The 288,358-nt window shown below is 37.8% G+C and overlaps 1 protein-coding gene across 4 annotated transcripts; it reads left to right on the plus strand.

The window, feature by feature from the left end:
- Positions 1–17,387: 17,387 nt before the first annotated feature.
- pcdh11 (protocadherin 11) lies at positions 17,388–198,850 on the plus strand. Of its 4 annotated transcripts, none has more exons than XM_082177251.1 (6): positions 17,388–18,029; positions 25,238–25,822; positions 31,700–34,186; positions 96,698–96,757; positions 136,430–136,631; positions 196,627–198,850. In XM_082177251.1, the coding sequence occupies exons 2-6, from the start codon at positions 25,283–25,285 to the stop codon at positions 197,016–197,018; spliced, it is 3,681 nt and encodes a 1,226-aa protein (XP_082033377.1). In that variant the 5' UTR covers positions 17,388–18,029; positions 25,238–25,282; the 3' UTR covers positions 197,019–198,850. The 4 variants fall into 4 exon arrangements, with proteins under 4 accessions (XP_082033377.1, XP_082033379.1, XP_082033378.1 ...); XM_082177253.1 differs by having other exon boundaries at positions 136,433–136,631; XM_082177252.1 differs by having other exon boundaries at positions 25,241–25,822.
- The last annotated feature ends 89,508 nt before the right edge of the window (positions 198,851–288,358 follow it).

Consider the following 288,358-nt stretch of genomic DNA (forward strand, 5'->3'; position numbering starts at 1 on the left):
GCTCTGCCATGTTTAATCTCCATCATTTCCACAAAGCGCTGACACTAAGTACAAAAACAACTTAAGGTCATTTCTCCATGACTATGACAGACAATTATTCAGCTGCATTTTGTATGAGGAGCTATGGGGGCGGACACGGATGATGGGTGAATGGATACTGAGATTACCGCGTCGTTTCAGCGAACTGACCAAAACAAAGCAGGATTCCTCTGTGTCTAATGGTGTCCAGCGGAAAAGCTTTTGAATCAGATCACATTGAGGATAAATGAAGCTTCTTGAAATGGAATGGGGAGAATGTGGCATGGATTGTAAAACGGGGACCACAGGGAATGGTAAAAGGGCTTGAATGGCAGCCAGATTCATCAAGTAATTTATGCCATTCCTGAAATATGTCAAACTGCCATTATGACTGTTCTTCTGATTGCTAAAAAGGGAGACATAATTAAATATATTAATTGGAGATGAGGGTTGTGATTGAATTTAAAATCTAAAAATAATAATAATAATAATAATGACTTGTATCTGTCCTAATCAAGCGGCAACCTTCCGGTCTCTCTCTAGTCTCTTGAATTCAACACGGAAGTGACTTAAACTGCAATTCATCGACTGGCCGCTAGAGACAGGCTCCAAAAGAGAGTCAATCCCATAGACCCCCCATGTTAAAATGCCCAACTTTACAGCAGAAAAAAATATGTTTACAGCCTGGTACAAAAAGTGTTTTTTGTCTATATAGCAATTTTTTCCCTACATGAAAACTGTGAGGGGGTCATTTTAAATAATTTTAAATCATATTAAGCCTTAGTTCTGCATAACTAATGGGCGTGTCTATTTGAGTGACAGATGGATTGCCGCTGCTTTCACTACTAGCCGTATGTCTGCTAGCTGTCACGTCACCTCAAGCTAATCCTGCCTCTTTGTCCATTTCCAGTTTACCACAACACAATAAAATGACAGGTGGTGACGCGCTGCCAAGATGTCTCTGCCCACTTTGGGCTTCAAAAATGCCCTTCAGAAACCTACGGGTGACGTCACGGACACTACCGTATGGTCCTAATCAGCCAGGTCAAACAACTAAGTATATTCAGACTGTGTGTGCTACATATGGAAATACAAAATTAACAAGTTTAAAAATGTCTTACCTCATTGAAATACACAATGTATTGTTCTTGTTTTGGGCATGAATGTAAACAGTACTTAATTTATACTCTTAAAAATAAAGGTTCTTTCAGAATCTATCAATGGTTCCATGAAGAACCTTTAAAGCCACAATATGTAACTTTTTTGCTTTAAAAATAGCAAAAATCACTATATCTATGTTATATATTTTTTTTAGTTGTGTACATTATCCCGACTGTTTCCAACAACTTTCAAACCAGGAGAAATTTGTAATTTAATTCGAGAAACGTCCCGTTTCTTTATTTCCGTTTTGTCACCGTCAATGGCGTCATATCCGCGTTGTCCCTGGTTTCCGCTCGTACTGCCATGGCAACCATCAGAGCTATGAACCAGAGCCCTCTGATAGTAACCAAAGCGACTGACGGTAGTTCGCAATGTCTATTTGCACGCTGTTGTTGTTTCGTTCAAACATTATGGACCATGGCAAGCAGACTTTGGATACAAAAGGAGAACTAAAACGAGAATCAATATCAGCGCGGTGTTTTCGAGATGCCTAGAGCTCCCATAGACAGTATATAAACAAGAGCTCCACGTCCGAGACTTCGACCGCTTCTACATGTACTTTATTAAACAGGTGAGCACATTTACATAAAACTAATCAATGTTATATAACTCAACATGATGAAATGTTAGAATATGATCTGTATGTTATTCTAATGTTGATCTAGCTTACTGCTAGTCTCATACAGACAAACTAACACATACATTTCAACACATTCAAATGCAGTTTAGTGTGATAGTGTAATGTTAGACCAAGTGAAACAACGCTGCGTTACCTCACAAGTTTAATTTGTCTAATAAACTGACCTGTGACTGTGAGTAGTAATTCTGCACTCGCGTGTAACGTTAGTTCGGTAGAATGAAATGTCCATATTCCTTATGCGGGACTCGCGTCGTGTGTGGAGCTGATAGCTGTCTCTTAGCAATCCCGAACTGCTTCATATCACAGTCATGATAAAAGCATCGATGTATTCAGTCATCCATAAACATTATTAGATCCATAGATTAGATCGGTCGGCTTGACGTTGACGACAAGATCCATAATTCTTAGCAAATGTTGCGTCATCAAACTACGCCTTTGTTATTGTAAATAGGTTAGCGACCCCTAGTGGCGAAAAATTCCATACTGTACGTTTAACATCCATGGAACCAATGTGAAAACAAGTGTTTTTGATTTTTTTTAAGTGACCTTCACAGTAGGAAAACACAGTTCTTTTTTTAAAGAAATGTTCACTGAAAGGTTCTTGGGGATCCAAAAATGGTTCTTCAATGGCATCGCTGTTATTTTACATTATATTTCTTCTCATGCAAATTGAGATCTTTACAGTCAGACTAAATACTGCTTTTTTTACATGAACATATTTTCTAAAACATTTAATGCAGAATATGGCTTTCAGTCCGAAAGTATCTCATCTGCCATTCATTTATCAGTGTGTCTGTGTAGTGATCAGTTCTTTGTTCTGAATGACTGACGGCTGCCAAGTGCAGCTTGTGTCACCGGGATGCTGAGCCACAGCCTATCACTTCCAACTGTTCTTCCTATGGTCACACGACATGAAATCAATACGGTGCGTTCTGCAGCTGATAGCGACACAGAGAAACAGAAACATTACTTCGAACAGACTGGCTGCACTATATTTAAGTCTACTGAAGCACATAGCATGACTGATTGACAGATCAAATCGGAAATTATGCTTAAGATCAGGCCAGGTGATTATTTCAGTATATTTATAGCATTATTGTCTAAAGCCAAATATTAAGCTAGTTGGCAGAACAATACAATCTCATTAGTAATCGTACATGGTGGCTATTCAGGGCTCCAGACTAACTTTTTGCCTTGGTTGCACTGGTGCGCCTAACTTTTTTATTTAGGTGCACCAGCACAAAATTTGGGTGCACTGAAAATTTTCTCGGCTCGCGTCACCTTTAACGCCACAATTTCAAGGTCACCTTTTTATCACGCTCTATATACATTCATATTATGTAAATGATTTTAAACAAGAATAAGGTGTAGGTAAAAAAAAAAAAAAAAAAAAAAAATGTTTTAAAGGGCTTCACTGAGCTGCCAAACTAACTATTTTGAGTCTCTAGCTCAGGCGCGGTATAGGCTCTACCTCCGTCTCTGAGTCGGATGCCATCTCCGACGAAGGACCAGGGCATGGCATCTTACCAGGGACTGGGGAGAATGGTGGCTGAAGTAGCTTCATGTCTGGGCTGTTGTCGGAGCATTGACCGGGGAGTAAAGGGTTTTAACGGTATTCCTACTCTTACCGATACTGCTTATCGATCCGGTACTTTAACTGTATTCTTATCGGTTCTTTTTGTTTATATATATATATATATATATATATATATATATATATATTAGTCTAAAAAGTATATATAGAATATATATAGAAATATATATATTCTATATATATAGAAATCTAATAAAGTAATCAAATGTAAAATAACACACACTGCATAATTTTTCATAAATAGATTAATGCTTAATAAAGCTGAAGTTATTCTTTCAAGAGCTTTGTAGTGATTTTTCTCTTGTTGTTTGATTCGCAGTAATGGCGCAATCGTCCGCATGTTTATTAGACTGCGGCCCCTTTAAGACCGAGTGCAGATCTGATGCACCATATTCTCCCAACTATTTCCATAACTACGTCCATTTAAGACATAAACTGTTTTAAGTGAATCTCCAAGCCGGTCATTTTGACATACTTTTGTGTACATTTGATCGTTTAGACACGCACATTAAACCCAAAGTAGGCTATAATTTGCTTGTCTTGGTTTCGGTTTCGGAGCGCGTGCCGCCTTGCGAACAACATCTCTTGCGCAGATTTTGTGCTTTTAATAGCTCTTTTAATTATTTAACGCGTCTCGCAAGTTAGCAACAGTAGCTAGACTGCATTTTACAACAATCACCGATCGTGCTGATTCTGTCGTTAGGTTTGAGTTTTAGGGAGAAATGACAGTGTAATGCTTCGAATGGAAGAAGTTGCACTAGATAGAATGCGGCTATAGTTTTTAATGGTTTTACCTCAATATATTATTTTTTATAATCTTTGGAAGCCGAAATCTAAAATAAAATCAGACTAATATCACAGACCTTAAGTGTAACCAGGCTACGTTTGAATGTTTAATTCTGTCCTCCGTCATCACTCATTAAGCGTGAGAGAAGAGTGTGAGTTCCGTCAAAGGAGAACAAACACTTAGTTCGTGGAGAGGCAGCAGCGGATGCGAGGACGTTAGGTGCACCGGTGCGACCTAGGAAAAATTTTAGTCGCACCCTTACAAAATTTGGTCGCATGTGCGCCCAAATTGGTCGCAGTCTAGAGCCCTGCTATTGCACATATTTTCATCTTTTTGTATAAACTGAGACTGATACATTATTAACATACTGACAGCATCTAAAATGTAATAATTTGACATGCAAACAATTATAGAGATGAACAAATGTTTATGAATCCTTTTATAATACAGAATTTATGGAATGAATTTTGTATTTAATCAATGTGATTAATTATCCTAAATTTTCAATACCATCACATTTATTAAACCCATTTACCTAATTTGACAATCATAACATTCTTTAAAAAACAACAAATAATAATAAAAAACTGTACTTAATATATAGTAACTAATGATTGTCACTATACATTCATCTGCCCATTATTATTTATATTGTTGAGATATAAGTGTTTTGGCTTGGGGGCTCAGAAAAATCGATGTAATAGTAAAATGTAACTACACAAAATGTATTCATAATATAAAGATGTATAATTGTTTCTAAAGCTGTAAGTACTTTTACATTTTAAATGCTGTCAAGGTATCCATATTGTACATTTCATCCTTTATCCAAGCATGTGTAAATGCTACATACAAAAAAAAAAAAAATGTGTTGTTCTCTGTTGAAAGCTATTTAAAAGTAATTGTGTAACATGACAAAATGTTTGTTGCATTGAGATGGGAATGATAAAATTGCTTTCTAAATGCATTTCCTTTGTCTGAGACTGTTTCCATCACTCCCATAGTGAGATTTTCTCTAATGTTTTTTGAAAGATTATGGACATGGAATGATCACTGGGTAAAATGGTAGGCAATTTTGGACAGCTAGCTTTAAAAGCATAAGATCCCACCCTCCCCTACAGAGCGTTTCCAAAGCCACGCCTCCTTCAAAACACATGAACACAGACTACAGCAGCAAAGCGTCACGAGACGGGGTTAAGTGTCTCAAAGCACATAACATAATAATAATAATGAACATAAACAACTTACAGAGTTCTAGTTGTACCACTTGACTGCTGCTGATTAATTTCGGCGTTGATAGTGTTGCCAGAGAAACACATACATCCTAGTCTGAGGACGTGAACAGCTCCGGGTATGACGTCACGGGTTTCCATTTCGTTATTAACGGTTATGACATGGCGTGAACTCAGCATAAACTCCTTGTTTTAGTTCATGAGTAACTTTACGCCCTAAAAGGCGGCTGCTGTGTCTACAACTCTCCATCGCGTTATGGAACGCCGATGACGGGTGATGTCTGCGCCAGCAGGTGCGCGCGCGAGGTATGTATGAAGGTGCTTTCCATACGACTGAAAAGGCTGCGTTCCATTCGACCGTTAGTGGACTGCGAAATGGACTTAACGGTAGTCCGCCATCTTAAGTGAGATTCTAATCCGATGGGATCGAACATATTCAGTTCCAAGGGCACTGCGAACGGCATAGGGAATAAGGGAGCATCGAGCTGTCATTGCGCATCACGCCACCAGTCTGATCTAACGATGGAGTTAACGTAGTTGGAACTGAGTTGGAAGAGTTTTTAAACGGCTCTGCGGTGGAGTTTACCTAGTGAGTATTCATAAATATTTTGTTGTTATTAATATTGTACAAACTAGAATGTTTATTATGAATGATAATGGAGATTAACGTACATTTGCACATTATATTGAATGAAGAGTTATGTAAACAAAGTAGCTAACCTTTCAAGTGGTGAGAAGCAGAGGCTGTCATTTTTTTTTTTTTTTACTTAATTAACCTCGGGAATGTTTAAGATGAGACCGCTACAATTTTTAAGGCCATTGATTAAGAACACATTTACCAATAGTTAACCAAATCAAAATTTAATTTCATAATGCATTAAAGTAACATTAACACTGCAGCTTCAAATATGTTAGGCTAATAGTCAATTAATAGCTTCAATAGTCAATTCAATATTCAAGTAGTATATGTAACACAATTTTTTTTAATTATAGGCTATGTATTATATAATGTTTGATTTGTATTTGTATATTATATTATTTTGGTATGATAAATGTTAAAGTAAATTACGATATTTATGTTACATTTTAATCTGCCTTTCTTTGATGATGGTGTAGGGGTTCCAAATGAGCGAATTGTCAGCGAGGGAGTAGGGAGCAGTGAACACTGCGTAGGGACCATGTCATTCGAAACACACTACAAATGTTGACAGGCAGGTAGGACATTGTATCATTGCATTCTGACCTTTTTTTTTTTTTTTTTTTGGTCCTGTGACTTCCACATAAGACATGTTTTAATATTTTGACTACTTCTATTGTTGATTGATATCAGGATGTGAAGAGAGTTTCAACCAGTGAAACAAAAAGTGTTTATGAAACAAATGGCCTACCCTACCTTTAAGGCAGTGTATTGAAGATATATTGATCGTTTGGGTAATGGCAATGCTAGAAGAATTGAAATGTTAATGGATTCAGTGTTTAATGTGAGGAACATCTGTTTGAAGCTCTGATTTATTTAGTAGTACACCGATAGCTCATGTGAAAGATTTTAAATGTCATCGTAAGCATCCCTCTGAGCATTACTTGAGACTGTTTCTTAAAAGCCGAAAGAAACGGAAAAGAGGCTAAAGTAAAGTGATTTCAAGAATGAGACAAGCAGTCCCAGAAGACCCAGTTTAAGTAGGGCTCCTTTGGTAGAGCACATATGCGATACCTACAGTTGTGACCATTGTTCAAAATCTTGCTTCACCGAGCTCACTGTCTGTGACTAAGAGCCTTTGGAAAGCACTGGCTTATTTCATGCGTTCGTGAGGGAGTATGTGTCACATATCAGATTTAAAATCAGATGGATGTTATTATTTAAGGAGGAAACACCGACACAGGATAGTAACCTAGAGAGATCTCAGAACTGCTAAACAGACGCTTCTTTATTTTTAAGATATAATAAAAGCTTATCAACCACATCTTATATAAAGTGTGGGAGTAGAACTAGCTTGTGAAAAATCTGATAACACAGCCTTAAGCCATTTCAGAGGTCATAACACGCAAGGCACAGCTTTCTCTTTAGTGCTGTTATTCTCTGTGTGCGCGTACATCTTATGAACCTGTCACTCACCCCTTTGGCCTTAATGACAGGGAAAAGAGAAGACTCGAGCTTGTGGTAATATCTCAAAAGGTCATTCTACAGCTGATAATGAATTCATCAGCACTAAAGAAAATTAACTATATAATTTCACATCCGTAGTTTTAATGTGGAGATGAATTTGTGCCACAGACCATGGGCGAGCAATATGCCATTAGTTTTGGTTGGCCGAGTGAGAGTGCTTTCAATGTGTCTACCTGTGTCTAATAATTAAAAGTTTAGTCTTTCTCAAAGGGTTTAGGGTTTTTTAAACCAATGTGTACTCTATGGCATGCGACTTTAGTGTTGCAAAGCCATGATTTGCAGGCAGTTGGGCATGAAAAGCTGTGCTGTTTACAAGAGGAATGTTTAAGTAAAAGGTTTTTATCACCTCTTAGCAGTTATAGAAAGGAGTTCATTACTATAGCAAAAAAAAAAAAAAAAAAAAAAAAAAAATCCTCTTAATTATGGACAATGTTATTATAGACAATGTTAGGGTCAATTGTATAAGTCATCATTAGGCTTTCCCAAACCTTGTGGAAATCATCATGGCTGCTAGAATCATGAAAAATGCCACTAGCAGTGCACTATTAATCTCTCTCTCACACACACTTTGAAGTATTCTGCTAAACTAATCCACAGATTTTCAAAAAAAATAAAAACCTAAGGAGTTTAGATTGATTTGAAGAATATGTTGCAATCGGGTGGTTCAGTGGTGATTTAGTCGAGTTACCAACTTTTATATACACATTTTTTTTTCTCCTTTAAATTGTGTTGTAGGAATCCACCTTATTAAATGTGTTACTTTAATTTAAATTTAAATTTTATATAGAAAATGTAATGTAACATTTTATATACGCTACAGTACAAACGTTTGGTGTCAGTGAGATTTTTTTTATATATTTTTTAAACACATTACTTTTATTCATATGCTGCTCTTTATTCTGATTTCCCAGAAGCAGCAAAATAATGTTTTCAACTTGTATTATAATAAGAAATGTTTCTTGAGCAGCAAATCAGCATAGAATAATGATTTCTGAAGGATCATGTGACACTGAAGACTGGAGTAATGATGCTGAAAATGCAGCTTTCATCATAGGAATAGATTACATTTTAAAATATATTATTAATATATTATATTTATTATAATAATATTTCATTGTATTACTGCTTTTACTGTATTTTTTAATTCAAATTAATGCAGCCTTAAGTGACCTTCAAAGACTTCTTTCAAAAACATAAAAAAAAAATCTTACCAACCCCATACTTTTGAACAGTAGTGTATTTATACATGAAACTTGAGAATGTTAATCTCAGAACAGCCCTTTGTCTCTCTAAAGTTTCACTAGACTACATACATATATAATATTTATTGGATTTGATTGACTGAATGAGATCTGGTATGTGAATAACATAATGGTTTGACTACAGAATTTTTGCAACATTCAGGGGAAAAAGGTATCATAATTATATATTTTACTGAGAAAAAAAATATTGTACAAATACTCACTTGGAAATGTAATTCAGAACAGTCAACAATAGTTTCTGTGTGCAGTGACCATGTTGTGTCGTTTTGGTATGCGAGGCTGTTGTAAAATATGTAATTGTTTTTTTTATTTTTTATGTTGGAATTTAGCTACAGTAGGTCTCAGAGAGTTCACAATTAATAGCTACTTTTAAGATCATTATAAAGTATATGGAAATAATGTCTGTCACTTTATATAAGGATCAACATTTTGCAACCAGTTGGTACCTGCAAAATAACACTGCAAAGGTGTTAATGAATTCAGAAGGGGGTAATGACTGAGGTGGAGGTAAGAATTGCTGGTAGAGGTCAGTCCACATGTGTTCTAGATCAATCAGCTCAACATTATGAACCTTCTCATGTCATATTTATATATGCAGACCCTTATTCACATTTGAAGTGAGAAAGAGATATTATCTATATTAGATATTAGAAATAATAGGGAAATTAGTAAGGGGGCAATTAATAGACTTGTGTTTCAAAAATATGTTTTAATTTGACTGTCAGTAAATTTTTGCTGTTGTTGATTTACAGTGGTCCCTTTGTGTAACCATTGAAACTGAATGTTACTGAAAGGACCATACACAACACCTGCCTCTGAATGTGTGTATTGTATTACCTGACATATCTGATGTTCTCTCTTTCCTAGTTAGGGCCTTATTTACAAATTCCCAGAAGCCACAAAAAAACAAAACATTCACAAACTCCCACCGTACCATATAAAAGTGCTATATTCTTCCTCTTCAGTGCAAATTTGCATATCTTGCAGGTATTGGCTGTCAGTTTCTGGATTCCTAATGTGCAAAGTACGTTAAAATTTAAAGCAGGAATATGGAAAATAGATTTGAGACTAGTACTTAGGCTACATGGTAATTCAACTGGTGCAGGAATGATAAATCAATAGTCTAGCAGTAACATCTTTGACAATGCTCTCATCTATAATGTATAACTCATGCATGTGTAATGAATCAACAAATAATTTGTATTATATTACAGGTCTTGTTGCTCCTTTGTACCATGCAGCAGTTACAATGCATTAAGATGTCTTAGGGAGCGTGAATGATTGGATTGTTGCATGAATATATGTAGGCTATTGCGTCGTTAGAATATATCACACATCAAAACGGCAATGGCACCGTCTAAAGAGCTACAAAATCAAATAAAGTTGTAGAAAACTCAAGGGATATTAGCCAGTACTAAAAGGGTTGACCCCATAAAGAGTTGTAGCCTAATTATGATTTCATTAAAGTGTTTATTCAATGGAGGAATAGGGAGGAGATGAAATTGAATTGTTGGATAAGATGATGGCAGTGTTGTATTGAAGCTCGGAGTTGAGCTGGGGTTTCATCCTATTTCTAGGTTAATTACATGGAGCCTTCACTTCAATTGTCAGAGGAGGAGCATCGCTTAACCTAAATTACACCAAAACCCTGAAGAGAAATTGTCTCATCCATGTAAACCCAAGTCCTCTCCCTCTCGCTCATCTATCTCTTCCCCCTGCCTAAGATGCACCACCATCTCGATCCCAGCATGCGTCGCAATCATTACACTTACTCTAGCCACAAAACGTACACCTCAGAGGCTAGACTGGGAGACGGCGAGCATCCTTCACAAATCGCCCCGTTTCCTGCATCAGACAATGGCGGTGTACACGGCATGCCTTCAATTTTCCTCCTCAAACAATGGTTGTGTACACAGCTCATTCAAGGTTTGAAAACCGCAACTAAACGTGATTTGAACATCAAGCGTTGGACCATCTGGGCCACATTACAAGCGCCAAATAATGACCATTGCTTCGCTAATGCGTGTTGTGTTTCACTTATATCTGTGTAGTGCGGAGAAATATCTCGACACGATGATGTTTTCATGCAGCCGCCGTCATCTTGTCTGTGCCTAAAAGAAAAGGCTCCATTACAATTTCACAGACAGGGCTGCCGGGCCTCCTCTCGGTTGATTAAGGATCTCAAGTCGCCACATGCCATTCATTTCACCTGCTTTGTTGCTATCAAGGCCGGTCTAATCCCTGACCTTACAAAGGCTAGTCATTAAGATTGAGATCTTCAACACATAAAAATGTATTTAAAATCAATTCGGCAACCTTCCTATGCAAAGACTGGTCCCTTAACTAGACTTTGAGAGCCATACGCAAGCTAATTGGCATCACTTGGGCACATTCTGAATTAAGCTTGTTTATATCAAATCACTCGTTAATTGTAAACTGCTTATTAATATTCATGCTTGTATTGGTGTTTTATGCAGAGGAATCATTACATTCAAGCATTTTGTTCTGTCTCCTGTAATTTAGTCAAGGAGCACTTGTTAAGTTCCTTTCCTCCATTTACTTGTGATTATCGGTGGGAGTTAAATGTAGTGGTCTGATCCCTTTATATTCATGGGTTCCCTCTGAGAATGAAAAAGAACATTTTGCTTACAATTGGTCCATTGGTCCGAAAGAAAAGAAAGACAGATGGCATAAAAAAGGCATAATACATCAATGGGCTTTTTAAAAGCAAAAAGACCCCATCGAAACTACGCAAATGTCTCAAAAAGAGAGGCTTTTTTGTTAAACGCATGTTTTTTTCAACATGCAGCCTCCGCAACGAGATGCCTTGATTTTTCAAACATGATTCATCAAGACAAGAAGTATTTTAATGTAACCCCTCCTCTCTTCAATTCTTCTTTCTTGCTGTCACCCTCTCTTTCCTCTCTCTAGCACACACTCTTCTTCTCTCCATCCTTCTTTTTTTCCTGTGTGTGAGTGTGAACGGTTCATGAGCGTGCATTGCAGCCGAGATCTATGGGGGGGAACAATGTGATAAATTAGTTATGCATGCACACAACAAATTGATCCTGCTCTGTTCTGTCACAGAAAGCAGATGTTGCATGCAGTGATGTATGTGGATGAGCAGCATGACTACAGTGCATTAATATTATTTCTTATTCAAATGTAATGCAAAGGACAAACAGTGTCTCTCATTCATGGCAAGATGTGCAAACAATAATAAGCTGTATTTTTCCATTGCTTGATGTATGAACTAATACATCACATATTCAGGGAGACAAATTTGTTTAGTTTTTTTGTCTTCTATAAAGACACATTTCAAGTCATTTTCTCACTGAACGTTTTATCCTCTTCATTAGAATAAATTTGTTTACGATGTGACACACTAAATTATTGTCTGTTTTGCATTTCCCGTCTGATTTTTTTGTATTACTCAATACATTGTTGTGCGACATTTTGATAAATATCAGCAAAAAAGAGACAGCCAGAGACATTTTCTACATTTTAACTTCCATTTACTGCAACCGGATCCATTTTTTTTCCCCCCAGTGGTATTATAGGAAAAACAAGTTAGCAGCCTGCCATGAACATATTCGTCAACGTGCAACGTGTATGTAAACAGAAAAAAAAAGAAAAGAAATCTGAAACAATCAGGAAGCAAGAGCTGGTATGATTATGTTGCAGTGATGACTTATAGTCATAAACAAAATGAATAGCCTGTTGTCAGAATCTACAAAACCCTTCAAATAGCTTTTAAAAGGACGAATAAATATCAGGGGTATTTTTATTTCTCATTAAAAGTTCCACCTAGCAACATCTGGACAGTTGGCATTACTGTAGCTGTCCTTGGTAATAATTGGTCCATATTTACATCAATTGAAGCCCCTTATTAGTCTTTGTGGCTCTTTGCACATGTATCCTCCAACATTCAACATTCAGCTCAGGACCATGGAAAACATCCAGCATTACACAAGCGTAGCTGTCACGGATTGGTGGAAGCGGGCTTCGGGACAGATGTATCCTTGCTGTCAGATATCTCCTTGGCCCCCTCACCTCGTAATATTCCCCAAGGACATGGCATAGATCCACTCCATGATTGCAATCAACCTTGACTTCCACACAAACAAACAACTATCCTTCACCCCGGCCATCGCCAAGCTGGCTCATGCCAGGCAATTCATGAGTACCAGCATTCACTGAATCGCTTCGTCTCATCTAACTGAGAAACCCCATGGCCTGTGCAATTGACTCTTCCATGAGCCATACAACAGCTCTGCAAGACTGGCAATAATAGACAGCTTTGTGAGGCCATGTGTGCATCAAACTCTGAAATCTTTTATTTCAGACTCTCTCCTTATTGAATGCATACCCCTAACGCTCACCCCTGACAAGTCATTGACATTTGGAGAGACAGACAGGATTACCTTCCTCCTCTTTTGTAGACAGAAAGGGTTTTATACCTACCTGACAAAAAGATAGTATCCAGTTCAGATGGCCTAAATCTTTACACATTTCATTAGATTCCAAAGGCCTTCATAATTCATGGCACTGACTGTATTACTGCCCACTTTTGTTTACGTTTCGCCATTTTCCACCACAGTGCTGGCGATCATCATGCCTGAGGGTTGCTTTCGTTTGGATGCCGGCTTGCTCTGCCGGGTTGAGCCGAGGTCTTGAATGTTGTATTTGAAGGCGAAGGTCAAGATATGAAGCTCCTTTCAACCTCAGACACCTCTGTGTCTTTGTTCATTATGTTCAAAAGATGATGGCAGCTAGCCGGTGTATGAAAGTGTCCGCCTATGTGCAGGGACGTCTTCATGTATAGGACATAATAGACTTCAATTATGATGATAATTCAATCATCCTGTTAGAGATAGACAACAATGGTGAGCCAAATATATATGCAAGGTTAGTAATGATCGCTAATAACGAATACAACGTTATAGTTTCCTAAACATCTTTTAAATACAAGCCTGTTTAGTCGACCCATGTCCATCAGTATGCTAACAGAGAAGTAACTTTGATTGTCTAAATAATACGTATCCTCTGCGTAGCCTGACAGGATTTTTAAGAGGCCAATGAATGCCTGGAGGAAGGGGGAACAGTAACAAGTCATTCTTTAAAGGCAGGTTGGATAATACAGAGGCATGGTCATGTTTTATAGGGAAGAAAGATCAATCCTCTCTGAAAGAACTTGAATGTTAATATACTGAGGCACACCTTGCAATTTACCTCCCTGGTCTTCAGCACTGTTCCCTGCCAAGCTGTGCTAGACTGATAAGGTATATTAGTGTGTTCTTTCCTCCAATGATTTCTCTTTGTGCCGTTAGTAATGAGTCATGGATCCGGTAGGGGGGCCAGTCACATGCAGACTAAGGTATGAATAGAGGAAAACCCCATTTGATCATATCAGCAAAACAAAAAAATGTGGAAACAGCTTTGTGCAACTCTTTAGCTTGTTCATTCACAGGATCTCATATTATATACACAAGTACCTTTTTATCACATTAAAGAAACTGCATAATCATTAAAACATTAGTTTAGATTTTACTACATGAGGTGTAATTAACACTCTGTGTAGTCATCTTGATTACAAGTGTTGGTTCGATCTGATTTGCCCATGAGAAGTCACAGCTTGATGTGTTTTAGACCAGGAGAAACCACCATTCGCCACTGGGTGTAATGTGAAAAGTAGTGTAAAACTTTGCTGTTAATGTTCTAGCTAAATTATGAGGCTGGAAAATATGTTACAGTTGTTGTCTCATGTATTCATGTGTTGTATTCTGACTGTAGAACTGTACGTTTTTATATTAAAGTATATAAATATCGTAAACAAAAACAAAAAAATTAACCATCTCATTTATTAGATTTTTAGTAAGTTAAAAATATATATATATATATATATATATTTTTTTTTTTGTTATGTGCATTGTGTGTGTTTTTAGTTTCATCTGTTATTATTGGCAACATTTGTTGGAAAGGCCACTTTTGATGAACTTTCTTTAGAAGTCATTATCATTATTAACATATTTAGTAGATCAAAATTAGTTGGTATATTAACATTTCAACTTTTAATGACATAGTTATGAACTCTATAAGTTAGGGATAGTTAGTCACTGAAATGCCTCTCATTATGCCTATAACACATCAGTATGTCAGCTTCCTTCCAGTTTTTCCTGTAAATTAGAAGATATTTTTACCATAAAAAAAAAATACAGTGTAATGATGCTGTGCCAAAAATGGGAAAACCTAAGCAGCGAGAATTTTTTTTACTGCAGGCTTTTGTACATTGGAAATTAATATAATGTTGCATTCTGAACCCGGCATGAGTTAACCAGTGAGTGTTTTAATTACTGAGCACAAAGCGAACACTTCACACCGTTAAATATTGTCACTCTGTCCTTTATGTGGCCCTAAAAATTCAGACACAGGTATCCAGTGTCACACATCATTAGATTATCATGGTTGAGATGGTGGAGAAGAGCTATCTGAAAATGCTTGGTATACAGTTCTATTGAAAGACAATCTGTAGCAGACGGAGCAAGGACAACAGCAACGACTCTATGAAATCATTATCACTGGTGCTTTCTTTACATGTTACCAATGCATTTAAGATTTTATTCACATATGCTTCCTCACAAATGTTACACTCACCGTCCCATTACAGCAGGAAATAAAACAATGTCCAAGATTAGATGTGCAGCATGACATTTAAACTGCTCTGTGCATTTGGTGGATTCTCTAGCCCTATCAGAAATGCATAAATGGTTTCTCTAAAAGTTCATTTTGAGGGTGGCAAAATAGCCATCTGAATAATTCATGTGGTATTTTGTGCCTTTCATTTTGCTTTAAGGCTTTCAGATTTGCATTTCTTTAACATGCCTAGGAGAAGTCCTTCAGTGACATGTAGTAGGAATCTTAAAAATATGAAGGGATCAACCCTTTTAGGTATAGCTCTCGGATAGCTACATTACTTGATGAGGGAGAGAAGCTCCTGGACACTCCGAATTCCTCCAAAGATGTAGATTTCCTGGAGTAGATTGTGTAAATTAGCATGACCATGCTGTCTAAATGGGGAGACATTTTCCTGCGGTGTTATGAAGGAAGCCATTGTAAATGTAGCCCTAAAATAATGCCTGGTATAATGGGATGTTAAACACTATGATAAAATACACATTAGCCTTGGAGTTCAAGAACTGTAAACATGTAAATTGTACACAAGAATTGAATATGATATTTAATAAATGCCAGCTTTCCAACCTTAAGTGCAGGTCACACTCAATTGAAAGTGTGACCATTTAAAAGCTTGCTGAGGTGAAGCATCAGGACATGATTGATGTTACGAAGGTTATGGCTTTTGGTAAGAAAAGCTAGCTTGAGGGGACCAGTCAAAGACTGATTTGTTACATTGCAGCAGTGTAAAAATTAATGGGAAGATCAATGTGTACATGTTGTGTGAGTGACCTTTATTGAATGTGGGGCTGTGCAAGATTTTCAGCCGTCCATGGCAATAGAAAGTGCTGGAATTTTGCTGACGAACAACTTTTCAGATAGGTTAAGTGACCGGTGTTCTTTTTTTTTATTCTATATGTCTGATTTGAATGCATTAGTGCGGACCGGGCATGTCGTAGTACATTATGTTGAAACAACTGTAATTTATTTTTGAGCCACATTTAAAAAAATATATTAGGTAGGCTAGTAAAGGCTACACTTTATTTTGATGGTCCACTGTAGACATTCTACTAACTATAAGTAACTTTGCAACAACATTTCAACTACCAGTCATTAGAGTATTAGGATAGTAGGTTGTCTGCTTAATATCTGCTAACACTTTATTGTGATGCTCCCCCAAAAGACATTCTGATTATAAGTAACTTTGCAACTACATGCAAATGTATTAACCTGAACCTTAACACCTAACCCTAACCAAACAGCCTACTATTACTCTGTTGAGATTTAGTTGAAATGTAGTTGCAAAGTTGCTTATAGTTAGTACAATGTCTTAAGTGGGCCATCGAAATAAAGTGTAACCAAATATTTTCATGTTTGTCGACAGCAAATTCAAGGAGCTTTGAAATCTAGAATGTATCCCTAAATGGTCTAAACATATCTATCTATCTATCTATCTATCTATCTATCTATCTATCTATCTATCTATCTATCTATCTATCTATCTATCTATCTATCTATCTATCTATCTATCTATCTATCTATCTATCTATCTATCTATCTATCATTAGTAAAGTATAATGAGGTAGTTTAACGTTGGTCTTCACACACAAACTCGTGTTTATAAGCAAAGCGAACAGTGCCCCCTTTTCCTCTCAGGCGAGTAGCGGCGTTGGTGTGAGGTATTAGTCCGCGGTGAGAGCGAGCGAGCGGGGCTCTGACTCCAGCAGCAGTGCGGCTTTAAGATGATGAAGGCTGTGAAATTTATCGCAGGCTCCTCCTCCCGCGATGATGTCAATCGGAGGTGGAGAGGTGGGCAGTACTAAGGAACTGAGTTCATACAATACAACAGAGATTGCTAGAGCTCTGCGTACAACTACGGCAAAACGCCTCAGTGTGTGGAAGTGATGCTGCACATATAGGCACACTGTCCACCTGCTCCGTTACACTGACAGTCCATGAGTTTTTCTCAAAATTGATATTAGCTCTCTATCACTCTGCCAAACCACGGGATGCTGTTAAATTACGCGTCCGAGGACGTTTTAAACGATTTACAAGTTCTTTAGTCGTTAATTTAACACACGAAAAAATGAAAAAACAACTTAATTAAACAGTTTAAGTACATGCGAGGAGCATTCCCAGGTTTTCCCGTGATGACTGTATGAATGCACTGAAATAAGAAGTCCTGCACATTGACAAACCCATTTGGAGCACCACTATCTCTCCGCGCGCGTGGGATTCAAGCAGTAGCCAGGCGCGAGACATCTGAGGAATTACATCGTCTCTTCTAAAAGTCATTCACAGATGTTTTTCGCTGTTCGTGCGTGGACCGTGGACTTTTTCATGGACATGGATCGTTTTTTCTAGTTGGATACCGACTGGTCACTACGTGAAGCTGTTTGATTCTGGGATTTTCTTCAGTCTGCACGGCACTTCATCTCCTCCAGCAGTGATGCCGCTACGTGACGGGAATTGAGAGTTTCCATATTCACTGAGAAATCCGAGGTAAGACACGTCTTCTTTATGCTCATTTAAGGGTTATTTATTTAAATGCATTTTTCGTCAAGCAAAACAATTGTAGGGTTTTACCGCGCTACCTACTTATTTAAGACGGCAAGTCGCAGCTACTTAGTCTACTTTAACGTCTTTAAAACATCGCGAATTAGATTAAATATAGGCTACATGCACTTCCACTGTTCGAAAAAAGAAGAAGAAAAAAAGTCGAAGGCCCTTTGCGCACAAAAGTCGAAGTGTTTAAGTTTGCCTGAGGAAAATAAATTCATTAGGTTATAATATTTTAAAAAAATATGGTTTATAATAACACGAACTGCAGAATTTCATAAGCTACCCTACCGCTTCACTTTCCGTTTGGAGATGCGCTAGTCTAGTTTGTCAGTTCGGATCATGACTTGGCTTTATTACACATAAGTATCGTGCAACGTGTCCGATTCAACGCAAAGGTAAAGTCGGGTTAAAGCATTTCAGTCAGAACGTCTACTGCCAACACGTGAATCATAACAGCATAGCAACTGCAAGACACCATCTAACAACTTCTGAAGCATTCTGTGTAACCGTTGGCTTTGGGATGATTTTTGCTTTGTAATTATTTAGAAGCTATGAGCAAAATAATAATATCTTATTCCATAGCTTGCTATTAAGGAAATGGCCACATCGCATAGGTTAGGCTACTCAAAAATGCACGGCTGTATGCAGCTCGCGAGACAGAAGAGCATCAGCAGATGAAGTCGGAAGCTGATCCAGGATGCGTCATTTTCTAAAGCGGTGTGCTGGACGAGGCAGAAAAGAAATACTGATTAAAATACAGATCCTGTCCCTTAAAAAAAAACAAAAAAACTATGGTAACCATTTATAGTTCGCATAAGAATTCCATACGCTCTTAGAAATAAAGGTTATTTAATTGCTTATATTTTCAGCCATAACCGGTTTTGGCTGTGAAGTTTTTAATTAAATTTTTTATGAATATTTGGTTCTCATTAGATTAAAAAGTTATTATCAGTAGTGGCGTTGTGGTTCTTTAAATCAGTGTATAGAAAGTTTTATTGACAACAAGAAAACAATAGCCAATAGCCTAATATTAATAATAAAACGTTTATCCTATTTAACCTATGCAACCTTTATTATTAAAGTGTAGATATGCTACTACATTTATGGTTACTTCTTTAAAAGTGTTGTTAACTTGATAATGTCCATGTGTAATACAAAAAACAGAAATGCAAATAGCAAAGATTCTTAAAGCCTTACACTGTTTGTAGGTGATCCCATTTCCATTTATTAGTCTTGCCTTAGTAATAACTGTTGTTACTATGGTATTTAGCTGCTAAATTACAATAGTTACCATGATACTTTTTTAAGTGTACAAATGTAACCTACACTGGATCGCGATGTACTCATGTTTGCTTTGCTCACATTCTGTCTCTAAGTTTTGCATCAAGCGACCTTTGACGACACGTATGAGTGTCAAATCTGATTAATTTCTAATTTCGATTTTCATAGGGACGGGAGTTCAACATTGTTTCATGCTCTAAGGCAAAATGATGCAACTGGTTTTCATTTTTACAGTGTATCTCTGGTGGTTGAGCAACACTCAGATATGGAGAATTTCAACAGGCCTTTCTCTTTATAACTTATTGTTTGTAGTAATTCTTATAAGTTCTCACAGCCCCTCATGAAGTGTGGAAAGTACTGAACCCCTAGAGTGGATGCTGAAAGAACATTGTGAAATTTTTAACAGTATGCAAGAAACCAAATATCCCAGTTTTAGATAGCACCAACATAATTTGTTGCCACAAGTAACACTTATTCATTTTTTTAATGCATTACGTCTAGCCTATATTTTCAATTTATTTATCAATTATTTGTGGTTCTAAATATATTGAATGTTGTGTTGTCACAATATATGCAGTAAACTATATGCAAACAAAATATGCATCTTTATAGATCAAAGTTCTGGCACATACAAAGGTGTGAGTTAAGATTCTTTTTGTATATGAAACAGAAGACAAGATTTTTTTCAGTCTTGATCGAGCACTAAAAGTATGATGATGATGTCTGCTGTAACATGAAAGCGATATGCAGGGCATGTCTCAAAACAGTTTTGACTGTAATGTAGTTGCCTGTAATCCAATAATGCAACATAAATGGTTAAGGTTTCAGTAATTGATTATAGCCACATGGTGAAGTCAAATGTTTGAATACACATTTCTGTATTGTTTTATAAGCTACCAATATCAATGTTAATAATAACAACAATTTGAGTGAATAACTTACCTATTAGAGACACAGTAAAACGATATCAATTTTACTGTTATCCTCTGCAAACTTAAAAAAGTAGAAATACTTAATTGGCAGAAAAAAAAAAGATGCATGCGACAACGATTATCCCTGTCAATGCCGAATACTGAAACTGCACTGCGGTGCTGGTCAAGGTGGTTTCACTTGATACAATGTCCTAACATATTATACAAAGTGGTCTTGCATTATATGAACATTAGAATAAGAGTTTGCCTCACAACTATATGTAATTATTAATATGAATGGTTATTTATTGCATATTAGCTGTCTTATTTTGACCACACTGTGACCACTCCAGTGCCCTCTATTGGCAGTTTTATTTATTTATTTATCTTGCATTGCAATAAGAGAAAAATAATGCTTTACCACCTTCAATAAATAAGATAATAAAGTTGCGTATTTTATATTTGTATTTGTTTATTTATTTATTACATTTTAATAATGTACTGTGTTTTAGAACAATGTGAGCTGATATAATTTGTTGAGGTGAAAAGGCATTGGTACGTGTTTTGAAAAATTCAATTGACATAAAAGTTATCTAAATATAATGTACGACATAAGACGAACCATAAAAGTTGTAGTGGAAAAAGAACAAAAGAGTGATTCCATCATCTTCAGGTCCATAATAAATGATCTTTCATTTGTAAAAATCCCTTGTGATTCCCTGCTGTCATTTATAACTTATAGAATTAATACATTTAATCATTTATTTATTCGAAGTGAAAATTCAAGGGGTAAGAGGGAAGATGAATAGTGCATCATAGGCCAAAAACCATCCTTTAAGATTTAGTTTCATTGGCATGTTATACACTTTGCAATGTTTGTCCATATAAAATCATAGGAGAATGATATATCAACAACTGACACGCTGTTCCACTGAAAGTGCCCACGATAAATTGCCTGATGTTGGTCTAAAGAATTAAATCAAGTTTTACTAAGATTATTTATGATTCAAATTAGCAAAATCTCGATGATGATTCATGGCTCACTGTTTTACGTAAACAAAATCACTCTCGGTTCCTTCTCGGCTAAAGCTATAGCCATAAGTTATTTTGTCATCTGACCGCAAGGGAACTTTGATAAATTGATGAATGGCAGACATGACTGTTTGGATGCATAATCTTTGCTGACGGATATAAATCGACTCCATCGCGTTGGCTACATCTGTTTATCCGTTGCGACTGGCAGCCTGTTTGGTATGTTAATACCTCCCTATTGATCATTCAATTGATCATTGGTCCTTCGGATCAGTGTAGTCGCCATCGAAGCTACTCAAAGCCAGTTTGTGTACTTCAGTAGGATCCTAACTTTATACGACGCATCAGTCTAGCCTATTCAGGTACATACGAGTGATTAATTAACAGATATAAAAATAAGATAATGATGTTGCATAACAAGAACACAACAATAATAAAAGTAATAAACATATTTAATAATTATACCAGAAGCTTTTCATTACCACCTATTTGATATAAAAGAGATGTCTTCATGATACATAAAGGCTGAATAAATAATTAAAAACATGTTTCCTGTTGATGAAAAGGCTGACATCCTGACTACACAAGAAAGACAGCAGGTAGGCCGGGCGAACAGCTGGCAGGGGGTTATGGGTCTCAAGCTGCTGATGGCAAAAGGTAGAGGGCAAACTCAAACTATATCGAAATGTCAAAGAATCACACTTACACTGGGTTTATTTAAACCGATATAGAGAGTGATGCTTCTGATAAGAATAAGTTAAGTGACACGCTTCAGGCAGTTGTCCCAGTTTAACTTCCATAAGCGGCTTTAATCATTATTCGAAATGTCATTTTGCTTTAATTACCGTTCTTATTAAATTTGATCGTTTTAATCTGGTGCCTGTTTGGTAGGTGAACTGTATTGATTTTTACACCTCTGCAGCATTCGGTTCCTGCTTATTCATATAGACAGAGGTTCAGCGTGAACTCCTGGTTGACATGTAAAATTATTTTCTTCCTTGACAGCTCAGCTCAAAATCAAAATACATGCAGGCCTGTCCATCACATTGTCACGTAAAACGCTCCAAAGTCTGTGTGCCTCTCACTCCAGGCTCCGGAGGGAAGAACGGCTTTTGCAAACTCCCTGGAATGCATGGTCCGCTGCTCAGAATAGATCACTGGAACCCTGTGCAAGCAGGGAGAAAGTCTCACCGATACCCATGAGTGCAATTTTCCCAGCTAATTCTTTCTATTCACTCTCAAGCTGGAAGTTTCCAAAGATTGGGAAAGTTGAAACTCAAAGCTTTGCAAATCCATCCAGAGTATAGTTTTGAAAGGATCATTCCCAGGAGTAAATCTGAAAATGGCTCTGCGAGTTTTCACAACAACATAAACTGTCCTAAATATGGGGAGGAGTGACATGTGGGCTCCCGTGTGGAATTGTCTAATCCCAGAACCACGTCCCAGGGTAGCAGAGCTCCATACAAAATGCCAGACATCACTTACTGAGAGCTAGAGCTTACACTGCCTACACTATTTGGTACTATTTTGGGTTATACAGGTTCATCAGTGTTCACTCTCCCCGGGACGATGCGATTCGTTATTGTTGACAGTAAACTGATTACCTAAAGATGCAATGGAACGCGCAGTGCAAGAGACCCGTCGCCCTTCTTGGGTGTTTTAAAGGCCCGTCCACGTTATACTTAATGTCAGTTGTGGTTATTTAGATGTAGATCGTCTTTTCATCTTTTATGCACTACTCTGCAATGCACTCCTTTGCCAGTAAGTCCTCCTCATTATGCATTGTTGGATACTGCCTTGGACTCTTTCAGGCTTATCAGAGTACAGTAGGTGAATAGTAATTGCTATGCTCTCGCCGACTCAAAAATGGTGCAATCTTCAAAAGCAAATCAAATAATTTTTCACTCCCTTCTTCAAAGAAAAACATAACAGTCTGATAATATGTGCAGATAGTAAGCTGGCCATTGATCACTGTCATGTAAATACTGTGAGTGGTGCACGTCTGCCCAACAAACCTTTAATGAGTCCCTACAGTCCAGCCGGAGTGTTCACTGTGAAAAACAGAACATCTCACTGACAGCCGAGACTTGAGCGGCTAAAAAAAACGGGGCCTTCAACTCTCTGTGTGTTTAAAAAAATCTGCCTTTGTGATGAATTTTTGATGTGTGAAGCATATCTTCAAGGTACACGATCATGTTTCTCTGCTACGTTCAGCTTTGTTTTTAAACAAACAGCCTTTTGGCACATACAAATTACACATTAATGACTTGACAAATAGGGAGGCATTGTTAACAGTATTCCATATCCCATTTCAAAAACATTATGGTGTGATGTTTGTTTCTCAGTGGCTATAGTAAGTAACATGCTATATCTGAACATATATCTGAATATTAATTCATTAATTTACTAAATCATACTACTTAATTTACTACATTGGATATTCCTGCTTTGAAAGAAAAAAAAAGTGTAACTTATTTATTATCTATATAGTTGTTCATTATTACGATCACTTTCATTTAAAAGAAAGTCAAACTCAGTGTGGAGTTTCTGATGTTGTTAAGGTTAAGGGCACAGTATTCAAACAGAAATAGCACTGCATGGACAAGTCTGCACACTAACAGAACCCAGAGTCTGGAAGTGTTAGGCATCTCCACCACCAGTTCTCTGTGACCTAGTTGAGTTGTTGGCACATTGTGAAAGCCTCAGCCCTCTGGCTACTTTTATTTATATAATGCCCTGACAGGATTTGTGTGGCCATCGAGCAAGTTGGCAACAAACACTGAAATGCTGATTCATAAATCATGTCTTTGTGCTTTTGAATTATGGCTTTGTGCTATTCTTCTGATGGTTGTTGACAGTCATTTTGGGCCTATGTCTTTCAATTCTTAAACTTTAAATAATAAAATTCCTACTTACCCTACAGTTGCATCTTGACTACTCAATATATCAACATACTGTAATCTGATATCATGCATTGTAGTTCTGTTGAGTGTTGCCAATGGCGTAGAAAAGTCCATTATCTGCAGTCTGAAATCTTGAGAGCCTCTCTATAGCATTTGACCATTTTAAACAATGAATCATATTGTTAAACAACTTATTTTTCCTTTTGTCTAAACAACAAATGAAAAAAACTCACCCACGTTTACTCACCCTCATGCCGTTCCAAACCTGTATGGCTTTCTTTCTTTAGAATACATGTTACTTTATACTTTAGAGAACATTTTTATTTTCTGTGCAGTTATCTTTCTTACCGCATTGGCAAATAGTTTTTTTTTTCCTCTCATTGTCTCATTTTACAGAAAAACCTCAGTAGTTTGCGTTTTCTATGAAAACCAGGATCTTTTGTGTCTTTAGTCTTGTTTTCAGATGTGTATATATTTTTGCTTAAAATCTTCACTGCAAATATTTTTGTCTTGCTTTCAAGTTTTAAAAAAAGATGCAAAGGACCATAAAAGTATCATAAAAGTGATCTGCTCACTGCTATGTTTGAATCACTGATTCAGTAAGGTGACTTACAGTGAGAACTTGAAAACCAAATCAGTTTGTGAACAAATTATTCTCATCAGTTTTGTAAACTATCAGCTGATTTGTTTAAAAACGTTCAAACTCAAGAGTAACTTGTTCACATTGCTACTCTCATAAACACGACTGAAGGTTTAAAACCTCCCCCATTATTGTAAATGGATGGAAAAGTGCAACCAGCACATTTTTCAAAAATTCCCTTTTTGTGTGTGTTCACTTCTGTGTCATACAAGTTTGGAAGGACATGAGAGTGAGAGGAATGAACAGGATTTTTATTAATGTGGCTGAACTCTCTCTTTAATCTTTTAAAGAAGCCAAAGGATCAAAAAGCTTTTTGTAGCAAAACTGTTTCACAGTTGTGAATATGACCATCTTTCTCTTTTCCCACCTTTCTTCCTCTAGCAGACCTTGCAGATCTTTGAAGAGAGTGCAGCACCTACTCTGAGTATGGACTTGGCAAGTGAGGCCCATGTTCTGGTGGTTTTACTCACCTGCCTATTCTTGATATGCCGGGCTCAAGAGAAGGACTACACAGTAAAAGAGGAGCAGTCGGAGAATGTGCGCATCGGAAACCTGCGCAAAGACCTAAACTTGAACCTAGATCCAGACATTAAACTGTCTTCAGCACTTCAGTTTAAACCTGTCTACAAGACAGGTGATGTGCCTTTGGTCAGGGTAGAAGCCAGCACAGGAGAGATTTTCACCACAGCCAACCGCATCGACCGTGAGAAACTCTGCTCCGGAGTCTTCAATGAGAAGCGCTGCTTTTACGAGATCGAGGTTGCCGTGCTACCAGACGAGATTTTCCGACTGGTCAAGATACGCTTCCTTATCGAAGACATCAATGACAACGCCCCGCTCTTCCAATCGACGGTTATCAACATCTCCATTCCAGAAAACACAGCCATCAACAGTCGCTACCCTGTCCCTTCTGCATTTGACCCTGATATAGGAATCAATGGGATTCAACACTACGAGCTTGTCAAGGTGAGTTCAACATTCAGCTGTGATTTATTATGTGACGCTGCCATTTAATGGGCCCTTAATGTTCAGCATAAAAATAGCACAGTAAGCAATAAAAAAAAAAATGTTTTTTTGGCTCAAGGTTTTAAAAGTAATTTCCTCTGTTTTGTTTAAGGTAAGTTGGTAATTGCACTAAGATAGATATGAACAATGGGGTGAACAGTACTAGTACTTCTAATTGATGTCCTCTGAGAAACTAGCATAATATTCTCAGAGGCTTAATATATGTGCTCAAACTGGAAAGTAGGATAATGATATGCATGCTATTAAATGATATACAGTAGCAGATATGTTGCGTGTGTATTTAACTTAGCCTTTTATATAGTGTCAGAGGGGCCAATCAGCTGAGAAGTGGTAAAAGTCACTAAGCACACTCATCTGGGATGTCGGTCAAAAAGCAGAAGATTGCGACACAACATAGTTCAATGAATGAACGTGTATTCCCTAGAAAGATTCCTCTGTATTTTAATTAAAATTCAAATACTGTGTGAAATTCAAATACAGTGTGAAACAAAGAGCCCAAGACTGTCATTAAAGTGTGAAAGAGTAATTTGTACCTTTTCTTTTGAGAATTAGCCGAATCCTTGCTTTTCATGTCTGATTAAGTTACCAATTTGCATTTTTAAAGAGTCTCTCTCTCTCTCTCCCTCTCTCTCTCTCTCTGCAAATCCTGCTGTGGCTCTTTCGATTGCCTGTGCTTGGAAAATGACCAGTGCGTTGCCTCATAAAATTACAATAAATATGTAAAGGCGCTGTTTCCTTTTAGATGATTTCATTTGTTCTTCATCTGCAAGTGTAGTGTTTCTTTTTATGAATCATGCATGCGAGTTTGGTGAGGGTAGATCTAAGTAAACAGAAATGGAAAGGGAGGATATGTTTCATCCTCTGAGGTTGTTGAAAGCATCCCACGAGCAGCATCTGGCCGTGAATCCACCTCTTGGACTGCGTTTGCATGGTCCTATGAGAGTACGAATCTCTGAAGCTCCCACACAGTAATGGTTTAGACCGGCTCACCGTCAGCATGGAGCTGCACGATTAGCATTGTGGGCCACAGCTGCTGCGCACATAGCTTTGAAAGAGCTCTGATAGCAATCCCTCTTCTGCTCTTTACTCATTCCAGTCATGTCCCCTAAGGAGGAAGCCCTCGCTTATGACACAGAGGGCCGTTATTGCCTACCCTGGTTTTAATTGCGGTGCCATATTAATTGTTCCATCAGCATTAGTGTTGCCATGTCACCTGGAACGATGCACAGAAGCACCTCTGGACACTATCAAGGTCAGCCTACAGAAAGTAATACCATGCATGGCTGGAGGAGTGCTTTCCATTATAAGAGATTTTTATCACTTAAAGAGAACCTCTTTACAAGTCCTATCTGGAACCATGTGGATCAGATCAGGCTCATGGGATGAGGATATTGACTTTTCTGTTGTGGGTTCCACCCAACTCATTGTTGTTTTTACCCTGCCATTTAAGCACTCTAACCTCACATTAAGAAAGCAGTTTCTCTCTTTTGAAGCCATTTGTGTGTTTTTAATCACCTGGGACCGTTAGTATTGTCATTTTAGATCTGCGGCACAGTCGAAACTTAAGAAAAGAAAGTATCAATTGGCTTGCTTATTAGGGGAGTCAAGGTCAGCGTTAACGTTATCATTTCATTTCAATAATTTATGTGTATTTTGGTTTTCATCTGTGCCTGATTTTGATTTGAAAGGGATGAGAAACTAGCTCAGCTTAAATAATTTATTGAAAGTGTGATTTTTATTTTATTTAAGTTCTCACTTCTCCATTTATTTCAGTTGATGACAATGTGTAGAGCCAGTTGAATGATGCATTAATGATCAAGGGCTGACAAGTAACATGCCATAAAGAGTTTCTATGAATGTTGCACCACAAAGGCTTTATATTGATTCTTGAGAAAGATATCATCCTCTTTGAACAAAGTAATTGTTGTGCCTGAAGTTGAGCTGAAGAGTTCTGACTCTTTCCACAAAAGGTTAGTTACCCAGGAATTGCTTGCAGTATAAAATAAGTAAGAATCGTCTTCTTCTTCTTCTTTTTCTTTAGCGTTTATCCCGCATAGTAGCAGGGTCTGCTTTTTAGGATCGCTGGCGCCATTTGAGGCGATCGTCGGCTTGATCGGGGTGCAAACCGGTAAGCTTGAGATCGTTGCGCAGCATGTCGAGCCACCGCTGTTTCGGTCATCCCTTCGGTCGCTTTCCACTGACTTCCAGATGGAAGCCCATTTTGGCAAGCATTGTATGGTCAGCACGCAGGACATGGCCATACCACCGAAGCCGGGCTTCACATAGCTTGTCAGATATTAAGGTAACACCATACCATTGCCGAATGTCATCATTACAGACGTGCTCGAAGCGCGTGATGCCGGAGATCCATCGCAGCATTTTTGTTTCCATGACACAGAAATGGCGTTCTACATCTTTCGTCACGGGCCAACACACAGCACCATAAAGAGCAGCAGGACGAATGACAGTCGGTAGACCTTCGACTTAGGACGGTCACTGGTCTTCCAATCGCACGTGAAGCTGGTCTGCGTGTGCCACTTCAGCCAGGCAGCGTTGACTCGCGCAGTGGCTTCATGGTTCAGACTTCCATCAACTGCAATCGTTTAGCCAAGATACTTAAATGTCTCAGTTCTTGGTAGGTCAGTGCCGTTGATCTTCTATATAAAATAAGTAAGAATAATTATAACAATTAGCTTATGAGAGAATATGCTCATTAAACCAAATATTTTGTAATTTTACTCCCTTGAGAATCAGTCTGAGTAAAAGTGAATCAACTTTAATTGTGAGTGGATAAGGTAAACTGATTTCTGGGAGTGTTCTGGACAATAGTGGACGCTGGGGAAATTGTAGCAGATTCTAATCACATTACTGGCTGTCAGTTGGTTCCAGGTTTCATTTGTACCTAATTTTTGGCTGATTCTTCAGCCAAAGTGTGACCTGGCTAGGAGATAATGCTTGTGTTTTGGTCTCAGACTCAAATCTGATTACATTTGATTATAGTTGGTACTGGTAGTAAATTAAGACAGCTTAATGTGCATATTATTTATGGCTTCATATGTTGTATGATATTCATATTTATTACTTTTATTCTGTGTTATAACACAATGCAATGGTACACGGTTCTAAAATATTCAGTTTCTCAGTTGTTGGTACTGAGTTCATTCTGAGTTGTTGCTGTAGAAGGTCATCTCATTGATTCATGCAACAGATTCTTCAGCCAGTCTGCAAAGCTGAGAGAAACTCTGGGGTTGAACTATGCAAAATGAAGCCCACTGATATATTCTACTGTTAGGATACCGCTCTCTTTTCTGTTATTTATAACTGATATTCACTTTTGCATATATTTCTTGATTGCAAATTTTTTTTATTTTTTTTTTATTGTCTAACACCCAGTATCATCCCTAGTAAGTATTTTACTCGAACGAAAGAGATGTATCCCATTTGTCCATCATAATGCTCTATAGTTTAGTTGGTATGAATATGTAGCCTAGATTCTTATGCACTACGTGGATTGATTTCAGACATTTTTCACTTCCCATGGGCCTGTGATTCATGTTCTTTTGACTCTACCTGAGTCCGTCTAAAGATAATCAGAATCCCCCAGCCTCATTTTCAATGGGCCTGACATAAAAAAATGATGATTGATCCCCTCATTGCTAGAAATTTTAAAACTAGACTCATTAGCTAAACTGTGTTTTATTTCCCTGAATAAATCTAAAAGAGTCATATTTAATTAGTAAAAAAAAAAAAAAAAAAAACACCATTTTAGTCACCATGCATGTATTTGTAACTGAAAAAATGCAACCCAATATATTGTAACAAAAAGCACACCAAACAGATCCGCTTCTCACGGATTGTTGTGTTGATTCTCATATAAACATTACCATGGCAGTCAGCTTTGTTGATTTGTGTTGACTGTATATGGTAGAAGTGCTGTTCTGCAAATTGTTCCTTTTATAACCTTTCTGTTTTTGATGCTAATTATGTCTTGGATGAGTCTTGATATATGTGTTTTCGCATGTGTTGGTAGTACTGACAGTAGACCACAGATGGTCACAAAAGTGTGCCAAGAACCACCAAAGGGGATGTTACATGATTTTAGCATGTACAAAGCTTACTTTGTCAACCAAATAAAGAAATTGTAGTTTGATATTGTAGTTATTAGTTAACATGTACTGTAGCTGCATACACTGTGCCAATAAAAAACGGTTTGTTAGTGCCAGACTAAATGACTCAAGATTACCCATAGCATGAATGCATATAAATATCGTAATCACATTTTAAATATGTGCCTAGACAGAGTAATCTTTCCCAGCTTTATGTGTGTCAGGAAGCTTATCTCTTAAGGAAGTTGCTTCTTCTTGTTCTAGCATGAAAATGTTTTTGACTGAAAGAGCTTCAAAGAGCCTCTTTGTTTCACAAATGTGCTTGACTCTCATTCAGGCACTGTTCCCCTGTCTCCCTCGCTCGCCAACCACGGAAATATAGAATATATGTGATGTTTTGCCGTTCCATGTAGCCTGATCTGTAATCATAAATATTAGGGCTAGTTTTGGTAGGAAGGCAATTATTTTAAACAGTCGAAGCTGGTCTCTCACGGGGATTACATATGCATTTGTTTTCATTTTCCTCAGGCTTTGCTGTTGCCTAGATTTAGCTCCTTACCGGGAGATTTTTTTATTTTTTATTTTTTATGTTCAGGTTTTTCCTTTTCTTTAATCTGTGGTGGTCTTGCAGTATGTTTAAAATGGAAGCTTATCTCTTTTACTCCTTTGCTTTGCTCACATATGAACTTGAAACTGCACAAGTTGTCTTCCATACACTAAATCAGAGTCTTGATAGTTGGGTAAAACAATAAGTTGTGTGCAGCAAAACAGAATACACCAGAGGATTGGGCTAGAACTCACTGTTTCATTATTATACTGTTATGAGATGCACTGTGGCTTTGTTACTTGTATTGGTTGGTATAAAATGTTGTTTTTGAATGTTAAATCTGCTATTTTATGTCAGACTGGCAAATGGTTTTAAAATACAAAAAAGTAAACTAAGTGTGTTTATTAAGGAATCTATAAAGGTCAGGGAGCAAAAAAACAAACAAACAAAAAACATGAGGGTTAATAAAAGGCTTGCTGTAATATTTCATACAGGAATATGTGCATCGATTCATGCTCACCCAAGTAAATATGGAATGACACAAGGTAATTTCCTGTCCAGCAATTTTTTTTTGGATTGTTTACCACATCTTAGACCTATTTACTTTGGTGGGAGAAACAGTGTTTAGTGCATCGTTTATGGCACATATTTTAGTTTTCAGGTGCTCGATGGAACTGTTTACTGTGTGGGGATCCAGTGTTTGCTTTATAGGATAATATCCCCCGGATGGGCTTTTCAAGTAAATATTTTGAAGACCTTGTGCAGTTGCTCATAGGATTAAAGAACTTTAACCCCAAGGTTTAATGCTGAAGCTAAAGCCAACATCTGTTAAAAGCCAGAATAAATGACTGGCTCAAACACATTAGTATTTGAATGTTTCTGACTTGTGTCTGTAAGTTCTGACATACATTTAAAGTAAGAAAAACTAGTAATATGCACAATAACAACAACAACAACAGCAATAGCATATGAAGCAGATGGAAAAAATGCAGCGTGAGATTTTTTGTTCAAACATAAACATCAAGTGGAGGTGTTCTCTAACTGACACTTAACTAAACACTTTAAAAATGTCCTGTTTTTTTGTATTATTTTTATTTTATTTTTTATTTTATTTTTTATATACTGCAAACTGTTTACAATACTTTTTTTGACTGTATTTTCCAGAGTGTGAGCGAATTTGGCCTGGACATCATTGAGACGCCTGAAGGAGACAAATGGCCTCAACTCATAGTCCAGCAGAGTCTCGACCGGGAGACGAAGGACACCTTTGTGATGAAAATTAAAGTTGAGGATGGTGGCACACCTCCAAAGTCCAGCACAGCTATTCTGCAGGTGACTGTCTCAGATGTGAATGACAATCGGCCGGTGTTCAAGGACAGCGAGGTGGAGGTAAACGTTCCTGAGAATGCCCCAATGGGAACATCTGTCACTCACCTTCATGCCACAGATGCTGATCTGGGGTCCAATGCTCAGATTCACTTCTCCTTCAGCAACCAAATCTCCCCTGCCACCAAACGACATTTTGCTATTGACAGCACAACTGGACTGATTACCGTCAAGCAGCCATTGGACAGGGAAGTCAACCCAGTGCACAAGCTTATAGTGCTGGCCAGTGACGGAAGCTCTACCCCTTCAAGGGCTACAGTGATAGTCAATGTAACAGACATTAATGACAATGTCCCCTCTATAGACACCCGTTATATAATTAATCTAGTTAATGGCACTGTGCTGTTGTCTGAAAATGCCCCCCTTAACACAAAAATAGCTCTAATTACTGTGACAGACAGAGATGCAGATCTGAACGGTAAAGTAACTTGTTACACTGATCATGATGTACCTTTCAGACTGAAGCCGGTCTTCAATGACCAGTTTTTGCTTGAAACTGCCGCTCCCTTAGATTTTGAGACCACTCGCGAGTATGCGATTAGGATAGTCGCATCTGACTCTGGGAAACCTCCTTTGAACACTTCGGCAATGGTTCTGATTAAAATCAAGGATGAGAATGACAATGTCCCAGTTTTCCCTCAACCTGAAATCCAGCTGTCCATTCCAGAAAACAATGACCCCGGCACACAGTTGATAAAAATCAGTGCAACAGATGCAGATAGTGGTTCAAATGCCCTTATTATTTACAGTCTTGGGCCAGATGCTCCTGATGGGTTTAACATAGATCCCCGTTCTGGTATCCTTTCTGTTGTCAAAAGGCTGGATAGAGAGAAGCAGGAGAAGTATTCATTTACAGTCATTGCCAGGGATAATGGTTCTACCGCTCTTCAAAGCAACGTCACCGTAAAGCTAATAGTCCAAGACCAAAATGATAACAGTCCAGCCTTCACCCATCCCGAGTACAACTTCTATGTGCCTGAGAACCTGCCTTTGTATGGAACAGTTGGTTTGATCACTGTCACGGATGCAGATGCTGGCGACAATGCAGTCATCACCCTCTCGATCATAAATGGAAAGGACAATTTCATCATCGACCCAAAAACCGGGGTGATCAAACCAAACATTACCTTTGACAGGGAGCAACAAAGTTCCTACACATTTGTTGTCAAGGCTGTGGACGCAGGTCAAATGCAAACCACCTCATATGCCAAGGTCACCATAAACGTTGTTGATGTGAATGACAATCGACCGGTGTTTGTCATCCCCTCCTCAAACTACTCCTATGATCTAGTACCTTCAACCACCAGCCCTGGATCTGTGGTGACCAGAGTGTTTGCCATTGACAATGACACAGGCATGAACGCAGAGCTGCAGTATAGTATTATTGGAGGGTCGCCGAGAGGATTGTTTGCCATTGACAAAACGACAGGCAACATTACTCTGCAGGAGAAGATTATAGCGACAGACCAAGGTCTCCATAGGCTAGTGGTAAAGGTTAAGGATTTGGGCCAGCCTGAGTCCTTACATGCAATTGCCCTTGTTCATTTGTTTGTGAATGATACTGTCTCTAATGCCACGTTCATCCAGGAGCAACTACGCAAGAGTTTGGAGACTCCCTTGGAGCGGAACATTGGGGACAACGATGTGACACCCCAGACCAATGGCTACGTGATTGTCGTTATTGCCATAATTGCTGGGACTATGACTGTTATCTTGGTGATCTTTGTGACTGCTTTGGTACGCTGTCGACAGACACCGAGACACAAAGTTGTCCAGAAGAGCAAGCAGAGTGGTGAGTGGGTATCACCAAACCAGGAAGGTCGGCAGATTAAAAAGAAAAAGAAGAAGAAGAAGAGGTCTCCAAAAAGTTTGCTGTTGAATTTCGTAACCATCGAGGAATCCAAGTCCGATGACCCTACCCATGAGCACATCAATGGCACCTTAGACCTCCCTGTTGAACTTGAGGAGCAGACAATGGGAAAGTACAACTGGGCTACCACACCGACTACCTTCAAACCTGACAGTCCTGACTTAGCCAAGCACTACAAATCCGCTTCCCCTCAGCCAACATTCCAGATCAAACCAGAGACCCCTGTGGCTCCCAAGAAGCATCATGTCATCCAGGAACTCCCACTGGACAACACATTCGTCGTGGGCTGTGACTCACTATCCAAATGTTCCTCCAGCAGCTCCGATCCCTACAGCGTTTCAGAGTGCAGCTGTCAAGGGAGCTTCAAGGCACCTGGACAAATCCACACCAGACAGGTAATTCATAACTTCCTTTCTTCAACCACTTGCTGCTCTAGCTCCCATTTGTACTGTCCTTCTGTGAGAAAGATGTGGAATGGAGGGTGGCAGCCACATGTTCTGAGCTTCCACAAGGGCTCAAATATGCATGCATGTAAGGATACAATACATAAATGAAAATCTGAAACTTAAAATTGGGAGGTTCTTGGTTTTATGGTTGTGTGCTCATATTAACAAAAATGCCATTTCACTTCTTCGCTGAAGAATACTGTAGAAAAAATGCCACAAATTATCAACTGAAGAGGCATTCTACATATTAGGAAGACTGACAGATAGCAAGAAGTTGGATAGCTTTGATTATGTGATATTTTTCTTTTCTTTTCCAAATTAGACGTTTAATTCTAAAGAGTAATTATTAGCAAAACAACTTTTGTGTGTACAAAAACAAGAGTGCTAGCTTGAGATTACAGCTATGTTTGTTCTTGATTGACATGCCAAAACCAAGCATGCTTGACAGAAAACCAAACAAGATAGGGTTGCGTTTCACAGGCACAACTGAACAGATGCACACTGCTGAAACAATTGTTTCCCACAGAAATGCTTGATAGAACTCATTAGAGCTAAAACTTGTAACATAGTAGGGAAAGGATGATTATTTTTAAATAGAATTCCGAACTCAGTCCAAAGGAAACATTATAAGTTGTCTCTGAGGGAAATTGCCAGCATTAATGAGACGAAGGTTCATTTGAATACCAGTATTCTAGTCTATGGTTCCAGAGGAGATGTGCCAAATGCAAAATAGCTAATAAATAAAAGCAGGTGAGGGACATAAATGTAAATTGGGGTGGAGAGAGAGGTGGCTTCGCTGCGGCAACTGGTCTTTCTCGCAGAGTGGAAGACTGAGCTGTGCGATTGTAGGTCAGAGAGATCAAGGTGAAGACAGAGCTGTGGGACCGTGAAACTTAAATAGAAGCATATTCACTAATAGCTTGAAACACCATTCATTTTACCTATCAACTGCATGTTTTTAATGACCAGGCATTGAGTCTGCCGCATAGCCATTTTCTTGAGTAGGTTAGAAAGCACAGGACTGCGGTCAGGAATGTAAGTTGGCAATACTCCAGAGGCCCAGATTCAAACAAGACTGAGCATGTAAATAGTGATAGGACACTATATAAGACACTATCGACATGAACAGTAACTAGCTTGCCAAAATATTTATTTCTGTTTTTGTTTAGCATTAGTATTCAATCACAGACAATCTTGTTTTTTTTTCTGTAATGTCATGTCATCCACTGTGAGCTCTTGTCCTTATTGAAGAAAATCCCCCTCTGCATATTTCTTACAAATTACAGTATATCCACTCAGACACATTGTGTGCATGGTAATTTAAGGTGACACCCACACATAGCTGATGTTCCATTTTCACCATGAGGCCTTTATTTTAAAATGCAGTTAAAAGCAACACTCTGCCATGGTGCATTATAAGCCTGCTTACATAGTGAGATTATGGAATGACACATAATTCAGGTTAGGTTTGTAATTTGCCCTGCCAAAGTTGTCCTCCTGCTTCTGTACGTTTTGAAATATGCAGAAATATTTGTTGAAGGTTTTGAAACCTTGCATCAGATTCTTCTTGAAATGTTTGTGAAAAAATCATCCTATTCAGATGGTGCCTTGTGGTGCCTTGTACTGTCAGTACTAGAGTTACTATAGCAAATTAATATGAAGAGTTCCAAACACGATACATCCATTTTGATTAATTTGAGTAAAAATGTGTTTTCTTTACCAAGAAAGTGGCAAGATGAAAACCAATGTTTTCTGTTTCAAACTTTCACATAGCATCTTTGGGTTATTATAACATAAATTCAAATCCAGATTTAGATTTTCAAAGATTTATTGTAAAAACTGATTATTTTTCCCCCAAAATGCAATAAACTCATGACAATTTTTTTTTTCTCCCAAAATGCATTTAATCCATTGAATCAATATAAAAGTTATTTTTCAGATTGAAATTGTTGAAAATACAAAAACAAAGTAAGTTGATCCACATGTAACAGCCTCTGAACTCGGTCAATACTATATTCAGGCATGTACTGGACTAAAAATACATTCAATCAGCCATCGCTAGGAAATACCTCCTGAACTTTTTTGATGGCGATCAGCTGTAAAATGGCTTGGTCCTGCTCGATTTTCGTTGACTTTGAGTAAACAATTGAAAGTTTTTCAAAAATCCCCTGTGGTCAACGTGTCAGCGTGACAGAAGTTTGATGCTGTAGTGTGAGAACAAGCAACAGCCAGCATTTTTCCTCCTCCTGAGTGCCTCATCTTCTTAATCTCCTCACGTAAATTATTAGATTTCGATGGCTTACATTTCTTCCCTACCGCAGAAACCACTACAGGTTCATCAATGCCGTAGATAAGGAAAATTAGGATACCGGGTGTATTCAAAGCGCCGCCGTTACTGTTAACAATGCATGGAATGGTGCGCTGTGATTGGTTGAGTGGATTTATCACATTCTGCAGAGAAGGGCGACTGGTATTTGTCGCGGTTTGGAAAGAAAGGGAGAAAAATGACAGAATAACACGGTGGATATCGCATTTTACGTAAAATAAAAAAATGACTTTTCAATACCGACCCTATACAATACTGATTTTTGATATATATATATATATATATATATATATATATATATATATATATATATATATATATATATATATAGAGAGAGAGAGAGAGAGAGAGAGAGAGAGAGAGAGAGAGAGATTTTATTATTTTAATTATTATTATTTTATTGACAGGGATATACTGTAGTAAAATATTGCATTCTCGAAAATCCTCCCTTTCAAACAGACATTGACCCTTTCTTTGAGCAGTTCAAAACCTACCGCAGGGCAGGTTTGGACTAGATCTTTCTATGATTTCTATTATTTCTTTTTTTCTTTTGGAGAATTAAACTTAAAACTATTCAATATTTAAAGACATTGGGTTAAATAACAGTGCATGCCTTAGATATACATGTTATTCCTATAAATCTTAAGGTTATCCTGTATGCTTTGACAGGTATAGACAATTGAAATAGCCCATTAAAAAAAAAAAAAAAAAGTTATACGATCCTGAATCATCTTCAATTCTGAAGTGCTCTTTATGTAGTATCTAAGCATTCCACTTTGGGCAAACCTTATTTTTGCTTTCATAAAATAGCTATTGTTTTTAATATTTCTTCTTACTTAGTCGTTGTAAACAACACTTGGAAAGCAGCTGAGAGACATTACTGACAGACAGACACCAGATATTGAAATATCAGATCATGTCCCATACCGGTTGGCCCCATATTTGGTGCATTAGCTCTGGTGTCTCATGTTAGCTATAAAGCAGTGACACAAATGTCAGCATTACTTAACTTTAGTGGCCCCATCTCGATGTCTGAGAAACATCATGTCTGAATGTGCCATGATGAATAGGAGCAAGAACATTTGTAGCGACCATTAAAGGATGCATTTCTCCCAGGAAACACTCATTGATGAAGGTCAATGGGATGCTTAGGGGGCTGGGAATGATGTCAGCATCAAAGAAAAGCTTGTCAAAATACAACATAGTTATGGGCCATATGGCTCATAATACCATCAGAGGTCCATTCTGCATTCTGCTCAGCACCACAAACCTCTTTCCCACCCCTTTCACTCATTTCTGCCTTTCTTTTATCTTTTGCACTCCTTGTTCTCAGACAGTGATTTTAGAGGTCAGTCCATCCGGTGGTGGTGGGGCTTCTGTCTGAATACACACTTTAGTTGTGGCAGATCAAGTAAATTCCATCGTACTTGACTGATCCCTGCAAGGCCATGAATATGCAAGAACGCTAGTCAAATCAAACGCTATAAGGCCTCTATATTCAGAGATGGGGTGTATTTGAGGTCAGTAGCTTCGACATTCTAACCTCATGTTACTTGCAAACCCGTCTACATTCGGTTTGGTGTGAATATGCCCTCAGTCAAACACATTTCCTTTGCATCAGGCTTCATGGTACATTCAACTTTTCAAAAACATCATCAAATATGGGAGAGGTATCCTTGAGTCCACAGTTTGTAATCTTACCCACCCTCGTTTCAATAATTCAAATTCTACTTCATTTTTGAATCTCACCGGGTATAGGGCAGATGTGCCTAGATTTCTAACAAACACATTTTTTAGAAATTCATGAAGTGATTAATTCTCTCTCTCTCTCTCTCTCTCTCTCTCTCTCTCTCTCTCTCTCTCTCTATTGATTACTTCCAGTTGTGTCAAACTCCAGGCAATTTCTTCAGTGCTTAGCCCATCAGCAGGGCCGGCACAAGCTCAACTGCCGCTCTAGGCAAAAAAATGTCGGGCCGCCCCCACTTCACTCTCACAATTAAACACGATCTTTTAGATGGATGTGAAAGACTGGATATTTTGTTTCTTGATACAATTGCACTAAAATAAAAGGAAATACAAGCATGTTTTCTGATTATAATTTTTTCATTATGCAATGTAAAAAAAAATCTGCAAATGCAAATTCCATATTACATTATTAATAAGAATATCTCCTGGAAGATTCTGTATAATTCCAGGTGGGCCGCAGTACCACTTCGACATAAAGATAGTTTTACATGGGACGCGGAAGCACAAGTCTCTAGTTCATTTTCAATGAGAGACACATGGAAAGCAGCAAATCTGTGGTAGTTCTGGTAGTTTGCGAAGCGACGGTGTGCAAGCTGTGCTCATTCACCCGGAATCCTGTAACTTGCACAGCTCTTCGTAGCAGTTATAAATATTATAAATATTAATATATGGCATATACAAATATTACGCACACAATAAGGTGAACTACGTCACTTCTCCCCCACTTTCTCTCACAAACACATGAGCTACATAACCCTACCTTTCAGAAGTGAGTGTCGAGCTTCAAAATCGTTAGTCATCTCCAGCAGTAAAAGTCGTCATCTTTTGTATTCATGTCCTGATAGTTTTATTTGTTTTGATGACATTTTTGGTTGTACATCAGGGTGTTTTGCATGTAGACCAATGCCGCTCTAAAGAGTGGAGTGGGGTGGGGTGGGGTGGAGTGGGGTGGGGTGGGGTGGGGGCGGGGCGGGAGTGGCACTACTAGGTAGAATGATGGAAAGTATATTTCGATTTAGAACTAATGGGGTGATAACTCGAATATAAGTCCAATAATTATAAATTAATGTCCCAAAAATAAATGAATGAATTAAATTAAAAAATAAAACTCTTTCTTTCTTGCCAGCCTGACTGTGCTGCTGCCCTAGGCGACTTCCTAGTTTGCCTTTAGACAATCAGCAATTGCCAATCCGCAATAATTTTGGATCTTGGACTTTAGTAATATATTCTACATGCTCATTTAATACTGTTCTCTCTCTTTTTTTAACCATTTGTTTCAGCCATAGAGAATCGTAAGTGAAATACAAGTTTGCCATTAACAGTATTGCCCTGAGGCGTTATGGATGATTTGGTTATTGCATAAAAAAAAAAAAAAAACTGCTTTTCAGTTGAGGTCATACAATAATTAAATGGGCTCACATACATGTGTTTCTGCATTTTTGAAGTAGGAACAGCAGTGTGTGGTAGATTTTTACCTAAATCCATTATATACATTTTATCAGCATGTGTTTCCTGGGAAATTAACAATGAGCTTGACATTGTGTTCTACCAGTTAAGATGCACTTTAATGTCACTACTGTCAGCTTGAAAAAGTCTCTTAAGTCGTTTACCTTTTATTTTTATTTGTTGGCATTGTTGAAGAGTAACTATAGAGAGCTTTGAATTGGTACTTTTCTCTTGCACGTGCTTATTAGATTCATCCACTGTCGCCTGAGGTTGACTCAGAAAAGTAATAATGAAGTAATATAACCTTATCAGTTGAGTAGAATATATATATATATATATATATATAAAATAAATAAATAAAAATAAAACTTTTTTAAAGTTTTATACCAAACCACTATCCAACTATCTTAAAAAGAAATGTTTTAGTCACATGAGCTTCCTGTTGTCATCAATGAATGAGTGTTGCTGTAGTGTGGTGGATGTAACAGCACATTCGGAGCAAAAAGCAATTTGGTTTACCTGCATGCACTGACTAGTCACTTTTACCCATTGATAACACCCAGCATTCTTCAAGGTAAATCCGACAAGATAAAAATAGCACAAAACTCTTTTTGTCTGTTCCTTGAAGAATGCTTTATCTTTCTCTCTCTTCATGTATGCATGTGAATGTATATGTCCAGAGAGAGGACTTCATTATCATCTTACACAGTACATACTGCAGCTTAGCAAGCCAGATGATTTTGTAACTACAATCTCCCTATATCTGTCTGTCTCTCTATATTACAGGAGACGGCACTGAAACCACCACTCTATGGCACACTCTGTGGCACAGGTACAGCTCGCTCCCACAGGATAAAAATCAATCTCTAGCTGCCATTTCCTAAAGAGAGGGAGGGAGGGAGAGGAAGGCAATCACTGAAGAGGTGAAAACGTGAACTGTACAGAATCTCCAGCCTCAAACGAGTCCTAGAGAGCAACATCAGACTAATTTAACCGTCCGAAACTCTGCTTGTGATTTTTAGGAGGTTTGAAATGCTTTGTTTAAACCCTTTTGTCCTCATTCACCGGTTGCACCGAATAGGGCACGAAAGACACCTCCACTCTGCTTATCCAAATGGAATATGACTATGGCAAAGACCTCTGTATAGGATGTTTATATAGATATGTATTTATGTATAGAAGCATCACAGTCCTTGTCGTCTGTGTGTCTATTTATTGATTTTGTTCACTGATTTTCTTGATTGACGAATTAGACAAAGTTTGATGAAACTTTGACGTGCCTGCTGGTTGTTTCTTTTTTCATTCTATATATCCTTTGCTCACCTGCTATTACTGTTTTATTTGTTCATTCTGTGCTCGCACAGGCACCGTATCCGATAGATCCGTTATCACGGCTTTGATACGGCAAACTCTTCGTCACTGATTGCCAAGGCTTGTTAACGTGTGGCTAACATTGAAATGCATGGCCCTCTATAGGAGGTACCAACACACTTTAGCTGTGACACTGATTGCCTCCGAATTTGGGACGTGGAAGAGTCTAATATAGCCCTAATGCTTTACTAAGCTACAATCATATGGGACAGTGTTCCTGCTTTCTAATCAAAGAATCCCCTTGTATGCAGTAGAAAGGGACACCGGGTCTGACCTTTATATGTTGTCTGTGTAGTTCGCTTTTACCAGAGCCAATATAACCTGTAAGATGTATTTAACTGATTTTGAATAGAAAGCCTCCGGCAATCTGTCATACGAGATGGTAGGTTTTAGTTACATCACCTGGGTGTTTGTATATTCTGAAACTGACATGTTATGTATTCATACAACCGAGATGAAAAAAAAAAAAAAAAAAAACGTATATTAAAAGTAGAAAAAAACAATACAGAGCACGAAAATACAACGTGGACTATTCAGATTTTATGTCAACAGCAATAAATTTACAATCAAACGAGAACTCACACTACATGAGCACTTTAAAGTCGTGATAACAAGCATCCTACAGCTCTTTTGTGAAACTTAGCAGTCTGGTATTTCCGTCTTGAATGACTATTACATCACTAATAAATTGCTTTGATGGATAGCACTTTTGTTCAAGCAGTAATTTACTCCTTTTTAGCAAATGGGCTGATTTGTAGAAGTGTCTTTGGGCCCAAATGTTTGACCTCTTATTCCTGCGGAGGTATCAGATGTCTTAATGGTGTCAAGTGTAACGCTCTGGAGTAGGAAACACAGAATGACTCACACATAAAACTGTAGCACTGTGCAAGAAACAATTAGATATGCCTGGATATTTGCGATAGACAAAAGGATGGGAGGGGAAAAAAAGAAATGGACTTTTTTTAATGTAAGGGTCTCATCACTTTCATTATATATGAAGCACCTTACATTATCTTTGTATTCTTCTTTGATTTGCCAACATGTGAAGTCAACTGTATATAACTGTTTTATGTATGTTTGAGCTTTGGAAGTTTATTAAAGTCTTTTGCATTGTACTGCACATTTCCATGCGTCATTTATTAACTAAACAATATTACATTTATATGCAGTTGGGTCCAAACGTCTGAGACCACTATGATAATGTTTCTGTATTGTAGTTTTTTTATGTAATGCTCATTTTTATTATAAACAATAAAGTAAGGGGAACATGTCACAAAATGTATTATTTGATATTAGTATCTACTTCTTCATTTGATGATTTAAAAAAAGGATTTTTAACCTGGTCTCTGATTTTTGGACTGCACTGTATATATTCCCATTTAATATATTACTTAATTTCCTTTGCACAATATTTTTTGTTTTTGTTTGTTTTACTGTAAAGCATAAAGTAAGAATGTTGTGGTGCATTAATTAAAGCCTATATAAAGCATAAAAGCTGAGCCACGTTGGCTCTTTAAACTCACAAGTACACCTTAGTCTGTGGAAGTTCCTAAATTATGCAACCACATTTATTTAGCTCAATTATGCAACTGCACTGGAATTTATGCAGAAATTTATTGAAATATACCTTTTTATAAGACTTAACAATTACAAATTTTAAGGCTCACTGATCACATAATATTTCCTCAACATCCGTTTGTGAGCAGGCCCAAGAGCCAGCCATTGTTCCCATGTATGTGGTTTCAAAGCATCTGTTCCAGAAGTTCACTTGAAAGAAGGGAGAAATGAGAGGCGCAGTGGAAAACAATTTAATTGCTTATCAAAGTTACTTTAAATTGCAAGACTGGAGAGCTACACATTTCCCTTAAGGGAAATATGTCCTTGGTGATTAGAGAAAATGGTGCACATGCACTATGTTGAGCTTGTCTCCTTTTTTTTATCTGAGATAGTGTGCAAATGTCAGCCCGCTATTAATATCACAATGTAAACTCTCAATATGCTAAACTATGTGTACACTCTATGTTTGCATGCACGCTTCCATAAGAACTGAGTGAGAAGACCATCATCAAAGCACATTTGCTATTTCGTGAAACACTTTTGCTCACTCCAGCTTGCACATGTGTTCCAGATAAATATATACATAAAAAAAAAAAAAAAAATGTTTTACGATTCTGTGTCAAATATTTAAGAGATAATGTAGAATCAGCAGGCTGCTGCTTCTACATCTCAGCTTCTACCAAATAAATAAAGGAATATACATGAAATAGTGATTTCAATTGATATGATTTTATCTTTCTGTAGCTCAAACTGTAGCGCATGGCATCGCTAGCAATGCCAAGGTCATGGGTTCAATTCCCAGGGAATGCATGAATTGATTAAATATAAAGCTTGAGCGCAGTGTAAGTTACTTTGGATAAAACCATCTGCCAAATGCATAAATGTAAATATCATTTCATCAGTTGTTCGAGAAGAAAGAGATCACTGAATGCTACAAAAGACTAGCACAGTCATGTAGGAAATCAGTTGCTTTTTACAACGGTCAATTATACTGTCAAGTGGTCATTATACAAATCTGAACGCAGAATGCCGCAATCGACCAATCAAAATGGAGTATTCCACAGAGTCTTACTGTCTTTGGATTTAAAGAATGGGCAAAAATCTTCCAACAGATTGGTCTCCATCTGCTGGCAAATTATGTTTCTTAAAGATATGTAATTTAGCCATTGTTATTCTTCAAATTGACTGTGACAGCTGAGGAGAGTTTTGTGTGTTGGCTCTGCTTGATTTGTGGCGTTGAGCTTAAATGTATTATTTGTTTGACAGCGTTTAGAGGAAGAAGAATTTTCATTGAATCAAATAGAAATGCTCTAGCTGCTACATGCCATGGATTATGTGGCTCCATGTGGTGTGCACAAAGCTAACGTACCTGCATGTTTGCTCATAATCTAATAAAGCAACTGTCAATAAGGAGACTGATTAACTGTAAAGTTTCAGCTTTTATAATGGAAATGCCTCAGGGATTGAGTACATTAGCCTAAAACAACCTTGAACAGGTTAAAGGTACTGTACAGTTCACCCAAAAATGAAAGTACACACAAAGTGAGACATTATTCTTACAAATTAATACTTTTATTCAGCGAGGATGCATTAAATTGATCAAAAGTAGTAGAGACATTTATATTACAATAGTTTTTTTTTTTTTTCATATGAATGCTGTTCTTTTGAACATTCTATTCTTCAAAGAATTCAAAAAAAAAAAAGTTTCCGCAAACAATATTAAGCAGCACAACTATTTTCAGAAATGTTTCTTGAGCAGAAAATCAGCATTTTATATTGATTTCTGAAAGATTAATGATGTTGAAAAATCCATCTTTGCATCACATAAATAAATTACATTTGAAAATATTAAAACTAGAAAACAGTTATTTTAAATTGTAATAATTTTTCAGCATATTGCTGTTTTTTCTGTATTTTTTGGATTAAACAAATGCAGCCTCTTGAGGATTTTTTTTTTTTTTTGTCAGTTGAAGGTAGTGGGCTGTTGTTTTGGACCCCATTGACTTTCATTATATGAACCAAAACAGTTCTTCAAAATACCTTCTTTTATGTTCTGCAGAAGAAAAAGTCATACAGATTTGGGACGGCATGATGGTGAGTAAATGATGACGCAGTTTAAATTTTAGGGTGATCTTATGTTTAATGTTGCCTTTGATTGCACTCGACTTTCAAATCTGACTTTGCACAATGTTACAAATCCTCTGAAACACATAGCTTCATTTTCTCTTTTCCTTTCCTGCGTGTGTTGGTGGGAAAGAATAAATGCATAAATTATTTCTAAAAATAAATATAATTTTGATTAATTTAAAGAAACTTAATGATTCTAAACAAGCCACGCTGCCACAGCACAATGAAAGTGAAACCAGTGAGGAACTGCATTATTTGACTCTGAATGCCTATGAAAGTACCTCTCCAGCAGGTGCTGACTATGAGAGTACTGCACCATAGAAGAGCTCATGAATTAATAAATCGGCTGGACTTTAGAATGACAAAATGTATCTTGAGGAGGATAGACTAGGATCAGATTGCTGAGAAAGTGCAACAAAACATATGTCTTGAGATCGTATTTATAATTCATATCGATCATATCCTGTGTCCTCAGTATTACATCACACACAGAGGGGCAGAATGGGGCCGGGATTTGAGGGTACCGGAGAGTCGTCCGTCGTTATAAATGATCAGGTACACGAGGGAATTACTGCAGACTGAGAATATTGTGTCCAAGCCCCAGAGGGTTTGCTGATTATCTCTATGTAGTGCTATTTATGCATTTTCTGTGCAGCGGTGTAGGAAACAGGAAGATGGTCTCTGTTATTTGCACTCAAGGCAGTGCAGCGCACTCCTGCTTCCAAATCTCTGCCAAACTGAATAATTCAATCATTTTTTTGCAGTTCTACATTTAGGTGTTCAAAAATCGAAGCAGTTCTTAAAGAGACCGGTTGTCGCTTGTTAAAATGTGCCCATTGGTTAAAAGTACAATGGTATAAATATTCACAAGCCACACAGGGATAACTATTTTTAGGCTGCACAGATTTACATACAATTGCTCTGAGATAGCTGATATTAATGTTATTGATGAAGGAAATGAATTATGAGTCTGTATATATGCAGACATTGCTTTCAGTACAGAATTGAGCAATGTGTTTAGTCAATTAGAGAGTCTATTTCTCACATTCAAAAGCATTCTAATGCAGAAGAGATTGTCCTAAATGGAGCACGTCTGACGTTAAAGCAGCTCTACAGCCATATAGCTTTTTGTTGGTTTTCAGGGGAGATTAGGACTTGCTTTTAAACTTGATTGTCGTTCTTGTTTGTCTAGGATTGCCAGGTTGTATAGGCTTATTATTCCAGAGGGAAAATGTAAAAAAGCTTCAAAATAAATACACTGCTGTCTGATTAAATGCTCTCGAAATTCAATTGAAGAATGTTGTTATACACTAATCTTCAGGAAGACACTGTCTAAGAAATACATTCTTATAAAACAAGGGATCAGAATTCAATTTCCAGAGCTTGTTTTTCATTTTGTCTGCATACATCCTAGCAATGTATCTTTTGTATGCCACATTTTTGCATTGCTCTGCAACATAATTCACAATTCACTATGTATTTATTTATGTATTTATTATGGCGGTTTAAATGATGTTAAAGGGGAATAGTTCACCCAAAAATCAATATTGTCATAATTTACAATGTTGTTCTAAACCCGTTTTTCTTTTTTTTTTCTTTTTTTTGTGAGGGTTATCTTATATAAAACATGGTTTACTCACTTTTATTGTAAGGCAAATGATAAAAGTTCTATTAGTGCTGCTGTGAAATATATTTGCATATGTATTATAAAGCTCAAACTGTATATAAAGCTTGTTTCCATGCATTTTTCGAGGTCTGAAAACATGGCATCTTTTTTCCATTATTTTAAATGTTAATTTTCTGAAAATAAATGATCTAAATGACAATATTTTTATGTGGAATTTGGAAGAAATGCTGTCAGTAGTTTGTAGAATAAATCAAATATTGAAATATTGTAGAATAAATCGAATTTTTTTTTTTTACAGATTTAAATAAAATCAAGAAATAATTCAACCAATTCTAATAAAAATGCTGCCAATATATACAAAATCTCAAGTCTCTCAAAATCCTTATGACTTTCTTTCAGGATTTGTATTTTTTTTTAAATATAATGCTTACTTTGATTGGAAAAGAGCAGCGTGGACATTTTTTTCAAATTGCCTTGTTTTGTGTTTGTAACGCTTGTAACGTCATGAGGGTGAGTAAATGATGACAGAAGTTTCATTTATGGGTGAACTGTTCCCTCTAAGAAATATACACAATTGTGACTAACACAAAACGTGTGTTCATTTTCCAAAGAAAGCATCTTCTTCCTCCATCTTCAGGGCTTATTTCTAGGAAACAGTGCCGTGTGGAACGGACATTTGTATGAGATCTTTTCTAAGTGGGTAAGCAGAAGATCGGCTAGTCAGGTTGGGAGGCGTTGACTTAAAGACACTGTTCAGAGCCATTGTAATCCAGGTAATCCAGCACAGATTTCTTGATTTACGCTCGCAAAAGAGATTGGAAGACGATAAGAGCCCAGCCACATCTTAGAATAGCTGATAATCTGGTTTGGACAGAGGACTAAGGGGTATTTACCCAGCCTTAACATTTGCTGAAGCAGATGGTAAGAAGGGGGGTTGGTGCCACCAAACTTCCTCATCTATCTACAGGACAAAAAATAAGGGAGAAAAAAGAACAGTGGATGATAATCAATGTTGTTTATTTGCTGCTTGACTCCTTAAGTACTGTCAGCCAGATTATAGGCTTTCCTGGGGATAATCGGAGACAGCAGACAATTGCCTTTTTTCCATCCTGAAAGTGTGATGGCGTAAAGAAGGCGGTTTAGGGTGGATGCCGACTCTTAATTCCTGATTAGACCTGATCCAAACCTTGCTAAAATTAACTGGGCAGGGTGCTAATCACTGAGCCACAGACACTCTCTGCTCCGCTCTGCCGGCGATTTTATGCTACATAGCTGACATAGAGTAGACGTCTCTAGAGTGAGACCCAATTAGGGCAGGCTTTTGAACCCTGCTCCGAACAATGTTTGACCACACAATAGACAAGTGATTTGCTACAAGCCGTTGTTACTTTGTTGACTATATAATAGCCCCTCAACAGAGCTGTCTCTCAACGAGGCTTGCGTTTGTCGTGCTGAACATACAGCTGTCGCTCCTAAGCCTGGTCTGAATAGCTTCTTATGAATAGCATTTCTGATATTTGAAAAGAAATAAAAGGAATACTGAAATACACTACCATTCAAATGTTTGGGCTCGTAATATTTTTCTATGTTTTTGAAAGAAGTATTTTTTTGCTCACCAAGGCTCCATTTATTTAATAATAAAAAAAATTAAAATAATTTCTTTCAATTTTAATGTTTTAAAATGTAATAATAACAGAGGCCAGCTAGTAAGAGCTGTGTGAGAAAACCTTACTCCCCTGGTCTCAAGAGGCGTACTAGCGATAGATGATAGAGGCTGCGGTCTTTAGCGCCCTTGTTAGTGCCCCCGCTTCCCATGTCGGAGACGCCGGTTTGAGTCCTGCTCGGAGCGGAGCGAGTAGGACCGGAGGGGTTACAATGGTGCTGTGACCCAGATGGGAGTGAAGTTTAGGGGGGTGAGTGTAAAGGAGGCCAGCTAGTGAGAACTGTGCAGGTAAACCTCACTCCCCTGGCTTCAAGAGACGCACTAGTGATAGATGCCAAGGCTGCAGCCTTTAGCATCCATGTTTGCACGCCTGCCTCTCATGACAGAAACGCCTGTTCGAATCCTGCTCGGAGCTTACACTGTAAAAAAAAAAAAAAACTGTTAATCAATAAGTTATGACAATATATGTTTTCACATTGCTTTAACTCATCAAAATAAGTTAAGCAATTGTCAACTTTTTTTTAATGTTATACAAGATTCAACTCGGTAATTAATGTAATTTAAGTTGAAATGACTTAAACATCCAAGTTGATTGTACTTAAAAATTTAAGACAGCAACTTTGTTTTACAGAATTTATTCCTGTGATGGCAAAGCTAGTCCAGTCTTAAGTGTCACATGATCCTTCAGAAATCTTTTGAATATGCTGATTTGCTGCTCAAGAAACATTTTGTGTTATTATCAACATTGCAAACAGCTGCACATATAAGTATAGGAAGTTCAAATGCAATGCATTAATTTGAAATAGAATTGTATACATGTATCCAGTCACAGTTTGAACAATTTGATACATAAAATGAAAAAGTTAATTTCAAAAAAAAATAAAAATAATTGAATTGTTTTGAATGGTAGTGTATAACCTTCAGTGGTGTTTTATATTAAATCTCCTTTGCTATTTAATTAATGCTATAGAGAAGCAAATTCTCTCAACACCACTAGACTAAACCTTTCGTTTTTGTATACCTACTTTTTAAGCACCTCATCATCAGGGATGGACAACAAGCGCAACCGAGACATATTTAACTAATTAGTTGGCAGCAGACTCATTAGAGCTCGGAACAACAGGAGTGGATGGCATATGGATGTCATGTAGCCAGGAGACCATATAATGCACTTTTAAAGGTGAACCGGTGCTAGACCGGAGGGGGGAAAAGTGTTAACAGAATAGATCAACATTGTATAACGTGGTCAAAAAATGCTAAATGGAATTTAATTCAATTAGCTTTCCTTTTTAATTGGTCAAAAACGTGTGATCAGAGGCCAAATTGAATGGCCGGTGCTCTCGATTTAATATGCATCCCCTCCACGGTCTGTGCAGCAGGCGGCCAGATGCGTTCAGAGGACGGTAAACGAGAGCGGACACACTGTTAAGTTTCCAGGAGACAAAGAAATTAGAATTATGCAAGCTTGAATTGACATTCTTCCAAACTTAACTTGCTGGCAGAGGCTATTAGCAAATATCAATATGAGGGCTGAAACCTTGCTATTTTTAAGATCGCTATTCATAGTATGGATCATTATATATTTATGACATCCAAACTTTGTCTTGCTTTCGACTTAAGTACAAAATCCTGATCTGGAATGTCAACAAAATGTCAGCTCGGTATTACATTGCAAAACAGACCCGAGAAGATTTTATTATAGGATAGTGTGTGTGTGTGCCATTATGCGTTCATTAGATTAAATCTGGCTGCAGGCAGTCAAATGTAAGAGAGGCAGACCTGCTGTTCAGGGGAATGTGAGCAGGAGCTGGAAGCATATACTGTTCGTACAGATTGTCGGCCCCAGAGAGCTGCCCTGTAGACCCCGCATGCCTTCGGATGCCTGCCGCTTGCCTAGTAAGCACTTTGAAAGCTACTGTATTGTTTAATACCTTGCCATACTCTTTGCTTCCCTCCATCTAACAGTAGTGGCTTTTGTCACACATGATGGGTGCTTGAAAAATTGTGTATATTTTCTAAATAAATAGGACAAAGAGGCGCTGAAAGATAAATTACTTTCCTTGGGTGCAGTCTTACGCTTTTTTAAAACACCTTTTCAATACTAAAACGAAATGAATGCCTTTTCAAACCAGGCACTTCTCTTTTGCGCCGTAAATACACCTAAAGCGCACCTTTCAAAGTGTTTGAGATTTGAATATTTGAACAGAAGGGCTTGGATCGTATTTCAAAACTTAAAATAAAAAAATAATGAAAAAAACAAAAAAACACAGAAACACACACAAAAAAAATTAAATCATAAGACCAGACCAAAGCGTCTGCTTTTTTTCAATGCTCACTGATGTTTTGACAACACATAAAGGCATAAACTTCTCATATGGTCATTGCTGTTTCAAATGTTGTATTTTTTTATAAGTTGTTTTATCGGCAGATAAAAGACAGCATACTCTTTTGTGAGCTATGTACTTTCATATTGCTTTTCTCTTTCTCTCTCTCTCTCTCCTTTTTTTATTTTTATTTTTGAATTTTTATAAATGCAAACAGGCTTTGGCTGTTCTGCAATCTGTCTGCATGGGGCGATGCCTTTTGATTGCCATGGATGGTGGGCATGATAAATCTCAATAAGCAGAAGCCAAGCACATGGACAGATAATGTTATTCCTCCCCTGAAACATTGAGCCACTGTCCCTTAAAATGAACAGCTGAGCTCATGCAATCAAGTGAAAGATGTTAAAACTGTTTAGAACGCTCTGAAACAATCAGACTGGGAGTCATAACTGATTCATTAGCTGAGCATGTGAAGTCTTCCTTTGATAGATCAGTTAAACGGATTATTGCATGTGATTTCCTGCCGACACCGTATATTTGTGATGTTTTTTGGCTGGTTAGATCTCACGAGATGAAATATATTCACCTCAGCCTTCACCAGAGCAGATCGTCATTTTGCTGCAGTCACACGTAGTTTGAAGTCTGACTAAAGCGCTGTCAAGCTTTAAGTGTAGAGTGTTTGCTGTGCTTGTTTTCTGTTTGTTTGCGTGGCAAGGACCTCAGGTGTTAAGACACAACAAAGCTATCATACTGAATGATATTGAAATCAATGAGGGATATGGGAGCCATAGCTCGAAGTCTTGCTTTAGCACGTGTCACTCTGATGAGGGAGTCAATCTGTACTAATTAAACATAGGCGAGAGTGCCTGTGGACTGGCAGCTCTGTCTAACTTGATTTAGAGTCTGATAACTCTAAATCAAGTCTACAAAGAGTTTACAGAAGCTCAGCTGCAGTATTTACAGGAGCGATGGTTGTGGTTGATCCCACAGCTACATTTGACCATAAAGTGTACATGTACATTTTGGGTGTTTGGAAAGACAATAACCCTGATTGGTAATACTGTGCAAAAAGGTTCCATTTGTTAGCATTATAGTTGACTACAGTAGATAACATGAACTAACATTTATTCATCTTAGTTAATATTAATTGGAACATATACCAATACATTATTAAAATCAAAAGTTGTATCTGTTTATATTTTCTTTAATGGGCTAACATGAACTAGCAATGAACAGTTGTATTTTATCAACTAACATTAACAAATATTAATAAATACTGTAAAAATGTATTGCTCGTTGTTATTTAATATTAGTTAATGCATTAACTTAAAGTGTTACCCACTTATTAAATGTGTAATATCAACATTTTGATAAAATATCTAAAATAACCCTTTGATATAAAGGACAAATCTTTTTGAATCATTTTACAATGATTTATTATGTATTAATTTGTTTGTTTGTTTGCAGGAAAACATGATGGAGAAACTTTGTCTGAGATTAGCAAACATTTATTTATTTTTTGTATTCACTCAAATCTAGATGGGCCTAATCAAAAATAATAATATTTGCATTACTTGTATGACTGAAGTTAATTATTATCAAAGCTTTATTATAAACACATAATAATAATATATTATCATTATGATTATTTGTATAAAAATCCAGTAAAATCAACAATGTATTCAATATTGTATGTATCCCAATGTAGGATTTGAAAACGTTTTATATTAGTTTTGTATAAACTTTATACGATCCAAACATAAATAAACGTGAGCCACACTTTACTTATAAATACTAATGAGATATCATTGGCTGTTTTGCTGGTGCTATATTGTAACATTGACCCTTTTGAGCTACATGAAGGCTTAGTAGAAATAACCATTGAAAGAACATGAAATCTATTTAATGTAATACATTTATTGCATGTGCAATGTCAATAACGGGCACAGCAGACAGAGCGGCTATAATAGCCAACCCTAATGCACAATATGACTAATATAGTCTATTTTCCAGGCACTGGTTTTGATGTCGGTTCAGTACCAATGCTGTTTGATGGGTTGTAAATCTGCTTTGTGTGCCGAGGCAACAGCGAGCAGACCAGGACAAATTTCTTACGGCTAATTCACTTCATAGATTAGCACGTACTGCGAATACATGTGTTCAGCCTAGGGAGATGGACAACACTTGAGTGCATTGTGAGAACGGAGCTCATTTCATTGTGTGGATGATTGGGTTCTCCTGCTGGAGATAATGACTGTGCCCTCCTTTGACTTTGAGGCAGTGACCTGAAATAAGGCCCACAAGTGAAACCGGAGTCCGCCTGAACCTGTGTGTGATTAAGGTCACCCAGACATACCACATTTTCTTGACCCCTTGCTCACATCGACCACAGCTTGAATTCATCAGGGACTCTTTTGTAGTTCTCGTCACAATCCAAACATCAGACCTTGGCAGAACGGCGGGGGCGAGGCGATGCCGAGGTACTCGAACCGTCTTGTAGCAGTTTCTTTTCTTTTTTGGCCTATCTATTTTCTGACAACTTGATAACACTCACAGGGGAAGTTTTAAAGCATATGCAGCTCACTAACTTACCAAGGACAAGCATTCAGTCATGACCACAGCGCTAAAACCGGCATGTCGAGTAATTAGTAAGATGGCTACTCATGAAAAAAAAGACACTGGGCTGCAGCTCATGCTGAATGTTCCCAGCTGAATATGGCCTGTAATGTGAGATTTATGAGTTTCAACACAGAGTTTACTCTCAATTCATCTCCTTGCTGTGCCCTATCGGGGCGTCAAAGTCAGCCTTTTTTATTTTAAAGTGTCCTGTCGCCGCTGACCAATATTCCGTGGTGGCCTGGTGTAGTATAACAGATGATTCCTGCACTTTTTCACTGCCGCTGCTGGCAACGTAGGACAATTTATTGACGTTGGTGGTTACTCTGATGGAACACGTATGGATGAACACAGTAATACCTAGAAAAGTGGTTCGATTTTTATGGTTTCTTCATTATGAAAATACACAGTCTAACCTACTCAAAAATATTTTCCCATGGTGTAAGATTTCATTCACTTAAGATCAGAATCCCTTTCGCCTGATAAATAATTAAGCATAATGCACCATTTTCTTAAAGTCCTCCTATGGTGAAAATCAAGCTTGTTTATATGTCTATGTGGTGTTTTCAATATGCTTTAAGACAAATCTTGAGCAAATTCAAAGTCAAGCAAAGTCAACACCATTGCTGAGTATGTTCTCCTTAAAACTGCAGTGAACCAAAGACAGTCTCAAAATCACGGTCTGAAATCGCTGGTGTTTCTGACATCACAAACTACCTTGTAACCAATCACGTCAATGAGTGGATCTCTGATTTGGTGTGAGTGGAGGCGGGGCTAATTTGCATATTCATAGTACCGTGTATACTAAATGAGGCAAGGGTGTTACATTTAAGCTATTTTAAGGCTTTTTTTTTTTTAAGGAAAACAAACAAACATTTAAATATGTAATTTTGGTGATCAAAGATAAGTTTTAAGGGATAAAACTTTTTTTTTTTTTTTTAAAGGGACTTCAAGATGACATAATTTTATTACAGAGCAATATGTGTCTTCTTCTGCATGAGCAATGTGTCAATGGAAACCGAAATAAAATCTAAGCTAGAGAGTGAGGGCTTCAGTTCCAGCTGGGTGTTTGGAACTACAGTAGCATCTAATGATTTATTTTCAGCTGGCAGATAATAGGAGGATATAATTTTGTTTGTCAGGTTTTATATAAAGCATTGATCAAACTATGTATAATGCAAGACTGAATAGACAGCAGTGATTATTCAATAAGGATTGTGTTGCTTATTATTCTGCAATCACAATGTAAGGTTTTAATCTAAAGAGCTCAGAGTGAAGTTGCTGCCTTACATTTTTAAGTACAATCAACTTTTTTATGTTTAAGTCATTTCAACTTAAATTACATAAAATTAGTTGAATTTTGTGTAACTTATTAAAAAAGTTGAAAATTGCTTAACTTATTTAACATTGTTTAGCGCAATGCAAAAACACACAGTATGTTGTTGTAACTTATTGATAATATATATTTTTTTTTTTTACAGTGTAAGTGACTTCTTTCAAAAACATTTAAAAATCATAATTATTTCAATATATTGCAATGAACTTAAAATTGTTTTTTAAATCAATGAGGGATATGGGAGCCATAGCTCGAAGTCTTGCTTTAGCACGTGTCACTCTGATGAGGGAGTCAATCTGTACTAATTCAACATAGGCGAGAGTGCCTGTGGACTGGCAGCTATAAAAATAAAAATAAAATTTTATTGTTTTTAGCTTATATCATTAATGGCTTTAAGTCATTACTTTTAAACTATGTTGTGTATGATTCAATTAACCCTTCGCAGGGAGTTTAATTGACAGGCAGTCCGACCAATCATAATCCGCCATCCGCCGAATCCGCAATTTTTGTCCGACAAAACAGTCAGGAGAGTTAGTAGATTAACGTTGGAGGATTTGAACTTGAAAAACGGTGTGTACTGACGTCTTTCCGCGGTTAAAACAACATTCCTTCTTATGTTCATTTATGTTTATTTGATGCTAAAAATTAACTAGAAAGAAGAGATGATCGGTTCACGAGCAGCTTTAACTGAGGCTCTACAGCGATCTGTCAGACACATTAAAGAGCCACAAAACGGTATTTATTGTTTCAATTTCTTAAAAAAGTTACCAAATTTGAAAGGTGAGACTTTGTTTCATATCAAAAGTAACCTGGTCTTTCCTGTCTGTCAGCCCGTTGTCAGTGTGCTCTTCGCTCCACGATGTATTTTTCACTGCGTGAGAACAGTGGCGTGAGAGCAGCGTGGCTTGTTGGACATAGCAACAGTAACTTAAGGGGGCGGGTCTTTGCGAACGGTCAATTGACATTTATTAAGTGCACACGTTTTTAATGGATTTACTAACAGCTTGCGGCAGCTCAACCCCTCTTTTAGCGTTAAAAAACTACTGTCAGGATTTACTAAAGACACTTAGTGAAAAATTAGCGCTGCAAAGGCGTGGACAGGGTTATTTTTGCGGCTGACCTTATTGCATATGCATTTGTAGGCATTTCCCTTTCAGATACAAAATTTATGGTAGGAGAGTTTTTAAATGAATTATGCAAGGTACAGTAATTTACTAAGGTTTGTGCTAGTCAATTTACTGATATTTGCTCCATTATTCACCGCCCAACACAAACCATGTCTTAAACCAAATACTAATTTGCGCTGCTCTTGGTAGATTGCGTTGGTCAGTATGGAAATTATCCGGCTGTTTCTGTGTGCTTTAATTTGCATGTCTTCAGTAGATCACGCGCAGAACTTTTCCACTCCCATAGGCACTTTTTATGGAATTACTCTCTCACGCTAATTTGTCCTGTTTAGTAAATCTGTCCCTAAGTCTTGAAAACATTATTTTTTTGTATTTTTTTTTTTGTATGAATGAATGAATGAATGAGCTGGTTGGTTTATTTGGGTCTACTCTAAAATTCCTATCGTGAAAATGAAGTGTCACTCCTTACTAGTTACACCGGATGTATGATATTAATATAGAGTGCATCCGTCAATGCAATTGGATATTGAAAATTAAGTGTCTTCAAAATCAGTTGTCCTTGACTGCTTAAGTCTAAAGAGAAGACATGAAAGACAGAGCAAGTCAAAACACACATTTCCTGCAAAGTGAGGAATCCTGCCTCTTATCTATTTGATTTTGCACTTGGGGAATTTTTCTTCATCTTACGCTTCAAACGTCAAGTGCCAAATTCATTTGCATGCGCTTGAGGCTTGGAGAGTTAAAACAAAGACGTGCGACTGGGCTCGGTTTAGACACACAAGCTGTTGATGGAAAGGAAGTGCGGTGGGAGGGGAACCTGGAGGGGGAGGGGTTCTGAAGGCCGCAAATCACATGAAGAGGATAATTTAATCTGACTCAGTCTTTCTGTCACTTCATATAAACTGGTTAGTTGGCTAGGCCTCCTGAAATGAATTAAAATGCATGAATAATGAAACATCTCTGGCTGAGAAATGAGCAGAGCTTCCTGCAACTTCAAAGCTGGACAAAGCAGCTTTTATAATCAACAATTTAGCGTTTTAGTCTTATATTAATGCACGTGTTTGACATAACATAATGAAAATGCAATTAGGTTTTCAGAATCAAAACTATTTCCTTAATCAACCTGCGACAAGAGCACTTGTAATGTTAACAGCCGTTGTGCGCAGCTGTTACTGACATTAAACTAGCTCTAGCTCGCAGGAGAGAAAAACAGAATTAAGCATTCAGTTTGAATCAAGATGCTTTGAACTCGAAAACTAGTTTCCATGTGGTATCTGGTCATGTGTTTTTCAGGAATCTAATGTCAATGCCAAAGTATACTTTTGTGCTTAGGAAAAAGTTCAGACTAAAAAATAATTTATCAATAAATGAAAACTACAATCCTCAATACAGCAACATACTTTTAAAGTTTTAGTGTTGCCAAGGTTAAGCTGCCTGCTGCAGACCGCTGTCTTTCTATCATTGTTTACTGCTAGAGATAGATGTGATATTCCTTTTAATGTTAAGCTCCTATATAGAAGAGATATGCACATAAAACTTTGACTTGAGCTTTTACTTTAACCCTAATCTGGCGGTGGCAGTGTACTTTAATGTATTTGAGCCACAGTGTGAAGAATGGTGGAACGATAACGCTTTGTGATCTGCCATCCAGTCGGAGATCAATGCTCCGGCAAATAAAAGCATGAGGTCGCTGAAGCCAGAGAATTTATAAGCAGCTGAAAGTATTGCAACCGAAACCTCAGATGCATAAAACCAGGGGTGAACAAGCATTCTGGCCTGGCAGTGATGTCCTACTTAAGGGAATAGTTTATTCACCCTCATGTTGTTCCAAACCCGTATGACTTTCTTTCTCCTGTAGAACACAAGAGGGCATTTTATTTTAAACAATTTACAGTATAATGAAAGTGAGTGAGAACCAGGGCTGTCAAGCTCCAATGACAGTCCCAGTTCTCACTTACTTTCATTATACTGTATGTTGTAAAAAAAAAAAAAAAAAATGCTGATTTTGGTACTCAAAAACATCATTATTCATCATTATCTTATTTAAGAGTTCAGTTTGAGCAGAAAAAAATATATACTTACACTGTTACACACCTCGGGTCGTTAGCGACCCTATTCAATTTTTACAAAAAAATGATGGGAAAACAGGCATTATTTTCTTGTCATATTATTTATAATAAATTGATTGAGGAATACTAAGAAGGTTGATGTCTAACTTAAAAAAAAAAAAAGAACATCCCGGATCACTAAAGACCTGAGGTATGTGTTTAAGGGTTAAGGTGACATAATTACATTGTACTTACTCAAATAAGTACTGCGTAATATTAATTAACTACATGTATTTTATAGAGTTACAGTTAAGGTTTAGTTTAGGGTTACTTACTTGTAATTATGCATAATTAACTGTTATTACTAGTAAGTACATGTAGTAACGTCACATAACTATGTCACCTTAAAATAAAGTGTTACCATGTTACCTTTTAAAAAAAACATCTCATACTAAGCTTTAGGAGAATTGGACCGTCGCATGGACCGCTTTTATGAAAATTTCAAGGTGCTTTTAAACCCCAATTCACTTCAAAACTTTTTCTTTTAAAGTTCCCAAGAGTTTTTGAGTTCAATTTTAGGTGAACTAATCCTTCAATATTTCCCTATTGAATTCTCCATTTTAAAAAGCAATGTCATAGAAGAGATTAGATGAGTAATATTGATTTCGAAGTACAGTTTAAAAAGTATATTAGCTCATTTGTTAGATTGGTTATATGTCTGTTTGGTTTTTGTCTTTTCTCTAATCTGATCAAACCAAACCAAAAGAATGCTGATTAAAGTCGCCCTCTTATACAAAAAGCCAGTCTAAAGGAAAAGGCAGTTGCTCTGAACAAAGTGGGGCTTAACCATTAGACAAAACAGAGGCGACATGCACTTTTGTTGGATGCAGGACAAGATTAATACAATCATGTTTTAATCACTGACCCGGCTGAGTCTAGATACATCCCACCCCCCTTCAATGACTTGAATGAAACCAATTGATCTCCACCAAACTCTGTGAAATCGATGTGTGGTGACCATCTTAAAAGGAGAATAATGACTGGCATCAAAGTCTGTGATCACTTGTTTGGCAACTCCGAAAGATAATTACTGGATATGTTGGTCTCTTTACAGCTTGCATAATTAACACATAATTAAGTGTTGAGTTGAGTTGAGTTGATGAGTTCTCTCAAAGTATGGTTGACAATCCTAATGTGCACAACAAAGTCGAGATTTTGCTGCATTGCCTTGATGAAACACAAAGCCAAAGCCAATGCAGCTCATTGCCATTGGATAATGGGGAGAGGATGACTCACAACCATTCAAACAAACCACACACATAATAGTACAACAATTTAAGAGTGTTTCTTTTGTGTCCCGGTGGTGGGTTTTTATTAAACATTAACATTATTTGAAAGCCACATTAAAACGAAAACTTTTCACCATGCCTTTATCAATAGTTTTAGCTGCTTAATTTGGATGTACTGTGAGTGTTTTACCCTTTTCCAAGACCGAGAAGTTCAATCCTAAACTGTTAAAAAAATCACAAAAATGTTCTATTTAAATTATGATAATATGATAAACAGTGAAATTAACATCAATCACTCCAATATTCATTTTGTAGAAATGATTTATATTATTATTATTATTATTATGCAAAGTTTATGGCTGTCCATCAGACATTGTGACAAATAACTTTGCCCCATTTTTTTCTTAAACAGTCACTTGTTTACCAATGAGCTAACAGTAAATAACTTAAGATTAAATATGAGACATCTGAGACATGCAAAGAAGAAAAAAATTAATTTGAGTAAATATTGCTTGAGTTAATATAATAAACATATAAATAATATCAATATAATATTTTGTATCATGTTCAATCTATCTGAAATGTAGTCACCTGCGATTTCAAAACTGAAATCTAATTTCAATCACAAAATGATTGGTGATTTGTACATTACGGTTCATGTATATCGACTATATTGGACATTGAAATTCGGACAAATGAAATAAGTGAAATTTGACTTCTTGAGAAAAGTGTGTTTTAAAGGAGTTTCATTTTTAAAAGTCCACTGCCCATAGTTTGAAGCACATATATGTTATGTAAATATGGTTTATGAAGTGTTGTTTTTTTGTTGTTGAGAATTGAAGTCAAGGGGAATGTTTTTCTGTCACAGATTTCCATCCATTCATGAATATCTGATGCATCAGTTTGTGTTTAAAGAGGCAGACAATGTTCAGGAGAAAAGAGCATTATTTGACGGGGGAGGGGGGGGGGGGGGTAATCCTTTATACTCACCCTGATGTTGCCTGCGGGAGAATAGAACAAGGGAGCAGATTCCTGCTTCTGGCTGAATTCACAACTGTTATCTGGCTTCCCTATCCTCTTGTTTAGTGATATTGCATTCTGCTCCTTGATATTCCAGTTAATCCTTCAAGTAAAAGATTTAACTCGAGATTATGCTGTTTCTATGAACGCTGGCTCTTGCTTGCTCTCGCTTGCTCTCGCGTGTCTGAGCAAATGCTCCCGAGGCGATGTCATAATTCGAATCCTACAGAGAGAAAGCGGAAAAGGAAGCACCGGGTTTCCCATTGGCACTTGCATATACATGATCTACGAGGCCTAAATCTGTATTCAACTCTTAATGAACGTGTCAGATTTTAAATCTCCATTTAATGAATTGCTTGATGGTTTAGAAGCATTGTGATGTTATTTGATGTCATTTCAACATGTCACACTCATTGTTTATTTATTTTCACTTACTTTAGAGAACACTAAAGTGCTTGGCTCATGATAAGTGTTGGGATTGATAACCACTTACAACACTTACCAGCTTAATGTTAGATTAGACACTTCAACTCCCAGCTGCGTTTTAACTCTCTGATACACGTAGTGCCGCTGTTCACAAACTATCACACTCATCAGCCATTCATATAACAATAATCCACCCAGACCATCAAACATATTACTTGACATTGTTTCCTAAATAATGTTGGTGTGCAGCAGTGGAAGCCTGTCCTATCCTTCACTAAACATATATATTGTAAAATATTATTATATTATTACAATTAAAAATTACTGTTTTCTTTTTAGATATATTTTAAAATGTAATCTGTTCCTGTGATGCAAAGTTGAATTTTCAGCGTCCAGTCTTCAGTGTCACATGATCTTTCAGAAATAATTCTGCTATGCTGATTTGGTGCTCAAAAAAATGAATAGCAATGTTTTGGAAACACTGATACTTTTTTTTTTTGTAGGATTCTTTAATAAAACAGAAACCTTTTGTAAATGTATTTACTGTCTTTTTTTATCAATTTAATACATCCTTGCTAAAAACAAGAATGACGAAAACAAATCATCATAAGAGTAATTTGTTCACAAATCGGACTGCACTGGCCGTGTTGCATGTTTTTGTGTGCAGTTCAAGAGGGCAGCTCTCTAGAAAGATATTTTTCCCCATTATTATGTGATTCACTGTGCTTTTATAACATCACATTCAATACAGACTGCAAACTTACATTCTATCAACAAAAATATGATTTATTTTGCCATGGTGCTGAAGATTAAAGCAAAGTGGTTCAGGAAATGCTGATACATAAGTATAAACAGAGTCAATACAGGAGGAGACTCGGGTCCTGATTTTGCAGAGTTAGACGCGTTCCTGGGTTAACACATTTTTTTTTTTATCCTGGAAAAAAATCCTGTCCGAAAATGTCCTCTTAACCATATCTCTACCCCTACCCCTAAACACCCTTAAGTTATCCCTAAAATCACAGAGAAGCGATAGGTAAATAAAACTGTTGTTGAAGCACCTAACCCTGGTTGTAAGCCTAATTGTAAAATTGTCTCTCAAATCTGATTGGTTGATTGGAATGTTGACATGGTTTAGGTTCTGCAGAGGAGCGCGGAAAACTCAAAAAAGTTAATGGCAGAAATCGTAACACTCCATATGTCGGCAGTAGGAATTGAAGTCCCGCCTTTCTGGATAATGAGTCAGTCGCCCTTTTTTGGATTTGATAATCTTGAGGGATAATCTTAATAAACAGTTCTAGCAGTTTAAAAAAACAACAACAAAAAAAACATCGTCATCAAGTACATATGCACTGTATTGTATTCCTATTACCTGGAAAATAGATGCCGAGGTGTTACCAAAATGGCCGGCGAATAGATTGACTTGCCTTAAAGGGACTTTAGTATGACATTATCATGTTAAATTACAGTGTCAGGTTTTTCTCCTTCTGAAACAAATTGAACGCTGCATATTTTGCTCAGATAATGGCCCAGGGCCACTCATTTGGCAGCTTGCAAACCAATGTGCTAAGGTCTATCTGGTCTGCTATAATAACGGCTTCTCTTTCTTGCCCTGAACATGAACTCCTGCCTTATTGTGATTCTCTTCTCATGGGCTGTTGTCAGTGCTGCTCCGCTGAAGTCTAAAGGGCTGAAAAGTGCTCTTTTAATTTGATTCGCAGGATTTATGAGTTGGTATTTTGGTCATAGTTGTAGACTTCTACTGTTAAATCTTTAATGTTTCACACATAACAACAGTTTCAAGACACTTGGCTGTAGTCTGTATATGTTGGCACTTCGGATGGTTGCCTAGTAACATCAGCTGTCTTCCTGCAAGGTCTTTGTATTGTGTTATGAATTCTTTAAAAGTAGCATGTTCCCCAGTTCAATCAATTGAAACAATCAAAAATACCTTTTTCGATGGAGAGTTTGAGCACTGTCACAGGTTATTATTGTCTGATGTTTAGCGGTTTGAAGAGCATCTCGATATATTAGTGGCACCTAATTGCATTACCTGGAGGGAGACGGATGGCGCCGGCTAAAATGGTTGGCTGAGGCTCAAGCTGTGTTGAAGGCAAGTGCATCTTTGCAGCTTTTACATCCATTTCCAGCTAGGATATTTTATTGGCGACTAAGTGATTTTCCAACAGTTTTTTTTTTTTTTTTTTTTACTCAACACTCATGCTTCATCTAAGCAAGTGTGTTGCCAGTCAACTTCTAGAAGCATATTAGTAGGAATTTATAATTAGTTGAGTAATACGGCTTCTGTGGCTTCTTGTATTTAGGATAGTATTACATACTGGAAGCATTTGTTTACCTAATTATTTGACAATCGGTTATTGTTCCTCATATGACTTGTTGAACACTAGATGTCTGTGACTATATACACTGAGCACGAAAAGATCTAAACTGATGGCATCATATGATAACCATTTTTTGCATATTGTTGTAAGTACACAACATCTATGTGGTATTTTCTAATTTCTTATAGTGTCAACTTTAGCCCAGCAACAGGCTTTCTACAAAAACTCCAGATCTTGTTGGTGACCTATTGGTCACTGAAACCCTTTTACTGACCAGCCTCCTCTTCTAGATGAATTATTTATTTATTCTTTGTTTAATGTTGTTTTTCATTAACATTTCTCCATATCAACACGCATTGGTTCTTGCCTGACCTAACGAGAACTGAATAAAATTGCAATATCCCACCCACACATTTATTTACGTAAATACACTAAATGCATACAGTTTAGACAAATAATTCAATTTTTTTTTAAAACATTATGTGTGTGTGTGTGTGTGTGTGTGTGTGTGTGTGTGTGTGTGTGTGTGTGTGTGTGTGTGTGTGTGTGTGTGTGTGTGTGTGTGTAGAGCACTTTATTTTACAGTCCAGTCCTGTATTTTACAGTCCAGTCTCACATGAACATACTAGGCTATACTTATTGTAGTAATGACACTAACTGGGTCTTATAGGTACTGTCTTACTTACCTTACACTACTCAGTACTTTTGTGGGTAAGTACACTGTAATTACTTTGAAAGTGCAACCTATATTATTTAATATTAGTATTATTAACTACATGTACATTTGGGGTTATGGTTAGGTTTTGGTTTAGGGTTATTCACCTGTAGAAAATGCATAATTTACTGTCATTACTATAATAAGTGTTACCATGATGGTATATGGCCTAATATAAAGACAATTACCAGATATAAGGATAATGTGCAAAAGTGACAATTACACTCTAACAATTTGACATACTAGCTATTATTTTCATATTCCTTATATAACCTTGTTCTGTTTGTTCTGATCTTCTCTATGAACAGAGCAGAAAATATGCCATAGCAATCCTTTCGGTGATAGCATCGTAATTGGGGGTTAAAGACAAGGGGAAGTAATTATTTTTTCACAGACAGAAGCACTAGCTCTTTTCAGGTGTTGTTCTTTGTGAGGTGAGAAAGGAATATATTTGAAGTTTAAGATGGTTTTGGGAGCCGTACCTATCGGGACTGTTAACCTCACACCAAACAGCAAGTGTGTTTCATTAAAATGCATAATGCATAAAGTGCAATCATTGCATGCCATTGATCAGCACTTGAATAAATTGAGTTGAAATTCTATTAACATAACCAGTTAAGCATAAAGTGAGATGAATATTTAACAATAGTGCAATATTGCATATATAAACCCCTTTGCCTCCTCGAGTGGCTATTGACTATTTTAACGACTCCAACAGACTAAACTGCGTATATGCGTCTGAGCGATACGCGTTCTCAATTACCGCTTAATAAACATTGAGGCAATATTATCTTGGATCCCCTCCACATACATAAGTGCTTCTTTTATATGGAATCATTAAATGAGCCACGATCAAAAGAACTACCAGCGTTTTTCATCACAACACCATGTAAGAGTCCAGAGATCTAGTTGTTTCCAGCCCGTTTTACAGCGTATTTGCTGAGCGCACAATTTGTCACTATGAAATGTGCGGTGCGGTGAGGTATACTTGGCGGCTCCTTGTTTGTGGCGCCTGTCTCCGCTCGCTCTTTGTCTGTGGGCCAGCCTGACTGCCTGCTTCTCCCCTGTGGCTATCCGGCGCTCTCCTCTCCTCACCACAAAGCATTTGCATGTACTCGCATTTAAAGCAATTAGGCCCTAACCTGTCAGCCTGACAGGTGGCCTCCATCTCACTAAATGCACCTTTAATGTTTGTGTCTGAGTTAAGTCTTTGCAGGCCCAAGCTGACAAACCGTTGAGTTTCTGTATTGTGAATAATTAGGCCAATTATTTCGAGCGGATAGCGATTAAACATATGCGTATTGCTGATTCAATCCGGCAGGGGTCTGTCACTCTCTTCAACGGGCCACTCGCTGACCCAAATTACGACAGAAATCCCTCCCTCTGCTCCCCATCAACTTCCACCACAATGGCAGGAGAGTCAGCTAGCGTACACTGCCTTAATAAAACAGTAATGATAATGACTATTGGTACTGCGGCGCTCAGCTCCACGACATCAGGCCGAGGGAGTCGTGTTTTATAGGACGGCTAGTCACAGCCGACAGCCTGATTTATCCAGAGTTTCATTTAATACCTCTATTTAGCAGATAACACTAATTTCTTTAGTGTTATGGGGTTTCCGCTGATTGTTTTTTTCGTGCGTGAGGTGTTTTGGTGGATGCCGCATTGAGACTGGTTGAAAATGATTAGGTTAAGCAGCATTAGTTTGTCTAAAGAGTCTTAGGTCTACTGAATTATTATTGCTGTTGGTCACACATCATTTCATGGACATAATGCTCTCCTAGATTAAGCCATGTCGTATTTTACAAAAAAACACAGCATGGATAATCTTCTCAGCTCTTCGTTGTCTTTGCCTGTGTCTCTTGTAAGCGCACATCGAAAACGTTCGATTCTTTGACGTGTTACATCCCCATGCCCTGCTAGGGTCAACGAGAGCTTTGAGCAAACCATCTGTCTAGAAACGTGTCAGGAGCTGACCTGAATTCAGCCTAAGTCAATGAAGGTCTTTGTTGTCATATCGAGCTTCCTCATGGGAAAAAAAAGCAGTTGTTTTCGCACCCATCTCCATTTGTTAACCCCATGCAAATGGGAACGAAAATAAAGCCGGTTGATGCATGCAAAAACGCTGTCACGGTAGAAATATTGACAGTTTGTTTTGCCTGTAGCTACATTTGCATCTGACGTTAATCATCGCTCGCAGGTGAGCCTCGATGTGATGTCTATTATTATGGCCGAGTTGTGGCATCAACCGATGGTCTAAACAACAGATTGCAGGAGTTGGGGAGTTGATAAGATATTACATGCAATTTTTTAAAGGGACTCCCACGCAGCACTGCAAGGCAACTAATGCTGCCTCTCACAGCAACACAGAGAAAGCAGGAGAGGGAGCTATCAAATGTGACTGTCAGTCAGACTCTGGGGAATCACTTCCCCATTCATGACCATGAAAAGGTTGCCAGTACAATGTTTCTTAGCAAGTAAAAAAGCATCTGTTTTTACATTTTTCACATCATGTCAACCTTTTGCCTCCTCACTGCAGGCTAAACGCAAAACAAAATGTGCTAAGCTCCTTTAGCATGGAGAGAATAGAGAGAGAAACCAACGCTTTGTGTATCTTCATCTTTGTGTTCTAGTAGGAGGGGAAAAAAGAAGAAAAGCTCCTTTTGAACCTACTTTTTCCCAACACATGTAGGGAAACATGGAGACGTTGTAGCTTTTTAGAGCACAGACGCTTTGAAACAGCGAGTTCTGCCTTTGCCTGATGTGCTATGTGGGCGACACCAATGCAGACTCATTTATTAGACGGCTGTAATTAATGTGTTTGTTGATTCCACTAAAAAAATTATAAGAACGCCTTTGTTGTAATTCTCACGCAGTTCAAGAGCACAATAACCGGATTGTGTTCTTTATTTGTGAAAATATGTTTTCTCCTGTGTGTTAAATCACCAAGCATATGATGTTGGACAGTGTGGGAGTGTCATTGGGAGATGGGGGCAGAGCTCCCTTAGAAACCCCAAGAGTTTGTGTCATCTTAGTTAGATCAGGCCTGTTTACAATCAACTATTATCTGCAGTTTGTCATATGGCAGGTGTGGGATCTTCTCAATGCGGACGTAATGAGGACATGTGAAACAATGTTTGAGGAGGAATACATTTACATACTTTTGAATATTTTCGTAGTCTTCTAACGTTTCTGCCAAATGTCATATTAGAATAGGTAACGTCTCGACTGAGGAACAGATAACAGATTTAAAAATGCACATACATGAGATATAGCCTAGATATATACACATACCGTTCAAACATTTGGGAGAATTTCATTTTTATTGATAAAAAAACAAACAAAAAAAACAAAAAATTGGTGAAAGCAACATTTTTCTCCGAGTACATTTTTAACAGCTCTGAGCACAACTTCATGTGTTGTTATCTCAACATTAAGGTAATTACAACATGGCGTGAAGTCAGCTTATGCATACTTTTCCAGGGAATTCTTTATATGGATAAATGCATCCACATATCGCTGCAGCTGAATAATATGCAGACAGAGACATTTGAACTGAAATGAAAAGAATAAACACACAGTTGCGATTGAATATGGATCTGTGTTCTTCAAGCCATTTCGGGTATTTTCTTAAGGATAATGTAAATTGTAATGCAATTCTAATCGACATAGCCTTTTATTGTAACTGTATATAATACAATATTATAAAACAATGTAATTTCTGCCTCATTCTGTGACAAGAAGCCACACCAGTTCACAGAAGGAATACTCAGCTGACACTTATTCACATAAATTGTCATACTTTTGACACTGGATTGATCTAAAAACGGTAAGCATTTTAGTCTCCTCTAAATAAATCACATGTCATGGTCTTAAAAATATATTTGATCAGTTTTGTTTATCAGTATCAGGTAGCATATACATGTGACTGTTACTTAAACTATAAAAATAAATCAAGTAAAAATTAATTTGACTGATAGGATAATTGTATTATTATTATTATTATTTAAATCGTATATATATATATATATATATATATATATATAGCATGTTAATTCATACATTTACATATTGAATGCACCTCTTACCTATTATTATATAATATACAGTATTTTTATTTTAGCATACTTTTTATTAAAACCTATTCAAAACTGTATGTTGTTTAGCTTTATTAGTAACTACTTTTGTACATCATTTACCAGATGCTTTTATCCAAAGTGGTTCACAATTGAGAAATAATATAACAAAAGCAATTCATCCTAGAGGTACAGAAACATGAGGTAAGCAAACATGATGCCTGGATATTATTTATTCATAATCACTTTCTTTTCGAACCATTAGTCAACAAATCTTCAGTAAACATGGCAGGTGTCATAATGGTGGTAAACACTCAGTGTACAGATTATACGGGTGGGGGGCAATGTTATGAGAGGGTGGTGGGGTTTGAGATGCCTTTAGTGGCTGAGGTCAGAATCTTAATGTTATTTATTTACAGATTATATTTTCATGCGTTTCCCTTTTGGCACACATTATGTAAAAAGAGGGAAATTCAGAAGTAATGCAGAAAAATGTTGTATGGTGTTTCGTGTTGTTACATCAGAAAACAATGTGGGAAATATACTAAGAAAGACATACTTATTTTTTCCTCTAGCTTTTGAGAGTTTCCATAGGGGAGAGCAGGAAGTGTTGTAACATGCGGTGAGTTGTAGCACCATTAGTTTAACCGATTAGAAAAGAGCTACAGGGGTGATATCACAAACATACATGACCGCCGTCCTTCTGATGTGACAGTAAACAATTTGAAAGTCTGTATAGAAATATAAAGGTTTGAGGTAAGACAATATACAGTAACTTTACGATTTGCTATCATGTTAATGAATGTCAAATCACATATGGTCAGGTAAAAGCAAAATCAGCAGCTTCAAAATGAGATAGGCTACCGTTTAAAAGTGTGGGTTCAGAACGTTGTTTTTTTTCTTCATAGAAATGAATATTTCTATTCAGCAAGGATGCATTAAATTATTCAGCAAGGATGCATACATTTATTAAAAGTGGTAGTAAATACATTAACAATGTAACAAAAGATTTAGCACAACGCATACTTCAATGTTTTTGACATAACATCAATACAAATCTCTTCATTGACCTGTTAAGGTTGTATCAACAGCACTTATAGGGATATGTTTTTAAATTCTAAACAACTTTAACATGTATTAGATAAGTGTGGTTATGTTAAGACAAAAAAAAAATACACTATCATCCAGCAGTCAGTCTCTCTCTCTCTCTCTCTCTCTCTCTCTCTCTCTCTCTCTCTCTCTCTCTCTCTCTCTCTCTCTCTCTCTCTCTCTCTCTCTCTCTCTCTCTCATCTGCATTTAACCTGACCTCTCTAACTCACCACTTGTTCTCTTGCTGTACGAAGGCACTTTAATCACTAAATAACCTGGAAAGTGCTCTTTTTCTCTACTGTTTTGTGGTTACACGTCTGTTCAAGCATGTAACCTGCTGAACCTTCATATCCGTATATATCGCAATTAACAGAATTTCAAATTATTGGGAAACAGTCTGTGGAGGTTTACCTGAATTTGAAAAGAGTGTGATTTGTAATTTAACTTTTGTGGGAGTTTCTTCCACTGTTATTCATTTCAAGAAAAAATATGCTGCTTCCATAAATGACAAATTTGAGAGATTTTAACAGATTGCTTCCAACAACACACTGGGTAAGCTTCATCATTTAACTGTGTGGCAAATTTATTCATGAAACACAATTCCATTTATAATATGAGACTCAATTACAAGGAGATATTTCTTGTGTAGCTTCTTGCGAAACATGCTTTTTCTATATGATCAGTATTGCAAGCATTATCACACCGCTCAGGCAATGTCAATAGTATGATCCATATTAGGGGTGATAGACATTGTACTATATACTATTATATACTATTATATAATATAAATATACACTAATTGTACTAAATTTCATGAGCTGTGGAAATGTGTGTAAAATATGGCTGCAAAATACATATAGACCCCCAACCTTTTCTTTTTGACATCCATCAGGGGGATTTACACTTTAATTAATAGGGTCAGACCCCCCTCCCTCCTTCACCCCAAACTGCCCCATTAACTGCACCCAGGCATCAGGTTTGGTACAACTAAACACATTACATGCATGAATCTGTCCTCATCATCAAATGCTATGTAGATGTCATGACACATAAAGCATTTTTTTTGTTGTCCCAAAACCCATCGATCATATAGCTAAACAAACACTCTCTGTGAATGATATTAAACATGCATTTCAAAAGCTAATTAGAATGGCTTGATTTTAAGCTTATAGGCAGAAGCTCTATTCTGAGGTAGGGAAGCGTATCCCCAGTTTCAGCATGTCAGACTGTGGCGTACTGTTGCTCAGTGAGCTCTTTGTATTCCTTGTAAGTAGACAGCCGTTTGACAGTTTGTTTCAAAGAATGTTTCAAAATGTTTCAATACCTAAGGGGAGGTGTGCAAGGAAGGAGAAATCACAGAGGCAATTCAGTTATGCAAATCACATCACACTGTTTTCATTAATCCCACCTGAACATTGCAAACTGTCTGTGCAGAACCCGCAGAGAGAAAAAGAAAGAAAGAAAAAAATATGTTTTCAATCTATCTATCTATCTATGTCTTAATGTGATAAAATTATGACAGAGGGAGTTATGTGACATTTTGATGGGCTCTGTCTTAATAAAAATACCTGGCAGACTTTGATTGTTGTAGGAGGTATTTTATAGATATTATATATATATTTGGACATGGAAATGGTATCACATATGAACGGTTCAAGTTGAATTGCCTTGATTCACTAGGATTATAATTTAAAGGGGTCCTATTGTGCGCTTTTAGGAAATGTGCTGTGATTAGTTAGCTGGCCCAGTGTGTTGTGATTGACAGCGTGTGTTCGGGAAATTTCCCACCCCTACATTACCGCAAGATTTGCTCAGATGTACATATTAACGATGGCATAAATTTTAAACCAAATCGAGCCCGATTCAGACCCTGACAATGTTAACGAACAAGAGGATCGTGCTGAACGGATTTCAAGCACGGACTGTGCAAGCACAGCTTTCACAGGACGTTTCAGAGTGGAATGTTTTTTTTTATTTTTTTATTTTTTTTATAGATACAATGTTATCCACCATTTAATCATATTTGTCAGAAAACTATGGTAATACAAACAGTAATCAATCACAAAATCATGGATACTTTTCCTAAGGGGCGGTAAACAGTCTTACAGCAAGAGCTTACAAAAGCAACAGTAAACACAACATCAATACTGTAATTTTAGTTAGCAGGCTAGCAGAGGCAAAGCTTTGCCCTTCGTTTAAATCATAGCAACTACATAAAATGTATAATTGGAACTGAAAACACAACTACAAATAATTAGACAAAATGGGAATGGCTACGTCTTTCAGGTGAAGCTTTTGTGCGTATAGCCTGCATTGTTCTCTCTTCTGGAAGATGTTCTCCGTAAAATGTGCAGAGCACAGACAAACGTTGAGGTTATAATGATCAGGAACAGTGTTAAAACGTTAAAAAAGTCTGTCAACCTTATAGGACAAACTTTTCCAGGATGTAAAAAACAGAGACAACACTCTTCATCTTCTCTAATGCAGCTCAACCAGGCCTCACCAACTTTTTTGCGTATTCCGTGGGCGGAGATTATTTAAATGAGGAACATTATGACTTCATGAGATCCGGACAAAGTCTGTTGTAGTCCAAATGAGCATTGTATTTCTTAAATTCAGTATTTCAGCAACATGACACACTAATTCAAGTTGAAAAAGTGAAAAAGCATAATAGGTCCCCTTTAAATATATAATTTATAAATTATGAAGAGCATACTCTTCATACAGACCATCATGCTTCAATTCACAAGTTTTGGGTCAGTAAGATTTATTTATTGAGAGAGTTAATGTATATACATCAAAATTGACATGCAGTAAATAACTTTCTATTAATCAAAAAACCTTGAAGAAAGATATATTATGATTTACACAAAAATATTTAGAAGGACAACTATTTTAAACTGATAATAATAATTCTAAATGTTTCTTGAGTATCAAATAAGCATATTTGTATGATTTCTGAAGGATCATGTGACATGACTGCAGTAATGATACTGAACATTTAGCTTTGCCATCTTTACATTTTATAGGAAACAGTTATTTTAAATTGTAATAATATTTCACAATATTACTTTTTTTACTGTATTTTTTATTATAGCATAAGATAATTATTTAAAAAAACATTCATTTAAAAATCTAATATTTTAAATATATAATTTATTTGCACTAACATATATTCCTCATAATCCTAATATATATATATATATATATATATATATATATATATATATATATATATATACACACACACACACACACACACACACACACACACACACACACTACTGTTCAAAAGTTTGGGGTCAGTAAGATTTTTTATGTTTTTAAAAGAAGTATCTTCTGCTCACAGGCTGCATTTGTTTGATTAAAAAATACAAACAAAAACAGTAATATTGTGAAGTATTATTCCAATTTAAAACAGCGGTTCTCTTACGAGAGGTCTCTCGTACTTGCGTAAGAAAATCTTACGCTAGGGGAAAACCTCTTTTCCTCGAGATATTGAAGCCAAAAAATTATCCTTAATTTTGCAATAATGTAAAACGCATTGCAGCAGCATGCAGACATGGGCGAGACAGCTCGCGCGCCCATTGGCTGCTCTGCGGCAACTGCACCAGCCTATCGATAGAGGCTCCTCATGACGTCAGAACCAATGAGGGCGCTTCGCGCCCATTACGTCATGTCCCGCCGAAGTCGGGTGGGGCCAGGGCTATAAATACGGCCCAGAGAGGCTGGTTTGGTCAGTTTTTCATCTCTTCAGCGGACTTCGCATCGCTGGATCTCGAGAGGAAGCCACGCCGTCTGAGCCAAGCACCCAGCGGGATTAGTGCATCTGAAGCAGCTGGTCGACATCTCGCCGCCTTCAGCCGCCGTTTCTGCTGACGCTTTCCGGCGTACTATATCCTTTCATTGCTGTGTGTGTGTGTTCGCCGCTGCGACACGCACACTCTCCTTCTAAAAGAGCACGAGCGTCTTTTTCAAGATGCCTCGTTCTTCCTGCGGCTCTTGCCGAGCTCCACTCAGCGACGGGGACCACCACGTCATCTGTGTTTCCTGCCTGGGTGAGGATCACGCAGCTATCGCGCTCGACGAGGGCGGCTGCCCTCACTGCGATTTAATGCCTTTGGTGACTCTGCGGACTCGCCGAGCATTCTTCCGCAAAGCTGCGCCCGCGCCTTCGCCCGCCGAGCTGCCGCGCCGTAAAAAGCGCCGCGCTCAGCGGGTCCCTGAACCTCCTCCATCCCGCGAAAGCTCGCCGGTGCGCCCGCCAGCTTCGCCGCCTGCTTCACCCGAGTCTCTCACCGCCGGTCAGCGGCCGCCGTCTGCCGCCGCGTCCGCCATTGAGAACTATGAGGAAGTTTTACGAGTGGAGGACGACAGTTGCTCTATCCTGGAGTCGGGCAGTGAGGACTGGTCGAGCTCCGCGGACCTCGCACCACCCTCTCACCGGCCCCCTGGGAAAAGAGCTAGCATCGAGGCGGAGCTGATGCGTCTGCTCGAGCAGGCCGTCGAGAGCCTCGGCCTTGAGTGGTCGACGCCCCAACAGCCTGCACTCAACCGCCTGGACGGCTGTTTTCTACAAAGGGATCGTGCTTCAAATCCTTCAAGACCAGCTCCCTTCCTTCCTGAGCTTCACGAAGAGGTAGCTAAGTCTTGGAGCGCCCCCTTTTCAGCCAGAGTGCGTGCTCCCGTGTCCGCAGCATTCTCCGTAGTCGACGGTGCTAAGGACAAAGGGTACCACTCTCTTCCTCCCGTCGAGGAAGCGGTAGCCGCCCATCTTTGCCCGCCCTCTGCTGGACGGCGCGCTAAGACGGCGCTGCCATCTAAAGCCTGCCGTACTACCTCAGCCCTGCACGGTCGCGCTTACACCGCCGCCGGACAGGCTGTCTCGGCGCTTCATTCAATGGCCGTGCTCCAGATCTTCCAAGCCAACCTTCTCCGCAAATTGGACGAGGAAGGACCGGAAGCCGTGAATCTCACGGATCTGAGGAGCGCGACGGATCTCGCCCTTCGCGCCACTAAATCCGCCGCACAGGCCATGGGGCGGAACATGGCGTCTCTCACCGTTGCTGAGAGACACCTCTGGCTAACGCTCTCGGAGATGTCGGATTCGGAGCGCTCTGCTTTTCTCGACGCCCCCGTCTCCCCCGCTGGCCTCTTCGGATCTTCTGTCAAGGATTTCGCAGACAGATTCGCCGAGGTTCAAAAGACATCGCAGGCCATGAAACATTTCCTGCCCAAGCGCTCGAGCTCCGCAGCAGGTCGCTCAAAACAGCCGTCTGCTCGCAGCTCTCAGCCGCAACCCCCAGCTGCCGCCGCCCCACAGCGCCGTCAGCCCAAGGATCAGAGACCGCGCTCTCGCTCCGCCGGCCGCCGCCCCCCGCCACGCGGGCCACGGCCGAGGATTGAGGTAAAGCCCGAGGCCTCTAAGTCTTCCTAGCCAGCCTACGGAAGCGACGGTGTTCAAGTCCCGCTGCGGCCGAACTTCCACCGAAAATTTTCGCTCGCTCAGTTCCAGTAATTGCGACTGTTCCAGCGTATTTCGCAGTAAACAAGTCAGCAGTACAGCCCGCTTGCCTGCACACAAACGCCGTTTTTACGGCGACCCAGATAAATCCCAAAAAGAGTGTATTTTCTGGTATTCCGGCCACGGCCGATGGTGTTATGAGTGTAGTAAACATGCCCACTGCCCAGTGCCCATTCCTACACACAGACACGGCCCGCCACACACGGCCCGCACAAATAAAACCGACTCATGTCGGTTGTGCACCAAATGTAGTGATTGTGCCCACGCCCCAGTGCCCGCAAACACTACACGCTACATGTCTCACGGTTTCTGTAAAAACGAAACCAACGCACATACAGTCTGCACAAACAGACGGTGTTCTCAGCGTTATGCATGGGCCCGTTGTCCCGCGCCCTCATTCGCTCACAGACATATTAAACCCCACGGGGCTCACCGCGCTCGCTCTCCCTCAGCACACAGCTGCAGGAGAACTGAGCGCGGGCAGACCGCTCGCTGTGATCAGCGCGCCCCCAGTCTCGCATGCTGCAAACGCGGCGCTCATGTTACAGCACACTGTTGCTCTCCGCTCGCCACTAGATCGCGGCCAGAGCCCAGATATCATTCCACCCCTAGCCACTCACGCGAAAGCGTGGACAGAGCTCCCCGGGGTCTCAGAGTGGGTGCTGAACATTATAAAAAGAGGCTATTCGCTACAGTTCGGTCGACGCCCGCAGCGCAAAGCGGCGCGAATCGAAACTACGGTGAAAAAGGAAGTAGCACACCTACTTCGAGCCGAAATAGCGAAGCTACTGAGCAAAGGGGCTATAGAACCCTTATCACAAGCTCAGAGCGAAGGGGGCATGTACAGCAGATATTTTCTGGTACCCAAGAAAGACGGGGGTCTCAGACCCATTCTAGATCTAAGACGGCTAAACAAAGCACTTCTGAAACGACGGTTCAGAATGCTCACGACCAAGAAAATCCTCTCGCAAATTTGCCAAGGGGACTGGTTCATGTCGATAGATCTGAAAGACGCTTATTTCCAAATACAAGTAGCGTCACGTCACAGGCGATTTTTGAGATTCGCCTTCGAGGGTCAGGCATACCAGTACACAGTCCTGCCATTTGGCCTATCCTTGGCACCTCGCGTATTCACGATGTGCATGGATGCAGCGCTCGCACCCCTCAGGCTGCGAGGCATACGAGTGCTGAATTATCTGGACGATTGGCTGGTTCTAGCTCGATCACAGTCGGAGCTCATAGAACACAGGACCGTATTACTCGATCACCTCGAGAATTTGGGTCTCACAGTCAATTGGACGAAGAGTTCGCTGTCTCCCAGTCAGAAAATATCCTTTCTGGGCACAGATTTGGACTCGCTGTCTATGACAGCACAGCTGTCGCCGCAGCGCAGACTAAGTATTCAGCGCATGACAGAGATTTTTCGCCACAACGCTTTGGTCCCGCTCAAAAAGTTTCAGAGGATGCTGGGTCTCATGGCTTCAGCATCCTCAGTGCTTCAGCTGGGTCTGCTTCGCATGCGCCCGCTGCAGTACTGGCTGAAAGCGCGCGCGCCGCGCAGAGCTTGGACCTCCGGTCTCGCGCTCCTCAAGGTCGATCAGAGATGCGTTGCAGCTCTGAAACCTTGGACAGCGACCGACTGGTACCGGTTAGGTGTAAGCCTGGGGACTTCCTCGAGTGTGAAGGTGGTGTCTACGGACGCCTCAACCTCGGGATGGGGAGCGCTGCTCGAGGGCAGACCGTTATTCGGCCAGTGGTCGGAACGGGAAAAGCTTCTGCATATAAACTGCCTGGAAATGATGGCAGTCGACAACGCGCTGAGGCGTTTTTGTCCCCATATAAAAAGACACCACGTCTTGGTCCGTTCGGACAACATGTCAGTGGTGGCTTACATAAATCACCAGGGAGGTATCAGATCCAGAATCCTTCACAGGCTGACGGAACGCCTCCTGATCTGGGCTCAGCACAATCTGCGCTCGCTCAGGGCAGCGCATGTGCCCGGCCTTCTGAATGTGGGGCCGGACAGACTGTCCAGAAACAATATTCCGGCAGGAGAATGGTCTTTGCACCCGCAGACAGTCGAACTGCTGTGGAAGACGTTTGGCAGAGCGAAAATAGACCTATTTGCGTCTCAAGAGAACGCTCATTGCCAAGAATTTTTCTCCAAGAGCAGGGACGCGCTGGCTCACGTCTGGCCCCGCTGCCCGCTCTATGCTTTTCCCCCTGTCACGCTCCTACCCCAGGTGTTAGAGCGAATCAGGGAGAGCGGATGCCCAGTGCTGCTCGTCGCCCCATTCTGGACAAACCAAGCCTGGTTTCCAGTCCTGATGCAGCTGACGAGTACCGCCCCGTGGCCGATACCGGTGAGGAGGGATCTCCTCACACAGGCGAACGGCTCGATCTTGCATCCTTACCCGGAGCGTTGGTCCCTGCACGTGTGGGCCATCAACGGGTACCCGTTAACCTCCCAGCGGGAGTGTTAAACACGATCACACAGGCTAGAGCCCCATCCACTAGGCGGCTCTATGCCTCAAAATGGTCTGTGTTCACTAGCTGGTGTGCAACGAGTGGTACTCCGCCCTCATGCTGTGGGGTGACGGAGATCCTCTCTTTTTTACAAGAGCTGCTGGATAAGGGTAGAACCCCATCCACGCTCAAAGTTTATGTGGCGGCCATAGCAGCGTTCACTGAACCACCGCTCGGCCAGTCACTAGGAAGGAACGATCTGGTCATTCGCTTCCTTAGAGGAGCTAAGAGGCTGAACCCTCCCAGACCTCCCTCAGTTCCCGTTTGGGACCTCTCCACGGTTCTGGAAGCCATGAAAGGTGCCCCATTCGAGCCAATACAGTCAATAGACCTGAAACTCTTGTCTTTCAAAACAGTGTTCCTTCTGGCTCTCGCTTCAGTGAAGCGCATAGGGGATCTGCAAGCGCTCTCAGTGAGCGCGACGTGTATGGAGTTTGGACCTAATGACTCGAGAGTCATACTCAAACCAAAGCACGGATACGTTCCAAAATCCCTCAATACACCGTTTAGGGCACAGGTTATCTCCCTGTCGGCCCTGCCGGTATCTGAAGAGGAGGGTGACGCAGGCTTCCTTTGCCCGGTCAGGGCGTTAAGGGCATATGTGTCTCGCTCATCTGTTTTCAGACAGACGGAGCAGCTCTTCGTTTTGTTCAGCGGACGTTCTAAAGGACTAGCTGCGTCAAAACAGAGTCTATCCAGATGGATAGTGGATGCTATTGCGCTAGCTTACACATCCAGGGGCCTGCAATGCCCGATAGGTGTCAAAGCGCACTCCACAAGAGGCATGGCCTCGTCGTGGGCTTGGTCCAGTGGGATTGCCTTGCAAGATATCTGTATGGCGGCAGGCTGGGCCTCCCCGTCTACATTTATAAGGTTTTATAACCTCGAGGTTCCCGCTTTACAAGCTAAGTTGCTCTCGGTTTAATTTTCAGTACTGCCCGCCCGATGCTATCGGCTCGGGACGCTGAAACTGCTAGAGCGTCGATCACTGATCGCCTATATACTTCTGTGGGCAGTGTGTAAGTCCCCCATATTTACCAGTCCAGGCTGAGTTCGCCCTGGCTGTGTGGAACACTTGATATAATGTGCTCTTATCAGAGTTTTATATTACAGGAATGATGCTATTCTAGCCCCTCTTCCCGGATTCCCTGTGAGTCCCTTGTGATTAGGCACTGTATGAGCCCTGGGCACCTGCCCCTGGGACTTTAGTGCTATGTCTCAAGCACGCACGGCGTTTTACATTGTGTTCCCCTAGCGTAAGATTTTCTTACGCAAGTACGAGAGACCTCTCGTAAGAGAACGTACTCGGTTACTAACGTAACCTCGGTTCTCTCTAGAAGAGGGAACGAGTACTTGCGTATCTTGCCGTGCATGCGTCATGTTCTGTTTCGCTTCAGCGATGAAAAACTGACCAAACCAGCCTCTCTGGGCCGTATTTATAGCCCTGGCCCCACCCGACTTCGGCGGGACATGACGTAATGGGCGCGAAGCGCCCTCATTGGTTCTGACGTCATGAGGAGCCTCTATCGATAGGCTGGTGCAGTTGCCGCAGAGCAGCCAATGGGCGCGCGAGCTGTCTCGCCCATGTCTGCATGCTGCTGCAATGCGTTTTACATTATTGCAAAATTAAGGATAATTTTTTGGCTTCAATATCTCGAGGAAAAGAGGTTTTCCCCTAGCGTAAGATTTTCTTACGCAAGTACTCGTTCCCTCTTCTAGAGAGAACCGAGGTTACGTTAGTAACCGAGTACGTTTTCTATGTGAATATACAGTAAAGTGTAATTTATTCCTGTAATCAAAGCTGAATTTTCAGCATCATTACTCCAGTCTTCAGTGTCTTCAAATATTTATGATTATTATCACTGTTGAAAACAGTTATTTACATTTTTATTTCATGATGATATGATGAATAGAAAGTTCAAAAGAACAGTATTTATCTGAAATCTAAAGCTTTTGTAACATTAAACACTACCGTTCAAAAGTTTGATCAGGTCAGTAAGAATTTTAATTTTATTTTTGGGGGAAAGAAATAAAATAAATCAATACTTTTATTCATCAAGGATGAGTTAAACTGATCAAAAGTTACAGTAAAGACATTTATAATGTTAGAAAATATTCTATTTTAAATAAATGCTGTTCTTTTGAACTTTCTATTCATCAAAGAATTTTGAAAAAAAAATGTACACAACTGTTTTCAACATTGATAATAATAATGAATGTTTCTTGAGCATCAAATCATCATATTGATTTCTGAAGGATCATGTGACACTGAAGACTGGAGTAATGATGCTGAAAATTCAGCTTTGATCACAGGAATAAATTACACTTTACTGTATATTCACATAGAAAACAGCTGTTTTAAATTGGAATAATACTTCACAATATTACTGTTTTTGTTTGTATTTTTAATCAAATAAATGCAGCCTTGGTGAGCAGAAGATACTTCTTTTAAAAACATAAAAAATCTTACTGACCCCAAACTTTTGAACGGTAGTGTGTGTGTGTGTGTATATATATACACACACACACACACACACACACACACACACACACACACACACACACACACACACACACACACACACACACACACACACACACACACACACACACACACACTCCCCGGGCGCCACACAAAGGCTGCCCGCTGCTCTGGGTGTGTGTATCCACGTTTGCAGTGTGTGTGTGTTATACTCACTACTCTGCTCCTAATGTGTGTGCATTAACTTGGATGGGTTAAATGCAGAGGTCAAATTCCAAGTATGGGTTACCATACTTGGCCGTCACTTTCACTTTTTTTTCACTTTCACTTTCACTTTCACTTTCATATATATATATATATATATATATATATATATATATATATATATATATATATATATATCCTTTTGAAGTTAAAGCATCGTTTTATCTTTCTCTAATTAATTATTGCATCAAATGCATTCTCACCATTCCGAAATGCCTTTCCACTCACTTTTCTGCTGATATCTTATTTATTTATTTATTTGTCACTCAATATTTCCCTTTGAAGAGTCAACCACGGGATCAAGTTGTAAAAATATTCCAGCCAAATCCCATAAAATACTCTATAAACAGGAGAACTGAGGGAATATGTCATGCTAAAAGCATAATTGGCATTATACATTCTGTTTAAAATCTACATCAGGGATGTCCTCATTAAGCCTCTGGCCCATGCCTTGCCGGAGAAATAAAAGTGATTGCGTTAATTACATCAGCGAGGATGAGGATGATGATGAGGATGAGGAGGAGGCACTTCTGGCTACAGGTGGCTCTGATTAAGTTTAATCTGGCAGCCCTCCTCTTGCTATCTCTTCTCCAGGCTCTGTGCCTCTAGGTGCAAAGGCTCGGAGGCAGCCTTCCCATAATGAGCTCCTCAGCTACACACTGGATACCCTGGAGTACAGTCCCCACAGAGCCATAATGAGCACTCCAGTGCAGCACTCTGTACTCGCAGCCAAGGGCTCCAAGCCTTCCTCCCCGTAGACAATGGCACACGGGTGGGCATGGCTTGTTCGCCATTCTCCTCTCAGTCTTTCCCCAGGGTGCTTGTATGGAAGGTGGGAGGGGTGGCCTGGAGCCTGCAGTTGGCAGCGGTTGCCTCGCAGGGAGAGGCGCTCGTCTTGGCCCGCCGACAGCCCTCCTTCACATCCAGCGCTCATGTGGGGTAGCGAGTGTGAAAAAGCGAGACAGAGAGGCAGCGAGCGGAAGGCATCTTCTGGATGGACTTGGAATCACTGCATCAGTGGTGTGGGAAAACTACTTCCCAGACAGTGTTTAATAGACTGACTGGAATCAGGAGACACCCACTTTCCTAGCATTTGTGATGCGTTCGCTCTTAGTCTTTTGATTATCTTGGTTATTTAAATGGATTTGCATAACAATCAGCTAGATTTTATTAGCCGGCGAGATGCAGAAAACAATCAGTGCGCCGCAGTGTTGATGCAAGACTCTTAATTACAATGTTGAATAATGTCAAGCAAATGAATCAAGCCAAGCACCTCTCACATCAGCTTTCATCAGGATGGAGAGATACAGGAAGCGTGCTCATTACGCTTGCAGAGTGTGTGGGTCGTCGATCAGGGGGCCGAGGTGATGCTGAAGTGCTCTGTAGGTTAGCTTTTCACTGTTCCACAATTACGGATATGGAGGGAAATATGATAATATTGTTTATGCGTTGCGACCGGCAATGGGCACCATTTCTTTCTTTTATTTTTTTATTTTTAATTGCTCTGTATTTTAATGAGCCCACCTCTCTTGATCTTGGACAGACACGGTGTTGGCTAGGACTGTCTTTTCTGAAACAGCTCCATCTGGGAATGAGGATTACATAGTTATTATCTTGGGGGAGGATTAAGGATTTGTGTCTATCACTGGGTGGTGCAGCCAAAGACAAATAAATCTCAACATGCTGTTAATACATAGTCTCTATTGTTCCTTTTGTAATAATCAAGAAAAAAAAAATACATGGGGAATGATGGCGTTGAGGGGTTTTGGGGTTTACTGCCGCGTGTCCTGTTTGGGAGGTGGGATTTATCGGAACAATGTTTCATCATCAGAGATAATACGCTGGATTCCGCTGTTCTGGAACACTCAAGCTGTTGAGAGATCAGAGAGTAAATTCATTCTCAAAAACCTAGATTGAAAATTGAGAACAGGATACAAGGTTATATTGCTCTGTCGCTGTTATGTTTTGAATATACATGGTTTTATATGGCACGACAGATGCCTTGTTTGAGTGCAACCTAAATCCTAAATCACACTTCAATACATTATTCTGTATGGCAGATTTTCTTGCACAAAACTATGACACTATGCCAGGGTCAGAAATGAATGGGGGCAATAGGTAAAATGTACTTTTAACATTTACATTTACAACTTTATTTGCCTCGACCATAAATATTAACTAGGGCTGTCAATAGATAAAAAATTGTGATTGCAATTAATCACACCATTTTTGTGTGAATAATCGTAATTAATAGTATACTTATCGTGAAATTAAGCATGCATATATCTTGTTTAACACATCCATTTTGTCATCATTTGCTATATCCAGCAAAGTAAACCTTCAGATTGAATGGTAATTCTCACAAAACTGTATTTTCTGCAAGCTAGGTAAATGTCTTGACTCCCAATAACCAAATGGGAGAGCAGTGGGATGTTTTGATGTTCCGTTCAGTCTGTATTTTACACAGGGCTCACTCGTCAGAAACAACCACAGAATATGACAGAGCTTGTGTTTTAAACTGAAATGCATTACATATTCATGTAGCTCAAACAGTACAGCAAGGCGTTAGCAACAATGGGGTCATGGGTTCGATTCCCATGGACATGCATGAACTGATGAAATGTACATATGAATTCAATGTAAGGTTCCTTTAGCAATATTTGACATTTTAAATTGTTAACATGAATCAATATAAAAGTTTGCCCTCAAACATGTCAAATATCGTCTAAAAACACTTGGACCATGAACGCCCCTGGCCACAAGTAACCTTTGGTAGAGCAGCAACCTGATTTGATCCTTTGTGTTTTATGGAAAACCAAAGCTCACAAAGCCTACTCTTATCCTCATCTAAACCCATTAGTTCATCACGCTACAACTGTAGTGCTCAGCAAGTGGCGATACAAGTACCACACCTGTTACTGCAGGCTGACCGGCGCTTGTTTGTAAGTGCGATGTATGTTGAAAGCGTTGACATGTGTAAGTGTTGAAAGCCCTGTTACTAACCGAGCACACGGCCTGATTTGATAGCCCTGAGTAGAGCTGTAGGATTAAGGGGAGCATGCTGTTCGAATTGGTTTAATCATCATGAAGGACGTAGCCATAAATGGAGACGACGTGACATTGTCTTTTCAAACAGCCTCTTTATTAGTGCTGGAGGATGCTGTAATCTAGAGAGCTAAAGCCTGCCAGCGGTTCCTTTTTGAACGGCTTACCTTTGTGCCGCGCACAATCGCCGCTGCACGTTTGGTCCATCCTTAGAGCCCACGCCATCACAACAGCCATTTAGTTTTGTGCAGACAAAAAGAAAATGAGAAAGAAATGAGTGGCAGGAGAGATACAATATGTTGCAAGACATTGTGGGTTATTCAATGTAATTCCTGTAGACATGGAGCATTTCAAATCATACATAAAAAATGCCCCTATTATGCTATTTTAAAGGTTCCTAATTTTGTTTTGGAGGTCTCCTACAATAGGTTTATATACATCCATGTAAAAAAATAAACAAAAATAAAACAGTGTCTGCTGAAACCAGTTTGTTCGAAGATTCAGTCTCTCTAAACCCCTCACCTTCGAGAGCCTATTCTAGCCTAGTCCGTTGTGATTGGTGCACTGCTTACAGTAGACGCCTATTACCATATCCGAATTTCAGCTCGGCTTCCTCAGTGCTTGATACACAGTGATACGAACAGGAACGATGGCATCCGTTTTTCCGAATCAATTCCGGCGTGAGTCCTCATCTTTTGGCCCTGTTTCCACCTGGTATTAAGATGCGTTTTGGTCGATCGGATCACAGGTGAACAAATGAAACACATATCCACAACCACATGCGTTTCCACTACGAAATGCGTTTTCGATTACCTCTGCAAGTGGTCAAAAGTGGACAAGCTCAAAACGTGTATTTAGCGTCGTCCACTTGTGAACCGATCGACCAAAACACATCTTAATACCAGGTGGAAACAGGGCCTTTGAAGTGCATCCAAAGTGGATTTGCAGCACTGAAAATAGCATCTTCTTGACATGTTGACAATACTGGATATTAACCAACTCTTCCAGGCCCCAGCTACAACTACAATGTAAAGGGTGGGCCAAAGTAGATGTTATTTGCAAGCAGCCAATGAAGATCATGGGCATTATGCAAATGTGTAACATTGTTATGTAGGTATGTCACAGAGTGAGACTGGAATTGCTGACAACTCGTTTCAGCAGTTCAGAATCAATCCTTTCTTTTAAAAGACTATAACTTTATTTGTCGTGCACTTTGATCTTTTAGATTTTGGCAGACCTTTTATATTCACAAACAGATATATAACACATTGCATGAAAGGCAATATTCGAAAAAGCATAATAGGGGCACTTTAATCAAAAAGCATTGAATTCCTGTCATATCGTCTGAAATATGAACATGCTCTTCAAAAATTCATGCATTTTAGGTTAAAATATCCAGTATTAGAAATAATCAGGTATGCACTGCATTGAAATATTAAGGTCTTTTATAATCGTCCCTGCATTGGTTCAAAAATAGTCTGAGGTCTTAATGATTGGGATTCGTGTTTCTCAACATAAAGATCACTATTTCACATCTACACCAACATTTGGACTGACTGCTATGTAATTGAGTTAACAGGCTGCAATTTGCATATGAGGTTACCAATTTCACTTCAAGTTTTTACTTCTCTTTTGTCCCACAATTGAATCTTTCCGACATCCAGTGCCCTAATCTGGCAGATGTGGTGTTAAATGTCACAGAATTACTGTATTTAGACACAATACATCAGCCTGCCAAAATGTTCTCATACAGTTGCATCTTTATATGATACAGCGCTTTTTAGCAGATAAAGAAAGGGAATGAGAGCATGCACGGATTCACAAGAAGGAGAAAAAAAACAAAGAATTATAGTGTCATCAAGGATCAGTTTGCTTTTAAAATCCGATGTTATTTGTCCTGACATACATACGGCCGCAGTGTTTTTCCTTCTCAATCTTATAAGCCAGGCCGAGTTGCTCCACTGACTGTGGCTTAAGCAACAGATGACTCAATCGAACAATATGCTTATAAACCACTTAGCCTTGAAAACAAAACGAAAAAAAGAAAGAAACCAAAAGCCTCTAAGTGTTGAAGTGCTCACAGTAAGCTTTTTATGAAGCAAAACATAAATCCATCATGACTTGCTTTAAAGTCGAAGTTATTAAGGCTGCACGCTAAAGCTGGGTCAATCACGGCACGTTGTGAGTTTCTGTGCCACGTTTTATCCCAGAATCAAAATATTTGTAAAAGACGCAGACAAAAGAAAAGTATTGTTTGTTTCATGAATCTCCAAAGGGTATGAATTATTCAGTGTGACCAAATACCAGTTAACATTTTCAGAAATGAGACACTAAATCACTGCAGAGACTCCACAGCCATTCAGAGAAAGCTGTATCTTGTCACACACATTCTAGTGGATGAGCTCTTTACTGGAGCAAAGGAGAAGTTGGGCAAAGCTGGTTCTTCTGCTCCTCTGCCTCAGAGACGAGGATCAGCAGGCAGAATCCTTTATTTGTCCTAGAGTTGAGTCTGTGGAACACTTGGCCTCGTCCCTCGGTGCTTCCAGGATCAGAGCGGTGCGTGGCCATGGTCTCACTGCTGGCAACACACAAAGCCAGCTTGGAATGACAAATTGGTCTGAGACACCACCAGGCACATGCCAAGAAACACTCGCAGAACACACCGCACCAAATTGGCAATCTGAACTAAGTTTAGACAAGCTGAACACACAAGCGCAAATCAAATATCTGCAGGGTTTGTATGTGCACATGACTCTGTTCAGGATGTTTGTGCATAATTATGATGCGCTTTGTTTTTACTATGTGCGATTTTACATGAAGCACACATTCATAATGCTTTTATTTTGGATAGGAAGCAGTCTCTAAGGAGTCTGAGGGAGGTGGCCCATTTATTCTCTCTTTTGTTTTTATTCATGATATGGAAAAGCATTTCGGATTCACTGAGTTTTGGTTTCAAAAATAAGATAGTATTTGTTTTCTGATTAACATAATAAAATCTACCTCAGTACCAATAATAAAAAAAAATTATAAAAAAAAAATAGAGGTTAAGGTTATATATTAACTTGGTTGCTGTTAACATTTCTGTTATTCTTTTTCCACACTCTTAAGAAAAATGGTAGCAGAACCCCTTTTTGGTGCTAAATAGAACCCTTTGGAAGTGCTATATAAGGCTGTGTTCACACTGCAGGGCTTAATGCTCAATTCCGATTTTTTGAAAAAATTCAATTTTTTTCCAATTAAATGCGACCTTTTGTGATCTCCTGTGTGAACGTGAAATGACCCAGAAGTGACCCGCATGCGCAGAAGAGTACTCAACGGTCAACGACATTCTTGTTGTTTGCGGAAGTAGCTAAACATGGATGTCAACAGTGGAGCTCGTTTAGCGATATTAAAGTTATTTTCCTCATTTTCCCAACGGAGCCAGCACAATTACAATATTCTCGTTTTAAGAAGAACATTAAAAAGAAGGAGAGCAAGGTTTTTGGCCATGGCGTTTTGTGGAGCAGTGGTAGCAAGGTCGGTACAGAGAAACGTGTGGGTGCGGACTCGGAGTCGCAGCCAGGAGTGGTGGGATACTGATGTGAGTTGTTGTTTATCTTCTCATTCCCGCCTACTTCAACGCAGAATTATGACGTTTGTCGCGTATCAATGACGTGCGGGTCGGATACATGCGACCTGGCCGTTCAGACTGAAGACGCATTTCAAAAGATCGGATACGTATCGGATTTGGACCACATACCCAAGTGGCCTGGGTCGCATTTATAAAGATCGGATCTGTGTCGTTCAGACTGTCATGAAAAGATCAGATACAGGTCACATAGGGGCAAAAAAAAATCGGAATTGGGTCGTTTCAGCCTGCAGTGTGAACGTAGCCTAAGTCAGAATATATATAGGCTATATATTCCCTTGAAACAAAACCTGCAAAAGCGGACTATCGTTTACCAGCGATGCAGAAGGTTTTTTTTAAGTTCAACATCTGCATTTGTGGCTTATGAAGGACTTGCAAACACTAGCAGAAAAACACTAAAATGATTATGTCATTGTTTTGGGGGGGATATGTACCTTGGACTACAGTAGGTATTCAACCAGAATGCCGATTACCACCTTGCTAGCTGCCGCGGCAAAGCCACCACGGCAAAAATAAACCAGTACCATTTCAACGTCATTCGCGAAATGACCGCCAGGTGGCGCTAAGGGACATTTTGCAAAACAGTTGCAATTACGGCATTTTGAAACGTAAGTGGGGCTAATGTCAATTAACAGTAAGGAAGAAATACTACAACTATGGTCATTTCCAAATAAGCCTACAACAAACATGAAAAATCAATCATGTGCAGTACATTTCAAATCATCACTATATCATAGCAGTTTTATAATAAGTGATTTAAAAAAAAAAGGTAATTTAATGAATTTTTCAAGAAGTGCTGTGTCAAGTGTTTCAGAGATGGTTGTTGTTAAAATAACTATTATTAATAATTAATACACTTTATATTTGTTAACTTGTAAAGTAGTTTCTGTTTCTGTTGTGATATACCTGTTTACAAATTGTATGAATGCATACTCTCAATTCATTAGTTGATTCATTAAAGGGTTAGTTCACCCAAAAATGAAAATTCTGTCATTAATTGCTCATTCATGTCATTTCAAACCGTAAGACTTAGAGCTTTCTGTCCCTTTTCTGTCCCATTGACAGCCTACGCAACTACCACTTTCAAGCACCAGAAAGGTAGTAAAGAGATAATTTACGTAATCCATGTGACTCCAGTGGTTTACCCTCAATTTTATGAAGCATTGCGAGTGCTTTGTTTGCGAAAAAAATATAATTTACTATTTTATTTACAAAATATTCATCTCCAACGTGCATCACACATCAACGTCTGCTCTCGCATCAACAAAACACGCATGCGTCGTGGTGCTCTCATGAACGGTCGTTGGAGAATCATATTTTGTAATTCAAGTGTAAATTATGCTTTTTTTTCGCAAATATAGCACTTGCATAGCTTCATAAAATTGAGGTTAAACCGCTTGAATCACATGGATTACTTGAATGATGCCTTTTCTACCTTTTCTTCAGATTTCGTTAAAAAGATCTTCATTTGTCTTCCAAAGATGAACGAACGTTTTACGGGTTTGGAACGACATGAGGGTTGTTAAATGGATAGTTCCCCCAAAAAATTGTATTCTGTCATAATTTACTCACCTTGTTCCAAACCTGCATGAGTTTCTTTATTCTGCTGAACACAAAAGAAGATATTTTAAAGAATGTTGGTCACCAGACAGTTGGCTGTAGCAATTGACTTCCATTGTAAGACAAATGGCTATCGTCAACTGTCTGGTGACCAACATTCTTCAAAATATCTTCTTTTGTGTTCAGCAGAATAAAGAAACTCATACAGGTTTGGAACAACTTGAGGGTGAGTAAATGATGACAGAATTGTCATTTTTGTGTGAAATATCCCTTTAATTATAAAAAAAAGGACAATGGTCCTTTTTAACATTAATTGGTGTGCATTTTATTTATTAAAATGAGAATAAGACAAATCCTGACACCATGACATTGTAAAAGCACCTTTGATGCAGCATTTCATTTACACACAGAAACAAAACCTACCTAAAACTTTAACACCGAACCTCACAGACAGAGTATTTCCTTCAGGCAATGCAAATGTAGTTAAAATATGTGGATGTTGTTGTGCTGGTGTGTTCTACTTGATATATTCCAGTGTACACATTTTCCTCCCTTCCAATACTAAAGCTAATTTACAAACCACACAAATCCAAATATAGGCCAGAAACAACAGACATGACTCTTTTTTTCCTACCAATATCTGACTTTAGAAATTTAGACTGGATATGAATGACAGGACTTATTTCAGTATATGGCAGGTGGGTACTTCGACTGCCTGGTAGGGTTTTTTTTATTTATTTTGCCATTAAAATGATATTTGGTCTCTCTTTGATGGTTTGTGCCTGAAACCACGCTTTATCATGATTTCAGGTGGACCACTCAAATTGAAAGCATCCGTCCCTTGAAGCAGCATCAAATAATTGTTTTGAGTCGTAGTGGATTTTATCCAGAATACGACTTACTTGTTGAAAATGATCCTGGAGAACAATAAAATGCATTTATTTATTTATTTTCTCCTCTGGATACGTCTGCAAAAATGTATGACAGTCTAGTCCGTGGTTATTGAATTCAGGCCCCATATCAGTCACAAACCCAAATTCCCCTTATTTCTTTTGGGGGACTGGAAGCCCCCAATATGATAAATGTACAGTACGGTCCTTTGATTATATGGCCGAGGCAGCCGCTAAATTATACTGCTCAGTTTGAGGGCTCCAAGTTGCCTAAGGCTTTTAAATTGCTAATGATCAACTGTGAAGAAGCACTTTGATAGCAGTGCCGGGGGACTTTAAAGCAGATCTACTGTTGTGTGCGAAGCACCCGCTTCACACTGAAAACCCTGTACCATTACTCTTTCAGAAATAGGGGATGTCGAAAATGGAAACAGGGAGAAAAATCCAAAGAAAAAAAGAAGAATAAGAGGCCCAACCCACTCCAAAGGCAGACATGCTGCATGCATAAGTATTACAGCATTAAGGAAGACACATCTGACAACTGCAGCGGGTACTAACTTAGTAGTGTGACTGTTCCATTGTAAACTTGGCCTGTTACACTCTTTATTTTGCACAGCTGTCATCACGTTCTCACATTATGTGGTGCCACAGCTGCTAAGATCTAGGGACAGAAGCTTTGCAAGATCAAAAACATGGAAGTCACGTGATCAAAAGCATCTGATTATCCATGAACTACAGACATTTTTTAATCCCTTGGAGAGAAATATGGGTGTTGTTGTTGCTTCCTCGTGTTTTTCGTTCTTATTCTTTGGTTTGCTTTTTCATATTACAACCTCAACTAAAAAACGTGTCATAAACAGAGACAACAAAATCAAGAGGATGCGAGGGGTGTGCAACTTATTTAATGCTCAGTACTCTTGAGTGTCAGCCAGGAAGTAACAAGTACAAAGTCTCCCAGTGTGTGAGGAGAATGTTACTGGGCCAGAGCATCCTCACTGTGTCAGCCTGCCAGAAAAGCCCTGCTCCTTATTTTGCCTTGGGTGAATAGTGCTCTTGTTTGTGAGTTTAAATGGGAGTCGTCTGAGATCGCGGTGAGTCTTCTCCACCTGGTGCGTAGCGGAGAAGACAAGTTAATGTGACGACGTCAGACCTTCTCTTTAAGATTGCTTTTAGGGTGAAAAGTACTTCGGCGCTCGCTCCTGCCAATTCTCAGCCTGAGGCTTTTTATCTCACCAGGGCTGGCTGAGAGAGCGCAACAGAATTATTTGCGGGTTATTTTAGGAGCTGTGTTGCCAGCACCATCAATATCAAACAGAAAACATCACTGCATCGGCAACGACTGATTGGGTCATTTGTTGTTGGCGTTGCATATAGCCTACACTACACCTGTGAAAAGTTTGAATTTTTTTTAATGTTTTTGAAGACTGCATTTATTTGATTAAAATTCTGGTTTAATATATTTATATAATGCCAAAGCTGATTTTTCAGTGTCACATGATCCTTCAAAAATCATTTCCATATGCTGAATTGGTGCTTATTAATAATAAAATAAAAAATCATGATTCATGAATCTAATTATTTTACATAATTATTTGATGTACTGTGTAGAAAATTCAAAAGAACAGCATTCATTTGAGTATTTTGTAACATTATAAATGTATTTACCGTTGATCATTAATGCATCCTTTATGAACGTTATTGTTAACGTTATGATGATCATTAATGCATTCTTTATGAACAAAAGTATGATTATTATTATTATTATTATTTATATCTTAATACCTTTCTTAAGCACCAACTCGCATTTTAGAATAATTTCTGATTTCTAAAGACAGGAGTAATGATGCTGAAAATCAGCTTTACCATCACAGGAATAAATTACACTTCAGAGTGTATTCAAATAAAAAACATTTAAAGGTACAATATGTTCAAAATTAACTATATTTAAATAATGAGTCAATACATCATCAATTCTTCTTCCAAAACATGTTTTTGTCTTACACTGATTCACTTTGGTGATTATAAATGTTTATATTTTAGACTTGACATGATGGTTTTCACGGGAAATTGCATACTGTACATACGTCACTCGTCCATGCATGTCTTGTCATATCCGTAAATAGAGAAAAGTTTAATAACCCATTAAAAAAAAAACAGAGGAGAGTCTGCTGGCATTAAGACAATCCGCAATTCTCGTTATAAAACTAGAATCAACATTGGCTTGGCTTTTCGGAGATGGCGAGAACTGAGGGATTTTACATTTTGTAAAAGCGACAACAGGTGTGTAAAGTATATTATAGAACAGATAAATTTCCATATGCAACTTGCTAACAGAGTTCATTTTAAAGTGTTCTTTATTGTGAAGGATCTTCTCATTATGCTTGTTGTAGCGCTGTGCTGGAACTTATTTTGAAGTAAATACCATGTCGATTAGTAGGTGTAGCTATAGTAACATTTTCAGCTAGTCAGCTTGAGATCCTTTCCCTCTAAACTGATTATATATCTTAAGCCTAGTAGTTAATGTTTTATGAGCAGGAAAACCATATTCATTCGCACAGTCACGCAGAGCCGAAGCACAAACAAAATGTTATTCCGCAAAATGCATGCAGTTTTGTTTTTGTTAGAGGGCCACAAGTTAATAAAGTGTACATTTCAATTGTAATAATATTTCACTATATTACAGTTTACTGTGTTTTGATAAAAAAGAAAAGAAAAGAAATGCAGCCATGGTGAGCATAAATAATGAGTCAACTTTGTTCAACAAAATTAAAAGCATCTTATTTATTCCAAACTTTTGACCGGTACTGTACATCTGTCATTTTCTTTAGGTGTCATAATAAATGCACGCACGAGCACGACCAGATTAGATTAGCTGTGATGAAATATTCATGGTTGTATTTAAACCCATGCAAAGCAGTAGTAAATGAACATGTTTGCTATGAACTGCTTTGTTTTGCTCAGCTTGAGAATGAAATGTGATTTTTAATGCAGCTAATCCTTTTAAAACACATAGCAGGCTCATTATGGCCTAAGGATACAGTAGTGTCTGTGTGAGAGAGCGTTTTGTGTGGCTGTGCTTCTTGAACTAGCTGTGTGTATGTGACAAAATTTGCTTTATCTTTGTTGGCAACCGTAAATAAAAAAATATATCATTCCAAATTAGATCTCGACTATTACGTGGCCCACAGCGCTTATGAGCGAAACAGGTTTTAGCTTTTTTATATTGATAAACACAGTCATGCATACCTGGGTCATTTTATGAAAAAAGTGCCTTTACCATACTATTTTGAAATGGTGATTTTTTTAAAGTAATTGTTTTTTGAGACTTTTTTTATAGAAAACGAATGAGTTTTTATGTTCTAATAAACTGCATTGTTCCGTTTCAAACTATATTAAACTATTTTTATAGAAAATGTCATTATATAAAGTAATGGTTGGCAGTTTATAGACTAATTTAAAGGTTGTGAAACTACCTTTCACAGAAAGGTAAAGGCTTACTTTTCAGAAAGCAAATTTAATGCAGATATTTCAGCAATTAGCATGGTAACAAGGCTTACATTTTAAGACCATTGAAAAAATATATATATTTTACATACCATCATCATAATACATTATTGAAACATAAAAAAAAATAAAAAAAAAAAAAAAAAATAGAAAATCACCAATGCTCCATTTATTTGATCAAAAACACAGTAAAAACACTAATATTGTGAAATATTATTACAATTTAAAGTCCGCGTGAACCGGAAGTTGCAAACGACTTTTCTCCAGTGCTGTGACGTATTTCCCAGTGAAACGGAATATTGAACAGAGGGCAGGGTTTTACTCTAGCGCTCCTCCTCTCCATCTCTCGCTCATTACAGACTAACGATTTGAGGGGAGTGGTTAAGCGTTTCCCAAACCAAGCCGTCAAACCTACGTCATCAGAGAAGGGACGCCATTCCAGACCGGAAGTAACTTTTCAGACTTTGATTAAAGATTACGACGGCAAAAAAAAATGTCTTTGTTTTAACTTGCACAGATTAATTGTTCACCACAAGACTAGTAATATGCGCTAACAAAGTAAATAGGGTCAATTTTGATTTCAGTTGGACTTTAAAATTGTTGCTTTGCTGGATGGCAAAGCTGACTTTTCAGCATCATTACTCCAGTCTTCAGTGTCATATGATCCTTCTGAAATCATTCTAATATGATGATTTGATGCACAAGATTTTGCCTTTCTTCTTTTCTCAATGAATAGAACATCATCTATTTGAAATAGGAATATTGTTGTCACATAAATGTTACTGTCACTTTTGTCCTCGCTGAATAATAATAATAATAAAAAAACAAATCTTATTGACCCCAAACTTTTGAAAGGTAGTGTATTATTTTCATTTGCTCATACAGCAAGGCAGATTAAGAGTTGAAATAACAATTATTCATTGTTAAAAAATGGATCTCTATAAATGGGACACACGAAGCACCCAGTTTGTAGAACGATCCACCTGCTGTGCTTATTGTCGTCACAGCATTCAGAGGACCTTGTTTTCCATACGCAGACTGATGCAGCTGTAGTGCCAAACTCAGAATCAGTTCACCTGTGCCTCTAACTCATTACAAAGTTCTAATTGAGACTTCTTCCAGCTCTCAAGACCAGTCTAAAAGAAGGGGCTTCACACTGCTTAGCAAATGAGCACACCAGGAGCAAGAAGACTTGGTGTCTTGATGCACTTGTGGGAGGCTGTCGTTTCAAAGAGCACCCCTTTAAAGCGATGGCACATTGAACATCAGTCAGCCTCAACACTGCTGGCAAGGAGATTACGGCTCTTTGCAGCCTACCGCTTGCTCTCTTTCCCCCTCCACTAGCATTTGGAGAGGAAAACGTTCAGCAGAGTGAAGTGAAGGAATCACTTCCATGGCTTGTTTTGGGGAGGAACAGCAGAGAGGTTTAATATTAGCAATTTGACTTCTCGATAAAAACTAATTTGTCTCTGTACTGTGAAGCAGAGATGTAACACGTAATGAGAAGAGATAATAAATTTGCCTTCAATCTGGCATTTTTCATCATGTTTATTTGACTGCACTTCACAACCTTGACAAAATCACATTTTGCTTTCACAAGTTTACTGGCGCTGCATGAATTATGGAGAGAGCTGAGAAGGAAGGAAGATACCAATAAAGATTTTTTTTTTGTAAGAAAGCAACCATTTGAAAACCATTCCCTCCATCCGCACTTATTTTACAGAGTTATCCGCTCTCCACTCTCCAAAATAACAGCAGAGCACTGACGCCATCAGCTTGTTCCAGTGCAGTTATGTTGCATTTGCATAGCCTAGGCTTTCAGTGCAACATATAATTTCGCCGCAAATTACAGAAAGGCCATTCAATCGAACACACTGGGTCAACTCTGCCTCATAATGGTGCCTGTGTACCTGCAAATGAATAAAGCCCCAGTGGCATGTGTGTCTGTCGTCTATGTCAGATTTTAATGGGATCATATATTATTTAAACATGCAGGACAAGTTAATACACTCCGCGTAGCATACCTGTCATATTAAATAATTAACCGTGGCTGAGCAAAACATTAAACAGGAAATAAAGCATTAACACCAATGCAATTTTTCCAAAGAGATTCCTTTCTCTTCTCTTCAACATGTTTTCAATTCATAACTGTTGCCTTTATTTAAACAACATCATGCCAGCAAAACGTGTTGTTCTGGATATCAGCACGACTGTGATTTGGCTGTCGGCACAAAGGCAGAGGTTAATTGACATCCAGTTCTACAGCATGGTTTGAGATAGCTTTTTATACAAAAGTTCTGTTGAACGATACGCGACTTCCATTTCAGACACAATTGACACGTTATTTATATATTTTTTTCTCAACCAATGAAAAAGAAGCCAAGCAATGCACAGAAAAACAGATTGGAACACATATTGCTCTAATCTGCATTTTACAATTACCATAATACAATGAGCAAGTCTGCCACAAAACAGATTCTCTGACTTTAAAAACGAATCTTGATGTTGGCCTTTTAACTGTTTGTATAACTCTGCTTGTCTGTGTTTACACATTCCAAACTGTCAGTATGTGTCATACTGTCATTGAATCATTAATTCAACTGATTTGTTCAATCAAACAACTGTTGGTCTTTACGACTGAGTCATCAATCCATTCTCTCAACCTATTCATTCAGCTACACTGATTCATTCTGGAATGAGTCATTGAATAATTCACTCAACTTGTTCAACTGTTCTGATGGGGCTTGTTTAGACACTGGGTTAGGCTCCAACATCCCAGCGACAATCGGTTTGGAAATGTATGGATCGATTTGTTCAAATGCACTGATTCATTCAGGAGAGAGTCATTGAATAATTCACCCGATTCAGTTCACTGATTAATTCAGGAACTATTAAACACCACTAATGTGTGTTGCCCAGAGATGTGCCGTTTCTGCTTTGTTGTGCTTGAAACTATTTGCTTGTGGAGCAAAGAAGTAACCGGCAATGTGTCTAAAGTTACCGTCTTTCGGATGAGACGTAAAACCGAGGTCCTGACTCTCTGTGGTCATTAAAAATCCCATGGCATTTCTCGTAAAGAGTAGGGGTGTAACCCCGGTGTCCTGGCCACATTCCACCCATTGGCCCTTACCAATCATGGCCTCCTAATAATCCCCTTACATTGAATTGGCTCTATCACTCTCTCTCCTCTCTCCACCTATAGCTGGTGTGTGGTGAGCGCACTGGCGCCGTTGTACTGTGGCTGCCGTCGCATCATCCAAGTGGATGCTGCACACTGGTGGTGGTTGAGGAGAGATCCCCTCATATGATTGTAAAGCGCTTTGGGTGTACAGTAGTACATATGAAAGCACTATATAAATGCCTCATTCATTCATTCATTCATTCATAAAGTCTAAAGTGTCTAAATGTGTTTTACTCAGTATTAACATATTGTTTACTTTATTTATAGTAAAATGTTGTATAAAGTATCACACTCACAATCAGAATAACACTGTTGTTCGTGTTTCATGTGCTGCAATTGAGTTCAAATTGTACTGTTCTTAACAGAGCTTAATAGATGTTTTGACTGACCAAAGTAGAGCAGACACGGGTCAATGCGAGTGATGCTGACAGCGCCTCTACTGAATAAACATGTTGTGTCCTCTGATTTGCCCTTGCAACCAGGAGAATGTGTTCTTTATTAGTCCTCCCCTACTTGAGTTCCTGTGCCAGCTCTGCTCAAATTACAGTATCATGTATTGTTTAAAACTAGCTCATTAAAGGAAAAACTGTCTCCAGGATTGTATGAGGCAAGTTGAAGAGGAGAAGAATGATTCCTTAATTGGTCAACTGCGCAAAAAAAATGTAAAATTTTATAACCTATGTCTCTTTAGATTTTCATCTTTGCAAGAGTGGCACAAAACTCCTTTCTATTATTTCAGACGCCTAGGGCTGACCATGCAGTGTTTGTCTTTTACCCGACAGTGTGTGTGCAGTGAGGTTACCATACAGCCGATGCTGACTTCTCTAAGTGCTGATGAAATATAGATGTTGAAGTCTGGACCGCTCAATGTTTCATCTCTCTTGGCGATACCATAAGGAAGCCATTAATAGTGTCAGAGAGCATTAGTTCTACAAAAAGAAGATAACAGGGTGTAAGAGAATGACTGGCAGCACCTGCTTGGAATCAACTAGGCGTCCCTCAAGTATTAGGGAAAAAAGTTTGTCCCCCGCTGTGCTGGCTCGACCGCTTCGTTTTCCTCATATGTATGCGAGGTCACTTGAAGATGGTCATTTCCCCCTACACTGCCTTTGTCAGTGTGCAGAGGCCCTGCATCATGCATAATCGCAAACAGCAGGACCATCTGTTGTTGCCTTGTTGACTTACCTACGTGCAACCTTTTTAGTGTTGGTTTTCATGTATCAGTCTGATGTAGCACCATATTTACAATATGCTAATTGGTTAACGAAATCCTGTTTGAGAACCTTTGCATATGTTATGAAGCCTGTGCTATGTGCTTGTGTTTTCGGTATTTGGAGCGCAGGAATAGGCATGCATTGAGAAGTTTTGCTGTAGCTATTTGTTGGCTGTATATTCCACCAGCGAAGATTGATAACCTTAACCTTTATTCACTCAATTGGCTTTTCCATTTCTTCAGAATAAGTGTACGTAATAGGTCACTTTGTTCTGCCTTATTACGAAACATGCAATTTATAGGAACTGTGCTTGAATGCAACAGTTTTATTCTTACTAAAACAACTAACACAGAGTGATTTGTTTCTCTTCTAGAACCAGAGCCAGACCCCAGATAAAACATTCTCTGTTGTCCCAGTCACGTGCCCTCACAAGGTAAGTCACTGTCTTGCTAATGGTTCTGTTTATTAGAGGCATTGTATTTTCACTATGTGATAAAGCTGTTGCAGCATGCTGCATCTCCGTAAAGCATTGGTTCTCAACTGTTCGAATACACACGCAGAAGGGAAAAAACAATGTGGAAATGTTTCTTTTGTTTGACATCAAAGGCTGTGTTTTGTTGTCAATTTCAATTGAGCATCCCTCTAACTCTAACAGCAGAGCATGTGCTAATGTCATGGGTTTAACTACTACTCTGTATAAATAAATTACAAATTGGTGATGATTTTATTTGGATATTTATTTAGAGATTTCCTTTAGAAATACAATTAACAGTATTATTACATTACCAGTGTCTTGAAAGATCAACATTAACTAAGATGATGGCAAAGTAAATAAATATCCAATAATTATCCAATATCTATTGGATCTATCAAATATTCACTGACACAGATTCGATATGATATCAAAGTTTTGTGCATCCATAAAACATATTAAATTCGGATTCAGCAGATGTTGATGTTTTCAATGACAGTTTTCTTTACTTTTATGTGATTTTGCTACTGTGTTGGGTCCTCGCTTGGTTTGTGTACTAAAGCAAAACCTGTTGAGAACTGTTGATATACATATATACGCTTTTTTTATTTTTTTATCTGGGAGATTATCTTTTTATTTATTTTGCTTGGATACGTTGAAATAGAACAACATTTCTTTTTCTCCACATCGCCGTGTACCAGAGCAAGGAGGCATGACAGCAGATATTTCCTTTTTATTGTGTCTTATCTCCTGTTGGAAACAAGGCCCTGAATTAAACCGTAATATTGCAACAAGATGTCGAATTATCTGTGATTTCATGCTTTTAGGTTCAGGATTTACCAAAACAGTGACAAGAATCAGTCGTATTCTTGGTGTAGAGGAACAAAAAGAAAGTATATTTTCCTGCTTGAAAGCTGGCTGCCTCTGCTTTTGAGCAGTTCTTTCACGCGTCCTATGTGAGAAACGCAATAATGTGTTATATTGCCAAACCTCGCACTATTGTCAGTCCACTAACCTCAAATGTGCCAAAGTGCTCATTTCCTCTTCTGGTTGACTTGGCAGGTCAAGAGGAAAGACCTCGCAAAAAAAGTCAGTCAAAGGCAGACATGGGCACATCTGACAGCCTGTCAACAAGTGGTCCAATTCGACAACCCCTAATATACCAACTGCCATCAAAAGTGACTTGAGGCTGCAAGGGAAAGCTGCAAAATATTTATACAAATCTCCCCAGTGCTCATTGTGAGATGTATGAAAAGGCAATCAGCTTTGTCCTCAACCTCTCGGCACACAACAGGGCTCTTAATTGCTGACCCGTCCTTCACACGAGCCTGCGCGCTTCACCCCTGTCGAGATCACCTCTAATAACACGTTCTATACAGTGCTGATGCGCTCGAACTCACCTGCTCGACACCCAGGCTGCAGCGTTTTGTCCTTGAAATATGGAGAGCGTTGCAATTCCCATGTTGCTGTCAGCTCTCCTTGAAACAGCTGATCTGGATGGAGGTAATGAAGGGATGCCACCGATTTGTGATGCCGTTAACGTTTCCCCGCGACCAGCAGAACATAATCTCTGTCTCGTCGCTTCCCATTAGCGCCTGTGATCTGCACAAACCAATATGCAAAGAAAGCAATGGAGCAGTGGAGTAATTTGGCGTGTCACTCAGCTCCGAATGAAAGTATAATGGCTAAACGGTTAGATATGATTTCTATAATAGGAATGTCGTACTGTGTGGTGCTAAGACCATTCCTATTTTCTTTGCTAGTATTGTATGCATTCACAATGAAAGGGAGCTAATGAACAGAGAGCTTTTAAAAGCTCCGTGATTAAATGGAAAGGGGAGCGGAAGAGAAGGATGGCGGGAGAACGAGAGAGCGAAGCCGAGGGGGGTGGAGAGAACACTAAGTATACATAATTGCTGCTTGACACATTGGCCAAATTCTGCTGTGCCAGTATTGGAGTGAAGATGATTAACGGCTGTCCGTGTGGGTGGGCAACTTGGTCACCCAGGGCTTCTAGTTTCCATAGCAATTGTACTCCAAAGGCCATACATTACATTGTGAGAGTCCCTGAGGCCTGAGCATTGTTAAATTCCCCAATAATATCTTACATTATGCGTTTGTCCTCTCAGCAGTAATTCATTCCAGCCACTGCGATTCACAATAGGTCAGTAGTGAAAGTGGAGAGAGTCCCAATTTCAAACCTCAAATCAGAACGTGAAGGAAGGCTCACCTCAACGCTTAACGTTGATGAAGTGGCCCCGGCTTGAGGAAAGTGATCATTTGTCTGACATTACAGTCGGCACGTCTGCTCTGACGATTCAATGGACAACCAGGCTGATATTCTGCAGGTATTTAAACACCATTCATCTAGGCTTTGATTTAACCCTAGCAGGCGTCGCAGAGCCTCCCCGTTGAGCCGCCAAAGCAGATGCCAGATGGAGTTCAGAATTTGACCCTTCCTTCCCTGCGCGTAATGCATGCAGAACCCTGGCACGAGCTGCCTGATCTGGGCATGGTGTGACCAATGTACCCCTCCATGCAAACACAGACACATATTCCATCAGCGGGAGGGAGGGGTGTTGTTGCTCTCTCCCTGTCAACGCTCTGAAATTGGACCTTGTGACCGCGCACTCCTCCACATCCTACTCAAAATGGTGTTTTGAACTTGGGGAAACCGGTGGTGAATAAGCACATCTTAAAAATGATTCATACCAGATAATAAATGGAAATCCCTCCAGCCATGCAACAACAGGCTAGTCATGCAGCAATTAAGCTTCGTAGCATGCAAAACTCAAGGCAGTGTGCTCTGCATTCATACGCTATTCAGGAGGGAGTAGGCGTGATGCTGGAAGACAAGCAGCAAAATGCCCGAACCCATACCGCCGTCTCAGTGTGGTGCCTGAGGATGCTTTGGCATACATCTTCAGACAAACATGTAGTAGAGCTGGAAAAACTCACAATCGGAAAGGTCAGTTGTGACCTCTGGGTGCAGGGCTATGCTGAGCCTGTCACTAGCAAGCACAGCATGTTCATGTCAAAAAGAAAAAAAAGGTACACCGGCCGCCTTACTCTCTGAGTCTGCCATGCAGCAGGTTGAGTGTGCATGCATGTGTTCTAAGGATATTTATAGCTGTTTTGATTCATCAGTAGGGTTGGGAAACGAAAACAGGTTCTTATTCTAATTTTTTCCCCCAGTTTATAAAATACCTAGACAAAATGACGTTTGATTCTGTTTACAGTTTTCACATATTCTTTTATTTTGATTTTTGTTTTGTTTTGTCAGAAGTATTTTATAAAATAAATGAAGTGCACTAGCCTAAAAAGTTTGGGGTCAGTAAGATAAAAAAAAAAGAAAAGAAATGTATACTTTTATTCAGCAAGGATGTATTCAATTATTTAAAAGTGACACTTAAAAAAACATTTATAATGTTACAAAATATATATATTTACAGGGATGAATAACAGTTATGAATAACAACTGGTGCGCATGCATGGTAAAAAATAAATGATGCACAGCAGAAAACGTGGAGGGACGTTGAATACCAACATTTTTGGGGACAGGGACACGTTTACTTACTGGTTTAGGATTTTTTTCTCTGGTAAGATAGCAATCATGATGATTAGTGTTGATCAGTGATACTTATTAGTGATAAGTATTCTCTTGGTTATATCATAAGTGAACAATTGAGAAAGAAAAAACGGACGTGTGTCCGTATATTCGGTCCGTGCATTCGGTCGTAAAGTGACAGCAGCCTAATATTCCTGCTGTTGTCTGTCATTACTGTTAATACAATAAAATAAAATTAAAACATCATCATCATCTACCATATTCGAGAGAAAAGAAGATAGTGAGTACGATAGCTTGTAGGATAAGTGTGCCGCATAAAGTGTGAGAACCAAGCAGGATCTCCAGGTGCTCCCTTGAGAACCCGACCAAAAAAGTTATATGCACCCCTGTCTATTTAAAATAAATGCTGTTTTTTTCTGTGCATTAAATAATCCTGAAAAAAAGTATCATGGTTTTCACAAAAAAAAAAAAAAAAATGCAGCACAAATGTTTTTAACATTGATGATAAACCTTTTTCGAGCACCAAATCAACATATTAGACTGATTTATGAAGGATCATGTGAAAATTTGTTAATGGAATCAGAACCGGCACTGTTCAATTATTGACCATTTCCATCTCTAATCATCAGATGATCTGTTTGCCTTTCAATGACTAGCTCGGGTGACATCTCTACTATTTTTTGTTCCAGAGAAGTGTTTGTGGTCCCCCATTTGGTTTATTTCGGTCGTGCTCTTGTCTGTAATTACAGAAGCAGTGTTAATGTGGTGTCTCTTTAATTGGCAGACATGTTGGTTTTTTACAGCCGTATTAAAGCGGGGTCTGCGCACAGGGTACCGCGTTTATAGACTTGCACCTCACAAGGTCCTCTGGCTGTGGTTGACCCCACTAATGAAGAGATGAAAGAAATCCTAACCTCTGGAATTACAGCTGTAAACCCACTCGGATTAGATGATTTATGGCGTTAGAACAAGATTAATTTGTCTCATTTTTCATACACATTTCAATATTAATCAGTCATACTTAAAATAAGACAGGAACTAATTTTTCCCCCCCTTGTCACCACAAAGTGCTTGCCTTTTTATAAAACTATGGCACGTTTCCTGCTCTTTCAGTTAAACCAATCAGGGATTTCGCCACATGCTGTCTAATCAATTAAGTCAAATGTGTGCACAGCCCTTTGATATAGAATCATTTGTCAAATCAGTGCAGGTGTCAGAGTGCAGTTACCCAGGAGTCTGTGGCGCTTGACTCCCGTCCACCTGGAAATCTGCTCAGCGTTCGGATTCAGGCATTCCTGGTGTCCTCCATCCTGTTAATGGGGTGTCACTGTGCGCGCTAGATTTAGTTCAGCTAGGGTCCAAAGGCTTTTTCCATGCATTAGCCTCTTGACTACATAGCTTAACCTCTTAATTTTTTGAAAGCTCTGCCTAGAGAAAGCTCGATATTATATAACAGAATGGCAGCCATTAGGATTCAAATGATTTGCTTTTTGCTGTTGCTTGGTTATTGCATTTAACGTTACACGATACAACAACCACATTCAGCGTGACATAGAAGCATCAAGCATAATCTGGTTTTCTGCCATTATTGTGTAATTTGTGATAGGAAGTGAAAGAATCCAGAGTTCTTCAGGTAGAGGTAATCTGCTGATCGTGCTGTATGGAGAGGCAGCTTGGCACTGAGGGGTCATTTAGTTCATATATTGCGCTTTTTAATAATTCTCTCATGTTTCTTGGATCTTATGGCTCTCAGAGGACCTCCTGGAGAAAACTTCAAACTTCACCTAATTTCCTTCTGTAGCAGGCAAGATGCAAAAGGATTCTTATTTTTGTGAGATGGATTTACTGGAAGCATTCAAATAGAAATGTTTTGTTTAATTATAACATTGATTAATATTTATGATTTTGCAGTTGCACTGTTCAAATCAGTCTCTATCCACACAGGGGTGTTGAGTAATTATTTTATACTGAAAATATTTTGGGAATTTATATTTCAATTGAAGTATTGTACTTTTAACTGTGTGCTTTTACTCAATTAATAAATTTTCCTCAAATCTACAAAATTTTACTAAGTACAAATTAATTATTATTATTTTTTTCATATTATAAGAATGTTAATATGTCCATATATTCCAGTCTGATCTCCTTAGTATTCATGAGAGTATGTGTGTATTGTTTACACATTTTTGTACACTTGGATAAATGCTGTCTGAAACATACGTATAGTCATATTGGCAACAGCTAACATAGCACAGATTTAGAAGCATAAACATATTATAAATACTTTGTATGTATATTATTTGGATATTAAAATCATTTGTGTAGTTTTATTTTACTGTGATATACTGTACTTTACATATTTTAGAGCTCCTAACCTCACCTTTACCTTAAAGCTGCCAATTTATTCAACAATACATAATAAGATAAATGTACAGTGACAATAATTTATTATATTGTATAATTTGTATAATTGTATAGATATTTCTATAATATATTTATTTGTAGATATAAGTGATCAAACCACATTTACATATGGATACATATTACTAATGAGATTACATTGTTGTCTCTCACTTTAATCCTTGTGTTGTGTTCGGGTCATTTTGACCCGGAGAGGATTTTCTTTTTCCCCGAAAATGTTAATGTTATCACATTAGACTAAAGCTGCTTTCCAAAATGCTAAACTGCTTTCCAAAATGTTTGTACTTTGTAAGGGTTGTTTTCTACACCTTGTTACACTTGTTAAACTATTTTTTGTAGGCCGGTAATTTTTTTCATATCAAACTTCCTGGCTAATCATTAAAGTACACTAGTGAGATAAACAGCGCAATTGTTTTCCATATTTAGTTGAATATTGACAGAATTATCCACCAAAAAAGATGCATAACCTCACATTAATGAGGCCTATGATCAATCAGTTCCAAAAAGTAATACAAAACCTGTCCTAATTTAAAGAAAACAAGTTGGAAAAAAAGATTGTTAAAAAAAGGGAACATCATTACAGGGTTTTCAACACAGTGTAAGGACAAACTTTAAAACGGCAAATAAAATGCATTTCAATTTAAAATATAAAGTGCAGCCTTTTTACGCAAGTGTGTTTGACACTTTTGAATTCATTTCCGATGCAGTGCAGTACCTCAATTTCTCAGTACTGTTAACACCACTGCTTATCCACCTCATTATGAATCCGTGTTGTAATGTAAGTTGAGATTAGTCTGAGTCGTCTACTTTTTGTACTCTTTAAAGCGCTTTTGATGTAACACTCTTAATGTACCTCCATAGGAACCACTATAAATGAGCAGCCACAAACAAGGTCTAGTTAAATTAAAAAGGTGCATAGTATGAGCATACTGAGCCAAATCAAAACGCAATTGAAGCGTAGGACATCAAGATAATGCTAGAGCGATTTCAGTCCCACGATTCTTATCTGATCTTCCATACTGATCAAAGCCATTCAACTCAAGTGCTAAATATTTCAGTATGAATGAAAAACAGTGCGTGGCGACGACCATATGACCCGTTTCTGGGCTCTAAAATGGCTTTTTCCTCTATTTTATCTGCGGATAAGAGGTCTTCAGACAATGTTATCGCACTCCTGCTGCCAAGTGTCATGCAATTAATCAATCATTTGGATCCCTGATTTGTGCGACTCCACGTTTCATTGTGCCCTGTTTTGACAAGGAAGCCAATTTTCATGTTCAGGAATATAAAAAAAGCCATCTGGAGCCTTTATTGCACATGCTTTCCCCACATTTATGGTTATAAGGTATTCCCTATAACGCGGTATAATGATCCACCCATGGAAGGTAGTCATTTTCCTGATGTAGGGTGAGATGCTAATGAGCTTGTGTCACAGGCACTAGGAGTGGTGCTGTATCTTTACAGTGGGTGGCTAAGCGCAGGGAGCATGGAAGTATCTCCCATAAGCTTAAAAGCAAATTAATGCCTCTCACCTTCACGCAACCTTTCCCTCCCTCTCCTCTTCATGCTATTATTCATAGGACTCTCACTGTCAAGTTTAGCAATAATTTGTATACTATTCTTAAATACGTTTCCAGACACATTCCAAGAGGCGCCGAGGGGAATAGACAAGGGAATATTTAAAGGTGTTTTTTTTTTTCTTTTTTTCTTTTTTTTGCCTAATGTTTGGTTCAAAAACAAGAATTTATGGTTTTCTGAGACCCTCTGTCTGGTCAACAGATGGGAATATTTGTTCGGGATGGGCTGGAGGGAATTGTGATGGTATGATAATCATTAAACGGATGTAGGTACTAGTAAAAATAATTTAAAAAACTAACTGTGATAGCAATGCACTGACTGAAATTTTACATTTGCTACAAATACTTGTATATTCTGGGAATGAAAATTAAGACTTGAAAATGAATATTAAAACAACACAATTACCAGATGACCTCATTATAGACGAAGCTCCTCCAATCCAGAGTCGCTGTTGTATTGATATCTGATTGTTAGCATCTCCCAAACAGCAGAGAGCTTGATAATAAGATACTTGTAGACTGTTCTCTAAAGGTCCATGTGGTGCTGTAGTTTACAGGTCTTGAAACAGTCGGCTTGACACTCAATATAAACAAGCTCTGGAAGATTTCAGACTGAATCAAGCTCTGAAGATTTCTTGCACTGTTCACTGTGACAACATATGTTGCGTTTGATAGCCATAGCCAGAAAACAGTGAGAGGTCTGGAATAGAAATAATGTTAGGTTTGCTCCCTTGTTACTTTGGCTGATGACATTGACTATATTTTGAGTCACGGGTTTTAATAGAGCATTTTTCATGTGCAGACATGTACTGTTTCTGGCAGTTACATTTTGTATCGTGTTTGTTCTCATACATTATTAATATCTAGTTAGTCATAAATATAAACAGTTTTTGTCATGCTTGGAAAGCTGTCTGTCATTGATGTTACGGAATATTCATTATTCAGTCACCCTCCCAACCTGTATCACTTTCTTTCTTGTGTGGAAAGAAGAATATATAATGATTTTTTTTTTTTCATATATAATGAAAGTGAAGAGTGACACCTGATTTCTCTGACATTCGCATATGATTGTTGCATTTCTTCACTAGTGGCATTCGCACTGAACTTTCAAATTGACTTTGAAGCAATGTTACCCTTCGCTTATTCACCATGGTAAAATAAATGAAAAATGAATGTATATACACAAAACAAATGACCACCAAAATATAGCACTTTTTTTTTGTAAATAATTATGTTATTGCTTTAAAATAACTATTTTGTACATAATTGTTCATAACCATCCATTTTACAGAAATAGTGTTTAAAGTTTTAGTGCAAAAATATTGGTCATTCTCACTTCACATTTGTCATAATTTGTTGTCTGTCTGAGAAAGTGATTTATATGGGTTCAATATGAAATGAGGGTGAGTAAATGATGACAGAATTTTAAATTTAGAGTTAACAATCTCTTTAATGTACAGTATATTGTTTCAGGTTCAAATTGATTGAAATACACATTGATTTTTCATTCATATAGCTGTTTGTTTCTTATCACCTTAATGTTGTGCACCTTCCTTGGGCTGTTTTGTTCTCTTTTTAGGTCCCAGTGAGTCATGTGGTGCTGTAATGTTTTTTTAGTGGGCACACTCTGCCTGCTGTAAAATGTTGATACCTCTTAGCTCTCGGGATATAAAGGAATATCCTCCAAAGTCGAGGCTACATCACACAGAAAAAGCAAGTGCCAGACCAGCAAAATACAAGCACATCAATCCCAGAACATTTTCCAAATATCAGATAGTGTCTGTAATACCCCTGCCATGTGCTTAGTGTTCCTAGAGTAGAAAATCCATATTGAAAGGCCAGTGTGGGAATCTTTTTATGAAGTGATTTGACTGCAAACACCATTTTTATGGCAGAATTTCTACTTTAATATTTTGTACGCCTTGATCCCTGTAGGTTTGTACCTCACCTTTTCGGCGAATCACAAACCAAAAAAGAAGAAGAAAAAGAGAAAAATGTATCTTACAAGCCACCTGCCCAGAAACGGTGATTTATGATTCACAGTTGTTTTTTTGTGTTTTTTTATCCTCTGTTTTTGTCCTTTGTTCTCCTTCGTGGACTAAAAAACCTTTAACTTTTTTCTTTTTTTAAAATGTATTTATTTATTTTATTTTATTTTACTGTTTATTACTTTAGTTTTATTTCATTTTGATGTGAAGATAAAACATAAAACACATGACCTTGTCTTTCTGTTTTCAGCTTTATGAGTTGCAGTCTCATCTCCTGCTATTCACAGACAGTTTTTCATAAAGACTGTGTGCAATCAAAGCTCAAAAATTCTCAGATAGGCTGCCCCTCTTTTGTCATATTGAAAAGCTTCTAGACAGGCTTTTCTTGACAACTGCAATTATGTTTCTGTAGAAAAGAGCTCAAATTATAAGAAAAGACCTGTTCTGAGACCATGAATACTTGAAATGCGGCATATGGATAACTGCTATTGAGTTAATTAGTCTGGGCTTATTAGGATCTCCCCTTCAGTCTTTCTCTCTTGGTATAAATTACTTAAGTCCGCCATGGGTATACATCTATTTCCCTCAGTTTAAAATCAATCTTGACAATCAATAACCATTGCTATTAATGTTAGAGTAGGCAAAGCCAAGTCAATACCTTTAAGTGTATCAAAAGTGTAAATAAACACTTGAGATCTTAAATAAGTGGGAGTCATTGCTCTTAAAAATGTTGCTCTTAAACTGAAGCATGTATGCATTCATAAAGATGTTTAATTGCAATCTATACACTTTATTTTAACGTGTAGTGATAGAGCTTAAACAGACAATTATTATTTTTATTTAAAAAACATTTGTTGTGATATCTGCATCTGCAGAAATGCAGTGAAATACCTAGTTCTACCTATATGTCATGATCAAAAGTTTACACACCCCTTGCAGAATCTGCTAAATGTTAATTATTTTAGAAAAATAAGAGGGATCATACAAAATGCATGTTATTTTTTATTTAGTACTGTTCAGAGTACGATATTTCAAGACCAAAAATAGATAAATAGCTGAATTTATTAAAATGACTTTTCAAAAATGTGCATACCCTTGATTCTTCATACTGTATGTCGTCATGTTTCAGGTCCTGCAAAATGTAATTTTTTTTGTGTTTTTTTTTGCCTAATGTTTTGCCATTCGAAAGCAACAAAAGATATTACATGTTTCCCAGAAGACAAATTAAGTACAATTTACCTTGAACTTCAAATTCAAAAAGTTTCCACCCCCCAACTCTAAATGCATCGTGTTTCTTGAAGGAGCATCACGACTGTTTGTGTCTATATTAGGGCTGGGTAAAAAAATATTGATTTCTCGATTTTAATCGATTCTCATTTTTACGAACCGATATCGATTCTTAAATCCCAAACATCGATTAGTCATCCTGTTTTCAGTTGATGAATGAATGTAACATTGTAGCGCGCATCCCATCCAATAAATCACAATAATCTTTGTGCTTTGTTACTATTGATATGAAACAAAGTCTCAGATTTCAAATTACGTCCATTTTCTTACGAAATTAAAAAACTTAGTGTTTTGGCACTGTGGCGTGAGATCGCTCTGGCTCAGCTCTAGAGAAGCAGCCACACATGATCTTCACTTCCGCCTTAATAATACCAGTTACCGCGTGAAATAAACATGAATGAGCATCTGAAAGTATGTTAAAAGGTAGAGTACAACTTATCGAAATCCGTATCATGTGACATGGAATCGCTCAATCAGTGTTTCAACCGTGGAAAGACGTCAGTAAATCAGCTTGTAAACAATGTCATGTAACATCACATTTACCTCAGAAAAACCATATCCAGTGACCATAAACTCGTTAGTCAGCTAGAAAAAATAACTCTAGAGAGGAGCATTTTGCTAAATATATGCACCATATTACATATTCATTATAATTTTTTATGTTCTTACATTTTTAATGCATGTTTGAATATATCTGGCAGGTTTTTATGACAGCCACCATTTAAATGTTTATATTTCATATAACTTTATTATTATAAAAATAAATAAAAGTGTAATTGAAGTGTTTGTATACAAATCTGTAAATTTTTACCTTCAATATTATAGTAGGCTAATGAAGCCTAGTAGGCTACAACTGACTCTCATGGTTTACAGCATTAGTTCAGAGATTTGTTTTCCTTGAGAAAATTTGCCATGTATTGTACCTGATATCCAAAATAATCAATATTGAATCGAATCGGAATCGAAATCGAATCGGATTGCAAGCTTGTGAATCGAAATCGAATCGAATTGTGAAATGTGTGTCAATACCCAGCCCTAATATATACATATACAGTATATTTGAAGCGTAAATATAAGATATTGCAAAGCCTTTAATATTTGAAAACTTATATGGGTTAGGTGACCCCTCATATGGAATCTTTTTAATGAGAATTACTGTATATATTTGCACAACAAGGGATAAAATAGGCCCCAAATATTGCACCTGGTTCGCTGCGGTTGGTCATCATATTTATGGAAATGCTTAGACCCATATGGTGTCCATATGCTGAAATATGATGCAGATGAAACCTGTGTGGGATTCCCGCTGTTCACACAAACTTATCTGGCATCATTAATCAGTGTCACCATCAGGTGTCTTGTTTGCCAGGCAAGGCCTAAGTGACAGTGATAAGTGATCCTCTGCTTGTTCCAGCATGAGCCCTAATACAGTGGGCTTTTCACATTATCAGCTGCGGACAAAGCCAGTGCCACTCCGAATGAATGGAAGTGTCAAGTCATTCAATAAAAGAACAATCCAAACTATTAACAATTTAAATGTCAAGCTGAGGAAGCTAACATTGAACATTGATGCAGATATTAGCTCCTTACTTTTCCCATAATCTGTCCGTCAAAGCTTTGCACTCAAACGACCTTCTGACTCTCTCTTTTCACGTTGAGCAGCAATGACAGAATCCAGGTGCGTGGTGAGACAACATGTAGACCGAGTTTTGACCTTCGGCCGATGAGGGATTTCAGGAAGCCGTAAAGGGTAGAGGGCACAGTTGTAGACTGATGGGCAGTTAAACATGGACTCCAAATGGCTTTTCTCATGAGTGCAAAAATATTACCTTGCCCTCAGCTGCCAAATCTCTTACTGGCTCATCCAAGCTCTCAATTTTTCTTCTATCAAAGTCAATCTTTTTGTTTGATGATGACTTCACGTAATGTATAACTAATGCATTGCATAAAAATTGAAGCTGTTTCATCAATAATTACATCCTGTTTCATCTTGTACCTGCACACTAATGTAATCAATAAGATCTGATTATTAAGTTAAAAATTGAAGATGTGAAGATGTCCTTCAACTCCACCTGCATTTTAGGGATCACTTCAGAAAACTCGCTTTGAATTTGGTTGAAAGTACATGATTGAATTTTAATGCATAATTAAATCAAGCAGTAAATCAATTAATTCCCCTCTGAAAATGGGTATTCAACACTCTCAAGCATTAGAAGCCAATTATGATGAAGTTATTATCATAGAGTCATTTAATGGCACAAAATGACTGCATTGGCACCAAATCCGTGTTCTGTGCTCATCAATAGTTCAGAAAGCAAAATCCGCATGCTTTCTATCTATTTCACTAAAATAAAGGTGGCCGTTTACCCACACAAATCCACTGGGGGGGACTTAGACTGCTCTCTTGATGAAGAACCAGATCAAACTGGTCTAATTTCCTAAATGAATCCTCTAGAACTATTACCAGTGAGCCCAGCCTCTGCATAATGTGATGAGCAAAGGGAACATTGATGAACTTTTTTAATTATTACGCCGCTTGGGAATTTGACGTACCAGTTCGGGGATCCACACCGTCAGGCCTTGCACTGCTTTTCAGCTCCTTTTTAATTCACCCAATTTGTCGGTCCAAATGAAACACTGAAAGGTTAGAGTGTGGAGTAATTAACAGCACCCGGGCCTAATGAAATCAGGAGGGGATGGTGTGTACCATGAGGATCAATACAGGTCTTTAAGTGTGAGTTGGGTTGGAATTGTTCAGGGAAATAAGGACCACTTAATAGTAATAAGTTGATGAAAAGGCAACCAGCCTGCATGTGCTAAATGAGAATCCGCTGGAACACAGATAGAGGTGTCACTCTAAGGTGGCAACGTATCGAACTGCAATCGTGTGGTGAGTGACGTGTTGATCTACGCTAGCACGTTCTCAGCTAATCAACTGAGAAGGATGCACTGTGCCTTGGGTTTTAAAACGATGAAGAATGAACGAAACCAAACTGCCGAAGGCTGGCTGGTTCATCTTATAATATGTGACTAATATGCAAAGTATTTTTGTGTTTGCCCGAGTAGTGGAGGAACAGATGCTAGCTGTAAATGTGTGCAGTTCTCCTCACATTCCTGAAGCAAGAAGAAGTATTAATCACATGAATACTTCCACTTTAAACTCCTGCTGTCCCGGACATTAATGAGCAGCACGGGATTGATAATTCCACATCTTACGCACAAGTTTCCCATAAAAGGAGCGAAATCTGTGGTGGCAATTTGCCAAAACACACTTAGCAAAGCTGGGCAGAGCTGACCTTTAAAAGTGTGAGGAAAACATCCTTAAACACATTGCGAAATGATACACAGGAGTCTAGTTGTCACATGTTTTACTCCTATCTATCTATCTATCTATCTATCTATCTATCTATCTATCTATCTATCTATCTATCTATCTCTATCTATCTCTATCTATCTATCTATCAGAAAAAAAGGTACAAAAGCTGTCACTGGGACAGTACCCTTCAAAAGGGTTTTAATATGTATCATTTAGGTACAAATATGTATACTTTTGGTACCAATATGTACCTTTGAGGGACTAATATGCACTCTTTAGGTACAAAGGTGTTACTTTTGAAAAGGTATCGCCACAGTGACAGCTTTTGTACCTTTTTTTCTGAGAGTGTATCTATCTATCTATCTATCTATCTATCTATCTATCTATCTATCTATCTATCTATCTATCTATCTATCTATCTATCTATCTATCTATCTATCTGTCTGTCTGTCTGTCTGTCTGTCTGTCTGTTAGTTATTGTTTTATAAATTAGATAACAATTTTTTGCATTTAGGTGGATGAAGTGAGGCAATAATTAGCACATTGATCATCAACTAGAAAGTAGGTCTGGGCGATATATGTGACCCGTGCTGGCAAAACTAGTCAGAATGCGCACAGGCTAATTACAAACTACAGGCAAAACGTGAAGAAAAAAAGTGAAAAATTTACATTTTGGTCGAATCGTCTAGCCATCCCAATGCTCCAAATAGCAATTAAACATCTAAAAGTATCTTTACTTGTGTTTTCTGAGAGTACCTTTCCTTTTGCCATGAAAAATGCTGTTTTTCTCTGCTCGCTTCTCGACAACTGCCGCTTTCAGGTTTGGTATCATTGTAAAGCACAGCATTCCAACTTTGTTTTCGATTTCTCAATGGCATGAGTCTGAACCAATGAAATGTGATTTTCAAACTCATGCTGATATAAACAAAACGATCTTACTCGCGCTGACATACAGTACACATGTGAAGCGTGCGCACAAAGACGCCTCAGCGCGTGATCCTGATACACACATATACTGTACACAGAATTACAGCATTTCAAAATACGTGTCTTACTTGGCAAGTATTTACGCAAACATTATCTGTTATGTCTTAAATTAACGTTTGGTTAACTGTTGGGAAAAACATCTGATGTGTAACATTTTATTAGATCCATGCTTAATATATAGGCTGTTTGTTTCATTAATGTTAATCAACAATTGTGGTATCATGTAGCAACCTATAGATATGGGTTTTGACTTGGTGTGTGCCAAATTTGGTGTTATTACAAGAGATTTTAAGGTAGGGTTGCTAGGTGATTTTGGTTTTGGAACCTTCAGAAAACTTTAACTCGATATAATGTTTTTTTATTTTTTTTATTCCAACAAATCTTATATCATTTTGAAGGTTTTTTAATAGATAATGTGAAAAATAACATTAACTCATTTTTGACATTCAAAATTTGGAATGAATAAGATTGGCTACAATGCTAAAAGCAATTAAAAATGTTGTAAATAGAAATGTTTGACACGCTCACACACTTTAAAAGGAGTGCCTATCATCTGTCATACTTGATATTTGAGATATGAGTGAAATTGGCTTATGGTCTTTATAAGCTAAACTTTTAACAGTATTGCAATGAACACAATATTCCCTAATTTTATATTGTTAACAAAGGCATCATAATAATGTCACTATTTGATGTATCGCCCAGCCCTACTTGACCATTAGCAAAGCACTTTATTCAAATAGAAAGGGTGATGAGATTGCTGGGATTGGTGAAATGCCTTGAACTTCCCCTTTAAATGGTTTCTACATAATTGCAACTGAGGGAGAAATCGTCATGTGATGCTGAATGTCAAACATTTCCCCCCATTAGTCCGCATATGCCCAATTACTGTTTATAATGTTGCTATGTTTGGAGGTGGGCATATGCTTCAGCTATATGTGTCTGTGTGTGTGGGTTGTTGTGCACATGCCTCAGTGGAACAAGGTGCAGTGAGATATTACACATTGAAAGCTATGTTGTATTTCACCAAATACAGGCACATAAACAAGCCTCCCTGGGCAACTGTCTGATGGCAGGTCACGTGATCCTTTCACCTCCACTTAACAGCTGAGGTGGAGGTCCAAGGCCTGCCAGACAGTTCTGCACGGCTGAGGTACTACGACAGCTTGTGCTTGACCGTCCTGTCACTGTTTTAGCACATTACATGGCACTTCCTGCCAAGGAGCCCCCAGTCATGAGAGCAGCTATTTGAAGCATTGGATACAGCAAGAGAACACTGTTCCTCAGACTCCATCGCGGTTTAGACTGAAGACAGTAAAGGACTTCATCGAGACAGGGGTGAGAATAACAAGCGTTTAGACTTTTAGGTATCTGCTGAGAGCTGGTTTTAGAACAGTAGACTACATGATGTGATGTTTTTATTATAATTTTTTTTTTTTTTTTTGAAATTATTTGTTCTAAATTTAAGTCATAAATTGAATTGCAAGTAAAAATTTACATTGGCAAGTAAATGAAGCGGTGATACTTGCAAGCATGAGTAAAAAATGTCTTACGGCCTTTATGAGCTAAACTTTTAACATGATTGCGATATAAACAATATTTCCTTAATTTTGTATTGCAGCATAGCTATCACGATAATGTCACTAACATTTGATGTATCGCCTAATAACTGGCCACTGCATGTTTCAGAGTGAAGCCCGAGAGCTCATGATCTAGTGTATGAGAATCTTTTATAAATATGTTGTCAACAAAAGATAAGCTTTAAGGTCTCCATGTGGTTTTCCACCAAAATAAACGCTCTATAGTTTAAACGTTTGAAAGCAAAAATAATTAAGCTATACATTTTTGTTTAGAACTTTTGTTCTGTATAATAATAATAATAATTATTATTAAATACATGTTATATATTTTACAGTACAATAGTATCATTGCAATATTAATATTCTTTCATTTTTATAATTTTAACTAAATTAAAACATTTCTTCTTCACCTTCTCCTTCTTTGCCGCCTTCTTCTTCTACTTCATCTTCTTCTTCTTCTTCTTCTTCATCTTCTTCTTCTTCTACTTCTTCATCTTCTTCTTTGTCTTCATCATCATCTTATTATTATTATTATTATTATTATTATTCTTATTGTACAGTCATATTGAAGGTGGGAAAAACCGGCAAAAGTCCTTTCTGATCACATGCCTGTTTAAGTAGCATTTACAGATAAGTAAACATTTATTAAAAATGTCTAATTTAGTGAATGGTGAATCAGTCTTCTTTTTATTGAATTACAAATAGTATTTGGTACTTTGGTGTTGCTATTTAGAGTTTTGGAAGAAAGAAATCCTTGAAAAAAGTTTGTAGCTGCATTGTACCCTTATTATGTCAATATTACACTGTAGGAATAATTTTGGCCACCAATGTGATGATATTATGATGTTATGGGATTATATATGGCACAAGATTTTTCCAGCCATCTTCCCCCCTCTCGATATGGAAATATTTCTGTCCCAGTAACAGCAGCCCTCTGTCTCAGTTTGTTCAGTCCTAAGGGCAAAACGAATAGTTCTTTGTCTTTGCTGAGGCATGTGCTTGGCTGCAAACAAGCAATATATTTTAGCTTAATGGAAGGGGTGAACACCGTGGAGCCATCATTCTTCAAGGCCAGGCAGACCAGGGTGACTGTTGAAGAAGGTTTTGCTCATCGTATGTTTCATCCTAAATTCCAGGCCACTTTGACATGAATGTGAATTTCCTCCCATTTTTTTTTTGGGTGAAAGTATTTGGTTTTATAGAGACATAAGCTTTAAAGCAGTGCTGGGATTTGACCTCCCTGGGGTGTGAGCTTAGTCCAGCTATCAACAGTGCAGTTCCAGCCTGGTGGTAGGTCTGAAATTAGCCCATAATAGCACCTCAACACGCCAGATCCACTGAGACATGTTTGGGATAGAGAGCGATTGAAGGACAACACTAAACAAGTAGTCCGCTGAGGATTGAGAGCCCAAAGTGAATGTTTCCTTCTCATCACAGACATCACAAGAGGGCTATGACCCCAGCAAGGACATCTTAAACAACAGCACTGCGCCGCAAGGCTCAAGTACTTAAAACACCTCAAACATATGGCTTGCTAAACGAGCACTCTTGCGATGTTTATTCATGTACTGCCAGAATACCAAATGAAGGAATAGGGAGCCAAAAGGATGGTGAGTTTATATGAATGAGTATTAATTTGAGAAACTGTTGAGCAGGATCCTTGGCTGTGAATATATTAGAGCTTAGGGCTGGGTAAAAATTATAAATTTCTCGATTCTAATCAATTCTCTCTCTTTTTTTTTTTTCTAACCGATATCGATTCTTAAATCCCACGAATCGATTTTTAGCCTGTGCCTTTTTCTGTTGATGAATGAACAGAACATTGTGGCGCCCCTTCATTCCAATAAATCGCAATAAGCTCTGTGCTTTGTTACTTTTGATATGAAACAAAGTCTCAGATTTCAAATTCTGTCCCATTGTGTTGTGAATGCAATTATGAGAATTAAAATACAAAATGTGCAAATGTTTAAAATAGAAGACTATGATTTACTTGAATTGACTATTTTCAATGGCCTGTTCGACTGCAGAAACTCTAATCAAAGGCACAGCAAATGAATTCACAATCTGCATGATATCAAGCAAAATGACATCCTGTCATGAGTTTATCCCACAACAGACAATGCTGTATTTTTTTTTACGCTGCAGGATGACACACATCCTCTTTGTTAAAGTTAACTAAACTTAAAACAATACATTTTATATTCGTTGTTAAAATTTTCTAATAAATATAAACTGAAATGAAGGCATTATTTATTTATTTATTTATTTTGTTTAACTTGATGTACTAAAGTAACTAAAACTAAAATAAATAAAAAAAAACCCGAAGAAAAATGACAAAAACACATACAAAAATTACTAAAACTTTACCGACAATTAAAATGTGAAATATAAAACAAAAATGTATTAGAAATATGAATAAAAACTATAAAAGTATCTCAGAGATAAGAACACTGACGCATATCTATATATTTAATTGTTTAAAGGAAAAGGCGATTTCAAGGTTGAAATAAATTGGGATTCTGAGACGCAGCACAATAAGCCCTGGTGTTTTAATCAATTATTAATCCAATATTTTAATGATCAGAAAGCTGGGGATGATCAAAGGCCTAGTTCATGCCTCTCTGCCATTGCTCACTGAGACACACTCTGGCTCTTTGAAGTGCTGCGCCAACAAATGCACTTATCTCCACATTTCCCTTGCAGGCATACATGTGGAAGCCCTGCGAAAAACTGGCCTAGAGAGCCACTGAGGAGAGACAAGGGTCATTGACCCGGCCTTTTGCCATCTGTTAAACATACAATAATGTATAACGTACACCTTTAGATCTGTGCTGGCAGGTTGGCTGAGAGAATTTAGATTTATTTAAAGTGTTCTCCTTTTCTTTGAATTATCGAGAATAATTCTGATTACAATTCCTAAATAATCTTTTCATCATGCAGACTATATTTGGATTATTATGGACTATTTTGGATTTCATTCCATCATGTCTGCGAGAATGCAACATGACCATTGTGAATTTTTACACTTTTTTGTCTTGACGAAAATATTCTTGAAATGTAGTCACTATTTCAATATGTCATAGCCATCTATTTTAGTCAATTTTACTGACTAAGGGTACATTTACAAGACAACGATGTGCTAAAAAGGTTTTTTTCTTTGCGTTTTTCGCGTACAGACGAAAACTTTGTCAAAACTATCCCTGTTCACACGGATCTGTGAAAACAATTAGAAATTCTGTGTTATTCATGCCAGGCCAGTAGTAAAAACGGACAAGAACTCACAGGCCTTAGAGGGGAGACGAGGATCCCCCATCCAAGAGGCAGCGGTCCGCCGGACACAGGTCTGTCGCGACTTCACCGCTCCTCCGTCAGGGGTAGTGAGGGGGGAGGAGCTACTCAGGCAGTTTCTGGCAGAGAAAGCTGCCGTCCACGACCTGGTAAGCTCTCCATGCACTTCGGGAAAGAAAGGCACTGGGGCGGCGAGCTGAGAACCAGCGCGGCCTGCCCCGAGAAACCAATCATCCAACCGAGACTGTTCGGGACACGGTGGAGGATTCCACGCGAGTCCGACAGCCTCGGCGGCCCGTTTCAGCATAGCTGACATTTCTGGATCTGGCTCGGGCAACGTTACACTCCCAGAGGGAGATAACACAGCCGAGTCATCATCTGCAGAGGCTAGCTCACCCTCCGATGCTGCAATTGGCATCCTGTCCTCTGGAGGGGCCCCGAATGAAACGGCTGGTCGGTCCATTACAGAGGGCCCCACTGGCTGCGGTGTGATAGAGGAGTGAGGGGCGGGAAAGCCATCACTATGATCCTCTGATCACCCATCCCACACGGCACCCTAGGGTGGGGCGTGGTAATGGGGACTCCACCTTCAGGGACTAAGGCGAGTCTCGATCTCAACACCGCGATAGTCATGTTCTCGCATCCTGTAATCCCAAACACGTGATGCAACTAATGTGACCGTCAGAGGGGGACAGGGAACGACCGCATCCAGAAACACACGGGTGGAATGACATCTTAAAAAAAGCCGCAAACGTACCCGTGTTGCTCTTTCAGGAAATGAAAAACTCTCACCAGTGCCGGAGCACACAGGGGAATGATCGCGGCAATACTGACAGGGATGGTGCAGCCTGTAACAGTGAAGCACTCACTTTCTTCACCCTCAATCAGCCGTCAGACAAACAAACACAAAAAGGAATGCTGTTAAAACAGCAGTTGAGAGCTCAGAAGGCTCGCGACCACCGCTGCACTCGCATTGTAAAACCACCAGCACCAGGAGAGACTTCCAGAAGAAGCACCGACACATTCGCTCGTTGAATGAATCAACACTCTTCAGAGACACTGTCATGAAGACCGATCGGCTCCGAAGCGAAAGATTCGCATGGTGCGTGCATCCACTTCAGTATGTATACCCGCGCTGCGGGGCAGAGCATGGATGCAAAGCTCGCACGCCAATGTGTGCTTTGGCTCGTTTTATCAATACTCGAAGATGACAGGCTCCCTAGGCGTGATCCTAATCAGTCGACTACGTCGAATGTGAGCGACTGAAAGAGAACTTCAGTATCTGAAATATTACAGCACATTTCCTTCAAACATGTGTTTCTGGTTTCAATCTTTTGTCAATTTATGTGCGCATTACATTCTCAATTAAATCTGAATAGTACATTTTGGTCACCCAGTGCAAGGGCAAAGCTCACATTAACTTCCAGCACATGCATCTCTTGCTAAAAAGGGCTCCCTGTAGTGAAAGCACAGTTCCATTCATAGTTTTAACCTAATGAGCTAATTAATTTGTTGATTATTATTTTCAGCCTCAAGATGGATTGTGGCACGGCAGTGTTTGTCTTCTCGAACAACCACATGATTCAAGGGCAATAAATTCACGAGCTCAATGCCTTGTGATGAACCAATTCAGTCTGTGACATGGCGAAAAGGTGTCTGGGAGACCTTCCTGACAGCCTGTCGATGACCTGTATTTATGGATGCGTGCGGTCTGCCTTTAGCGACACAAACCTAAGGCTTCATTGTGTTTGTCAAAGTAATTGTAAAGCAAATTGGATTTTTTTTTTTTTTTTTTTTTTTTGGATTCGGATAAATCAGCACTGGTAGATATTGGCCGAGGAACAGGTTGTTAATGTCTGCAATTAATTGCTAACAAAATGCATTTGTTGGGCATGACATATAAATTATTCTCTGGTGACAGTAATTGTGAAATGGGGCTGGGTGGTATATCAACTTTGGTATATCGATATTTTTTTCAAAAACTATATGGGATAAGACAGTAGTGTTTATATTGATATACAATATCTTGTTGTTGCGAATGCCTCTGAAAAATAGCAAGGACACAGAGTGAGCTGCTGTGGTGAAAATGCATGATTCAAATTTCCCTAAATATGAGACATGCTTTGAATTAAGTGCTTCAAAATATCAGTACACATAGTTTAACCCTTAAATGTATGAATGTTTCGCCAATCATTATTACATATTCGGGTCTTTAGCGACCCGGATTTATATCTAACACTGATGGATCTCTACCTGTCACAATAATATAAAACTCTCCTGATATTAGAGTAACAATTACAGAAAAAAAAGAAAAAAAAAAGAATATTTGTTTACCTTTTGGAGCTTGTAAGGGTTCAGTTTGAACAGATGTTTTATACCATCATCATTGTCCTCGTCAGAACACATTTCCCAGTACATTCAACATCTGGCTCTTATTCGCCATCTCAAACATATTTTAATACTATAATTTTCAACATCTTCAAAATCAATATTTTGATCGCTGACAGCTTCTTCACCAGATCCACCATCCAGTGACAGCGACACTAATATTTGATTGCGTTCAGTTCTTGCTCTGCAGTAAATCACTGAGCCATTTCAAGTTTTGCTGATGATACTTCCTATTATTTTGTTTTCTGCCTGTGGTAACTATGAGTGAAACGTCACTTCATCATTGTGTATCAGACATTACCACCTTGTAGAATAAAGGTAAATTGCACTTATTCAGTCATCAAAGATTACATTATTGATGTGCAAGAAAAACTATATACTTTTTATTTTTTAAATATACTTACAAGACTATCTTTTTTTTTTTTCTTTTTTTTTTACAAAAAATGAGTGGGAAAATAGGCATTCTTTTGTAGTTTTATTATTTATAGACAGTTAATAATGAATTGATCGAGGGATACTAAGGTTAATGTCTAACTTTAAAATATGAGTATATATGAGTATAAGGGTTAACACACTTGCCCTGCTCAGTGCTATGACATACTGTGTCTACTGTAATACTGTGTACATGTGCGAGTAATTTCCTTACAGAATATATAATTTTTTTCCATTTATATTAGGGCTGTGAAACGATTAAACGATTATATAATATATATAATATATAATATAAATTAATTAAAGAAATGATTGATTAATCCATTTTCAAAATAATCAGTAGTTATTTGAAGATTATTCAGATTTAAAAGATCAAATGAGCAGCAAAAGCATTTCATCTGTAGAGAATGTCATAAATAAGTTGCATTCAAAAGTGAAAGTATCTCAAATCTCTTCCACAATTTACAACAGCACCATAAACTGCAGTACAAAGAGTGTGTTAAACTTTGTGAAACCTAGCTGTGAAAAGTCTTCTACCCTGAAACAAAGCGCTGTGCAAGCTTAATTTATCCATGGTGTTCCTTATGAAACAAACTGAACATTTAGCCCACTTTGTAGAAATACTGAGATATATTGTATATCACCATTGTGAGTCTAAAAATACCAAGATATCATTTTTGGGTCCATATTGCCCAGCCCTACTGTGAAAGCATTAGTTATTAATCAGTTTATGGGGCTAACCTCCACCAAGTGAGGCTTTATTCTTAGCCTACTTTCCAAATTGAATGGAATCATCTATCTAAACAAGAATGTGTTTTTTTATTAAATTCAATCTAGCACGTTATTGTTAATCTAGACACCAAATCTGGCTGTCCCATGCCCAATGTGTTTTTATCTTATAACTCATGTAATGATAGTTGGCTTGATGTGAAACTTTGTTGGAGCCGTTGCACTTATAACACTGCCAGAAGATATAACGTTGTGCTTGTTGAGATCTACATCTCGTTTTAAATGGGTATACCAGAGGCCTCTGTGTAAATATTTCATTGCCTTGATGAATCTCAGTTGTTTTCCATGACAGAAGCAATTACGTCGGTGGCGTATGAAGGGATGCTTTTCACCGCCGTTGTCCCACGCTACATGGAGCGTCTCTGTAGCCATGTTGTCTGAAGCCTTGAAGACCTGACAGGCCACATCAGTCAGCCCGTCCCGAATGCTCGGCTAATGCGTCTGACCCCTGTTACAGATGCACGTGGGCTCTCTTCTCTGTGTGATTTGATGATTTGTTGACACAAATACTTGGTTTCCGTTCACAAACGCGAATCAAAAGACGCAACCGTCATTCTCACGTCCCATGGTTCTCTGCATCTCTTCATCACCGTTGCTACTTCGACATCACAATCCTGCTTTTCTTTTCAATATCAAATTGCTCATTTATTATCCCCGAAACAAAGAAAACACAATCTGTGATTAAAAATTAAACAACGTTATCTCTTCCTGAGCTATTACAGAGTCCCTCGGGAGAGAATGCTATTTTGCTGCCTTGCAGGCGTCTTTTGTTCTCGTTTTGGAGGCATGTCACTATTTATTGTTAATTTTTGATGCTTCATTTGATATGCAGTTCTCCCCGTGACATGCACGAAAGTCTTCTTCTCTGTCAATGACTGCCTGTGAAGTCCTGATTTGAGGTTCACATAGAGCAGAGAATGTACTCCACCGATAGCTCTGTCAACCTGCTAATGCTGTAATCATAGCTGACTGCAGACTCACTCTGCTCCACCACCCGAATCAATACGTAATCAGACACATCATGCAGAACCCATAGAAACAGTTTCACAGAGGTAAATACGTGTGATGTGGCTTATCAATACGTACTGGTCTAATTTTGGAGTTGCGTCTCAACTCCGTAAACGGAGTCCAAGGTGAAAGTCACTGTTGAGCTTTTCTGTGATGGTCTTCGTATCCTTGTTTAGATGCGTCTGTTTAAAGCACATGTTGCTTTGTGATTGGACAATAATTGGAGCAGAGGACAACCGTCCTCATTAACAGCCTTTGCCTAATCCCTTTAACCCTGCTGCCAAAGTGTCTAAGCTACAGAGAAACTAACAAGAGCCTGGCGTACACTCCTGCGCCATGTAATCTGCATTTACCTAGGGCAGTGGCCTTGACCTTCTCTCTTGAGATGAACGAAAGCTACATACAAGATGCACTTGTTAAAAAAAATGCTGAAACCTGTTGAACATGTACAGTCTGAACAGTATTTACACTCGAACAGAATTTAATTGTGTTACTTATGATGAAAATCTTGCAACAACACATCAAAAAAGGCCCTCTCTTTTGATGTAAACATGTACTTGCATATTTCACAATATAATACATATTTCACAATATTAGTTTTTACTGTATTTTTTTTATCAAAAGAACCAGCCTTGCTGAGCATGAGAGACTTTCATAAATGTTAAAAATCTTAACAACTCCCAACTTTTAAATGGTAGTGTACATAAAGATTCAATGTGCAACAGGCACTAAAATATTTAGACTATTTTAGTCACTCATATAATAAATAGAATTATTACATAGCTGTTTGAGATCAGGGGCTGTATCTTACCACTAATGCCTGGCTCACACTACAGGAGTTTTAGGCCGATTTATGCCCGATTTCCCCCTCCCGAGAATCGGAGAAAAAATCTTGTCGAGGACCTTGATCGGTTCCGATGTTCGGCGCAGATTATCTGGTAATGTGAGGTGTTCACAGATCGAATCTTGCACCTGCCGATCTGCTCTCACACAAATCGGGCTCGCCCCGATCATATCAAACATGTTTGATATTTAAGATTTTAAATCGGGATGAGCAAGTCTGTGATTACGTCAGTGCTGTCAAAATAGCCAGGAAACAAGTAGGGCTGTCGTGCTGAAGGAATTTCCCTTGAGATAATTTTGAGTGACTCAACTCGATATGCGTTTTTATCTCCATTTATTTATTGCTAAATAAATGAGTGTTACGCTGTGGTCAGCAGGCACAAAGACGAGTACATGTTCATGAAACCGAAAGTAAAAAGCGCGTTAAAACGAAGTGGATTAAAATGAAGATACAACACGTCAAAATAAGGGTCGGGGGTCCACATAATATAATAAACACAACATAAACATGACAATGAGCTTGTTAGACCATTGTTATATAACAGTTAATTCCTTGAATCTCACTTTACGAGAGGCTTTCTGCTGATATTTTTACCAGTATTGACATTGAAAGTCTCTGCGCATTAGAGACTGTCACTCAGTCATTAAACTGTTCTTTCAACGGAAATGTAAAAATGCGGATGCATTCACAGATAGGTGCTAGATGTAATGAAACAAGCTGTTAATTATTTTAATATTTAATTTAAACTTTGAGCTCCACTTTACAAGACTCTGAGCAGGACAACGCTAAAGCTGATGCGTCACTCCATGATCAACGCCGGCATTGATTTATTGTATTGACCAGCGCTGACGCCATGAGAAATATCCTTAAAAGGATGATTTTTGAAAGATTTCGCTTTCCTTGGTCAGGGCTACCTTTTCACCAATATGACTTGATATGAAGGCACACCCGTCGTTTTGGGCGGCCAGGGGGCTGTGGCCGCCCCCAAAAATGCTTGTGTTTTTTTGTGCTATTTGTTAAAATATTATAATGTTATTTTTTTTCCATTTAGGCTATGTTGATTATGAAAAGTGAACAGCACGAGTAATCGGGAGACATAGAGTGGGTCAGACATGATTTTGACCACTTCATTACGTTTTGCTTTGTAGAAAGCCTTTCTTTAAAGTGAATTTCGTTTTGTATAAATTGTTTCTTAATTTATATAATTTTTTTATCAACCAATTGCCAATTGCCAATTGCCTGGAAGCAAATATAGCAGACAATAATCATGCAACATGACATAGAGGCGCCTGCGCTGTCACTTGCATTGCTCGTGAACTGGAGCGCATCTCATCATAAATTAACCGAAACTCAGTGTATGCCTCACAGACATGAGAAATACATCGAATCTTTAAATGTCTTTAAACGAAACAATTCAAAACGAAAAGAAATAGGCTACTCTCTGATTATGTAATCCATGTGCATTTCTCTCTATAGGCGCGTTCACTACGGAGATGGCGATCGTCAACTTCATCTTTGCAGCCGACAGAAAACACTAGTTTATTAATAAAATCAATGCACGCGTCACCGGATTTACAAATGCACATCTAGCTTGTTGCACGCTTGTTGCACGCTTGTTGTCGAAATAACGAGATATTATGTTGAAATAACATTATTAGCCTAATAATAATAAATCTTTAATCAATATTTGATTGAATGCTGAATGCTGTGCTTGGTCAATTTAATAAAATTAATACTTTAATTGTGACAATTAAAATAATTGAATATTAAATATTAAGTGGCCAATTTTTGTAATATGGGCTCGGGTAGGGTCGGGCTTGATTTTTTTGGGCCCGATCTAAGCTCTTAACTCAAAGTACCGGTAGGTTCAAAGTCTCTGTGTGTGTGTGTGTGTGTGTGTGTGTGTGTGTGTGTGTGTGTGTGTGTGTGTGTGTGTGTGTGTGTGTGTGTGTGTGTGTGTGTGTGTGTGTGTGTGTGTGTGTGTCTCATGGCAATGCATGTCCCATATGTTTCCATGCTTTTCCACTTCAGATCTGCTGCGTGAGATCACGTGAGGCGCTTCCTCTGGCACGATAATCTTAATAACATTTTGTAGTGTGTGGTGCACCGCGATTTTCAAACCTTGTAGTGTGAGCATGTTTAAGATTTGAGGGACGAAAATCTGCAAAGATTCTCCTTAAGTGTGTGCTGCAACCAGATTTCAAAATCGGTTAGGATTTTAAAACTCCTGTAGTGTGAGCCAGGCATAAGAGTTCTCCTAAATAGCAGTAAAAGTTATTAGGTAAGAGTTTGAAACCTTAAAACCTATTCACAAAGCTGCTGAGACCAACTTTAACTAAGGAACAGAGAGAAATCTTAATATAAGAAAAAGGGTGAGGTTGACCTATTTGCGATGGATGATGTCAGCATGCTTACTAACTAACTATACAGTGATTGGCTGATGGGGGAAGGGTCTCTGTCAGTGATTTAATCATATAAATATTGTAGAACGAGGTATCATGTTGCCATATTCAAATAATTTTTTTTTTTTTTTTTTTTTTTGCTATATTCAAATAAAGATTTTAAAATGTAGGCTAAGTGTCAGTATTAAACAAGGATATATGTTCAGCTAATTGTCACACCATGTCCTAACTACACGCGCCGCGATGCCGCGACACGCGATAAAGGTATCTTTCCCATGTTAATCGGAGTTTTTGTCCTAACCAGCCGCGACGGCAACATGCCACGATTCTATTTTAGAAACGGTTTCTATTTTTCTGTGACATCACGCTGGAACTACACAAACAAAGTGTGGCAATGATAATCTCAGGTAGCCTACTGTTTATGTGCTTTATTTAATGTTAAAAGCGTATAATGTGACTTTGAATAGCATTTAGTGCTCCCACCTTTGTAGCTTTAAAAGCAACAATGGATAAATCACCTCAGATCTTGAAGAAATTAAACAAATGGAAACAAGAACAAACAAGTGTACTATTTAACAAAGATTGTTTTAGTAACTCAGTAGCCTATGTATTTGAATAATGTTTAAATGGTGTAATATTTGTGAATATGATTATGTAGCCTACTTATCCATTTTCTTGCGAGTGCTGTCAAGATTACTCTCTAGTGCTGTGCACTTGCCGAGAGAGCCCGCCCACACGCTGTTCTGATTGGCTGTGGGTTTTGATTGACTTTGACGCATCTCAGTCGCGTCGCATCTAGTGTGGACAGACAAATTATTTGTCGCTGAAACTTATCACATCGTGTCTGGTTAGGACACGGTGTCAGCCTCTTACGTGTCAGAATTCAAGTGACAAATGATGTTTTATAAACAAAGTTTAGGAGGAACATGTTCAAATAGTCTATCAAATCAGCTCGAGAAGAGGCATATTATATATACACAGCCGACTCAGAACTCAACAGTTTTCTGCATCCCTCCACCACCCCGCCTTCTCACTCTCATACCTAGCTGGGGTTACGGGGGAGTACTCTGGGTTTGGGATAAATTTCCGAGCTCGGAGCCTCAATCCCCTCAGAGAGCATGCCAAATATGCGAGTGTCAATCAATCTATCTATCTATCTATCTATCTATCTATCTATCTATCTATCTATCTATCTATCTATCTATCTATCTATCTATCTATCTATCTATCTATCTATCTATCTATCTATCTATCTATCTATCTATCTATCCCGAGATTCCATAGTCCTAACGTGGCCGTAGGTTATATGGAACCATGGGTGCTGAACGGAAATTGCCTTCACATACGAACTCCACGATCTTTCTCCACCGCTTCCTGTCCTGAGCCGCATTCTTGTTGGCATAATCGGGTGAAATACCATACGCTGCTAGGTCCATCTCCACTTGTTTGATCCACGTCTTTTTAGGTGCGTTTCTTAATACTTTCCAGCCGTCAGGCCTGGTTCGCCATAGGGTGCGGTATGGGAGACGGTGCTCATCCATCCTGCAAACATGTCCAAACCATCGGAGGCGGGCACGTTTGATCAAGACGTTGATTTCCAGTTGGTGAGAACAGCGACGGCAGACTTCCTCGTTCGGGATCTTGTCGAGGAGTGTGACTCCAAGAATCCGGCGGAGGCAGCGCATTTGGAATACCTCCAGTCTTCTCACGTCTGCCTCTAGAGTACCCAAGTTTCCGCTCCATATAGGAGAATTGGTAGGATCAGAGTGCGATATAGACGGACCTTCGTTGCTGTTGTTAAAGTCTTCTTCTTCCAGATGCACCAGGAAGTCAAACCAAAGGCCGAAGTTGCAGAAGTTGCAGGATGGATCTATCTATCTATCTATCTATCTATCTATCTATCTATCTATCTATCTATCTATCTATCTATCTATCTATCTATCTATCTATCTATCTATCTATCTATCTATCTATCTATCTATCTATCTATCTATCTATCTATCTATCTGTCTATCTATCTGTCTATCTGTCTATCTATAGATAGATAGATAGATAGATAGATAGCAGCAGAGTTAAATCATAGCCATGAACCCTGGGTTGCTACTTGGACACTGGTACTGTGCAGTCCAGAATTCGTTTTTTTTTTTTTTGAAGAAAACAATTGTGTATTTAAATGCATATATCTGAATTTTGTGAACATTTAGTGTACACAAGAATATGTGGAATCAAAACTAATAGAGATGGAGTGAAAGCCACAGATCTTTGATTTTAATTTCATGGAGTCTTTAATGTTTCAGTGCTTTTAAACATCCTGCCCTTTCGAATAGATCACACTCATTTGTCACCTCCGGTTTGCTTAAAATTTCAGGATTGTTTGAGTGTAATGACTTCAGTGCCTTGGCCATCACATGCCTAATGAAGTGATAGTTGTTTTTCATCTGTAAAAAAAAGAAAAGAAAAAAGATCAGTGCTTGTCAGAACTACAACAGATTTAACAAGCATTTTTCTGATTCTGCTCCATCAAAAGCCATTTATACTGAGCAAATGTCACTTGCAAATGCCTGGTGAATCAGTGTTCTTTATGCGTAGACAAGGCTTTCGGCGGGGTTGGAGATTGTCTTTTTTGTGTCTGAAGTGCTTGCCCCAGCATGGATGATCTTTTCATTATCATGAAGTGCTAACCCAGGGTCAGCGTGCACAAAGTTATGATTAGAGCAATCTGTAATCTTCGGCATTTAGTTAATTATGTTGCTCTCGAGGCAGCCATCCATGTCAACTTCAAATCCCTTGAAAACTGTTGCCATGTATTTTTTTAATCGTTTGAGGTGTAGTCATAACCTGCTGTCCCTGTGAGCGGCGGTACCATGAAAGCAATGTTCTTAAAACTAATCTCCATTGTTCTAAATTCAATGTCATTACTCACATACTTCACTGAGCCCTTTGGCAACAAAATGCGAAACAAGACAAAGTGTTTTCACCTTCAGCTGATGAGAACATACAAGTCTGTCACTGACCTTTGCACTCGCTAGTCATTTGTCTCAGTAGCTGATATCTTAATTTTTTTCTTTAGAACGAACCCCGTTTGTTCATTTTGCAAAAACATATGGTTTTATTTAGAACTCATCTAATGATTCATTTGATTGATGTTGTGGTTTTTAGAACTTGACTCAAAGCAAAGGGTTAAAACAACATCTCCTCGGTCTCAAAATCAAGCATATTAATGTATTCAGGTCTTAAATGTTCAGTTTATTTGCAGGGAGTGAGTGGAAATTAGAGATGTGCGCCATTTCAACTAATTAACGTTTAAAAGTAAATTTTGTAACCGACAAGTTATAGTCTATGAAGACAGTCTGTAAAAGAGTTCCATTTAAAATAGCCTACTTTATCTATTAATCAAACAGTAAAATCTCATTCTGAATTCCACTGAAAATGGGTATATACATGTGCTGTGTGCATTGAACGTAAACGTAAGCGTTTGTGTTAAACTTAATCAGCATTTGCCAATATAGACATTTATTAAAGTCAACTGAATCAAGAGGCAGTGCTGAACCAAGTACAAACTCAATATTATAAAAATAATCCCTCAAATAAATGTTGGTTAACATAAATCAGCACATATTGTTTTTTGTTACCTCGCCACCACTTGCATGTCCGTGTTTGAACAAACTTCTCGTATAAGAAAAGCACACGACAGGCCGCAAAATTTTAACTTGACATGCACTGGTAACTAAACATTATTTAAAGGTGCAGTTAGTGATTTCTGAGAAACTCTGTTGAGAGTGGATCGGACTCAGCAGTAGGGGGCGTATACACTCATAATGGGGGAGGAGAGAGAGAGATAGTAATAGGGAGATTTGAAGAAAGACTGTAGAAAGAGAGATGGATAAGAGACACAACAAAAGAGAAAAGGTCAGAGCAATATCACTGGAAAAAGAAGGGTTATGATCAGGCAAGAGCTTTTGGAACCACATAATATTAGAAAAGTTTTCCAGCTTTTCTATGCGACCTATATGACCTATGCGAGAAGGCCTGAAAACAGATGCCGTAGTTGCGTTTTTTCTGCTCCATATGTGAGTAACATTGGTTTTGCTGTTTCACGGAACTAAGATATGCTGTTGTTGTAATGTTAGCTATCGTAACAGGACAGTTTTGAGTGTCATTGTTTTTCTGGTGCTGGTGCGTTACTGGGGACTAACAATGAACTATTGCTTGTATATACTCTTGTGTACTGTTCATTTTTTGTTCTTCCTTGTCGTTTGTTCGCCATCTTCACTTTATTTTTCACGAAGCATTAATTTGCTTGGCTTGAGCTATGATAAAGAGACATCCTCTTTTGCATTGCGTGTTGGTGCATTTTGTGGGCGGAGCAATGAAGGGAGGGGTGTGTTTGTTTGGGTTGATTTCAAATATCAACCGTGTTTCTCAGAAATAGCCTACTGCCCCTTTAAGGGTATTCTATTTGTTTGGATATTGAAATAGGATCTGTTGTTATCAAGTATCTCCTCTTTAAACTGGTCAAATTTCATACTGGTATTGTCCCTCATAACCGGTAGTATAACACGCAAGCTTTAAAAGTTATATGCCAATTTGACATAGAAGAAAACGTAAGGGTTCAAAATGTTGCCTCACCTTGTTCGTCTTATGAGTGGCTGCGAGTTACATTGAGAAACCGAATGCATGCCAGGTCTGAGGTAAAATGAAATTATTTTCTTTCCTACCTAGATATACACTGTAAAAATATATATAAATAAATAAAAAAACATGCAAAAAGATAAAGGAAAATATTAATTGTGGAAAAAACTGTTGTATTTTCAATGTCGAGTAGTTGCAGCAATATTTTTTTAGTCAACTGTAGTGTCACACATCCCTAGTAAAAATAATAAAAAGAGAGGCAGCTCATGTTTTTCAGCTAAGCTTGTGTGCAGATCTGAAGAAATGTCTGTTGGTGCCTTACTAGTTCATGAGCAGCTGCAAACGAGAAAATTAAGCATAATGCTATTTCACGGTACCGCACTGTTGGAGATCACCCCTGCCTGGATCTGTAGAGCCATGATGACAGGAAGAGACTGCAGAAGCTCTATGGGTCACTCCATGTGAGTGCTCACATATTTGTTAGCCTATTCATGGGAACATGTTATTAGCCCACCCTTCCAACGATGAGTGTTCAGAGTATAGCTTAATTTGAAAAACATTTAGAGAACACATTTTTATATGTGTGAAAATTTAGGGGTCATAAGATTTGTTTTTATGTTTTTTTGTTGCATGTATTATTACAATTCAAAATGACTACTTCTAAATATATTTCATTGACATTTGTCAATAATTTTAATATTTTAAATATATGTTTTGAAATCTATTTTAGAATTTAATGTAGTGATGGCAAAGCTGCATTTTCAGCATCATTACTCCAGTCTTCAGTGTCACATGATCATTCAGAAATCATTCTAATATGCTGATTTGTTGCTCAAGAAACATTTCTTATTATTATCAACGATGAAAACAGTTAATATTAACTGTATATATTTAGGAAACTGTACTACTTTTTGGGGGGATTTTCTGATGAATAGTTTTTGCATTTAGCAAAAGAACAGCATTTATTTGGGGGGAAAAAATGTGTAACATTGTAAATATCTTTTACTGTGACTTTTCTCCGTTTTTATTTTTATTTTATTTTTATATTCTTTAAAATAAGCAAATGTCAACTAAGCCTAACCACACAGTATGGTGACAAAGATGGCTATATTCTGTTCCTGCCAGAAATCACAGCACCTGAGGTCCCGTTTGTTAAACAATTCACAGAGAATTAGTTTTTTTACAGCTTGTTTTTTATAGATCCTATTAACCCTCTGTAAAGTTGTGCAGCGTTGGCTTGTAAATCCCGCAAAAAACGACTGTTCGTCACTGAGAATGCGGTCGGTGGTCCACAGATACCTGGCTGAAAGAAATTGGGTTGTTTCTGAATAACACTGATGTTGTGGCTTTGCTTGGAAGAAAAGACATGGCGATGCACTGATCTGTGACTTCCCTCTGGAGAAGAGTGGCTGATGTTCTTCTTTCCTCTTCTTCATGTTAATATAAGCACCATCTAATTCTCTCACAGAGCAATCCAGCCCCATCTGCACATTGTCTGGGTCGCCACCGGCGAGGGGCTTTGGCAGGAGTTGGCTTGCAACAGAACTTGGCTTATTTATCCTCTTTTTTTTTTTATCTCTATGCACATACTTTTGATGCCGATGTTTTATCCTGTTGGACAGGCTTTGTTTGGTCTTGGTATCTCTTCTAGCAGCTTGTGTTTGTTTTAAGGATTTCTGGCATGGTCTTTAAACAAGTGATAATGTGTCACACACCTTAACCCATATGGAGAGGGGGAGATGACACAGACATTTTCAACCCGCTTTGTATTGTTACAATGTCTGTAATATGTGTAAATGAGCAATGTTTGCTCATTCTCTGTGTTACCTGGACCTAGGAATTCTTGTATATTTGTCAGCAAAAGTCTTTTTGGATTATGTTTCGGTGTTTTCACCTGCTTTGGTTGCTTGGTTCTCATCAGTTTTGACCTAAAGATTTGAGATCTCATGAAGATGTGTGCTATCTTTAAAGTTGTACATAAGTGAAATGGTTTGTTCTTTAGATGTAAAGACATTTTATTTTACTTTTCAGTGTCCAAACATTCAAGAATGCACATTTTATCAATGTATTATACGTTTCAGAAATGTAATGTCTGAACAACAATTAACATTTAAAATTTCTTGTCTCCTCTTCATTTGCTTCCTTTTTCATTTGCTTCTTGCAGTCCATTTAGACTTACAATAGAGAGTGGAGCCTTGTGGCTATACATTCTCTTGAAATGTCCTTGACAGCTGTATTTAATCAATTATGACAGTAGATTTGGAATGAGTACAGCAATTAGAAGAATTAAAGTGATATTTGTGCAAATTTCTGGACAGCTGACTGTTGTCATCTTTACAGCAATAAATTGCAATGAATTTCCCTTAAGGGGCATTATGATGATTCAAATCAGATCCTGATTAAGTATTCAGTAAAAAGAAGAGGGGAAAAAAGGAATAAGACCAGATAAAATGGCTTTCAACAATTCATAGGCAGTTAATGATAACTTATTCAAGATTCAAACCAGTTGTGTTTGATTTTGAAGCCATCTTGAATCTAACTAGCCTCTTTTGCCACATGTAAGACATGTATGATGATTTAGCCTGTTAGTGTTAGGTGATCATATGCATGTTATTTTACTTTCCAAAAGCAGCAAATAAACTGTTTTACAGCTGCAAATCAAGCCAACTAATACATACTTTGTTTTGAGCAGGATCATGAAAAGTGCAGCTTTTGCCTTATTGTGGCTGTGCGGCCTCTGAATTATAGATTGCGTAATTCCCCAGCGACAATCTGTTGTTCTGTCAGCTCAGATCAGAGATGAACCACCTAACTTCACACTCAGAGGTCAGAAGCTGCTTTCTGCGACAGAGCAGTGAACGCACACTGACTACCTCATAATTAAAATGAGAAATTAACCTCAGAGAACCTCAGAGAATGAAACGATGGCTCATGACAATATAGCTGCAGTGCTATATAACATTTCACAACATTTTTGGATCAAGAACTCTCTCTGTCTTTTATAAATACTAACAAAGTTTAATGTTTCAATGTTTGGACAGTTAAGTAATATTGTTTTAGTGTTACATTTGGGATGCCTGCGGTGTGGCATGACATACATTACATAATCATTTTCATCAGTATTTTGTTTATTCTTAATAGCCGTACAGATTTTGACAATTAAATAAAACATTAATTTTAATTAATTTGTCACTCCGCAAAACCATTTAATATGAACTATTGAAGTAAAAAAAAGTGACTAAAATATGTACTTTACTGTAACAATTCGAGCCTGAGTTCTCATCATTTGAAAGTTCACGCAAAGTGGATTTGCAGTGCAGAAAACAGCGTCGTCTTGACATGTCGACAACATGAACCAAACTCTTCCAGGCCTCAGCTACAACTACAGTGTTTGTGGCCAGCCAATGAAGACCATAGGTTGAAATTATGCAAATGTATTACAAATCTACGTAGGGAACCCTCCTCCTCATTCATGTTTTAAAGTTAGACATCAACCTTCTTAGCATTCCTCAATTAATTCATTATAAACAATATAACAAGAAAAAAATGATAAAACAATGCCTGTTTTCCCTTCATTTTTTTTGGAACAACCCCAATGTGTGTATATTTGTTTTCTGCACAATAATTGAATCTTTGATGACTGAATAAGTGCAATTCACCTTTATTCCACAAGGTGGCAATATCTGATATACAATGATGAAGTGTCGTTTCACTCATAGTTACCACAGGCAATAAAACAAAAGAATAGGAAGTATCATCAGCAAAAACTTGAAATGGCTCAGTGATTTACTGCAGAGCAAGAACTGAACGCAATCAAATATTAGTGTCACTGTCACTGGATGGTGGATCTGGTGAAGAAGCTGTCAGCGATCAAAATATTGATTTTGAAGATGTTGAAAATAGTATTGAGAATATGTTTGCGATGGCGAATAGGAGCCAGATGCTGAATGTACTGGGAATGAGTTCTGACGAGGACAATGATGATGGTATAAAACATCCGCTCAAACTGAACCCTTACAAGCTCCAAAAGGTAACAAATTCTGCTTTCTTTTATTCTTCTGTAACTGTTACTCTAATATCAGGAGAGTTTTATATTATCACGACAGGCAGAGATCCATCCATGTTAGATAGATCCAGGTCGCTAAAGACCCGAATATGTATTGCCAAAACATTATTGCCAAAACATTAATGCAAAGAAAAGAAGGTTATGTCAACAAACCATGTACAATGTCTGAGGAACGGCAGTGGTGTAAAGTATTTGAGTAAATGTAATTAGTTACTGTACTAAGGTATATTTTTGGCTACTTGGTAGTTTTACTGAGTATCCAAGATATTAGCACTTTTACTCCCAAATTTACTACGTTTTTGTAAAAGTATATGTATTCTTTATTTCATACATTTGTGATGAGTAATGTAATTACTTGTTACATTTTGCATAGCGCCTAACTTTTTCTGCAGCAGTTTATTTCTGCTACAAAATAGGCAATATCGCCATCTACAGGGCATTTAAGGTACTATAACTTCCACGTTTTGCCATTACTCACACAAACTTGTCAACAAGACGAATACGAGTGCATTAGCAGGTAGTTGCTGAATCGCAGGTGTTTCGTGAGATGAGCACGTGGCTGCAGCAGGTGATGAGGCCAAAACCAGTACGGCCACTGTTGGTCTTTGACTTTTTTAGGCTTTAATTATAGTTAACATTATTTTATTCATCCGTCATATTGAATAGACATTTTTGAAGTATATTGGTTTACTTATGCCTTTTTTGAGCACTTGAGGTTAACTGAGACTTGAGAGTGTTTGTATACGTTCTTGTTTTTCACAGGCATGTCTCTTAGGTGTTGAGCCTACAATCAGTATGAGTAAAATACTTAAGTACTGTTAAAATCAGATACAAGACTTTTACTCCAGGTGTATTGGAATTGGTGACTAACTTGTAATGGAGTCATTTTCACTGTAAGGTTTCTGTACTTTTACTCAACTATGATTTTCAGATAGTTACTCTTTACACCTATTTGGAACGGTTATTTCCATAGTTAACTTGATACTCTACTGTACGTGACCTCTTTCTGTTGATTTCTCAGGTTTGAATATGCCTCGGAAGTGGCAGTAACACAGACTGTAATGAACCTTCACAGCTTTGCATTCTGGATGCCAACCATAAGGATTTAGTTTTGTCAACTCACCAATTATTAGTCTTAAATAGAGCAGTTTGGAGATGTGTATTTTGTTTTTGGAAACACATGCTCTTTATTTGTGCCAAGACTTTTTTTTTTTCTGTATTTTTAAATCACAATAAGGCCTTTATTTGTGTATCATAGTGACAGAAGAAAAGTGTTTAAAAAAATGCTGGTTTAAATTCCCTAGAGCATCTTGAGCATGTGCTAATGATTCACTTTTGATTCTTGATTTCTTTAAGCATTGCTTCAAGAATATAATAACATTTGTTCTGCGTGTGTATTTTTGTATTTAATTCCAAACTTATTTTCTTGAATCCAAGTTTGGTGTTTTAATAGAAAGCATATGGAGCAAGTTAACTGAAAGCGCAGATATATCTTAGGGATATTATTTCCCTTCAAGTCTGAATACTCATATAAATGAAATGCTCAAAATAGACAAATAAAACAAACACAATCACATCAGTATCATTGCTTTTATTCTTTGCAGTAAATTTGACTTTGTGAATTCAATTGCTTTGCCTTTCATTTTGGCTATAATAATGTCACTGGCTATATCCAATACATAAATATGAAAAAGCAAATAAATTGATATTGGCATATTACAGTCTAATGTGATATTAGATGATGAAGAAGATAATGGTGCCCTGTTTTATATGGATTCCTGTAAAGGTTGTGCTTGCCCGTGGCCATCTTCTTACTGCCAGCAAATTAAGAGACTGCAAAAGGGTCACCTTACATACCAAAATCAGCCCCAAAGAGACAGAGGTTCTCCTCCTTTGAACAAGAAAATCTACATAGTGTTCCCAGATCTGCCTGGTTAAAGCTACTTGATCCACATCCTCCTCCTCCATTTAAATTGGGCCAGTGGGTCGAAAGCAGTGGAGCCTTGTGAAAAAGAATCACTAGTTTGCATGACTGTGGGCAGTCTCTATCAATCAGAAACACAATGCTTAGAGGGAGAAACCGAGGCTGGAATATTCAGGCACACTCTCCTGACAGAGCAGCTGAGTATAACCGGTGTCTCAAGAAGTGATGGGAACAGTTTTATTAAAATGGATCAAATGATACTTTGCCATTCTTGCTGACAGTCATCTCATAACTTTGCTTATTTGATTTTGTTTATTCCTCCAATTTATACTTGGCAAAATAATAACTTTGGCATCAGCACTACACTCCAAAATTGTTATATTTCAGGTAATCGAAAAATGTGCTTCATGTGCTAAAAAATGTATGTATGTATTTATCTGTACGCATGTATGTGTGTGTGTGTGTGTGTGTGTGTATGTGTGTGTGTGTGTGTGTGTGTGTGTGTGTGTGTGTGTGTGTGTGTGTGTGTGTGTGTGTGTGTGTGTGTGTGTGTGTGTGTGTGTGTGTGTGTGTGTGTGTGTGTGTGTGTGTGTGCTTGGTCATTTCTAATTATCAGGTCAATAGAAGTAGTTGCTACATAGTGAAATACATTTTCCTGTTTCAACATATATTTTTTTTTACTTTCATAATTTTTTTTGGGAGTCTATTGGTGATTGATTGAACACTTCATCATTAAGGCAGCGCTATTTTACTTTATATATATATATATATATATATATATATATATATATATTTAAATAAATAAATAGTTATAAAATAAGTTTAGTTTTTTTATATATTTTGTTTTCAGTTAATGTTCATTTTATTTGTCATGTAACAGAAAGGGTTTTTTGTTTTGTTTTTATAGTTTCAGTTTTAGTTTCATTTATAAAAATAACCCTGCTTTAAAGTAACATTGCCTTGTTTTCTGTTTTTACGTTGATAAGATATTATAACACTAATAGCTGCAGCTCCAGAGCTGTGATCCTGATGCACAGGAACGAATATTCAAAATGAAGTCTCCTGTTCCTGGCTGAAAGCCTAAAGCCATTGCCTGCTCAGCTTGAATGCGTTGTGTTTGTGTGTGTGTATTTTAGCAGACCCAACGCCGCGTGACCTTTCACCTCCCGGACGGCTCTCAGGAGAGCTGCAGTGACAGCGGGCTTGGAGAGCAGGAGCCCAACAGCGGTGCCAGCACCACCCAGCCTCTGCCCTTGGGCTTCCCTCAGGACGAGTACTATGAACAGACCTCACCGAACAGCCGCACCGAGGGTGACGGCAACTCCGACCCCGAGTCCAGTAAGTTCTGACCGCTGTCCTTTACCAGCATTTTTTCAGCAGCTGAACAGGCAAAAGGAAGAGGAGGTCACAACTGCAAATGGCCTCCAAGGTTGATGAATTACTAAGCAATGTTTTTAGCACGTTTTTTTAATTCTTCATCCATGAACACTTTCAGATGGTTGTCACATATTTCTCAGGCCTGTACACTAGTTCAAATGTTTGAGGTCGGTAATTTTTTTAATGTTTTTGAAAGAAGTCTCTTACGCTCATCAAGGCTGAATTTATTTGATCACAGTTAAAATAACAGTTTTTATTTGAACATATTTTAATTTATAATTTATTCCTTATTAGGCAAAGCTGTATTTTCAACATCAATACTCCATTCTTCAGAGTCACATATCCTTCAGAAATCTGATATGATGATTTGATAGTTCTTACTTTTCTTAGTTAGACGGTAAACTTTGGGAGTAAGTAAGTTAGGTAAACTTTTCTAAAGTTTGGCAACAGTGGTCTGCTTTATATTTTTGTGGAAACTGTTCCTGTTTTTCATTTGATGAATAGAAAGTCTAAATGTCCAAGATTTATTTGGACAATAATTATTTTGTAACATTTAACAAACATGTAACAAAATTTCTTTACTCTCATTTTTTATGTTTATTGCCTCTTTACTGACCTCAGACGTTTGAACTAGGGTATATGTATGAATGCATGTAAACATACAAAATAAATATCTGTATAATGTATCTCCATATATCTGACTGTTTTATCACTTTTCTTTTTTTAACTCAAAAACAAGACAGGAAAATAACATAGCCGCTATGAACCTGAACTCTCCGTTTATGGTCTTATCTTACCTATGAATCAGTACAGGGTTTGAGTTCCATACTTCAAATCAATGGACATCTATTCCAGTTCAAATCTGACCATTCATTTATATCTCATCCAAGAAATTTCTATTTTTCTATCTTCTCTGAGGATTGGTTTTCCATCTGCACTGGTGCAAGAATAGAAATGCCTACAGTTTATAGGGCACATTTCTGCTAAGTGAACATTATGCTGCCCTCTGCAGTAGTGCTTTGCAGAGCAAATAATGCATGTTTAGGGAGGGTGTTTATTTGCTCAAGTTGTTATTGTTTAATGAGGCGCAAAAGAGCTGGTTAGTATTTACTGCTGGGCTACTCTGTCTATATCGGACGGCCATTAGTATGACCGACTGCTCTTTGTGAATGTAAGCCTGGTAGATCTTCTTCATCATGCAGCATATAAAGTGGTCTTTGTGTTTGATTCTTGCCATAACCCTGGGATGTAAAGGCCTTGTATCTCAGAAAAACCGTAGGACGGTCCAGTGCGGCTGGTGGATCCTTTGATTCCAGGGTTGATTTCAGCATCATCATCAGGAAACTGTGGGGAGACTGTGATCAACACAAATCTCTTCATCTCTTTCTGGCTTACACATCAATAAAATCAGTGGATTGCCATAACTTTATTCATGTTTTTTGAGGCAACACAAGTTTGAGGAAAAAGAAAGCACAGGAGTGAAATAAATTGGCTTGCATACACCTGCAGATATCCTCTCTGTCTGGTACATAAATGAGACAATAGCATCTCTGACTGAAGCACACATGTCTTTGCATTCTGCAATGCAGCAGAGCTGTGACACTCACAGTGTTGTGTAAGAATGAATGCATTTCTTCCGCTTTACCCCTGCCAAGCTATTTACATGCACATGATGGCCAGTCTTTGCTCTTAGATTAGCTGTTGTTGAACCGGCCTGCTGTCTATGATAATGCAATGTTCTCCCAAACCGAGCTGTATCCATGCATTTATATCCCTGTTTTTCATATTAATGTGTGTGTCTTATAAACTGTACAGTATATGCTATCATCATTCTATGCATGATGACACCCATTCTTGTACACACACACACACACACACACACACACACACACACACACACACACACACACACACACACACACACACACACACACACACACAAATAGTAGCTTGAGTAGCTTGGCTATATACGTATAGAGAAACTGGCAAAAGGTAGCTATAGCTACATTAAATTATGTGTTGTTTACATAATTATTTAATTATCTGATTATATTAATGTTTAATTGAGCATTATTTCTCTGAATCAATAAGGATATTAGAGTGACAGAATTAAAATAAGTACATGTAAATTTGCACTAAACAGTAAGCTAATAAAACTTAACAACTCTTTATTTATACAAGTGAATTCAAAACATGGTGATAAACAGCAGTATTTACAAACTAAATATGTATTGCACTGCAAACATGAAGATGTGAAATGCCCTAGGAGATTTAAGAACAACACTGAGTGATGATTCAACTGAATCACTGAATTGATTTTGATTTTGAGTCAGTTTGTTAAAATGAACTGTCCAGATGAACCAGATGAATCTGACTCCTCTAAGTGATTTCAAGGGTTGGTTCACCCAAAAATTAAAATTCTGTCATCAGTTACTCACCCTCAGGTCACTTAAAAAAATAAAAATAAAAAAGTCATTATATATATATATATATATATATATATATATATATATATATATAATTTTCAATTCTAATATATATTTTTTTGAGTTTTACTTATTCCCAAAAGTTGAGATAACGTTCCAATTCAAATCAATTGGACACATACAGTCAATTTAGTTTAGGTTAATAAAATGTTTTTCTGTGCATAATACTTTTTGATCATCCTTGACAATGAAGATGTGAAATTTGAAATGATTTCTCTCCCTCCATTGAAAGCCATTTAATAAGATTCATGCTTCAAAAAGTTTATAAAGAAATCATAAAATATATCCATTTGAATCAAGCCGTTTAATCCAAGTCTTTTGAAAAGACACCATTGGTGATTTAATTAGGATTTAATTTAGGCTTTTATTTGCATATAAACACTGATCAACACAAATAAATAGAGCACATTAAATACTGTCAACAGGAGCTCAAACATTCCTTGTTGATTTGTGAGAGCCAATGATGTTTGTTCTTGCGCATCAAGCAAGCAAGTTTGAGCTTCTGTATACCTTATTTGATGTTCTCTATGTATGTGTGTTGATCAGAAATCTCTCAAGTTGCATCAGAGCCGATAGCCTCGTGGGAAGCATTTTGACATTTAGCACAACTGCGCCTCTGGCCAAAAATAAATAAAAATGATCATTTGTGTTTCGGGTTTGGAACTACATGAGGGTGAATAGTTAATGACAGATTTTTCATTTTTTGGGTATTAAAAGTTCTATTAAACTAACCATTAAAAAAAAAAAAAAAGGTTAGTTATCGCTACTTTTTGGAAAATATTATTTTTAGTTAGTTACTCCCTAACTTGGTAATTAGCATGCAAAATAACTTGGTTTTGATGTTCAAAGATGTTATGATATAAGATGTAATTTTTAGGCTTGTATACAACAGTCCACAAATGAATAATTTCATATATGACCTTGTATTTATTTATTTTTTTAACTATTTATTTAATACACTGAGAGATAACAACAGGCTGGATAATGAGCTGCTTCTGTGCATCATCCTGTAGAAAGGAACAAACTATAACACTAGCAATGATTTGCATATGCTAAGTGATTGCTCTGTGGCTCATTAATATTCTGCAATGGATGCATCTCCGGCTTCATAAAATCAGCCTTGTAAATGGGAGCACGACGTTCGTGTCATTTGGGAACTGGGTTAATTGGCAAAGTGGACATAATTTTTTTCTTTTTTTTGTAATATATTTCTTTTTTCCCTCTATCTGATTCTGGAGGCTAAATTGCTGTCAGGTGATTCATTTACAACAGACAGCAAATGATAGCAAGAAATACGAGAGGGAATTGTGAAGTCAATATTCTTATTGCACTGTTTCTTTTCACTTCAACTTCATCCGTTCAAGCAAACCATTCTTTGCACAAAAAAACAACAAAAAAACTATCATTTATTCTATTGTCAAAGCACGAGCTGAAAAACCTGAAAGCTTCCAAACTGACAGCCTCATCATGAACAAACATGAGCAATCCAACATTGCTTAAAATGAAAAATACATCATGCTCTTGTATCCCAAGATTATTTGCTGTTGATAAAAAATCACGTCATTTATATATAATCAGCAGAAGAGTATGGTACTGAGGGTCGAGATGGCGTAAAGCATAAGAGAAAAGGCTGACGCCATCCCCTCGAGCATGGCGGGACCCCCAGCGTGCGCTCGACGAGGAAAGAAGTCAACCGTCTCATTCGGTCCCCATTTCCTAGCCCAAAAGTTCACTGATAAAAGCTGATGGCGTGGTTGAGAGTTCAAAAAGAGAGATAGATCCCCTCTCTGTTGGCAGACTCTGAGACTGTGAGAGGAGTGCATCGGAGGCGTAGGGAGCCCAAGACGGATTAGATATGGTTTTATCAATGAGCAGCAGGCAGCTGTAGCTGTGGCAATCGCTTATCTTGTCGTCTCAATTTGAAAAGAGTGAGAACAAGAGAGAGAGAGAGAGCAAGACGAAGGGGGATTGAGAGAAAGAACAGAGAGTACCGGTGGCAGACCCAGGGAAAAAGGTGACGTGAAGCAGGTTTACGCGCGAAAAGGTGGCGTGACAAGGTCTCGTGTGTCATCTCGGCTTGAGTAATAGCAGGTGGAAAAGCAGAGGATACGGCCGCCTTATGACAATGTATTTCTCCGCTCCTTTTTTAAAACAGCATCTTTATTAGACCGCCCGCTTTCGAAATAAAGTTCATGTGACATTTATGTTACTGTTATTTATGAGGCAGGAGGCAATTCGTTTTATAGCTCCTTTTTGCTTTGCCTCCTCAGGCTCTCTTTATCAGACGGTCACCAGTGTAGTTTGCTCATTTTCGCCACACTCTGCTCTGAGCGGCTCAAATTTGCCACGGCCTCTGGCCGGTTGGCTAAAAACTCGTTTCTGCTGTTCGCCGAATTAGCATGGATGTTGTTGTCTCTCTGCCACCACCCTTTGCTTCCCTCCTCCCGAACAGCTGGCACAGGGAAAAGGGAACTTCTCATACAATTAACATTTTTAAATCTTCACTGTCCCTTCAGGCGGCCAAACCTTTGTACTTAACATCAAACAGTATTATGCATTAAAGTGTATGTTCGTGATCGGTGCCGCTGTCAAATCCAGGTGGTTACATCATTGTTAAGCAAACAAACTCTGGAAATTTGATCTTAAATAAATTTTTTTTCTGGATGTGAATGGAGTGTTTGGAAATACGATGGGTAATATACAATTATATTATATCTTGCCTTGCTGAGTCTTTGAAAGGGGTGAATACAAAGCTAATTTGCCATAATGGTGTGCTTCATAATTGCATGAGTCACATTGTTTCCTTCCAAATAAGTCAGATTAATTACATAAGGGTTATTTATAGATCTATACTCATGCAGCATTGCGGTGTGTGTTGATTTACATCTTTAATAACCCTCACAGACATTTTTTCTCATGGAAAACTGGAAGCAATTGCTTTGTGTTGTATGGCCACCAAATGACTAATGGAAAAGAGCAGCCAATGAAGATGCTTGGGAACTAGCTGTCGTCAATTTTTTTCTTTTCTTTACGTTGTGCTAGCTGATATGGCCATTATAGAAAAATGCTATTTATGGTTAGCTATTACTAATTTATTCTGAAAATGTCCAATGGTGGTTAGGCTACCAAGATCGCAAGTTTATTCTGCCCTCATGAAGCGACCCGTTTTTCCCCGGGAGTCTCCCGTATTTCACACCCATCTCCCACCCCCCTCCCGTTTTGTTATTTCTCCCGTGAAACTCTCGTAATTTATATGGCCCAAACGTCGTTATATGAATAATCACATCAATATATTTTTCCAAGGTTGTCCAGTTGCCAGATCTTGAATGAAACCCATCCTACTCGCGCAATCAACACATCATCCAAATTTCAACCCATTTGTGAGCTCAACCTGGCAACCTACATCCCAGTTGTGCCTTCGATATCTGCACAGGTAGCGCCCAGACAAATCTCGCGAGAATCACGACTTGCTTTACGGCACGACGTCACATACATCAACAACATATGAAGCAGCCTCAATGGAAGACGTGAATCATGGCAGAGTCGACGAAGAAATAGCATCGGAAGAGTGCAGAGACGGCTCTGCGTGAGTGGTATTTATGACAGTTACGTTAAATACAAGTACTCTTACAGTGACTCTAGGGGTCGCTGTTTGAGAAAAACAAAAACTGCATAGTGTGCCTTTAACTGAATTTTTCTATGATTTGGCCATGGGGCGTGTAATATAGATGACATGAAACCACTGTTCAAAATGTATGGTTGAACTGACATATTTTCTTTTCATACTGTTGTCTACAACTTTTAATTTGAAGGACAAAAAAATACTGAATAGATGCCGTAATGCCACATTCATAGATTTCCTCATGAATGAAACATTAATCTCAACTCATATATGCAGATTAATGAAGACATACAGTATACCTTATCCTTATACCTTATGCCTTCATGAAGTTCTTTTTGCTTTCGAATGTAAAGATTTTCTCATGCGTCTACAGTGCAGTCTAACAGATTTAGTCTCGGGGAGTCTCCATTTCCCCAGCTAAAAGCGTGTTGCCGCCGTGTCATTAGTAAAGAGATTTCCTGATGTGAAGCATATGGCCTCATGTGACCAGCTTATGTCTTGCCTTCCTAATATATAATCTGGTATAAAAAATAAATAAATTCAAATAAACCAATCCATTTTACTCATTCTAAATATAATAAGATTACAGTTTTAACAACATCCATACACTTTTAGTAAGAGCTTTAATGTATATACTTTCCCTAAGTGCATTCATGGGTAATTTTTGTTATTGTTTTCCACTGCAGTGTTTAGAACAGAAACATGCATGGACTTGGTTTAGCCTAAGATATTAAATGCTCTCTCACTCTTTCACTTAGGCAGAGCATAGCTGTTATTGCAGTTAGTGGTGTAAACAGATGCTGGGTTGGCCTTTTCGGATAATCTCAAGCGGAACATGTAAAACAATGTTATAAACACTGCATAAGTGATGGGATGCTGCGTAAAATGCATGTTCATTCAATCAAATCAGGCTGTCTATTATTTTATTCAGCTATCGGTAATGAAAATATAGCTTTATTACACTAGCTTTATGTTTTCCATTTCCCAATTATAATCCTCCCCCTTTTTTTTACTCCAAATTGTGACTTCTTATAGGCACAGAGCTGTCTCGCGTCCAGAAATTATTGATTATTACCAACAGAGAAAAAGGCTATAAATCTGAAACTGTTTAAATTTCTGCATATTACATCAAGGATTAGTAAAAAGAGTGACGCTGTGGATGATAACCTGTGTTTCAGATGAAACAGTGACTGACTGCGAGTCTCTGGTTGATTTTGAGACAGCCTGAAAAGCAAGCAGTTTTAGCTGTTGTTCCTTTTCATTGTAATAGCAATACTCTGACTGATTTAAGCGTACTATCTCACTTCAAGTTGTAATATGACACAACTGCATCAAAGCAGTGCCTGTATTTCAACCATCATAGCATGTCATCTCATCCTCGGCCCAGCATGCATGAATGCTTGAGTTTAAAAGGAATAAAAACAGACGAGAAATGAAACGACTGAGATGAAAAAGCTTCTTCTTTTTCATTTTTTTTGTTCTTTCTTTTTTTGCTTGCATGCTTGTTAAAGGCCTTCCACGGGACACCAGTAATCACATTGGGACGGTCATTTGAACCAAACCATATTTGCAAAGTTGGCTTCTCTCACCAAACAAATAACTGATTTTGTGCTGCAGGGTTTTGAAACCTATTTCCAGCTGCTGCATTAAGCCAGAGTTAAATTAAACTAGTGCCAATATGAATCTACACATTTTGCTTGTGTCAGTTTTGACCTTTTTTCTCCTGTCTTTGCCCGTTTCATGTCTGGGTCTGGTCAGGTGGGATTTGGTTTCATCTGTTTATCCATCATAGCCAACAGGGATTTGGGAAAGAGTTCGCTCTTTGAGCTGATATTGAGGGGAACCTGTGTTTAGTCTACTTCAAATGCCATTGATAGTTGTCTTGAGGAGACAATGTATTGATCTGGAAAGTCAAGTCAAAGCTCTAAAATCTCCTTTGTTTCCCTGGAAGAGTTAGAAATGTGTCATGCAAGAAAGCTCCAAAACAGTGTATTAAGCAGCTGTGTTGTGCTGCTGGGGAAAACGCCAAACATTAAATAAATAAATAAATAAATAAATAAATAAATAAATAAATATGCATACTTTTACAGCATCTTATTATTAATTAATTTATAATTTGTTCATTGTTAATTCATTTTTGATCATAAAAGGTTAATATATACAACTTGAAATGTTCAAATATATAAGAAATGTATTAGAAAATGTGTTTATTCATAATATCTATTTATTTAGCTTTGTTTTCACCCTTCTATTCAATTTGTTATAGTCTGTTTTTTAATATCATATATATATATATATATATATATATTCATGATTTGTCAACTTATTTATATATAGATAATTTGATAATTAATGTGGTCCAGATAACAATATTATAATATAATATTTTTAGTTTCTGTTTATTAAACCAATCTCCATTGTATTAACTAAAAATTTTAATTTCAATTAACTCAAAATTAACTCAAAAGGCAACCAGGTAACTTACTTTCAGTTAAACCAACAATTTTTTTTTTTTTACAGTGTGTAAGTGTATGTGTTCATTCAGTTTGTGTCTTCAAAATATTCTGCTAGTTTGAGTACACAGAGCGAATTTTCATAACCATTTATTGGTTTGAAATCATCAGATTAACTTTTTAATTAAAATTTATGAAGGGGATTAAATAACTGTTTAATGAGAAGCAGATACCTTTTGCCGATAAAATACCCAGCCAAAATATTCTTAGTCCAACAGTCAAGAATATGTCCTTCTGGACATTATTCAAAGGCTCATATGAAGCACTTTCTGAATGAACACAAGTACTGCTTGAAAACCACCGCAGAACTCTCTGACTGGGATTTCAAAGGCTCTGACAATTAAAACAGCTATCTGGTGCTTGTTAACATGTTCAGTAAGTCTCATGTCTGATTTGGAGGATGGATCAATAGCTGTCACGTTTGATTGCATCTCCGGATAAACTATTCGGAACTCTGTGGGGGAACTTCAAACACCGAGCTCAAAAGCACTTGCTAACAACTGGCTATCAAGTCGATGTGTCTCATTTTTCTGACAAGTAGTGTGATTCTGAAAATCGAAATCACCTGCTCTTGAAAAAAGTGAAGACTGAAAGAAATACAGATTTACAAACTAACACATAATTAAATATGCATGCGCCCTCTGCAATAGGAGTAATCCACAGGCTTTCAGAATCGACAGGTTTGATAGTGGAGAATTTTCTGAAGGTTGGACCTGACTTTCAAAGTAAACTTCAACAACTAATAGGATGGCTTTTGTATAACATCTCACATAGCTGGACAAATTTGTTTAAAACATTTCTTGACACAAAACAACAGACATCTGTGTTTTTTTGTGTGTGTTTTTTTTCTACGCAACCCGTAGAATATATGGATTTATCATTTGTCATATAATCAGAAATGTAGCATGAGAGAATGATGGCTCACACATTTACCTTTTTTTCAGTTTTTTTTGTTGTTGTTTTTTGCTTAAATATATGTATATTTCAAATTTATAGTTTGCTTTTTTAAATATGGACAATACTTAATAATAATTCTACTGATTATTATTATATAAAGATTGGTTGGTTGATTGATTGATTTTTTTTTTCATACAATTTCAAATATATATATAAAAAAAATCACATCAATAAAAAAAATCATAATAAAAATCATAATAGTAATTGACAAAAGAATTACAGCACTGTTATAGGTAATATTTGACTGTTAGACCTAATGTTTTTCTTATAACATATTAAGGAATTGAATAGACCAATCATGACTGGAACACGGACTGCAAAGGCACTTCTGTTCATGACACTTTGAGGCTTCATCATCTAAATGTCATTTTGATTAGATTTCTCCCAAATGGCATGATTTCAGTGGCCACTTTTAACATATGGTTGCCAAAGAAATATGTAGAGCAGCTCATTAAAGCATTAAAATGCCAGGATATATGTTTTGGATACACATCAATTTTTCATGGTCTTGATTCACTTTGTGAACAGAACCAGAACTGCAGACTCCAGTTCCATCAATCAAACGCATTTTGTTAGAAGTCTATCATCCTTCAGAAACACTCACCTCCTTGACGTGTACAGAATCCAGCCTGCTCAATTCGACATGCAAGGGATAGTTACGAACAGCCAAACCTGCTTCCCCATTCAGATGCAGCAGGAAAACACAGAAAGCCACTGAAAAATGTATGTATTGATATTTTATTAAATGCCATTTTTTATAGATAGCTTTGACAAGAATGTTGGTCTCTTATACAAACAGTACATCCTAAAAACCTTTGGATTGGTTCTTAAAAAAAACTGTAGAATGGAACAGTCTAGTGCATTTTATTCAGACTAAATATACACTGATGAGCCAAAACATTATGACCAGTCACGGTTGAAGTGAATATCGTTGATCATTGCACTCCTGCCTATGGTGCTACGTATCCGCAGACCGATCAGAATACCTATGATGACCCCTGTCCACCGCTGAATACTCCTACACTGGGCAGACAAGCATCGGAAATGGACTTTGGAGCAGTGGAAGAAGGTCGCCTGGTCGGATGAGTCCCGCTTTCTTTTACATCACATGGACGGCATGTGCGTCATTCACCTGGAGAAGTGATGGCACCAGGATGCACTGTGGGACAACAACTAGCTGATGTGAGTTTGATGCTCTGGGAAATGTTCTGCTGGGACACCCAGGGTCTGGCCATTCATGTGGACGTAAATTTGACATGTGCCACCTACGTAAACATTGCTGCAGACCAGGTACACCCCTTCATGACAATGGTGTTCCCTGGTAGAAGTGCAGGGATAATGCACCCTGCCGCATTGCACACATTTTTCAAGAATTGTTTGAGGAACATGATAAAGAGTTCAAGGTGATAACCTGTCCTCCAAATTCCCCAGATCTAATTTCAATTGAGCATCTGTGGAATGAGCAGGACCAACAAGTTTGATCCATGACAGCTCCACCTCACATCCTACAGAAAGATCTGCTTGCTAACAGCTTGGTGCCTGATTCCACGGGACAGGTTTTTTATAAAGTAAATTATAAAAAAGCATATCATAGTTTTTTTTATTCAGCTTAACCTTAATTTGTATTCACTTAATTTATTTGTTTTCGCAGTGCTAAAAAAACATGAATTTGAGGACATTTGCTTCAAGAGCCCAAATTAAGAGTATTTTATATTATTTATATATGACATTTTAACTCAAATTATGTGTGATTATTTACCAGCATCTAATGTTAGGACAATTGTGGCTACACAGAGAAGTGGGTCTCTAAAATATGCCACAGCGGATTGATTAAAATGCATGTCCTCACCTCTTTCTCATTTTTCTTATGCAGACAGTGCCAAGGATAAAGATGGGCCTCAAATAGGCTTATTGACCAAAATAGCCGAGCGTCAATATGTTCTTTTAGAGCTAAACAGACTCAGCATCTTAGAGATTGTATTTTTGGTGACACTAACTCTATTGATTTTTTTGATTTTTTATGTCTTGTTAATAACCATAGCTTTGACACACGTTGAAGCCATTTTAGATGGTGTTATTAGTAAAAATCGTGTATTGCTTATTCATGAAATCAAATGTGCAAATTCTTCTTTAAACTAGGGCATTTCGATCTACCTACGGCATCTGGTCCATTTAGGATGGTTGAATTGAAATATTGTAATATTGTTATTTCAAAGCAAAACATAGCTTGCTCTATTTCCAATTTATCAACGAAAGGAGCGAGACGCAGCAAATATGAGGCCAATCGAATGTAAATACGTTTTTTTTTAGCTCCTAGTCCTTTATCTTCACACAGGTCAGTGGGATCTAATCTAGGCGCGTGTGCGTATGCATGCAGGAACCGGATTACTTGGTGGCACCCTGTGGTCCAGTGATCAATGTTAGCACTGATTCTTTGATAAATTGGTATTCTCAAACAAATGGATGACTTCAGAAAGAGCTTGGGGCCAGTAACACAGACAGATGGAGTGTGGGAACAGGGGAGCTTTGCTGTGTGGAGGGAAAAGGATTTCATTTGGGACACACAGAGGATGGATTAGACTTGCCCTGGCAGGAAATGTTTGGGCTAACAAAATATGACAGGAGATTTTGAGGGCTTGACACTGAACATGGAGGCCTGGCAGAGGCGTAGCCTGTGCACAGAAGAACTGGTGCATTCATCACATTTGCCATGGTCAAGTTTGCGGGCCATGCTGCTGTTCCCAAACATCTGTGGGACCTCCAGGCAGTGGAGGACCAGGAGGGTCAAGCAGTTGCCTGCCACTTTGCGGCGTATGTGTCGAGGAAAGCCACCAAAGTGCACCACTAGCTGCAGAAGCAACCAGCTACGAGTGTCCCTATGCCCTGATTCTTCTGCACACCTGCTTGGTTGCATTGATTTGCTCTCATTCCTGGCGGTCGTAACTCCCAGGGGTTTCAGCTGTTCAACATCTGTCACACCATGTAAAATGTTCCATGCTGAACCAGATACTGTATATAAATCTTTATTTACCACATTCCTGCTTTCTAGTCAAAGAGGGGTAGACTGTATTGGTGTTCGCTGATTAAGTCTCATCATTAACTGTGCTTCTATGGGTCCAAACAGTATGATATAATCAAGATCTGCAGTATGGAATTATGCAATTAAGTTTTTACAAAAGCAGTTGTTGCCACTCATTAGCATTACCACTGAGAATACATTTAAACCTTAAAATAAAATAAAATAAAATAATTTCAGGATGGTTGTGGCCTAATGGTTAGCGAGTCGGACTTTTAACCCAATGTTTGCAGGTTTGATTCTCAATACCAGCAGAAAACAACTGAAATGACTTAAGAAGGCACCTAACCCCCTGTGCCTGCTTATATTGTATATGGTACATGAATGTGGTGCCTGCAAATTTTACAGCCCATAACTATATATTAAAATATTAATTTACCAACCTTCTTGAAAACTAATCTGTTGTACTTTAAAATGATGAAATAACGTGTTTAACGTGTTGACTACTTTATTTAAGTCCAACTTATAGCATTCCTTCATTCAATCATTCATTTTGCTTACAACCAATTTTTTTTTTACTTCCAAAACTTAAAATTCTATTTTCATTTGGAGGTAAAATCTTATATATTTTTCCACAGCATTAAAATGTCTAATATTAAACCATTTTAAAAGGTTTTACTGTTGCATTTTTCAATTCTTTTTTTCTGTTAAAATGGTGAAACTTTTAGTTCGATTTTTTACAGGAGGCCTGCAGTGGTTTTTAAAAGAGGAGCCGAGCGTGTCCTTGATTGTGTAGTTGGCTTAACTAGTCGTCCACAGTGGGAGGCAGATGTTGTCTTGCGGCATGGCCGTTCGCCTCTGCCACTTTGATGCCTGATGTCACTGTGTATGCGGTTGCACTGCTCTTCTGGGCTAACTCTCTCTCTCTCTCTCTCTCTCTCTCTCTCTCTCATGCCCATGGTCAAAGATGCAAGTGTCACACCAGGGGATATGCCCATTTTAGAGCCAGTGAGCTATAATAATTGATGATCAGACCTGCTGTCAGTGTAAAAATGCAACTCCAAACGAGGCAAGGCATGCTAAGGCACACACACGCGGGAAAGCAAAACACAGGATTAGGCTCTTGCAAACCACAGAGCAAATGTATGGCGTGAGGGCCCAGCTTGAGGACAGCGGAGGACTATTGCACCAGTTGATGAGGGTTTTGTCCTTGAAATTTTAGATTTGCATTCTAATGACGAGAGATGCTCGACTGATAATAGACGTATTGATGCGCTTCAGCTCGTAGATCTCTTTTACACCTCCACACTCTACAGTTTCAGTTAATTATGAATGTCTTTGTAGAGACACCGTGTCTCCAATGGCAACCCGCAAGTAGAACCCATAAACCAGGTCCCGTGTTTATCCAATGATTGCCTGGGCCCGTATTTTCAGAGAAATGTGCCCGCTCTGTATTGCTGTCTCATTTTTAAACTCGCCTGTGAAGAGGGTTTCATAAGTTAATAATGAGAGAACCTGAAGGAGCAAAAACACAAGCCGGCTGAGATTCATATCGGTAATGTAACGTCTTCCGTGGCACAGACGCCACCAAGCCAGGCTGATTTTTCAGAAAGACGCATAATGCTGCATTATGGTTCTGCTTAGCGCTAAATCAAAGCACACGTTTTTCAAACTGGCCTGTCCTGTGACTAATCGTCCTATTAAGATTGCTAGTAGGCATTTCATTATGCCAAAGGTATTTTGAATTTATAATTCTCAGCAAACACGGTGTACAAGGTGTATTTAATTAGGCATTTTACACTCCATTTCTTAGCAACACTGGTAAACACTCTTGAGCTTAGGAACTGGTTTGCATATTTAGATCCCGGTGTGATGATGCACACCTGTTTTTCCCCTGTCTGAGAAATACTGGGTAGCAGAGCAGAGCATCTGATTATAGCTGCCTGTGCCGAACAGTGGGAGATGCTTTTAATCATTCTCAGGAGTTTGTGTCTGTCCCTTTTGCCGGGCTGTCTGGGTATGCACGGACACGGACCCCTTTTCTTCTTTGTGATGAGCAGCTTTTTTGCTTTTTAGAATGATCATTCCCATTATTCCTCAAATTAACTGCCCATAGCTGCACGCTCCCCGAGTCACTTCCATCTGTTTTACCTTTCGGAGCATCTGTCATGGCTTGCAGGGACATCCACCTCTCGAGTCGGAGCGACATGAGGACATCTGTCCCAACAGACAGCCAATCAGGATGCAGCGACCATTCTGTTAACGCTCCACTGGGCCCCGCGCCACACTCGCGAGCATTCGACACGCTATATCCAAGCAAATTGCATTCCTCAGTGAAGTTAGTGTTTCTAATTCTTCACTCACAGCCAGTTGTGCCGGCAGATAATTTGATAAGGCCTGTCATAATGGTGTTGCTGAATCCTGATAAATGTGTCTAATGTGGGTTTGAGTACAGGCTGGAGAAAAAAAAAACCAACAACCAGGATTTCCTGATGAGGAGTGCGAGCCAGGAAGACAAATGGAGAATTCTGGTGTTCCTCGCTTTCAAGTAACAAGAATGAGTATTTGTCCTGTGGCGCATTTCAAGCTGCACTGTATGTTTTAATGCGGTCATGTGGTTTATTATAAAAATCAGTCACACAAATAGCTACACCAATTCACTCTTCGTATTCTCCTACACAATGTCACTACATCACCTCCCCCTCTTCTGTGCATGTACAATACAGTGGGAATTCATTAGACTGGCATAACAGGGATGCATTCCTATATGGATATACAGTACATCATTTTTTTTATTTTTTTTATCCACATGACCAGGTTTATTCTCAGTTCAGCCAAAAATGAGAATGCTGTCATCAATTACTCAACCTCATTCTTTTCCATGCATTGACTGTGAATGGAGCTTTCAAGCTTTAAAAAGAATGCAAAAGTATGCTAAAATTCCATTTGACTCATGTACATTAAGTCTTATCAAGTCATATAATAGCTGTTGTTCAGTGAGGATCTTCCTCTCCAGCTGTTAACCATTGACAGACTCAAACGAATGATTCATTCACAAAGCATATGCTATTCTCTCATTAACGTAAGGTTGTTGAAAAACAACTTACATTTCTGTTTGTTTCTCATATAAACTTAATGTATGGCTTCAGAAAAAAAAATGTAACAACGCACAATGTCATAAGTACCACTTTGCGTTTTATGTACTATAAAAAAAAAAATTGGGGAATTTTTTTTAAAACATTGCAAAATGATTTTATGTACTATAAAAAAAAAAAATTGGGGAATTTTTTTTAAAACATTGCAACATAGTGTTTTTTTATTGAAGAACCACTGATTTATTGGCATTTGAAGCCTGAAACACTCAGTCCCCATTCACTTTTAAAATCGCCTTGTGCATTCCATGGTAAGAAAGGAGGTTGAGACAAGATGAGGGTGAGTAAAGTATGTCTGAATTTTCATTTTTGGATGACCTATTCTTTTAAGTTTGTGCCCCAAGTCTTTTCTTTCTGAGGATGATTTCTCAGAATGGAGCTGTTTGGGAAACTGACCAAGCACTGACCTATGAATGCACAAAGCCACGGGTCCTCCATTCTCCCCCATCTACTTATAGTTTAATCTGTGTCAGATTTTCCCCTTCTGTTAAAATATGCTGTCTGTGGCTGCCAGTCTCTGTGAGAGTCTCTGCTTAATCCTCATGAATACATGACTTTGTGCGCATGAATAAATAAAAAGCTGCTTGGCGGGTAATTGAGGTGCCGTGCCACTAACAAATGAGGACACAATTTGTAAATGAGATATTCCCCCATCTAGCTCGACGATGATTTATATCAAATTAAACCATTTACTAAAATCATGCAAGAGGGCTTGGAAACTGTCTCCTTCTAGCAGTTTTATCCTTTTTTTCCCCCTGCTTCTACAGAAGCAGCAATTGCGAAACGTCCTTCAATTGCTTTGTATTGCTCTGTTGGTTAACCGTAGATATATAGAAATTAGATTTTTGGATTTTTTTCATGCATTTTCTATATTTGCTGTATGCTTTCATCTTGTATCTATACGACAGACGGACCTCTAGCTGTGCTGCATCCCATATGGCCTTGCAGAAGCAGTGTCTTTAGTCTAATTTCACACACAATATTAAAGCTATGATTGCTATGATTTCTTCAACTGATTACATCAGTATAATCATGATTGGGAAAACCATACAGTACTTGAATTGGCAATCAGACAAATATGGGCAAATTGACTCAACAATTGTGGCACAGATTTGGTTTGCCCAATTGTGGTGTAATGTGATTTGTGTCATTCCTTTTGTGCAGAGGTTTTCAAACTGGGGTCAGGGGATGCTCGGGGGTGCATCGAAAAGTTCTAAGTAGTGTTTTACATTTACAGTTTTACATTTATTACTGATTCACTCTGCTTTCTAAAGACCGGTTTAGAGATTAAATATTGTTGTTTTTTCTATTGGCATCCGGAATTTTATGTTTTTCATCAGGTTTTAACTTAATATCAGATCAATATACTGTATGTCAGATATTTGAATCACTTATTTTGGCTTATATACAATGGCAATATAAAAAAACGAATTATTAAAATTTTGGAAGCATATTGTTTTTATAATAACACACTTATTAATTATAGAAAGAAATGGGTCTGCATATATGATTTTTTTTTGTTTTTTTGCAAGGATGGATTAATTTAATCAAATGTGACTGAAGGTGTTTATAATGGTACAAAATATTTTTTATTTCAAATAAATGCTGTTCTTCTGAACTTTCTATTCATCAAAGCATACTGGAAAAAAATAGATACAAAATAAAATGTTAAACAGCACAACTTTTTTTTTAATATTGATAATAAAAAGAAATGTTGCTTGAGCAGAAAATCTGCATATTAGAAGGATTTCTAAAGGATGATATTACACTGAAGACTGGAGCACTGATGCTGAAAATTCTGCTTTTATATCAGTGATAAATTATAAAAAATATAATAATATTTACTTAAATGACTGTTTTTAATGTATTTTTGATAAAACAAATGCAGCCTTAGTAATCGTAAGAGACTTCTTTCAAAAACGTTAAAATACATATACCGACAACCGAATTTTTGTGTGATACTTTTTTAGGAAAATAATCCTTTGCTAGATGCTTTTTGCGCCATTGGCATTAAAATGTTTGAAATTTGGGCAAACATAATTCATTCACAGTGAATTCCCCTGTGGCGTTGTTGCTTGCATCAGAAACTTCTCATATCTAGCCAGTCTAGAAAGGATCGCACTGGTCTGGATAAATCTCCTATATTTCCCTCTGAGCGTTTCTGAACACCTCTGTTCCGTTCCATTGATTCATAGGATGTTCATTAGGGTTGATAACGCCCTACAATTTTCCTTAGCCTATTGTGTTGTATTGTTACTAAAAAAGAAGTGTAATGAGAAAGCAGTTGATGAGCCAGACATCCTCTGTTTTGCCTGTGGGAGACCTCAAGGCACCAAAGGAAGTGCTAACTCAAGATAAACCTAACACTGGAATGTAAGGTAGATAACAAGGTTAACCTAGAGCAAAATGGCTTATCTTTGAGAAAACACACCTGTAGTAAGCGGTGAAATGTTTAAGGCACTGCTACAAGTACAGTACATTTAGGGTTGAGAGTAGCAGTGGCAATATGCCCATGGCCAGAATGCAATAAATAAATGATTTCAAGTCGAGGGAGAAGCATGCTGGGTCTCTGATGTGGTTCTTCTGTTTGAAACAGTGACATCTTGTCAGCGAGGTGAGAGATTCGCTGTTTGCTGGACACCTCAGGTATCCGTGCAGAATACACAACAGAGTCGTTTTGGCAATGGGGATTGTCTCGGGAAATATTTTCCATTAAAGCCACAAATGTTCCTTCGCCGTGGTGTCATTAAACAAAGTGGGAATTTTGTGTAAAAGTGCTTTGGATATCACAGGATACTCCTAACGCACAGCTTTGTTCCTGGTGGCGTCAAAGTCTACACACAGAGAGAATCTGTGATTACTCCTCACGCTCCAGGGCTGGAGAAGAATAGCGTGGCGGGGGAGACAATATGAACCTTGTCGGCTGGAATGTGTTTAAATGACTGCCATCACCAGAGGATGAAATAATCAAAGCTAAATATAAAAGGATATCACCTCGTCCCTGTCAGCCGCCGCTCTGCTACACATTTTGCAGTGTTCGATATCCCACAAAAGCAACTCTTGAAGAAAGCGGCATTGATTTCATAGGTCCTGTTCCATCCTCGTGCCCTTGTGCCTAGTGCTTGACCCACTTATTTTCTCATCTTTCCTGGCTGCCTCATGAGGGTTATGCTTGCCTACTGCTTTTCCCATTACAAAGTGGACGCCTGCCAAGTATCCCGTACAGCCTCTCTCTGAAATGAGTTAGGTGATACCAGCTCAGTTAGTCAACATCATAAATCACCAGACAAATTGACATATGTGCCACAGGAGAGCCGATACTTAAAGGAGGCTGAAGACCACACACAGCTACAGAACCTCACGATCATCACGGCGGCGAATAAATATTGACAAAGCATTAAGTTAAGATATAGCATCAAACGTGGCATTTAGCCCATCTCAAGTGGATTGCCCTCAAATACATTAGGTGTGCGATTGCCGCCTTTTCTAATAGTTCTGGGTATTCTAGGCTTCTTGCTGCAGAGATGCAATGCTTCCAACCCCTCCTCTTCTTTAACTATGTCCTAATTTCATGTAAGGATGTGATTTACGCTTCAAAATTATTTATGCACCGCTCTGGGTTAGATTCCCTTGCTTTCTTTTTCCAATAAAAATAAAACACAGAAGATGACTCTTAATCGTCTAGAAATAGCCCATTAGAGCGATTACCTGTCTGCCAATAGATACAGTTCTCTGGGCTCGAACTACCCAAAGCTAATTTTCCATCATGTGGAGATACTTCGGAATAGCATAGCAATAACACACCCAAATATACTGTTCATTTATAGGCTTGTTGCACAGTTATTGCTTACAGTGTTGTGCAATGAAGACACTATGTCACATGACACTGGATTACAGTATTTTTTTATTTAAAAAACAATTGTGTGGTTTATTAAATAGTTTAGTAAAACATATCTTCCCCCATTCATTTGATTTGGTTATCTCTTGAAGAGTTTAAGGTATAATGCTAAGTCCCTCTGAAGGCTGCAGATGAATTTGCAAAAGGACCAATGGTTGGCTTGGGGCAGAAAAGATTTCTTTTATATATTCCTTGATTATCTCTTCTAAGCTGTGTCCTTTCAGGCCATTCAAGACGATGGGATTGACTGGCACAGAGGACACATGGGTTTTCATATCTCTTTTCATTCTAAGCTCTTAAATGCAGCTTAGAATTGTAAATGCAAACATCTCAGCAAGTTACGTACGTGATTAAACTGTCTTGCATTGGTATGCAAATAGTAGGGATGTCAGTCAATTAAAAATTTTTAATCAAATCCATTACTTTATTATAATTCGTGTTTTAATTAATCATATTAATCACAGTTAATTGCATGTATCAGTATTTGCTGAGGAAAACCCCCCAAATGAAGATTTTTAATTTATTCATTGTTATGGCTGATGAATCAGTCATTGAATAGATATTACAAGAATGGCTTTATTTATATAATTATAAACTTCAGAACTTTGTGGTCAGTAAGATTTGTATTACTGCTTTGTTTTAATTCAGCAAGGATGCATAAAATTGACCTTAACAACATATAATGTTACAAAAAAGATTTGCTCTTTTAAACTTTATAATCCAAGAATCCAAAAAATACAAAAAAAATAAAAACGGTTCCCACAAAAATATTAAGCAGCAGAGCTGTTTTCAACATTGACAATAATAATAAATGTTTATTGAGCAGCAAATCAGAATGATTTCTGAAGGATCATGTGACACTGAAGACTAGAGTAATGATGCAAATTCAGCTTTGCCATCACAGAAATGATTGTATTTTTAAATATATTCAAACAGAAAATAGTTGTTTTAAATCTTAATAATATCATGAATGCTTTATTTGTTATTAAATAAATGCAGTGAGCTCAAAGAGACTTCTTTCAAAATCATTTTAAAAAACACACTGACCCAGTAAATACCAAAAAAAAAAAAAAAAAAAAATTTTTTACGTTAAATGTTTCAAAATAGGCGCCAATGTAAGTAAAAAGCTGTAGAATTACAGAGCAATTAGCTGTCATCTGTTGAGAAAATTAAGACAAAGTATAATTACATGTCACCATAAACAACAACACCGATAATTCATTGAAACCAGTACTTGCAGAGAGAGTAACTGATTCGCTCTGTATCGCTTCCGTGGATAAGTCAATGCAGGGGTGTAATAGGGCAGGAGTATAGGATAATTGTTGTCTGAATGTATGCCTCCCTTGAGCATCGCACAGAAAAACAGACTCTTTTTTGCCTTTGCAAAGTGATCATGATGCTTTTCATCCACACAATATCAAAACATGTTTAAACATATTCACGTATTCTAAAGAGGCCGCTTGCAAAGAAGTGATATACATATATGAATATAATAATCAACTTTAAGAAACATTCTCAAACTCTGCTCAAAGTGTGTGTAGCAATCTTAAAAGTGATGATTCTTTGTATGCTGCTTGTGAAATCCTTTCTCTATGATCTATTCATTGCAATGGGATTTGCATTTGGATTTGAGCAGGATTTCAGTAAAGAGTATGATCGCTCGCTTTGCTGGTTAAATGTTTAAAGAAGACATGCAATTTGAGTTGGTGCCGCGCTCATCAATATGAAATTGGTGCAGAGCTGAGAGGGAAAAAAATAGAATGAGACAGCCTGACACACCTCCCTTCCAAATCCAGACTCAATCCATTTTCCGAATCCTCCACCTGTCAAGATTAGAAATTGTGTGGAGACAAAACTTCTTACATGGATTTTGGCTTGCCTTTGAAAATGATGTCTAGAGACAGGGGAAAAATAAGAGTTCATCCGTGCTATGATGTCATCACGATTCCTATTTTGATTCCACTCGGCATATGGACATAATGAAAAGGTCACCGAAAGTGGCAGCCAAGCATGAGTTTTTTTGTGTAATAGAGATTAATTCTAAAGGGGTTAAAATGAATAGTTTTGTATAATTTCGCAAATGACTTTATATTCTATTTGTATGCTTTAGAAATGTGATCTTTTTGCATATATTTGAAGGTAGCTGTTCAAAGAAATCTATTTCGATCTCTGTCGCGTCTAGTAAAATTAGCATTCTAAGATGTGGGTCTCAGCTATATTAGTATGGATGCATTGCATCTGCACTTATAAAAGACAATTTGTTCTGAATTGAAACTTGATATCACTTACAGTCCTACAAAACCAGATGAAAATGCAGTCAGCATTCATTTTTGGCATATAAGGAAGCATATTTTCCTATTCCCTATGGAGTTCTGCATATAAAATAGTTAGGCTACACTGTTACAATATGCATTTTTATATATTGATGGAATATATATTACCTCAGAAATGATACAAATGCCTCGCTTGAAGAAATAGATGGCTATGACACATTGATCCATTTCATTTTAGTTGCTTTTCATGCATTTTCCTAGGGAAAACACACACTTAACTTTGGTGGTTAAGATTTGTAGATGCCGTTCCTCGTAAGAAATTTCAGTCACAGCAAATCATGGCGCACAATCGTCCCGAGGGTTGAACCTCATGCATAATTCTCGTCAAATGCTAATGACCACCTGATAGTTAAAAGAGGTTATAAAAGAAATGGCACAGTGAAAAAGTCGTATGCTATACTGTCGTTGTATATCAGCATTATGTGTCATTGTAGTTTTGATGCCATCAATCACTGATTAGTTATAGTTCTGGGTGAGCACAGCAGGGCTATTGCACAAATCAAATGTCAGCACTCGCTAGTAATTTCTAAAGACTGTCAAAGGCCAACGCAGTTTCATCTAGTCCTATGGGAGATAAAAGGCATATGGCAGTGGATTGAGACGAGACATCCGTTGTGTTGACAGATTTCATCACGAGTGACTTTAGCACACCTACAAGGCGCTCGTATCGGGCCATCATGCCCTCTGTGAACAATGAGAGTGATGAATCTGCCGTTATGGGCTTTCATGATGCCACTGAAGCCAATCTATGGGAACAGCCGTTAAAATAACACACCACATGACTGGGCCTTTTTAACAAGCTCAGAGACACGAGTTCAGAGAGGGGTTGTGTGGAACGAGGGTCCCAGCTACACATTTGTGTCTAAAAAACGATACGTCCTGCTGCTCCCTGATGACCCTCCAGAGCAGTTCATCCATCGCAGTGTGCCGGTCCAACACAACATGATCTTAAGGTTAGAGCCATCGTTTTTAATTATTTAGTCTTTTTTTTATTGTCTTTTTCCACCAATGCTTTCCCTCAAGGCTTTTTTTTTTTTTTTTAATGAAGGTTTCAAATCAAGGTTTCAAACAGGTCATAACTGCAAAAGTTGTTAATCAGTATGTTTGTCTTGTTTTCGTGTAAATCTAAACATCCTTATAACAAGATATGTTTACTTGAGAAGCACAGTTATGTAAGATAACAAGACTAAAACTTTTTTGATTAAACTTTGTTTTCTAACTTAACTGGCAAACAGGTTGTTCTTGTTTTCTTGCACACTCTTCACGAAATTTTATTTGCAGAGATCTATTCTTAAAACAAGAACATGCAATTTGACAGTTTGATAAGCAATTCAAGATGTATTTTCTGAAATTACAATATAATATCTTAAGTAACTCAATTTTCAATATTCTCTGAAATCAAATCTTAATAACTGAAGCATAGACCTACTGTATGTGTTTTTCTTGTTTTAAGCCTACACCTCACTGAATGTTTCATTTACTCTTAAAACAAGAAAAACATTGTAAGAATAATAAACGTAACTCAGGATATATTCTTAGCTTAAGCAACTTAAGCAGTTTTAATCCTCAAGTAAATTCACCTATTTTTACTGAAAAGCAAAACAAAATTACTAATTAAGAAACCTATATTTTGCAAGGAATGTATTTTCGCTGATATTCACATTATAGATGTCATTGTCCAAGTCTTTGTCTTTCCTGCTCAAAGGACTGAAATGGAAGGTCCAATATAATCAAATTACAGAAAGCTCGGTATTCAGATGCACAATGCCCGAGCAGAAATATGGTGCCGTATTGTTCGTCTATTGGCATCAACTGATGAGCTAATCTCTTTGAAGCCATTCTCCTTTCATCATTAAAGCACCACGCTCTGCAGGCGGCCAAAATAAAGACGGCCAAATTCACACCAAACTTACAATTGTAGAAGCCAGTAGTTTAAAAAAAAAATCAATTAATTAAAGGTATACACTGAAGAGCTGAGAAATAACTGGAAGGGCCCATGGGGCATCGACATTTGTAAGCATTAATGGTGCCGTTGAGTTTCTTTGAAAATAAGGAGCAGATTATTTGCTCTACGTTTCCACTTTTGTTCTTTGTTGTCTTCATCTTCTTTTCTGCTTCTGTTTAACAAGCACAACAGGAATAAAAATGTATGTTGTGTTAGTACAAAGCATTATTTCAAGCCATTTTTATAAACCGACATACAAACCATCATTATTAATTCATCCATGGACACAAACGTCTCCAAAGAGGCTTTTTTAGCACAGCAATTTACCTCGCATCAGAGAAGTTTTCAGAAAATTGTTCAGGTAGATTGAGCATGGCTTTAAAAGCCTATCAAGAAAATTGCTGGGCTTGTTCAATGACCTTAGCTTTTGTTCGTTTTGACTGTTGCTTGGCATGCGCGCGCTCTGATCCTTGCCTTTTTTCGTGTTCTCCTGCACACCTACACTTGCTGGGCTTAAGCAGGCTTTCCACAACGCCATCCTGACATGATTGATTGGAGTATAACCTGCCAAATGCATTGCTTTGATAGCTGTGATGTCAGTGATATATTGCTGCATTATCTGATTGCATCACCCAGCTGAACTGAAACAATGCATTCGGTTGGGCCCTAAAGAATGTGCTGCGAAAGCATTAGCGTGTTGATGTGGGCATAAAAAAATAAATAAATAAACCATTGAATGATGCTGGCCAGGAGTTTTTAAATGTGGAATCTATCTATAAAAGAGTTTATACAAATACATTTGATTTATTATTAATTACTAATATTTTCCTGATAATATTTAATATAATATCCAATTATATTGGATATTATTTACTAGGCGATTTACTAAGGTTTGCGCTCGTCAAATTTACTGGTGTTTGCCGCCCCCAAAAAGTGGTAGATTGGGTTGGTCAATATGGAAATGATCTTTAATTTGCACGTCGTCAGTAGATCGCGCGCAGAACTTTCCACTTTTTTGGAATTGCGCTCTCACGCTAATTTGCCCTGTTTAGTAAATCTGGCCCATAAAATATGTATTTCTTCCTCTTTATTTTAGAAAGGGGGTCCAGAGCAATGGGATCATCATATATGGTGATCAAACACTTTGATATCCCCTGATGTAGCTACTATTGTGTCTAGTAACTCTAGCAAGGTTTATTGCAGCTACTTTAATGCTGCTAATAAGCACGTCAGTGTCACAGACAATGTGACCTTATTTGAAAATAATTATTGTTTCATAATGAATATTAAATGAGTATTATCATCTCTCTGTAAAGCAGTACAATATTCCTTGCAAACCTTTTCAGCTTCATAAATGCAACTAGGTGTGACTAGTGTGTAATTTGAAGAAGGAAAATAAAACTCAGAACCAGCTGGCTGTCGTCCAGCTGGGTGAACCTGATTTCACCAAGTACAACATGTTCCTGAAACAACATTCCAATCAACCAATCAGATTTGAAGGACATTTGTCCTAACCCTATATTGAATATTGTCAAAATCACGGAAAAGAAGAAACCTCTCAATACGTGCTCTTTCGCCTACTTTTTTTTCTCCACTAATGGAGGTTAATCACACATAATTGCCCTAACTGTGCTGTTTAACGAATAAAAACCCTAAAACATCTCATTGGTCTTTTTTTTTATATATTACTGAAATAAGTTATTATCTGAAGATTATGTTTGTAGTGTTTTCACTCAAAAAAAATCATGTTGCGTTACATTTCAGTGATTGCATTAGGGCTTACTGAGTTGACTGTTGTCATTCACACACTAATTACAGTACTTGTGCGAATTCTTAATAACTAAAAATTACAGTGTGTGCCTCTCAGCATCTGAGGGGGTTTCTAAGTTTAAACGCTTTGTTCTTTGTCAGCACAATTTACTAGGAATGTTGTTTTGCGTTCAGAAATACAAAGTGCGTCCTTTCCAGACGATCCAAAACCTCACAGTTTGCCTGATAAAGTATCTGATTGGTTGAAATATTCCGAAGAGACTGTGGATACATGGATTTTTCCTTTTGTTACGCTTACGTTATCTCCCAAAGCAATTGCAGTTCCTCAGATTGGATGATTCCTTTCCATGATGATATCACAGACTAATGGGTGGCCATTTATCCATTAAAATTACGAATAAATTGACAGACAGACATAAATGTAATTTTGCATCACTTCAAGCTGCCTGTCTGTGTCGGAAAGACTCCTTTCCGTCTTTTCGTAAGTCATGAGTGTTTAATTGTCTTGCTTGGGAATGCATGCCATTCTGCCGGTGTCTGTTTCTGATATTAATGGAGGAAGCCAGTGTTGTGCCTGCCTCCACCTTCAGCTTGTTTTATGAAGCCACAGGCCATTTCAAGGCCTCTGATTTCTGTGAATTGTATTTGCCTCATCCTGCATGAAAATAGAAGCCAAATGCAGACACACACAGAGAGAAGATCCAGGTGCACATGTCACGCAACAGCGAAACAATGTTCGAAAAGCGGGTTAAAAGGGAACTTTTTTGGTTGTTGATATATCATTATTTATTTGAGAGGTACTAAAATAACTTTCCCACAGTGTAACAGTGACATGGTTTGTCAGACACCTAATTATTTTAACCATGTTCCCCCAAGGTTGTGTTTACTAAGCCTAGGGTAAATGATCGTGGTTGGCTTGACATTATGTTTATTTCATTTTCAATGATATTATGATAGTCTCACCCCATTATTCTGTCTGGGCTTTCGTGCAATTTATTCAGATGGTTATTTTACTGCACTTTTGACATATTAAGCTGTAATGGGAGGAAAACTCACAATAGTATGTCCAGTTATTTTTCCGTGTCAGTGAAGGTCATATATTCATCCAAATATGAGGCCTTTTGGTCATTTCTTAGGGTCATTTTTATTTATTTATTTGCCTGTTAAATGTCACTGCCTGTCTTTGACATGAAAAAAAAAAGAAGCAATGCAACAATATCCGACTTGTCAGTCTGTATTTGTAAACGACATTTAGTCTGTCTCTTTTTTTCCAGAGAACAGAAAACGGGTGCATACCTCATGTATCATCAAAAACCAAGCAGAAACAACACTCAGCTGCAGTCTACTGATGTAAATTTAGCTTTTGTTTTAAGGGCTCTTTATGCGTTTCTTGACCCTAAATCATTGATCATTTTTGCTCTCATTGTCACTTGCTTCTGTTTATGATGATGTGAAGTCTAGTTTTGTCACAAAGGCACACATGCCTCTCGAAGCCACTGTTGTAGTTTGCGTGCCGTAGCTGTGATTATTTCAGAGTGAAACGATTTCAGAATGAAGGATCGAGAGACAGAGCGCAAATGCAACATTATGGTGTAGAACAAAAACCAGGAAGCGACTTTATCAATTGAAATCAATCAAGAGCGCTGCAGGCGAAACTATTTTCTGAATGTTATTTAGCACGAGTGATTTCTACTTCTGCTTAGACTATTTTGTCATGTTATTACCTGGCAGTGCACGATTTTCTTTTCTATTGCCGTATTACCTCTACAGGAGAACACCACAGCACACCATTTTTATACATCCAATTCAAGTGAGCTTCAAACTATGACAAATCCATCCCAAAATTAGGTCTGAGATGAAGCAGAATACCTGGAGACAGTGAGTCATAGGTGAGATAAATCTCTCTGCCAATAGACTATAGGGAGTGATGACTTCCTGTCTTTGTCTGGAGGTTAGCATCAGGAAATCTGATCCTTGCCATTTTATTTGTTTTCTTTCTTTCTTTCTTTCTTTCTTTCTTTCTTTCTTTCTGCAGTCTAATGGCATCCTGATTGGTATCTGTTTCACAGCAAATGTTTCAGTCCTACAAATGCCCTGCTATTTTCTCAATTGGTGCAATTAATCTTGTCCAAACATTGCAGAGTTTCTGTCATCTGACACTCTTAGCCGGGCACAACCAATGTCAGCTTTCATTACATTTTTGAAGGTTTTAAGAATCCCTCAGGGTGTCGAGTTTTCATTTTCTGAAAATTCTGCTTTAAAAAAAAAAAAAATGTATGAGTGGTTAATACCACTTGTTTTGCTTTTGATCCAGGACCAATATTACTGATACCTCTGTTAAATGTAATGCTTCAGTGATTTCTGAAGATAAAATTAGTAGTTATAGTCAACTAACATAATGTCATTATTGACATTAAACTGCTAATTATCAGACTCCTTTTTATTAATTAACAAAAATTATAATTTATTAACAACAATTATAGTGCACAATCAGTTATGGAACAACTGCTTATTTAAAATTACGAGACCACAAAACAACACAAAAGCACGTGTCACATAATTGTCTTCACAATTAAAGTGAAATAACTGACAATGACGAAAGAGAAATACTTCATATCCCACACATTATTTTATTTTTTTTACTTCAAAGCTTACAGTAAACAATAAAGGAATGTTACAGATTCAATACAGAATACTACAGAAAATTATTTTGACTAGAACTATTATATAGCTACAAAACATACTTTTTCAACAATAAGAAATGTTTCTTGAGCAGCAAATCATCATAGAATGATTTCTGAAGGATCATGTGACACTGAAGACTGGAGTAATGATGCTGAAAATTCAGCATCTTCAGAGGAATAAATCACTTTTTAAAAATATATTAACATAAAACAGTTATTTTAAATTGTAATTCACAATATTACCTTTTTTTTTTTTATAAATTAATGTAATTTATAAAATTAATTCAGCCTTGTTGAGAAGAGAAGAGTCTTCTTTCAAAAACCATAAAGAAATATTTACTTAATCAGAAACTTGTTAATTAATCAGAAAAGTGTGTATACAATTGTGTATTAAACTGTCTAAAGTTATGTCCAATATAGTAGTTGGCAGTTTTAATATTCCAAGGTCAATCCATCCATCGCTATTTTTTTATGAGTGTGTGTGTGCGTGTGTTCATGCGAGCGTGTGCCTAAGCATGTGTTTTGGAACTTCCAGGTTGAGGTCTGTCTTTCTCACCTTAGGAAAGGGAAAACTTCAGCAGATGGCCAGCCTTTAGGGTCCATAGCACATTGTCACCACTGAATTACAGTCCAGGGGGAGATGAGATGCCTGATAACCTCCATCCCATGGTTCCATCTGCTGAATCCTAAGCAAGGACACTGAACTCTAGGATGCAAACAGTATTTCAGAATCCTGCTGTAAAAAATTATTCATCGACTACGGCAGAATCCCATCGCTGGGTTTGTCTTGTACAGTATGTTTTCAGTCCGTTGCCTAAGATATGCTACATTGCGTTCACATGTCTACGGGTGTATTTCCGCGTAGGATTTGGGTTTTATGAGTTCGTGTGCTTAAGTGTGCTTGTGTTGGTGTGCCTTAGAGAGCTCCGATTCCTTCTCACTGCCAGATTGCTTTATACAATAGTAGATTATCAATGCAACAAGCACACTGATGAAGCTCACTCATTCCCCTGAACGCTGTTTGAGAGAACAAAAGCAAAGGCTTGAATGGAGAGTGATCATTACTGCTCTCAGTTGTTCATCCTCACTAAAAATAGGAATTTGTGACTCCTCACACAAGCTTTCAATTCTCCTCATATGAATGACCCACATACAATAGACGTAAAGCCCTTGTAATACACATTGCAAGAAGATGCAAAACAGCCTATTGTCTTTATTTGGGCAAGAGGGTGTTTTTTCCCCTTCTTTTTGCCATGTACGTTTACCGTCAAAACATGAAAGCATCACAATAGAGCATCTAATTCTGATTGTTTTGCACCAAAGCTGCTCTTGCACGTGAATGGTGAGGAAAGATGGCGTATCTAATTGCAGACACCACTCGCCTCTGTACTCTGGTATAATTTTGTACTGCCTCTGTTTGTCCTCGCAGTCACTGAATCCCTTATAAAGACAATTAATTGTGTCATAGTAGTCGGTGCACAAAGCACTTGTACTTATACTGAGAAAGAGTAATTATAAGGCAGTCTTTCCTACGTTTTGTTGTCCTTTGTCTTATAGAGGCATAGCAGTGTGTCTGGGGGAAGATGTATGCAGAATTTTGTCTGCAACATCCAAACAATGCCAGCAGAGCCACACTTTCCTTTTCTAAATGGGGTCATAATTTTACAATCTAGATAGTAAACATGCTTATAATGCATTAAAGCTGAATATTTCCATTTACCTTTTTTTATTCCTTATTTTGTAACTTTTCTTACCTGAATTGTTTGTGTATACATTACACAGTATACATACTATATGTATGTATTTGAACAGTAAACAGATAAAGAAAATATATGTTTAAATAGTACATATAAAACTTTACACTTTGTTTAAAACTTAATTTTCAAAAGTTTTGGCTCAGTAAGATTTTAACAGGTAAAAATAAATAAATCTATTTTGTTTTATTTAATCGAAAATACAGTGAAAACAGTAATATTGTGAAATAGTATTAGAATTTAAAACTGATTTGCATTTTAATATAATTAAAAATAGAATTTATTCCTGTGATGGCAAAGCTGATTTTTTAGCCATTACTCCAGTCTTCAATCACATGATCAAACATTTCTTATTATTTTCATTGTTGAAAACAGCTGTGCTGCTTCCATTTTTTGAACAACATTTATTCTAAATGGAAATCTTTTGTTACACACACACACACACACACACACACATTATATATATATATATATATATATATATATATATATATATATATATATATATATATATATATATTTGTCACTTCAATTTAATATGTCCTTTCTGAATAAAAGTAGTAATTTATTTAAAATAAATCATTGGACCCTATAATTTGAACAGTAGTGTGTATAATACATTATTATTAATTTTATATTACTACAAATTACTACAACTAATAATAATAATAATGATGTATTATTAGTAATATTATTATAAATTAAAAAAATATTAGTGTTAGTATTATTATTTATTTTTATTTTAATTATTGATGTATTTTATTTAATTTCATCTTGATATTTTTTCTTGGGGGTGGGGAATGTGAACTGTTCCCCCGCTCGCTGAAGACCGAAACCAGGCGAAACCTCTCCTGAAATAACAGCTGTTTCCACTTACATAATGGCAGCAAGATGTCACTTCATATTCTGGCTGGCGAAGCTGTCACAAGCCATTAATCCAGGTCCATCCATGGGCCACGCTGTCACATCCAGCACTAGAGCGTGGTGGAGCCGGCCCACAGAATCGGGGGAGAAACAAACAGCCCTGTGTAGTGTAACCTACACAGCACTTTAAATGGATGTCTTACAACCTCACATCTGTATGCCACCTTCTTCACCTGTCACAGGAGAGCCTGTCCTCCCATTATTGAATGGCACTCTTATCCATCTCACAGACCATGTGACGGATGACATGTTGTTTTCGGGCACATCCACATAATCTATGCATTGTCACATGTGAAATAGCACATAATTATCAGGTAATTACTTTCTAAAGGGGAACAGTGATGTGCTATTTCACTGGCACGTATAAATTAACATCTGTGGGGCATACGGCACATTTTCAGGAATCATTCTTGATTTCTTTTCCCCCTGCACTGTAATTAAGCAGGGGCTTTTGACTGTATTCTTTTAAATGGTGGCTATGGGGTTGTGTATTCAGTTTTGGAAGAGACAACGTCCTCTCTGTCGCTACATCATTAAAAAACGGGTAGGATTTTGCTCAAAGCAGTGCCTTTGGTAATCATTCAAAGCATTGCATCTTCTATTTAGGGATTTCATCTGCCCTCTTCTGGCCAACAAGAAAATGATGGATGCAGTTCAACATAAGAGAGGGAGAGAAAAGAAGTTGAACAAACTTAAAACATTATGAATTCAATGCAGGACCGAATCCCCTCTATGTGATTGTGATCATGATTACTTGTTTGATCACTTTATATAGGCCACATAATAAAGAATGATCCATGTTGACTGTACATCAAGTCACTGTTTTTTTATTGATCAAAAGCTTTTGGGTTTCTTCTGAATGCAGAAAGCATTTCTCTAAAGCCTGCAGATACAAAATCTTATATTAACACGAGACCACTGGCGTCTGCCTTTCCCTCTCCAGCAATGAATGCTTCATACAATTGGGACCCTATTACTGCATAAAACACACTGGCTTGTCAATGCTTTTGAAACTTGCAGAGATCTAGAGTTCTTTAGAGTGTGTTGAAAGGTCATAGGATGTGATGAGGCACTGCTGGCTGCATTGGCCTTGAGCTTTTCAGATGTGTTGAGCAGCATCAATGTGTTAACAGTTTGAGGCTTTTCTTGGATGTGCAAAATGATTCCTTACACAATGTGCCAGCTGTTCTAAGTAGAGGAGATTTCTTGCTGTAATGAAGGAACATTGCATTAGATATCATGGACCTGGGGAAGAACTTTCAGTATACAACAACTCCTGTATCTGTTCCAGTGTGTAGGTTATTTCTTGACACTTCCTTACTGATATCCAGCTTTGGTAGGGAGAGGTGCTTCCTTTTTGTTCCCTGTGTGTTGTAATATTTCTTTCCTACAGTAATCAAATATTAATGTTGAGAGAATCAAAAATGCCAACGGCAGAAGAGATACTCCTGGCCTGTGCTCGTGGATGTTATAGGAAGATTTTTTCAGCACGTTTTTTAGAAATATTTCCTTTGCTCTTGCCTCAGGGGACAATTCGCAGAGCATGAATCATGTCCACTGATGGCGTCATTTATTTGCACACGCTGTATGTTGTTTTAGCACATCGTTCACTAAAGGAAATATGGTCAGGTGCATATTTCTTTTTTGAACGCAATTGACATGGTGTAGTTCTCCATCTAGTGGGTTGGTTCTGAGTGCGGTTGTAGGGGATGTAGCAAACCACCACATTTTAGTAGTGATTGTACAGATTCGCTCAGGTCCAGACACCTGAATCAGCTCTTTAAAATGCTGAGAGTGTGTCTGCTTGTAACACTGTTCTCGATCATTGGAGAACTGCAATGATCAATAGAAGATATTCACAAACAGCTCTTTAAATAAAAATAGCTATAATTAGTGATTCAGTTTATATTAGTAATTATATCAGTCAACAATAATGGGATCACACATTATTTACAGTTGGCCTACCTATTGTTATACTCATATCAAATTATGTTCCTATGGCAAATGGGTAAAATTATTTGACTATTTATTCTAGTACTTCAAAGTAGCCCTACTTTTTGTTAAATGATTGTGCGTTAGAAAATATTGTTTTCTGAAGTTTTTTTAAAATTAAAAGCAGAAAAGTCACTCTAAAAAAATAAAGTGTTGGCTCATCATAGCACATGCTTACATAACTTATTTAACATGTATATTTAATAAACAAGTAAGATATTCCTTGTCACTGGCATTAGCGCAGTCATTGCTTATATAGTGTTTACCTTCATGTATCTACTCTTCATGGCAACCACACAAACTTCAACATTATTTATATGTCAAACATAACAGCATTAAACACTAACAGGTCTTTCCCTTCACTAAAAACAAATAAATGAACACTTATTTTTTTCAGAAATCCACTGCATAATTTCCAAAGTTATCAAGACAATTTCATAAAGTTACTACAACCTATTAAAAAAAAAAAAAAAAAAAAAAAAAGACAATTAACACAGCAATTTGAGTTTAAATTACAGACGATATTAAGTTGACGGAATGATAAAAATTATGTCAACAGAACTCTACAAAATTCTGTTTGCAACTTAAAAGGTTTAATTAAAACAATAAATAAGATTTTTTTTATTTTAAAAACTTGCAACGTTGTGGTAACAGGTCCCCTGAATTACTTTTTAGAGTGCTGTTATTTGTAGCACAGACATCTCAACTTATAAGGTTAGCTTTTTTTTGTAGCCAGTCTCACAGAATTTAGATTGATGTCTAATATTTGCCAATGTATTGGTTATCAGCTTAAAAATGTTTTTTTTATCAGTATCAGCCATAATTTCCATATCAGTGCATCCCTGTAATATCACTGTTAATTGTGCCGTCACATTGTGAATACAGCACATATAATCAGCCTCATTTGCATAGGCAGTTTGCACTATTTACCTAATTTAAATACTAAGCAGCACTATTTGAAAGTATTTAGCACCAGGTAATGATAGATTGTGAGTGGTTAGTGATAAGATGCAAGGTGCATGTGCATTCGATCCTTAAAAAAAAATCATATGACTTGTAAGCTTACGAATACATGAATGTAAATTTAATTAGGCTTTGTGATGCTAATTGTTCATGCCGTCTTTGTATTGGGGGAGATGAAGAAACCTACTTGAGACACAAAGACACAAAAAAGGAATAGGAAAAAACACATTAAAGGGGACATATCATGCTAAATCCACTTTTTTAGCCCTTAAATGCATTTTATTGTATATTTGGAGTGTTTAGAAGTACAGAAAAGTTGAAATTATTCTCTTCAGGTGCTTCGTTGATATCTTTATATTCTGTTTTGGTCATATTTTTCAACCTGTTCCGATTTTTCTGTTATCTATGACGTTTTGTGAACTATTACGTCACAGTATTTGCAGCGGAACTGCCAAATAAGGACATTGACTTCCGGCCCACCACTTCCAGCAATCCGCCATTTTCATTTCTCGCTGCAATTTTGTAGTCCAAGCTAAAAGATGCAGAAGTTACGAGAGGGTAAGTTAAAATGTTCGGTTGTTGGATGTAGTAACCCACACGCTTCATTACACCGTCTAATGTAGATGAACCGCCGCGCTTGTGACGGCGCATGTTTAACTGAAAGAACGAGCAGAGAGAGAGAGACCCGGTCGCGCGCACGCACTCTCTCTCTCTTCGGAGCCAGGCGAAAATGTAAACAAGACGCCGTCTCCAAACTAGACGCTGTCTTGCTCTCTCTCCCTCGCACATATTAATCAAAATAAATCGACACGGTGGTAAAAGGTCGGAAGACCAAAGTTTCATAATGTAAATACAGTAACACACCATTGCGATACATCCATATGAAGACGTTGTTCTGCAGGTTCGTCGTCTTCATTTTCATCTCGCTCCGGCTCCGGCTCTGGCTCGAACATGTAAATTGGCTGGCTGGACAAGTCTTCCGTTGTTGTCATTTTGTTAATAACGTGTGAATAAAAAGTTTCTGTGCCGCTAGATAATCGTATCTCTGCTATCAAACTACAAAAATGGCCGAACGGGGTGGAGTTGAACCGAGTGTCACCTCTGCAACCTGGAGAGGGGGCGGGGTATGAAGTGTCTCAATTGTATTTAAAGAGACCGCACCAAAACGAGTTGCTCTCAGACGCACATCAGAAAAGGGGTAGAAAAGGGGCCTGTGGAGCTATAAAAATGAGGAATTCAGACCCAAGCATTGCAGTTCCGCTTTATATAGACTACAAATGTATGATTTATATGTAAAAAGGAACGATTTAAAAGCATGATATGTCTCCTTTAAGTAAGACTTGCATCCCCTGGGTCAGCATTTAATTGCTTTTCAGTGGTGGCCAAAATGAGAGCAAGAGAAGGTGTACATTAAAATGAGATAAATATGGATTCATAATTGTTGTTGTGTTTATTTCTCTTGTGTCTGACCTGACCCGACCCGACCCACTATAGCCCCTTTCACACAGAGATTCCGGAAAATACACGGATAAAGTGACCCGGGATTTGAACCGGGTTCGTTTGATTTTGGTTCATTCACACTGCGAGTGATTTTCCGGAATCAGAGAGTGCGTTCACACACAACCCATAAAAATCCTGTAAAGACACGTGACATCGATGTGACTTGTAATGTCTCAGCAGCGTCTTAAGTTTGCTTATGACGACCACGCTTGTGCATTTTTTTCTCTGATTCGATCATAAACTTGCGCATTACGTACCGTTTCACAGCTGGCGAACGATCCTGCGCTTCAGCGTCATCACTACATCACGGCATTATTACGGCTTTTGTTCACACAGCGTGCGTTCCGGGACTGAACACGGCAATGTTACTAGGTCCCGACCCGGCATAGATCCCAGCATAAATCCCGGGTCGTGTTTGCGTTCACACAGAAGGCACTCCGGCAATTTGCCGGGTTCAAAGCGCTGTGTGAAAGGGGCTTATGTGTTCGAGGGTGACTCTGTGCTGTCGAGCCTTGCTGTGTTTTGACACAGGTGGTAATGACTTGACTAGTTCAGAGGTCATATACAATTAGCCTAGAGATTTTCGAACCCAGTCTATATTCAGTTATTTACCTACTTAAAACTTAAGCCATAACTTGTCATAGACTTTCTGGTGTCAGATTTCATGTAAAATAATGTAAACTCATTACAACAGGCAATGCTTTTTCTCCAGGAGGGAAACAACCTCTTTATGGCCTGACCTTTTGTGGTGGTCATTGACAAACCCATGATCCAGTGAGGATTTCATTAGGGAGAGAAACTCATCTTCATTGATCAAACTGAGAACTGGCTAGAGTGGCTCAGCAGGGCGTGGAATAGCTATGCACTGATCAAAGAGCTTCAAGCACAGTATCAACAGGCCTTCGCCTTTCGCATGCTGCGAAGAGGAGAGAGCCCGCATCCTTGTTAGGCTAGCGTATCGGACAGCAGCTGCTACACCATAGACTTTGGGGTCAGTGGGTCAGTAACGTTTTTTTTTTTCGTTTTTTTTTTTTTTTGTAAAGAAATGAATACTTTTATTCAGCAAAGATGCATTAAATTGATCGAAAGTGACAACACTAAAAGACATTTATCATTTTTCAAGAGATTTCTATTTTTAATAAATTATTTTGAACTTTCTATTCATCAAAGAATCCTGAAAAAAAAGTATCCATCTCCCAAAAGTGTTTGGTAAGTGTCCTTGTTACACGTTGCATGTAGTTACTGTAGTAATAACTATAAATTGTGCATAATAACATCATACAACTAACCCTCAACCAAACCCCAATTATTTTCCTTACCCTGTACTAAGTACATGTAGTTCATTATTATTACTGAATATAATTATTAAATTCATAATTACACTGTTACATGGACACTTTAAAATAAAGTGTAACAAAAATTGTAAGCAGCTCAGCTGTTTTCAACATTGACAATGATAATAAATGTTTATTGAGCAGCAAATTAGAATGATTTAAAGGATCAATGAAGACTGAGTAATGATGATGAAAATTATGCTTTGCATCACTGGAGTAAAATGTGTTTGGTTTTGTATTTTTGGTTTCCAACAGCTAGTTCAAATCCCTATTAAATTACGCGCACACACTCACTCACTCACTGTTTGTTTGTTTGTTTTTAATAATGTATCAAAGTGCTTACCACCACCATGTGCAGCATCCACCTGGATGATGCCACTGCAGCCATAGTGCGCCAAATGCCCACCACACACCAGCTTATTGGTGGAGAGGGGATAAAGCCAATCAGCATGATGATGGACAGAGGACAAATTTGGCCAGGATGCTGGGGTTACACCCCTACTCTTTTTCATCCTGGGATTTTTAATGACCACAGAGAGTCAGAACCTCGGTTTAACGTCTCATCCGAAGGACGGTGCTTTTTGACAGTATAGTGTCCCCATCACTACACTGGGGCATTAGGACCCACACAGACCACAGGGTTAGCATCCCCTGTTGGCCTCACTAACACCTCTTCCAGCAGAAACCTAGTTTTCCCAGGAGGTCTCCCATCCAGGTACGGACCGGGCTCACCCCTGCTTAGCTTCAGTGAGCAACCAGTCTTGGGCTACAGAGTGAAATGGCTGCTGGTGACCACCTCCTAAATGTAGTCTCGGGTTTGGTACCCCGGAACTCTCCTGGCTATCACATTGCCAATTTGTCATGCAAATCGTGCCCTGTTTCAGACTAAACTGCGAGTGTAAAAGCATCCTTAATTGATAACTTAACCTAGATAGTGTTACAACATGCCCCCACTGTTGTTTGATGCACTACAACCCGCCCCCAAACTATAACAGTGGTACTGTATAATCGTTTATTTTTTATTTTTTATATATGGTGTTGAGAATAAGCCCACCATGAGTAACATTCAGCCCAGTGGAAACTGGGAAACTCTCCTATACTTGTGTATATATGGCCCTGCCAAACATTGTGTCCAAATAGTGATATTCTCAGGAATTTCTTTAAACCTTATTGATTTGCTTTATTTCATTTCTGCATGACGCATCTATAAATATGCAACCCCGCACGAGAGAGAAAGCCAGCACACTTGTCTATTGTTCACCTCATTTTGGATTCTCATTCAAAATGGAGAAAAAAACATCAAAGGCAAATAGAAGAGGACATGAATTAATTAACAATTTGAAGTGAACATATGTACACAGACCGCTATGGTGAATTGCTATTCATTTGGAATGAGACGCTTATCAGAGCTTTGCAGACAGCAAGAAACACCTCACACGAAGTTGTATTGACACAAGCAGGCAGTAAGAAAATTCGAGAATGATTCACTTCAGAAGCTTCTTTAGCTCCTCAAAAAGAGACCGACATGCTACTAAAATATTCAGGAAAATTAATAATATGTGTTCACGCTGCTTCATAGCTCGTGGCCATGGTTTACTTTCTATTTATAGTTAAGACGGGGCCCATGATTTTTCTTCCAGTGCCCTTCCATCCAAATCTGCTCTCCGTCAGCCCCAGTGAGCCTTTTACGCGGGGGTTCATCCTCCACGTTAGGCCAATCCACAGATATGGAGGCTAATTTTTGTTTGTGCATTATTTGTCAGTTTAATTTTCATTAACTTCTGGGCGCAATGATTGATGATATAACAGATGCTCCATAAATCAGCGAAGAACAACACGGTGCAGACACAGACTTCGGCCATCACTTAAAACATCAACTGCAGCATTCGATATAAATGAAGATGAAACTCTTGTTGGAGTGCTTTTTAATGACTTTACTTTACTTTGCTCTCATCTTATAAGGAACTGACACTTGAAGCATTGGAGCAATCTGCGCCCATTTACAAAAGTTCAATAGCCCAAACACCAGCTCACCGGTGTCCCCTCACTCAATATGTTAGGCAATAGCAAAATGTATAGTATTTTTCATATAAAAAGGCAAGGGAAAAAACTGCAAAGGGCGTGCAACCACTATAAATGGTAATTGTCCTACTTTACTGTGCCTTGTATGAAACGCAGTCCAGTTTATAAATGAGACCTGCGAGCTCCTCTCCCTGTGCACTCCTGCCAGCCGGCCCTGTTTCAAATCACTCGGCCTGTGCTTTTAACTTTAAAGGGTGCCTGTCGCCATGCCTTCCTCCTTCAAACGTTTGGGCTTTCTCCACTACTTGGCTATGTAATTCTCCATCATTCCCTTAATGTGGGGTTTGATGTCTGAATATATTTCACTAATGGATCATAAATAAAAATGACCCAGGTCAGCCACAAGCAAATTAGTAAATTAGTTTGCAGCTTGCCAGAGAGATGGATAGGCTTTAGTCAAACCTACACAAGTCAAGCAGAACCGTGTGGGGATGCACAATTCTGCCTCCATCTGAATAAATAACTGAAGCAAGACAGAGCAAAACAAAGGTTGTCAAGGTTCAATCTTAAATAGGGGAACATTTAAATATTTCCTTCCTTCCTTCCTTTCTTTCTTTCTTTCTTTACTTTACTCTTTTTCTTTCTTTCTGTTTTCCTTCTTTACTTTACTCTTTTTCTTTCTTTCTGTTTTCCTTCATTACTCACTTTACTCTTTCTTTCTTCCATCTTCATCCATCCATCCATCCATCCATCCATCCATCTGTAATGACTGTTTTCCTTTCTTTCTCGCTTTCTTTCTTTCTGTCCTTAATCATCCATCTTTCCTTCCTTCTGCAATGACTGTTCTTTCTTTCTGTTTTCCTTCATTACTTTCTTTCTCTCTTTCTTTCTTTCTTTCTTTCTTTCTTTTTCTTTCTTTATGTCCTTAATCATCCATCTTTCCTTCCTTCTGTAATGACAGTTCTTCCTTTCTGTTTTCCTTCATTACTTTCTTTCTTTCTTTCTTTCTTTTTCTTTCTTTATGTCCTTAATCATCCATCTTTCCTTCCTTCTGCAATGACTGTTCTTTCTTTCTGTTTTCCTTCATTACTTTCTTTCTCTCTTTCTTTCTTTCTTTCTTTCTTTCTTTCTTTCTTTCTTTCTCTCTTTCTTTCTTTCTTTCTTTCTTTCTTTCTTTCTTTCTTTCTTTCTTTCTTTCTCTTTATGTCCTTAATCATCCATCTTTCCTTCCTTCTGTAATGACTGTTCTTCCTTTCTTTGTTCCTTCATTACTTACTTTTCTCTTTCTTTCTCTCTCTTTCTTTCTCTCTGATTTATTTCTCTTTCTTTCTCTTTCTTTCTTTCTGATTTATTTCTCTTTCTTTCTTTCTCTCTTTCTTTCTTTTTCTTTTGTTTTTTGCTTGCTGTCCTTAATCCATCCATATTTCATTCCTTTTGTAATGACTGTTCTTTCTTTCTTTCTTTACTTTACTCTTTTTCTTTCTTTCTGTTTTCCTTCATTACTCACTTTACTCTTTCTTTCTTCCATCTTCATCCATCCATCCATCCATCCATCCATCCATCCATCTGTAATGACTGTTTTCCTTTCTTTCTCGCTTTCTTTCTTGCTGTCCTTAATCATCCATATTTCATTCCTTTTGTAATGACTTTTCTTTCTTTCTTTCTTTCTTTCTTTCTTTCTTTCTTTCTTTCTTTCTTTCTTTCTTTCTTTCTTTCTTTCTTTCTTTCTTTCTTTCTTTCTTTCTTTCTTTCTTTCTTTCTTTCTTTCTTTCTTTCTTTCCTTAATCATCCATCTTTCCTTCCTTCTGTAATGACTGTTCTTCCTTTCTTTGTTCCTTCATTACTTACTTTTCTCTTTCTTTCTTTCTTTCTTTCTTTCTTCTTTCTTTCTTTCTGATTTCTTTCTTTCTTTCTTTCTCTTTTGTTTCTTTCTTGCTGTCCTTAATCCATCCATATTTCCTTCCTTCTGTAATGACTGTTCTTTCTTTCTTTCTTTCTTTCTTTCTTTCTTGCTTTCTTTTTTTTCTACACTGCTATGCATTTCCCTGCTAGTTACCCAGAGTTATTTTCCAGACAGTCTAAGCTGAGGCATATCCAATAAAAAAAAAAAAAAAAAAAAAACTGGAAGGAATATTCAATATTGTGCACCTCCACTGAGAATCCATGTTTTTTTCATTCCTGTCGTCTTTGTTCTTGACATTTCTAGGGTGCAAAATGTCTATTATGACTTTACACTGCTATATTTCACATGAATTCACATTAACACATTTCCACAGAAATGATCATTTGTGCTTTCAGCTAGTGATTTCAGTCCATTATTCTGGTCATGAACCAGCCGTAGCAGGTTTAAGACTCTGATGATGCAGCGGAGGAAAGGGGAAATAGGCAGGATGGAGTAAAAATGTCAAACTCAATGAATTCATCTTGGTAACATGTATACAGCTCCCCATTTTAAAACCGCTGTGGAGGAGAGCTGTGCTCTTAATGGCCAATGTATTTGATTACGTGATTCTTGCGTACAATAAAAACGAATTACGATAATTTAGTGCTCAGTATGGAATATACTAGACCGTGCCGAGATGGACGTTGTGACCACAGAAAAGGGTTGTGCAAAATGAATGTCACTATCTGTTTGCAACCACATCATTTCATGTTATTGCTGAGCTGGGGAATCGAAAATGAAAACTCTTATCTATGAGTGTTGTATTGATTGAAGGTGGTAAGGTAAGGATTTTCAGATAGTCAATTACTTCAGTTAGATAGTACTATTTTTGTCATTTGTTCTTTCTGTGTGATACAATTGCTGCAGAAGAGAGTAGTTATATGTTGCAATTATGTGTTTTCATATCTCCATGGAATCTCCATCTCTAAATGAGATGTTTTTTTAGTTATTCACTCATTTAAATTAAAAAAAAATAATGTAATCCGATGAAACTAGTCATAATACATTGAATAAAAATGTGTATGTAATACAACCGTTAGTTTAGATATTCAATATTTTTGACTTTTTAACATACAGTAGATGGTATTAACTTAAGCATTTTTTTTATTATTATTACCTGGTCATTTTCTCACTGTATATATTAGTTTTGCATTTCTCTGTTGATGTATAGAGCTCAGGTTTTCATAGTTTGTTGGCCCATGAAGGCTGACTGTTTTAGTGCCCATAATAGGCTATTTTTGGATGTGGCTCCAGCAATGCCTGACAGCGTATTCGGCACATGCAGGGTGAGGGGGAATCATCAGAAATCAACTTTTTCTATCAGCTCAGAGCAATTGACTGATGATTCACTGCGACATCTCTGCTGATTTCCAAATGAAAAGCAGGAGCTTGCTGAATAAACATTCAGCTGATTGGCACCACATTGAGTTCATGGATTCTTTGATTGCACACCAGTTATATATTATCTGTTTGTGGCATTATGCAAAATTGTATTCATGTCTAAACCATGCTATAGGCTACAATGGCGAGACTGTATGGGGTGAGTTCGCTCAATTGTTGTGCCAATTTACCGTGTGTTTTCTTTTTTTTTTACCCCTCGCAATCCACTCTAACCAGACCTAATGCGCACCAGTAGAGCACTGCACTTAAATTAACTCATTAATTCAAATAATAAATAAAGAGCAACAAATACAAAATAAATAAATAAAATCAAATTAGATAGTTGATTCTTTTTATGCAGTATTCATCCGAAAACTATTTATAAATGCATTAACTGTGTAATTTGCAGAACACAATATTTAGGATTTTTATGTATAGACTGTACATGTACATTGCTGCACATACGGAATATAAGGTTTATAGAGCCCTTTTCAGTCTATGATTTACAGTATGTGGCTGAATCCAAACTGCCAAGTCCACCCATACAGCTGGAAGCCAAATCATGTTAACATTTTTCAGAAATCATGTTAACATTTTACTCTGTCCACCTTAATTTACCTCCCAGTCTCCATGAAGGTGAACAAGCATTCTGATTAGATGCTGAGGGGTTCAACCTAAATTAAAAAGTATTTTTAAATGGTGCCTGAACCGGTCCATACTAAGCACCGGTCTATATGCAGCGTTCCCGTTACGCTCAAGGTCACGAGGGGCGAAGAGTTTTAATTGAAAATGAAATTGTCTACCTGATGGGTTCACCTAATTATGAAATATTAGAGCGGAGAGCACGGATCAAGAATGTGAGAAATTATGAAGGGATCACCTTGGAATATTATGGTTTGTGATGTGCGGTGAACTCTCATGCTGACCAATGGCAACTAATCTTAGCTCCAAATTAAAGCCTGTGCTCTCTGTCCTCAAACCAGAAACACAAATCCCATGAAATAATGAAAATAATCTAAAGGCTGCTGTCTGGCCTGAATTTCCTTAAAGCCTGCTCCTTGAGAACTATTGTATAGGCCACCTTGTCTTGGTTTTCGTGAGGAAACATCATTATCATACATATGGTATCGGTTTCGGTATAGACGGGGAGCAAGATGCTGAAGCCACCGAATGAGCTTTGATGACAAGCGGCGACGCTAAGCCTCATCCCTGGCTTCACAACATGATGACAAAAGCATATGACATTTGGAGTATAGAGTTTCTGTCTTTCCATGCCATCACTGAGACACGCTAATGGGTCCTGACATTACAGCCGTAAGAGATGCCAGCCATAAAATGTGACAGACAAAGGGTTATCTGGGGGAAAGAAAATACCTAGAACCTGATGACACCCCCTTCCGGTTCCTTTGGAGTCCTCTGGCACTGCAGGACAAATGACCAGGGCTTATCTAGGGCTGGATAGAGGAACAATCCAGTGTGTATGGTGTTAACTTTGATAGAAGTTGCCTCAGGCAAGACACAAAAACTCAAGGCAATAAGGTCAATAGGTTTCGGGCTGTCTCTTGAACACAGCCTTGTGGCTATTTTCTATTCCTTACACTCTCTAGAAGCCTTGTCGTTCTGAGCTGCCTTCATCGTGACTTGGTGTCTTTTTCCAGAACCGTGGTGTGTCTGCTTCCTTTGAGTTTCAGACCCATGTGTATATCCAGCTCTTTTGAGTTTTCTTATGTATTGATCGACCAACTGTATTTATATTTCATGTTTTAGCCTTTCAAAGTGCATGATTTTAGTCCCACCACTATAACCATTGTGTTCTAAGTGTTCTAACATTTGTCCTGCGATTCAGTTAATCCTCCAAATAAACAAAGAAGGCTGCTGAGAAACTTTAGAGGAATAATTGTGTTTTTCATGCGCACAAGCATGTGAAATGGCTTTTGAGAAAACAGCAAAAACTGAGAGCTCATGTATCACGTCTAATTGAATTTTTTTCCCCCTTCTTCATTTCCCCTATTGTCTCGGACCTAAACAACAAACCGATAACATCAAACAACATCTTCCCTGCTCTTAAAGCCTGGCAGCTTTGAGTCTACATGATTTAGTTAAACCGTTGACAATTTGTTTTAGGAAACATGATCTTCCTGTTTACATTAACACCAAAAATCACATCCTTCCCATTTTTAATACTCATTATTGTAATTTAGTTAGATGTAAATAATCATGTCCACAGAATTATTTTAGCTCTAATGCTTTGAGGTGAACAATAACTGGAGGCATTTTGATTAGATATTATTATATCACAGCTCTGGCCCTAATTCATGCCTGGATGATGCAATTAAAAATTACAGGCCTGAAAATGAAAGACCTCCATAAATATCTGTAAAAAATCTGCATCTTGTATATTTGTGCATGAATTTATATGTGAGTGTGTTTGCAGTATCGGCAAATAAATATGTTACTTTGTGCAAGGATGTGATGTAAAATCTAAGATTTAATGGCATATTTTAGAAATAAGGATCTTAATATACTTGCTGCACAATGTGTGATTACTTGTGAGGAATGGCATGCTGGTCTAACACACATCTCTTCTATATTCTGGGCCTTGCCGAAGTGCCGGTGACAGGCGTTTGACAGGTAGTGTAGGGGAAGAGAGTGGAGGAAAAACATGTCTTTGGAAGAGAAGCCCTGGAAATGTCTGCTGTATGGACTCTAAATATATTCATATGAAGCCATACATCGAACACATTCATCTCAACACATCAGCTGTTATATAAGATAGTGCTCTATTGTGCATTTGGAATTGAACAAGGCTGTGATGTTATGAAACATTAATGTTTGGTGGCGCTTTACAGTATAACAACTTTCATTTATAAGTCATAATGCTTAATAGGTTATTAGTGGATGCACTTTTAAATTGTTTAAATGTAATGAAATTTTGATTCATACTTGCTCATAATATATTCATATTTATATGCACAAGTCAGATTCATTGTTGTTGACAGTAATTATAAAGTGTTAATATTTTACAGTGCAGTGGCATTTTATTTTTCTTACAAAGCATATCTTTAAAAATTTTGTTGTTTAAATAAGATGTCACAGTGAGACCTGCCATTAAAGCTACACTGTGTCATTTTTTAAGTTGATTCTTAGCAAAAAACACTTTGTTCTTTCAAAATGATATGTGCTCATTAATGTGTAATTACTTCTACCAACTAATCAAGTATTCTCGTAAGCGTAGAATCTGCCATTTAGGATGCATACGAGGGAGTAGCGTTTGAATGGCGACAGCCATGTTGCGCCTTCATCTTGAAAATACATTAGCCAAAGAGGGACATACCTGGAAATTCAAGCTTCACCTTTCGCGTTTTTACACTCAGTGGGACCATGACGAATGCGAGGGGGAGATTACTCGCGACTAGGGGTGGAACGGTACATGTATTCGTATTGAACCGAGACGGTACGGGCGTCACGGTTCGGTGCATGAATACACACGGAGAATACACGGTATAAAAATAAATAAAACTCGCGTGCAAATTAATTAATGTAATGCGGAACTACTGTTAGATACGCGGGTTCTTTAGGGACACCTAATCTGTAGCTCCGCCTTAGCTCTGAAGCTCCGTGGCTATAACTTATGGGCTATAATCATAGACATAATATCTATGGCAATAATCATAGACAGGCTATAATGGACAGGCTGCGATGTCAAGTTTGCAATGCTGGAATATGTTGTGTGTGTGCCTGCGTGTGTGCGTGCGTGCGCGCGTGTGGGTGTTCAGAGAGGCGCGGGCGCGATCGAACAGTGGAAACATAAAAACATACTCATTTTGTTCATTGGACATCATTCAAACTGCAAAGTGTTTACTTATATTTGTGTACATTTGTAATAAAACACAACATTGTGCTTTTGTCAAACTGTAAACTCTTGTCAAACTGTAACCTACAACTGTCACCCAACACAGTGAGTAAGTTACACATTCTACATTGATTAAAAGAAAATCTCATTTGTTTTTAATGGTAGCATTATTTTATACAGAAATAAATGATTTATAATTCAGATGAGAATAAAGTTTGTGTTATTAAAATTAAGGAAAACAAATATATTGATCTGAAATATAGCAAATTAATTTTGAATTCATTCAGGTACAATTACCAAACATATCTCAAGGTCTTTTTGTCTTTTTATTAATTTAATTAATAAACTAATTATATAAAACTATTGGCAATGCACTACAAATAAACTGGTTCTATGCCTTTACTTTATTAATAAAACTTATTTAAAAAAATACAAGGCTTAAAACATTTATTTTCCTATGGTGGAACAGCCTAGAGACATGCACAATAAAAAAAAATTGCCTTCTACATTTTTGTTTTGCTTTTCCCTCCATTGTACCGAACTCGTACCGAACCGTGATGTCTGAACCGAGGTATGAACCGAACTGTGACTTCTGTGTACCGTTCCACCCCTACTCGCGACTGCCGGCAGATTTGAAATAATACGGCCACCGTAGGAGTTAAAATGCCCTCAGAATGGGAGGGGCTAGAAAGGAATATTCAGTTGGTAGTCATATACAATTTCACCGCTAGATGGGAGAAAATCCTACACACTGTAGCTTTAAACTTTAAATGGTAAACATGGGAAAAGAAACAAACATTTTATGGAGCACCAAAAATGTAAGACCCGAGAACATAGCCTTTAAGTTAAGATCTTCCTTCATTTTATCTTTGGGCCACGTTCATGAAACACTAGCATCTTTGTAAAAAAAATCATTCGGAAAAACGTTCTAACATAATTTTCAGATTCATGAAAGCTCTCAAGGTTGTGCAAAACATCCAAACATTTTGTTCCTTTTGGCAAACTGATGACACTGCATATTCAACACTATTTACCATTAAATGTATTCTTTCAAAAACATTATTTTCCAAACTTCATTGAAATTTAATTGATAAACAAAAATGATTAAAAACGGCCACAAAGTCTTTTTTTCCTTTTTATTAGTAATTATTATTCTGAGCATCAGTAGTATGTCTGCAAGAATACTTAAATTGAATAATTTTGGGCATATGGCCAAATAGTCTCTTTTCATTTATGTAATATACTGGAGCTAAACCAGAAAAGGGAGTCCAGAAGATCCCACCGCATTCCTGTACACCAAATTTGCACAGTTACATTCATGGGCGGGATTATGCTAATTTTGAATGAATTAACATGCATGTTTAACTATCAAAAAGTTCTCTGAATTTACTCATAAAGTTATGAAAGTTTCCCAGGCCAATTGACCTTTACTTGGACTTATAAACCTTACTGACCTAAAAATGGACTACGGAAAAAGCAATGGAGGTAATGATGAAGGCACTACATATTCACATATTCCAAAACTGATGGTGTGTCCCCTTGATGCCTGAAAGACTTTCTATTCCATGCGGAGCAGAGGCAGGCGTAGAGACTTAAAGGAGTGTTGGGGTCAAGAGCAGGGATGGGTGTGCTATTCTGTTTACAAGAAAGTGAAACAAATCATTTCCTTTTCTTTTGCAGAGAACGAGAGAAGCAAAAATTGTAACATTTTACAACAGCTTAAGAACTTGAAAATGTGATTTATTGAAATCATCATACCCCCTGAGGTATCCCAGGCCATCTTTAATAAATAGCAGACTACTGTCACAAAGTAAGTCACTAAAAAAAACATCAGCTCTCCGTTTCTTACAGCAGCAATGGCAAATAATTCACAAATCCATCAATGTTATGAAACCGTATGCCTAATAACGTAGACAACATCTCCCCAATGTTGGGAAATGTACAAACCATCTCAAACAGACGCCCTCACAGCACTCAGGTTATTCTTAGCTCTTTTTCAGAGAATTGGACATGGACCTTCTTTGAATCAGATGTCGAATAGAAAGCGCATCACTCTGAGGCATATATCATGGAAACAAAGAGACCCTGAAGGTTGTTTATTAAATATTCCTAACAGCTAATTAACCACCCCCACTTCTCCGGATCGCCATTGTTAACGATTCCATCATTTGCAGGTACATTTATTTTGCGAGACAATGGAGCGAGCGTGGCAGCTAGCCTTCTGTCCTGCCAGTAAAGGCTTGAAAGATGGTCCACCTTTGATGCCATGTACTCACTATCTGCCTGACCATAGAGGCAGTTACCAAAATATATTGCTGAGGGGAAAAGAACAAATCACAAGTGACTAGCAGATATATTGCAGATCCGGAGGCATAGTTTATTCCCTCCCATCCCAAAGGAATTTATTTGAAGGTATGGACTATTGTGTGTTAAAAGTTAAAAGCCCACTGGTGTTTCTGTATACGATGCTACTATGGCTGCAGTATGAAAGCGGTTCAGGCCATACATCTACACAAAACCAATACGCATGAATTTGACGTCTAAACCAGTTTTGGATCTTTTATGTTATTTTCCTCCTATTTGATATCATATTTCCCCACAGCAACGTTGCATTGTAGTAAACACATCAAAAACAGCCCTAACAGAATACCCAATAGCTTAAAGCCTATCTGCAGATGTACTTGGCAAGCCTAAAAACATATTTTGAGGACTACCAATGGTAACAGTTCAAATCAGTCACCATGGAGAACATCCCAGCTTTACAAACTGATATGAATGGCGCCTGAGTTTTCGAGTAGGCAGTGCATGGCTCTGTCTGTGCCCTTACCTCCAAAGCTTTCTGTAATCTCTCACACATATTGCTTCATCCATCTTTGTTATCTCTTCATAAGAGCACCAGCTCCGTATACAAGGCGGATATTTTACCCCAAAGAAATTGTTTCCTTCCTTTTACATTTCAAAAAGTGTTGACCATTGAACATTTCACTTTACTTTGAGATTTCTGCACATATGTAAATCCGGCCTTTTACTTTGCTTTTATCCAGAGTGGAGGTACATACTGGTCTGTTTTATCTTCCCATAAATAAGATAAATTCCTTGAAGCGCATTATGCATTATGCTCTTTATATGGCAACGTTAATGTATTTGGTCTTGCCGGACTAGATCTGCTACACTGCTGTTGATTATTGCTACTGCAGTGCAACTGTGGACTTGCTACTGCTAATAGATACACAGACACGCTGCAGTGAGCATGTAAGATATGCTGCTGCTTCTGCATAAATAGACATATGTAAATCCAGTAACAAATCTAGGCAGGTGGAGCTGGGGGAGGTGGAGGGTTTCAGGGAAACTCTGCTGGATCAGCCTACAGAAAACACGGACGGAATCGCAGAATCCACTGTATAATGTGGAATTTCATTTTTGATGAATAAATAAAAAGCAGGTCAGTTACACTTAAATTGAATCGTTATATAGACTAGTGTCTGTGAATATTACACCGCAAAAATACTATTATTTAAATATGAATCCTACATGTTCCGCGTATCTCTGTGAAAAATGAATGGCGCAGACGTGCTGGTTTCATTTATCAGGTAAAGACGCTCGCTGTGTTTTCAGCCTCTGCCGCCTGACTATATGAGGACATAAATGCATGAACTTCATCTCTAGAGCCGCTCTGAGAGTCACTTCATGAGCATTTTACCATTTCATTTGAGAAAAAACAACAAAAAAAAACACAGAAACTCAAAGGGCTTCACGGCAACCCGTCAAAATAAAAGTTTGGTTTTCTTCACAACTTGAAGTTGTGACAGAAATATATTACTGTTGTACAGAAGAATTTAGCTACGTCTCAATGTAATAACAATACTAACACTAACACAAATATTATCATCAAACTTGTATTTTATTAATTTATTTGAACTTTTACTGTATTTTTGATTAAATAAATGCAGACTTGGTGAGCAAAAGTGACTTCTTTCAAAAACATAAAAATGTTCATGTTTCCAAACTTTTGACAGGTCCTGTAAGAAATTAGTCATTACGAACTAATTTCTTAACTATTGATATGGCATTTTGTTTTGTTTTTAAACTTATTTGTCACACCACACAATTAATTATTCACAGGACCATTTACCATAAATAGCAAATGTCATTATAATGGTGAAATAAAAGTAGCAGCACCTGAAATATGCACTTCCCCTTACACATTATACATTCATATTTATTTGAACCTCAATCTAGTGTATCATAGGGCGTTAAAAATACATAAACAGTCATTGGAACTTTCACCATTTATTCTTGGGGATTTGTGTTTGTTACATTTCAAATTGTGGCTGAATTTATTGCTTCTCTTCACACACTGGCCCATATACACAATAAGTCCTCCTGGCGGGGAGGGAGAGCGCAGCATGGATCTTGTAGCACTCTCTATGTTATTATCATGATCAGTGCTGATTGCTGATTGTTATGGTGTTTGTACCTCTCTTCTATTCAACCCATGCTGTGTGTTTGGGCAGTGCTGATTGTGTTGATGCTAACACCCCCTTCTCGTGTCTTCCTAATGGAGAAGAGGTCTGAACACACGAGAGGAGAGGAGAGGTAGGACCACGCCAGACATAATGAACACCAGACAATCAAGACCATCAGTCCACAGGAGGGGGAGGGGGGGTCAAGTAGCTAGAGGAGTAGAGCGTAGCCAATCTTTTGTCCCCTCCAAAAAAAAAAAAAAGAGCTTAAATTCCCTTTACCTCTCATTCCCAACTTTAAACACATGGAGAGAGGGATGTTTGGAAAGATAGGACACCAGCATCTTATTCTTCGAGTGTGTGAGTGACAGCATGAAGATTTACTTATTTTTTTACTTATAGATCAGACACCAAATGGAATCTTTTATCCCCTGCTTGTTTTTAATCAACGCTAACAAAAGAAAAGACAGTGGAGAGAGTTTGACCCGCCGTGTTCGGGGGACAACCTCTTTCTGTGGTCACTTTGTCCCTGATTTTGTACTGTTATTTGTTTTGCTGTTTTAATCTCAGCCAAGTCAATAATATTCTTTGTTGTCTGAAAATGGTGTGTCGGGAGAAAAAAAGGTCTCCCTCTTTTGTTGAAATTACCTGCCTGTGACTTCTCTCTCCTCAGGACTCGGGGATGAAGTAATCATTAAATGTTGTTTTCTGCCCGCAATTACTTTCCGTTGCATTGGGTCAGACACAGCATGGATAGAGAAGAGAGTGAGGTGGGATGGAGAGGCGCGTGTGTGAATCAGGAAAAGAGGAAGTAGACTTGGAGAAGTTTGATACTTTATAAGTTTGGCGTCTGTAAGATTTTGAAAGAAGTCTCTTTTGCTCACCAAGGCTGCATTTATTTAATTAACTGTTCTCTATGGTAATATATTTAAAAATTACATTTATTCCTGTGATGGCAAAGCTGAATTTTCAGCATCATTACTCCAGTCTTCAGTGTCACATGATCCTTCAGAAATCATTCTAATATGATGATTTGCTGCTCAAGAAACATTTCTGATTATCATTGTTTTTAATATTATTATGTTGAATGTTGAATTATGTTGCATGCTGCTTAATATTTTTGTATAAACCAAAATGAAATAATTTAAAGTATGCAAGTATAAATTTTTTACCCCCAAAAAAAGACCTCAAACCTTTGAACGGTACTATGGTGTTACTTTTCAATGGTACTTGAATGGTATCTTTACGAATGGCGGTATTTTGGCACTTAAAGAGATGCACTTTAAAAATGATAATTTACTCAACCGAATGTTGTTCTTGTAGATATTAATTCTTATGATCTCAACTGTAGTTACATTCCTTTTTGGATGAACCATTCCTGTAACTATTCCACACTCACATTCCTCAGATAAATATAAAACCATGTGGGTTTTGCAAAAAAACAAAACAAAAAAAAAAGATGGCTTTTTCCAGCCATTTTAGTTACTACTTTTAACCAAGTGGTCCCAAAATGATTTTTAGTTCATGTATGAAGTCGGTTCGACTAAAGTTCACACAGGTGTCCTATTGCAGACTCACCACAGGTGTAGTTTATCACATTACCGTTCGACTAACGTTTGACAACCATAAAAAGCCGAAATACTTTTTGTCTTAGCCCTATATAAGAATTTTATAGTGTTTCAACAAATGTTTCGACTTGGCTTTACTCGAACGAAAGCACATTCATTTAGCATAATCCTAATTTATCAACATTAGAATGATAGTAACACATGCATGCATGTGCAGTACGCATCTGAAATGTTTTTGCACATAAGAACAGTTGCAATCATTAGTTAATGATTGTGACTGCTATCAATGAAAGGCCACTTTTTTTTTTTTATAGCTGCACTGTGAAATATGCACCTTAATAAAAAATGTGTTGAGATGCCGTCAGTCGACTCCACCCTTTTAAGAGGATAGACATTTTATACTAGACAGATTTTGAAATATATCACATCTTCATACTGTCACAGAAGTTTTCATTTCATAAGGATTGAGGCAATTAGATGGGGTTTAAAAGGGTGAAACAAATGGTTTAAATATATTAAATAATTTCAGACTATTTAGCAAAAATGTATAAGCCTTAATTCTTCCACAACCAATTTTTGTGAATGCAACGTATAAGCAAACATAATAATTGTCTATTTAAATAGAAAAATACTTTTAAGTATCCTCAGTAACAAAGACAGGTCACAGTTGTTGTGATTAATGGATCTGTATGACAGCACTCTCACTGTGAATACGCTCGTGTTGTAAGCGATGTCTGTTGTGCAGGTGTGAAAGATTATAAACAACTAGTGAATTGAGAAGATACAAGCCTGAACATTTGCCAAGCATAAAGCTGATGCTTCCCTTTGTAAGATGCTTTTTCATGAGGAGAAATCTTCTGTGCCAGATTTTTATTCAAATACAGGAAACTGCACATGTGTGGGCCTGAAGTTTTTTTTTTTTTTTTTTTTTTTACTGCCGACTAACAGATGGTGGGATGTGTACTTTATGTATTCAGGGGGCCATTATTCAAAAAAAAACTTTTCTGCTGGACCCTAGAGCAACTCAGCTGTGCAATAGTGAATTATAACTTCCCGATGAAACTGTCATGCTGTTTGTCAATCAGTCATTTAATCTCAACAAGGGCATTTTTCTTCATAAACTATATACTGCACGTATATATAATTCCTCAACTCTCTATTTGTCTCTATTCAGTCTTCAATCAAGTCAGTAACTGCACTGAATAACAATTACATAATGCAATAATTTATATATAATATGTATGTGTGTGTGTGTGTGTGTGTGTGTGTGTGTGTGTGTGTGTGTGTGTGTGTGTGTGTGTGTGTGTGTGTGTGTGTATACACATATACATTATATATATATATATATATATATATATATATATATATATATATATATATACACATGCATATAGTTTGTGTGTATATTACTTTTTTGTATAATATTAAATTATTGCATTATGTAATTGTTAACAGATTATTAGTCAACATAAATTCCATTAAATGTTGAGTTATATATTTTCATATTGGCTACCAATTTAATTGAATTTGTTAACGAAATGCATTATAAATTGTTATCATTAAGATGAATCCAGAAAGCAGGACTCGTAAAGATGCTGAAAACCTCCATATGGAAAATATGTTGTATGGCTCCACGGAGCCCGGAATTTCCTTAACATATTGCAGTTGCTGGAGTGTTGCATGCCCCTGGCCTCCAGTTGTAATTTATTTTTGCGATGCATGTCACACTTTACATCCCACTGTACATTTGTACATTTGGGACTTCATGAATATATAATAGCAAAGAGCAGCATGAAATCATACGGATCTCCTCTGCAAAAGTAAAAGTGTAAATCACTCATAAGCAGCGATGAAATACGAGAGTGGTGCTGGAGTGGAGCTGGTGATGAAATGCATCTAGCCTGGAGTAAGTGGCCTTTCCCTGATTCATGAGAATGAAAAGTGGGCCTCTTATTTCACCTGATGGTTTTGTCCAACCCTTGAGTGAAAAATGGCATCTTTCCCCTTGTAAAACACCCATGGGGTTAAATAGCTCCATTATTATTAATGACCATCCATTTGCCAATCTAGATGTGGAGTCAGAGTGGGTGTGTAATAAAATGATAAAGTCCATGTAATTACAAACTCAATTATTATCTTTCAAATTTCATTTTGTTTGACAGCATGGGATTTGTTTGAAGTTTATGCCCTTTGTTCAATCTGTATTACACGCATATACAGAGACTGAGACCACATTGAAAATTTTGAATTCAAAATCTAATTTAAAGTTCACTAATTCTAGTCCACTAATCAAATAAGTATATTTGTGACGCTGACCATATTTTATCCTTCACAGATGGTGAGTTGGTTGTTGCTGAAGCATGAGATGCTTTTTGATCTCAGTTTAGAGTCAATCACACAAATGTGTGTTTTCTCTAGCAGTAATTTTGGTTCCCAACAAACATCTTGTTCAAAACCCTCTTAAATGAATTGGCTAATTGTTAACTATTAATTAAACTAATGTGTAAATGTATTACTAACTAACGTGTAATGGAAAATAACCTACATTAAACAAAAACAATGCTAAATAGCAGTAGTTTCACTGGTGTTCTCAGAATGTTGGATCCCACTGAATTTGCATGCTCTTACATTTTACAGTATGCATGCATGCACACAGAAACTTTTTGAAGGTTTTTTTTTTTTTTTTTTTGGATGGGTCAAGAAAGTCCAGCTCTTTTTAAGGTTGTCAGCTGATTAAACTGTAATAATATCCTTAATTCAGTATGCATATTCTCTCTTGTCATGTTCTTCTCTTGTCCCCAAGGGTTCTAACTGTGCTCATATCAAGTGCACCAATTAAATACATGTACAATTTGCATACATGGCTGAAAGGACACTAAACTTTGATCAAATATGCCACAGTCTGCCCCCTCGGTGGGCATGTTTTGACTCAATGAACTTCATGAAGACTCATTACTTGATCATTTGCATTTTGAAAAAAAAAGAAGAAAAAAAGAAGCATAACCCTTAAACCTTTGCCATGATCTCTCATGAAACTTTTATTTGTGCTGTTCAACACAACTAAAAAAAAAAAAAAGTTAAAAAATTCAAACCATAGACACTAAAAGCAATGTTACACTGAATCCTGTATTACACTTTTGAAATAACATTCTATGTTTATTGAATAAAAAAAATCAAGGCTGAATTCTCTCGTTCATCACGCAGAAATGTGCTGTAGGTGCTACAGAGCCTGGTTTTCTTAAGCTCTACAGTCAACCAGATGATGTTTAGACAGGAGAGAGAGAGAGAGAGAGAGAGAGAGAGCAGGGAGCGATGATGTTCTGTATTTATGCAATTAGCTCTCTAATTGGTAGTAATGGGTTTGCACATGCTAACATAATGACTTGAGTAATCATCTCTGTGGCATCCTTGATGTAAATCCCATCAAGATATATTCAGGTCGTGCTGCCTTGCTTAACAGCCCTGTCAGAAATTGTCATTTGTGCTTATTGTCTGACTTCAGCATGTCCGTGTGCTGTGAACACTGTTTCATCGCACTTCCTGTCTAGGAGTGACCCATACTGTCATATACCGTGCTTTCGGTTCCTTTATGTCACTATACCCCAGCAACATGTCTGTTAATTTTATGTTAACTGTTGTTGTTTTTCCTTTCCACAGCAGCATTTATTGTTATACAACCTGGTGTATCTGTGTAAATGGTGAGATGTCACATTTAACGAACAATTACTTTTCAGTCTTTTTTCTTCCGTTTTAGTTGGGAAAAATAAGCTCAGGTTATGGAACAAAAGATGAGGCCTTTGAGGTTCGTCATACGGGAGCAATCTGATTACCAATCTCTGACGACAGTGTTAGACAATGTTTGCAGGGGAAGATTGAAAACATTTTCAAGCGTTCGCACCGCTGTAATTACAGGTGTGAATCAGCCCGGGACTTCAATCAATAACCAGTGGCCATTTTGCAAAATGTTTCAATCTATAGACAATTTGCTTTGAATGCGAGCCGTTATTAGAAGCCCTATTACTCTCAGAGTAAATAGGCTTGGCATTTGTAAGCGAACGTTTTGCAAGAATGTAAATATAATTTACCCCACACAGCATTCAACTTCACCCAATCATCTGCAGGAGATCTTTGTGGAGAAATTAAAAATGCTGTCTCTTACCCCCAAATGCAAGGTTTTCCAACAAGCATTGATGTATGCGGAGACCGGAGCACAAGGGGTCTGATTCTTTTTTAAAAGCTCGACGGGAGAGTAATGATACCCCCTGAATACAAAAAGCACTTAAACAGCATCAGAGTGAACCACTGCCTCCGGCTGACGAAAGCATTCAGCGCTGTCACCCACATCAGTCAAGCAGTACTAGTCCCTGTGGAGGAGAAACTGATACGGACTACATTTTTTGAGCCGTTTAATGTGAAATATCACATGCGAAAAATAGTAGCTCTCCTGGCTGTTGACATAGCGCCACTGTCAGCTCGTGCTGTGCCTCTGCACGCTGGAAAGCCACGCAGCGTGGCTTCAAAACACCTTTTACACATAATGTAATTGCGCACACACTCTCCTCTGCTTGTGCTGATTGACTTCACACATGCACGCACACACAGGCCTGCTGGGCAAATGCACTAAAGGTGTCTACAGACTTGTGCTAGGGCCGCTACATGTGTCTGCCTTCGCAAGTATCTGTCCACCGTGGCGTGATGCGCTCAGCCCTCAAAAGAACAATGGCTCTGAAAGACACCTCCAATTTCCAAAGCAGCTCTGGGGTGATTTACAGCAGCCTCCGAGAGCGACCTGGCCAGGACTCATTCTGCTTGCTCAGAGAGTGAGTGAGCGGCATCATTTTTCCTTAATGAAGTTAGTGACCCTCTGAAAGGTGACACGTTTACCGCTCCACTGATTTATGCACTGATGCTCTGAGGCAGACTATAGCAGAGTAAAGACCGGGAGGATGTGGCCACATCTTTCTCTCTCTCTTTCTACATTCTTTCTGTTTGTAGCTTTCTATATTTGTGCTATTCTGTCCAGTTCCCTGGTATTTAAACAAACCGACAAGCAAAATATAAGCATATTACAGCTCTGTTCCAAAACCTAGTAAAATGCTTAAAGCCCACAATATACTTACGTTTTTTTTTTTCACAAATATCAGCATAAGCACAATATGCACATACTGTACATGTGCAGCCAAATGTTTCTAACCGTGCAAACTGTATGCTTAGATCGCTCATGCGCCTTGAATTTTTTTGCACTGCTTAGTTTGTCCACAAGGCAACAACACTGCCCTGTCGAAAAAGAAACGGAAGAGACAGAACAACAACAAACTGTACAGTAGATGGGGATTAATGCTGCATTTAAGATGAAGTCGGAGGTGGGAATATCCCAGTTGAATATTTCCATAAATTAAAGTTCCGACTGTCCCCAAATCAGTATTTTTCCATTCAAGTAAACTTTTGGAATGATAAATAAAGTGGTACATTATTCCAGACTTTAGCTCTAGATTCATGTCTATCTATTATGTCTATCTATTAGTTATTGAACAAGTAAAACAGGCATTTATTTATACACAAACTATTGTTATAGTATATTTATTACATATTAAATGTTCATACAATACATGCAGCAGAATACATAAGTGTATTTTTACAGTCCACATAAACCAGCTCTGTATGCTCATCGGTCACCTCCATCTTGGAAATGACACCAAATGAAGCTTCACACTGAGGATGGGGTTGTCTGACTTGTAGTGGCATTTCAGATGTTATTTTCCATTGGGAGGAGGTAAACTGTTAAACAGTTTTTATTGGTGTTTCTTAAACACTGAACACTGTTTATTTGTAATTAACATTTCTTGGATTTATTGACAGATGTTCATGTTTATCAGCATTACTGTAGCTCAAATCCTGCTATTCCTGTCAAATACGTAAATACATCATTATACTTCAACAGGAGAAGACAAATGTCAACAGGTTTGCCATCTCTGAACTGTCAACATCGCAGGCATTAACAAATTCATGAGATGTCATTGAAAATATTGCAATATTATGCAGCCTATGGATCCAAGAATCATAGATAGTTATTGTAGGGATCTTTGATGATTAATAATATTTATAAGAGCTTTACCCAGTATTATTTTGCATTATGCACAATTATCTAACATTAATGATAAACCAAATCCTGTGAAAATCAGATGCTAAAGACTATTAGATTCATAAATGAGAATAACTATGGTTACATACTTAGTCATCTTGCTCTCGAGTGGACCGGCTTTGACTGTTTAAAGGTGAACTAAGTAACTTTTTTTACCTTAACTGAACAGCTTCGGAGTTATTGGAATGGTTATATTACTTATTTCGGGTTGAATGGTGGTCGTTTCGCACCCCCCTGGTGCCCGTGAGCGGAAAATACGCACTTGCAACTTTGAGCCGCCGGGCCGCCGGCCGCTGCGTCAGGAAGTCTCGCGTGATATCAGGTCTCGCGATGTAAACAATTGCTTTACGGCCAAAAGAAATCTGCTAAAATGCTGTCATTATTGCGCTCCCTCACGCTGTCCGAACCCGAATGAAGAAGACGTTTTAAAGAACATCCCATCTGCTTTGATGTCGTTGATCTATAGCCTCTGGTGTCTGAGAATCAACAACGAGTTTTTACGACAGTGTTGTCAAATATCTATTCCGAAGCTGTGGGGGGAGCTCTAGAGAGAAACCTGCGAGCAAAAAGCGAGAATACAGCGAAGAAGTCCCGAAGCTACTGAGTGCTGCTTTAAATATGGTGGATGGCTTACGTATAGTGATATATTACGATATCTACATATAGATATCTTTGGCACAAACAGTAAATAATGTTGCTAGCCAGACACAGCAAGGTCATGGGTTCAATTCCCAGGAGATGCAAGTGCACTGTAAGATAAATGCGTAAAAAGAGTTCCCTTTGCATGATATTTGTTGGAAAACTATATTGGCTCTCGGTGGTAAAAATAACCTAAGCATGTAGTGCAAGGGGAACCAGACTTAGTCGCTTTTAATTATTTCTAACACCTTTACTTATGCAAATATGCAAAATAATTTCTAGATGACAGCTTGGAGGGGGACCAGTGATGTTCAGCCCCTTTTCTTAGCGGGTTAAGATATACATCCGCCGCTGTAGGGCTCCCGCCTGCCTCCGCGAGCACTGTTTTACATTCTAATTATTAGAGTTGACAGGCTTTATGGCTGGGGCTCAATACTGAGGCCTTTTCCTTGGCACATCTTGCATGTGATGTCAGAGCAGGTTTAATGAGATAAGAAAGTTTGAGTCCTGTAGTTTACGGTTCTCTTTCCTTTGAGTGAATCACATTCCGATCCTCACAGCTACTGTAGGACGTTTGCCGAGCCTAATACTGTACGTGTCAGCTGCGTTAACAAGTAGGCGAAGAAGGAGGAATCGCTGCATTACTGTTTGATTTATCATAATTGACTTGATTTAAGTGGGAGACATCAGCAGAAGAGAGGTGTGCCACGATGACTAGGATTAAAATAAACAATGGTTTTAGAGCAGTTCATTAATTCTTTAATATGTAAAAAGCCAATCTCAGACACAAACAACAGAGACTTTTTTTTAAGATTTAATTAAGCTACAGGGAATTGAGCGCATATTGTAGGTAAACACTCAGGACCATGGGAATACCATTTAAATTAAAAGAACTGGTGTTGTTTTTCTCATTATGAGATGAATTAAACATTTATCACTGCCTTTCATTTCTCTCAGAAGCTGACATTTACAGGTCATCTTTTGATAGCGCCAATTTTTTATTGTCTCCAAGTGCCTTGGCAATAAGAGAAAGTATGATTTATTTTGTCTTCTTGTGTTCACCTCTTGACTGAGCCTTCACATTTGTCATTTCATCATCCACAGCTATTGAAGTCAACCTGCAGAAGGCTCTCGCCGAAGCCTCGGAGACCTGTACCCAGGAATGTCTGATCCTGGGTCATTCTGACAGCTGCTGGATGCCGCCAGCGCTGACCCAATTCCAGACGTCCGGCGCCGCCACTCTGCCCTCCTTTGGTTTTCAACAAAGCTGGGCGCGGGGGACCAATACGGATGGGCGTCACACTCTTGGCAGGTCAGTGCCCAAAGATGATCTGGACAAAGGGAGCAACCGGCCCCAATTCTACAACACACTTGAGAGACACTGCAGCAAGAAAGAGGATACTATCAAGGTCATCCCTCTAGCCAGCTTTTCCGCCACGTCCAGCCCTCAGACGTCCGCGAGCGGAGGAGCCTTCCTGCGCGAGCATCAGCTGTAGAAGCGAGGGTAGGCCTCGGAGCACGGCATAATGAGAGTGATTGAAAACGAAAAGCTGACGGGTTCTGATGATTATTAGCATATGTCAAACGCTTCTTGACACGTGATATTTTTAAACACGGCAGAAGGGGAAGTTAAAGCAAAGGACAGTAGCTTTCAAGATCCTCAATGAAACTGAAACATGTACAGTAGACAATGGTAGATATAGACCAAAGTAGCTACTCAAGTAAAAAATGAAAACGAAAAAAAAGTGGTTTAAATATGTGTCTTAGTGACTGATTAGTGGCAAATGAATTAAGCTTTACTGTTGATCAAAAGGGACGAGATTTTTATTTCATTTTTTGTGCACCTTTTGAATGCAACTTGACAGCAAATTACTTTTAAGTGTACACTGCTGGAGGAAATCATTGCATACGTTTACATGCACACCGATATTCCTACTTAATTATGAAATTGCAGTATAAAAAAACAACAACTCATGTAAGCATCATGTTCTTGTTACTTAAAGTAAATGTGTGCATATTCTGAACATTATTTGGTCTAATTATAAATCCGTATCCTTGCACGTCTGCATTTCAGCAGTTAGCGGTCTTCGCGGGTTTAATTGGTGCTCACTAACGGCAAAGCCAGTGCTTATTTCTTTGTGCTTTGCACATGAAAGCAGACACACTCAAACAAAACAATGAAAATTAGGCTCTGAGTTAAGAACCCGCATTTGGAATATTACGACGCATGTAAGCGTAGTCAATAAGGTTAAGTGTTATGTGTGAGCGCTCGGTGACCCTGGTATTTCTTTCGGCTTCGGTGAGGTGTGTCGTTTCCAGCTGAATTTCCGCCTGAGTCAGTTTTATTCTGCTAAATAAACTGAGACCTAGTTCCATGCCTCTTAATGTGCTGCTTGCTCTGTCAAGACTACAGATACAGCCAAGCCTCTCTGCAAAAATTAGTCTTGCTCGGTGTTAACGCATAGAAACTTTTATATATTAGGGTTCTTTTTTTCTTGTTAAACTTTGACGTTAGCTCTTTTCTCCCTGGTGAGCTTAGAGCCTTCCTCTGATTTTCAGCGTGTTGGTAGTTTCCATGCACCTGACACCCTTTCTCTCCCATTATAAGAAACCCGCTTATTTTCTACATTATCTCATTAGCTGAGGCAGAGACATGGCTAAAAAGACATCCTTTGTTTTTTCGCACCCTTACATCAAGTTTTCCTCTTGATATATATAATGTATGCACCACAATAAGTGCCATGGAACCAATTACAAGAATCTCCCAATAGTATAATTACTTTGATCAGTAATCACTGTAACCGTTATAGAAGCCGAGTGCTGCTCTATAATAGTATAATTGGCTACCTTTTGTATGTGCGTGTGTGTGCGTATGCGACTGCTCGTTAGCTAAATGGTGTGCACTTCTTTTTAAAACTTACAAAAAAATACGTTTGTGAGATTTATACAGTATATAACGATGTCAAAGAAACAGCCTTAAGATGTAGATGTGTATTGTATGGATGTGATGACTGCTTATTGAAGTAGAAGTTTGCTTACAATCGTGTCACATTTTTGTCAAAACATTCAGTATATTCAAACAGAGACATCAAGTAATCCCTTAAAAGAGGCTATGCGGATTGAGAAATCAGCACAAATTTAATTCGCTAACAGTCCTCCTTAGTATATACTGATGACACAGAAATATTTGGGTCAGTGATCCAAAAAATTACTTCACTATGAAATAGTGTGCGTGCCAGCGACAAGAAACGTGTCACAGCGAAGACGTGTTGGAGTGTGTTGATGTGAGAGAACTGACAATCACTCCGGCAGATGTTCCCTATACAACTGTATAGTGTTGTCAAAAGACCCGGTACTTCGGTACCAAGTCGGTACTCATTTTTTTTAAACGTCACGGTACCAGGTTTTCTCAAACCCGGTACTTGATGCGCGTGCATGCCCGAAGCGCGTGCAGTTGCGTCCTCTTCATAAAAGCGCTGATGGCGATCGGCGGTGCTGCTGCTGATGTGGTGCTGATGTTTTTGCGCGTGCAGATACGTTATTTCAAATGGCGCGCGGCAAGCGCGCTCATAATAGAAGCGGCGCGCTCGCTTTTCCATGTGCGTTCATGGATGTATAGCAACGACAGACGCCACGGGACGGGAGTACAAACGCTTGTGCGAACTGCGCTCTCCATGACGACGAGGAAGTGTGACATAGGCCTATTAATTGATTTCTAGCCCTTGCATTAGCTTTACTACTAGATATATTTATGGAGATGAGAAATAAAAAGCCGTCATTAATATCAGTCCGTCAGAAAAGCAGTTCTAGTCTTATTCTTGGCTGGATAACTCTTAGCAGGTTTAAAAAGCCCTTTTAAAGTTAAATATGAATACAGTTTTGGATTAAATAAAAGTATAGTCAAGTCAAATAAAACATATTTTATCTCCTGTATAGTTTGGTAATGCTACAATAAGATACCATTCATTAACATCACTTAATGCGTTATCTAACATAACACATTGAGTGAACAATATATTTTTACAACATTAATTAATGTTTGTGAATGTTATTTAATACAAAACACTTGATTGGTCATGTTTGTTCACTTCATTCATTGTGCATTAAATAATGTTAACAGAAATAATGTTAACTTTTAATTTACAAAAATTATTTTTAAATTAACCCCTAAAGGAGAATAATTTCGACAGTATATAACTATTGTTTTTTTTGTTAGGTCATTTTATCTAATGTTATCTAACAAATGGAATCTTATTGTAAAGTGTTTTTAATACTACAGTTTCCATCTTTGTGATATACACTTTAATATAATTAGGCTATGTAAATTTAATCTAAATTAAGCTTTGGTACCGAAATTGGTACCGAGAACCGTGGATTTTCACTGGTATCGGTACCGAATACTGAAATTTTGGTACCGTGACAACACTACAACTGTATAAAATCTGCCGAACACTCATGATTAAGAGGAATAATTGCAGTGTGGGACTCTATCAATGGAAGGAAGCAATGCCCTGGTGCTAGCTGTGACTGTATTGCTGGGATAAGAGTATTGAGTGACGGTGTAATGACAGCGACTCAACTCGCACTCTCCTAATCCACACAATAAATCTGGAAAAGCTCGAAAGACAAGGTATGAAATACTAATATTAGCCGTAGTGTTTGTATTGCATAACACTGTTTGAAAATCTCTGCTTCTGTGTTCATTCATCACACCACAGAAAGCACCTAGTTGCAAATTATTGAAAGATTATCATCAGTTTTTGGAAGTCTTTTGAGCTTCCAATAATTAAAAACAATGAGCTTTAGAGTTTCATAACACATATTAAAATATTTACTTTCTTTTCAGAACTGCATAATTTGAGTGGTTTTACATTCTTAAAGTCAACATGAAATCGAAACTGACCCTATATACGGTGTTAAATGCATGTTCCTGCAGGGTCTTTGTGAACAATTCATCTGTACACATTTTTCTTTAATGGAAAAAAATGCTAATCTACTAGGGGTGTGCAGAGGAGCCAATATCTGTATCTCTTACAATCTTACACTGTATTCGGATAATACCGGAAGTGGGCTGTGCTTTAACCAGAAGTTCGTAATATTTTGGTTTCATTTAACAAATATTCCTTGTATAACTCATAACATGCATATGAAGACTTCAGATGCAAAAGCCTCTAAGTGCCATCTGAAATGTTCTTCTTAAATTAGTATTTTTATCAAGCTCGCATATTTAAGTTCAGTAATTTCACTTTAATGACAATAGGTGATTTTTATTGCCATTAAAGTGAAATAACTGAACATAAACATACAAGCTTGATAAAAATGATCATTAGAAGGAAATTTCAGATGGCACGAAAAAAATCTTCTTTTTTTTTTTTTTTTTTTTACATTTATTTAAATATCTTCTAATATTATATCGGAGCCGATATGCATTCCAATGGCAAATCTGAATAAATGATAAAGAACACATAAATTCTTGCCATCTCCCAGAGACAGTGAGACAGAGAAACATATCATGTAGCCGATCGTATCATACAAGGTTTAAAAAATTCAAAGCGACATCAAGTAGTAGAATATCTGTATGATTCGGTCTTCGTTGATATTACTCTTGACAGAGAGATGGTTTGTGAGAGACAGGTAGAGACAGCAACACGGCTATTTGATTTGCGATCGTGCTATGCTTATTTCATTCATTTTTGTATCATATTGTACAAGGTTTAAATAATTGAATGAATTCTGGGAGAACGCACACACTCATTTATAGACCTTATTCAGAGCAGCGCCATGACAGGTATGAAAGCGAGGCTGTGAGGGATAGACTTACCGTTTTCAGTGGCATCTGCTATAAAAAGCTGTATAAAGCTCCTAGATCACTTATAATTTTACACAGCTCATGTTGTCTGGAGTTTTTTTGTCTCCTGAAATTTCTTGGAAAGATATTTTTGCAGTGTTTTGTCAGCAGAACAATCCAAAAACAACAGTACAACCCACTGAAGAGATGTATCTCTATCCGTCACAGCCTCGTTTTAATTCCCGTTAAAAATAAAAAAAAATGCTGGGAATAAGGTCTATTGCGTAGTGATTGTAGAATTGTATGTATAATATCATGTAATATAATATAATTCTGCGATAGAAACCTTTCATGGTCCAGTCATATCCCGAATGATTAAATTAAAAAGTCTTTCCTCGCCAGCGTTTTTTTTTTGTGTTTTTTTTACAACGCCAGCGTTTTTTTACATTTTCACAAAAATGTCATGGCCCCCAGAATATTTTGTGGTATAAATATCTGAACATACAATATATCAAAAGAAAGGACAAAACTTATTCTAGCTTCATGATTTATTTTTTTATCAACACTTGAATGTGGGTAAGCTTCATAAAAAATGAAAACGATAACATTGAAAACATGGAAAATACAGTCAGTGGCAGGGAAGCGTCTCACAAATGACGGAAATTTCTGTCAATGGCGGGAAAAGAGTTAAACCCTGTCTGTTTTTTTATTTATTTAATTTTTTATTGAATAGTCCATTTCTATCAGAAATGTACCACAAATACAGAATAAAATAAATGCTTTGCAAATGCTATTTCATGTTGACTTTAAAAATGTATGGACTTGAAGAGAAGTATTTTCTGAAATCTGAAATGGACATTTTCGAGTAGTGGACAACTACATTAGTGCCAAGGACAAAAAAAAATGTGCGAGAATGAATGAAAACAACAATATATGTGACTGATAAATAAATGCATAGAAAGTTCCAATATGCATGGTTATTCTCCCCTCTAGCACTTTTGTACTTTTCTAAAAAGTTGGTTCCCTGATGTATCATGTAAGCAGCCTTGATAATGAGGTGTTTCTTTCCTCTGAAATAATATTATTATTATTTATCTATTTTTTTTCCGTTTTTTTCTGGAAAATATTATGGCAGATCATCTCAGTAGTCGGGCATCTTCATTTGCATGTGTTCCATTTGACCTTCGCTGGCTGACTGTGTTCTGCACCACTAAACCCTTGTTCTGACACTAATCAGAATCTGTGTGCTGTCAAATGGTCATATCTCTCGGGTTGTGTTATAGTTAGTATGAAGGATTAGAATGGCAACACACTTTCCGCATCCAACACGTCAATACACAAATTAAATACATTTTCATCATTACCATACAAAAAAAAAAAAAGTAAAAAAAATAAAAAAAATATATATATATAAAAAAAAGCAAGAGCAAAGTGTACATAGATATACTTAGCATTAACCCTGGGAAATACATACCGTATGTGTAAACAAAAGGAAAAGTGGTTTATACTTACTGAAAATAGTTGATAAAAGACAAAAAATCATGAAAATGAGGACAATCTCTGTTGTAATGTATTTAAAACATATGCATACTGTATATTATTATATGTGTGCGCGTGCGTTTGTGTGTGTGCATGTATGTATACTGGCACAAAGCTGGCCGGATAATGTATGTACACACTATGTATCTTGTATAGAACCTGAAAAGAATATAAAACTGCTGATATATTAAACCTGCTTGTAATTTAAACATCATTTGTTGTATTTCACAATTATTTCTTTCTTTGGAGGCAAGCTTTCACGTGCCAGCATTCAAGAAATGAACACTGTTGAACAACTGAAGTATATCTTGATATCACACCGCTGTAAAATACTGAAAAAGAAATGAAAAGAAAAAGAAAAAAGAACATGCTCATTTACATTTGCTGTAATGTTTTTTCTTGTCTTGAATTTTTTCTTGAACCATTAAATATTGTGTATCTTTAGACACTCTGTTGTGTGTCCTATCATTTCAAAACACTTTAATCCTATTTTCCTCTTATGGACAGAAAAGCCTTGATGTAGACTGCAGGTGGTGGAGAATGCTAACAAAAAAGAAGAAAGAAACGTGGTTCGGTTATGGACCGGCTTCCATTAGGGAAAGCGAGCAATATGCATACGAAACACTGTCTATTTGCAGAAAAGGAAGGCAAGGGGAACTCATGATTAAGTCCGTCTGCACAGACAATAGCAGTTATACAGCCGTTAGAGCCATTGATTCAGTAGGAGGAGGGCTTCAGAAACACACCTGAGAGATTTTAGTTTGAAAGAGAAGAGGCCACCTAGGTGGACTCAAGAATAATTGGTGAGTCTGGGCATATAACCACCATTATGTGCTCTGCAAATGTGCCAGTACTGCAGCTTTGGACCAAGCCCAAGACAGAGGTGGGAGCAAGAAAGGAGCCTTAAAAAGCAAATGAATAAAGATTATCCGAGCAAAAGGGTCTACCTACAGCACTGCAAGTTCCTGAACATTTTGCTGAACTGCCTAGTTACACTCTTTTTCTGCTGGCTTTACATTTTTAATGCTTGACGAGCACGTATGTGTATATGAGTGTGAGCTTTCATATAGGGGTGAGCTCAATTATCCTTCCTTTCCCTCGTTAGTCACAAAAAAAATAAAAAAAATACTGGGCATCCAGACTGCAATGCAGATAGAGTAGAGGAAAATGAATTAGAGTTTAACAGCATGCAAATGCTACTTTTAAAGGGACAGTTCACTCAAATATAATATATTTTGAAAAATGTTCAAACTGTTTTTGTCCATAAAATAAGTCAACAGGACCCAAACATTAAGGTCTAAAGGTGTCATGGTCCAAAAAGGAAGTATTTTAGTATCTTTTTTATCTAATATTTATTGTTGTTTTTACAGCTTTATTTCAATTACCAAATATGATTTTTAATAGTTTTATTTATTATAACAACAACATTACAAAAAAAGTAGCATGATATTAATCAAAACTACTAGACTAGTGTAAACTAAATAATCTAAAGCGACATGATCACTTTGTATGATGAACAAATTCAAATCTAAGCCTTTATTCACTATCAAATCAAAGCAAAACCTTTATCAACAGAAAAAGAGGACTACAATACCTCAATTATGGCGATACAAACATCAAGGACCATTAAGTTTAGTTCAATGACGTACAAGAACCAATAAGGTTTAACATTAGTTAACATTTAAGGATTGTGTCGCCATATTTGTTGTAGTTTGTGAATTGATTTATTTCACTCTGTGTCGGTTTTGGAGCATGAAAGTTTTGGGTCCCATTGACTTTAATAATAGGGAATAAAATGTTTTGAAAAAAAAAAAGATTATGTTCCACAGAAGAAAAAAAAAAAAAGACAGGATTAGAATGACATTAGGGTTCGTCAATGATGACATTTTTTTTACATTTTTGGTTGACCTATCCCTATAAGAGAGGATTTTAAACAATTGTGTCAGTGCTTAGGGTAAAAACTGCATTTTTGGAGTGTGCAACCAGAGAGCGCATGTGGAGACATTAAGCGGCTGTGACAATGGGTTGATATGCATGGGGAGACATGATAAAAGGTAATGGCCAAAAGGTTATAGATGGGGTCTTACAGTCACACATGCAGGGAGCCCTTCCACACTTTCCCAGCATTATTCCCCATGGCCATTTTATTAGATGAATGAAACATGACTGGCTAGCATAGAGCTAATCAACCCAGTTTAGTTGTAGCGGTTCAAACGGAGGACTAGAAGACTTCAACCGCTTTCAATATGTCCGTTTTGTTCTTTACCTGTAGAGATAGTGAGTGTACTACTGTGGCTCACACTGATTGTGTGGCTAAAGCCCACCTGAGTTTCCTCTGATGCAGCGATCTGAGCGCAGAAGCTAAACGAGTTGCTAGATTCGAGGTTACTACGCGGTGACATTGTGTCTGCAGAGAGGGGGCTTATGTGTACAGAGAGAGTATCTCATCAAGGGCGTCTAGATGGGGTCATCACATCACCGCTGAAGATCTCCGGCTCAAAGCTTTTTCCTTTTGCTCAAGTGGGTTGCTGAAGGCAGTGCAGCAGTGTGGCTTATGTCTCATTGCAGTGTTGACCCAGCGTTTAAATCCAGCAATAGTTTTTTAAATCAGAAGCGAATACAGGAAGACAGAGCGAGCGAGAGTTTAAACTGGTGCGGAGACAAAGTAATAAAGTTACTATTGAATCACAGAGCAAGCCGTTTGTAATTTGTCCCTAGAAAAACCTGAAAATACAATTCGCTACCAAACAGACCACTGTGATGCTGAAAAATGCCTCAATGCTCCAAAGAGGAAATTGATTGAAGTGGCCTTTTGCAAGCAACTCACGCCTTCTTACTGTTCATTTGTATCTGACTTCAAGAACACTTGTTAACTTTGCAAATATGTTTCTTTAGAGGAAACGCACTACGTTTTCAAAGTGCCATCTGCAGAGGCCGCTGGTTGAACATATAGAGGGTGTCAAACAGCATGCTCATTTTAAATTGTAATTAAACTGGCCATCAGGTACCTTGAGGCTGTTTAGTCAACAGCAGGATACTAATTACTATAAGATGACCTTTGGAATAATATCTGGTGAATAATTCATAATTGAGGAGATTGCTTCAGAGACCTCCACTCTGAACTTTGTATGCTCAAAACTATTTAAATGAATTTTCAAATCGAACCCTCCGATTCGGTGATCAAGCAGTACAGTACAAGTGAAAAGGCTTTTACACAAAGGGTGAGGTTCCTTTTGAGCTGGTGATAAAAATTTATGTGTTTTATTGCCTTCAGACAATACTGACTCATATCAATATTACACTTTCATCTAGCTTGACGCTTACAAAAAGAAGCATATACTAGTGACTAAAGTCAGATCTCAGTGATATTTTCATTTTCACAATGATACAGGACCTGATTTTCTTGAATGTCAAATGATTACATTCATGCAAATATGATTCTGAAGCCTTAATATAAAAAAAATGGAACCAGAGAAGAGAAGGTTTATATACAGCAGTACATCCCGATTGATATCATGGATGGATTTCCTGAACCATTACATAGATGTCAAGTAAAAGACATGTATTTATGAACTATCCCACACGTTTTCAAGGGACAGACATATAAATTAAGGCAACTACATTTAATATTTGTGTTCGTTGTTGGGTAGCTGACTACATCAACGATGAATTATGTAATCAGCAAGTCAAAAAAATTAATAAAAAAAATAAAACCTATTAATGGCAACATGATTTACTTTGAATAATTCATGTAACACCATTTAAGTGAATTTCTAAATGCAAAAAATTTATAAAAATCTTAGTTTAACTGAAATTTGACCAGTCCTAATTATATATTTTTTTCTGAAATATATTTAAATAAATATATTATATAATAATATATTTATTAATCTATAATATATTTTTATAAAATATAAATATATTTATATGATATAAAATGTAATGTTGAAAAAAGTTTTTATTTTTCAACTACCCATGTGTTCAAATGTTGAGTGTTTTCTCTGTAAAAATAAGCTTGCCATGTTTGCAGTGGTAGGTTTAATGTTATGACATTTTTACTCCAGTGGGGCCAATTTCCATGATCTTGTCTAGGGCCCCACAAACCCATGTGCCAGCCCTTTAAATTAGTTAATAAAATTTGTTCCTAAGTTACTGTTTATTTTGTTTGTGATAATACCAGATGTTTCTACAAGTGAATTCAATTCACTCCTTCTCTCTCAAATGTTTTATTAATGTTTCTCCATTGTAGCTTTAATCCTTAAAGGTAGGGTAGGCAATTATTTTCATAATCACTTTTTGTTACTCTGGTTAAAACTCTCTTCAGATCCTGATAGCAATCAATAATATACGTGATCTAAATATAAAACAAAAAAGAATACATAAATCTTCTGTGGAAGATTCAGAACATATGTAATAGTGATGGGAAGTTCAGATCATTTTACTGACTTTGAGTTTATTTCAGCAAAATGAACGAATCTTTTTTCCAAGTCATTTCATTCATTTCAGCAGAATATAATTGAAATGTTGCATGTTAATATCCAACTTCCCCAACACATCAGCTTATGCAAACATTGATCACATTTAGAATAATATATATATATATATATATATATATATATATATATATATATATATATATATATATATATATATATATATATATATTAGGGATGTCAACGATTAATCGACGATCGATTAATTGTCGATTATACATTTAATCGATACAACTTATCGATCATCGATTAAGCAGGTCTTCATGCGCGTGCGCGCTGCTCAACCTCGAAACATGTAAAGCGAGCGCGCTGGAGTTATGTTTGGGACCATTTTACACCTTCATCATGACTATAAGTTTGCGTGTGCATTCGCAGCCTTTTGTTTTGTGCAAATGTAAGTTGTAATACTGTTTATTTTCTGAAGGCCTATCTATATCTGATTTATCTCATATTGGATGCATTTGGTTAAGAATTAACTCTGCAGTAAAGCATCAGCTTCAGCACGCGCAGCTCAAACGGCAGTGCACGACTAATAATGACTATTGGGACTGTAATATTACATAACATTATAAAGAGAACAATATTGTAATAAAACATTGTGAATTATTTGGGTTTAGTTGCCGTGTCGCGTTGCTCCAGGAAGACCGCATCCACATCCACAACGTTAATTTAAACGACGATCGATCATGGGAATTTGAGAAAATTGACATCCCTTATATATATATATATATATATATATATATATATATATATATATATATATATATATATATATATATATATATATATATATATATATATATATATATATATATATATATATATATATATATTAGGGGTGACCCCGAATAGTCGAAGATTCGATGCTTCGATAGGAGGAGCCTGATTCGACTACCGATCTCACGGTCGAATCTTCGCAGAGGTGTTATGAAATGAGGATCATGCCACTTTGGCTATATGAGGGCACTCAATGTCTGATTTCACATAGAACTACCGGTTTTCTGTCAATACGTTAATATTCAGCCTATTATGATAATGCTGTATATAAAAATGTGCAAAGAAAGAAGCTTTTAATTAATATGTTTTAACGTGCGTGAATAAATCCAAACACCCCGTGACAGATTTAAGTTTCACTTTCAATCCGTGACCGACAGAGGAGCGTCTTGGCGGCAAGGGTTTAAATCTTTAACAATGTCTGGGATAAGAAAATCTAAAGTGTGGATGTACACCATCAGATAGGATATTCTCCAAGGCTGGATTTAGCATCAGGAAAACCATGATCGCACTTCTGCCGGCCAACGTTAACAAGTTGGTTTTCCACGGGACATTCTAAAAAGCTTAACGTGAAAAAAGCTTTTAAAACGCTTAAAAGGCACTTTAACGTGGCTTAATGTACACAGTACACACTTTATTAAGAAACCATACTATGTGCAGATAAGCAGATGAACCCAGAATATATCCTATAGTAAAGCGTTTTCATATTTTAATTTAACTATTTTTGGAGATTAAGTCGTTAAACGTTTTTCACGTTACGTGTTTTAGAATGTATTTTATCTGCGCGCACAATTTGAAAAGACTCCAAAGGACACAGACAGAGTGAACGACTGGATTTGTTCTCTCGATCAGGTAGGGTACAAGTGATTTCAAAACTTTTCAGCCGGTTCTAATTTCATTTTTGGATGCTGTGAACATTTTTAGCTAAAAAGACTGCCACTCCAGTTTAGCATTTATTGTTGTTTCTGCAGTTAAAAAGACAAAGTAGAAAATTCTGGCTACTATCGTTATTTTAATAATTTCTTTATTTTAATTTTATTTATTGATCTGTTAGGGTTATCTAATCTATTTGTGACTTGTGTTTTGAATACATGTTCCCCTGCACTTTAGGCATTTTGCACACATTTGCTCCTCATCTTGTGACTTGATTCTGATTTATTTCGTTTTGTATTTTTATTTATAAGAAAGGTATATTCTGTTCTAATTTAATTCAGTAAATTAATTGTTTATTTTTTCGGCGCATCGATGTTGTGCTGTACTTAGAGCCTGCTGCTCACACAGGTAATTTAGCCGATTTAATTTGATTGGCATGTGAAATGTAAATCCTGTCTGCAGTGTGGCCTTTCTGGAGTTATTTATGTTATTTCTTAGTTTTATTGATCCAAAATGTTTTTATACATTTTCCTCTATATCTTTGTGTGATTTTCTGTACATCGCGGCTTTGAATTGTTAAAGCCCCGCCCCCATACACATGATTCGACTATTAGTCGACTATAGGCAAGACTTGATGATTCTGATTCGACTATGAAAATCCATAGTCGGGGACACCCCTAATATATATACATACATACGAGGAAGAAAAAAATGCAGCCAAGGCCAAATTATGAGAAAGATAAATAATAAATGAATTGCTTAGCTGAGTGTTCGGCTTTGCAGTCTGTTAGTTTACCTCTAATCCCGATCTGAGTCATTCGTTCTTTTGTCACGTCACAACCCCATAGGTTGAACCTATGCAGTCTGTGCCGGAAACAGAAATGATTAGTTCACCTCCTGAGTCTTCGGTCTGAGTCGCTCGTTCATCACGAATTATGGAAAAGAACCATCATGACAGAATTTATAAATTGTAAGCAATATGAGACCAGAAACGTATTATGTACTTTAACAGTAAAAAAAAAATAACTACGCTTTTTTTTTTGTATGGAAGGTTGGGAATTTATTAACTATTTTCTGTATCTAAATACGGCTGTCACGTCACATAAAAAAAAATAGGAGGTGAACTCAGGAGGTGAACTAATCATTTCTGTTTCGGTTCACATCCTCGGACTCGGATTTCTCTGCGTTTCTCTGGCAACAATATCAATGCTGAAATGAATCTGCAGCAGTCAGGTGGTACAATTTTTTACATTTTTTTGCAATGTTATGTGCTTTGAGACATGAGGTAATTTAACACCGTCTCTCGTGACGCTTTGCAGACTCTGCTCTGGCTGTGCGTTACATTCATGCGGTTTGAAGGAGGCATGGCTTTGGAGACGCTCTGAAGCGAGGTTGGGATCTTATACTTTCAAAGCTGGCTATTGCTAGCCTTGCTGAAATTGCCTGCCCTGCCCTGCCTTTAAATAGTAAACACAGTGTATCTGTACCAGTCCAACTAGATTTGATCTGTATTTTCTGAAAATGGGTTTAATATAAAAAAAACAGGTCAAACTAATTCAATCATTAGGCTCAATGCACATTGGTTCTTGCCCTGAAACTGTAATAGTATTATGTTGTCCAGTCTCTTGTGCTTCACACACCGAATTCAATTTCTACAGTCTTGCCATAGGCCAATTCATGTTTTCCATAAGAAGTAAAAAAGAACATTGTGACAAGAAAGCAGCAAGAGCTCATCATGTTTACAGTGATTTTGAAGAATGTGTGACTTGAGATGAAAAGATTTGGTTTTCTTAGTATTACAATTGTGCAGTACAGTGCGACACTATAGGACCAAACCCCCAATCATACTGTATTACGGGTAAAAGTAGGGATGTGTGTGCAAGATACACTCAGTCTGGGAATGTTTTGGAACCAGCAACTTTATATGGCTAAATTTGATGTTAATCACATGTTTAAAAGCCCCTCTAAATAGGATCTGTAATCATATGTACTTTTGTTTTATTTTTTATAATTGATTAAAGTTTCTGATTATTTTGACAATCATTATGGATCAAGCTTTGTAACCACACACACACACAGTGCCATCAGATAATAAGTGAATGCAAAAAAAAAATTGACTGATAACGAAAACTGTGTGTTATTTTGGAATGGCAAGAAAAAAATGTGTTGACATAAACCCAATGCAAGGGGCAGAAACTTTCAAATGTCTCTAATCACTTCTTTATAGATTTCACGCTGTCAAGAAAATGAATAATTGGTTTATCTTTCCTGTTCATTACTCAAAACTCAGCTTTGAAACTTTAATCCACTCACAATTTCACAAGTTCTGAAACCGTTGCTAACAAAGACCCTTCCTCAGATAAAAGAGGCTTTCAAAGCCACACTGTTAGTTGAGCAGATGGAACAATGAGAAATTAGGTATAGTCCCCTCCATTCACAAGAATTGAGCTCTGGACCAGGTCAGGTGATTGTGAGATTGAAATAATAAGGGCTACACAAATCTGCTCTACGTGAGCTGACAGGCTTGACGAAATGTAGAAAGTCCTCAGTATGTGCTGATTAATGACTGACAATTGCAGTGACTAATTTAAATAATGCTAATTGTCCAACGGGATAATGATCCATACATTTCCTCTAATTAGAGACAGCACGGTTCTTTGTGACGGCGTTGATGGGAGGGTTTCGGGCTGTTGAACAGGAATGTGCAGTGCAATTGGCAACATTATGTAGACTAAAGGTAAATGGATAAACATTTATGGTTTTGTGTTTCTTTGTTTTAGCACATGTGCTAATCTGCCTTGATATGGTTATTTTGGCTTGTAGTATCAAATGAATAATAATCGATTGTGAATAAAGACATCATTAAGAAAATGTCGGCTTATAAATGTCATTATTACTATGCTTTTCCAAAGGCTGAACATGCAAGTGCAATCATCTAACCATCTGGAGACAGATAATAGCCATGCAGGTTTTTATCTTTTCATAAAGTGCATTGGTAAGTGAGTTATGAATAATATATACAAGGACACTCTATATTCATGTTCATGTTCTCACAGCATCTTCAAATTTCCAAGTTATTCTAAGTACAGCAGTCCATAGCAATAGCACGCAACTAAGAGGAGAAAAGAATGAAAACATTTTCAGTATCCTTGAATTCTTTATTAAGGCACAGGGCTGTAGCCTGGTTAAAACCAGACCATTCTCAGTAGTAACTGAGTTATTGTCTGGCAAGCTTAATTAATAACTCATTTCCAAAGGGGCGTCACCAACGGACGTCGCTCTAATGCCTCTGGGCGCAATTGGATAGACCTAAAACCAATCAGAGCGATCGTCATCGTGTAATGGCGCTTTTCCATTACCAGTACCAGCTCAACTCGACTCGGCTCAGCTCACTTTTCGCTCCGTTTTCCATTGCAGATAGTACCTCCACAATAGTACCTGGTCGTCATAGCGACGTCGCAGGAAACTGCCGTGACTTAATCTTCTACGCGACACACACCCGCTACCCACACACACAGGACAATGAAGGAAATCGAGTGTATGCTGTTTTTGGATGTTTTTGTTTTTGCTGTTTTTTATTCAGGATACTCCGTCTGGCGCGTGCAATGATGACGCAGTGAATAGTGACGATTCTCTCTGGCCAATCAGCAGTCTGCCGTGTTTTCACGTCACATTTTAGTAATCGCCTCAGCTCGCTTAGAACCTCGCTGGAGGTGGTACGAAAAAAAGTACCTGGAAGCGGGTACAGGTACAACTTTTACACAGTGGAAAACCAAACAAAGGCGAGTCGAGCCGAGCCGAGCTGGTACTGTGTAGTGGAAAAGCGCCATAAAGCTATATGCTGCGTCCCAATTCGCCTAAGTTACACTACGCCATAGAAGTATGCACTCTTTTTGTGAATAAAGGGTATTTACTTTTGAATGTGTAGCAAAAAAGTAGGCAAGCTTTTGGGACATACTACTTCATCATCTTTATAGGACGGATCTGTCGCGTGCATCCCGTCATGTAAACTGCCCTGTCAATCATCTTGTCACAGTTAAAATCCTCTATTAAATCTAATTTAATTTCCTACCGTTTCGGAGAGAAATGTAGTAGCATGTTTATCTGGGTCTTCCATGGAGACTGTCCTCATCTGTTTGCAATTTGAATATAATAATGCATTTAAAAGTTGGTGCGCTTCACCAACGGACGTCGCTCAAATGCCTCTGGGCACAATTGGATAGACCTAAAAACAAACAGAGCTATCGTCATCTTGTAAAGCCCGCCTCAACGTTTCTGATTGGTGCCTCGATTTGGACGGATTAGAAATCGGCTTGAATGGGCTCTTTGCCAGACTACTTGCAGAGCAAATCTAAATTTGCCGGAAGTTTGTCTGGGTTTTCCCAGGCTAACAGGGCTGGGCAAAAATTCTGAATTTAGGAATTGTCTCTCTTCAAGAATTGGATTTTGAGTTGATTTCCCCACAGCCCGTGTTGAACTGGAATGACAGGAAGAGATGTTCACTGAATAACAATTCAGAGATGAATTTCCAGTCACACAACAGAGAAATATTGTGTTTTTTTAGTCAAACTTTTTATCAGGTGGCTTTAGGGACAGGTTTGGTGGTATGGTGCGGTTTAAGGGGTGGGTAAGAGTAGAGTAAAAAAAAGACGTTCCACCCCTACTGGTTACCAACATTCTTTAAAATATCTTCTTTTCTGTTCAACAGAAGAAAGAAACTCATTAAGTTTTGGAACAACATAAGGGTGAGTAAATTACGACAGAATTTTCACTATCACTAAAATATCCATTTTAAGGTTTTCACCCTTACATGTAAGCTGCATAATGTTGTTTGCCTCTGTTTTGAAGACTAATTTGCTGTAAATTAGAATAATAATGTAGAATAGTAGAATAATAAAATACATTTTGTAACACATCTTGTTTAAATGTTTAGAACTTGATGTTTGTGTGCATGAATGTACTGTGGTAGTTATATTTACTTATGTAAACAAATAGGACAACTTTTAATTCACAACAGTGAATTAAATGGGAAAAAAACAACATAGAAGCGTTTACTGCCCAATCTGGTTGGCTATCATCTTGTGAAGCTGCCGCCTCAGACCTCAGTGAAGACAAGCTGTGATGAAAGGCCTCTCCAACTTCGAGGAGACATTCAATCGGCAGTCTGAAGCAAAGCGGCTGCGGAGGAAGGCCAAGAGCCAAACTATCCAACCTGCCTCAGAGTTCACCTGTAGGTTCTGCGGCAGAGATTGCCACTCAGAAATTGAACTTGTGAGTCACAGCCAACTCTGCACTGGTGACCCGCATGTATCCATAGTTATGAATAGTTATATAGATATATAATGAAACAAGAGAACCTGCTGATTCATATGATCCTGATTCCGTCATCTAATAGGATTAACATGATCACATTTAAAAATCAGACATCAAGTTTTACTTTGCCACCAAAATGGTAGTTTGTCTTGTAAATCCTTTATATTTGTACACACTGTACTGCAACTTCTAAAGGCACATGCTTCTGTAGCTCATTTCTAACAAGTTAAACTCTTTAAAAAGCCTACATTTACAGCAGCACATTTCATTTCAATTGTACTTATTTACTTTTAATGCAAATTATTTTATTCTGCATCCTGTACCTCAATTCAAATTCAGGAACTTAATTGTAATTTAAAAGGATAGTTCACCCCCAAAAAATATGAAAATTCTGTAAATTTACTCACCCTCATCCCAAACGGTATGTTCTGTTGAACACAAAAGAAGAAATTTTGAAGAATGTTGTTAACCAAACAGTTGATGGTAACCATTGACTTCCATAGTATTTTTTACCCCCGTCAACTGTCTGGTTACTAAGATTCTTTCAAATAATGTATCTTTGTTTGTGTTAGATTAGAAAAAGAAACTCATACAGATTTGGAACAACATGAGGGTGAGTAAGTGATGACCAAATTTTCATTTTTGGGTGAACTATCCCTTTAAAAGGCGCACTGCTGAGGGAAATGCTTGTAATGTAAATCAGTATGCACATCCTTATAATCTTATTATATTATCCTAATGCTCCTTCAATCTCCGACCACAATGCGCTGTGTGACCTCCAAAAAGAAAATTCAAAACATCTTCGTGCCAGTCTTAGAATAATTTATTTGGCAGGAGAGTTAAGAAGAAAAAGTGGGAGAAAGGTAGACAGTTGTGATATTGCAGCTCTGTCTCCATGGCCCTAAAGGAGGATGACCCTCTTGTATAACCTTTTTGAAGCACATAACTTGCCGAGCAGCCCCATGGCTTGTTGCCATGGCACTATGTAGACGATGCTCCCTCTGAATGATGGGCTCATTGCATGCTGCTGAGAAAATAGCATCATCCAGAATGATTCATCTTCGAGGAGCACGGTGAAGAGCACACACAGAACGCTCCTCGCAGAGGCGAGGGCTTTCATATTGGCAAGTGGGAAAATTAAGAAAACGGCTCACAAAGAATTTTAAAAAATTACTTTTCTCAATGTATGCATTGGATGCTCGATGCTGGTTGAAGTGCGCAAACTTTCAATTTGAAATTTCACACTGGCATCCAAATTGAATCACAGCTTAAGAGTCAAAGAACAGCAGAAAGCCTTAGAGGGAATGGAGATGTGGTATCAGAGGGGGAATAATTGCTTTTGCTGATCTACTGTAATCGGAGAGACAATTCTTCAATTTTAGATCACCATGAAGAAAAGTAATAAACAGGGAGACCAGTGGCAATAAAATGAATACCACAATGGCAATGAGGCTGCCTCTTAATTATAATGAATGGAAAATTAGGTTTAAATTATTCCACTAAAGTGTGCATTAATTGTATAATCTGATGCACAATAGAACTTAATTCAGGGGTGTGAAAAGTTCATTACCTATGACATTCATCATGCCAAATATTGGCCTCGACGGCTCGTGGGAGGGTCATAAAAAGGATCGCTCTCATCCCTGAGCATTGTTTAATATTCACGTCTGACTAATCATGTCTTTGCTCACAGACATTTTTGGAACCTCAGTTCCTCCCTCTGAGTTTCTAAAATCTGGCTGGCTCAGAAACGCATCCAGATGGACTGCGAACTGTCGCTTCTTGAGGAAAATTAACAAGGGAGTCACCAGTAGGACTCATTTTCCATTGCTATACAATAGGAATCTTTATTAGCGTTGACTCTACCCAATATTTCTATTGTGCTAATGTGTTGTTGGCAAAGGGTTACGTTAACTGTTGAATAGAGTTTATTGTAGAATTGCCTATGTAGACAGTTTGATAGGAATCTGAAGTGCCGATCAAAGATGGGTTTCTCACCCAGTGGAGTTTCATTCTCCACCTGCCACATTAAAAAAGTCCAAGGACACAAATTCAACAGCACAATGATTCTGGAGTCTTGTAAACAAGTTTAACAATTTCCAAGAAAGCGGGCAAAAATAAATCTAATTGAAAGGTCTCTTTGAATTTTTTTTGGGATATTGGATATTTTGGATATTTTCTTTTGAATATTGTAATAAGTTTATTCTTTAATAAGTTTAAAGTTAATATTATAAGTTTATTCTTAATATTTATGTATTGCAGTTATTATATACAGGGAATGAATATATTATATGAATATTCTATAATTCTTCTCTCTTTGGTGAGTTTACGTGCATGCATGCAACTTCATGTACATGTAAATGCCTTATCTTGTTTTGTTTTTTTTATTGGGCAAAGGTCATAAGCATAATAGTTTAAGCAAAACTGAAACAAATATTTTCTCATTACCCCAATTTCACCCTAATTATCTTTAATGTCATTCTACTGGCTTATTCAATGCGTGTGTGTCTATTTATGCTTTCACGTTGAAAATATATACACATACATACGCATATATATATATATATATATATATATATATATATATATATATACACACACACACGCATATATATATATATATATATATATATATATATATACATACAGTGGGGAAAACAAGTATTTGATACACTGCCGATTTTGCAGGTTTTCCCACTTACAAAGCATGTAGAGGTCTGTCATTTTTATCATAGGTAAACCAACTGTGAGAGACAAAAATCCAGAAAATCACATTGTATGATTTTTAAATAATTAATTTGCATTTTATTGCATGACATAAGTATTTTATCACCTACCAACCAGTAAGAATTCCGGCTCTCATAGACCTGTTAGTTTTTCTTTAAGAAGCCCTCCTGTTCTCCACGCATTACCTGTATTTAACTGCACCTGTTTGAACTCGTTACCTGTATAAAAGACACCTGTCCACACACTCAATCAAACAGACTCCAACCTCTCCACAATGGCCAAGACCAGAGAGCTCAAAGGACATCAGGGATAAAATTGTAGACCTGCACAAGGCTGGCATGGGCTACAGGACAATAGGCAAGCAGCTGTTGGCACAATTATTAGAAAATGGAAGAAGTTCAAGATGACGGTCAATCTCCCTCGGTCTGGGGCACCATGCAAGATCTCACCTCGTGGGGCATCAATGATCATGAGGAAGGTTCAATGACCTGAAGAGAGCAGACCACAGTCTCAAAGAAAACCATTAGTAACACACTACGCCGTCATGGATTAAAATCCTGCAGCGCACGCAAAGGTCCCCCTGCTCAAGCCAGCGCATGTCCAGGCCCGTCTGAAGTTTGCCAATGACCTGTTAGTTTTTCTTTAAGAAGCCCTCCTGTTCTCCACGCATTACCACGAATGGGAGTACGAATGGGAGAAGGTCATGTGGTCTGATGAGACAAAAATAGAGCTTTTTGGTCTAAACTCCACTCGCCGTGTTTGGAGGAAGGAGGAGGATGAGTACAACCCCAAGAACACCCTCCCATCCGTGAAGCATGGAGGTGGAAACATCATTCTTTGGGGATGCTTTTCTGCAAAGGGGACAGGACAACTGCATCGCATTGAGGGGAGGATGGATGGGGCCATGTATCGCGAGATCTTGGCCAACAACCTCCTTCCCTCAGTAAGAGCATTAAAGATGGGTCGTGGCTGGGTCTTCCAGCATGACAACGACCCGAAACACACAGCCAGGGCAACTAAGGAGTGGCTCCGTAAGAAGCATCTCAAGGTCCTGGAGTGGCCTAGCCAGTGTCCAGACCTGAACACAATAGAAAATCTTTGGAGGGAGCTGAAAGTCTGTATTGCCCAGCGACAGCCCCGAAACCTGAAGGATCTGGAGAAGGTCTGTATGGAGGAGTGGGCCAAAATCCCTGCTGCAGTGTGTGCAAACCTGGTCAAGAACTACAGGAAACGTATGATCTCTGTAATTGCATACAAAGGTTTCTGTACCAAATATTAAGTTCTGCTTTTCTGATGTATCAAATACTTATGTCATGCAATAAAAATGCAAATTAATTACTTAAAAATCATACAATGTGATTTTCTGGATTTTTGTTTTAGATTCCGTCACTCACAGTTGAAGAGTACCTATGATAAAAATTACAGACTTCTAAATGCTTTGTAAGTGGGAAAACCTGCAAAATCGGCAGTGTATCAAATACTTGTTCTCCCCACTGTATACATATACATATATACATATAATACATATAATATATAATATATACACACACACACACACTATGATTAGCTCATTTTTGATAGATATCAGAGTTATGTTGTACATGTAAACACACTTGTTGTACGTGCTTCACCTGGCATGGTAGTCATGACTACAGACTATATATCGACCATCAAGCATAGCTGATCTCAAAACATTTAAAAATGCATTTGTTTGGAGACTTTGAAACTTTTCCTCAGTCTGTAAAAGAAACAAACACTAAAATCTGTAGTAGACATTTGCTTGGACCCCCACCCCACCCAAATAATGTTCTGCGTAAATCCAGCAACCTATGATTACCAGCCTAGAGCTCCACCATTCTGTCAGTCCATGAAATATGTGTTACAATATCTGCAAATAGAGTGTAGTCCTTCAGAAATATACAGTGTATCAAACTTGAGGTCCTTTGAACTTGGAATAGAGTTTTCTATCATTGTTCCCTGGCAACACATGTGCCTTTGTACCACAGTCTCCCAAAGCTGACTATTTGGATCAGTAGGGAGGAGCTGCAATTCCAAGGAGGACAAAACTGCAGATCTAGGCCGCTTTCAGTCCTGATGCATCCTGATGTTTTGAGATTAGTTGTTTAAGATGACTTGCGAGGTTTACTTGGACGAAAACCTTTGAAATGTCAAAGAAATCCTCATAAGACACATAGATAAGGGAGTAATGTTTTTTCTTCAATGATGAAGTCATGGCTGAATGTGTCAGAGCGTCCTATTATAGAATCAATCAACTGGATCACACTGAGAAAACAGCCTTTTCATGTTTTGGATGAACATTTTATTGAAAACGGGACTCGAGGGAAAATATAATTACTTTTAGAGTCATTCTATAATTTAGGGTACATTTCATGTCCATTGATGATAATTATATGTTTTGTTTTTTTCTAACACTTCTCTTTAGAAATATATTTGATCCATTAAGAGAATGCATTCTATAATCTCACACCAATATATTATTCACTGATTTTCAGTTTGCTTGAAATTGCCTTTACGCCCCTTAAATTAAAATGTTTGCAATGTCCGTTTTTTTTTTTTTTTTTTTTTTTTATTGTCTTGAGTTAAAGATAAAAAATGGAAAAGTCAAGATTATCCATGTTAAATGTATTCCTACAATCTAAATACGTTCTTTGAAATAAGAAAATATTTAATTTTATTAATGTCCAAAAAATTCTGTCAACTACATTACTAACCAAACAATGGTTATGTGATGTAATGTTGTTCTGCGACGGATATTTTGAACACATTATTGTAAATATCCTCTTAATTTATTTATATTTTTTTCTATATTTTATCTCCAATGACCTTTTGTCAGTGAGTATATAAATTGCCCATCAACTATGTTGGGCAACATTGTTATGTTATAATAACATATTAATAATTAGTAATAAATTATTAAAGTAATAATTACATTGTTATGGTTTGTAATAATTGTATGATCTTATTTCAAGTAAAAAATTAAATGTGAGATTAACCTGATCAAGAAAATTACTTCTGGTTGGCCAGAAAAGGGCTGCCATTGAAATCATGAGGCAAAATGATGAAATTGTCAACTATGTCACCTGTCAATGTTACTTGCGTCAACTATGTTACTGTGATTGTCAACTATGAATGTTAAACAATGCTATTGGGTATAGTTTACATCCACACTGACATTCTTTTGCATGTTTTGCATGACATTCTTAAAACTATCAAAATGATCTTAAAAGTACATGTATGATAAACGTTGTTGTCCTTAGTGACCTTGCTGAGAATTTTATACAAATATCTGCAAAAAAATGTATGCGTAGAAGTCTTTAAAAATAATCACTGTACATGTGTCAGATTAGACAAAAAACATTGACTATTTGAGTCACTTAAAGTGTATAACTTAATTGGTGTGTTAGTGGCATAGAGTTTGTCCGTAACAGTTGACAAACTCACCAAGGAATGTTTTTTGGGATTTTTGATTAAAGACTGTGTTTGTTTATAATCTCCTTCATCGTGCTCTGAATGCAGCAGCCATAACATAACTAGAAATGTTGCTTTCAGATTAATTATTATTATTATTTATTATATAATAATTTAATAATTGTTATTATTATTATTATTATTATTATATTTTAATTTTGAGACTGGAAATAAAAAATGTCAATTATTTTTTAGTTTTTAATTATTAGTGTTGTTATAAAAATTGCTTTAAAACTCGAGATTGCACAAAAAAATAAAAATAAAAAATGATATTTTAAATGTGCTCTATAAATAAATGTGAAGTTTAAGTTTAATAACAATAGTACATTTTGTAATCTTTTTTATAAGTAGTATTAATCTTATAACTTTTTTCTAATTGTATATACCGTATACAACAAATGTGAAATAGCAGAAAATAATAAGATCATGACATGTTCTAGGAGAGGAATCTATGAAATCTGGGAGGAAATCAGTGTGGAAAAATGTAAAAGGCAGCAGGCTATTTTTCTCTGACACACACTGCAAAAATAATGAAATGTAATTTCCATTTCTAAATAGGTTGCCTTTTTGACTGATATGGTATTATGGGCTTATTTCATCTGAAAAAAAAAAGCTCTACAAATTGTTACTAGCATACCTTGAAGTGTTCTTCTCTGCTTACATAAGTATTATGTGATGTCAACAAGGTACAAAAAAGAAATAAATAAGTGTCATTACATATACTCGGCACTGATTGAATTCCTGGAGTTCAATTTTATTGTTCCTCTATGTTGTTCTGATAGGGTCTGATTGAAATGAATATCAAAGCTGATGTCATTTATTGTTCCCGTCTGCTCGGCACATTCCAGATCGCTAACATACAATCAAGATACCCAGCATGCAGTCAGGTTTGGTGGTCCCTGAACCTTCAAGAAAGCGCAGATTGGTTCCAGCTCAATGGATCCTCCCCATTATTTAATGTATTCCAGTCTATTACCACTGCTTGCTGTGACACTTCATTCCTTTCCACCAATATATAAGAGGTCATTCAATAACTGACACCTCCCTTCCATGCCATAGTCACATTTCTGTTACTGTTTTGGCATGTGTCACAGCTGTGAAGCACAAATTCAAAGATATATTTGCTGACAGAGATTTCCCTCATGAGAGCCACAGTAAATGCATTTCTCTCGGATGCCAGACAGATCTGTCGAAGACTATTGATCATGGTACAAAACCAGCCATAAAATCACTGGATGACAGGAAAGATGTTAAGAGTATTTCATGTCGTAGAACTTACAAATGAAGAGATGCTTTTATGTAAGGTGAATTAGGGTAATTGGGACACATAAACCCTGATGTGTGCATTGTTTTCTTTATCGCAACAATATTCCAGATGGGATCGCATGGCCTTGATGTCACTGGGAAGATGGGGACAATTGTCAAAGAGCAAAAAATATCCCAAAAGTCAGTAACATGAGATCTTTCACGTGGTTATTGTTAAGAACAAAAAGAAAACAACTTTCCAAACTGATGTTTGTGATGTGTTCACACAATGAAATGTGTTTCAACACATCTAGGGACATTTTTTGTTACACAGTTATTCAATGTTTTAGAATGACATGCATGATATATCGGTACCATATCACTGTAAAAAAAAAAAAGGCAAGCTACAAAAGCTACAAAAACAGAGACGTTTCTTCCTGATTTAACCCATATAATTTGTTTTGTTGGTATAAATAAATTTATGTAATTATAAATTAATGCAATTATCATTATTGACTTAAATAAAACCAGTACATTTATATTTTTAAAAGTATCTGTAACAATACTTGGCAATTCATTTCTAATTCCCCCAATTTTACATTAAGATTACTATAGCCATCTTCTATATTTCTATTATGCTGTGCATTATAATGTTGTGAGGCATAAATGTACTTTAGAACATACTAATTAAAATGTATTTTAATATTTAATATTTTTAATTTTAGTATTAATTTGTTATTTCTTATAACCAACAATGTTATAAGAACATTTTGCTAACAGTCTGAATGTTGAAATAAGTTTGTTTTTTTTACTCTGTTTGGTTATGCGAGCGTTAAAGGGATACTTCACCTCTGGAAAGATTAATGTGTATTTAAAATAGGTAATTTATGTAGAAGAAATGTGAAATTATTTTTTAATTTGGAGCTTTCTAGACTGAGAAAAGCCAGAAAATTAATTTTTGGCTTATGTGGATGAAAGACAACAACTCCCAGAATGCACTTGCTTTGCTGCCCTAGGAGGCCACTCCCAAGCCACGCCTACCGGTAAGAGCGTGCAGTCGAAAACAACAAGGCTAGGCTACTAGTGAGTCTCCGTGAGTTTTCCCGGGATTTTGAGATCGCTCAAAATGTTCGGGATTCGGCTTTTGCGTTCTACAGTCGCCATTCATCATGTTTACTGCGGCAGGCAGGACGAGGCTGAGGGCCGCGGGAGAACGGCGCGAGGCCGGTGGCGTGATTACTGAGACGCACCGATCTCGTATCTCTCACGGAGGAGCGGGAATTTTCTTAGCAATGTTAAAACGCACATCAACCGATCACTTGTTTAGCGTTCATGTAAACACTACATTCAGATTCACCAACCGGAATGAATTCAGTTAGACTGAAACAAAAAGTGTGCATGTAAACAATGAATGGCGACTGCAGAAAGCAAAAGCCGAATCCCAGACATTTTGGACGATCTCGACGGCCGGACATGTCCGGGAAAAAGAGGATGGTAACCCCTACTACTCAGCTTTCTCCTACTATTCAGCTTTCTCCACAGAACAAGAGCCTGCTAGCTTAGCTTCCAAAGAAAGACGGCTGACACTGTGTACATTCTGTGAGTGAGATCCCACCCTCTATGGGCGGGTTGAAAACATGCGGAACAGCCCCTCCTACTGGCTGTAGTCTTTAGCTTCTGGCCAAAAAATCCTCCGATGACGCAAAATGACGATTTTTGCGTCATCTGAGGATTTTTTCCAGAAAAAAAATACATAAATCTCTCATCTCAGGGGGATATGAGGGTGGAAAGCACGGTAATTCGAAAATACTACAGGTTTTCTACTAATACAAAGCTTAATGCTAAATCCTGAAGTATCCCTTTAAGGGAACATCCCATTATGAGAATGTTACTTTGGAATATTCTCTGAACATTCTGAAACATTTAAAAAAAAAAACACACATTAGATGACGTCCAACTAAAACGTTTCAGAAAGAAAAGAAAAAAAGAAAAGAAAAAAAGTTTAATGAACGATGTATAAAGAGAACATTATTAAAGACCATGTATTGGAAGGATGCTTGCTCATAACTTTGAGAGAACCTTGCTAGAATGAGTCAAAGTTCTGGGAAAGTTTTGCATCCCTGTTTTTTTTTGTTTTTTTTTCTGTTGTTGCAAAGTTCAGATATTACAATATCACAGTCAGCAATCATAAGTCACATTTAAATTAATCTATAATCTCTTTGATTGTGTCAAAGAGGCTTGACCTGCATAAATTAGGGCATTAGACTTAGAAGATTGTCCAAGATAATCAAAAGCAGATGAGGTAAGATAAAGCAGATGTAAGGAAACATCTTGACTATACCCACGGTATCTCATTTGTAGCACTGAAGTGTTATGAAATGACAGCAGGCTAAATAAGTCACAAGTGCAGAATACGTCCTAGATTCATCCTACTTTCGTATACTGCTTCTCCAAAGTTTGCCCCGATTAACTCCTGACCATCAAAAACACTTTTCAATTGTTCAGACCCCGCAGGAACGGACTGTTGTTGTACGCCGTGACGTTCCTTCATCATCTTCTGCAGCAGTAAAGCTCAGGCTTTTCATTGAAATTCACAGCCTTGTAGCGGCTGATTAATTTTCCATGTTGTTGTGGTGCTTCTGCTTTATTTTAAGATGCAGTGCAACCTGCTCACTGCGGATCTGGCAACACACACGACAGCTTTCTCCAGTTGGATGGGAGGTGCAGAACTGTCATGGAGCAGGTGTTTAGGGAGTTCAGCTCTATTCCTTTGACTGCAAACAACTGTACCCTGGGACCTTACACATGCCACTTAACATTCACACGGTTCAGGACTCATTAGAGACCCGGCAGCCTGGTTAGGGACTGTGGCATCTGTAGCATCGTCTAATCTTTATGTCATCAATGTCTCAGATCAAACGCTGCAAGTGTTTGCTCTACTTCACTATTAGGAGAGAAAGAGAGTTTGATTTAAGAGTATTTTAACCCCACCCTAGGGCTTGGTGATATGGCCAAGAAAAAAAACAAAGAAAAAAATAATATATATATATTATTATTATTTGTAAAACAAATTAAAAATACATTTAAAAAAATTGCATAACAATAGTGATTGTCAAAACATTTGGTAACTAAACAGAATTTTATTAAGTTTAGTGACAACACATTTTTTACATGGTACAATGACTGGTATGCTACTGTTTTTATGCTTGACACAAATTTGACACTTTCAATTCAATTCAATTCTTGTGATTTGATTCTGATCTTGATATCGATTCTTTTGGATAAATATTAGGTAACGTTAGTTAATGTGTTATGTTAATTGTTCTCCAAAAACAAATATCTCACCTAATGCTGTAAACATACAGAGCCCTGTCAGCTGGTATTATTATTAAAGGTTAAAAATAACATCTCAAATTAAATATAAGTTTTTTATAATAACAATGTTATAATATTTGAATGATATAGGTAAAAATATAATAAATCTGTAATATAGTTATAATATTTAGCTAAATACTCCTCTCTATAGCAATTTTAAGTCCAACTAACATGCTATGGTCATTAAATGGCTTTCCTGAGGTAAATGTAACGTTACCTGACATATTGTTCTCCAGCTGTTTTATGGACCTCTTTCCGCGGTTGAAAAACACTGATCGATCGATGTTATTACAAGTTGAACTGTATCTTTCAAATTACCTATTGATCATTGCGTTTATTTACTATTAACTAGTAGTAAAGAGTAACAGATGATCGGTTCACGTGCCGCTTTTACTCTGTCAGAGATCTGTCACGTCACATTTACAAGCGCCAAAACGGTGTTTATTGTTTGAATTTCATAATTAAATTGACAATCTGAGAGCTGAGAATTTGTTTCATATCAATAGTAACCTTCTCTGTCTTTTCTATCGGTGTCTTCTCTGCGTGAGAAAATGGATACGGCGTGAGAGCGTGTAAGAAGTGACTCACGGTGAATTCGTGAGAGTTAGCAGCCCTGCAGATTCAGTTTGTAAATGTTTTTGGCGGGTGTGCTTGTACTGTCGCGGTCTTGTTCATTTGCCATGTTGTTTGTGTATCTCTATGGCAAACGCTGAGCCCGTTCGGAACTACGGGAGCCCAGAGGGGAGTGTTGGCGGATGTTAAAGAGAAAGCCGATTTTCATTCAAACAAGTCGACGTAAACTACACATTCGAGTTAATCGATAAAATCTATTTATTGCCCAGCCCTACCCCACCCCATCTCTCTTTCTCTCTCCACCACATCTCCCTGTTTCTTGGACAATTTTTATATTTCTAGACGTGTGCTTGTACACCTAAAGATAAACCAGGCAAAATAAAAAAATAAATAAAACAGGTCGTATGGAGATAAAGAGAAATTGATTGCCATGTGCAAAGTGAGCTGTGATTGCACCACGATTTACGTCTTTATGTGTCCTGCAATTGTACATGCCGCGTAGAGATTTGAGTGTTTCTGATGATTTTTTTTCATAAACACACACACACACAAACACACACAAATGTTCTTTGCCAGCTCTCTTGGGGAGATTGGTATAACAGGCAACAGGACTGTCAGAAGAGCATAAGAGAGACAGACACATCAGGGAGATGGGGAAGGCATGCTTGAGAGACTCCATCTCTTTACATCCGCACACAATATGACTCCTCACTTTAAAGATCTGTACCGGTAGTTTTTGCCATTACACACCGGTTAGATGTAATTCTGACAGGAATTACAAACCAGAAATGAGCAACAAAAATATTTGACAAAAGTTGTGTGCTGCATGAGCCACCAAGAAAATGCATAGAGGAAACCGAAGGCTAGTTGTCACTTTACTCCAGTTTACACAGACCTTAAAGTCTTGACTTCAATCAATCAATCGATCAATCAATCTATCTCTAATTTATCAGCAGCAGGACGTTATCACAAAGGAAGCTGCTAGTCAACAGATTTTCAGCTACATTTTTATAACAATGAGGCTATAAAACAAAATCAATTAAACAGCACAAATGTAAAATGTGGCATTCAAAAATATTTAAACATTGTTTTGGCAAACAAGTATTTTAATTACCGTATTTTTCGGACTATAAGTCGCTCCGGAGTATAAGTCGCATCAGTCAAAAAATGCCTCATGAAGTGAAAAAAAACATATATAAGTCGCACTGGACTATAAGTCGCATTTATTTAGAAATTTATTTCACAAAATCCAAGACCAAGAACAGACATTTAATCAGGAAAGGCAAGTTATTCAACTACACAGTAGCACACAGAACAACAGGCTGAATAGGTGTCCAGTATGTTAACGTAACACATTAACGCCCGTTTCACACATACTCCGTTTGTAGTGCGTATATTTTTCCGTACCCTTGTTAACAGGTCAGAGCTTTCACAATGCACGCGGTTGCAGTCCGTCGATCCGTTCCAGGTGCGGTGCGTATACAGCAGTGCAGCGATCGTTTCCGCACCGAGTCTATTTTTGCTGTGCTGCACGCGCTGAATTAAAGTGACAGCACACGGTTTGTGGTCAAAATGAATACAGATTGACCAGATTGACATGAAAATGTAGTAATTTCATCATAAATGCATTTAATTAAATACTAGCCTACTATTTTTCACAGTCATCTTTTTACTTCAAGCGTTGGTAAATCAAGGAAAACTACAATTTACTTCAACAAGGCGACATAATGAACAACACTCGTCTCATTCGTGGAGGTGGAAAAACAAGTTATTTGTTACATGCAAGATTTATTGTACAAAGATTTAAATTATGCAAAAGAAAGGGTATGAGTCTGCTGTTTTTGTCAATTTTAAGTTTTAATTTAAAATGTATGCGATTTTAATATAAGTGCATGGTTAAATATTTTACCACTTGCTTGAGCAACTTAATATATAATTATATAGAAGTAATGCATTGAATAATAGTTTGTTTAAATTGTGTTTAAACGTGAATACGTCTATTAAAGAGTATACGTATAAAGAGAATCGCAATGCTGACAAAAAAACTTTTTCTTTTTTTTAAATAAAATTTGCTGATAACTTCTGGATTTGAAATACAATGTGTTTGGGGTTACAGCCGTGGGTCAGTTACGCACTGCAAACGCAGCTTATGTGAAAGCACTTTAGCGCGTGCTGCTCCTGCACAGCATATGCACCGCAACACGCACCGCACTGCACACGTTATTCAGCTACACAATAGCATAAAGAACAAATATCTGGGAGGCTGAATAAGCTAAATTAACATAAGCCAGCGAGTCCAACAAGCAAGTTACCAGTAAACAAGTTCACCAAGCTCCCGCGATCTCATTCCTCATCATTTTCTTCATCATCCGTGTCGCTTCTGAACAACTCCGCCAACTAGAGCGCCCCCTCACGGCTGTAGACGGTAATGTTTTCTCTTGGTTCATCTCAGTCTGAATTAATTTTGATATATAAGTCGCACCTGACTATAAGTCGCAGGACCAGCCAAACTATGAAAAAAAGTGCGACTTATAGTCCGGAAAATACGGTAATAAATTGTAAAGGCCTTAACAGGGTATCTGCACAATTTTTTAAGTCAAATTTAAGGCTTTTTAAGACCTTTTTAAGACCTGAAGAAATCAAAATTAATACCGTACATTAGGGGTGTGCAATATTGACAAAAATATGTCTATATATTTTCAAAGTTTTGTTGATAATAATTAGATGATATTTTACTGATTGTGTTTTTGTACTGGTACCCTGGCTGGTTTAGGCCTGTTGTTGACAGCAGACCCACGAAGATATTCATATTTTTTATATTCTATAGTGGTCAGTTCACAGTAGTGACCGAAATTAACATTTTTATTAAGGGGCAATATTTTCCACCTTAAATAGATTTCCAGGGGCATTTTCACCTATATATGGACATTGTTTCTAAACGTATTTAGAGGTATGCATCACCTTTTATGTCAAATTCTAACATTCAAATATATTAAATATATATTCAATATATAAATATATATTAAATAATATATTCAACATTTTATTAGAATAACACAGTACCAATGTCAAAATAAATAATTCAATTAAAATCCATCCTTGCAGTGCAGAGGTGACACAGAAGCGGCATCAAAACTGGCATTAGCCTACTATATTTACACTTCATTTACAATTGCATAAATAAAGCTATTCAATATTTAAATATGAAATGATTTATAATTTTTACATTTTAATTAAAGGATACTTTAAATATGAAACTAAAACCACCAGTAGGTGGCGGCAAGTCACTGTCTTAATAAGCGAGTTGTTGGAGTCAACGGATATGTTCAAACGGCTGATTCATTCAGAAAAACAAGTGATTGATCATTGAAATGATTCTATCAAAACGCGGATTTCAGTAAAAAAATTATAATAATAACAATATCATCGCTGTCTATTGGACCACGGCTTCATTATGAAATTCTCGTCGGCGATATAAAGTGAAAATTGACAATATTGTGTCCAAAAAGTAACTCACAATGTTAACTATTTTTAATTTAACTGTTGTATAAAATAAATAGCACATTTGCAATTGTGCACAGGAAAACGGCACTCTTGCTCATGTGATATTCTAATATAAAAACATAATATGATATAAATATAACACAAAAACTCATTTGGGGAAATCTATATTGCACTGACACATCACGCAGTGAAAGCAAGCATGAGAGAAACGCGATGTCAGCTCGCACTCGCAGTGCCTCGTACATAGGAGTGTGCGATGTTGTCTATGAACTATGATGATATTGTAATCATTGTTTTAACTAAGCACATAAAGACTGAACTTACAATTGAACTGACATTTACTCGTTTTCTTCTCTCCTCTCGCGTGCAGGAGACAGACGCAGGCTGATATACGCGTCACTTACGGCAGGCCTACGCTAATTAGATATAAGTCAAAGTGTCATCTACATTAAGACTGTTTATGGCCTTAAATTTGAAAAAATCTAATTTAAGACCTTTTAAGACTTTTTAAGGATCCGCGGAGACCCTGCTTAATAAAAAATAAAAAAAGATTAACTAGTATTGAACTAGTTGTTTGAAACAACATACAAAAGCACTGCTGGTGAAATCACATGTAGCTTACTTGTTCTTATGACTCTAGTTTTTGAGATTTAGCCCTTCTGACAATTAGCCTCGGTTGAACCGAATACTTGCATACAGCAAGGTTATTATATTATACTTAACTAAAACTAAATCCATAAAAAACTGATTCTTTACTTGAAATAAAATATAAAGACCTAAACTCGTAAAAAAAAACAGACATTTAAAACAAAAACAATGACTATTCAAAATGACAAAAATATTATAACTGATTTATTTTGACAAAAATCATATACTGTATGTGTGTGTTTGTAGCTGTATTTAGTTCAAATACTGTAGTGATTTAAAATAGTTGTCCTCACTGGATGACTCCTGTAAAATGTTCCCAAAATACTGCACATAAAAGTAAATTGTGGAAAAAATGATTTGAGTCCATGTGATAGTGAATTTCTCTGCTTTTCAAGTTCATTTCAACACTCCATTCCTAAGTCTTGTCGCCCTTTATCTCAGCAAACATCAAAATCCCTATACAAAAAAGGAGAAAATGAGCTATTGATTTTTGCACTAACGCTTTTTTTTTCTACTTTCTCCCCACAGCATTATCATTCGAGAGTCTAATTGAAGGTCAGAGTCGGTTTCCTTGTCAAAGTCTGCTTCCTGACAGTCAGCCTGGCTCACAACAAAATGAATTATCTTAGTTTAAGCATTCTCCAACTAAAAATCTCAGGCAGTTTCCACAAAGTGATATTCTCTTACCCTCTCCTCTGTGCGGGTAGTTAACAGTGCGTCAGACTGGCTGAGAATTCAGCTTTATTAAAAGTAATTTGTGTGCCTGTCAAGAATAATAAAACTGTCAATTTTTACTGTACTCAAGATTATGTACCATCCTGGTGAATGTCTGAAGAGGCCTCATTGGCAAAAAATGTCACACGTCAAGAAGGATTGCTAATGATTGGTCTTAATAGAAAGAGGTGGCTTTCCTCACACATCAGTCAATACAGAAATAAAACTGATTCACAATCGTCGGTTTAACAGGACAATTCACCTATTTTCTGGCTGTGGCAATCATGTCTGAAGCCTATTCTTACATGCGTAAATCATGGCTCAGTTGTCTGTTGATCCTGGAATAGAAACACGGTATGACAAAAACACAGTCCATGCAATAAGATAAACTGTTTAAACTGCAAGTAGAGCTGTCCATTCAATACATCAATTGAGCGTGATGTCAATGACGTAATGTCTTTGAAAGATTTTAATTTGAGTGCTTTCCTAAGCAAAGTCAGATGTGTGTGATTATTTGTGATAATATCATGTAATTAATTTGATTGCATTTTTAATCAATTGACAGCCCAACTTATAAGTCGTAAAATAATACCACTAATTAAAATTTTTATACATCACCTTTTTCTCAAGGTTGGCTTTGAATTTATTGGCAGTCTCATAGAAAAGCGCACTGTAAGTGAACTATTATTATTAAAATCATACGTTTTTTTTATGAACTTGACATATTTGATGTGAGTGTACATTTGACTCAATGTTGTCAGCCAAGTCATTGCCAAGAAAATACTGTTTGAGTATAAAACGGAGCGTAATGCAACTTCTGGCACCCACACAATGAAGCTTTGCCAAACACCTTGTGCAGCAGTGCTATGCTTTTCATTAAAAAAAAGTACTCTACTGAGAATGGACAGATTGTTCCATTCCCGAGGAGACTCCCGCAAAAACCACGGGTGAAGCAATCAACGGATGCGAGCGCCCACCATGTGATGGTGTCAAACAGGTGAGACAATGTACTGCAGGTGGAGGGAAATCTGGTGATTCAGACAAACAGATGGTTTACACCTCAGAATACATATACAAAAAAAATTAATAATAATAATTAAGAAAGAAAATATGTTGGGACACACTGGAACTCAGGTTAATAAAACTTTTTGTAAAAGGTTTTGCTAAATTATGTTACTGTAACTGTACATCTTGAAGGCATCCACTATCTTGGTATTGCCCTTTGAGCTATAATAACTCATAACCATTACACAATACTAGGCTATATAGTATTAAATGTAAAACAGATTTATAGAAAAAGTATATTTTATATGCATGCTTGCTTTGGTAAATCATAATTATGAGATAAAAAAAAAACTTAGTTAAAATTATGACAAAGTCATAAGCAGTGTTGGGGTAACATTACAAGTAACATGAGATATGTAATCAGATTACTTTTTTTCAAGTAACTAGTAAAGTAACTGCAATGTTTCTTTTTCAAAGATGTAAAGCAAGTAACTTTGTTTTCCCATTTGACTGACAGCTCTCCTCTCCCCATGTTGAGAAAAATCAGGAGTAAGTGCAGAGGCGTTGTGTGTGCTGTGTGAAGATGATGCTAATTGTAGTTCTAGACTAAATGTGAGCATGCATTTACTCATCTCACTTGCACAAAACAGAATCAGTATTCCTCAAAATGAATAAAACAGGGAAATGCAAGCTCAAAATATTACGCAAACCTGCAATAATGACGTTAAATAATTAGGGCTGCAACAACGAATCGATTAAATCGATAAAAATGTATTATTTTAATACGAATTTACGAATTTCATTATCGATTTGTTGTGTCAGTGTTGTAACTATTGCGGCACTCAATAAGTCGCAGAGATTTTTGAGTATAAATAAAAGAGAGTTTGAGTTGAGAACGGAGCGGAGCAGAGCTATGAGGCGCCGGACTGGACAAAAGCGAAGCGAACTCCGCGAGCGAGCGACACTCCGCGAGAGAGACCGAGTGTGTCCGAGAGCGCGCTCGACAGTGCGCGAGAGAGACCGAGTGTGTCTGAGCATTAGTAAATTGGTACATAGTAATATATAATTACTATATAAGAGGCATGGAAGTTCGATAAATGGACAACAATATAAATAAAACCAACAATTAAATTCTTACCACTGAATAAGCAGACTGTGATTTGAATCAGATAGACAGAAGATGAAAACACTTTCTTGTCAGTCCCAAGTATACCACTACAAGGGGAATATTTTTTCCACAATTTGCAGCACTGAATTTTTCACTCTTTACTCTAAATGACTCAGAGAAACTTCACTATATGCTCGGAAAGGATGAGCTGAAAAATACCTTACACACCATACCAGGTTGTCAATCCACTGTATTTGTTTTTATTGTTTTTTATTTTATTTTATATTGTATTTATATTTTAAATGCATTGTATTATAATTAATATTAGGATAGACTAGAGATATTATCTTCTGTTATAATTATAATTATTATTGCTATTATTATTATTACCTATAATCAGACTGCGCGAGACTTGTCTTTTGTGTGCATGTGCTTGTCAAATAATGTCAAACATTTTGTTAAAGATTATAACATCTTTGACAAAAAACAAGTTTGTGAGTGTATGCATCTGTGAGTGAGAGTTTGTGAGTGTGTGCATCTGTGAGTGAGAGTTTGTGAGTGTGTGCATCTGTGAGTGAGAGTTTGTGAGTGTGTGCATCTGTGAGTGAGAGTTTGTGAGTGTAGTGTAGAGAACAAGTTCTGATGTTCAAACAAATCCTGTTAAGTTTTCTGATTTGTATTTTTCTGTATTTTTTATAAATGATTTATTGTTCTGACAGCTCAGGTCCCTTTAAAACAAAATATACATCTTTTTGTGCACTTTATAAAAAAAATAATTAAAAAAACCTATATATTTGGCAGATGTAAAGCATGTGTATGTTTTTTTGTGTTTTTTTTTATTTTTTACTTTAACAGCTCTGGGATGTTCAAGGAGCAACCTATTTGTGCACTTTGCACTGTGAATTTGCACTGTCAGTTCTGTTTTTGAATAAAGGGTTGGAAATGAATGTGTGTATCCAATTCATCGATTAATCGGAAAAATAATCGACAGATTAATCAATTATTAAAATAACCGTTAGTTGCAGCCCTATAAACAATACCAACATACTTTGGCCAGGGGCCCATTCCATGATGGTGGTTGAACAAATTCAGGGTTACAGGATTAGTTTCAAGCTGACAAAACCAAACTAATCCAATCAGGCTTTGTTGGTACCATGACACTGATCAACTCTCTCTCTGTTAGCTCAGGCTTTGTTCCCGAGTTCATGGAGCACGTGCACATGATAGTGTGACATCAGTAGCAAATAGTCAATCACTTGGTTCAATTTCGGTTTGATATCTCTTACCCAGAACATAACCTGCCCTAGAGCAGGTTAGCTGTAGAGGACAAGTTACTAAACCTGCTTCATGGTATAGCCCCTTGTTTCAGAGACAGGGCTTAGATTAAGCCATGGTTAGGCCTTAGTTCAATTAGGACATTTAAGTAGTTTTTTTTATAAACATGCCTTAGAGGAAAAAAATGACTGGTGTGCATCTTGAGACAAAACAATGGCATTGACATTTTAAGACGCATGTCAGTGCAAGTTGCTTTCAGTTAAAACAGCTCAAACAGCCTTGTCTGTGAAACCGGTGGCTATATTTAATCTCACTTTATAAACCAATGTCTTTGCTGCTGACCTCCGATGATCCAATTCAAACATACTCGCAAGCAAAAATGATTTTAGATAAACATCACGTTTGTGTTTTTCTTTCTAGAAGAGTATTGAACTTTCTTCTCCTATTCCTGCATCCTATTATTTTGCGATCCAGAAGGGCAGCACAGCTGAAAGGTTTGTTTGAGCTGCACCCTCTACTGTACAGGCGGGAATTTGTATTTCCTTCAGCTTAATTAATTTAACTTTTGGTGTGAAAGGGCCTTTACATTTGCCAAAAATACAACTTTTTCCTATTAAAAAAATAAACAAGCAAGCCCAGTCCAGTCCAGGTGAGAAAGAGAAGCCTAATGCAAAAGTAACGTAACGCATTACTTCCCATAACAAATAACGTAATTATGTTGTAACCGCATTACTTCGTAACTAATAATAATGATAATTATATTATAAGATAAAAGTCGAAATTATGACATACAAAGCTATATGACATACAAAGAGTAATATATAATATATATATATATATATATATATATATGAGACACACAAAGCTGACATAAAAAGACATTTTCTAAGTCATTTTATATCATGATTTACCAAAGCATGGGATAATTAAAGCAATTAGTAAATATATGGTACGCATTCAAGTTGTTATAAGTCTCCCAACGCAAGGTGAAATGTAAACAACATCCGTTCCTACAAAGTCACTGCATTTTCTTCAGACTTATTTATGGTTTACTGAGCAGGTCACTTCCCTGCTTGCTTGAACAGCTGCTGCCAAGCTAGCCCTTTCAAAAACGTTGTTGTTTTGAGGGCAACACTTGACCTGTTTGCTGTCAGCTTTCTCATTGCTTATGAAGCTATATGATGACCTCTTAAAACAGCCTTTGCCTGGGTCAAATGAATTATTTATCTAGGTTTTGCATGACTGTGACATGTAAATGCTTCATACCCAAGAGCCTCCTCTCAACTTCAGTCCCGTTGAGCATTTCTCTGCCTGTGACAATAGGCATAAAGTTCACTTGTCTGTACAAAACTTTTATTTACATATTTTACCCACCATTTTCCAATAATCCATCATGTTTGCATTTTTACGTACATTCTCTATAGAGCTCGGGCGTAGATGTTATGGAATGGTGCATTGTGAGTAACGGTGGGCATTTTAGAGGCACCGCAAAAGCCTGTTTATAAGATATTAGCGTAGCCGGCCGGTATCCAGAAAGAGTTATGGACTGTGACAAAAAAAAGTTGCCTATACCATATACGGACAAACTTCATAATGAAGCCAAACAACGCTACTTTTAAAAAATTAGATTATAGGCGGAATCGATCCCTATGAACAAAGCCTGGAGTAATATGAAAGTTTACCAAGCCTCAGTTTCCCTGATATTTTCTCCTATCCAGGGCCGGATTAACAATTTCATGTGTCCTCAACAACATTCACACACACACATTTTAATTGTTTATTAATAAACAAGTGGGGGGGGGGGTTTGTCACAGTCGGCTGCAAAGATGAGGTTGACGACTGGCGATCTTCGCTGTAGTGAACGCGCCAGAGAGAAATGCACATTTCATACGGATTAACGTACATAAGCAGAGAGCTGTCTGTTTTCTTTCGTTTTGAATTGTTTGTTTAAAAGTAGACATTTCTATATAGATATATTTATTAAAATACTAATTAATGCAAAACGAAATTCACTTTAAAGAAAGGCTTTGTGCTTTCTGTTTGAAGTCTCTGCTCCGATCAATTTAAAAACTTGTCACTGGAGGCTCACTTGCATTTCACAAATGAATGAGTGCAAGATCTGCAGATCTACAAAGTAAACGCGGAGAAAACAATCGTTCGCACCGTTAACCAAGCATCAGTGGTGACACACATACTTGTCAGATTCTGTGAGCTACGAAGCTTGTCTATGCGGTTTGTTACACTTCAGGAGTAATTTATCATACGTGCAATAATCCACTGTTTTCGTCCGGTAGTATATTGACGACCAGCGGCGACCCAAGCCATCCGACGAAAATAGGGAAAACTAATATGATTTATGAGGCGTTTGCCCTGTCGATCATGAGACCGATTACAGCAGTTCACAATACAGCAATGCTGAACCATTTTCCAAAAAATAACCTAAATTAATGACCAAATGATCAACGTTACCTACTGCCTACTATACAGTACATCTACTTCCGTACCGTGATTCCCACAATGCATTGCGGCGTGACGCAACGATCCCGAACTCTATTGTGTCTTACACTTTAGGCAAGGCTCAAAAATGGTCGCATATGTTCCTGAAATTTAATCTGTGCAACCTAAAAATATATTTGAGAGCATTTGTGCGAGTGCAAATAATGGTTGTGGTGTGACCGGTTTTCATTTCTAAACAAAACGTTCGCAAATTACTGCACAGTGTGTACCTTATGTGAGCTGATACGCGGTGGCCGGACCATCATTCTATCCAACCTTACATAACCAATCAAACTTCATCCTTGCGTTCTTAACTTTAAAGCAGATTTTAGATTGGCTAACATTAGCTGTCAATCACTCCCACTCCCTTTCACTGCGCTCCGTTGTCACGTGACTACCGCGCAAAATTTAAAAGGCTGATTTGACGTTTACTTGACTGACAGGACAGCTGTTTCGTTGGTTGCTTAGAAACATAAAAAACGCAGCACACTGCTCGTTCTTGTGTGATCGGGGCAGTGTTGTGCACCTCGCGTTTTCGAACATGAAAAACGTGTTTGGTGTGATCGCCGAGAGAAGATGAAACGAACGCTGACAGATTTCTTTTGTAAGCCGTCACTTAAAGAGGTGGAACACGCCAATACTGATGGCGAGGATGTTTTTTATTTTTATTTCAATTTTTTTATTAATATTAATACATAGGAGGATTTGAGACAGCAATTTCACTACAACTTGTGAAAGAAGAAAAATGTAGGCTACTGTATTAGTAACGTTACCATCAATTGAAATGAGTTCAACGGTTGCAAATACAGTCAATAGAACTAAAAACAAATACAATCAGGCCGTTTGGTACAACAAATCAAATAAATGTTTCCCCAAACACAGTTCAGAAAGTGTGATCCTTCCGGAAAAAATTAAGAAGTTGAAAAAAAATTGAAGTAGAAGAAAAAAACAAAACATAAGTAGTCACGTGACAGAAGAAAGATTTACTACCTGGGTAGTTTAAAACTCAGTTTCACTCAAGGTATCCGAAGTGTATGGTGTGTTGCATTCTCTTACCTGTTTGCAGGGATTGATGACAGATTAAAGGGATAGTTCACTTTGAAATTAAATTTTGGTATGTTTTAGCTTACCTCAAGGGCATCCAAGATGTAGGTGTCTTTTTTTCCACAGTAGTTTCAATTTTGATATTTTTAGGTCAAACCGTTCTTGTCTGTCAGTCATATAATGCAGGTCGATGGTCACTTGTCTCAAACAGCATGCACAGAGTAATATAGTCATAATGAAACCGTAGCCAAGGCGACATCTATTGTATATATCTATACCCGCCCGCGCTCTCAGATCACTTGGACGTGGCTGAGTTCAAGAGGTAAAAACGATATAAAAACTGTTCGTTTTCTCACACAAACCTCTCGTTTCGTGTCTTAGGCCATCAATGTGTACTTACGATGGGGAATTGTTTAATTTGGACGACGGGGAATTGTTTTAATTTGGACTCTGTGCATGCTGTTTGAGACAAGTGACCATCGAACTGCATTAGGCTATATGACTGACAGACAAGAACGGTTTGACCTAAAAATATCAAAATTGAAACTACTGCGGAAAAAAAGACACCTACATCTTGGATGCCCTTGAGGTAAGCTAAAACATACCAAAATTTAATTTCAAAGTGAACTATCCCTTTAAGGATACTGAATTCGCTCCAGAAAATGACGTGTTGCGACATCAGTTTGCTCACCGTACACTCGCCCAAGGTAGACTCAAGAAGTACGCATCAACAGAAAGAAAAAAAAACCTGCACAATGCAGAGAATTTATCACTCATTCACTTAATCTGAATTGGCAACAAATGTCACATGAAATTACTCTTTTCTTTCTTCAACTGCATATTGACTTATTTTACAAAGAAAATCCTCATAAAGTAACGTTTCTAACCCACCTAATCAACACTAAACAGAGCAATGTCTGACATTCCATGAAATGAAACAACTGGATGTCAAACATACATGTCATTAACATAGACTGTAAAAAATGGTCATTAAATCATCTCATATAGGCCTACTGTTTTTTTCTTTCTTTTTTTCTTAACATTATATCCCCAGAGTTGATTAATAATACTAAACTATCACAAAATGGCACCGTTTGCATGAACAGATGCACATTAACGTTAAATGGAATGTGACGACATTTGCGACGATTGGCAAGTGTGATCACATTTGAATCAACTCCGATTGGTTTTATGACAAAACTATATTGTATCGCTTAGTCACAACATACATATTTCAATATGTATTCATCATCTGTTAGTTATCAATCAGTTTTCTTACCATAAATCATTAATTGAACTCATATGACCGATTACAGAAAAACAATGGAGGAACAAAACACTCACCGGAGTTCCTCGAAATACAAGTATGAAAGATGTTGCTCCCCTCGGATTTCACTGGAAAAATAACTTAAACTATTTGTTACAGTCTATTTCAGTATTTTAAAATAGTTACGCTCTGAATCAACAGTCTATTTCTCTGCTATCGCTCTCATTTGTAAAATGTCTGCTTCCTTCTTCTCAATTATTTACTCATCACAGAGAAACGCCCTCTTGTGGGGGATAATTAAGACGCTGATGGTGAGGATGTTTTTTTAAAAAAAATTATATATATATTTTTTTTATATTAATACATAGGAGGATTTGAGACAGCAATTTCACTTCAACTTGTGAAAGAATAAAAATGTAGGCTACTGTATTAGTACCATCAATTGAAATGAGTTCAACGGTTGCAAACATACAGTCAACAACATGAGAGACAGAACGTATTTAGGCCACGCCCACACCCAGGGGGAAAACAATCAAACCGTCTCCATTGACTTTGCATTGCGAGAGGCTGCCTCCTTGTCATTTCTTGCTTCTAACAAAAGACAGACAAATGCCTAAAAGCTGCTGTGTGACAAGGTGTACAAAAAACAAGCTAAAAAACCCAGAAATACGTTTTTATTAGCTCTCGACCTCAAAAAACGAGTGTTTAGTACATAAAAGTGGATACAGGCAGTTGAGACAGAGCGTCACGTGTCTCATTACTCTGAGAACTAACGTACGCCCGCCGGAGGAGACTGTAATCGGCAACACAGGATAGTTTATCTTACAGAAATATAATATATAAAACTGACATTTGGATATTTGACTCACCAGTGACCAAATGTCACTTACTGCACACGTAGTGTATTTTAGTGCATACTGAGTGTCAGGATCCCACAATTTACCCATTCGTTCCAGCCTGTATCCACTTGTATGTCCTCAAACGCTCGTTTTTTGGGGTCGGCAGCTTATGACAAATTATTTCTTGGTTTCTTAGCTTGTTTGCTGTACACCTTGTCACATAGCAGATTTTAGGCATTATTCTGTATTTTGTTAGAAGCAAGAAATGACAAGGAGGCAGCCTCTCGCAATGCAAAGTCAATGGAGACAGTTGGTTTGTTTTCCCCCTTGGTGGGCGTGGTCTTCAGATTATGAGCGTTGCGCTCTGTCTCTTGTTGTAAAGGTAGGTACTACCTTTTTTTTCTATAGGTGGTTAAAGGGTAACTAAACCAACTTTTTTTTTTTGTTAATGTTCTGTAAGAATGGGGCCTTATTAGTGCTGTTCATTGATTCGAGTAACTTTTTTGACATTTGGGTATAAAGTGTTTTAATTCTACAATATATGGTGTAAAAACGTCTGAGTGCTGCCCTCTTCAGGTTGAACGGTGGCTACTGCAGTTGAATTTTCCTATTGGATGTTTGATGTAAGCGATACTACGTGACATAAGCAGGTTCCAGCTCACCACGCCCTTGGTACGAGCCACCACGCCCTTGGCGGTATAAAAAACATTGTTTCGTCAAAACCACTGTAGCGAGTCAGGAGTTGGAATTGTGAGTATTGAAAACGATCAGGATAGAGTAAAAATGGGCTTCTCCACACAGCTCGCGCTGAAAAGCGACGCAGTGCCAAACGCTGCTCCTCCTGCATGGACTCCACCACCGCAGCGGCGTCTTGATGTGAGTGATCATATATATTTTAATCACAATTTATGGTTAGGCTAAAGTTAATCCTCTGGGATCGACAAACGCGGCGGCGCATTTTGCTGGATTTTTTCACATAGCGGCAAAATATGAATATGCCTACAGAGAGCGCGCGCTATTGACATCAACTCGATAAAACTCATCAGATGCATGTACTTTACGTCGTCTTGCGACCCTGTGAGGAAGTATTTATTTTCCCTCAGACACTGGCCCCATTCTCCCTTGCTTTGCTAGCATCGTCGGATGCCGAGCGCGATGCGGGAGTTAAGACCGCAGTTTGAGCCAGCGGCTCGAATTGATATGGAGGTGAAGGTGGGGGAGAAAAGTCCTCGACTTCAAATGACAGCTCTGTTGCAAAACTACTTGCGTCACTCCAGTCACTCTCCATTTTAGAGTCTGACAGCAGCTGTCAATTAATCCGTCACTGCGGGTCTCAGGTGCACGCACCCCCAAATGCAGTTCACTTCACAGTTCATGTATGAATCCGATCGCGATGAACAATAATGCAAACAGTTAAGGACAGGTTAGTTGATTTGTTTCAGCGTTGTGTAGGCGATCAGCACTGTGACTGACTGACCAAGGAAATCTTTAAATCGGTGGCAAGGGCGGGTTTGTGTATAACTGGTTGCCTCCATCGAGCTATGATTGGTCCATTAGCACTGGTCATCAAATTCCGCCTATCATGTTCGCTAGCGTTTCTCAGTCGCTCTGAAAATTCACCAAAAATAACAATCTTTGAGTCAGTTCTTAGTCAAATTGAAGGTAAATACATCTTTGTGCCTGAGACCATCATGACATCTGCATTGTTTACCAAGCAACTGTTGACTAATGATCTGAAAAGAAGGTGAATAATTGAACAGTTATAATATTTGTTACAACATTGTTTTAATAAATGTAAAAATAACACTAATTTGATATTAAGAATACTTATCTATAATAAATATAATGTTAATTTAGACATTTAAAATAGTATTATATTGGTTGTTGAATGTGTAAGGTAGATATTTTTACACCAGAAGTGTAAACATTGTGAAAATATAAATTTACATTGGAGGGTAGTTGACAAATGGCCAAGAAAAAGTACTTTTTTTGGAAAACATAACTTTTTAAGAAAAAATACATATATTTATGGAGTATGAAAACTGCAGTTTCAGAAAATAGTAGTGGTCACTCATTTTGTCAATGACTTCACGTATTTTTTTCACGTTTTCACTCAACAGTACTGTAAATGTGTCCTATGGTGTGACATTTAAAAAGTACTAAGAAATTATATTAAATAACATAAAAAATACTTGAGACAGAATTGTTAACATTATTAAAACATTATTTTCTTAAAGTGATATTTATTTTACATGAAAGAACTAATTAGAATAATTTTCACCATGGATAGATGAACCTGATAAACTTTTCCCTACGAATGTCAATAAAACTTTTTTGCCAACCTTACAAAACTGTTTGAAATTGTACCCATTTAAGAGGAGATATTATTGTAACTCCCCTAATGCCAAACTTGACTATTTTTTTTAAAAGATATTTTAAAATAAGTATATTTTTCTGTTGTTTTATGTTTGTCACACCATAGGACAAAACGTCACACTAAAGGACAAAGATAGTCATTGCATAAAAAGAGTCAGAATATATAGTGTTTATTGTAACAATAATAAAGGAGGACATCGTTTTTTTTGTTGAAACTTTATATATTCGTCTTAAAAGCTTCTTAAGGAGGTCTTGTCCTATGGTGTGACATCTGTGTCCTATGGTGTGACAGGCCAAAGTGTCACACCAAAGGACATTTCCAGTGACATTTTCTGTCACACCAAAGGACATTTGAGCTTTTGTGGCAGTTAATAACCATGCTAATACTAGCTGAACTGTTATTAGCAATTGGCATGATACATTTGCATAATATTACATAGTCTTGCTGTTAAAAATACAAATTTTTATTAAAAAATTATATTTAGGAGTGTCACACTAAAGGACAAAAAAACTTAATTTCAGTGGTCTGAAAACATAGTTAAATATTTGAACAATTCTGAGAGAAATACTTGCCATGTGCACTGCTCATGGGCTTCATAGGGGTCTTCAGTCACATGACCTTGAATGGGGCCTTTCAACTAAATTTAGTTGTCCATGATATTGTCCAACTTAATATCAGGTTATTGCATAACACCAAAGGACATTTTTTTCTGTGACAAACTTTATTAAATTCCTACACTTTTAGAAATGTATGTATAGTAAAAGTGATGGCCACTTAGTGAAATAGACACTTGCACAATTATGCCAGGAGTGTTCATTAAGATGTTTAAACATTATTTTCTTTATTTATAAAAGTTAATATTTATGAAATAATGTTGTCTACCATCACACCATAGGACGATTTTGAGATTTGGCTCAAAGTTGTAAAAAAATAAAAAATTACTCGGGTATTTAAACAACAAATTCATGTAAAACAAGAAAATGTTTAACCATTTATAGTATTCTAAATGATGAAAATGTGAAATAAATTATTTTTTATCTTCTGTGACGGTGAAAAAGCCACGTCACGTCAACTACCCATTGGACAAAAAAAAAAGGAAAAACAGCTAGAAGTCCCCATTTCAGAAAATCACCATACAGACTGCTTGTTAGCAAAGCAAACATATTGTCAGGCAAATATAAGGAATCAGTTTAGAGATTTCTTAAAAGTTAAAACTAGCTAAAGTCAGGGTAAATAAAGCACAGATTGAGTTCTGAACTGAAATGTGACAATATTTTTTCACTTTCCCTACATGTTTGGGATTTTGTTGCCAACTTTTGCCTCTTTGAAGAATTCAGCGGGTATTATTTTTCCCTTTTGAAAATCCTTGAACGTAAAGTGATTTACTTTTACAGGTTTCGGATTTGACTTTTTTGTTCTTCAAGGACATTCATCCTGCTGCCAAGAACTGTCAAACAGGAGCATCTCAGTATAAAGAGGTGAGAGGACACCAATTAGAAAGCCATCTCTGGCCAGGAGAGCCAGCGGCACAGCTTGCCACAGGAAGTGGGATGCCTGACTTCCTGCGTGGGGTCACAGCTGTTTATAGAGACACTGATATTTCGAACCAATACAGGAGCCGTTTAGCTCGGAAGGAGACAGAGCTCATTTGAATAGCAAAGTACCATCTCAATGTCACCAGTGAATTTACATTGTCTTAAACATCTGTCGCTGGAACAAGGACTTCAGTGAAATTATACGAGCATGTGGGTGTCAAAACAGTTTTTGCAGAGCAAGAGGCAGATTGTTATGAGCAGGGAGAGGCAGAAATGCAATTTCATCATTATAGATATGAGATATTCATTGTGAACGTCTTGCATATCTATAATGCGATGTTCATTTTGAACGTAAATACGTTACGCTTTATATTTGTGGTGTCATGTACACAAAAGCATTACGCATGGGATCATTTCCACATAAATATGTTCCACACGTTAAACTTTTCTTGATTTCCCCCTTGCTGTACATTGATGTGCAGTTGTCTAATATAAAAAAATATAGGCTAGCTTTTGCTGAAGTTTTTGAAACAGATTCTTTCAAAGTCATAACACATGACCTGGACCCACAAAAGTGCTTCTACAATCATTTAACCAAAATAGAACTTTTATTACATCAAAATTGCTTTTGAGATAGAAGTTAAAACACATTTTCACTCACCTAGAATCCTCATCTTGGTATCCTATCACAGTTCAGACTGGGATACTCTTCTCTTGGGTGAACAACTGGAGGTATGGAAGTGATGACGAGGTGTGATTGGCTCCTGCTATGCGCAGCTGTCCATGTCCATACTTGCCCCAGCGCAATTACACTCCCTGATCCCTGGCCGCTCCGCTGCCATGCAGTCAGACCCATTAATCTCCCTGGCTGAGTGGTGTGCCATGTGTTAACAGGGAGGTCCCTACTCACTCTGCACCTGGCCAGTGCAGTCAGGGCCTTGCCAGTCATTCTGCCTTCTCCACACGCCTATCCTCTCTCATTGATTACACCAAACAAACCGGCTGTAACAACACGGGGACGTCTTCAAACATCTTCATTTGCTTTCAGCCCGAGGCAATACTCACCAAAAATACATTAACATTTTTTAAGTCAGCAGAAATCGTCAGTGCTGTGGCCTGGGGGTTAGCGTATATGCACTGCAACATTGAGCCGTGGTGCTAATGTGGGAAATGTGGGTTCGAGTCTGGCTAGTGAAATTTCCTGTCCCTTCCACTCTTTAGCAATATAGCTAGCGCTAATCTGATTTGATGACTTCACGCAGCCTTTGGGAGCCAATGTGCCCTGCAAGTGGAGTCAGAAGTATCATAAATATTAGCTTCGAGCACATAAATGACAGAGCGAAGTCATACAAGAACTGCAATGCTAGAAGGGGCATGTCGATTTGAGACATGGCAGGAACACTTATCTATAATATAGATAATATGTGACCCTGGATCACAAAACCAGTCATAAGTCGCACAGGTATATTTGTGGCAATAGCCAACAATACATTGTATGGGTCAAATTTATAGATTTTTCTTTTATGCCAAAAATCATTAGGATATTAAGTAAAGATCATGTTCCATGAAGATATTTAGTAAATTTCCTACCGTAGATATATAAAACATTTATTTTTGTGAGTGAATGCAGCACAATCGTGAACATAAATGGACAACTTTAAAGGCGATTTTCTGAACGTTTAGATTTTTTTGCACCCTCAGATTCCAGAATTTCTAATTGTTGTATCTCAGACAAATATTGTCCTATCCTAACAAACCATACATCAAATGGAAGCTTATTTATTAAACTTTCATGTGATGTATAAATCTCAATTTAAAAAAAATTACCCACATGACTGGTTTTGTGGTCCAGGGTCACATATGTACACTCTTGAGGAAAAAAAAAAGAAGAAAAAAAGGGCCAAGCCAAAAAGGGCACAATATTTAGAGGCCTTTTAATGGTCTTAAAAGGATTGTTCACCCAAAAATGAAAATTAGCCCATGATTTACTCACCCTCAAGTCATCCTAGGTGTATATGACATTTTTCAGACGAATACAATCAGAGTTATATTAAAAAATGTCCTGGCTCTTCCAAGCTTTATAATGGCATGCCATTGAATGGCTGTTTCTGTTTTGAAGTCCATAAAAGTGCATCTATCCATCATAAAAGTGCTTCACACTGCTACGGGGGGTTAATAAAGGCCTTCTGAATCGAAGCGATGCGTTTGTGTAAGAAAAATATTCATATTTAAAACTTTATAAAGTAAAATAACTAGCTTCCAGCCAAACGAACATACAGATTCGACTTAAGTCTAAGCGCAACTTATGTGAGTAATGCGACGTACTGCTGATATTTACGCTGCTACGCCTTGACGTACTACGCTACTTCTGACGTCGCAAGTTGTGCTTTAGGCACAAGTAAATTGAGTATGGTCGTTTGGCCGGAAGCTAGAATTTGAATTTGTAACATGATAAATATGAATATTTTTCTTACACAAACGTATCGCTTCGCTTCAGAAGGCCTTTATTAACCCCCCAGAGCCGTGTGGAGCACTTTTATGATGGATAGATGCACTTTTATGGACTTCAAAACAGAAACAGCCATTCACTGCCATTATAAAGCTTGGAAGAGCCCAGGACATTTTTTAATATAACTCTGTTTGTATTCTTCTGAAAAAAAAATGTCATAGGCCTACACCTAGGATGACTTGAGGGTGAGTAAATCATGGGCTAATTTTCATTTTTGGGTGAACTATCCCTTTAACCATTTTAATCACAAATCACTGGTCAGGAAATACTGTTGATAAAGTAATTTAGTATGGGATAGCCTTGCCCTTTGCTTTCTTTAAATGTTTAAGCTGTGTGGCTAAACTTACAGACAGCTTTTTTACAGCAAGAAGAGTCAGTGTTGTTCCCCTCAGTGTTATTGGCTTCAAACAGTTCATGAGTATTTGAAAAATGTTTCCCAGTTAGTTAAAAGTGAGACCAAATATTTACTATAGGGTTCAAATCTAGATTCTGGTCCAGGCCAAAACATGAGCCTGATGTAGGCACCAATCCGGTTCGGGTTTTTTTCTATAGACAATACTCACAAAGGTATAACGATCAAGATTAACTTAAAAATTGCCCGGAGTTCTCCTTTAATAGTCTATACAAATTTGTCTTTTTTTTTTTTTGTGTGTTTTCAAAACAATAATTTACTAAAGCTGCCATACCATTACTTAATTAATTTTTATTATTACACCGATCGGTAGAACACTTGATTCTGATTGGTCAATTGCGCCATCCAGCAGTATGTTATGTAAGGGATAATACATCCAGTCGGTTGTTATTGCAGAATAAACCCGACAGGGTGATCAGCATCACACAACCAGCTGGATGTACATTATCCCACTTATTACTTTATGTACCTGTCATGCTTTACTTATTATTTTTATTATTAATTATTACTATTTTTATCTATATATAATGTTTTTGTTTTTTAAATAATTGAATGCCTCTCAATTATTGTTCTACAATCAATTTTAGATAAAGCCACCTAAATGGCAACAGTCTTGGCCAGAATAAGCTGCAGTACAATGTGCACTAGACCTTTCTTTTGCTGATTAATCAAATATCTGGCTATACTTGAGACTATTTATTCACAATTGAAATAGAAAAAGTAAGAAGGTCAAAAATGACCTTTTATTCATTTTTATTTTATGTAGATATTTTGGGGATATGTTGGCAATGCCTAAACAATTATGTATTGATTGAGGACACGGTATATTCTGAAAGGATAATTGCCTGGATACCTTCAGTAATTTACCGCTTTTGTGTATTTTTTTTTTCTGAGTAAATTAGCAATCAGGCATATCCATTTGAAACAGCAGATACCTATGCACCAGAATCCAGTCTTCTTTTTTTTTTTCTTCTTTCGGTCATTGCTCGTTGATTGGCTGCTAACTTGTGATTAACACTGATAATACAGAGAATTAATAGAGATCCAACGTAATGTTAATTTAGGAGCACTGGTTTAATCATGGTCTGAATAACAAGGTCCCAAAGTTATGGTTTAGCAAGCCCTTTTTGTTCACTGAGATTAAGGGAGGGTCAGACAGTGCTCCATTGTTCAACTGGGAATGGAAACTCATTTGCGAAAATGAAGAATGTCTTGCCGGCATAAATCATGTTCCCTAATCCCTTCACTAATGCCACATAATGCAAATTGTCTCTTGCTAACAGATCATACAATAGAGAAGAGGAGTGAGAAAAAAAGTTCACAGTATTCATGCCATTTCTGGTTTAATTAACGCGATCAAGACTACACATGTTGATTGAAACAGTAACAAAACAAGTCCCTAAATGCTGGAACATGATTTACAAAGCCAAGCTTTAAAAGCTGAATTATATGTGCCAGATTATTAAACTTGAATGATTAAATAAAGGTAAAATAAAATAAAATAAAATAAAATAAAATAAAATTAACCAATATGTGATAACACACCACTAAAGCACACCATAGATCAACATGGAATTTTTTTTTTTTCAAATGACTCACACTTTTTGTCTTTTATTAGTTGCTTTCTGTTTTGTTATACATCACAATGGTTAATGTCATCTCTGGTTGCTATTTATTGTGAAATGATGTCTAAAGGAGTGGATTTATTCTGTTTAAAAGGTATATCCACTGAAGCAGTGTTCGTTTAATGCACACTGGTTTTATTTGTGTCGTAAATGTCTTTTTAATTAGCCAATTTAACAAAAATGAGGTTAGGACTGTCAAGGGGCTCATTAAGTTGAGGAAGGTCTCAAAGTCCCTCTTGTGACATGTGTATGGTTGTGATGTCATGCAGGAGGACAGGCTTTCACAAGTCGAGTTTAGTAGTGTACTCACATGGTTTGCAGAGCTTGTAATTACACATTCTAGTGTACACTTCATCCCCAGCTCTCTTGGGCACTGGACATAAGACAGCTAGAGTGATTCTAAAGCTGGTAAAGCAGGTGTTCTGTCCTGTAGCACACATACCTAGTAAAACATAGTGCTTTTTTATTGTATTTATTATAATATCGCTACACTATAGGCTACTACACGGTATCTGATGCTCTGTTCGTCACAACATCTTAAAGGTTTAGTTCGACCAGAAACACTCGGGAGATAAAATGATGTAACAAAAGCATATATTTCTTAACAGCCCAGCAAGCAAATATTTATAAAGTTCTTATCCGTAGCGCGCAATCTGAGGGTAGCGGAATCTGCATTCCCTGCCTGAAGACGAAGGCAGGGGCGCAGCCGACCCCCCGGGAGGTATGGGAAGGGACCATCCTGGTGGTGGTGGGGTGGATGGAGGGGAAGGGACCATCCTGGTGGTGGCAGGGAGGATGGAGGTGAATGTAGGAGTCAGCATCTGCAAAATCAGACATGTGTAAGTGCCGATCTTTTATACTGCAAGTATTAGAACATGATTGGTTAGATGTGAAGGTAATAAGTAACGTAACGATTGAGTCTTCCTGGCAGAACTTGCGCTAAAGCTTTCATTTCACCCAAAAATGAAAATGATGTTGTTAATTACTCACCCTCATGTTGTTCTAAACCCATAAGACTTTCATTCATCTTCAAAACACAAATGAAGACCTTTTTGATGAAATCTGAGAGCTTATGTCCCTCCGTTGACTTTTATGCAAATATAAACATTAATTAACTCACACATCAATTGTGGTAAACAAGCTCAAGCATGTTCGTTTGACCTGCGAGAACCAATGAGATTCATTCTCATGTGTTACGCAGCACGTTTGAGCTTCCACAGGAACCAATGAGGTTAATTCTTGTGTTACGCAGCACGTTTGAGCTTCCTCAAGAACCAATGAGCTTTGTTCTTGTGCATTAAAGCAAGTACACTTGAGCTTCTGTTTATGTCCGCTGATCAATGTTTATATGTGAATAAAAGCCTAATTCAATCTGTTTTATCAAACACAGTGATCAATTCTTTTCAGAAAATTAGGACTAAACCATTCAGTTCATTTGGATTATTTTTACGTTCTCTTTATGAACTTTTTGAAGCGTCAAAGTGGTAGTTGCGTGGACTGTCACACATTTTGTTAAAAATATCTTAATTTGTGTTCCAAATATGAACGAAAGTCTTTCGGGTTATAACGACATAATTGAGGGGAAAAAATAATATGTATGTGGCAGCAATGCGTCACCGTAGGGAACGAAATGACGGTGAGTAAATAATGAAATAGTTTTCATTTTTGGGTGAACTAACCCTTTAACACTGAATAATAAACAACAATATATATATATATATTTTAATATAGCATATTTGTTTCATTATGTATTATACACTATTAAAATTGAGATGTTTTTATTTTATTTTATTTTATTCATTTACTTTTCTATTTAATTTAAATTATATTAAGATCCTGCCTGAACTAAACATGAAGTTATCAATACTTAAAGGGATAGTTCACTTTGAAATTAAATTTTGGTATGTTTTAGCTTACCTCAAGGGCATCCAAGATGTAGGTGTCTTTTTTTCCTCGGTAATTTCAATTTTGATATTTTTAGGTCAAACCGTTCTTGTCTGTCAGTCATATAATGAAACCGTAGCCAATGCGACATCTAGTGTATATATCTATACCCGCCCGCGCTCTCAGATCACTTGGACGCAGCTGTGTTCAAGAGGTAAAAACGATATATATACTGTTCGTTTTCTCACACAAACCGCTCGTTTCGTGTCTTAGGCCATCAATGTGTACTTACGATGGGGAATTGTTTAATTTGGACGATGGGGAATTGTTTTAATTTGGACTCTGTGCATGCTCTTTGAGACAGTGACCATCGATCTGCATTATATGACTGACAGACAAGAACGGTTTGACCTAAAAATATCAAAATTGAAACTACTGCGGAAAAAAGACACCTACATCTTGGATGCCCTTGAGGTAAGCTAAAACATACCAAAATTTTATTTCAAAGTGAACTATCCCTTTAAGATTTACCCTCCTTTTATCAATTACCTATTTAGATTAAGCAAGTGAAATAAGATTTCCTAAATTGTATAAAATGTATAGTGGGGCAACTAGTATACATTTCTGACCCCAAACTTTTGAACCATACTGTATGTGCATTTTCTATGAGAAATATGTAACCTTTGGCTAAAATATAAAAAAAACCTGACTACGCCACCTAGGTTACTTCTCCACCTAGGAAAGTAAAAGTAATAAAAAATACCCTAAAAAGAGAGTTAAACCAAAAAGAATTACAACAATAGGAAGGACCCTGCTGGTTCGGATGGCATCAAAGACAGAGACGTCACTTTCCAAAAGTATACAAAATGTATTTAACACAGGGAGAATCATTCATTTAAAACATCCTAAAAATAGATCTCGTACACAAATTACCAATTAAATACCCACAGTTAATAAGAGACCATAATAAACCCACTTTAACAGAAAGGGACAAATCACACAGCAAATCAGTGAACAAAGTTTCTTAAAACAAGTGATAAAATAAAAAAAACAATACCACAAGAAAACAAATACACTCCCCGCTTCTGTTAAGCTTCAATATCACAGTTCAAGTAGTCACATGTGGATATACACTGGCAAATAAATTTGTAATACTAAATAAAGAAAAACAAAAAAGGATAAAGATTACACAGACAGTCAAAATGACATAATATTTAACATCACAACTAATACTAATATTTAAGATCATTCAAGCTGCTTTAAATGTACCCAGCTACCAGCGTGTTAGTTTGATATAATAGCCCATAGAACACGCATGTCCAATACTTCAACACATTTCATACCGAGCAGGGCTCCTTAAAGAGCTTGGTAGATACAGCGGTTCGAAACCGCAACGTCCGCTGCAGTCAGTCGTGCGAACAGGACAATGAAACAGTGACACACATAGATATTAAAAAAACAGCAGCTGGCGCTCTTGGGCCGCACCTGCAATAAAAACACGAATAGTACATTAATTTCAGTTGATTTCACCCCTCCCAAAAGAGGAAACCCACCATAACGTTTCTTACCTCGTAGGGGAAATTCTTAAGCTATAGTAAACTTTATGCTACCTGCGCTCGCCACTTCACGCACACACATTCCTGATGACAAACATATATTTAGACCGTAATCTGTGACTGAGAAAGGGCAATAAGGCAAACAACTCACCAGGGAGGGCAACGCAAATCGAAATGGGTAGCCTGTTACTACACACAGCACAGAGAAGAATGACAATGCCCCACTTAGACAGGCTTTTTATCACGCCACTAGAACCTGACACACCTCCGGTTCAACGCTAGTGGCCATGTCTTGCCATTTGAAATATACACAACCATTAAAAGTTGCCTACTTCCAATGAGCCAAAACGAACATTACAGATTCTCAACCTGTCACATATACATGTCGTGGAGAGCCAAGTACTTGTTGTTTCAAACTATTGACATCATCACATGAAATAAGACTCTTATGAAATACTTTAGATACTTCAGTACTTTGTAAATAACAAAATCCATCTGCTTGGAAGTAGAATAAGAAAAATCGGATTATATCGTAATAGACAAGGTGCGTTTTGTATTCCTAAAAGGTTTAAGTTGAACTTTTAGTTTACTAAAAGTTTGAGCTAAAAGACCCAGAACAGTTGGAACAGTATGAAATAAAAACACAACCAAAAGCGCAGTGGTTCTGTTGTTAGCAAGCCCACCATTTGGAGATCAAGCCAGCAAGCAGAGAAAAAGGCCATCACCATAAGCTCTTTGGAGAGATTCATTGCTGTGATGAAGTTCACCACATTGAGCACTCATTGACTCAAATCCCGCATGTCTTGTTAAATGGCAGTTCTGCTCTGAAGGGACTTGCCCCACACTCACAAGGCAGATGTTGTTGCCGAGAGCGACAGAGTCTTCAGAAGCAATGTGATCCTCCAGGACCAGGCAAAAACAAACACAAAGCAGCATTTCATCTGGGGGGTTTTCTCTTGTTTGGATCTGCAGTGTACACAGAGAAATGTGTGGCTCGTCAAAGACCCTTAAGTGAGATCACATATGAGGGGGAATATAGGCAGGCCAGGTGATAAAGGATTAATTCATGGAGATCTTTTTTTTTTTTTTTTTTTTGCACAGCTGCCAGGATAATTAGAGAGCAGACACAAACTCCAGCGGATGTTCTCCTAAAGAGCTGCTGGGGCCATGTCTTGTCATAGGGTGTCATTGATGTTGTTGGGTCAACAGTTCTGAGCTTCTGAGAGCCACTGTGAGAATCAAAACCCACTCACTCATTACTGTTTTTCTGTGCAGGTGGACCAGTCACTCATGACCTTATTTATTTATTTATTTATTTATTTATTTATTTAGCTTTATTTGTTTTGGGGTTGTTGTTTTTTTTGCTTCCAAGTGTTTTATTTTTCTAAGCATTTTATTAATTTAACCAAAAGAACATACAAGTGTATTAGCAATGTGGATATTAGCATAGTGGATATTGTATTAGCAATTGCACAGCTCTGCAATTCAGCGCGCTAGTCAAGTCACGTCATGTTTAGACCTATTTATATAGCATGCTATATAATAGCAGCAGTTTGACAGTATTAAACATGAAAAACAGTAACAGTGCTGCTTTCGATTAGAATTACTACTTAATTCTATACAATAAAGTATAAAGTACATTTTATTTTATGTATTTATATGTAATCCCTTGGCAATGTTCCCTATGCAAATGTTATTTGAGCATTAACAAATTTTACTAAATGAAATAAGAGCAGGAGAGAGAGAGAGAGAGACTGGTCGAGACCGAAGGTAAGCTGTACCTGATACATTTTATTCGTACAGTTTTAATTAAATGTTACACTTAAGTTCTATACAGATGAGAATGCGACGATTTTATACTGGCCAGCAGAAAAACACAGGGGCGCTCACCCAATCAGAAACTCGGCCCACCCTGGCCCCATGCCGATTAACCGGTTTCAATACGTTGGAGTTTTCCCCTCTTTTCCACCTCGCTTTTAAATCGCTTATGAATGCCTGTGCGGCTGTACGCATTTTACCTTCAATTTCGAATTAGCTGCAATTCAGGAGCGGCAATTGCTTGAATGGTGGGCTCATTATTATTCTTAATGAAAAACACAACAACAAAACAGTACAATGACAAACTTAAAACAGAGATATTTTCTTAACAAAGCGAATAAGATGGCTTAATTAACAAAACGAATAAGCACGCCAGCCTCATTTTTGTGGTGCGCTTGAAGGGGTGTAAGTGTTACCTCCGGATGCTGCCACCTTCATCAGGAAAAGTTTACAAAACTCCTCATTAATGTTTGCAGGTCCCCTATTAGCATCGGGTTTAAATCCAAAATATTGCCAAATAGGATGCAGTGTTGCGATGGGCGACACTGTGATGTAATCGGCTGAACACCGTGTAACACCGGTAACACTGATATCGCAGCAAGCAGAGATCATGCTTTAGCCACTTTGCATCAAAAATCTGCTTATTTAGAATCTCGAAAGCCTGATTTAATTCTTGCCATGCAGTTTAAGCATTCAAACTATTTTAAACTGTTCAAGCACGACAAAACGCGATAGACAACTAGTAAGTTTTTCTCTGTGCATACACCCAAAGCGTGCACAGAGAGCCGCATCTAGACGGTTCTCTTTTGGGACTCATATGTTCACACCTCATTTATTTACAGATAATTATAAATTCTGTTCTTTTTCCACTAAGTAATGTGATCTGAAGCGTTTTGAGCGTTCTCTCCCGTCTCACTGGTCAGAAATGTCATCAAAATGAGTAAAAAAAATCTATTTAATGAGTTCCTGTTTTTTATATTTATAACACAAGTCTATGATATATGAGTTATCACACAAGCAACAGTGTTATTTTTCTGAACATCAGCACGTTCGCAAATGTGACAATACAACAGTTCAACAAGAGTTACAATAAACAAGTATTGTAGTAACTTTCATATACACATTCTGTTTTTGCTCCATCAAAGAAAACCGAACAAACAGCAGAACCGCTGCATCTCCGAGCAACACAGTGTTTTATTCTTCAAAGAATCAGTGTATTTGAACAAATCAGATGAGTAAATGATTAAATTAGGCTGTACATTCATAGAAACATTTTGTTTGCTAAGTTAAATAAATTAGCATTTTGAACGAATTGGTTGAATGAAGGATTCAATGATTACTTATTAAATACTAATAATATTTTAAAGCCAAAACTTAACGTCCAAGTCAGCTAGATCTGTGATTGTTGTAAAATAAAGTACTGTTGCTAAACTGCAGGACGTGCTCGATAATAAAAAGAGTTATTAAAACTGCATTAAACCGCGAAGGTGAAGCTGTTCCCCAAGTGGTTGTCTGTGCGCACGCTCCGAGACTCCGAGAGTGCAACACAGACAAGAAAAGTGAACTTTGAGCTGCGAGTTTGCGCCTAAATTCTTAAATACACACAGAAATATGTAAAAATGCCCGGCTTGGTGAGCATTCACTTAAACCCCATCGATTATGTCTTAAGTGAACATAAAAAGTTGGGAAATAAGTTGCATGTGTAACAGTATATTGGATCTGTGCATTTGGCCTTAAAGTGACAGCAGCCTAATATTCCTGCTTGTCATTAATGTTAATCACACAACAAAAGACAAAGAAAAGAAATCACTCACTGCTCTTTAGTAGATTTAGTATGATTAGTCTATATTTCATTTATTCAGTGATGACAATTTTTATTAATGTCGCGTATTTATTAATGCTGATTTCTCACAATTTGTGTGCTTTTTCTGGGCAGGTCAGAGTGAACTGCGGCGCTAATAGAGTCTAACTTTAAATAATAATAAATTTGGAAAAAAAATCACCAAACCTGATCGTATACCCCAGGACACTTGGAATATATGTTGCATGGGTTTGTTCTGTGATACTTTTGTGTCTTTTTAAAAAGCTTGATGCTGGGAGCTATTCACTGTATTATATGGATGAGCGGGACTTTTTTTTTTTTTTGATTTCTTGTGGTCCAAAAAAAAAAAAAGAACAAAAAAAGAATGACATACCACAAAGAACAACATCAGGGTGAGTAAATGATAACTTAATTTTCATTTTAGGGTGAACTATCCTTTTAAGAGAGATTCTGCTTTTAATCACCTCTGTTATATAGCTCAGCACCTTGCCTGAATCTATATCTACTAACAAGATGTCAACATATCCATGCCTGAACATGACCAAATAGACTTCATTATAAGAAAACTGTCCTTTTAGATATAGCCTACCCTTATTTTGTGTGTCCAGTGAAACAAATATATGATTAATAGGCACTAGCTGAACTTTGATGTATTTGATAAAAGCATCAGTTCCCATCACCCCAATGGCACAATTCCTTATGATCCTTTATGCAAAGGCTTGCAGGGGATCAAAGAAACTGATTTTTACCCGAGGCTATAAAATATGTATTAAAAACGAGTTACCCTTGAACGATATATATAAACAGGTTGAAAATCACCCAATTTATTCAATTGATAGGGAGACAATTCAAAGAATGTTCACTATTTACATGTACTAGGAAAGATACTAAATAACCAGCTGTGGTCATTCAAATGGGGAAAACAGCCTCACCAGTATTGAAATGGATAGTTTTTCAAAGTCAACAACACATTTAATACTGTTGATCATACAATTTGTGATCACACTGTTGGATCACAAATATCACATAGTGGCCCATGGAGAAAGCACTTTCTCAAAGTTTTTTATTGCATTAAATCAGCTCTACATTTGCATTCCAAATAAATATTGTCTGAGGCTATGACACCAGCCAGAATCTATTATTATTTTTTTTTTATTTTTTTTATTCATTTAGACAGTACATCTAGAAACCCTGAGAGATTGACAATGGCTGATCTATGATGGGAAAGTGTCATGAAGGTGCCAAAAAGTTGCGTATTACAGTTTTTTCCGATTGCTAAACGACAGTGAGCACAACTGGAGCTATGTGCAAAACTCTAACTACAGTCTGCACTACCAACAGTCACCTGAGCTAAACAGTTCACATCACCTGCAAAACTCACTCCAAGCAACACAACTCTTAACACATGGCTCAAAACAGGCTCAGTGCAGCCAAACACTACACACAACCCTCACTGAGATAACACACACTGTTACTCAGAACACACTGAGAGGAAAAACACTAGCATCAAACACCAATACAGAAAATACTAACTTTTCATCTTTACAGTTTGAACAATTTCAGTGACTTCATACAAAGTAATATTTTCTTCAAAGAAAAGAGTGACATTCTTTCACATGATTTATTTAAATTTTTAGAACATAATTCTTTAAGGTAAATGAAAATTAGCAGTTTGCTTCAATAGTCTGTAGTAATTTACGGAATTACAATAATGAGATGTATATATAGGTAGGTAGAGCTCAGAAATATATACACACACCTATATGCGTGTGTTTACACTAACAAGTCTAAAACAAGACCCCTTCTTAGCCTTTCAGCTGAAATTGCAGTCAGCAGTGTTTGAAAGGCACAAGGCTGAAATCTATTCTGTTTTGAATGTGTGGTTCACAGTTTTGACAGCAGTGTGTTAGCATTTGAACAAAGTGCTGTAAATCCACAGTGTTGTGCAGGTTGTGGTTAAAGTCATGGGATAAGTGTGTAGAGTTTTGAAAACTGTGTTCAAGCAATGAAAAACGAACTAGAGTTTGGTCCACATGAACCGCTGCTGTGCAGACTGTAGTTAGAGTTTTGCACATGTGACTCCAGTTGTGCCCACTGTCGTTTAGCAATCGAAAAAACTGTATAATTTGTTGGCATGCTTACAATTAAACAACAATATTGAATTCAGAGCTGGTCAGCAACAAGAATGGTAGGTTATATAGTATTTGGTGTCTGCTCAATCCAGCGCAATATTTCAAAAGTGGATCCTCTCTTAGTTACAGATGCCTAGGATGAATTACTTCATTAGGGCATCATTAGGCATGCAGCTGAGAGCTGATTTTAAATGCACTTTGACAGAAGCAAAGAAAATTAATGTTTAGCAATAAAGTTTTAACTTAAAGGTATAGCGGAGGATCTTTCCAAATTTTAGATAAGACCCGCCCTCTCCACTTTTTGAAAAGTTTGATTGATTCACCAGAATGATTGACAATTAGGAGGACCAATAGTTTAGACTACCCACCAGGAAGTAAAACATCCTCCGCTATACCTTTAAGTTATGCTTTAAGTTTTAACATTTATTTCAGCAATTTCATAGGGTTATATGCTTTAAGGACCGTTCACAGCAAGAACGATAACTATAAATATAACTATGATAACTATTATAAGTTCACACTGCAGTATTGTCGTTTGCCGCTTTAAATGCATGAGCTCTTTAAATCAGGATGGATTCTGATTGGTTGTCACTTGTTTTATCATTTATCGTCAAAAAAAAAAAAAAAAAAGGTCTAAAAGTGATTCCAATGGTATTGGGAGATATTGGCCTTGCTTTGGCCTAAGATTCTCCACTGTGAGTGTATTACATTTTTTTGTTTTCTTTTTATAGGTCTACATACATTTCCCTCCGTATAATCTCAGGACATGAACTATAGTGCACAAATCAATATTTGTATATAATTTTTCTAGGATTTACTGTGTGATTTTAGCATTTCCTGTGATTGTTATAAAATGATGAAGAAGAAAATCATTAACATTAAAGCTTTAGTGCTTCTCTTTGTTGTCCATGAAAGACAAGATTACGAACTTTCAGACCTTCATGAACCCATGGTTAAGAATGTGCTGTTATTTTGCACTTGAGGAAGTGACAGAAAATGTTGGGGAAAAGTGTAAGACTCCATACAGGAAGAGAAAGCAGAGACACAAAAGAGTGATCAATTTCTCTTTTCTCAGGACTGCACTTAGATTATACTCCTCACTCAGTGTGCAATGGGACTCTGCAGAGCAGCACAATAGGTTTTTGTTTGTGAGACAGAGTCTCGTTTTAGCCTGTATTTTTATATATATATATATATATATATATATATATGTTTCTGAGTGCATATAAAAAAAAAGTCTTTGGATTCGCATAACGACAATTGAAATCTAGCAAGTTCAGCTTTAATAGTTTGAAAGTGACTTCTGGCATGCCTAATCTATTTTGCTTGGAGTAAAAATGTAGCACAGGGTTGTGTATTAGTTTTATTTCTTGATAGTCACAATAAATGAAAATATTACTGGAGAGGAACAATTCATGTACTATAAAACAAAATGAGATCATAAAGGGTATGCAACGAAGCATCACCGTAGCAGATTAAATGAAAATCAGGCAACCAGTAAGGCTTTAAAACTATACTCTGTCTAATAATAATGACAAAATGTTAACGCTGACATGCATCTTAATATTCCATTTCTAAATAAACAAATGCATTTTTTTTTTTATTCCACAACTTTTAAACAACAAATGAGACATCAAGGCATCAGACAAACATCTCTGAAAGGCCGAGAAGATGAGATGTGCAATTAACTACAAAGGAGAGAAATAAATAATATATATATATACAAAGGAGAGAAATAAATTGTATATATATATAAGGAGTGTATATATATGATATTATGGAATAAGCCTATGTTTTATATATAAAACATAGGCTAATTCTAGGCTTTTTAATAAATGTAATTGTTTAAAGGTATTTTATTCTTCATATCGGAGACAGTTTGGTTCTTCATTAAAATGTGTTTATGCATAATTTGACAAGGGTGATAATAGAAACAAATTTTCATTTCCCATTATAATCTTAAACAAGCTGTTTACATTCTAAAGTAGGCATTCTAATAAGTTTTAAAAATCCTTTAAAAAAATCTTAACATGAAAAACATTGCTGTTTTTTGGTTGTTGTTTCAACATCATCTTCACAAAGCAGCACATATTGTTCTGAAAATCTAAACAATTAATGAACGTGCAAGAATAACTAAAACAGAAAACAAGGATTTGTGTGTGCGCGCGCGCGTGTGTGTGTGTGTGTGTGAACCCCTTTGGGTACGTTAAGTCATGCAATCGCAATTACAGGTGCATTCTTTCATGCTGAGGAGCTGACAGAATGGTGTGATATAAAACAAAATGTCCTTGGTAAAATGCTTGTGCTTTGAAAACCTGCATATCTAATAGACTTGAAAGAGCCCTTTTCACAGTTAAAATATTGCCTAACTCTGTTTGGCATTATAATGTGGAAAATCTTGATATTATGGAATTAAACGCAGATATTATGAGACGTTCAGTTCAACCCTGTGAAACTTTATTGCATCGTTCAGCAGCCGTGGATCCGTATATTCATAGCAGAAAATCTTCACACTCCTTATTCCTCAAGGCAAAATGTGGGCAAACATGATGTGGAATTCAGAGTGGGTCCAATGAACAGGTCAAGTTCAAAACACATAGCCTGTGCTTCTTTTCTCTTTTTCTGAACATACACTGACAATTTCTGCAGCGTACAATGGCATACAATTCATTGACAATGATGCACATAGCACAAACTATTAAAGATATTGACATTTCATTTATATCTGGCTGACTTCTCAAGCAATTAAACCTCACATCGCTGTGTGTATTCATCTATTGAAAAACAGGTCATTTATTAAAGAAGCCAAGGCCTGGGAACATTAGAAAAAGAAAGTCAACTTAGTCTTGAACATTCTTTGCAAGGCTGTAAGATTATTCAACCATGGCAATCAATTTTCAAAACCAGACATGTTTCTGGCCCTGTCTTTCTGTTCTGAAAGGTGTCTTGAGTTGTTAGTTACCATGGCAACTTTTACCCTGACCATACCCTATTGCATTGCTTTTCAATCCTCGACCTGCATGGGCACCCACAGCACTGCACATTTTGTATGTTCTTTATTTAACACACCTGATTCAGCTCATTAGGAGAGAGCAGCGTGAACTGAACTGAGATCAGATAGGAGAAACATACAAAATGTGCTGTGCTGTGCTGTGCTGTGCTGTAACTTATTTGTGTACTAAAAAAAGTAAAAGTTTTCTCTTCGCGTTTTTTTGCGTACAGATTACAACGTTATCAATAGATCCCCGTTCACATGGATCTGCGAAAAAGACAAAAAATGCTGTATTATGCATGCCTGCCCAGTAGTTGGCGATGTCACTTTGTAAAGAAACAATATGCCTATAGGAGGTTTTTAACTAAAAACTGATACACTGTAAAAAATGTCTAACCCTCCCAAATCAAAAATTTCAATTGACCGATAACATCTAAATTTTTCAATTGGCCCAAGTGAAATTCTTGTTGCAATAGTCTGTTAACATTGGCTCAATGAGAAATAATACGTCAGACTAATTGAAAAATTTAGATGTTATCGGTCACTTGAAATTTTTGACTTGCACTCTAAACAAAAATGGTGCTAACTAGCACTAAAAGTGGTTCATTGGCTTGTAATCATAGGGGAACCACTTTAAGTGCCATATAGCACCTACTGTACCTTTGTCAAATGGTGCTATGTAGAACTATAAGAGGTGCCATATAGCACCTTAACCACGCCAAAGAACCGCTAAAGAACCGCTGAAGAACCAAACTGGGCCGGGTTTCCCGATAACGATGTATCTTAGCTCTTAAGAGCGCTTTCTACGTGCAAGGTTACGAACGCTCGCAGCAATTCCACGAGCGTTTCCCAAAAATGCACTTAACATGAACGCGCGAGAATGCGCTCTACGTGCTACTTAAGAGTCGCTGTCCATTCGTGAAGTGCTGAAACATAACCTTATATGGAACGTTTAACCTAATAATTGTCATCTGTTGTGGATTAGCAATCAAGACAAGTCTATATAAAGCACCTACAGGCGGAGGCACTGACAAAATAGCTAAAAAAAATAAATAAAAAAAGATTCCTTTCAAAAAGATGAAATTAATGTCCTTTTAGAGGAGATAGAGTGAAACAAAGATGTAATTTTTAACAGATTAAAAGGATTTCTTTTATTTATTTTTTGTTCATTCATTTAATTTTGATTAAAATTATTAGATTAAATTATTTCTATTTTTTGTTTTGTTTTCTGACCTTTTTAATTATTTAATTTATACATTAATTTAACCAACAACAAAAAAAGAACAATAAAGTACAATCAAACCTTATATTATAATCACATTGCATTTGAATAAAGTTAAAGGTGTAATCTGCCGGTTGTCCTGCAGGTGTCCTCATAAATCTGTCTTCTTACGATGAACTTGGTGATGTACGATTACTCCAGAGCACTCGTAGATCTACGAAGATTTTCAAGTGCTACTTAAGCTACGATGCTTTTGGGAAACAGACCGTAATATTAAGATCAGTCGTACGATCGTTTTTACGATCAACTTAGGCTTACGATGCTTTTGGGAAACGCAGCCCTGGGCTTAACAGGTTCTTTAAATGGTAGTGGTGCTATATAGCACCTTAACCACCGCAAAGAACCGCTGAAGAACCATTTTTTTTTAGTGTGTGGGGATGTAATTTTTTTTTTTACAGTGTACCTTTTTTATGCATTTTGGCTGTTCACTTACACGACAGCTGCAATTTGGGGGCCTGAAAACATCAACTTTTGAAAATTATTTTCAAAGTGCACGTTTTAAAAAACGATACCGTTATTGTATATTGCATTATATACCGTTAAACGATACCGTTATTACCGTTAATATTACACAAAAACGCAAATTTGTGAAAAATGTGACGTCATGTGGCGTATTACGTGTTCAGTCTATAGTTGTTGTGTTTCTTTACAAAGCGACATCGCCAACTACTGAATAATACAGCATTTTTAATCATTTTCAGGGATCCGTGTGAACGTGGATCGTTTGGGCTACATTGGCGTCTATATGTGAAAAATGCAAAGAAAAAACTTTTTTTCAGTAAATCGTTATTGTGTAAACGTACCCATACACTGAACATGTAATACGCATGAGCAAGACATTTCACAAATTTGCGTTTGAAACCTGAACGGTTTTCAAAAGTTTGTGTTTTCAGGCCCCCAAATGCCGCTGTCGTGTAAATGAATGCCCATAATGCAGTTTCCCATTTTTAGTAAAAAATAGTGTCGTGTAAACAGTCCCTTTATCTGTTTATTACAGAGTGCTATACTTGGTATAAGGTCATTTTAAAACACCTAAAAGACCAAATAAAATCTTAAGAAGTTTTACAACTACATTTACATTTTTTTTTAAAGATTGGTATATATTATATTATATATTACTCTTATCTCTTTAATACACAGGATAATTCACTGAAAACATATATTGATTGATACCGATCTGTCTATGTAACACTTCAACCAGTCCTGAAGAAAGATCACATCATTAAAAATGACAGGATAAAGATATAACCTTTATGATCTGATCTGAATTTTAATCTCAAAGCTTGAAAGATGAAGCTAATTTATGACTATTCATTTCAACCAGGTAAGCAATTTCCTGATGCTTATAAATGATTGACATGAACATTATGACCAGCTTTAATGTCTTATCAATACAATATATAGTTATAGAAAATATAAGTCAATGTCCTTGTGCTTTCTTGCCTTGAGGCCCCTGAATGAATGAGATGACAAAACTCACTATCACTAAAGCTCCTGACAGCCAACAGTATAACTCGTACTCATTTGTTGGAGCTCTCCACACTGATTGCTGAGTGACTCATCATTTTGAAGGAAATTGGCTGCTGAAGCAGTTTGTAGGAACAATGTTGCCTCAATTTACAGAGAGGGGCAAGAGACTTACATTTACTGTATGTCTTACATGTTTTATAAGTGACTGCTCTGGTGCAGATTGCTTTTTAAATCAGTATAGTTTTTACTTTAGTTATCTATTAGCAGTGTCTTTTAATGCTCCAGAATGAATGAGCTTATACTCGTATCAAAATAAGGCCCTCAGAGAGGAAGTCTACACATAGCAAAGGCATTAAAGGATTAGTTCACCCAAAAATGAAAATTCTGTCACTGTTTACTCACCCTCATTTATTTCTAAACCCATTCCAAAATGTTTTCCCCTCTTCTGCAACTCTCAAATTCTCATTTACTGTACATATATTCATACACGTATGAGCCTATAACATGTTGCATGAAGGTTTTGGTTTCAGTGATTGGTTCTCATGTGCAAGTGTAAAAAAAAATTGTATATATATATATAATCATATTTCAGTGAATAATGAATAACATTTTAATCTATTGTATGGTTTCAGAAGACTTTAGCATGCCAATCCCATGGACTACTTTTATGAATGGTTTATGTGTGTGTTTTCTTTGTGTGTTTTTTTGGTGTGTGGTTTTTTTTGTGTGGCCCCTGGCTATTGTGTGTGATCGTGATCACTGTATTGAAAAGATAAGCATCACTATCCTTTTAAACTAAAAATTTTGTGTTCCACGAAAGAAAGTTATGATTGCACTAAAACAACATTGAGTAATTGAACAACATTTTTAATTAATTTATTTTTTAGGGTGAAATTTTCCTGTGTGTGTGTGTGTGTGTGTGTGTGTGTGTGTGTGTGTGTGTGTGTGTGTGTGTGTGTGTGTGTGTGTGTGTGTGTGTGTGTGTGTGTGTGTGTGTGTGTGTGTGTGTGTGTGTGTGTGTGTGTGTGTGTGTGTGTGTGTGTTGCCAAGCAACATTCTGTTTTACTGTGACTTCAAAGATGGTCTATTGAATCAGATTTTAGAGACGGAAATATATATATTATGTAATAAAATTGATAAATGAAGAAAGTATAGGTTTGTGATTTAGATGACATGCCTCTTATCCTCATTTTATCTTATCAGAACAACAACTTTCTGTTAAAAACAAAACAAAAAACATGCTGTTGCTCAGAACTGAACACATCCATTCAGCTTGTCACTAACCTGCAAAAATTATTTTTATTATACTCCATAACACCCCCCACCCACCCATCAACCCCCACCGTTAAAATCCGGGCTGAAAATCAATGTGGTTAAACTGGCAGAACTCCAGCCACCAACATAGACCTGCAGGAGAGAGCTGCAATAATTGACACAGCATTGACAAATAAAGCTAATGAAAAAAGCTGTGTGGTATGTGAGTAAAAACCCCCTTGCATCTAAACGAATAGATAAAATAGAAAGATAGCACTTAGTAAGAGTTTTAAAGAAGACCTTATTTAATCATGTTTCAACTTGTAGAAAATATACTAAGATGAGATGCTTGAATATATTGTGTAAAACTCTCTTGAATAATTTGTTGAGATAAATCAGCAATTCATTTTCATTAATTCTAAAAGTTTGCAGTTGTAACAAATTGGCTAAAGGGAAATATTAACAATTAAATAAAACTCATTATAATTAAATAAAATATTTGGATCAGTTAATAAAATTATCTATCCTGCCTGTAGGGAGGTATCATGTGGAGGTTACACATATGGACTGGGCGTTTCCAGGCAGTAGTGTTGTTTTTGGCGGCCTGTTTTAATTTTAGTTTTAGTCTAGTCTTTGTGTCAAGCTGTCATTTTAGGTTTTATTAGTCACGTTCATACTCTTTTTAGTCTAGTCAAGTTTCAGTCAACTAAAAGTCTGAGCATTTTAGTCTTATTTTAGTCAGAATTATCCATGACTATTTTCATCTAGTTTTAGTCGACGAAAACTGATGACATTTTAGTCTAGTTTTAGTCAATGAAAATTTTATTTTAGTCTCTTTTTAGTAATGCAATTCTATTGAACCCAGTCAGTATAGTATAAGTACCTAGTAGTATAGACAAAACCAAAATTTTCTTTTAGCCAAACCCATTTCAAACAAGGTTATCTTATTATATTATTGTTACCTTATAGACTCAAGAATACATTAATTCCATACACGGAAGACGCTCTGATTTGAATTTACAACATATTTATTTTACCAAACAAACATGTTAGAAGTACACACACATCAATTTATCTGTCCCTTTCTCTGTGTCACACCCGTTTCACGCCTGTTTCACACATACTCCGTGTGCAGTGCATATGCGGTGTGTATTTTTTTCCGCACCCATGTTAACAGGTTAGAGCTTTCACACTGCACGCAGATGCGGTCCGTTTCCGCACATAGGGCCCTATTTTAACGATCTGAAACGCAAGTGTCAAGCGCAAAGCGCAAGTAACTTTGTGGGCGGGTCTCGGCGCTGTTGCTATTTTCCTGGCGGGATAAATGACTCTTGCGCCAGGCGCAAATCTAAAATGGGTTGGTCTGAAGTAGCTTCATTATTCATAGGTGTGGTTTGGGCGTAACGTGAAATAAACCAATCAGAGCGTCATCTCACATTCCCTTTAAGAGCAGACGCGCTTTTTACATAGCGGATTGCTATTGTAACGGCGGATTTGCCAGGCGCGCGCCAGGAGCGGTTCACAGCCAAGGAGAGCAACGCTCTCGTCACGGCCGTAAAAGAGAGAAGTTACATTGAAATGGAGAAACCCACCCAAATTAACTTCGGTTAAACAGGCGTATGATAATTTGAGTAAATGTGTAAGCTAGATGTATGCTTTTATAATAAATTATCTATCTATCTATCTATCTATCTATCTATCTATCTATCTATCTATCTATCTATCTATCTATCTATCTATCTATCTATCTATCTATCTATCTATCTATCTATCAGTGATGCGCGGGTCAATGTATAAACAACCCGGACCCGACCAACGTTTTCAACTAACCCGCCCGCAACTCGGACCGCAAAAAAAAAGAAAGAAAATATTGTACCCGACCCGCTTCCTGACCCGCATTTTTTAAAAGTAGGCTAGTAAATGCATAGCAAGAAATACACATGACAAAGCCAGCACTTTGGTCATTATCTTTCATTATTTCGGCAACTTTGCTCTTTCTGTTTGTGTATTTGCGGAGCTTCCACTCCCCAGTCTTCACCTTTTCTCTTGCCGCCTCCATCTCTACCTGCAGACTGAGCTCGTGCGTCATCTTCGCGCCAGTTATTCAGCCAATAAAGTGTAGGCCTATGTATTTCATAGAAAATTGCATGTGAGCGGAGTGGAGCGGGAGCAAGCGGGCGGATCTTGGACAGAACGCAGAGCGGCATTTTTAAAAGGATGGAGCGTCGCCCTATTTCCCGCTCCAATTTCGCTCCGCGCACACCAAGATTCTGAAGCATGCTCAGTCAAGCCTGACTCAGTCTACTGTTGATGACTGCAAGATGGATTCTATTTTCAGTCAAAACTCGGCTCAATAATGGAGTTCAAAAAGTAGGCTACTTCAAAAAGGAAAATAAGAAGTCATACAGGTGTAAAACTAACTATTATGTGGTAGAAGAAAACGACATCGTTTCAGTCAGTAGGCCTAAAGATTAATTTTGGAATCTAAAAAGACACATCTCTCGAAAACATGCAGTGTGATATGTGAACACGCTGGGAAGAAAGCAAAAGGTTAGCAAATTGAATACGGTAACTTAAAGTGTAGCCTAAATTAAATACAGCGTAAAATGCAAACAATTGATACAAGCCCATTTAAATTTTAATCCTGCGCGCTGCGCACAAGTTCAGTTATAAGAATGTTGTCCTAATAGTTAATTTAGCCTAGGCCTACTTTTAAAACGTTTATGTATATTTATTTTATATTTTTGTTTATATAAATTTTATTTATATTATTAGGCCCATTTATTCGTTTTATTTTACAGCAGTTTGTGTGTACACTGGATATAAGCGTTGCACAAAAGTTAACTTATCAAAATTCTGGCCTAATAGTAAATTTACTTTTAAAATTTGTATGTAGGCTATATTTTTGTTTATATAATTGTTATTCATATTATTAGGCCCATTTATTCGTTTAATTTTACAGGACTTTGTGTAGGCTATATTCCTTCTTACATAGGCCTAATTTGTCATTTGAAATAAAACATTTCTATTTGAAAAATGTTGTTGTTGCTCATTAGTTCTTTAGGAGGTAAGGCTGTGGTCTAAGCTACAGTGATATAGGCTACATGTAGATTTTTTTTCCCCTTTTTGGAGCGAGCGGGGGGCGATTTGAGTGGAGCGCGGATCAAACTGCGTTGAGCGCTGATCGAGCGATAATGAGCGGAGCGGCCTGATGTAGCTTTGAGCGGGGGAGCGGAGGGGTGGACAGTTCCGTGAGCGATGAGCGAAGATTCTCACCGCTCCACTCCGCTTATGCTCTCTATACTACTATATAAAGTACAAAGGTTTAATTGGCATCTTTATTTCAAACGACCCGACCGACCGCGACCCGAATATCATTAAAAATATTTTTGGATGACTCGTAACCGCGGGTAACCGCAGGCACCTGCTCATTTCGGATTAACCCGCGCATCACTGCTATCTATCTATCTATCTATCTATCTATCTATCTATCTATCTATCTATCTATCTATCTATCTATCTATCTATCTATCTATCTATCTATCTATCTATCTATCGATCGTAATAATGTATGATTTGCAAAAATGAAAACTGCTGCTTCTGTGTAGATGAGAGAATCAAAGTGCACGTTGTGCACACGCTACATTGATTATGGCCAAGCATGCGCCCTTAAAATAGCATATGAATAACATGCGCAACGCGCCACTGACTTTAAACTATTTTTTCCTGGTTAGTGGCGCAATTGTTTTCTAAACCTGCAAAATAGCATGAAGGAACTTTTGCGCCGGAACACGCCTCCTCTTTGCGCTGAACCGCCCCCGGGAGCGCAAGTGTATTTCCTAACTTACCGACGTGCTTCTGTGGAGGGGAAAGTCCGCTTTGCGCGGGTGCAAAATAGGAATGATACATGCGTCGGTGTACAAAGTCACTTGCGCTGGGTGCAAGATAGGGCCCAGAGTCTATTTTTGCTGTGCTGCAAGCACTGAATTAAAGTGACAGAGTACACGGGAAGCTAACTCAGGAACCTGACGATCAGGTGATGCTTCCCCAAGGATCTCCCATCAACTGCATCATGAGGTGCAGAAATAGAGGCAACATACACTTTGAGGGTGGAGGGAGACAGCCCCCGCTCCAATGCCTCTTGCAGGAAGGAAAGCACAGAACCAATCAAACATCTTCAGAGGTCTTCTTGGTAAGAAGAACACCACTCAACGAACAGGTTCCACTTCAGGGCGTAAGTATGCCTCGTAGAGGGTGCTCTCGCCGAAGTGATGGTGTCTACGACAGCTTGTGGTAGATCACCTAGAACCTCAGTGTCCCGTCCAGGGACCAGACATGGAGTTTCTAGAGGTCTGGACGCGGGTGCCATACAGTGCCCTGAAGGTCCGCCCTCAGAGGAATGGGCTAGGAAGGGGCTGTCGAGAGGAGCATCAGTTCGGGGAACCAGGTCCGGTTGGGCCAATAAGGGGCAACTAGCAAGACCTGCTCTTCTTTCAGCCTACTTCCTCGCGTACTTGTGGAGGCCCCGGGGCCAGCTGTGTGCTAGCGCATCCGTGCCGAGGGTCCCCTCGGTCAGGAAGTAAAACAACTGGCAATGGGACGAGTCCGGAGAGGCAAACAGATCGATCTGTGCATCCCCGAAGTAGTCCACCTGGGGATGGAGTCTCCACTCTCCCTGGGCCACAGGCTGTCGTGAGAGCTTGTTGGCGGCACGATTGAGCAGGCCGGGAATATAAGTGGCACGAAGCGACCTCAGATGTTTCTGACTCCATAGGAGGAGGTAGCGGGCGAGTTGCGACATGCAACGGGAGCGTAGACCACCTTAATGGTTGATGTACGCAACGGTCACAGGTTGTCCATAAGGACCAGTACATGCTTGCCGAGAAGCGGCGTTTTGAGGCGTCTCAAAGCTAGGTGTACTGCTAGCAACTCGAGGCAGTTGATGTGCCAATGCAGTTGGGGGCCCGTCCAGATCCCTGCTACCGCATGCCCGTTGTACGTGGCCCCCCAGCCCCCAGCAGTTGGAGGCATCTCTGGAGACCACAGCATGCCTGGACACTTGTCCTGCGGCATTCCGGACCGGAGAAACGAAGGGTCTGACGACGGTCTAAGGGTTTGGTGGCAGGCCAGGGTGATTGTCACACAGAGCCTGCCGCTCTGCCACGCCCACCTCAGGACTCGGCCGTGAAGCCAGTGCTGAAGCGGTCTCATATGGAGCAAGCCGAGCGGTGTTACTGCAGCTGCGGCTGCCAAATGCCCCAGGAGCCTCTGAAAAGTTTTCAGTGGGACCACTGTTCTGCTCTTGACATTAGTCAAGCAGTTCAGCACTGACCGGACACATTCCTCTGTGAGGCGTGCCATCCTTTGGACTGAGTCCAGCTCCATACCGAGAAAAGAGAGGCAAGTTTTCTCTTTTCCCAGTTGACCCGAAGACCCAACTGGCTGACATGTTGGAGCAGCAAGTCCCTGTGTTCACACAACTGCTCCCAAGACTGAGCTAGTATCAGCCAGTCGTTGAGATAGTTGAGGACATGAACACCATGCTCTCTCATGGGATCAATGGCTGCCTAAGGATTCGGTGGAGGATTCCACATGAGCCCGACTGCCTCGGTGGCCTGTTTCAGCATAGCTGCCATCTCTGGATCTGGCTCGGGCAACGCTACTCTCCCAGAGGGAGGTAGCGCAGGCGAGTTGTCATCTCCAGAGCCCAGCTCACCCTCCGACGCTGCGATTTACACCCTGTCCTCTGGAGGGGCCCCAAATGAAACGGCTGGTCGGTCCACTACAGAGGGACCAGCACGTTCAACGGGGAGCTCCACCGGCTGCGGTGTGACAGAGAAGTGAGGGATGCACGGGGATTTACCGGGCGGGGAACCCCTCACTGTAATCCTCAGATCATCCAACCCACAGGGCACTTTAGCTCTCTTCTGCGGTTGGCCAGAAGGGACACTAGAGCGGGGCATGGGAATTGGGACTCCACCTTCACGTATGAGTCGTGATCTCAACACTGCGATGGTCATGTTCCCACAGTGGGAACATGAACCATCCACAAAAGCTACTTCAGCGTGCTGTAAGCCCAAACACGTGATGCAACTATTGTGACCGTCAGAAGGGGACAGGGCACGACCGCATCCAGAAACACACGGGTGGAACGGCATCTTGAAAATTACGCAAACGCACCCGTGTTGCTCTTTCAGGAAATGGGACCCTCACCAGTGCCGGAGCACAAAGGAGAATGACTGCGGCAACACTGACAGGAGATGGTGCAGCCTGTAACAGTGAAGCACTCACTTCTTTGCCCTCTAACCGACCGTCAAACAAACAAACACAAAGGATGCTGTTAAACAACAGTTGAGAGCTCAGAAGCTCGCGATCACTGCTGCACTCACACTGTAGAACCACCAGCACTGGGAGAGTCTTCCAAAAGATCACTGAAAACACTCACTTGTTGAAAACAACAACACTCTTCAGAGACATCGACAACGATCGGCTCCGAAGTGAAAGACAAGTGGTGCATGCATCTGCTTCCGTGTTTATAGCGCAAATCTCGCACGCTAATGTGCATTGGCTTCTTTACTGAATACTCGAAGATGACAGGCTCCCTAAGCGTGATCCCAATCAGTACGGTACATCCTACTATGTACATCCGTCGAACGTGACTGAACTGAAAGGGAACCAAAGAATCAACACTCACACCGAATGTGTTTAACAAAAGTTTTATTTAATTTTCTGGCATGAAACTCACATCGCCTCTTCTCCTGCTACGAGCAGCAGCGCGGGCGCGGCCAGATCTGCCTCGCGCGCGCGCCGAGTGTGCACAGCTCGGACTACTGTCATTGTCATTGCGACTCCCCACCCTGCCTCCACGTTGCCCCCTAACTGTCCTATGAATACTTCGACCTCGTCTAACATACCCAGTGGCATTAGACAAAGTCTCCACCACAATACTGTCGCCGCGATTGCGGAGAGGCACACGGTCACCATGGCTAGCGCGGTAAAAATCTCCCGCGGCCACCTCGTTCCCCACAACACTAACACGCCTGCTAACTTCGCGATGAACACTCCGACCCCGGGAAACATTGTTCCCACCACTGACATTGGGCAAAGGACCATCTAACGTTATATTGGGCAAAGGATTCACCGTTTTGTGCTTGGTGTAGGGCTATACTTTCAATTTCAGAATCACCGTCATTTTCTGAAGGAAGATAACGTTATTCCCCTTCAGAATCAGGGTCCGCGAATAGAAGACCCAACACTTCATTGCGGGTAAGCTTTATTGATGCCATTAGATAATAATAATAATAATAATCGAATGCAAATACTCGCTGACGTTGACAATATTGCTCTGATAAAATGGCTCACTCGCACACTAGCTCCGCTTTTGTTCGCACTGGTTCAATGCGCTCTAGCTCGAATATTTTGTATAGAAGCATGACTTTTTTTGGAGTCGGGGATGAAGTATGACATGTCTGCCAACTAGTGGAGGGGAGGTCGAACGAAATTTGACACCCTATTTGACTAAATCGGCCGTTTTATTCAGTGCCGCATCTTGTCGAGTAAACTCGACCGTGGCGCCCAGAGGGTTAAGACTTCATCGACTAAAATAACTAGCTTCCGGCAGACGGCCATATACACATCGATTTACAGCGAAAGACTAACCCTTGAACTTGATGCACAATGTAATGACGAATGCGGTTGACCAGCCCTGTTTGTTTGAACCGCGAGAGGCGTCAAAGCTTACGCTACTCCTACATCCTACGTCATACATCACCAAGTGTTACTCTTTTGGCGTAAGTCGACTTGTGAACGGCCGTCTGTCGGAAGCTAATTATTTTAGTCGATAAAGTTTAAAATATGGACATTTTCTTACAATAATGCAACGCTTCACTTCAGAAGGTGAGTAAATCATGAGCTAATTTTAATTTTTGGGTGAACTATCCCTTTAAAAGTCAGTTAAGAACAGAGCCATCAGCGGTATTGACGATAACCATGATAGTCAAAACATGAAATATCGATATCGTGTTAATTAAGGGTGTGACAATATACCGGTATTGGCGATTAAATGTAATATTTAAAATAAATAGTGCACATGATAATATGACACGTAAATAATCCAGCGCCAGTACCTGGTTGACATCCCAAAGTTCAATAGGTGGCGGTATTGTACCTTAACGCTGCCATCTGCCATAAAGCAGAAGACGCAGAGAGCACAGCTACTACTGCCATGCAAAATCATGTCGTCCAATAAGACAGAGGAGATTCTCTACCGACACTCCAATAAAGTAAGCTCGCCAGTATGGGAGTTTTTTTGGATTTAGAGAAATTTACTTGTTAGACACACAATTTTGCAGGACTTGCCAATCAACAGTGAGCAGAAAAGGTTGCAAAACCACCTACCTTTTCACCCACCTCCTTGTCCATCATCCTGTGGATTTTGCCACCATAAAGAGAGTAAGTTGCAATTATTTTGCTTGCACTGAAACAGGAAATGTTTCATTAACCTACTCTGCTGATGCCTTTCTGTGATGCTCATTCGGATAAAAATGTGTGAATTATCGTATGTTTACTTCAAATATTTTTAGAGATATTTTCACATGTAATTTCTTTCATTCATACTCGTCACTGCAGGTGCCGTCACCCAAAAAATCCACAAGTGAGACCCATAGAAGTATTAAACTTTTGACATTCCAGGGAATCCCTAATATGGACAAAAACATTCAGTTATTGCTTTAGCTGAATAAAATGCAGATAGAGATGTTTTGACTGATCAAACATGAAGAGAATTAACACACCATTGTGACAGTGAATGGTTTATCTGTGTTCTTCAAGCTATCTTGATTATTTGCTTAAAGATAATGTATAATGCACATAATAATTGCTAATTGGCATAGGATTTATCACTGTAAAGAATACTATAAAATAATCAAATTTCTGCCTCACTCTGTGATAAGAAGTCACATCAGTTCACAGAAGGAAGTTAGCATGGTTTAAAAATGTTCCATAAATCTCAGACTTGTATCATTGAATTAATTAATTTTGAAGATATGTCAACAAGCTGCTGAATGTTTTCTTTTAAATGAATCTACAATGTTTGAAGTCCAAAGGCTTCACGAACTATGTATTTTAATGTGGCTATGCCATTCTTGGATTTGGGTTCCAAGTGGGGATGCAAGTGAACAGGTTAAGGTACTAGTTATGTTGTTAAAGCTTATTTATAATATTCTCTCTCTCATCCTGAAGGAGAGGATGAGCTGGGGATGGAGGAGGGTAATCAGCTCCTGAGAACGCGATAGCTGCTGATAATACTGAAGGAGCTTATATATGCTTGCTGTGATAGGCGTCGTATTCCATAGGTAGACGTAGATCAGTTGAGAGTCAGCTGATGCGAGCTTGACTAATATGACCTGCCTGAACTAACGCTATGCTTGATATTTATTATAAATTATTTATCTTATTAATATAAAATTTTAAAACCGTTATGCTTGTCAGTATTTTTGTGGAAACCATTATACATTATTTTCAGGATTGTTTGATGATTAGAAAGTTCAAAAGAAAAGCATTCATTTAAAATAGAAATCTTTTGTAATATTATAAATGTATTTACTGTCACTTTTTGATCAATTTAATGCATCATAGCTGAATAAAATAAATTATTTTTAGAATTTGTTCTCTCCCTCTCCCTCTCTCTCTCTCTCTCTCTCTCTCTCTCTCTCTCTGTGTGTGTGCATGCATACGTGTGTGTGTAGTCAAAGAAGCCAGAGAAAGCCAGAGTCGCAATTGTTGTATACAATGGGCTGCATCCGAAATCACATACTTCCCTACTATATAGTAAGTGAAAAACAGTATGTGACAAAAGAAGTCTGTCCGAATTCATAGTGCTTATAAATCAGTAGGCAAAAAGAACTTAGATGACCTACTTCTTCTGGTGAGAATCTGAATTATTCGATGGACATTTTACTATCCCATGAGGCCACTGGAGAGGATTTGTGAATGGCAGTGAAGCGACGGAACTGATGCTGTAGGTCACATGATAACGGCAACATGGCGAATGTAGTATGTCCAGATTACATTCATACTACACGCATTCATACTATATACTGTAGAATGTACTTTTTTAGTGGTCGTGAAGTAATTACTTATTCAAAATAAGTACATGCTCAAGAGGGTATGCGATTCCAGACACAGCCAAGGTGTGATTCATTGGCTAAAAAAAAAGCAAAACACAAAATAAAAGTTGAATTTGACAGATAACATTGTTTTTGTTTTTCAAGTTTTTTTTATAGATATCGCTATACCGGTATATCGTTAATGTGAATTATTTTGTCAACTATAACCGTAGTGTGAAAAATCTGATATTGTGACAGCCCTAATCAGCATCTTGGTAACAAAGGGTTATACAAGCTTATACTAACCTCTGTTTAGTTATTTACAGTTTTTCTCGATTGTTTACACACATTTTCTGGTACTTGAGACACAATGACCACAACATGTAACTCATTCACCAACCCCCTGAACCAATTCTGCTAAACTACAAGCACAATTCCTGCTTTACACTCAAATTGCAGTTCTAAAACACACTTTTTTCAAAACACTACACACAATTCTCTGCCTTTGGCACAATTTTCATGCAGAAAATCTCTTGTTTTCACAAGGAACACACTGCCATTCAAATATGCACACTGACTCATCACATGGGCAAACACCCGTCACACAGTTTTACAATTAGCAATCAGAGATTTAGCATAAAAGGGCAACAGGTCAGCTCTTCAATGGTGCAATGGATGCCAACATTGGATTTTTTTTCTTTTTTTACTGTAACTGTATACAGTAAATTCTTCTGTTGTTTTGTATGTAAACCACTGTATGTACAACTTTGTGTTGGTTGGGATGTACACTGTGTACATTGTTTTTGTGGGAAAAATAAAATATATTTGTTACCATGTATTTGTGTGTTCTGAGTATAAAAACAATATTCTCAAATATTTTACAACACACTTATGTATGTACTGTCTGTAGTAAGTGTAACACTGAACAAAAAAAGGCCTAAGTCATTATGATGAATGGAGAAGAAGTGTTTTCCATTCATCATAGTGTTTTACATTGAGCACATCAGTGTTCAACTGGTTCTTATAAATGTCTATTCATATGATGGTTTGTGTGTGTCATTTGAAAACAAAATACCATTTTGAGAAGAAATAACATTGTTTTGAATGTAAAGTTTCATTTTGCAGGAGAATTGAGGGGTTTTGCTAGCCTGGGAAAACCCAGACAACTCCCGGCAAATTTAGATTTGCTCTGCAAGTAGTCTGGCAAAGAGCTCATTCAAGGCAATTTCCATGCCGTGGAAATCGCGGCACCAATCAGAAACGTTGAGGCGGGCTTTACACGATGACGATCGCTCTGATTGGTTTTAGGTCTAGCCTATCCAATTGTGCCCAGAGGCATTTGAGCGACGTCCACTCCGTTGGTGAAGCGCACCAACTTTTAAATGCAGCATTATTCTATTCAAATTGCAAACACATGAGGGCAGTCTCCATGAAAGACCCACTGGCAGATGAACATGCTACTACATTTCTCTCCGAAACGGTAGGAAATTAAATTAGATTTAATAGAGGATTGTAACTGTGACAAGATGATTGACAGGGCAGTTTACATGACGGGATGCACGCGACAGATCCGTCCGATAAAGATGATGAAGTAGTATGTCCAAAAGTTGCCTACTTTTTTGCTACACATTCAAAAGTAAATACATTTTCTTCACAAAAAGAGTATACTTTTATGGCGTAGTGTAACATAGGCGAATTGGGACGCAGCATATGGCTTTACACATGACGATCGCTCTGATTGGTTTTTGGAGTTTTAGGTCTAATACAATTGCGCCGACTCGCCGAGAGGCATTTGAGCGACGTCCGTTGGTGACGCCCCTTTGGAAATGATTTGTCTATGGAGCTTTGCCAGACCATAACTCAGTTACTACTGAGAATGGTCTGGTTTTAACCAGGCTAGGGTTTTGCCCATTGTGTGTGTTTTTGGGGATTTGTGTGTAGAGTTCTGAGAATATGAGGCATGCTTTCAGAAAATGTGTGTAAACAATCGAGAAAAACTGTAATGCACAATATACTTGCAATGGAACGAGCGTCTAGAAGTAGTCTCAGATAAAAGTCTGGATGGTTCAATAGTTTGATGGTGGTGAAGTTGCAATCATCCGGGTTGAGTGAAGGACGATGAACTTCAGTGATGTGAGTCTGACTCGGTTATGGTCAGGGAAGTTACAACAGGGCTGGGTGACACTTTGATGCCCCTCTGGCTGTGCACCAGGGCAGAGGTCCCTCTGCATCGCAGTTGGACCGGATGTCTCCAGTCTTTTCCACACAAACAGCTACCAGAAGAAAAAGAGGAGAGAGGGAAAGGTCACTGAGACAGTGTCCTTTAAACTTCTGTGGTGGTCACACCTCACGAGTTTGGCTTGACTAATGAAGAGGATGTAATTGCAGGCGACAAAAGTTTATTTGTTTGGAAGTTGTCTCATTTGCATAAGCAGAGTGGGCTGGAAGTTTTGTGTCCCTTTTATACTCTGATTAATGTAACAAGAATACAATGCATGTTATGAGGATGTGATATACACCAATGGGAAGGAAACTAAACGAGGATGATTTTGACATGAAGCATGAAATCAATAAGGTTATATTATAGTTAGGCAAGCATAAAACAGTATACAATACAAAAAGACACTATACAAAACAGTAATAATACACACAATGTTCTGGGGATGTGCATGTTCATTCATAGAAAGGTTTGTCTATGAATTAATGGAGAGAAGTCTGTTTTATGGGCCTGTGTCTTTTCTATGGCCCGTGCCGTTGCATGTGGCCACCTTTCTCCAGTTGGAATGTCTCTGAAGTTCACTGGTTAGTGTCAGCAGGGGAATACAAGTTGATACTGATCAGTGGAAAGCAGACTTCTAGGAGCTTGCTTGGACCTGCTTGGACCTTAGGGGTCTGTTGGATATTTCATTAAATATAATGAATAGCCTAATTGTGTCTGATTGGTCCAGCTGCTGCACTGTTTTAGATGTTTGCCAGTGTGTCTGCATATGTTTGAAAAGTCTTTCTGTACGGATTCAGATGTCCTTTTTAATCCAGCTCTTATAATTCAACTCTAATGTAAGGATTTTGTGTTTGTGTGTTTGTGTGTGTGCGTTAGGGTTGGGTATTGGTTGGGTTTTATCCGATACCAGTACCTACTCGGTATTTTTCAAACGGTTCCGGTGCATAAACGGTTCTTAAACCGGTACTTAAGAAAATGAAACCGCACACACTTTATCAAAAAAATAATACCTGTGTGTGTTTTCTGAAAAATATTTTCTGATTTCTGATTAAATAAAAAATTGTGCCGTTTAAAAGGCTACTGATGTAGCCGAAAACACTTAGCCTAAGTTAAGATCAAAATTTTGTCTTCTCATATTATTTATATATATTATTTATATATATTATATATATATATATATATATATATATATATATATATATATATATATATATATATATATATATTATATTACGTATTATATATTATAGACTTTTACAAAACAGAGAAATATCTGACACTGAGCAGAAATATTTAACACACATAGTATAGCCTCATATAAATATACTTGATATACTTCATACTTGATATGCAAGATTTGCAGTTGGCATTAAAATACTAGACTTACCCGAAGAGGAACACTGCAGCTGAACTTGAACTTTAGTCAAGAGTGTCAGAGGTTTTGGGTTCTAATCCGCATTCGTAGTTTTTTGTTTGTTTGTTTGTTGTTGTTTTTTTAAACCGATTATGCTCATCAGTGGTTGTATACCAAGCAGGGACACTTTGTGTGCATTAGGCTATATTTTGTGATTTCACCAGAACGAATAAATATGAGGCGCCGTCTAGGGCTTAAATCGAACTTCATTCACGCACACATAGAACGCTTGCATACACATATACTAAGTAATCACACATACATGTATACTGCTGAATGCTCCAACTATATGAAATGCACAACGTCACATCTAAAGTCGCTCACGCACACACACATAAACTCTACACACACGAGACGCGCGAAACTCTCCGCGCACATACTCATCTGAGACGCGAGCACACGCACATACTCATCTGAGACACGAGCACACACACACACACACTCACACCCACACACACCCACACACAAACTCGCGCACATACTCATCTGAGACGCGAGCACACACACACACAAACTCGCGCACATACTCATCTGAGACGCGAGCACACACACACACACACACACACACAAACTCGCGCACATACTCATCTGAGACGCGGGCACGCACACACAAACTCTCCGCACACATACTCATATAGACGACGCCTCATAAATAGATTGATCTCTGCAACGTATTGAAGCGCGCGTCCGAGTGAAGAAAGTGCGGTGTGCGCGAGCCACAAGAGAAAACACTGTATCCGCGCCACTGATCGCAGCGGCAACGAGCACTTTGATAATTTAATGTTGTTTAGATGTTTTGTTATTGGATCATTCGTGCCGCGAGATGTTTTATAGGGGGCGGTGAAAAAAGTCAGGCACCGAAATCAGGCACCGAAAGTTGCGTTCTTATTCGGTCTCGATACTACCGTTTACGTCGGAACCGGTTCCCTATTGGAACCGGGTTTCGGTACCCAACCCTAGTGTGCGTGCGTGTTCACAGTTAGACAAATCTTTCTTTGTAACAGAGATAAAATATTCAAACATACTGCAATCTATCATATTATGTTTCAACAGTTAGTCTATTGTGAAAGCGATATTTCTGTGCATATTTTTACTCCATCATACAGTAAGTAGATGTGGGCTAACTGACTTTGACACCTCTGTAGTTGTTATTGACTGTACTGTGAAACTTAATGAAAGCCGAATTACTCTACAACAGAAGGTGGTATTAAAGTGATCAAAATAGGCACTCTTTCAGACAGGTTAACAAGCATCAAGAAATTAGCTGCTACTTCTTGACAGATACCTTGAAAACACCCCCACCTCCCTTGAACTCTGAATTGATAAATAGAAGTGTTTCAAGTAAGGCAGTGAAGGGTGTGAAGAATGTATTGACATGGGAAACCTGCAGAGCTACAGCGAGACTTTATGGTATATAGAGGGTGTGGTAAATTTGAGTTGAACTATCATGCACTTTTTTGACACATCTGATGCTTTCATGATACACAAGCTCTTTTGTTTTCTTATTGAATGGCTTTTCATCCTTTTCTCTGTGTCCCTTGGACTGAGCATTACCATTCTGCTCTCTCGTATGCTTTGGTCATCATTAATTAAGACTGCTTGGTGTTGGCTTATTGACCTCCATGGCACAGGGGATTTTGATGGGTTGTGAAGAGCTCATGGAGTCTGGCCCAAAGCCTATTTTTCCCCCCTTTCGGTCATCCACAGTGTTTGATGCATGGCAATTTAAATCCCCTCTTCTAATTAAATGTGATCTGCACTTGAGCTAAATGACATTTTTACAGAAGGCTATCTGGTACCTTCAAGACAAGGTGACATTCCACTTTCCATTATACAGGATTATAACAAGTAGCCGGACTCTCAGAAAGTATGACTTGAGCGGTGGCTCTCCCTGCAAAAATCAGTTATGGTGATGTGTAGGCAGCTTTGAGGAATCAAAGGGATTTGGGACTTAATTCACAGCTTAGCCATTACATCCCAGGTGTCAGCACAATGCAAAGTTCAGCACTAAATCATTAATAAAATAATGTCATCAGTTATTTTCTGCAGAGTTTGTTAAATGTTGGGAATTCACATTTGTAATCAATGAATTCTTGCTGTATATATACACACTGGATCAAAACACTGTATACAACACTTCTGATCCTTGAATCAGACTGGTCCAGCTACATTCCAAGAGTTCTCATAATTACAGTCTAACAGCACGGGGACATTTGTTTCTATCACTCTCCTTGTCTGTGTTTGCTCCAGTGAGTCTCCAGTGAGGATTTTTCATTGACTCTTTCTGTAGGTTACATTGTTATGCCAGTAGGTGGCGACAAGTGATTGTCTTGACAAGTGTCTTTACAATAAAGGTGATTACACAGGGCAACTTTTTGAGCTATGTTTCTGAGCAATGTTGCTGTCAACAGGCAACCAGTTGAGACACAGGGCCCATTACCGATCTAAAGTATCCAGATATGTTGCCCATTCTCAATGGGAAAGTGCCCAAGCAACATCACTCGACAACATTGCTCAAAAAAGTTGCCCCGTGTATCATCATCTTTAAGCATTCATTCAACCAGTTCTTTCAAAAAAGTTGATCAATTCATAAGCGATGAGTGAGTCATTGAATCATTCACTCCACTGATTTTCAACAAAGCTGTTACATTTATACATGATGAGTGAGTTGAATCATTGAATCATTCACTCAAAAAATTACTTCTGGAATGAAAGTCTTTATGATGAGTAGTTTGAATCATTCACACAGATTCATTCAGAAACAAAACAAGTGAATGTCTTTATAAATGAGTCAATTCATTATTTACCCAACTGATTTATTAAAAAAACAATGAATCATTTAGGAACAAAACACCAATACTGTGTTGCAGTGCTTCTGCTGTGGATTTGTTTGGTGCTATTTTTGTTTATTTTTAAGTCACTATCAACTACAATATCACTCAATCGTGCTGCCACCTTGTTAGGCCAAGAACTTCTCAGAAACGATCCAAGCCATTGGCGATAGTAATAATGTAATGTTTTTGGATTTGTAATGGCATCTTTGGCACATCTTGTGAATGGCAGATCCTGAATCTGTAGTGTGGAAAATTCCACACTAGACACCACAGAGGGTCTTTGGAACACTCTTTTGCTTTTCCTAATTTGCATACATGTTATTTGGACTGTTGTATAAAAGAGAAGTTATTAGAGGTTATTGTTACTTTGCAACACACAAACCCAGATGCCTGTGACTTTTATGGAAATAATTTGTTGGTAGATGATATTTTTTAAACCTAAGTTACTCCTAACTTGCTGATGTTCAGTGCAACAGTTATCTATGCATAAAGTTCAACATTCAATATGTGCAGATATATTTCCATATATTTATATTGGAAAACCAGGACTATTATGGAAGTCAGTGGATCTCAAATGTCTATTTGAGATGCTCTGTTACTAAATTTGATTGTTACGGTCAGTATTTATAGTTTAAAACATGGATTAACTTGCATAAAAGTGAATCTTAAAGTTTAAAGAAAAAAAAAGTTTTCTGTTAATGCTCCTATTGTGGAATGCTACTTCCAATCAAACTTATTGTTAGGCCAAATTTGTCTTCAAAGGGCAATGCTGTATCTGCCAGGCTGAATTACATTCACATGTTCAGTGACATATAAACAGTGCAAACAGCTGTTGTAAGCAAAGAATTCATATTAAAATACAAAGCTGTCTTAACCCCTTACTTTTTTACAAGGCTGTGTTGTACAAAGCAACCATTTGCAAATTGTTTTTCTATCACCAAGGTTTGGCATCTACAGAGATTGCATTCAATTGTTCATTATCTACAGTAAGAAGATACAGTAGTTTACTGTTACGCAAGTCTTGTATACATCCTAATTGGCATATAAAATAAAGAGTGTTGCAGGAGTCTTGTGTTTAATATTTTCTCACATACTGTGTGACCTCTGAAAAGCCTCAGCAAGAATTATTGCTTAACATGATGGCACATTCCCAGTCACTGCAGATTTAGGGTTGGCAATACCATTAGCACATTTGCAAGCCTTTGGAACAGAGAAAAGCAGCAGTGTGCCGCCAGTGCAGTCAGCAGGGAAGATCAATGAAGGACAAGAGCGTTTAGTGGCTGGGACTGAGAGCCACATTCCCTCTTGCATTGCTTGTAACATGAAATCAACTCCGTAAGCTCTCAACATTTTTCCATATATGACACAGAGAGGTTCGTATTCACTCCAGCAGTGTAATTCATTGGGTGATGAGCATCGGGTAGCCAAATATTCATGATTTGACGGGAGCGTCCCCCACGGTTAAAGCTAAGTGTCGGGAGTTGATCGGAAATCAAGTTTTGCGCACTGAGTTGTTGATACTCCTAGACAGAATAATTCTCTCATCAGACATCATTTTTTAACCAAACATGACTGGGCCTAATATGACTGGTAGCTGCAGATCCAATTTCAGTGGCTTTGCTGGAATCCAATTTTATCTAGCTTTGTGATAGCAGAGCTAGTTGAAGGTGTGATAAATTCTGCTTGATAAGAACAACTAATGAAGGACTGGTAGAGGGAAGAAGATGATTATGTTTTACATACTAACCTTGGCTGCCAGGGCCTGTCCTTTAATGACAGCATAATTCAGCGTTCACCTTGGGAAGCTGCCATGGATTTTAGTTTATGAGGTCACCTGCATAACCTCAATCATTCAAGTACAAGCTCAGTCTTTGCATCAGTATCTCTCTCTTTCCCATTTTTAAGGAAAGGCTTGTGCCACTGATGCCCTGCTGACTTATTTTTTTCTCTTTCTTCTAAACCTGATTCCTGAAAGGGATAGTTTACCCAGAAATGTCCTTTCAAACCCGTAACACTTTAGTTTATCTTCGGAACACAAATGAAGATCTTTTTGATGAATCTGAGAGATTTCTGTCCCTCCAGCTACGCAACTGAAGAGATGAAGAAGTTCATAAAGAGATCGTAAAAATAATCCATATGGATTGAGCAGTTTAGTCCAAATTTTCTAAAGGGACTCAATCGCTTTATGCGATGAAAAGATTGAATTTGAGCTTTTATTCACATATAAACCAGTGATGTTATTGAACAAATTTAGTGGCTTGTTGTTCATTTGTGAAACCCTAGGGAAAATAAATATACTATTAAATGTTATATTTATGTACTTAATATAAATAGCCTGCAATTATACTTCTGGTACAGTAAATTGGTATACTTAAAATCTGCTAAATTGGAACAACTAATTTTGTACTTAATGCACTTTGGATATCCAAAAATAGTGCTGAGGTCCAACTAAATATACTTAAGTATATTTGATTGTGCTAAAGTGGAACTATTTATAGTTACTAATTATAATTATATCAGTCTCAATCGATACATTTTAGTATCGTTTTTTTTTTTTTTTCACTAGGGAATCAAAACTATGGAATATTCCAGTTTCTGTCAGGACCACTATCATCAAAGACGATTGACAATTATCATACAGTTTGGATTGGCGGTATAACATAAATGTATTGCAGATATCATTAATGTCAATATTTAATGTACAACATAATTTGAGAATTTAGTCTGATTCAAAGGGGAATCAGAATGCCAAATCCTGAAGGAGAGGATGAGCTGGGGATGGAGGAGGGTAATCAGCTCCTGAGAAACGCGATAGCTGCTGATAATACTGAAGGAGCTTATATATGCTTGCTGTGATAGGCGTCGTATTCCATAGGTAGACGTAGATCAGCTGAGAGTCAGCTGATGCGAGCTTGACTAATATGACCTGCCTGAACTAACGCTATGCTTGATATTTATTATAAATGATTTATCTTATTAATATAAAATTTTAAAACCATTATGCTTGTCAGTATTTTTGTGGAAACCATTATACATTATTTTTAGGATTGTTTGATGATTAGAAAGTTCAAAAGAAAAGCATTCATTTAAAATAGAAATCTTTTGTAATATTATAAATGTATTAACTGTCACTTTTTGATCAATTTAATGCATCATAGCTGAATAAAATAAATTATTTTTAGAATTTGTTCTCTCTCTCTCCCTCTCCCTCTCTCTCTCTCTCTCTCTCTCTCTCTCTCTCTCTCTCTGTGTGTGTGCATGCATACGTGTGTGTGTGTGTGTGTGTGTGTGTGTGTGTGTGTGTGTGTGTGTGTGTGTGTGTGTGTGTGTGTGTGTGTGTGTGAGTGTTGTATGAATTTAATTACAGTATGTTGATTAAAACTTGTTACCCTTTCATGGAAGGGATCTCAAGTTTTTGAGGTCCACGAGCATCATAGTTCACTGATATGTGAAGTAACTTCTACTGCCACCTCATATTTTGTGAGCTCCTTTTGTACAGGACAAAGTGTCCTGTGGGATTTGCATTATTAAAGCACTTTGATGTGCTTTACTTGTTTTTATTCTGGAGAATGTGTCATCCCGTGGTGTGCGAGGAGGTAAAGTAGCACTGATATGTTAAAAGGCACCACCAGCCTCCAACCAAAGCATAGGGAGAGGATGCTTTACTCCTCAGACATCACAGAGGTGCCATCTGTGAAATAGTACATAAGGTGATGTGAGCGAATTGAAGGGCTGAGGAAGTTTTCCAGATAACCTTCTCAGACCCTTTATTTTCCTTTATGCCAGATCACTTTATGATAGTGCCTAGCTTGCATATTCCCTCAGGGAAAGGATTTTCTGTCTGTAGCACTTGTCAACATTGACATCCATACACAGATCACAAAGGGGCTTTAGTTCTAATGCCGCAAGTGTGCGTGGCACAGTGACATTGCTGTGTATGCAATTTTTTTTTAACATAGCAATTTCGTACCCGTCTCCATTCCCTTTAGAATTTTGAACGTCAGATACTCTACTGAATTTCTGCTGCATTTTAAATAAATCAGACCTAACAATTTTGTTAAATCAAATGCACGTGTCTTTTACCTTCTTTATGTTCCAAACATTGAGTCAATAGACTTTTTACAGCACCTAATGTATTTTTCAAGTAGCGATGTTTCAGGCTGCTTGTACCTTTTTGCTAAGAAACACTTTAATGCTAATGTGAAATAGCTCTCTCCGAGAAATCACTGCAAGGTCTGACAGGCCTTGCCAGTTCAGCTCATTTACCAGGGTCTGTCATTGTTCCCGATGCCATAGACAGCAGAAGAGCTTTGTGAGATATTGGAAAAGCTTTATGTGTGAGATAGTCATGCATGTCTTTGACCAGCTGTCCATGGCGATTTCTTAAAGGATACAGGCAGGAATGAGCAATGTAGATATTTTCCCTGAAGTCCCGAGTGAAAGACGTTGCTTTTTTTTACCTTTTTTTTTTTTTCATGTAGTTATTAAATAGTTAGGGATTCAACACAGCAGTCAACTAGATATATTAGAGTTGTTAGACAAAAATTACACATTGCACATCCATTTACGTAAGTTATGCATGCTATTTATATATGCGAATGAATGCATCTTTCATCATTTTGAGAAACCTGTCAAGTGGTCTAACAAACGATTTTGAAATGCCTCAGATTGAATTAAGAAAATTAGTGGATATGCTGTAGACGGTATGGTGAATTGCTGCTCTCTAGACATGCATTTGGGCTGCAGGAAACGCACTGTTCATTTTCCTGTGTCACTACATTGCCACCTAGTGATGGCCACTCTCTTATCTTTGTCCGGAAAGATCAGAAATTATCTGAGATTGAGAAAATACTGCTGGCACAACATTGCTTGTGAAAGTTGCCACTCAGCATATGATGCATATGGTGCGTATACAGGGGTATATTGGAGACTTTTTATCAATATTATTCAAATAGAATGGTGGGATATTGTGAAAGGCATAACCTGCAATGATTGAAACCACTCAGAAATGCAGCCTGTTGAATTTTGCATTATGTTCACTGTAATAAACAGCACAAATAGACTTGTTTTATTTGCCGTGCTCCTGAAATTACACAGTAACTTGGATTGTAATAAATGTTTAATCTGCGAAGTGTATTACTTGACATAGGTTATTACTTGACAAACTGCATTTAAAAAAATTATTATCGAAGTAACAATAATGCAATGTTGATGGTATAATACATTATGAATGACGCTCCACATGAGAAATTCATTTGTCGACTAGGACCTCGCAAAACTTATTTGAATATCTGATGCAAGGTTGAATGAGGGAAATATTGTGAGATTTGGTTGAAGTTTGATTTCCTAAATGTTTTCTGGGCATTTAAATGCTGAAAACAAGTTCTAAAGGCCTAATGTGAATACCAAAAAGCCCCCAGTGTAAGAGAGTCTCTTTTCATTTATTCAGGGTTGTGGATGTGTTTGTAAGTCTTGCCTAGCTAAACTTAAGAAACAACCTTAGAGACTTTTCTGTCCAATCAATAGTCTATTCATCAATCGGAACTGGCTCATCCCTGCTTGCTTGTGCTTGATCAACGGTTTACATGCACTAGGGACAAGGCCTTAACTTAAATCTCCACCTCCAGCCCAGTGAAAAGTAGGAAACTATAGTATAGTTCTTAGGCTATTTTTTCTGACGAAAACCACCATAGCATTGGCGAACTTGTCTCAGGAGAAAATTACTGTACAGTATGTGTTGATCTGATGTGACAATAAAATAAGAGTCAAGGATCATACTTGGTTTTGTGAGGTTTTCTTTATTGACTTATTTGCATTTTCTTCATTTGATTTAATTGCAATGCCATAGTAGTTTGAAATCTTAGGTGAGGAATCAGATCAAGCAATTATATATGTTGCTATGGTTGCAAGACAGAAGTTAACATGCCCAAGACCAAGTTATAATGGTGGCTCTAGCTTTCTGGAAGACATATCTCTCCGAATAATAATAATAATGATCATAACACTTACCACTTACAAGTGTCATCATATTGCCAAAAATAAAAAGTTATACTTTGTTGATCAATCTAATCCTTATACCCTATTGCAGAAGTATCATATCCATTGAAACTGAGGGAAAATGTCCGCCATCATAATTTTTAGCCAAATGGATTTTAAATGCATTTAAATGCATGTTTGTCTAAACACTGTGGCAGAAATCACCCATTCACATGTCTAAATTAGATCAGTCTAATCGAGTCTCATTTTCCGCAGATCATTGCTTTCAAAAAACTGAAAATGTTGCCATCATCTTCCCTTGCTCGTTTCTCTCAACTTTTCCCTCAAAAAGCTGTTATTTTCTGTATAATAAGTCAAGTCAAGTTTATTTGTATAGCGCTTTTCACAATACAGATTGTATCAAAGCAGCTTCACAGTATTACATTTTAATAATACAACAAAGTTTATTTCAAGAGGAATTTATTGATTGATAAAATTAAATTAAATATCCCCAAAATATCCCCTATCCCCAAAATATCCCTACTGTCAAAGAAAGATTTTCCTCTTTATTTCTTCCTTTCAGACAGAAGCTGGTTGCACAAACTAAGCAACCTAATTGGACAACTTTATAAGCTGAAGTTCACCTGGAAATGTAAGAAGTGTAAAAGTGATAGTAACAGATAGTAAATGTTCATACACCTTTGTCTACAGATGAGATGAGACACATTCCTTAAAGAGACATTAGTGATGTGTCTTATCCGAAATAACCACTGTCAAATGCACTCAAATGCCTCTAAACATCTTGTTTAGGAAGGGCATTACTGAAAACAGTGAAAATCTGGCCACCGTCTAAGTCACCAATCTCGTTTATACAAAACCAGATTAATTTTTTTCTTTTTTATTTCAGATGATATTTTGATGTGCTCTTAATGGTAAATAAAAAGACATGCTGATCACTGCCAATCATGTAAGTGCAGTTAGGTTTTGCTTTTGTATTATATAATACTTAATTCATAATTTATAAATATATTTAATTATATTGTTTTATTATATACGTTTATTCTTTGTTTATTAAAATATATTCTATATTAGACCAGAATTTGTCACCTTACTTGCTAATCAAACACTGTGCCACTAACATATCGTATGTGTTTAATGAACTACTAAGCTGTGCAGTTCATTTATTTTTAATTGGTCATGTCTTGCCTAGGGAAGCAAGTGAGCCAGCTCTGCCATTGGTTTCCACTCCAAAAAAAAAAAAAAGAAACAAAAAAAAAAGATACATGATGCACCTGATAATTCATCATTTTGTTGTGTTTGTGAGTGAGCATTACATCATGTTGTTAATAAAAAATCACATTCTACTGTCAAAGAAAGATTTTCCTCTTTATTTCTTCCTTTCAGACAGAAGCTGGTTGCACAAACTAAGCAACCTAATTGGACAACTTTATAAGCTGAAGTTCACCTGGAAATGTAAGAAGTGTAAAAGTGATAGTAACAGATAGTAAATGTTCATACACCTTTGTCT

This window comes from Leuciscus leuciscus (genome assembly GCF_965113295.1).
Source record: "Leuciscus leuciscus genome assembly, chromosome: 8".
In the NCBI taxonomy this organism is placed as follows: domain Eukaryota; kingdom Metazoa; phylum Chordata; class Actinopteri; order Cypriniformes; family Leuciscidae; genus Leuciscus; species Leuciscus leuciscus.

Bases quoted from the DNA above. Each gene is read 5' to 3' on its own strand.
- pcdh11 (XM_082177251.1), top strand. From the start codon at position 25,283: ATGGACTTGGCAAGTGAGGCCCATGTTCTGGTGGTTTTACTCACCTGC. The intron at 34,187-96,697 runs GTAATTCATAAC...TTTCTCTTCTAG, and splicing joins GACAAATCCACACCAGACAG to AACCAGAGCCAGACCCCAGA. The intron at 136,632-196,626 runs GTAAGTTCTGAC...CATCATCCACAG, and splicing joins CAACTCCGACCCCGAGTCCA to CTATTGAAGTCAACCTGCAG.